This window comes from Camelus ferus, chromosome 32 (genome assembly GCF_009834535.1).
Source record: "Camelus ferus isolate YT-003-E chromosome 32, BCGSAC_Cfer_1.0, whole genome shotgun sequence".
In the NCBI taxonomy this organism is placed as follows: domain Eukaryota; kingdom Metazoa; phylum Chordata; class Mammalia; order Artiodactyla; family Camelidae; genus Camelus; species Camelus ferus.
The window spans coordinates 23518303-23806660 of NC_045727.1; the positions used below are offsets into that span (position 1 = coordinate 23518303).

Sequence of the window (288358 nt, forward strand, 5' to 3'; positions counted from 1 at the left end):
CGGTAGTTTATGTAGCAGATGGCTGTGCCTTGCAGTGACGTTGGACACGCTGGCACGGAGATCGGGGGCTGGGTTCCACAGGCAGCCAGGGAGATGGAGGTAGTCAGACCCGGCCAGCGCTCCTGCAAGTGTAGAGCGGAGGACTGGGTTACAGGGCCTCTGAGTGCCTTGCTCACCCTGACTCCAGCCGTGTGGGGACAGGACCTGTGTGAGCCCAGGGTGGCCAGTGTAAAGGACCTGTCCCCTGTGCTCTGCTGCGTGCGGCCTCCCAGCCTGGGGACCTCTGCTTCTCCCCTTGGGGTACCGGACCCACGGTCTGTTTCAGCGAAGTTCAGGGCAGAGAAATTCACTATCTTCCACGCCAGCTAACGCATCCTTCAGATTTCCATCCTGGCCTACTGACTGCGAGGCCAGTGCACCAGTGGCCAAGCTGGCCTGAGCGCCCCCTGCCCCTCGTCCTCCTCCCCTGACTGTGTTGGCTGTATGTGCAGGGGGAGGGGCCCTGGAAACAGCACCCATGAAACACACAGGGACAATGCGTGGGAACCGGACTGGACCGTTCAGACTTACAACAAATTTTATGTGAACTCAGCTTTGTCATACCAAACTCTCCTATAGTCCCATGAGTGGTTTTCAATATTTGGCTTCTTTTATAGGCTCGGCAGTTGTATACCTGTGCAAATGTGTTTTTCGGTATGTGCAAAAGCCACTCAGTTTGATCACAAAGGCTAATGGTTCCCCAAAGAGGATGATTTGTGGAGATTTGAAAAGAACAGGACGTCTCATGCTCCTTGTGAACATTACACTCAGATACGTGGCTTACTCACTGAGGGACTCCATATTGCTTTGAACTAAAGTATCTTTTATCTTTGGAGTTTAGTTGAAAGGATAAAGGGAACAAAAAGCGTCAAATGCGGAACTGGTGGAGCCCATTAAATAGAAAATTAATGGAGATGCATTCGTGGGATGTTCTTGATGACATCATATAACCTTCCTCGGCAGCAGAGACGAAAAACAGAGATGCCTTTGTGCCATTTCGTACTTGAAATCCATGCTCTGAGTCTTATTTTTCAGATAATTATTCCTATTTATTCGCTTCTCCATTTCTCGTCTCTGAACGACTCCTAACTAGCTCGTATTTCCAGTAAATTGTTCTGGGGTAAGTTGCAGACCCTGATCAGAGGAGGCACAACCACGCAGGTCGTCCGTGCTGGGAGCTCTGGTCCTCCCACCTCATCCCTGAGATGTTCCCTTCCACGCGCGTTGTTTAGATTCCCCAGCAGGGCCGACCCGTGTCGGTGCAGCCCGGGCTGGGTCCGCATGGCGTGCTGAAATGACTGCGTCCCAGAGGCCCGGGGTGCTTCTGCCCAGCAGTCAGGACCACCATCTGCTGCAACAGCAAAGCTCAAAGATGCTTCGGGACACCGCGTCACTCCCTGTTCTGAGGCGAGCGCCTGCTAAGACACTTCAGCGGTGACTTCTCATGTTCCAAAGTGTCTGATGCTAAAACTAGAACAGGGAGGCCACGTTTGGTCGTGAGTGTGGACACACAAGGTTATTTTCATTGGTTAACATGATTTATTTAAGTATAATAAAGAGAGAGAGTATTTGTGAAAAATAAGTGAGTGCAGAATATACAGAATAAATCAGCGCTGTCAGGAGCGTCACCTTTGTAGGAAAAATATGTTTCAAAGGTGTTTACACTGCAGCAATGCCCATAGTCCCAGTCCCCAGCACTGCTGATAAATTCTCATGTTCGCCTCTTATCTTTCAAGGTCCATGGCGCTAACCGTGGGCGAGGGGGGGTTTCCAGGTGGCAATGTGTGACAGGCAGGCAAGCGCTGTTTCCAAAAGCTCGTTCTTTTTTTTTTTCTCTCTTTAGACTAAGCAAGCCCTACAGCTTTGCAAAAGGAAAGTCTAGAAATATATGAAGTAAATGAGACCTTAAAGTGTGTTTTTCACTAGTGTATCTGTCTTCCTGCCCCTCTCGAATCTCACTTTCCGGGTGATTTTCTGAACATTAACCAGAATATTTTCCGTGTTTTTACTAACACATACACGTGCGCGCGCGCGCGCACACACACACACACACACACACACACACACACACAGAGGAAAGGTACAAAGACAGACAGTAGCATTTCTGTTCTTTTGCTACAATTGCAATAAACTATACAGCTTATTTCTCTTTAAATTTTTTTTTCTTTTTAATTTTCTTAGTGGAGGTGCTAAGGATTGAACCCAGGACCCCACGCGTACTAGGCAGGCACTCTGCCACTAGGCTATTACCCCCCCACCCCCCCATATGGCTTATTTCAAAGGAACATGAGACTTCTAGGTTTGTAAGGTGGTCCCTGGGGAATTGGCATAGACTGGGGTCCTGCAGTCCAGCTCAGCCTGGGCACTGGTAGACTAAATGTTGGGTTTTGGGGAGGGCGGGGTGCAGATATCTCTTTATTTTAATTTTTAATTTTTTTTGCAATTTATATATTTTTTTATTGAAGTACAGTCAGTGAGTGTTTTGAATTTACACAGGGAGCAAAGACTGAAAAGCTTTCAGCACTGCCAAACCTCCTGACAGTGTAGATTTTAGAGCCCGAAGGCAGAAGTTCCTAGACCTATAACACTTGAAATAATAATTTAAAAAGTATAGACCCTGGTAATTATTAAAAAGTCATATGAAAAAACGACTGTGTATCATTGACTGCTTGTTACTTAGGACAGAAAACATACATATGGCGAAACTTCTTCCCGTTTCCGAACTCGCTGTCTGATAGGTGAGAGCCGTTCGTGAGAGAGGAGCCGTGAGTTTCGCTGTGCACAGGTGCTGGGCAGGCGGGCCGCGCGGAGGCAGCAGGGCGCGGTGGGGCTTCGGGGTTGAGCGGACTGTGTCCTCCCAGAGCCCATCAAGTATTTAAAGGTGTTCTGGGTGAACGGAAAATAATCTGGGTTGGATTTGGCCAGTGGCTGACAGCTCCCATTTCCACATTTCCTGATGCGGAGCGTCAAATATAAGGTGTGGAAATGCTGGGCACAGAACTAAGAGGAGATGTAATTTTTTCATGTGGACACTAGGGCCTCCCGTGGCCCTCTGTTGGGGGCTGTGGCACCCGCATGTGAGGCCCAATTCCTTTGCTCCAGGTGAGGTGACCGCTAAGGTGTAATGTTTCCCTCAGTCTTCCCCTTGGAGTCACGACGGGGTCCCCCTCGTGAGACTGTTTGAAATCCCACCCTGGTTGGCTTCTTCCTTCCCTGACCTGGTTCCCCGTTCTCTTGACCTGGAGGTTTAATAGGGAAGAACCAATCTGACTCCATACGAGGTCTGCTCCTTTAGCTCTGACCCCGGGCTCTGCCTCCTGGGCTGAGTCAGGCTGGCTCTGCACCTGCTGCCTAGAGCCTGAAATACACAGACCAGCCTGTTCTCAAGGCTCTGACCTTTAAGGGTAGAACATTTTCCCACTCAGATAGAGAGAAAAAGTTGCAGAACAGAGAATAGTGTGTCTTGGAGGTTTACAGCAACACTGACGTGACCTCCCAGGACAGGTGCAAGAACAAAGGGTTCTGACACGAAGCAGTCTGCACCAGCCAACCACACCCCCTCCCTTTTAGCATAAAAGGAGCCTGGGTTCTGGCTCGGGGAAGATGGGTCTCTAGGACATTAGCCCCCCACCTTCCCAGCCTGCTGGCTTTCCGAGTGAAGCCCTCATTCCTTGTCCCGAAACCTCGTCTCCTGATTTATTGGCTCGCCGTGTGCTGAGCAGAGCAAGTCTGGACTCGGTAACGTTCACGTCCTCATTTCATCGCCTGCTCAGGAGCCGTCGCCCCGGGGCCTGCTCCCGGGGCTGTAGCGCTGAGACGGCGGTGTGATGGTTAAAATGCACAGTTCGGAGGTTGCTTGCTTGAGTTCAAATCCTGACTCCAACTGACCACCCCCTTGACCGAGCAAGTCAGTCTGGGAAACGGGGTTGGAGTAGATGCCAAATGAAAGAACCCCTGGGAGGTGATGTGTGCAGGGAGGGCATGGCTGGTCCTCAGCGACCCCGGCTGTCCCATCAGCACCGTGAAGGAGGACGGGTGGGCTGCATCGTCTGCAGCACCTTCTGAGATCCAAAAAAGTGGAAGGTGTCAATAAAAGCCTGGTGAGAAATAAACCCGAGGTGAGGACGGAATGTGTTGGTGTTTATGAATGGCATGCCTGGCTGCGGGAAGAGAGGATGCTGCAGAGAGGGGAGGGAGAGAGGGCGGGTGTCTGGGAGGAGCTGGGGCACAGCGGTGAGCCGCCCCCGTGCTGGCTGTCTTTGCCTGTGTGTCTGTCGTCGCGAGGGGCGTGTGTCTCCTCCCAGGCCAGTGAGGCAGGAGAGAGGAGGGAGCAGTGCTGACGGAATAAGCTCATGTCTTGAGGGGGCTGGCCAATTTCAAATCCTCCTTCAGGTGAAAGTCCTTCTAGTTTTGGAAATGGGTGGAAAATAATTTGTGAGCTTTGTGGCGGGAGGGATGACGTGGAAGAGCAATGTTCACGCAGGAACGGGGCTCTTTCCGCGACTGCGGCTTTAGGAGTGGAGGGTCCGATTTCTCGTAGGCGTGAGACCGAGTTGGTTCAGTGGAAAGGCGGGCATGACTGACTGCAGAAAGATTGGCTTTTATCGGGGAGCCTGTCTGCTGTGTTAAGGAGAAGTTGAGGTGAGGTTAGTGGAGGCAAAGAATAAAAATGAGCCTTTACATTTGATGACATTTTGGCGCTCAGGCTGAAATGGATCAGAAATGACACCTTCTTTTTTGTGACATCGGAGGGTTTGGATCATTTCTTTCTAAGCTGCATCCTCTCTTGGCTCAAGAGTCAGACCTGACCTTCTGCACACAGCCCTGTGGGCTTCGTAAACACCCCGGCTCCTTCCTGCTGATAATTTTTATCTTCAGTCTCATCGCGGAATGACTGTGCATGTGCTAGTGGGCTATGTGTTAACTGCTCTGTATCGTGATCTTTTTTTTTTTTTTGAAATCTGCACAAATACCTTAGAATTGAAGGGTTGAAATATTGTTCCCATTGACCCATGCGTAAACAGGCTCGGAGAGCATAAGAGAGCTGCTTAAGTTCACCCAGCTTGAATGTGACAACGCTGTAATGTAAGCTCAAGTTTTAACCTGTTACCCCTTGGTGATGGATCCAGAACACTGAGGGATGTACTGAAAAAAAATTAACCTTGGGCTGTTTCAGGTAGCCAGTTGGAAACTTTTCAGCTTCCTCGATTCATAATTCTGTGAGATTTTCAGTCTCTTTATCCCTCTTCCCCAGTCTCGTAGTGTGCAGCCCGGACACCGAGGGCATTTAAGCTGGTTAACGGCGTGCTCTGGTTTTGATCGCACCTCTGTGGGCCTTAACCCTGTGAGCCTAAACAAGTGACTTCTCCAAGTTCCAGGTTCGTATCTGTCATAAGAGGATGACAGTCTCTCACACAGGGCTGCTGTTGGATTAAGTAGGGACATAAAGCTGTCAAGCACTTTGCATGACACCTCACACACAGTGAGAGCTTATCAAAAATTAATTATGAAGAGGAGGGAGGGTGGGGCTCAGTGGTAGAGCGTGTGCTTAGCACGCACGAGGTCCTGGGTTCAGTCCCCAAGACCTCCTCTAAAAATGGGATAAACCCAATTACCTCCCCCCGCCAAAAAAAAAAAGTGATTGTGATGGACCTCCTAGGTCTTCCTAGTGCTTTAACGAAGACCATTAGTCACACAGTTTTGTCTCAATATCGTTAACTAGTATGAGCCCCTAGGATGATGCTGGTCCCCTCCCTTTGAAGACTATTAGGGCAAAAAGAACGGGTAGGCAGCTTACAAAAGGAGAAATACAGATGGCCAGTAAACATGCAGATATGACCAGAATCACTAAAATTCAGCAAAAAGCAAATGAAAATCATAGGGATGAAATAATCTAATCATATCAAATATTGGCCAGCTGTGAGGAACTGGGGAGTGTCCTTAAATACTGGTAGAAGAGGGGCTGACACAGTTACAGTGCGGGGCCATCTGGGAGTGTCTCTTAAACCTTAAAATGTCCTAAGGGAAGTAAGTCACAGAGAGAAAGATAAATACCATATAATATCGCTTATATGTGGAATCTTAACAAAAAGGGCACAAATGCATTTATCTACAAAACGGAAACAGAACAAACTTATGGTTACTAGGTGGCAAAGGGGGTGGGAAGGGATAAACTGGGAATTTGAAAATTGCACCTCTTGGGGAGTGATGGAAATGTTCGCTGTCCTGATTTCATGGGTGTGTACATCTAGCAAAATTCATCAAATTGTACATCTGAAATACGTGTAATTTAGTGTACAGAAATCATACCATAGTAAAGGTGTTAAAATAATTAAAATGGGTGAACCCTCTGGCCCTTCAATTAAACATTTTCTAATATCTCAAGATAAAATCTCACATACATTTATGCCCGAGAGTGCCCATTGTGGAGTGTTTTGTTGTAGTGAAAAGTTGGGAAATAAGCCTAAATGTCCATCAAACTCTTATATCTCCACGAACTACTTTGAGGAAATTAAAAAAAAAAAAAAAAAGAGTTACCAATACTGAGGTCAAAAGAACTCCTAAGGCTCATCACTGAATAGCTCGCACAGTAGGACAGGCCACAGACAAAAACACACAGAAGCCCCATATGTTTCAATTCCTACCCTTGTTCAAACATGTTAGTAAAATCAGAAAACGACCTGGAAGCCCCTACATCAAACTGGTCCCCACGGTTACACCTGCGCACAGGGGAGGAGGGAGGCGTGGTAACCCGAGGGAAGTTAGCATTGTCGGCAGGGTTCTGATTTCTTAAAAAGAGTGTATCTTTGTCCGTTCAGAGGACCCCAGACTGAGTGGCTTACACACAATGCTAAATTACTTCCCAGGGCTCTGGAGGCTGCATGCCAGCGGAGTCAGTGTCTGATGAGAGCCCGCTTCCTGGCTCCTAGCCTTGGTCTTCTGGTCGTGTCCCTCACCTGGTGGAAGGGGAGAGGTGCTTACTGAGGTCTCTCTTTAAAAAAAAAATTTTTTTTATCCAACTATTTTCTTTTTGTTTATTTATTTTGGGGGAGAAGTTAATTGTGTTTATTGATTGATTGATTGATTCATTCATTCATTCATTCTTTTAACGGAGGTACTGGGGATGGAACCCAGGACCTCGTGCATGCTAAGCACGTGCTCTACCACTGAGCAGTACCCTGCCCCTTGAAGTCTGTTTTATAAGGATGCCCATGACACTCATGAGGGCTCTGTTCTCATGACCAAATCACCTCCCAAAGGCCCCACTTCCTAGTATCATCACACTGGGGGTTAGGCTCTGACGTACAGATTTCAGGGGGCCACAGATATTCAGTCTATAACAGAATGTTTATCAAGATTTGAATCTGTGATTCAATTGTTTTAAGGATGTTTTAAGGATGTAAGTCAAAATGCTCCACATTTTTTTTCTATACCACTTCAGCAAAATGACTTTCTGCCTGTGCCTTGATCCCTGTGTGACTTACTGCCCTGTGTGTGTCCCAGTCAGTTCTCATCACGCACACCAGACTGCAGCGTTTGTAGGGCTGGGTCGTCTGCAGGTATGTGACATGGGTCCCTTCCTTGCCACCTGGTGGTCTTTCTCGGATGTCACACTCAGGTGTGACAGTCACACCGTGCCCGCAGGTTGCCAGCGCCCCCTCCTGGAATGTTCTCACTCTCCTCCCTGGAATGCACATCTCTGATCTTGGGGCATATTCCAACCCCCACCCATCCTTCAAATGCTGTCAGAAACTCAGTTTCTTCCAAAACAATGTCCCCTCTGCGCTCTAGATTCAAATGAACTTCTCCCACTGAATCCCACTGCAGTTCCTTCCTTCTGCCATGGGTATTGAAGGGAGTTAGAGAATTTAAGGTTGAAAACCCCAGGACAGGAGGGGTCCACGATTGGATTTAGATAGCGTTTCTGTAAATTACTTGTGTGACCTCAGGTGTGCCATTTAGTGTGTCTGGTCCTAGATCTCATGCATCTGTGAAAGGACTGTAGAAGAACTATTTTTCTCAATGCTTAAACATGCTTGCATTAGAAGGGACTGCACTGGTAACCATAAGTTTGTTTTCTACATCTGTGAGTCTCTTTATGTTTTGTAAATAAGTTCATTTGTATCCTTTTTTAGATTCCACATGTAAGTGCTATCATATGGTATTCGTCTTTCTCTGTCTGACTTATTTCACTTAGTATGACAATCTCCAGGTCCATCCATGTTGCTGCAGATGGCATTTTTCATTCTTTTTGATGGCTGAGTAGTATTCCATTGTATAGATATACCACAGCTTCTTTATCCAGTCATCTGTCGGTGGACATTTTTTTCACCGTTGCGCTTTGAACAGCAGCATCTTGTGAAACTTTTGCCGGGGCCTCTGATGAGACCATCACTATTAACTCTATTGTCACTTAACAAGTTTAAACAGCATCTAAAAAAAAAAAATTCAATAGAAGTCTGTCAGTCACTTCAGAAAGGGAGAAAACACAGTGGGACATTGTGGTCCCTATTCAGGAATTCTCCCTGTTTTTCACTCAACTAGAAGAAATCAAGTTTGTAACAGCAAACAGAAAGCTGCAAAATTACCACCTAATACAATTAGTGAGGCTCTCTGTTGTCATAATATTTCACAACTAGAATACCTTTACTCTCTGAAATATTCTCTGTGTCCTTCCCAATAATGATTTCAACTTTGAAGAATGGAGGATTTCACCAAAAATCGAAAAAACAGGATTTTTTTCCCTACACAAAGTATTTCAGAACCATGACTTGCCAGCCAATTTGCAATCTCCTGTCTTATACAGCCGTCCTAAATTCAACACTTGTACGCAAATGACAGTGAATCAACACTCAGTGGAGACAGGAAGGCATAATTATATTCATCTGATTCAAGTAGCATTTCAGTAAAGACATTCTATGGCAGGAATGTTTGTTTACCCAACGGTTACTCTAGAATTCCGCTTTACTTCAGTAGAATTACCTTACAATCATGTCAGTTCTTGTAATAATCAAATGAAATATGCAATCGTAAGTATTTTTATGGACAGCTTTTTAGCTAAGTCCTTTTTAAGTAGGCCTGACCTGCATTTTACAGTTTTGTCTGCCGGGAGAGTGGAACAGGTTTACATGCCCTCGGAACTCCTGCAAAGCGACCTCTTTCAGCTCTGATTTCTCACACTGGAGGCTCTTAATTTTCTCAAGCCAAGTGTGATTTCTAATGCAAAACTGGGTTTCCCCACAACTCTAAATCCAGCTGCGGAGGGCTGGAAACATAATGATTTCAAGGGGAAAAAAAACCCAGTTTTGTTCACTCTAATAACACAATAAGCTCAAAAAGAAACTGCATAGGGTTAGGAATCTTTTCTGTGTGATGCTGTAGTGGTGAGGGGGCACTGGTCAAACCTCACAGAAGGCACAACACCGCGGCGAACCCTGAGGTAAACGTGCACCACGATAATCAGGGCAGATCTACTGATTACAACACATACCCCTCTGGTGTGGGATGTCGACAAGGGAGGAGGCTGTAGGGGCAGGAGGTATATGGGAAATCTCCCTACTTTTTGCTCAATTTTGCTGTGAACCTAAAACCACTCTTAAAAAAAAAATGAAGCCTATCAAAAAAAAATTTAAAAGAAACTAGAAAACTCCAGTAAAATATCAGTGTGTGCTCCACAGTCCGCTGACGGGAAGTGTTCAGGGTTGATCTGTCCCCCAGTGGGGGTTTCTTCTAAGTGCTCAGTTAAAAAAAAATTGTATTTAACCAGTTATCAAAAAGTTTTCAAATAGGGAGATGTCACAGTAACATTTTTGTTTTTCTGTTTTTGTTTGTGGTTTCCTTTGCTGTGCAAAAGCTCCTAAGTTTAATTAGGTCCCATTTGTTTATTTTTGCTTTAAATTCCATTGCCTGTGGGGATCTCGCTACGATTTATGTCAGAGAATGCTTTGCCTGTGTTCTCTCCGAGGAGATTTGTGGTGCCTTGCCTTGTGGTTAAGTCTTTAAGCCGTTCTGGGTTTATTAACAACTCTGTTTAGTCCTCCCTGTCTGTCCCTTGGCCCGCATCCCACGGGCCGGCACTCAGCTGAGTCTCACCTCCTTTCTTTCCAAAATCTAAGTCTCCGTGGTCCCTGAGATTTCCTTACTTTGCATCTCTGTCCCTGCCCTCTGATGGTGGAGTTTGCACCTTAAAGTACTTAAAACGACCCGTGCTAGCCTAGGACGTGCCCGTCCTCAGCCACAGTGGAGGCAGCATTTGCTCGTACGGACGATGAAAGGGAAGTTGGTTTTATAGCACAAACATACCTAAACTGCGTGGCAGTGAATTACTGATGCTTTTAGAAACTGTTAAAATGGAGTCTTCATAAAGCCATGGGATTCTGGAGTAAATCTTATTTCTGATGGCAGAACCCCCTATGGGGGGTCGGTATTTGCACAGAGTGTTATTTTAAAGCATAAACCTAAAATCATCAGACTGATGGGTTCAACTCACAGCCCATCCAGCAGAGTTTACCCTGCAGAGTGGGGACTTGTCAGGCTCCTGTCACCCAATACGTGTGGGTTATTTTTTTTTTTTTGCATTTTTAAGAAATTGAAGTGAAATTCACAAAATATAAAAGGAACTGTTTCAAAGTACACAGTTCAGTGGCATGAAGTGCGTTCACATGTCCTGCCACTGCCATCTGGTTGAGGAGCATTCTACTCCCTCCCAAAGGGAGACCCTGTATCCTTTCAGTAAGGCCCCCTCCTTATTTTTACCTCTGCTCTTTCCCTGAAAATCACTGATTTACATTTGTTTCTGCAGATCTGCTTCCTCCAGACATTTTGTATCAATGGAACCATGCAATATGCAGTTTTTGTGTCTGGCTTCTTTCTTTGGCGTCGTGGCTTTGGGGTTCATTTGTGTTGTAACAGGTGTCACTGTTTCGTTCCTTTTAATGACTGAGTAACATTCTGTTGCATGAACAGACTGTTTATTGTTTACCCCGCTCATCAGTCATGGGCATTGGGGTTGCTTCCGTCTTCTGGCTCTTGTGAATCTTGCTACTGTGAACATCCTGCATTCGTTGGTTCTGGCTGCTAAACCAAACATACCACGTTCTGTGGCTTTTAAACAACAGAAACACGTTCCGCACAGTTCTGGAGGCTGGCAGTCTGAGATCAGGGTGACTGCGTGGCTGGGTTCTTGGTGAGAACCCTCCTCTGGGTTGCAGACGGCCAACATCGCCTTGTAATCTCACAGGGAGGAGAGCGGAGGGAGGAAGCGCTCTCATTGACTCTTAAGGGCACTAACCCCCTTCGTGGGGCTCCATGCCCAAGCGCCATCTATTACCTACCACGTGGGCTGTGGGATGGTTCTAGGCTCTATGTAGAGGAATCATGAAGCAGGGCAGGGCCAGGCTGAGCCTGGATGGGTGAATAGCTTGGCAGGATAGCAGGTGACATGCTCACTGGTAGTGGCACTTGAGTGAGGGCGGGGATGCTGGAGAAGAGGGTTTCAGGCATGGTACCCATTTCGATGTGAACTTCTTCTTTTTAAATGAGCTAAGATCGATGCGTCCATCCCCTTCCCCTCAATTCCTGCCCCAACTAAGAAATTTCACCATCAAATGTCTCACTGAGGAAGGGAGAGAAGGAGGCCACTTGTGGCCTATGAAGGACCAGGTGTGAAAGGGAAAAAAATGCTACTTGGGACTTACACAGTGGGGCTGATTTAATAGGAGCTAGGCACACGGTGGCTGGCACAGACCAAACAGGCTCTTAGTAATTCAACTTACAGTACGTGTTAGTAATGCCTTCAAGACCATTCACATCTGGGTGGGGGGATGTAGCTCGGTGGTAGAGCACATGCTTAGCATGCAGGGGGTCCTGGGTTCAATCCCCAGTGCCTCCATTAAAAATATATATATATATTTACATCTCTTCCCTGAAGTACTTAGTATTCATAGTCCCATTTCTCAGATGAGGACGCGTAGGCACACAGAGTTTAAGTAACTCACGGGAGGACTCACAGCTGACAACAGAGCTGGAATTTAAACAAGAGTCTATGTTCTTAAGACCTAACAGTGGTCCCTTCACGTTAAGCCTGAAATTAACTATCCAAAGAGCCACTGTCTGGTGCAGTCAGATAAAAACTTGTAGCTTTAAAAACATTACTTAGAGCAAAAGGGACAGATGGCAAAGTACACATTTGTGGTTTTTTCCATTTTTGTCAAGTTTGGCCAACATCCAACTGATGGATGTGCGCCGTGAGAGTGGGTGAACCTCAGGTGAAACGTGACAGAGGGTATAGATTCTGTGTTATTGGATGTGACTCAGACATACGGTTCATACACTGACTTTTCTGATACTGTCGAGGGTTAGGAATTTGAAAGATCTGTGAAATTATAAACTTTACATTGACACATTTCACTATATTTTTATTGTATATGGATGTAAACACAAAAAGAGGTGAGAAAAAACTGCCATTCGACCATAATGGAGAGGATGACATTTTAGTTACAGCCCTCTCCTCTGACAGGCCCCCCTCCTCCCCACCGACGCTGACCGGATGACTGACCAATCCAGGATGTCAGTTGCCGATTGGGTTCCAGGCGGAATGTTGGGGTGTCCCCCGGGGCTTGTTGTGGCTGGGGATCCACGGTAACTGTGCAGAGCCCGGGGTGGGTCAGTGCACTGGAGGGGCTGCCGCCCTCTGCGGAGCTTGGCTTCGGGCTGATCCTCAGGAAGCTGGGTGCGGTCCTGGTGCTGCTGCTGCCCAGTGGCCTGTGTTCTCAGCTCATGTTCCAGGGCATCCTCTGGGAGGCAGCAGTGAGTCCGCCTGTCCTAACCTTATTGGTGGGCGTCTTACTTACTTTCAGACTTACTCAGTCTGTTAGAAGTCAGCTTAATGGAAGACCTGAGAAGCAACTGGCAAAAACACTGGCTGCATAGATTGAGGAGAAAGGCCACCTCATCAACAAGCTCCGTGTGGCTAAACAGGAGTGTGCCAGGATGGAGACAACTGTAAAGGACGCCAGGCTAGAGAGGGAGCCGGCAAGTACACCGAGCCTCGCTGACACCTACAGAAAGCTGATGACGGTCAGCCTGAGCTCGAGGAAGGAAATCAGTTTTCTCATCCAAGAGCTGAAGAGAGAGAGAGACCCCTGCAGTCTGTACGAGAAGAGATGGCGGAGATGCTGAACGTGCTCAGGTTCCTGGAGGAGGTCACAAGAACCAGCACATCACAAGGGGCTTTTACACACCAGCCAGGGGACCGAGCACCAAGTCCGGATGGCCCCTTCCCCAGGAGCGGGCCCTCGTGTTAAAGCCAAGCTGTTCCCCCGCCTCCACGCAGGCCTCCCAAGCGGCCAGGCTGCCTTCTCTCACTCAGTCAGATCTCCAACTGAGCTGCACTGAGGCCAGTGGCTGGAGGGCAGTCCCCTCCTCTGGACCAGAGTTCCTCCAGCTTTGCCCGTGAGCACAGCAGTGAGCTCCCTCGGGGTCAGCATCTCTTACCTAAAAATGTACTGGGATTCCCAGAACACACCGCGAAGCATGGGGCTGTTTTTTATATCCAGCAAATGTTTGGATTCTCTCTTATTAGCTGTGAAAGATATGTTGTAAGTGAGACTGATCTGTTTAGTTTGGATCTGTATTAAACCTCATTTCTCAAGACAGTTTGGGTAACTACTATGTATCAGCCACGTAAGTGAGATGTATACATAGTTATTCTGTGTGCAAATATTGCATTATAATTTGAAAATGCATGCAATTTGTCAATATAAACTTTTAGATGGCCATAGCATTTATTTCTAGAGTTTAATTCTGAAGTCATAAATTTAAGTCAAAGAGCCTTTTTTTTTACCTGAGTATGTATAGTCTTCTAAAAAAAGATAAACTTTTTAAAGATGAAGTTAAATTGTACTCTTAGAAGAAACTTTTATCATTTAATTTTTATATTCTGCTGTAACAATATCCATAATAAAAAAGATTTGATAAATTTAAAAACAAAACAAAACAAAGAAGCAAATAGCCATTCTCCCTTGAATCAGAAGGTAACAGAGACGACTAGGATCACGTGACTTACACGTGTGACGATCACGTGACTTAGGCCTGCGACTAGAGTCAGGGTCGGTGTTGGAGAGCTCCTGGCCTCAGCACTATGCATGGTTTTCATGGCAATTTCCATAGTTATCAGTGGACTGGCTACCTCTGCTCCCTTCAGTTTCCACATCCCGAAGAAAGCCCCTCAAAATGCCTCTTTAAGGACTTTCCCACTAAAATTACCCAATGGTGAATTTTCTCACTGATGTAAAATTTCCTCACCCGAGTGGCTGCTTATTGCCATGTTTGATACTAAAACATGGAACAAATTCTCTAAAGAGTGAGACTAAAAATAAAATAAAATAAAAGGCATTTGATCCAAACCGAACCAGTCTCATCCAAGTTATCATTTGAGACAATTTAAGTCCACTCAGCTGCCCGATTGTCTGTGGTGCTTCCCACCGTGTGGGGTAAAGATGGGATATGGTCACATACAGGTCTGTTGAGGTCTTGGATTTGTGAATGTATAGTCTGCATTATGTTTGGACAGTTTATGGGCCATTATTTCTTCAAATGTTTCTTTTCTCATTTTCCCTCTCTGTCTTCACATTAAGCTGCTTGATGTTGTCCCAAAGTTCACGGATGCTCCCTCCGTGTCAGGGGAATCCGTTTTCTCTCTGTGTTCCGTTTCGTAGATGTTCTCTTGTTATGCCTTAGAGTTCAATCGTCTGTTCTCTTGTGACGTTTAATCGCCGTCAATCTCTTCCAGTACAGTTTTCACCTGGAACTGTTACGGAGTTGGTGGCATGGAGCCCTACTTGGGACCGTGACGGGCGAAGCCCCTACCGTGGTGGGGAAGGTTCTCTTCTCGTTTGGATTCACACACCCAGTAACGAAACTGAAACAGCACAAACTGTATTCAACCGTCAGAAAACGCAGGGACTTAGTTTGCAAATCAACCTATCATGGGGTTGGGGGGTGAGCGATCAAGGCCAGAGGTCAGGTTAATGAGGCAGGAGGCACATATATTGATTTTCTGGGAAGAGGTGGGGTCTTCCTGGAATCGGGGGGGCCACCTCTTCTCTGCCCTCGTTTGGTCCTTTGGCATCTGGGTGGGAAGCAGTTCGAACCATCATGGCACCGCTGGGCGGAGAGCTTGCTATTGTAATGAGATGGTGATGCGCTACAGGGCTTTTGGAGCTGAACCAGCTTGCTCTGGTTTCCTTGTGGTTAGCCGCTCCTGTTGCTGTGATGTTTCCGCCATGTGATTCAGCTCAGGAGATACAAGCTTACGGGTGGCGGAGATACAAGCTTATCCCCGGCTAAACTCAGCCTGTTGTCCTGTGCCGCGGTCCTCCGTCCTCCTCACTCTGGGAACAACCTAGTGGAAGTGGGACTCTTAGGTGGGAGGTGGTCACACTCAGCTGCACGGGAACCACTGGTCAGTGCGAACTGGTCTCAGAGAGAGTCTGTCACTGAGAAGTTAGGAAAACAGCTCAGTGAACTTGGCTCATCTGAGCCCCTGCAAAATTACGCTTTTTCAAAACAGCATTAAAGTGTCATAGCCCGATTATTCCCATGATTGTGTGAAATAATGGAGTTATGTTGGCTCAAGCTAGTAAAATAAAACTGCTTATGCAAAACGCATCGATTAATAAAAGATGAGCATTTTAAATTCCGCTGTCCTTGCCCATCTAAATCCTAATAATTTTTATTTGTTTTATTCGCACAAAGCTTTTTTTTTTTTTATTTTAGTCTTCGGAATGTAATTGCGGTTTGGTACCCTCGCGGATGTTTGCTGAACAGCGATGCCAGTCACGTCTTCCCCCGTTATGATTTTCAAAAAGCATTTCATTAAAGTGAGTTTTGCACCAGGGTTCACCCGCTGAATTGAATCTTGGACAGCGGCGGAATGAATGCGCCACCTGCTCCTCACGCAGTTTTACAGAATCTCTTTGCACTTCATCCGTCACTGTCTCTGGAAAACATCACTGACCACGGATGGGGAAATAGGGCCCAGAGTGCTGTGAACATGGAAACAACCTGGGGACAGAAAGTGCGGGCAGTTCTCTGTAAACAGCTCTTTAAACTTTCTGATAAAGAAAAGAAAAGAAAAGAGAAGAGAAGAGAAGAGAAGAGAAGAGAAGAGAAGAGAAGAGAAGAGAGAAGAGAAGAGAAGAAAAAGAAAAACCCTCAGCGTCATAGAAACAGCTTGGGTGAAGAACCGTTTTGTGAGATCTCCTTGGAACACTGCGGTCCCTTGGCCAGAGGCGATGTTCTTAAACACTCACCCGGCCCAGTCCTTCCTGGCGAATCCGAGGGCGGAAGCACCTGGGAAGACCCCTGGGTAGAGGGCAGCGCACGTTATGAAAAGACCGTTTAGGGGACTAGAAGCCCTCGCGGGAGCAACTGGTTCACCTGCGGCATCTCACGGCGCACACTGCGCACGCGGAAACGGAGGCAGGAGATCGTGCCACGCTATTCGGTTTCCCCTAGCTAAAAACTCACTTGCAGATCAGTTGCATCTGTAGACTCTCTCCGACGTTACTGACTCCCAGGACAACGCTTTGTGCGCAGGGCTCACCAAGGTGCTTTCGCTCACGGACCTACTCCCCCGCGGGTTCAAGTTTGCGAGTTTTTGTGTCCCTGCGACTACAAGCCCCTGGTGGGGAGAACAAGCCGCTGATGGGCACATGGAGGTACAAGACTGTGTTTGTGTAGAGAGAACAGGAGGGCGGGGGATGCACACTTGCACTGCGTCTTGGTAATGAGCGTGGTCGGGCTGCCAGGGGTTTATCTGCGGGTTATTGGGGGGGAGTCCAGACAGGGAGTCGTGTTGCTTCACCACCGGCACACGGAGTCAGGTTACTTCGACAGCTTTGAAGTTACAGAATAAACTCGGGCGGATGGGGGGCACAGGCTGTAAGTTAATGATTCCAAAGTGAGAGATTAAATCAGTTCCCTGTGGAGGATATAGTTTGCTACATAAGCGATCAAGCGTGTTTTTCTACCGTAGTCATCTTAACAAACATCACTTCCCAGAGTATGCATTCATCATCTCAGGGTTACGAGTCAGCGGTCCTGCTTCTATTGAAACAAGCCTTTTTAACATCCGGAAAACCTCTTTGCTCTTTTCGATAAATTATTTCGATTAATCTTAATGTTACGGTGCTAACACACCAGGCTAAGTTTCAGCTTCCGTTCCATGGTAACTGGCGTATGAATATTCAGGAACACGTTCCCAATCTCTCCAGCTCTTTGTCAGCTACAGCCCAGGAGTCTGCTCCCGCCAAGCACCTGAGTCCACGAGGTCCCTTAGAAATCTGTTAACTGAGAAGGAGGGCACAGCTCAGCGGTACAGCGCATGCTGAGTGCGCACGAGGTCCTGGGCTCCATCCCCAGTACCTCTGTTTTTAAAAAAATACACACAAAAAATCTTATATTATAATTTCTAACCAACACGGAGCTAAAGGGACTGAAGCAAGCTTCTAATTTTCAGCTTTTCCCAAAAGTCCCTTAAAGTAACTGGACAAAATTTCCAGACTTATTTTTCTGAAAAATGTCACTCACACCCTGGCTTAATGCTGGCATTTGTCTTTCCAATGATCAGATGCCTCTGTCTCCATAATACTGTTAAAAACACAGATTTGAGTGTCCCCAAGGCCCCTCTCCCCACCCAGACCCCGCCATCTACCATGCGGTGAGTCACGAAATGTATTTAATACTCAATTTCCTCATCTGGAGTATAACCAGTAGCATATACATGAATGTATGTACACTGCTATGTAGCACAGTAGTACGCAGTGGTGTAAATGACACTAGCTCCTTGGCAGGGGGGGTGAGAAGATTAAGAAGATGGGTGAGAGTCCTTTACAGAGCCCCTGACATTTGCTGGTGTTTAAAAAGTGTGAGCTGTTTATGGTGAGTTTTATCTTATCCTCATGGCCCGTAGAAGCCTCTGGACCAAGCTCAGCCATCTGGGTGACCTGAAGCACGTGGGCTTCTCAGACACGAGCGATGGCAACACAGAGAGAGAGGCGCTGCTCTCTGACCGAAAAATAGGTCAAATTGGGATATTTTAGATACAGAGCGTGTTAAACAGTGTTTTCTTCTTTTCTTCATATTGTGGTAAGAACGTAAGATCTTCACTCTTCAGAGATTTTTTTCAGTGCACAATACCGTGTCGCTAACCACAGGCACAGTGTTGTGTGGTAGCTCTCAAGAAATCAGTCATCTTGCAAAAGCGAATTAGGATTTCGGAGAAATATTAGCACTCTTGTGTTCAGCATGGCACTGTTTGCAGTTGCCAAGATGTGGAAACCACCTTAATGTCCACTGATGGATGAACGGATAAAGAAAGTGTGATATATGTGTGTGTGTGTGTGTATCTCTTTACACACACACAATGAAATGTTATTCAGCCTTAAAAAAGAAGGGAATTCAGCAATCTGTGGTACGCAGTAGCCATCCACCTGCAGCCATCTTGAAGACAAGGCATCACCAAGAATGGAGACCAGAACAATGCGAAGGACTGGGGTCCTTGAGGACAATGTCGAGCCTCTGAAACAATTAGCCTTGAAGTCATTCTTACTCTGGAGTTCCTGTTAGGTCAGGGGGGTAAAATGTTCTAATGATTAAGCCATTGTGAGTTATAGTTCTGTCATTTACGGTTAGAGTCATCCAAACTTGCAAAGACTGTGACTATATGTATATATATAAAATTTATAGCATAAAACATAATTTAAGAGACTTGTGTACACAACATAGGCTGTGAGAGCCAAGTGGCAGGAACTGGCTTTCATTATTTAGGATTCCTGCCTATTGGTGGGGAGAAGGGAGGAAAATTAGGGGGGTTATTCTTACATAGAAAGATGGGGGATGACTGAGTGCAAATTTCCGTGTGTGCTGATAACAGAACACGGCGCTAACGGTGCCCCATCTTTCATGAGATTCAGCACAATCCTCCTTCCAGCCATTAGACTGACTTCCAGAACGGAGGAATATTGAAGATGGAATGCCATCTCTTTATCTTCTTACCCTTCTGAGACCAGTAGCCCACTCCCACTGGAGCTCCCTCTTTTTTTCTGAATCTCTGATTATTCACTAGTCCTTAAGGGACCGAGCTCACTGAGTCTCATGCAGACACATGGCTGGGATGTGGGCCATAGAAGTGGGGTTTTGTTGATGTTCAGACAGTGTTTAAAATACAAGAGATTTGTCACCTTTCCCCGCACACTGAAGATTTCACACAGAGAGTCTCTGGAGCTTTGTCCCGGCTGCTCCATTTTGGGCAAGGCATGAGCTACCCTGCTGGCCGCAGTCGCCACTATTCCCTATTGCCTTATAATCGCCCACCATCTCACTCATATTGCTTTCCTTGGCAGCTGGTGGCATTTTAGCTTACTACCTGGATAAGTTATTTTAACTTAATCCAGTATCCCATTTGTTCCCTTTTTGGAAGGGTTTTCGCCACCAAATATTCTACATAATAGCATTCTTATTCCAGGCACATAGACGTTTGTACGGGAAGACCAAACACTAATGACTGGCAAATGCAAATTTTGCTGGAGAAATGAGTGAGACCTTTCACTTGATTTTTATCACTCTCATAAAAATGAGAAGGAAGGAATAATTTTATTTTTAGAGGGGGAAAAACTTGACTTCCATTTGTCTATATTATTTTTTTAATTGACATTTACCTCTGAGAATTAGCTCACAGTTGAAGAAATAATATCCAAGCAGGATCAACATGGTGATCTTACCATTTTTAATCATTTTAATATTCTGAAAAGAATTGCTATTCGTGTTGCAAAGGTCTGGTTTTTCAATAGCTCAATTTGATTAAGCTAAAAGCTTTTTAAAGGTTGTTTGTGAAATGTTTTTCTTCTTAATATATTCATGAAAGCAGTAAAAAAAAAAAAATAGAATTGATGTGTCATTTCAAAAGCTGTTAGAGGAGCTGAAACTTACCCAGCTCTGTTTGTAAGCATCCTCAGGCTTTAAAACCACCCCCAGTGCTGTCTCACTGTAACAGGGAGCTTTTGATGGCAAACCATTGAAAATCCCGTCAACCACCGCTACCCTCCACCACTTCAGCAGTGCTGGGAATTTAGCACGTGTTTGGACAGGCGTTATCTTTCAATTTCCGTGATTTCTTGGGCTTTCTCAGGGGCTCGATGGAAACCAGCGTATACTGTTTCCAAAAACACGGCTTTAAAATTGTTTTCATTTCTGTTAAGGATTGGTGTGGCTTCATTTTAATATGGTCACGTTCCTCTTGGGAGAAGATGCTTCACACTGTTATTAGATGCTCAGAAACACATGCTGCTCTGACAGGTAATCCTCACTGATCAGCAGCAAGCGGAGATGTTTCTGTCCGGGGAGGACCTCGTTCGGTTCAGGTGGGGAGGCAGGAGGCAGGGCAGGACTCACAGGGGAGCTGGCCTTTTACAAACCATGAGTCCCCTTGGGTTAGGAATTGGACTCGCCAAAGGGAACTATCAGGGATTTCCTGGTTGTAAAGAGTATTGCCCACTGACATGTGAAACAAAGAGAAATAAACATAACTCTGTTATTCACTAAAGATGACGATTTGGGAGGCTGACTGAGTGAGTGTGAGTAGAATAATGGGGTAAGGATTATGTATGCTTTACATGTAGGAACTAAGGATGTTTTGGGACACTGATGATTTGCCAACTAGGAATTCTGGTCAGTTGCAGATAACATAGATCTCTCCCAAAACGGGGGTTTATTTTTCTGTCACATATTACAGAGTCCAAAGGTAGGCAGTAGGGCTAGTGCAGTGGAGCATTACTGCCACCAACATCCACACACATCCTGTCTTTCTTTGGCTTTTTTTCCCAAGATTATCTCAGTATCACAAGATGGCGTCTGTGCACCAGCCATCACTTCACTATTCCAGACAGGAAAAGGGAGGGGGTGAGAAAAGCAAAAGGACAACTGTGATTTGAGTCAGCTCTTTACCACAGTTTTCTTTGGATGGCTCATCTTACAACTTCACAACCCTCATTTCCATCTTATTGGCCAGGGTGGAATCACGTGGTAATGTCTACCTGCAAGAGAAATCACTACGTGTGGTTTTTGTTTGTAGGTTTGTTTAGATACACTTTTCCTACTCCCCAAAGTTAGGACACTTCTAGTGAGGAAGAGAGGGTGAACAGATATTACACAGAAAGATGTGATTTTAAGACCAGAAGGGTCCTGAGACCAGTCTGCAGTGTTTCATGAGTATCTGTGTTTTATGTACCACCTACAAACATCCCCGCGCCTGAGATCCCCCTGTTCTATTTCTTAGTATTTATAAGTTGACACATTGTTGTACTTAAATCCATTTATTTAAAAAGCGGCATTTTATTGAACTCCAAGTAGAAAAATTGCCGTGTCTTGCCTTAAAAACGAATAAAGATGAACACGTTTATAAAATTCTAGCTCCATAGTCATATTGCCAAAATTCTGAGCCTGGATCAGATCTCCATTTGTTAAACAAGAGATTAGAAAGTGTTAAAAATTGCTGTCACAGAAGAGACTAGTCCTCCGTGTCACAAGAAGGCTCAAGGCGGTTACCAATGGAGAGTAAATCCTCAGAATGCTATTTAATGTCATGACTGGTGCCACCTGAAATCACCTTGCATTGCAGCCAAAGCGCATGCCCTCTGTCTTGGCAGCACTGACTTTGTCCAAGCATGTCATTTCCAGATGAGAAATGCAGCCTATGTGGGGTCTGTAGGTTTGTCTCCGAGGAAGGGCACAGACACACATCACTAGCTGCTAAGTTCACGATCATTCCAGGGCATCCCCTCACCTCTGACCAACACCGGTATATTGAAGAATTCTGAAGTCCTTAAAACACAAATGATGTGGTTTGAGCACCAGCTATGAGCCCAGCACTGTGAAAGGGGACGAGCAAACACTCTTTTGTTTGTTTGTTTGTTTTTACTAGGAGGCACCGGGGATTGAACCCAGGACCTCCTGCGGGCTGAGCATGTGCTCCACCACTGAGCTCTACCCTCCCCCTAAAACATTCATTTTTTTGAACAAGTGTGGTATCTGCCCTTGTGCAGCAGAAAACCTCCAGAAAACCACCTCCTCCTGGCTGATTTGTGCAGAAACAAAACAAACCGATAAATTAAATTCCAATGTAGGAAACTGCCTGTGATTCACTTCAAATGCAATAAAAGCCCACGGATGTCTAAGGACTGGTCTCGTGGCTGTTGATTCACTGTTCTCATCCATTAAAAGGCCCTCCCTGCTCATTTGACTCAGTCCCTCCCGAGGGAAAGCACGTTATTTCTCTTCTCTGCACACGACAGCATTTAATTGAACTGGCAGAGAACAGTAATACAGAGAGTTAGAAGAAATTCTCAGTTGCTTCATTTCTGCCTATAGAAAAAAAATGGATGCCTCTAAGTCAGACTTGATTATCATTTTGTTATATTGCAAAACACATTTCTGAGAGTCTATTTAGGGTTTTGAGATGGTCCATGAAATATTAAAACTCAGCCAGACTGTGAGCACCTAGCATGGATCCACTTGTACTGAAACTCCCACTAAGCTAAGGGGAACCGTGCCCACGCAACAGCGAGGGAGTCTGGCTTCTGGTTAGAATATATTTTTAAATAGTTCCTATTAATATTTTTTCTTCTTGAATTTATGGATCAAAGCTGAGGTTTAAACCCTTGCAAAGCCAAGATGTGAGTGGAGGGTGGAAATAGTTCCATTTCAGAGGCAGATAACGTCTTTACTAGGCGGGGGTCATTTGTGCGCTATAGTCAGCTATCCACGTGCATCCTTACAGTCCTCCAGGCACCGGCATGGGTCCAGGTCTTAAGTAGTGAACGATGGTCTCTCTGGACGTGAGTTAGGAGCATTGTGAAAAATATTCAGAACCAGCAACTGCCGGCCCCATCAGGCGGAACCCAGCAGTGTCAGGACAGCTCATCTGGAACAACTCAATGCAGACCAAATCCAAAACCAGTTCCCAAATCTAGAGATTCGTCAGTTGCTGTCTGGAGGGTGTGTTTGCCCCCTGAGGCTTGTCTGTTATCTACTTGCCTCATGCAGTGTTGACCTGCAACACACTAAGGAAAAGTGACTTGCTTGTCACATTTAAAAAATAAAGCTATTTGGCATCAAATTCCAGATTTCTGATACCCCTTGGGGAAGGCTGGGAAAGCTGGGGCCACGTTTCATCAGAGTAACAACCACAGAGTGTTTTAGAGAGGTGTCTTCATGGCCTGAGGTCTGTGAGCATTTCTCCGCGATATTTATTCAACAACATTTTATTGATTTCTCACTGTGTGCCAACCACTTAGCTTCACTGAAAAATGGAATTGTAAATAGAAAACAAACTTATGGTCACCGAAGGGGACAACGACAGGGGAGAGGGGAGGGATAAGTCAGGAGCTGGGGACTAACATATACACATTACTGTATATAAAATAGATAAACCACAAGGTCCTACTGTACAGCACAGGGAACTACATTCAATACCTTGTAATGGCCTATAATAAGAAAGAGTCTGAAAAAGAACATATATGTGCATATATATAACTGAGTAACACAGACACACAACATTACAAATTAACTATAATTCGATTTTTAAAAAACGGTTAAAAAATAGAAATATAGAATCGCATCGCTGGGGTGGGGGTAGAGCTCAGTGGTAGAGCCCATGAGTGGCACGCCTGAGGTCCTGGGTTCAATCCCCAGTACCTCCATCAGAAAAAAAAAAAAATCACGTTGCTAGCTAGCCATTTTCTCTACAGGGAAAAGCTGAAAAATCCATGCCAGCTGGAAACGCCCCCTCATTAAATCTGCAGCTATTTTGCATAGCCTGCGATTTGCATTTCAGAAGCAGTCCCAGACTTGAGCATCACACCTCACTATGAACAAGTATGAGTGTTCAAAATGCATTTGCTCTGATTGAGGAGTCTTTGTAAGACTGAGTTACTGAAGATCCCGTTTTGGGGGAAAGCTGTGAACACTTAGAATGTATGAAATGGAGAGGAGTTGATTATACAGGACTGGGAGGGAGGTGGAAAGGAGACATTTAGTTCATTCCTGGGCTCCTGGACGGAATCATGAGCCTGTGCAACGTCTGATTTCCAAAGGGGCCTCACCCATGCCCCGCCCATCTCCAGGGGGCTTCCTTTCTGTAGAATTCCCTGAGAATGGACTTCTAGAGACGAGAGGGAGGTTGTTCTGGCCTCTCCTCTGCCATCTGCAGTCACCTGAGGGCCCTACGCTCCATCCCTGAGCCGGTGGCCCAGAAGCTGCACGTGGGTAGATCTGAGGTCTGTTCTAGACGTGCCAGAGGCTGGGCTCTGGGTCCCAGCCCTGCCTGGGGCTCCTTCAGTTGCTGTCTTGTCCCATGTGCTTGACCCAAAATCATTAACGCTGCCCCCCATCACCTGAAGTCCGGCTCTGTGCGCCCCTTCAGGATGCTCGCGGACCTCCCGCAGCAGGGAGCGAGAGCGGCTCAGTGGCAAGCACAGGAGCGGGGAGCAGGCATTCTGCACGTGGCTCTCACTGCCGCTCAGACTGCTGGCTTCTGTCCTGTTCTGCCTCCGCCTCCCTATCGCCTGAATTTAATTAGAACCAGATTTCACTCTGTTCTCACAGAGGGTATGTTTAGACAATTGAGAATTCTAGAAGAACTCTGAGGCCATCTTCAGTAGTGATTTGAGTAAGTGGAATAATGAAAACGTCTTAACTCATTCTGTCCAGGAGTCTGTTTCCAGGGAACGTGCGTTACTCCCGGGGCGGGTCTCCAGGTCCTTCCCTGGGTGCCGGCGTCCAGCTTTCGCAGCTGGAGAGCCCACAGTAACATAACACGGGCCACTTCTATGAACATATGCCCGAGAGGAACAATCCTGGCAAAAACTGTGGTTGGCTCTATTTATTTTTGCTGAAATATTTATGCAAATTTAATTTATATGCAAATGAAGCCCTTTCCTCTTGGTCCCAAGGTGTCTGAAAGCCACCATACTGCCACTGGTGCCTGGAGTTTCTGGTTGGAAAACGAATTATTCCGGAATTAAACACAGTCAGTTCCAAGACTCCTCCTCCCACATGGGTGATGCGTCCTGTCGCTGTCTCAGAATTCTAGAAGATGCTGCCTCTGAGTGAATGGCCCTCCCACCAGTGCTCCGCGTTCTGTGTCAAACCACCCTTCCAAAGCAGTGTCTTATTCATCTAATCCCGTGATCGTATCCTGTGGACTTCACGAGTTAGGCTTCTGAGCACGTCAGGTGAACACCTTCCTTCCACAGCTAACCGTTTCCACTGGGTCCTGGGGTGTCTTTTTATTTGTTTGTGTCTCCTTTCGTTTCTTCCATCAGTGTTTTGTCGTTTTCAGAATGCAAGTCTTTTACCTCCTTAGTTACGTTTACTTATAAGTGTTTTATTCTTTCTGATGCTATTGTAAATGAATTTCTTACTTTCCTTTCAGATGACTTGTTGTTAATGTTTAGAAGTACAGCTGGTTTTGGCATGTTGATTTTTTTTTTTCATCCTGCGACTTTTTTTTTCTGAATTCATTTATTAATTCTAACAGTCTCATGTTCAAGCTTCTGCATGGACATATGTTTTCATTTCTGTTGTGATTGTTGACTCATATGGTAACTCATTTTAACTTTCTGAGGAGCTTCCAGACTTTTTTTTCCAAAGCAACCACAGCTCAGGGAGAGACAGGACTTTGTTTGGGTCCCTGCTGGATCCACCATGTCTGGAACAGGTTTTGATGAACCACAGAATGTCTCAACTTATTATTTGAATAAAACAAACAGATAAGTAAATTGTACATCTTGTTCTTTTAACCTCGGCTCCATATTGTCGACATTTCTCCATGCATTCTCTAAGAAATTTCAACAAGGATGAAGCAGTGAGTTTTGATCCTGGCCGACTGAGTTCCTCATTTTGAATTCCCTTACTTCTGAAATGGGCATCAACATCTTCTTGACAGCAAGGCGATCACAAGGCTGCCGTGCGATCAAACACATGACAGCGTGACTGGTGCTAAGTACTATAGAGATGTGGTTGCTGTCCCTGTCTTTGCTCAGGTTGTTTTTGTGAGGGTTACCCGTCTTCCTGACTCTGGCCCAGAACCGCAATGCAAAAGCACTGAGTAATTCTCACAGACTGGGAACAGGAGAAGCATTTATGTCCCCTCAGCACCTCCTGGCAGTGGAGTACGCGGCTACGTTGCTAACGTCTGCTCGGCTTATTCATGCTGACTGCATAGCCAATTCCAGGGCGCAGGTGGTCTGAGGGCCACTGGCCTTGGGGCTGGGACCCTCCACGTCTGCTCTTTGCCGCAGCGCCCCGGCACGACCCTGAGCCCCTGGAGGCTGAGCTCTTCGTAGCCAGCCCCTACCCGCTGGCTTCTGGTTAGATTTTCCACTGGGAGGCGCTGGGATTTGGGGGTCCAGATGGGCGCTCAGGGGATTTATGGCCTCATTCTCTCCCCACTCTTCCTCGATTTAGCATCATCTGGGTCCCTTACAGAGAGGTCACAGCTCCCTCTGGATGGGAGACCCTCACTGCTCTGGAAACGGCCCTTCCCCTTGGTTGAGGTGGGCGTCGGGGTCGGGGGACTGTCGTGGCTTAGCGTCTGACGCTAGGTCCTGGGTGTGGGGCCGGGCCCTATCTGCTCGTCCTGAACATTCCATTTAAGTTCTCCCTTTCTTAAACCCCGTCCTACTCGATGTGGGCTGTGCATTTCCTATGAGGACTTTAACTAATGCGCTGATGATGGTGGTGGTAACTAACTCTTTCCTCACCTCCCGCTCTGGGAGTGTCCCCGCCTGCTGGACCACTCTGCCCTCAGCGTGGCCTCACTAGATGGGTACTGTTACCATCATTCCTACTTTGCAGATAAAGAGACAGATGCAGAAACAGAGAGGGTGACCCACTTCACTACGGTCACACAGCTCATAAGCAGTGGTGCCAGGACTTAACCCTTGACGGCCTGGTGACAGGACTCAGGCTTCACCCTCCATGTGCCGCCGCCGCTCACGCTGCCTCCTGAAACGAGGACCGCTCCGGCTGGTGACTTCTCTTGACCAAATGCTGGCAGTGAGGTGTGCCACCCCCTCTGGTTTTCATCAGTCACCACTCCTTGTGAGTGTGCATGGCCAGTGTCACCAGCTGAGACCCTCCAGCTCATGGAGAGGCTTCCAGCGAATCCACTAAAACCTCTTCGGGCCGCGAACGTCCGCGTCCTTGTTAGCGAGTGATGCTGCAGCAGCCCCAGCTTCCGCTCTCCCCGACGGCGTGCAAGGCGGCGGCGGAGGGGTGATTTGGGCACCAGCGAGCGCCTCACTGCGAGCACATTTCCACGTTAATAGGAGCGATAAAAGGCTTCACGGCCTTATTTACGCCCAAGCCTTTCCATATTTTAGAATAAAGGCAGGGGATCAGAGAAGCTGGCATACATACCACGTTTATTATCCCCCAGAGCTGCCCGCAGCTGTCCGCAGCGCTGCGGGCTCTGGGGAGAGAAGACACACAGAAAGGAAATAGCTGTTGTCACCCGCTAGGAATCTGGTTTTATAAATGGGAGATTATACATTATGCTGTGCGGCAAATCAGATTGATTAAGTAGCTTTTGGGGGGATTGTATGTGCTCACACTTTCAGAGTTAATAATGGCTCTCATTTTTTTAAGGAACGTGCAGAGAATTGTTCTAATACTGTGTATGTCTTAACTCGCCGCATCCCGTAAAGACCCCAGCAGGCAGGCCCTGTGTCAGTCCCAGCTTGCGGACAAGGAAACGGAAGCACAGAGGGGCTATTTAACTTGAGTACGTTCAGCCGCCAGGAACTGAACACAGGTTTAAGGGACAAGACTCCAAAACTGGGACCCACAGTCACGATGCTGTTCCAACCACAACATCTTCTACTTGGCGTTGCAGCTTTGTGTGTGTGTTTCCACTTGGCATACGTGGAAAGCACTGGACTGCCAGCCCCAGAAGCTACACTATTATCCTGCAGACTTTTATCAAACCCAGTTCAGAGCCTTACGCTGTCATGAGTGACCACCCGCTGGATCTCACCATCAGCAACTGGACCGGGAGCAAAAGGACCAGCAGGTGTCAGGAGAAACTCATGGAAGGTTCGGTCCCAGGCTTTCTAAGAGGGCCTCGAGTCAGCAGTTTGAATTCCCTGTGAGGGCTGTAACACCCGACCTGTCACTGCAGCCGCCTCTCCCCGTGATCTCCCTCCCACGAGTGACCCCAGAGCTCCGGCAGGGACAAAACTGGACCCACCAACATCAAAGACGTAGCCTGCCTGAATAACGGAAATCAACTGAAGGCAATCTGTGATTGCTAACAATAATTCTGTAGGCAGCTTTGCACAGTTGTGAGCGCATAGGGTCTGGAGGCAGACTGACCAAGCTTCACTGTAATTGTGATGGCCTCAGGATTATTACCTGAATGTTACTAAACGCCAGCTCTGCGTAGGACACTCTGCATGCAGTCAATCTCCTTGTAAAACCATCCTTTGAGGCCAGGACCACCTTAGCACTTCTTCCACAGGGGGGACACGGACGCAGCAAGTCGAGGGCAGATGAGTTGGCCCAGCTCGTCCAGGTGGTCGGCGACAGAGCCATGGCTTGAACCCAGCGCAGTCTGAATCGAAAGCCTGGTAACTTCAGGGTCCTGCACCTAGTAGACCATGATCGAATGCTGGTTTGATGGATGAAAGAATGAATGAATGACTGATAAATTACAGCTGCCATTTCCTGGCAGCCGGGAGCAGTACCAGCTTCACTGGTTGTGATGGGCAGATAGAATCATTCGCCCTCAAACAGATGAGGATACAGAGGCCGGGGAGGTGGGGGGACGACCTCGGCCATAGCCAGGTAAGAGCAGAACCAGAACCGAGAGCCCAGATTTTCCTGAAGCCACGCCTGCCACTCAGGGACCCACTGAAGTTTCTCCTGGGTGCCTGTGAAGAACGAGATCCTCAGAAATACAACCCCAAAGCAGCAAGTCTGAAACCGCAGCCGTGAAATGATGGGAGTGACGGACTAAAGGCGACCACACAGGCTTCAGGGGTGTGTGAGAAGGCACGGGACCGCACGGCAGCAAGCGTCAGCGGATGTGCCCGGGACGCCCTAGGCCACAGGCTGCTTCCGCCTCTGCGGGGACCCTGGACGGGGCCCAGCGATTGTCTTCCATGAACAGGAGGAACGTGCACAGTGAGGTCCTACAGAGAGGGAGGGAGAGGGGACGGGGATGGGGAGCAAAGTCCGGGAAGACCTTTCTTCCCTCAGAGCCTCTCTGGGGAAGGAAAGCCGAGGCGTCGGTACTCAACCCCTGGTTTGCGTGCTTCACGTGCGTGCGGTCCTGTGACAGGGAGGAACAACTCTCACGCCACGCTGGGTCTGTTTCTTTTATGTTCACCTCCATATTCCGTTGCTTTTGCTACAGGTGAATCACTAAAGGGATGTTGCCTGTAAGCTTAAACTTTACATGATTGTCCATCTCTGGGAACCCTGCCTCCCAGGTAATGAATGTTAAGCTGAAACACCCTGGTTGAGCTCACAGGGAGCATCCTGACCAGGCCCCCCTGGGAACGACCGCAGGAAGGGAGAAATTAACACACCCCCTCCGGAGGCTGACAGGACCCAGGAAACGTTTGGCTTCACTTCTTCCCGTTTTAGTATAAAAGAAGCCTGAATTTTAACTCAAGGAGGATGATTCGTTGGGACACTAGTCCGCCATCCTCTGGGTCTGCTGGCTTTCTGAACAAAGTCGCTATTCCTTGCCTCAGCAACTCATCTCTCACTGTTCCAGCCTGTCGTGTGGTGAGCCATCCGAGCTTGGACTCGATAACAGTCTTCTCACACCGAATCCATCTCTCTCTCCAAAGGGTGAACGGCTAAAGGGAGGTAACACACCGGCCTCTCCAGTGAGGGGATGATGGCCTTGACGGACCTCCTCTTAGCCGAGCAGTATCTCTGTGCAGATTTCAGCCCATGGGGCACTCACCCCAGGGGCCTGAGCCCAACCAACGGAAAGCTTCAGAGGTAAAGTCTTATCTACAAAAAAATTGAAAATAGGGCAAGGAGCTTTTTTTTTTTTTTTTTCCCTCCAGACCCTTGAAACTGGAAGGACTGACAGTGAGCTCTGAAACACTGCTTTCTCCACTTGTACCATTTCCAAAAGCATCGTTACTTTGGTGGTAATGATACGCCAGCTGCCAACTGTAAGTACGTGTCCCATTTTGCTCCATAATAAGAAATCAAAGATGTGCTTAAAGCAGCTTAGAAGTAAGGATACGTACTTCAGGAGCCCTAAGTGGCCAGAGATAGACACTTTTTTACCCAAGGAGAGTAAAGAATACACGTTACCCCTTGTCTGAGGAGTTTAATGATGTATCGAGTGGTTTTTAATGTGCTAAAAGCATCCACTTAACACACATCTACTGAGCATCTTCTCTGTGCCAGAGATGACACCGGGGTCTGTGATGCAGGAGAGGGTGTAATCTCATTTCCCGTTAGGAGCCGTGCCGTCCAGGGGGGAGACCCCCGAGCAGGCACTGGGCCCCTGCGACGTGGGAGGCCTGGGGATGGACCTGTGTTTGGCTGGCAGAGTGCTTTCCTTCTGGTTGGATTCGTGAGTGTGTGCATTCCCTTTGCTGCTGAAACTAATGACTGCACATTTAATGTTAAAGCAACACAATTTTTTTAAATTTGTTTTTTAAGTTCTGCAACTCAGAAGTCTAAAATGGATTGTACTGGGCTAAAATCAAAGTGTTGCCAAGGCTGTGTTTCTTCTGGAGTCTCAGGGGGAAATTTTGCTCCCCTGCCCTTTTCCAGCTTCTAGAAGCTGCCTGCATCCTTGGCTCAAGGGCTGCATCCCTGACGTCCACTTCTGTTATTGCATTTGCTTCTCTGACTCTGGCCCTCCTGCCTTCCTCTCATGTGGACACTTGTGATTCCTCTGGGCCACCTGCATGACGCAGGACAATCTCTCCGTCTCAAGATCCTTAAGTGAATTACATCTGCAGGGTCCCTTTTTCCATGTAAGGTGACATTCACAGAATCTGGGGCTTGGAATGTACATATCCTTGGTGGGGGGCAAGGACGTCTGTAGTTACCCTGCCGACCACAATGATCAGCATTTAAATCCCAGAACATTTCCCTTGTAAACCATATATCCTTCTGAGTAAAGTCTGGACTTAAAAATATTTGTATCAGTTCACAAAGTGCTACAAATGCACCTGACAGATGTTAACAATGGGGAGGACGTGGGTGTGTGGTGTTTGGGAACGCTCCCTCCCACCTTCGCAGTAATTCTGTAAACCTACAACTGTTTTAAAATAGAAAGTGTATTAAAAGTGACCATTCCTGCTGCCCTTGAAAACACAGAGACTCAGTGAACAGCGGTCTTTCTGACATGGAAGAGGCTGATCAGAGGTGAGTCCAGGCTGGTGCCCTTGCTGGGGCATCGACACCTCCTTGGGTTAATTACAGAGCCCCCAGGTGACCACTTCATCTGTCTCTGTCACTTCTCTGGGGGCTTTGGGATTTGAGACTGTGACTGTTGAAAGAAGCAGTGGTGTTTCCGAGTCCAGACTCATTCTGCTCAGCGCACGACAGGCCAGTAAATAGGGAGACGAGGTGTTGGGGCAAGGAATAACAAACTGTATTCAGAAAGCCAGTGGACTGAGAAGATGGGGGACTCATGTCCTGGAGAGCCATCTTCCCCAAGTCAGAATCCAGGCTCCTTTCATACGAAAAAGGGGGAGAGGGGGTGTGGTTGGTGGTTGCAGACGTCTTGGTGTCGGAATCCTTTGTCCACATAGGTCAGGTCATGGTGTTCCTGTAAACCTCCCACAAGACACATGCTGTTTTCTCTTCTGCAATTTTTTATCCCTATGTGAATGGAAAAGTGTTCTACCCTTGAAGGTCAGAGCCTTGAGAACAGGCTGTCCTGTGTATTTCAGGCTACAGGCAATGTTCTTTCACAGAAGGTGCAGAACCAGCCTGACTCAGCCCGGGAAACAGCGCCCAGGGTCAGAGCCAAAGGAACACATCAAATATAGAGTCAGATGTGTGCCTTCCTATAGCAGTTACGCAGACGGTTGTCTGATTGCCTCTGAGATCTGCACCCGACAGAGGAGGTCAGGGGACTCTGAGAGCCACTCTGAAGGAGGATCTTGCCACATCCCAGGCTCTGGTCCCTCCAGGTCTCTCCAGGTCCCGAGACAGAGCCAACAGCCGATGACAGGGCAGGCAGGTAAGGCTTCTTTTCCTCTCTGTGCTTTACAGATTGTGGCAATTTCAAGCTCTAATGAGTAAGATTTTTTTCTTCGCTGGTTGATGTGCATGTTCTTTAAGGCTAAATGCATTTGTTCCAGGAGCTGACATGCTTCAAGGATTGGTGCTTAAGAGCTGGACCAGACGTGCTAGTTATCACATGGCGGGTGGGACGAGTTGTTAAACTCCGGGGACTTGGTGCCTGTGGCTAAGAATCATGTAAAGCCTGGTATTAATAACCCTGAGCAGGGTGCTGAGCCATTACCGTATTCAATTATTTTGATGCCGCGAGGCAAATGTTTCTGGGTCTGAAATCTTGAAGTCTACTTGACAGTTGGGCAAATGATGCAGCATTTTAATGGAGCGGTGCCCATGTGTGAAGGCGGGAACTCGTGCCTTTCAAGCCTGGCCCTTGCCTGCTCCGAGCGCCCCATTAATACTCTTAGTGCTAATAATAGTGGTCACATTTAATGTTTTATAAAGGGGAAAAGCTTTCTGGAGAGATGGAACAAGGTCAGGGAAGACCACATAAGGAGAGAGACTTCCATTTCTCTGTAACTCTGAATCACAGAATTGGAACAAAGTTACTTTATCAGTCCTTATATTTATTCCAGCCCAAAGATGCTACGTTTTAACCTTCTCTCCGAAACTTCATCATTGAAAATTATGTAACAAGGACAGGGGTCCTAGGATTTGTCTTCACGAAGCCTCACATGATCTTACAGCTTGCATATAAAGGCACCTGCCTTAGCAGACCTATGGAGACATTGCTCCAAAGAAGGCATACAGCTGGCCATGAAGCGGTGCTCAGCACCGCTCATCAGCAGATAAACGCAAATCAAAACCGCAGTGAGGTATCACCTCCCCCCTGTCAGAATGGCCATCATTAAAAAGTCTACAAGTAACAAATGCTGGAGAGGCTGTGGAGAAAAGGGAACCCTCCTGGTGGGTACTGCTGGTGGGAATGCAGTTTGATGCAGCAACTGTGGAAAACAGTATGGTGAGTCCTTGAAAAAACTAAAAATAGACTTAGCACATGATCCAGCAATCCCACTCCTGGGCATGTATCTGGAAAAGATGAAGTCCGTATTTCAGTGCAGGTCTTTTAGAGTATATACGCGGTATTTTCATTTCAAAACTACATTTTTTTTTCAGTTTTCTGGATGGGTGAGGGACCACTGGTTTTCTACCGTCATAAGACGCTTTTTACAATAATTGAAGTATAATTGGCATTTAACACTGTGTTAGTTTCAGGTGTACAACATAATGGTGTTCTATGCGTGTATCTCACGAAGTGATCACCACGAGTCTAGTTAACATCAATTGCCTCACATAGATACCAAAAAAATTTTTTTTGTGGTGAGAAATTGTAAGATCTAGTACTTAGCACCTTCCAAATTTGCAACACGATGTTATGAACTATAATCACCCAGCTGCACATTAACTATATCCCCATGACTTGCTTATCTTATATCTGGAAGCTTGTGCCTTTTGACCCCCTTCACCCATTTCTCCCACCTCCATCCCCCACCTCTGGCAACTGCCAGCCTGTTCTCTATGAGTTTTGTTTTGTTCTGTTTTGTTTTGTCTTGAATGATTCCACATACGAGAGAGATCATATGGTCTCTGTCTTTCTCTTGGACTTATTTCACTTAATATAATGCCATCAGGCTTCATCCATGTTGCTACAAATGGCAAGACTTCCTTCTTTCTTACGGCTGAATAATATTCCCCGGTATACACACACTCCACTTGCTTTCTCCAGGCGTCAGTCAGCAGACACTTGGGGTGTTTCCATAGCTTGGCCATTGTAAACATGCTGCCGTGAGCGTAAAAGTCCATGTGTCTTTGTAAATCCGTGTTTCTGTTTTCTTCAGACACATACCCAGAGGTGGGCTTGCTGGACCGCGCGGCAGCTCCTTTTTAATTTCCTGAGGAGTCTCTGTCCCGGTCTCCACAGTGGTTGCGCCTGTTCACCTTCCCACCGGCGCCGCCCAGGCTCCCCCTTCTCCCACGCCCTTGCCACCACTGTTTATCTCTGGTCTTTCTGATGGTGGCCGTTCTGACAGGTGTGAGGTGACAGCTCACGGTAGTTCTGATTGGCCTTTTCCTGATGATGAGCGATGTCGAACACGTTTTCGTGTGTCTGTGGGCCATCTGTATGTCTTCTTCGGAAAAAAAAAAAATGTCCATTTAGACCCTCTGCCCATTTTTTAAATTGGGCTCCATGTTTTTTGATGTTGAGTTGTCTGAGTTCTTGTAGCTTTTGGATATTAAACCCTTATCAGATATGTGATTTGCAAATATTTCCTCCCAGTGAGTAGATGGCCTTTTGTTGATGGTTTTCTTTGCTGTGCAGAAGGCGTTCGATTTGATGTGGCCCCAGAGCCGAGGGACCACTGACCTCTTACTCTCATCGCAGACGTTTAAGGCCCTCCAAACCCGGGCAGCCAACGCGGAGCGTTAGGAGCTCTGACTCCGAGTCTCCTGGTGGTCATATTCAGACTGTCATCTTCTTCTCTCCCGGTATTTGGCCATAGTGCTGTCCAAGCAAACCCGCGGCTGACAACCCCTATTCCAGCCAGGGAATTTGCGTCGAATTCTTCACGGACCAGCCTATTTCATTTCTGACATCCAGTAATTTAATCTAAGCACCTCACTGTGAGAGCTATCATTGCCAAGTTATAGCAGACGTGGAGACCTAACTAAATTCATTGATTCAGTTTTTAGTGTGACGGAGTTACTGACGTGGCTGTGGAGTAACTTACGTGTCTGCACCCAGAGGCCGGTAACAGAATTTGAAGAGAAATTACGTCTAGATAACAGTCAGCGTGGGTGGGAGTGCGTCTGATGCAGAGCCTTGCTCCCACCAGAAGGGGAGGTCTCCCGGGGCGATGGCAGCCAGTGGGGGTTCTCTGGCAGGTTAACCCGCCTCTGATCAATCTCTTGGCTCTGCTTTCTGTCGAGGTAATAGTTACCTGAGACGTCAGGAAAAAAGAAATTGGGTGAAATCTTTTCATGGACGATACAGTTTGGAATTCTAGGAGAGGACTATATTTTAGGCTGTCGAGTCTAAAACAAGTCCTCTGTCCCAGCCAACAATCTATGTATGAAACATCAATTGAAAAGCAATTTGTTTGGACCGTATCCTAAGTGAGGTGAGCCAGTCATGGAAACCAAATACTGTATGATTCTACTTACATGAAGTGCCTGGAGAGGTCAAACTCATGAAGACAGAAAGTAGAAAAGGGGACGCCAGGGGCTGGGAGAGGGCAGATGGGGGGACATAGTCCCAGTGTTGTGAGACGGAAGCAGCTCTGGACCGCGGATGCACAGCAAAATGAAGTGTCCACTTAAAATGGTCAAGATGATGAATTTTATGTTCTAAGTATTTTACCACAATTAAAAAAAATGTAGTGCTTAAAACAAACCACCAATAAATTTGAAACCACGAGAAGCTGTAAGGAGGACCTGTTTGTACAGGGAATTAAAGGTTTACCCAAAAATGGTAAGAACTGGGCAAGCAAAGCCCTACTGTTGCCAAACCGAACGAGGGTCCGCTCGCCAGAGCACAGTGAGGCCAGGGTGCTGGCACCGGGCTGTGGCGAAGGGAAGTGCGGCGTTCACTGCAGGTGCCCGAAGCGAATGCGCGGTTAGGAATCCAAAGGCCCAAACTCCCTGATGGCTCCCAGGGGAAGGGTTTTAAAGACAGGATGGGGGAGAGGGTCGCGGGTGCATGATCAGCTCGTGGACCTTCTTCTGATTGGCTGGTGGTGATGTCATCGGGAGTCACCGTTTTCACCCTTCGGGTTCCGCCCGCTCTGGGGTGTACGTGCTGGTGGTCGGCGTACAGTGAGCGCCTTGCACCCGGTGGGGGCTTCGTTATCCGCAAAGCAACTTGAGGACAGGGCTCCGAACATCTTCTCTAGCCCCGGAGGAGGAACTAAAGGTCCTTGACTCTGTTCAATGGCTAGGCTATTGTTATTTTGTCTGGCTTAACTGTTTTCCTCTGTTTCTGCATTTTTTCACTTCCGTGATTAAATTTGTTCTTTGGAACTTGGGGAAAGACTAGGAGGCTAAAGGTTCTCTACAAACGAAGGGCAGGAGGAGGCCGTGGAAGGGTCTGTCCCGGGAAGGCCCCGGGAGGTCCTGCTCAGCTACACTATGTCCCTGCCCGCATCGCCCAAGTGTCTGCTCCTCAGGAGGAAACCAGGAGACTGAGGGCGGAACTTCATTCGCATCGTCCCCCACTGCCCACCTGCTTATCTGCACCTCCCGCCAGAGAGTAATGACTTCCTGACTTTCAGATCTCATGCCAGGGGCCCCTGAGAGGGAGCTACTGCCTGAGCCCTTCTACTGGCAGGGAATCTAGGCCCTCCTCCGTAGAATTTCCGAGGCCCAGAGAAAATGCTAAAGGTTACCTGCCAGGTGCAACCTCCTACTGGCGAATTTACAACGGGGAACTTACGACGAAGAGCCACACGTTTTGAAATGACCACCAAATCCGGAGCACACAACAGGTGAGGGGAAAAGGGTGCCTAGTGAGCCGGAGACGGAGAAGGGTCACTAGCCCACAGTGGGCCTCCCCCCCCCTCCCCGGGACGTGGCGCGCCCTCGGGCCATCCTTCTGGAATTCTCGGGGTTGTCGATGGCTGGGCCCAGAGGTGCTCAAAGTCCTGGAGGAGGATGCCCTGAACAGAAAGACGTTTCTGACCAGGTGCCGACAGCACCCGTCAGGGGAGCCCACGGGGAGGGGAGAGGCCTCATTACTAGGACAGTGTATGGAAAATGCCATTTAAAGTAAAAAGATCACTTCACTCTGACATCTTCCATACAAAGTGCATAAAGCTGCTGGCATAAAGCACCGTTTGGGGGGGAACAAAGAGGGCTGTGAACAAACAGGAATGTATTTCAACATGAGTTAGAGAGTTTATAATTTGCACAGAAAACGGTGATTTCAGAGAATCATTACTGGTGACGTGGCTAAATTACCATGGCGCCGTTCCTTCCACAGACGGCACGCATTTTCCCCTATGTTTACTATTTTCTATGGTGAATCCATTCTTAGCTAGAGGTCTCGCCACACCGTGGTGCCTAGATTTCCTGGCCTTGTATCCTTCCAGTAATAACTTTGGTTGAAAGAGAACTTATTTCCTCGGTCCCTTCATGTTCTAGGTCCAGGCTCCCTAGGACTGAACTGGGTCAGGTTCCCAGCTGAACATCATGGTGGCAAAAGAATGAAAAGCGCCAATTTCTTAGACCTGAGTCACGGGCTGCTCTCCCCGAGCTGAGGGGACCTTCAGGTCCCCCTAAACACATGGGTGGACAGTGGGGAAGAGGGGTGCCCCCCAGGGAATTTGGGGGTGACAGTGGCAGAGGGAATGATCATGGTTCTGGGGCAGACAAGAACAAGAGCTGACTACATCGCTGAAATTATGTCCTTAGGGTACACTCTTACAAGTGAAATATGGATTCAGATTTGTAAACACACTTCTAAGGCTTCTGATGCCCTTGCTAATTGCCTTTCAAAACAAAATGTGCCTGTTTATTTAGATAGTCAACCCTGTGTGACTTTTGTGTGTGTGTGTGTGTGTGTGTGTGGTGTAAGATCTTAAAGCAATAAAGCTAGAATTTATAAAATTGCTTGGCGTATACCAAGTTGAGTTTTGACAACTGAACGCTTTCTCTAGGTGTTTGCCTAATGTGGTTCATGAGCTCAAGATTCAATTACAGCTGATATGAGGCCCTGTTATTAGCTTTCAGACAGAGAGAGATGGAAGGAAGGAAGGAAGGAAGAGAGGGAGGGAGGGAGGGAGAGAGAGAGAGAGAGAGAGAGAGAAAGGAAGGAAAGAAAGAAATAAAGAAAGAAAGAAAGAAAGAAAGAAAGAAGAAAGAAAGAAAGAAAGAAAGAAAGAAAGAAAGAAAGAAAAAGAAAGAAAAGGAAGGAAGAAAGAAAGAAAGAAAAGGAAGGAAGAAAGACAAGAGAGACAGAGAATAAACCAAGATGGATCATTTTTGGAGAAGACAGAACTTTCTCCCTGAACAGATAGACCTCAGTTGTCCCCTTCTAGCATAAATAATGGTCCGGGAAGATGGCCACGGTTTTCCATTCTCACTGGTAGGAAAATCAATATCAAGTTTTAAAATATATTTATTTTCTAAAAGGTAGCAATAAAGTCAAATAGAAGAAAATTGAAACCAGAAGGGAACAAAAACATTCAAGATGATTGCTTCAACGTCAGGTTTATCACAAGAAGAAATATCACCGTGGATCTGTTACCAAATGTAGGAAACTCTCTAAATCTTTCTGGATTTCCAAACCTCCCTTCCCCCCAGCCCATGCTTTGAAGTATCTCTGCTTTGAAAGGTCTCTCGAAGGGTTCTTGGAGCCCGCTCTGTCCTTGCAGGGACCTCTCTGAGTGTGGGTGGGAAGGGACAACAAGGTGGTCCTCCTGACCGTAACGCTCAGATGGACGTGGAAGGGGGTTTCTCAGGAGTTCCTCTGCTCCGAAGGGGGCTCTCCGGGTGCACGAAGTGTGAGGGATGAGACTGGTCCGCACCTACAGAATCCTGCTTGTCAGTTTCACTCACTGGCTGTCTTTCCCCCTCATCCTGACCTTGAAACTTCTGCACAGCCACCGCATCTGCACGCCGGCATCACTTGGTCTCCATAGCAACCGCATCAGACCATCAGCACAGCAGAGGGATTCAGTGTCCATTTGCTTACGAGGCTTTTACCTGGATCAGGGTTTCTCAGTCTCGGCTCTGCTGACGTTACGGGCCCACAATTCTTTAATGCGGGGGCCGTCTGGCCCCCTGCAGGATGTTTAGCACCCCTGGCCTGTCCCCACTAGACGCCAGTAGCATCCTTTACTTGTGACAAACTAGAGTATCTCCACACATTGCTGAGCGTCCCCTGAGGGAGAAGTTGCTCCCACTTGAAAAACACTAAACTGGATCATGGAAACACAGGACCACATTGGATCAGGTCTCATATAAGTTCTCATATTTTACCTTCCCGGGCTTAAGTTTCCTCATCTGCAAAATAAGGACAACAGTAGTACCAATTCCATGGGGTTTGGTGATGACTAAATGAGATAATAACTAGTTAGTTAATGATAAAAAGCACTCAGAGCTTGGCCTGGTTATATATATATATATATATATAAAATGTAATATGTAATGTAATATATTTTATGTAATACATCAATATATATTATTAAATATTTTAATATACAATTAATATTAATATATCAATATATTTTAATTATTAAATATTGTAATATAATTATATAATATACTATATATGATATAATATATTGTATATATGATATATAATGTTTTTATACACACACACACACTGGTATATATGTTGCTTTATTATCTTTTTTTTAGTATCTTTTCTTTTCTTTACAATTTTAACGCCAAAAACCAAAGATCAGTGTTTCTTTTCAATCAACATCACCCGTATCACCAAACATGGCTGTTCTCTGCTTTTAAGTATAAATACTATCATTTTCACAGTATAAGCCCTAAGGACATATTTTTCAAATCCTGTTGTTTTTTTTTTAAACCACAACCCAGAGTAAGAAACCCATTTTCTGTCATGATTCTGCACAGAATCACACGCGTGCAAACTGAAGCAGGAGGTCCCCGAATTTGGACAGAGCCTTGCTCCCCGCCGTGCGCTCTGATGGATCTCACTCTTGTGTTCTAAGCCATTCTTTTTTTTTTTTTTTTTTTTTTGAGTTGGCACCAGCCCATGAGACTTCCTTTGTATCCGTGGCACACTTCCCCCACCAGCAGTTTGAAAGACACAGCTCTGGGGACAGACCAGCTCTGGGGCAACAGTGCTTGTTCTCCACATGCCGTTGCTGAAAGCAGACACTCCTGGCTTGGGGGCTGGGGTCTAGCTTTTTAAAGTTGTCCAGGGCTGACCCACGTGTCACGGTCTCCCCAAAGATGACCACGGTGTGATGCTGTCAGAAGCATAGCCAGGCTCTGCCCTGCCCTCCTGGTTGTGAATCCAAACACAGGAGATACTGCAGCTCCGCCTGGCTGTCAACCCCGCCTCTGACGTGCCAGCCACCTGCCCACGGACCTGCTGGTTGTGTTCTTTAAGCTCCTGTGTCCTCGTACATCCATGAAAATGATGGTACAGTCTGCCTTAGCCACTTCTGAGGGGCCCGTGCAATGACGCAGATCAAAACTTAACAGTGCCTGGCACAGGTGAGTGCCCAGTCTTGTTGGTTTTTTCTATTAATTTAATGCATAACAGTGTTACGGAATGCAGGTTTGTGTGCCTGACGCACAGAGTGATCAAACCAACCAAAATGTCAGCGCTTGGAGCAGAGAAAGGTGTATTGTAGGGCCGAGGAAGGAGAATGGCTTGTGCTCAAAAATCCCAAACTCCTGGATGGTTTGAGGGGAGCTTTAACAGGCCAACTTTGGGGTAAGGGCTACAGAGTGTGTGGCCGCCTTCGAGTGGTTGGAGGTGAGGTAACAGGGTGATGTTCTGGGAATCTTGTGCTCGGCCTGAAGGTGCCATTCCTCACCGAGGTGGGGGCCTGAGTTCCTGCAGAAGATCTCAGAGGTACTGTTGATGTATCTCCCTTGGGGAGGACCCAGCCCCTGCCCCATCGCTGCACTGTTGTTCTTGACTGCTCCGCCTCGTCTCTGCATTCCCTCCTTCTCTGATCAGCGACGGTTGGAATCTGCTCTTTGGAACGCAGGGAAGGTCTAGGAGGCTGAATGACGCCTACTTCCTACAAACAAGGAATGGGGGACACGGAAAGGATTTGTTCCCGGGAGGACCCCACAGCATCCTGCCTGGTTTCAACAGCAAATTATCAGAAGCCACCTAAAGGGCGCCAAGTAGGAGCTGCTTAGTCTTCTCAGAACTCTAGATGAAATACTTTTTGACGTTAATAATAGGTTTGTGAAGAACTTGGGAGAACATGGAGAATCTATTTAACATTGAGTGAATGAAGCAGGATTCAGAATACGTGTCGGGATGAACACAATACAGTTAAAATGTGCAGAGGACAATGAAGCAAAGGGACCGATACATTCACAGCCAACACATTTGGTTGAGCCCTTTCTCCTACCTTCTCGTTTTACTGGATCTTTAAATTTTTCTGTGAAAAGCTTTATTTCATAATAATAAAAGGGTTTATTTATTTATTTTTTTTTAAAAAAGGCATACATTCTCTTCAATTTCAATTGCTAATCCAGCATCTATACTGGGAGAAACACAGCCAAGTCTGAGAAGGCGTCCTTCCCCCTCCTGCCCAACAGGAGGAACCCCTTTAAGCCAGCCCCACACAAGCTGGGTGGGCCAGCATTCCAGGCCAAATGCTAATGCAGCCAGTGACAGCTGGGGGGGTAAGAGCATGAGGTCTGTCCCTGGAGAGCCACGACAAAATGTCTACATCGATTTCCTTTCCAGTCATGAAACAAAGGGTCCCATGATTACACCTCTGGAAGGGTTTCACCGTTATCAAAATAACACCCAAAGTAAATATCTGCAACGAAAAGGGGGCCACTGTCCTCAAGAGAAGGGAAAAGCTCGGGGAAGAAAAAAGCCAGCCCTGCTCTGACTCCCACCGGCACAGTTTTCCTCCCGCCGTGGCTGACATCTCTGCTGCCGTGAGCGTAAGAGATGGAAACGAGATCACGCACCCAAGGCTGTCCACACAGGAATGGACAGAAGGCGCCCTCCCTCACCGGGCATCTTCCGAGATGAGTCCGTTACCACCAGTCCTGGAACCGTGAAGGGCTTTGCGGCTGTAACTTGCAAGTCAGTGCGGCTCGAAAACCCACAGGATGTCCCTTCCAGGAAGCCACAGAGCAACGACCATCATGCGTCCATAAAACCCAGGGCCACCTGGACCTGTGTTCCCCCAGGCTCTGCGGCAGCTCACATGACTGAGCAGTAAACACAGCTTGATCTGCTGTTTGCTGTCTCACAATCCAGTTAAACAAACGATATATTGTTGAGCTGAATTAAGGGTTTTGGCTGCCATTCTTTTTTTTTTTCTTCTTTTAATGAGGGGAGGAAGGTGATTAAGGTTTATTATTTATTCATCTATTTAGTTATTTTGGTTTTTAAATGGAGGGACTGGGGATGGCACCCAGGACCTCCTGCATGCTAAGCACATGCTGTACCACTGAGCTGTGCCCTCCCCCACCGGCTGCTTACTCTTGAACCATGGGAACAAATACCATTTATACAGGAGTTCACTGGATTTGGCTCATATGCTAAAGATCTGACCTGCAGCATTGATCAGCTCCGCACAGGGACCTGGTGTTTTATACGTGTGTGTTGCATTTACAGACAGAAAACAGAGGCTTCCAGAGGAGATAAACTCTAATAACTGAACGTAGCCATGGAAGGCAGCCTACAACTGAAGGTTGCCACTCCAAATTCTATGCTCCTAGCCCCTCTGCTGACACTCTTCCTTATTCCAGACACTTCCATTTATGGCACCAGAATTTCATCTTCGTCTTTGATGAGTAGAGAGCAAGCTCCAGCCCTGACCTGCATTTGTTTTTGAACATTCTGGTGGAACTGGGAGCAGACTCCCCGGGGACAAGCCCTCTTCTTTCAGAACAAAGGTTATGAACTGATGGCCGTCCAGCCCAACGCATCCTCCAAACGCACTATGCCTGGCGCCCTGGATCTAGAAAAATGTTTAATTGGTATCCAACATAGGAAAATTTTTTTAAAAATCTTATAGAAAAGTCTCACTTTCTGGCTTTTTATGAAGCATTGGATCATTTGGAAATTCTGGAAGCACATTCTGACTTGACAAAGATAATCTGAGGGTGAGTGACCCATCCACCTGCCCCCGCACCTGTTCCTGGGGTCCCGGGGCTGGTAGCCCCCATTTCAGAAGCTCCGCAGCGTTCTCCACGTAGGCCAGGGGCAGAGGACTGCAGAGGAAATAAAAGCAATTCCGATCGGAGGAACAGATGAGCTCGGCTAATGAAGGGAATGAAATTGGAGCCATGATGAGCCACTGTGTTATAACTGAGCGTAAGTCACATTGTCGGTGCTGTTTACAATTTCACATGGCACAGAACCTTGCTCTAACGTCTATTTAATTATTACATTCAGAGGCTTTTTTTTCCCAACAAAGGCTTCTCACTGTAGCCAAATAGTCCACTTAGAAGCTTCTGTGGTACATGGGATTCCAAACTAGCTATGAAACGTTCATCATCGCAGACTTGGAAGAAAATGGCATGCCAGTCTAAAGACTGGCAAATTCCTGCAGAGATGTTCACATGTTTAGGAATAAAGCCCAATGACTGTGACCTGTCTCTGTGGTTGTAGAAATACTGAGCTGAATTCCAAATATCATGGCAGTCAGGCCAGCATCCTCCTACCAGGAAAAACAAAACAAACAAAACAAAATTTGGAAAGAAAACGCATTCATAAATTTTTGCAAGGGTTGAAAAATCCCTTCTGAGTTGTTTGTTTGTTTGGTTAGTTGCCTTTATTTTTTAACATATCTTTCACAGATATTTCCTTATGTGTGATAAAAACATATGCCTCTTTTTGAAAATGACTGATATGTCATTATCATTCTTAAGTACAATAAAAATAGTGTCTTTAATATCATCAGATAATCTAGTCAGTGTTCAAATTCCCCGCACGTCTGAGCCTAGTTTTAAACCTCTAATACAGGATGAGTAGATGTTACATTTTTTTTTCCGTAGGTGAGCATCCACCTTTGAACTCACTTTCTTTCCACCAAACTTAGCAAATCCCGTAATTGCATTCATCTTTGCTGGACTTGCTGCAGCTGCTCATTCTGTCACGTCGGTGGCGCTTGGTTTCCTGTAGGCGTTAAGCCAAATAACCAAACTGTGGAGACAGAGCCAGGCTTAGCTTGGTTTAAAAAATGAATTGTGGTACCAGCCTAGTGGAAATTTCCAGTATTGGATTGGAAGAAATGAAAGCTGTGTTTTTAAAGAATGAAAATGAACATTAACCTTCTAATTGCAGTAGCAGAGGTGGGAACCGGGGTGAGGAAGTAGACGCAGCGTCTTCTTAACTCTGTAATATTCCCGAAGCATCCTGGGCTTCTTTAAAATGTATCCGCTACCCCAGATGCACACAGAGGAAGCCAATGGTCTGAAACAGAACTGCCGCAGACCAACCTCTGATGGCTTCCGTTGTTTTCAGGAGCAACTGTCTGTCAAGCAGAAGTTGTCCCGGGAGCACGCCCGGCATTGTAACAGACACAGGACCGCCGACACTGCATTGTGATGTGCTGTGGTCCACCTGCGGCCTCAGGAAGCGTTCTTCTTGATCCAAATGGAAGCTGATTAGAAATAGAAATGAACACAAGAACGTCGCTGGAAACTCTCCATATTCGTCGACTGTTTTGGAATTTAAGTGCTTCAGACCTGCTTCCTAAGTGGGCTTGTTGATGCCTTAGGTCAGGTTGTCAACACTCACTCCGTCTGGGCTGTTTCTGTTTCCAGAACAAAGAACGCATTTCTGTTGCCCTCTGCCTGGAGCTCCTGCCTGGGTCTCGCCCCTCTGCGCCCTCCTTCCTTAAGGACATCATCCTTGTGACACCTAAAGGAGCCTTCCCGGCCCTCGCTGCCCACAGCTTCCCTGTGGCCGTGGTCTCCAGCTGGGCAGACCTGAAGCCCCCCTTTACCCACCGTAAACCCTTCCTGCTCATCTGTCTCCCTTTGGGTCTCCGCCAAGTCCAAGTGATGGTGGCTGACTCCCTTCGTACAGGAAGTTTAGAGCAAATTCCTTCTGCTTGTTCTCAGGTGAGTGGTCCCCCTTCATTTGAACAGCTGTGTGCACACGTGGCTCAGGGCGGGGTGGGGGGTACTGGTTCGGGGCCGAGGGTACTGGCTCGGGGCGGGGCCGGGCCGGGGGAGTGGGTGAGGAGGAGAAGGTTAAGTGTTTATATTAGAGGGAGAAAAGCACATTTCTTCAATTTACCCTCATATGCACACTTTATCCACCAGGGTATATGGAGTTCCTTGAAATGGAGACATTAATTAAGTCACTTTGAGTTAATTTCTCTCTCTGCTAAATTATTATATCCATAGTTAATTCACCCTAGGGATTACCACATGCATATTTGGCTTTTTGGAATCTAATATAAATCTGTACACCCACCACTTGTGAACAATGTAAGCACCCTGGAATCTTTTCATTGAATTTTCCATTCTTCAGTGTAATCATGCATTTTAATTAAACCCAGCAAGACACGGTTATTAGTATTGGCTTGTACTGTAAACATTCATTTAGATTTACCTTCATATTTATTCTATTTTATGTTCTTTCTTTCTTTCTTCATTTCTCTTACCGTCGGTAAGCAAATGAAATTTTTCTTTTTTTAGGTTTAGTTTAGTGTGAGTCTGCTAGCAGTGAATTCTATCAGTTTTTGCTTTTTTGTAAGTCAATTTGTCTTGCCTCTTTGTAACCATAGTTTTGTTGAGAAGAGAATTCCAGTTTAACAGTCATGGTCTTTGCAAAGTACAGATTCTATTCCACGGTCTTTTGAGCACTATCAGGCAGTATTGCTCCAAATACTTCTGCTGTTTCATCTTCCTTCTCCTTCCCTTCTGGCCCTTGAAGGCACACCCTTTGGAGATTTTTTCCCCCATATTCTATGTAATTATTCTGCTCCCCCCCCCTTTCTCTTTCTATGCTTCAGTTTGCACATTTACAACTGGCATGTCTTCCAAATCATGAATCTCTTCTTCAGCTGTGTCCAGAAAGCTGTTACATGTATTCAATCTGCTCTCAAGGTTTAGTTCCAGAATTTTCCTTTGATTGTATTTTACAAACCCTTTTGTCTGTGATGAACGTCCAACATTGTATCATCTGTTTTACTGAATGTTCATCATGGTTTAAAAAATGTTCGGTGTATGTAGCGTCTTCACTCTCGGTGCCACCTGGGGCCTGTGCTGGCTGGTTTCTGTTGCTCCTGTGCTTTTGAACGTTTAATGTTTCAGCTCCTGGCAGGGGATTAGGGGAGGGGAACGTGACTTTTTCTTCCTGTTCATGATTGATGGTGTTAGAGGCCGAGATCTTTCTGCTTCGCCTTTATCTCTGGAGCCCTTTACAGGCTCTGACATACGTTTGAGTTACTCCTCCTCACGGAGCCCTGTATCCCGACTTTATGACTCTCCACATTTTGAGACGACCGAAAGCTCTGGCTAGTTCCTGGGTTTCTTCAGTGTTAATTTACGTCTTCTACCTCCTGGCCCCGTCGCTTAAGCTCAGTGCCCGTCTTGAGGGCAGAAGCATGGCTCAGGCTGCTGTCTTCGCTGCTCTGTGCTATTGGCCCCTAGGTCCTAACAGCCCTCGCGGCCCTGCGGTTCTGCCTTCATTCTCCTCGGCTCTGTGGACACCCGAGCTCTCCGCTGCGCTTCCCTGCCTCAGAGCAGCCCCCGCAACCTCGGCCTGCGTCCCTCTCTCCCCGGGACCCCGGCAGCAGGTGGCCACGTCCAAGCGTGGCCACAGCAGGAGCTTCCGCCTCGCATGCCCTTCTCCCAGTGCGACCTGGAAACTCCCTCCTCTGAGTCTGTGTCTCGTTGCTCCAAACTCGGGGAGACTCCGTGATCGCTTCTGCAGACACCGTGCCCCAGAAGTGCGGCCACGTGCTCAGGGAGGCCGTCCCACAAGAACTTCACAGACTCCTGGTTGTTCTGTGTTACACGTACATCTGTGTGGGTACACGCATATGCATCCGTGTATTAAACGCTATACATAGCACAACTGTAATACATGAGCGTATAAACATAACACATGCATTTAAATCAAACCGACCCCGGCACAATCTGCGTACAGCACACTCGTTTCAAGTGTACATTTCAATCGTTTGACCCAGACGGGCCCTGGAACTACCCATGCTCGCGCTTCTTGGGTTTACAGCCCCTCCTCTTCCTCTTCACCCTTCTCTCTCCCACCCTTGAAGCCCCTCCCTCAAGGCCCCCTCCCGGAAGGACAAAGGAAAGAGGACAAAGCCATGTGCGTTGCCACTGGTGGGGGGATCCAGCCCAGAGGTTCCGGTTTTACAGGGCAGATTCTGCCTCTGCTGTTGTTTGGGGCAGAGACTGGACCACTGCGGACTGAGCAGCCTGGCGCCCCCTGCAGACTCAGGAGGAAGAGAGCCCGGGGGGGGGGGGGGGGATGAAACAGGCCCCACGTGGCTCACCACTTGCTCTTGGAAACAGCTGCCACGCTGGGAGGGAGCCGAAGCAGCTCGGCGGTGAGCGCCTCCGGATGGCGACCCCTCCCCCCGACACGCCACAGCCTGGAGCCTGCCGGCCACGCGAGCTGTCCTCCCCCGTCACAGCAGTACAGCTGGCACCTTAGAGCACAGTGACGCTGCATGAGCCAAAAACGGGCTGACGTTATGTTAGGCAGTTACACTAGGGGCGGGGAGGGGACGGTTGCTGAGGGACAGGTGAATGATGGTTTATCAGAAGCCTTGGCATGCAAAGCGGCGTAGAGGGCTGTGCTCCCCTGGTGGGATGGTCTCTTCATGTGCTTGTTTATTCACATTTTCAGTTTGGGGCAGCTCTCTAGTATCTCTAGAGACGCTGCTTCTCATTGTCTATTAGCTAGGAACGTAGCAGTTCTCAGTGGGAGAGCTGGCAGACTGGGGGCTGACTCATCTTGCTTGGAAATGGATGTGCACAGGGCGTTGGCATTTTCTAAAAATCCCCCAAACTCTCACGTACACGTTGGCCTCTTATTTCTCAAAGATAAATGATTGTGATGTCATCTCAGTTTTTTCCCCCTTGTGTCTATTTTTAGCAACACATATCAAATTGATTTCATTAAAATCATTTTTAACAATTTCAGTTTGGGTCACATTAAACAGCGAAAACAAGAAGGGAGGCTATCAGCCATGAGGAAGAGCAGTTCCTTATTCTCAGGGAGTTTTCAGTCTAGCTTGGGAGACAAAGATAACCCACACTAATGCAGCGGAGACTAATCCCCAACAATTATGTGTGATTTAGAACGCGATTCCGCTGAGTGCAGGGACAGACGCCAGAAACAGTAAGTCGTCCGTCTACCACAGCGCTCTGTGGAATTAGCCAAACTGTAACCGACAGCAGCGTTGGCAATTACAGACAAAATTTACTAGGAAAACTGCGGCGAAGATATATTTACAAGCAACTTAATTTCACTTCTGTAACTTTGGTAATAGGGCATATTTGCATATTTTAAACCCCATTATGACTTTCACATAAATATATAAGGGTACGCTTTGGGCTCGTCATTTTGGTGGAAATGAAAGGTTTGGTTTAGAAGTCTCAGTTGCATGCTTCTTTGTCTGACTCTAACACTGGCTCCTGGAAAGGCTTAGAGGAATTAATTTTCTGGTTTTGATGAAACTGTCTTGGCTGTTTTGACCCACCCTTACCCTGGATTTCCATCAGTTGGCGTATGGGAGGGTACCAGCCTCTAAGATGCCCTCAGAGGTGCCCACCCCCTGGCACCCCCACCCGTGTGTGATGAGTCCCTTCCCCTTCAGTGTGTGCTGGACTTGGGTCCACTGAACAGAATGCACCGAAATGACGAGAGAGCGCTGCTGAGATTAGGTTACAAAAAAGACTGCAGCTGTAACGGGAGGTGTGCCCTCTCACCGCCTCTGGAGGAAAGCAGCTGTCATGAGGACCCTGGTGAACGAGCTTTAATGGTAGAGGACTGAGAACTGTCCAGGGCCCAGCGAGTCTGCCTGTAAGTTGAATTTTGGATCACTGTAACCCTGTCCGACACCCTGACCGCAACCTCCTAAGACTCCTTGAGCCAGAACCATCCAAGAAAACACCACTCGCGGACTCCTGACTCACAGAAATTGTGAGATAATGTTTGTTGTTTTCAGCTGCTAAGTTCAGGCATTATTTCTGTTCACACTACAATAAATAATATAGTGAGAGACCTCCTTGGAGCAATTGTTCTAGGCTTTATTTCTGTGATTTATAATTTATATGGGGCAGAAGGTTGACTTTCATATCATCAGGGGAGAAAAAATGCCACCCTCTGTATGGAAGAGACACTCCATCATAACCTTGGTCAGTGGCTCACAGCTCGGGCTGGGCAGCCAGGGTGTCTGAGAAGCTCGTTTAAAGTGTACGTTTGTGTGTGATTCAGATTCATTTCACTGGACTTCAGGTGGGACCCAAGAATGTGCACATTTCTCCAGATGACGGTTTCAGCCAGTTGGCCTGGGAGACTCTTGACTGACAGCGATGCGTTCATTGATCAGGTAAAATTAAACCTTACGATTTTGTCCAAAAGTTTCCTTGGCATGTGATAGCTGTTAATATATCTTCACTTCACAGTCAGAGAGAGACTTACTCCTTTCATATTAGAGGGCACTCTTGTATTGACTTAATTTATAACCATATATATAGATATATGCGCATAGATATATGCTTAGATACTTGAGAGCTCACTTGACATGATTAATTAAAGAAGAAATAAGAGGCTAGAGGAGGGAAAAAGTTAATATTTAAGAAGATGAAAAAAGCCAAGAAGAGGAGGATGATGGAGAGATTCCGCTAGTTCCTGGCATATGACTCTAGAATCATGAGCATTAAATGCTGTTGTAAATACTGCTTAACAAAGTGACCCGGACGTTACTGGGCGGTCATTCTGCACACCCACTGGGCAAGGGAGCAACATAAGCGTCCTGAGGTTAAACACACGGGCGCTGATCACTCGGGATGAAACTTCCAGCCGAAACATCAAATGCACATTCCAGACGTGCTTCATTTCAGGTAACTGAAAAGGTGGGAAGCTGGGTGAGAAAGGAGATTCTAGGCTAACAAAGATGGTGCTGTCACATGTATATATGAAAATTTTGAACACATTGCTTTAGGAAATAAAAGAAGGAAAACAATGTTTCTAACATCCTCTGCAATGCCTGATTTTAATTCGGTTTAAGTAAGTTAGTAAGTATTACAAGTAGGCTATTGAATTTTTCATTCACATGCCTGCAAGTTACTATATGCAGGTTCTCTTTTTTTGCCCCCTTCTCGTTGGGGAAATATCCACACATCTAGCAATATTTCCTGTGAGGCTGTCAGTTAGCGCAGACTTGAGGACTCCATTGCTACAGCCGATTGGAAAATGAGTTGCTCAGTTGACAGAACGTTTGTTGATGCTGAAGATCTCATTGGATGGTTAAGAGGCGATGGCAATGCAGAACATTTCTGCTACTGAGCAAACTGTAACTCTCCCCCAGCAAAGCAGAAGCCATGAAGCAGTCTCAGGAAAAGACCAACATTTAATGGCTTTGCATATTACCATGGTCCGAGTTAACGGTGGACATCTAGCAAGAAAATCGACAGATCAGAGCACTGCCACAGAGGAACAGCAAGTAATTCCACCTGTGTCCAGAGGAACACCAGTGAGCCTTGGAACTCAGAACGAGCAAGGACCAAGATCAACTGTTTAGGTTGCTGAGGATTACGGACACCAAAAATGTAACTCATGTAACAGCAGAGTGAGAGACAGCCTTGCAAGGAATTAAAATTACCACCGTTTCAGATAATCGAAATATTTCAGGGTAAGCTTTTGGCATTTTCTTCTACGTGTTTGAGTCCTTTATCTCTCCCCTCCTAACCTTACTGAGAAATAGAGTGTGCACCACACACAGAAATACTTACCTCAGGGCCACTGGTCTCTGCGAGGGAGGCTTTGAGACTCCGATGCTGCAGCTGATGGGAAAACAAGCTCAGTGACCAGTTCACAGAAAGTGACATGACAGTTGTTAAGAGGACGGGCTTTGGGGTTGATGGGCAACTGGGTTGCAAGAATCAGCTGAGTTTATTAAGCTGAACAAGAAAAAAACTAAGAGTTATGAGAGAGCCTACAAAACTGAAGTAGCATTTTGGACCTTTCTGATGACTCAGAACCGGCACCGTGATGAGCTTCAGTGACCGTGAGCGAGCAGAAGAGCTCCTGGGTGTCTGACCACCTTGCACTAAACACCCACACGGCGACTAGACCTGGCCGGCGGAATCCCCGGCCTGAGTTCCCCAAGCCCCCAAGCCTCTGTCCACCTGAGTTTCATTTGCTGTTCCCTGTATTAAGTGAAACACGCTGGGAAGGGTGCTGTGAAGCGGTGGCATCACTCCCGACAAGTCTTGACAAGGAATGCATTGGTTCTGCTTTCAAGCATGCAGACTGTATCGTGGTTTGGTCAACCTTTGGAAGATTTTTGTTCCAAAATTTTATCCTTCCTAGTCGGACGGAAAGACGGCACTGGCTTCCACAGTATAAAACTTCAGCTGTAGAGATTCGCTTGTCTATGTCCCTGTTGAAGCAGACATTTCTGAACAAAGAAAGTCCGTTCTAAAGAAGGCATTCATATTTTATGTGCACTGTAATCAAAGGCGGTGCATTAACTTTAACTAGTGTGTTTCCATAATGAATGCTGGATGGCAAGCCCCCACAACTTGATTAAAGGGCAAAGTGTGTAAAAGGTCATTTTAGGAATGAAAAAAAGAAGGCAGTCTTGCTTTTGAGAAATACATTATAAGAGACATATTCAGTGGGTTAAACTACCGCAGAAGGAAGATGTGTTGATTCTGAGTTAATAATGACGGTGATTTTTTTTACTTCTCTCTGGTTCGTCTTTAAGGAGATTCTATTACTCATTTAGCTGACAAAGATGAAAAGAATTACGGAGCGAGCTAAGCACAGTCATTTCAGAGTGAATGGAGAATTCCTCCTGCGGATGCGAGTCTTTGCTCTTTTTAAAACAGGCACTTGTAAGAGATGTAAGTGATAAGCTCATTATAATTATGATATTTTTTTCCTGCATCTACTCTTGGGCTCCCTTTGTATTATTATCATTTTTTTTTACAATCTTTCAGTGGAAAGGGAGACAAATCCATAGACTTTGAAGGATTCTATTTTTTTTTCTTTTGCTTATGATAAGAGGAAATTTACACCATTCAGGTTCTGAAACTACTATCAAATACAAGAATACACTGTAACACAATTAAAATTTTTTGGTTTTTTTTGTCCTGATCATAGAATGAAAGGATACATGGATAAACCTGAAAAAGAAAATGATTTTATATATATATGTATATATACACACCTATATATACAGACATATATGTATATATATGAATGTGTGCATACATGTATGCATGCATATATAATTATGCATACATGTATGTATACGTACATTCACATGCATATGCATACATACATATATACACATAGAAATAACAAATAGAAAAGTCTACTCTTTAGTATTTATTTGTTAAAGAAATACCGCTTCCCATGGCAATATGTACTGTGCACAATTTCACATATTGTTGAAAAATCAGGACTACCTCTCTCTTTTGAATTTATCTATCTTATTTCGGGGCGAGGAGGACAGTTGAGGTCAACTGACTAGAAAATATAATTGCCCAGATGTTAATAGGGTTCTTAAATATTACAGACGTTTTATTTGAAAATAATAGAGGCTTAGAACAATGTGCACTTTCCCGGGGCTACTCCCCCTGGTCTGGGTTAGAAGGGACGTGCTGGTCTCTGCTCTGCTTGGCACCAGCCAGGCCATCTGAGACCCGGGATGGAGTCATCTGAAGGCTTAGCCCACGTCACATCCGAGGCTGACGAGGCCACCCCCTCGGACCTCCCTGGGCCTTCCCACGTGGGCTGGGTTCCACGTGTGAGCGTCCCAGGGCGACCAAGCCGAGGCAACACTGCCCTGTCGATGCTTACTCGGAATTCCCGCAGCCCAGCTTCTGGCACATTCTGTGACTGAGACAATCACCAAAGACCACTCCATTCCAAAATCCACATTCTGGGGAGAGCACATCGAGGCCATTTTTGGAAGACTCGTTCCCTCAAGCTAATCATACCCAGATCGTCAGGGCCAACATTATCCCATCAGCACAAACATTGTTTGACCAGCGTCGTGCAACGTGTCCGTCACGGTGGTTGCGAAAGGGAGACCACCTTCCCCGTGTGTCACAGAAGAAGGGCGTGGCATGACTACATCACCCAGAGAGAGCGCTGACATCGGTACCAGAAACGCGCACGAGGTTGTCTTATTCACGTCGGGACTGAAGAGGAGAAATTGCAACCTTTAGGGCAACCTGTATGCAGGTTTAGATTTATTCTATTTTTATTTAAGAGAAGTCCACTGAATTCCCGTCTAGGGACCAGCCTAGGGATTTGTGTCCCTAATTTCCTTGAGGGCTTTCTCTTGACTCAACCAATGAACCTCTGGACAGAGAAAAATAACGCATTTCCTCACACTGTGACCAGGTCGAGACTCAGCATCTAACGTGTGCGAACAACCGTCTTCCCCCCACCCCAGGGTAATGCAGTCGGCCGGTCTAGCAGGTGAAGAAGCTCAGATCCTCTTAGAGGGTCACGTTTCCCCATCCCACGTATCTCTGTGCCCTGAATTTCAAGGATGTGAAATTGTGAGCTTGTCTCGTGCGGTCACAGGATGCACGATCGGGGAGTCCTCACCACCTCTCTCCTGAGGCTGCAGGGCGAGGGGACCGTGTGTATCAGCACGCACTTTTAAAATTTCTGTTTTCCAAACTTACGGTTACGGGGGAGGGGGGGCATGTGTGAAGGGGTGGGGAGGGATAAACTGGGAGTTCAGGATTTGCAGACACACACTACTGTATACAGAATAGATAAACAGCAATGTCCTAATGTACAGCACAGGGAACTCTATTCAATACCTTGTAGTGACCTATAATGAAAAAGAATGTGGAAAAATATATACATATATAATATATATATAATATATATAAATGAACCACTATGCTGTACACCAGAAATTAATGAAACTTGGTGAAAAAAAATTTCTGTTTTCTGTTGAATTGACATCTGGAGTCTTGCTGATTAAGGAGACTCCCCGCTCTCAGGGTTAGCTAATTTCTAGGATGGCAAAGGACTGCCCATCTTTCATTTGTAAACCAGCTAATGCAGAGCCCACCCCCCACCCCCTCCTCCACTGAGCTCTCAGACTCTGAGTCGCCGCCCGCCTGCCTTGATCACCACGGGGCCAGGGACCAGACAACCAGGGGTGGCCCCTATGCCCCGAGCCCACTGACACTGTTCCTACCAGCCAGTCCCAAGCCTGCTGCCCTGTTGTTGCCTGCTCCTGCTCATGGACACGGGAGTGAAGGCTCTTGCCCACATTCACATCTTGCGGGATATTCTTGTGATCGTCTGCTTACTTTATATAAGAGGGAAAAAATAGAGCCACAGAGCTCTGGGCATGTAACTCCGCATCATGCTGACTGGTCCTGAGGTTCGGGGTTTTCCATCCGCCTTTGACTCTGTGGGTCAGAGTTCCGGCTGTGCTGTGTGAATGTGTTTTTCACCAGCCCTGCTGTCAAAACCGCTGTCCAGTTTGCTCTCAGCCTCCATCCAGATTTCAGAAGAGAGGTGACCTTGGAGACAAGGCTCACAGGAAGAAGCTTCAAAAGCAGCAAATGGCCCTTGAGTCTTCCGCTGGCCCGACAGGGAACCCCCGAGTCTTGATTTAATAGCTCCATTTTGCATCGGCTAAAACCTCAGACAGGTACACATGATGTCTAAGGATTTCAAAACAGAGTTGTTGGTTAGTGTAATTTATCCACCCACCTAACTATGTTCATGCTAGCAAAAAAAAAAAAAGTTTCAAAGAATTTCCATTAGGGAGCACGCAACATAATAAACTCACAACTTTATTTTCCATTCGTGGAGAAAATAAATTAAAATACTGAGTGCCAGTTGCACGACCAGGATTAAGACACATTTCTCTGTATGAGCCGCTGGGGGATAAACTGGTTCCTGGAAGATACAATAAATCCGGACTGGTCTCTGAACTCCAGGATGAATATGAATGCATTTCTCTAGAAAACTGGGCTCCGAAATTCCATAAGAAAATGACTTTCGCTTCACCCGCCAGCCAGAAAATTAGAGGTCTCAAAACCGCCTTTATTTCTGCAACGATTTACAATGACCACATTCAGTTACTCTAACCGGTATCCCACTTCATCAAGTGTTGGTTCAGTTCAAACCAGATGCATCCTGAGCACTGATACAACAGGAATATAATTAGTCTGGGGTGCATGCCTGTTGGGTTCTTTTCTAGAAAAGTTTCTTAGGAGTGGAATTTCTTTTTTTTTTCACATTAAAAAAAAAATGAAGTATAGTCAGTTTACAATGTTGGAAATCTCCAGCTTTGTTTAAAAAAAAAATATTTTGGAAGTCTCCTGCACAGAGCGTCCGGAGGTCACATCAGATGAGGGGCGTTCAGATGCAGCTGTGGCAAATCCAGCACAGGGTCACTGCCAGGCCCTGGAGTCTCTGCAGCGTCAAGAAGATAAGGGACTCGTGAGGTATCAGAGTTAAAATACACACACACACACACACACACACACACACACAAAGTGGAGGGGAGCCAGCTGGTAAACCCCGCCCCCTGCAGCCGTCTCTCCAGGGCAGCCTCTGGGCAGGTTGCAAACTGGCTGCCCTGAGGACTTGCCTAGAGCATGTTCTGTTCCATTTCTTGGTCGTTCAAGGGAGCCTTCAGTGCAAGCAAAGAAAGATTGGATCCTGTATTAGCAATTTTACAATCTGACCAAGCATCTCTCCCGGGCAAGCCATCCAAGGGAGATGGAATTGAGCACAGAATTTGGAAGTATCCGGAACTTGGAAGGGAGATTGACTTTTCTCAGCAAAACTCTGTGCGTACTGACGGTGAAAGCTCTCAATTGCTAGCAGCACATTTGGTTTCAGACATCACCATGTGGACTGAAGCCAGAGGGAAGACAAAACAAGCAAACAAAACGAATCGGTCAGCCCTCTCCAGAACCGCCAGCCTCAGAGACCTCTGATTCAAATAATGCTTCACCTGCACTGTCACTTAGTCACTCAACAAACGGACGTGGGTTAAGTGCAGAAGGTGTGGCAGGTGGACGTGGGCCACAGGAGGCGAGAAGGGGAGTTGATCTGTGTTATGTGCATCTGGTGGGGAATGTTCTGGGATGGAGAGGGCAATGCAGGGGGCTGACATCACCAAAAACGGAGACAGGCATGGGAGTGAGGAGGTTGGGGTGCTGACAACCCAATCTCACTTTGCAGGGTCAGGGAGGGTCTCTCAGACAGCGTTTTGCCTTTGTCTTTCAGCGGAGGGTGGGGCGATGCAGAAGGAGGAGACGATTTACACGGAAGCCCCTGAATATGAAGGGGGGGCGTCTCTGTCGCTGGGGAGTCACACACGACACGGTGGGGCGAGGGCAGGAAGATTGGCCTGGAGAGCGGCCCCCGCCCCTTCTCCCTTCACCCCCACGCAGCTCAGACTGGGGGTTCGAACACGCTCTGTTAAGTTCTCTCTCAGTTAAAATCGCCCAGTTACATATGTTACTCATACGACTCTGAGAAAGCCCCCCCCCCCCCCGGCTTGGAAAAGAGTCTAAACAGAATCCCAGAGCGGGTGCCCCCTGCTGGGAGCTGGTGTCTGCAGCCCCCGAGGGGGTGCCGCTGTCCAAGGAACTCCATCCGGCCGAGGCGAGGCCCCCTTGGCCAGCTGGCGTCTGTGAGTGACCTGAGACCCCCAGGCGAAGAGCTAAGGCTCTGGTCTTGCCCTCTTTTATCGTTTGTTCGTTTAATTGAAGTACAGTTCATTTATTGCCTTCTTTTTTTAATTGAAGTCTAGTCAGTTTACAATGTTGCGTCAGTCTCTGGTGCACAGCGTAGCAGTTCAGTCACATGTGCACATGCATATATTTGTCTTCATGTTCTTTTTCATTATAGGTTATTACAAGATATTGAATAGAGTTCCCTGTGCTGCACAGTAGAACCTTGTTTTATACATATTTTATATGTAGCAGTTAGTATCTGCAAATCCTGAACTCCCAATTTATCCCTTCCCACCTCACCCACCATGTAACCATAAGTTTGTTTTTAAGGTCTGTGAGTCTGTCTCTGTTTTGTAAATGAGTTCATTTGTGTCTTTTTTTTTTTTTTTTGATTCCACACATAAGTGATATCATATGGTATTTTTCTTTCTCTTTCTGGCTTGCTTCACTTAGAATGATGATCTCCAGGTCCATCCATGTTGCTACAAATTGTTGCCTTCGTTCTTTTTTGGCGGGGAGGACTTGGCTTTCGTATTTATTAGGTTTCTTTCTTTCTTTTTTTTTAATGGAGGCACTGGGGATTGAACCCAGCTCCTTGTGCATCCCAAGTAGGTGCTTCATCTCTGAGCTACAACCTCCCCCCATTGCCTTCTCTCTAACCCACAGTCATTACATGCATTTCCCCCCCACGCTCATCCTCCCGTACAGATTAGTTGCTCAAGAAGAAAAGTGAGCTCATTTGCCAGAAAAGGAGTCGGGCTGGAAGCTGCCCTCCCCTCCCCTCCCCTCTTGGGCGGCCCCACTGGCCCTGGGTGGGGGCACTGAGCAGGCGGTACCCCGCAGCCCCCGTGACAGTGACCGTCTGGGGGTCTCGGCTGCGGGGGCTTCTGAGAGGCGATTAGGAAACAGTCCCGGTTACTGGCTGCCACATTCAGATGTTTCATCTCAGTTACACGGAGCTCAGGAAAATAAAAGGTCGTTTCCGTCCAGTTCTCTGGTCTCCCCGCGCTTTGGGGAGTTCCCGCCAGGACAGGGTCGTGACCCAGGTCAGTGCACAACGACCAGGGACGCGGAGGTGGCTCAAGTTCTTTCTCTGCAGATCCGGCCCCACCCCCCCTCAACCATGGCTCAGAGGCTCACCTTCCTCAGTAGGATTTTTATATCCAAGCCAAGAAAAGAAATTAAGCTGTTTCGTAGATATTTGATTGTTTTTTTCTCTCTCTACAAACAAGAACCAATGAAGCATTTTGGACGCGCGGGTTCCATTCCCTGCAAGAGCAGCCTCGTCCCGGGACAGCCCTGTCTCTCCATCACCTTCTAGAAACATGCCCGGGGCTTCCCGCCCGTGGCGCCTTCTCTTTCTTCCTGTCTCAGCACGGACGTGATGTCTTTAGGGAGGACCCTTCTCTGCGCCCCCCGCACCACTGTTCCCTAGCACACACTCTGCGTCTGTCCTGCCCAGGGCCCATCCTCGCTGTAAATCTTTGCAACCACCACCTGTTTTATCCACCCTGCTCCTAGGAGACCTGGTTTTCTTTACCTCTGTAGCCCCAAGGTTGATTAAGCGCCAGGCACCAAAGAGCCTTCACAAGTATCAGCTGAACTCGTGAATGAATAAATAAACTGAAAGTTAGATATTAAACATACCTACCAATTTCCACGACCCCTCCCCCCAGAGATGTATCATCGGCCACCATTTCCACCAGCTGCCTCACCCCTCTCTATTTCCCGGTAACTTATTGTTGTACTCTTTCTCACTACTGTTCCCAGTTCCCAAATCCGTAGCTTCTCTGTGTGCAAAACAGTTTATTTTCTTGTTTGCTTATCTCTTTTTACTGTGCACCTTTAGGTCTTCCACCTAAAATGATAAATCAAGAAGTTTCAACAACATTTTTTCCCCTAATAGTTGTTCAGTTAGAAAAAAAATGTTTCACCGTGATCAGAAGAAGGAAAAAAATCCCAGATCAAAAAGAACGATGGGGTGCCTCCACTGTCTTCTGTCTTTCTGGTACACTGACAAAGTCAAGTTTACCTCATGACCCCAAATGGCTGCTAGTGCTCCAGTCATCACATCCACATTCTAGACAGCAAGAAAAGGTGAGAGGCAGGAGAACCAGATGGGTTTCACCTCTCACTTGCATCAGCTCCATTTAGGGAGCATTTTCAGAACCCTCACACGTAACATTTCTACTATTCAGCACTTAAAATTGGGGCACACTTAATTACAAGAGAGGTCGGGCATAGTGTAACCTTGCATATGACTGAGTTTTTGATTCTAAAGGAGAAAGAGAGAATGGATATCTTGTAGGCAGCATTCTCCACCTTCTCCTCTCTATTTCCTGCACATCAAAGAGCTTTCTTGCCCTGGGATCTCGGCTGGTATCTGACAATGACATGCACCGGCAGGGGGTCAGAGGGAGGGAGAAGGGCAAAGGCAAAGTACGAATTTCCCCAGCAAGCCCCCCCCCCCCGCACTACTGCTGAGACGGGCTGCTTCCTTTCCTGGAGTCCCGGGTCCTGCCCCGTGGCCTCTCAGCACAGCCCTGCCCGTCACTCTGCTCCCGTCCCTCCCCTCTGCGTGCCAGAGGTGGCCCTGTCCCACCTGTTACTAATCCCCCGCGTTTCCCCACACGACACTGTTCAAGCGAGTCTATTAAGTTCTCCCGGCTCATCCCACGCTATGCGTGTCACCTACGTCCCCTCGGACCCTGAACCACACAGCAACAGCTTTTCGCCCTGATGTTCTGAGGGGGCTGCCCTGCGCACACAGCCGCGTGTGAGGCACTGCGCCTTCTGCGCAGAAATGAGCCGACGCCAGTGCGCAGAAATCGTAGGTCAGCCGCTGAATGCAGCTGACAAAGCAGGGGCCCCAGTAATGCCACGAACAACGTGCCTGCAGCAGGCAGGAATCTCGGACCACGCAGTCCAGCGCTCAGAACGCATGTTTATATTTTATAGATGACTGTGTGACTGTTTCACGGCCCTGTTGTGCTGAGCGGAGCGTGGGGACCCTGATCTCATCTGATGCAAGGTGGGACGGCTCCGTCCGTTCAGCTCTGCCCCGTCTTCACTACCACACCTTGTCTCTGCAAGGCTGTTGCTGCTTAAGAAGTGGAGACTCCGCCTCCTCGAGGGTGTAGTGTCGGCAAAGATTGCCTGGAATCTTTTGCTCGGGCGATTTGTCTCTTCTTCCATCGATGCACTTAGTTATCATGAATATCTGGAGTTCAGGATGATGGTTTGCCTGGAACCCCAGTGCTCTGCTGGATCTAAGAAAAGTCACCGCCTCCCAGTTTTTCCCAGGCGTGCCTTGTTCTAAGTACAAGACTGACCACCAAGTGCTTGACGTGCTGGAGCTGAAGCTAGAAATCCCCCTCCAGTATTTTTTGAAAGAAGATCTTAAAATCCAAATTTGTTTTAACCTGAGGTTGATTCCAAGGAGCTGCTACCATTCCTGGAAGGAACCCCAGGCCCTTATGCACAGAGCATGGGTCAGAGGCGCCACCTTCAGAAAAGCATCAGGAGTGACTGGTGGTGGCAGGGCGCCCCCTTCCACAGTCACCGGGGAGCTCCGCTCCCGGCCCCGTCGAGTGGGGCCAGATGAAGCCACCAGGATCACACCTTTCCGAGGGTGGCTTCCCCGGCGCTCCTGAGGTTACGGTCAGAACTGTGAAGTAGGTCGGATCTGTTCTGTCACCTAAAAGCTCCTCGCTAGAACGGTTGGCCTGCTCCCAGCCGTAGGCAGTTGGAAACCCTGACTCAGACTCACTTAAACAGGAAGGAAATTGCTTCCTCTCACATGCGAGATCAAGATCTGGGGAAGATTACTGAGAGCTTTGATCCAGCAGCTAAACAAGGTCATGACTGATCAAGGTTCTTCCCGCCCCTCTGCTCTGCTTCTGTAACCACCCTAATTCCTCTGGTCCTTGCAAGAGGGCTTCTAACGGCAGAACCATACGTTTATTTTTTTTCTCTATCACACCTGTGTGTACAGATACATAGATGTGCCCAGAAACTCGCCCAGCCACACTCGGTGAATCTTGGCTGCATTCTGTGTGAGCCAACTTAGGCGATGTCACCTGGCCAATAAGAGTTGCTAAGGGAATGACAAGCCTTAGGCAAGGAGGGAGCTGAGTCTTGAGCAGGGGCTGGAGTCAGCTCGTAAGCTCTGCCGTGTGGGAGAGGGGAAGGCACGTTAATGGCATCAGAGCCGTGTTAAGAGGACCGGGGCTCAGAGCTGGAGGGCAGCGTCCACTCCAGAAGCAGTGCCCTGTCCGCAGAAGGTGCGCAGTGGATGAAGGATGCAGGATTGGCCCGGCCTCTCCTCTCACTCTGCAGCATCCCCTCCCCTTCCACGTGCATCCTCCTGCCCTGGGCTGCCGGCTCGGCCGTCCGTCATTCAGGACCGACAGCCAACTCACATTCCCCCGAGGGTTGACACTGAAGCGATCTCACCACCCCATCAAACTGGAGGAAAGCACATTTCAGTGCAGGAGGGGAGGTGGGACGTGGACGTGCCCCCGGCAGTGCTGCAAACACACCCAGGGCACGACCCTCCGCTCCAATCCCTGTGCCTCGTTGTCTGGGATAAAGGAATTAACGTGTTTCTGGGATGATGATGCTGAGGGTCTGTCCGGACTCTGAGATCCATTCCAGCCGCACATACCGACCTGACTGTATTTTAGAAGCGTCTGAGTTCTGATGATCGCATAAGCACAGCTTTCTGGGACCCGCGGCAGCGGGGACAGCACACAGCCTAGTTCATCAGCCCCCAGGACAAGGACAAACCAGCAACAAGCCAGAAACCGACGAGCGAAACTGACATCCTCTCCCAGTAACGTGCTCTCACGCTGATTGTGCGTATGAGTGTGTGTGCGCGCGTGTGTGTGCACAGAAGACACAGGCTTTGATCGTCTATTGAGAACTGTCACAGTTTACCCCCTTGTACGTGCTTTGGACACAAGTTCAGTCTGTAGCAACCATACCTTTTAAATACCGATGTTCATGCAAGAGCTCACACTCATGGTCCAGTGGCCAACTATTATTAACACGTTACTGAAGCCAGTAGAAAAATCACCTGATGTTATGTGTCTTCGTCATTTGAAAGCAGTATTTCCTCCCACCCCCACCCCTTTTGAAGACAGGGGTAAAAATGGCTCAGAGGTGTTCCTTTTACAATGTATCACTGTTGTGCGCCATTTATTTGAAATATCTCTTCCCATCATTAGAGCTTTCTTGAAGTGCTTCTGCGTCCACCTCAAATATTTGCGGCGTTCGGGCTTGAGATGACTGACGTGTATTTGCTTTTAATTTCCTCGGGTAATGTTTCAGATGGCAAGGTGCATCATTATGAAGGGTTTAGAGTTAAATTACGTAGAGGTACCATGTTGCTTCTGATTGCCTGCATTTGATGAGGTTATGAGAACGGCGGAAATATAAATTACCATAGCAACAAAAGCATGCATTTCACGGCTTGTTTCATAATCTCGTGCCTGAAGAAAAGCGTACAGCTCTTAGCAGCTCAGGCAGGATGCAACGTGACCGCTTAGCTGCTGAGCCGCGCGGGGTCCAGGAATCTGTCAAAGCTGACGGGTGTCGGACCCCTGGAACCATCGGGGCTGACTTGCCTGGCCGTTTCTTTTTAACTTTCCATTCATTGGAACGCCCGAGAGCGTGCACGAGGAAACACGCCTGCCTGCACACCCACGTGCCTCCCCAGAACGGGCGCTTCCTGAGAGCGGATGCTCTGGTCCGGAAAGGCACCACCTTAAAAAAGCATGTCTTGTTCCATTTGTGAATGTCTCCTTCTCTCCCCACGAAGCAACGGCATCTCTGCCTCCAGAGTAACACGCGTGTATCAAGGGGAGGGGGAGGAAAACTTGAGAAAAGAAAAAAAAAAAGTGGATAGAAATATTACAAGCCCCGTAAGTGAAACATATACCTGGATCTAGTCAAGCCACCAGTGCGTCATGGGTCATCTTGCCTTTGATTGTCTGAGCCTGTCACTGGCTTGCTGCTGCCTCTGATGTTACCCCAGAGATAAAAGTTACAGGGAGGCACCGGGGTCCTTATGTGGCATTTCATAAGCCACGTGGCGTGACTGCTGTCAAGAAAGGAAGTGTGTTTTCGGTGTCCTGTGAGGCAGCAGAGAAGCTTGGGGACAGACAGGTTTGATTCTGGTTCTTTTCTTCTGGCTCTGGAGAGCTTTCCTAGAGTCACCTCTGACTTTGTTCTCTCCACTGGTGACCCTGGATGAGAGTCATGTTACAAAATAGTAGGTGAAGAGGGAATACGTCTGCCCCAGAATCTATATTGTATCAGCATTTAAACTAAATGAATCTCATATTCTGGTACCTGAGAACCGGACAGGTGAATACTCACAATGTTAGATGCTCAGGACCCCAAAATAGGTAAGCTGTCTTAAATCTTGGGGGGTAGGGGGTGGGTAATTAGGTTAATTTATTTATTTACTTATTTAATGGAGGTGCTGGGGATGGAACCCAGGACCCCATGCACGCTAAGCAGACACTCTGTCACTGAGCTGTACCCTCCCCTCAAGCTGTCTTCAATCTTAATGGCAGGATTTTTAAAAACTCAAGAAGGATAACCACAGTCTTCATAATCTTTAGAAGAAAAATTATAAAATTACATACTTACACAAAGGTGAGACATAGCCGGAGCCAGGCAAGTGACCCCACGCAGCGACTCTGTACCCCTAACAGGGGAGAGTTGTTTTTTGGGGGTTTTTTTGGCTTTAAAAGATCTTCTGCATTTCTCTCTCTCTCTCTCTTTTTTTTCCCCTTGTGAATCTACCAAGACCCTGCGGCAAGAACTGGGTTGTCTTCTTGGCAGGAAAGGTTTTCACTTGGCCTTCGAAGTTTCACCTCTCAGAGTTATTTTTTTCTCTCCTTTAATATCTACTTGCATGAATTGTGTCACAGTCAAGCAGAGTCAGAAATCAGGATCGACCAGCAACAGGCGCTCACTGTGAGGCTGAGGAAGGGGGGGTAGCGGCTAAGAACACAGACGCCGGCCTGAGACACGGGCTTCATTCCCTCATCGGTAAATTTGGGACGACAGTAATAGCCATGGTCATAGCTAAGCTGAGTGGCCAGTGCAAAGCGGTAGGCGCCGTTCCTGGAATTTAACAAGCACCCCGTAAACGGTAGCAATTTTGTGTTCACCATCCCCATCACCCAGAAAGGACGCTGTTACAGGCAACAGAACCAGCCGCGCTGGCAGTGCCAAGCTTCTAGCTCAGCGGGGCGCTCTCAGGGGCCCAAGTACAACGAGCATCTCAAAGGAGATCCTTATACGTGAACTCGGCTTCCGGAGCCAGTGGCCCTCTGTGCCAGCCTGATGCGTCGTTCTGCCCAGCTACCAGCCCGACGCCAGCCCCTGAGTTCCCTGCGGTCTCTTCAACGCACCTGCTCGTGGTGTGCGGGAGGCTGTCTCAGCGTCAGGCTTTTTCTCCTGTTCACGGCGTGGCTCACGCTCGCCCCTGTGCCATCGGGGCTCCTATTTTATTTGAACTGCGCCCTCGATGCCCTTCTCCCCGTTGTTGCCCTGGGACGCTTGGACAAGGCACTGAGCAGAGTTCCACAAGGAAAAGGAAGGCGCCTGCATCCAGAGGGAACCTGATTTGACAAGCCAAGGGTTAGCCAGGTCCAGAAGGTGGGACAGCGGGTGATGTTTCTGTGAGATCAGCACCCATGCCCCCACCCCACCAGCAAGGGGACACTGACTTCCCAGGAAGCCGCCTCTTCTCTACTTTGAGTCTTTGTTGGGTGTTAGAAAGGGCCCCTGACCTCGTGGCCGTGAGGCCAAAGTTCTGCCAATCAGCGCATCCTCTGGCCCTGCCCAGAACGAGTGGGCCTGGGGTAGTCACGTGACCCAAGGCGGACCAACGAGACTCAACCCTGGGGTTTCACCTGAGTGGCCGTGGGGAGAGGAATCATGGGTACGTCGGATGCCGGCATCGCTCTTAAGTTACGCCCAGCAGTCTCTTTAATGCACCTGCTCCCGGTATATGTGACACTGCCTTAGTTTTAATTGTCTGGGACCAGGGGCACTTCCAGACCCTGCTCCAAATCGCTCAGGTCCCGATCATTTTTATGGGTGCTCGGCATACCATTGCTCCTACTGAGCGATGTTTTCGCCCAACACCTCACATTATTCATCAGAGCCAAAGGAAAAATACCGTTTTCATTAAGTGACTATTTTTCTAGGTGCTGCTTGGCACGCATTAACATACAGGTGGGCTTTAGCTTTGAAACTCGTAAGTGCTAACAAGGGATGACCTAGTTAGGCGAGCCATTTCCCTCCACGGATGGAAAGCTGCTCCGGAACAACACACACAGAGCAGCAGACAAGCTGCCAGAAGTGAGATCATTCTTAAGAGAGATGCTTGGACGTGAAGATGTCCAAACCCTTTGTGGTAAGGAAGAGGGTTTGTTCCAGGGTATTTGAATATTTGCCAGTGAAAGCAGTCAGCTTTCAGATAAAACGCATGGTAGAATGTGTCCTGCTTCCACAATGACCTCCAGAATCAAGCTGTCACGGGGTTGTTCAATGAGGAGGGGCCATTCAGAGCCCCATGTCCACCCTAACGAAAGCGCGAGAGACTGCAGAGCACAGGAGGCTCGGTGCGCTCGGGGTAGATGGCTTAGCGCGTGGAGCCGTCTCTGGTGGGACTGAATCTTGGCTTTCCATCTGTTTTTTTTTTTTTAATGTGACCTTCGGTGAAGCACTTTGCCATTCTGTGCCTTAGTTCCTCATCTGTAAAATGGGGCCATAATGAAACCTACCTCAAGAGGCTCTTGTGAGGATTCAGTGAGCTGCCCCTATGAAGTGCTTGGAACAGTGGGCAGGTACGTAGGTGCTGACTGTCGCCATCCTCGCCCTGCTGAGGATGAGTAGCTGCTGACTTGCCTGTATCCCCTTATCAGAAGCCTCTCAGCTCAGCAGGTGTCTCGGGTTTACAGCTGCGTCCATGGCACCCGGGATGCCGTGGCCCAGAACTGATCCTCAACAAATGTCGGTTAAATTCGTGAATTTTAGCACCTTGAGGAAGATAACCCTTGCAGGTGGATTGGACAGTTTGTCTCAGAAAGATGATGAGATGCACTTAGAAGATTCCTGAACCTCCCACGTGATCTTGGCCAAGTTACGTCCCTCCCAGGACGTATTTTCTCATCTGTATTGGATTCTCTTGAAGATTCTTCCAGATAAATTAGCAGGCAGGTCTCACATGCTATCATCTGGTGGTTCTCAGTGCTGCTGCACAGTAGAATTACCTGGCAACCGTCTGAACCATGCCGATTCCAACCGCAGCTGCCTACTGCGTGGTCCCAGCTGAATAATGTTTAGGAAAAGGCAAAGCCACGGAGATCATAAACAGGCCAGTGGTTTCCAGGGGACTCACGGGAGGGCAGGGGGACCAAGCGATGCTGCAGTGGTAGGCGTGGGATGTGACGTGTGTGCGCAACCCCGCAGAGCTTGACAGCACAAGCAGTGAACTCTGATGGAAGCCGTGGACTTGAGGTAACGGCACTGTCTCAGCGTCAGCTCACCCACTGTAACAGATGCGCCAAGCTCACGCAGGATGTTAGCAGCAGGGGAGCTGTGTAGCGCTGGGGATGCTGTATGAGAACTCTCTGCCTTTTTTGCAGTTCCTCTGGAAGCTCAAAACTGCTCTCAAGTTCTCTTATTAATTAAAAAAAAATACTGATTTCTCTTCTCCACCACCGGAGATGGGTTTGGGGTGGAGCCCGGACGGCTGTGTTTCGAAGATTCTCACCTCATTTTAATGCGCAGTGATTCTGACAACCGCTTATCTGGAATGAAAGGTCTGCGGGGACTGATGGATGTAGCAAGAGGGTATCTGAGTGTAGGGTGAGCGTCCCAGACACTCTAAGTCTGAACTGTGACGTGTGCTTACCTGCCGGTTGCTCTGTCTGGTGGGCGGTGTGTTATTCACGGTTGGAGGCATCCTAACCTCTGACCCATCATTTCCCCAATTAGACTGTGAGTGTCTGGAGGGCAGCGTGCCGCCGCATCTGTTTGTTGTGGTCCCTCAGCGTCCGGCGTGTGATCAGAGGGAACAGGTCCCAGCGCTCACCTGCTGATGGGTTTGGTAGAGTTGGTTGAGGTACCGAAGACTCAAGACTCCCTTCCAGCGCGTCTCCAGAGGGAGTGACCAGTGGCCCCACGGGCAACAGGGTTTCCTCACGAGCTCTCCGCCCTCCTCCCCATCCAAGCTCCAAGACGTGGCTGTAATTCTCTTTACGATTCACAAAGCCCACTGAGTTCTTGTCTTTCAAATACCGTTCCTCTCACATCGGCGCGGCCAAGGGAGGCAACTCGGCCCCAGAGCTGCGCGATCTTCCCTCATCTGGTATTTCCAGAAAAGCAAAGCCCTGTCTCATTTGCAGGAGGAAATTAAAAATGCATCTTCCTCGACTCAAGGGATAATCTTCAGAAGTTTGGGGGAACCTTTAATTAGAGAGGTAGGATCAGATTAAGGGATTCAGAGGACAGAATACCATCCCAACTTGAATGGCCTCTTGCCGTGTGAAGACTGGCCGTCGCCGGGACCCGCTGGGGAAGGAGTTATCTGACCACCCTGAAGTTTCTGTAACTGAACTTGGAGTGAGAGGAAGGTGATGTTCCAGAGGGTTCACCGTGTTTTCTTGCCAACTGAGACAATTCACTATCTCTCCTGGCAAGTGCAGGGTCCGATGTTAATTTACAGACAAGCGAAGAGGCCTGGCCCTCGAGAGACCTGCAGGCATTTGAGAGACTCACATATTCCCCTGGAACCAGGAAGGTGCCCTTGCTCTCAAATGCAAATCTGTTTTCAGTTGGACCCAGACAAATACATGGGGCTCATATTTCAGCTCCAGGAATCAGGCTTGGCTTTCTCTTTGGATGGGATGAGATAGAAACTGCACCCACATGGTTGAGATGTCTTCAGCCCAGACACAGGCAGGGCCTGGAGAGGGTAGAAATCCCCGGATTCCTGGTGAGGGGAGACGTGATCTGTTCAGCGTCAGCCCCACCCCGGCAGGGGGAGCAGAAATATAAAATAAGGCATTTAAGGACACAGAGCTTGGATGTCTGCACCATTTGCAGAAATAAAAATCCAACTGTAGTCTGTGCCGCTGTCTGGCAGAGTGTGCTCTTGGTAAAAAGAGGTTACATAAGTGGATAAATTGAAGCGTACATCATAATTGTGTCAGAAGTGGAATGTTTATTTGTTCCGGGTGAAACATGGTGTTTAACTGCCGGTATATCAACCTGAAATTCAAACAAGGAAATCTGCGTCTAGACTTATCATTGGTTAATAAATGATGACTCTGAATTCATCCTCCTTCTGATCCACATTTGACAGAAAGGCAAGTCTGCATTTACAGACCATGTCACGGGTCATTAAAATGTCTCTCAGATCTAGAGGCAATGGCAGGAGCCGAAAAAGAGGCAAAGAAAAGTCTCAGAAAAATGGAAATTTTTTTTCCCCCAGACTCGCTAGCCTGCACAGTAGGCTGATTAGGGCTTTTCCAAGCACCTGAGAAGGGGTAAAATGATGATAAAGTGTGTGAGCTTTAAGAATTAGGTGACGGACTCCTTGGAGGCACTTCTGTTTTCTGTCCTCTGAACTGGCTTGCACCCAGTCCTTCTAACCACGGTTGATTTAGAGGTTCTTACACACACACACATCACCGTAGATGTGTGTGTTGTTTATAGATGCAAAATCATAGGTGCACGGTATAGAAAATTCGGAAAACTTGAAGATAAAAAGGAAATTGTCATGGGGGAGGGCAGAGCTCAGTGGGAGAGCGTGGTTTAGCACGCACGAGGTCCTGGGTTCCGTCCCCAGTGCCTCCTCCAAGAATAAATAAATAAACATACTTACCCCGACCTCCAAAAAAAAAAAAAAAAACACCTAAAAAAAAAAAAAAAAAAGGAAATTGTGCTGCCCTGTGACCTTCTCAGTCATAAACAGGGACGTCCCGAGGGTAGGGTAGCACCCTTCCTCGGAAACCACGGCCTGGATCTGAATTCCACGTCTCCATGTCCTCATCGGGTGGTTTGAAAATTAAATGACAAATTATATGTAAAAACATAGTTGCCCCTGGCACCTAATAAATGCTCAGTAAGTGGTGTCTAAGGAAACACGCACAAGACACTTTCACAAAAAGATGCTCGTTGGGGATTAGAGAGAAATTTTAGAAACAATCAAATATCCACCAACTAAGTCATTAATCTTAGCGGCTCTGTAGTAATCCTCCCAGAAGTTCCAAACAGCGAAGCTGGTCTCCATACACTCACGCCATCGGTATTAAGTGATGAAGACACGCATTGTCAGTGAACCCACAGACTGGTACCACCTATGATATTAAGAAGCACAGACTCAAACCATATAACTTGGCACAAGTGCTTGTGTCTCATATGGGCACACATGTTCTTATATATGCTTTACACAGGCATTTTCACACGTTCGTAAATTTTGGAAGGTTCCATGCCAGACTGATAACAGATATTCACTAAGGATAATTGTGAAGACAGTGTGAGGCCAAGGAGGGTGTGTGTGTGTGTGTGTGTGTGTGTGTGTGTCGGGGCGGGTAACTCGGATGCGACAACGGTAAGTGCCAAGGAAACGTGCCCCGCAGAGCAGAGGGAGATTACAGGGGTGATGCCGCTGGCTGGATGCTCTGAGACGCTGACTCCTGAAAACGAGATGCAAAGGAAGCCGAGACTCGAGCCTGGGCTTCTGAGGGGGGACGTTCCAGACAGAGACCAGCCGATGCCAAGTCGTCAGTGTGCCTGCACCCGAAGACGCCTTGTGCCGTTGGCCTTGGCAGGGGCACCAGGAGCCAAAAGCCGGGCGGGCGAGGCTGTCCGTGCCCAGGGCCCAGGTCCTCTCCCGCCGGTCAGCCCCGCGCCCTGCGCCCCGGGCCGGACGGCAGGGTGGAGGCTCAGGGGTCCCCCAGGACCCTGCCGAGCCCCTCCCCGCCCCCGGCGCAGCGCTCCCGGGTTACGACCGGGTCCCCTGACAGGTGTCGTCCAAAGGCTTCTTTCCGGCCCCGTGTGACCAGCTTGGCACTTCCTGCTCCTCGCGCTGAACTTCCCATCACGGGGACAGAGGGCGAGGCGGGGAGCGGCCCCACCCGTGCGCTCCTTCCAGCTGTTTCTACTACAGCTCTGGGCCAGGAGCAGCCTCCGTGTCACCTGCGGGGGGGACGTGCCCCTGCCCTGGCGTCCGGAGAGAAGACGGCGCCAAGACGAAGGCCGGGAGCATCTCTCATCCCCCCAGGCTCGCTTCTGAATCAGCATCCAGGCCTCGCCGCCGGGGGTGATGGATTGCTCGCAGTGTCCAGGCTCCTCGGAGCGTGTCCCCGGTGCGCGGTCAGCTGCCACCAGCTCCCTGCCCGTGACCCACATGCGTCTTCCCGAAGCGGCCAGATACAGGCTCTCTCCACAAACCTCACCGTCTTCTCCAAGTCTGTCAGCAGCGCCAGTCAAGTCTGTGTGCTCAGTTAGGAGCTTAAAGGCTTCTGGAAACCAGACCCCTTTCCTGGAAGCCGAGTTGTGCTTTGCATCCGTAGAATAAATTAAGTCCAGTGACTGTGCCCGGGGAGGAAGGGGCTGGGGGCACCCCAGATGAAGGAGGGCAGGTGAGCTGGGGCCGGGTCATGCAGGACCTCACTAACCACTCTTGGGACTCTTTTTCAAGACTTTATTTTTAAGAGAAGCTTTAAGTTCACAGGAAAATTTCAAGGAAAATATGAAGATTTCCCACCCAAGCACAGCCTCCCCGCCTACACCTCCCCCACCAGGCGGTACATTTGTTACAAGTGAGGACCAGCGCTGACACATCAGTACCACCCAGCGTCCCTGGTTCATGTTAGGGTTCGCTTTTTTTTTTTTTTTTATTGACGTCTAGTCCGTCTACAATGTGTCAATTTCTAGTGTGCAGTTTAACAGTTCAGTCATCCGTGTACACACGTATATTCCTTTTCATAGTCTTTTCCATTATAGGTTGCTAGAAGATATTAAACACAGTTCCCTGTGCTCTGCAGCAGAAACTCATTGTTTATCTATTTTATATTTAGTAGTTCAGTATCTGCAAGCCTCGAACACACAGTTTATCCCCAGGGTTCCCTCTTAATGTTGTTCATTCTGTGGGTTTGGACAGAATAAAGCTGCTGTCAACAGCTGTGTGCAGGTTTTTGTGCGGATGTCAAGTTTTCAATCCCTTTGGGTAAGCAGGAAGGAGGACAGGTGCCCGGCTGCACGGTTAGAGGACGTTTAGTTTTGTAGGAAACTGCCACGCAGTCTTGCACGGCGGCTGGACCGTTCTGCCTTCCCACCGTCGGTGACTGAGAGCTCCTGTTGCTCCACAGCCTCACCAGCATCTGGCGTCAGTGCTCCAGATTCTGGCCATTCGAATTCTGTGTAGAAGTATCTCGCTGTTGTTTTAATTTGCATTTCTCTGATGACGTACAACGTGGAGCATCTTTTCATGTGCTTATTTTCCATCTGTGTATTATCTTTGAAAAGATGCCTGTTAATATCCTTGTTCCCCTTTTAAATTGGGTGGTCTGTTTTCTTGCTGTCGAGTTTTAAGTATGTTCTGTGTATTAAAGATAACTGTTCTTCATCAGATGCGTCTTTTGCAAATATTTTCTCCAAGTGTGTGGCTTGTCTTTTCATCCTCTTGAGAGTGTCTTCTGCAGGATGGAAATTTTTAATTTTAATGAAGTGCAGCTTACTAATTCTTTCTTCCAGGGATAGTTCCTTTGGGGTTGTATCTATAAAGTTGTCACAAACTGAGGGTCACCTAGATCTCCTTCTGGAAGTGAATGGCCCTGCGCTTCCATCTCAGTGAATCACAGCTCCCTTCTTCTGTCATCACGTCTACCTTCAAAACATATCCTGACTCTGAAATGGTCTCACCATCTTCACTGCTGCCACCCAGGTACAGGCACCACCTTCTGTCAAGGTCCTTGCCACGATCCCGTCCCGGGACCTCCAGGATTTCATTTTCATCTTCTAGTGCCTCTTCTCAAACAGAAGAGCTCGAGCAATGTTTAAAATCCATTTTATTTTTTTTTCATTGAAGGGACAGTTGATTTACAATATTCCATTAATTGCAGGTGCGCAGCACAGTGATTCAGTATTTTTACAGATTACACTCCATTAAAAGTTATTTCAAGAAAATGGCTGTAATTCCTTGTGCCCCACAGTGTATCCTTGTTGTGTATCTATTTTATACGTAGTAGTTTGTGTCTCTCAATCCCAGACACGAGGGGAGAGGGATGGGGGATGGGGGATGTGGCTAGAGCCATTTTTTAAGATACAAATCAGGTGATGCTGCTTTTCTGTTCAGTAGCTCGCAAATGGCTTCTCATCACCCTGAGCAGCAGATCCAACATCCTTTCGGTAACCTACAGGACCCTAGGTGATGTGGTCCCATCTGCCTCCTTGGACCCATTTCCCATGGCTCGTCCTCCACCCCCTGGACTCCAGCCACACCGGACACCACGCTCCTCCATTACACCTTGTTCCTCCATCCCATCCCATCCCCACCTCCACCTCTGCACCTGCCGGTCTCTCTCCCTGGCACCTTCTTCCCCCGGCCCTCCCCCCATCCCTCCTCTCTCTCTCTTTCTTAGGTCCTCCCTCCCTTCCTCTTCCCTGAGGAGGCACATATTCCTTGAAGAAATGGCCGCATTGTTCTCGCTCAGAAATAAACAAAGAAACAAGAACTGCCAGCCCCCCTTCTTTCTCAGCCCCAAGGACGTTATTTGGCTGAACTCCCAGACGGTAATGAAGACAGGGAGGCGTTTAAGCTTTGTAATCATTTCTCTGAGGCTGAAAGAACTGGAACATAGGACTGGAAGTTGGCTAAATGCTCCACTGTGTTAAATAAAAATTAATAAGGAGTCTTACTGAACCCTTAGGGGGAATATGGCAAGTGGAATATTTCTGATGGTTTTAACTGGGGTTGATACAAGAGACACTAACAAGACAGGCACAGGTCAGGCAGAATATACACGCCCTACTGTCGAGAAGCAGAGAACACACCTGAATTTAAAACCTCTGCTCTATTCCCTTCTCAGTGCATGGCTCTGAGCCCACTGCTTCTTTTGGCTGAGCCTCAGTTTCCTCATCTGCACAATGGGGCGACAATAGCGCACTCCTCGTAAGGTTGTTGCCATGGCTGAATGAGACGATGATTGCAAATGTCTTAGCACCTTGTCTGGTACGTGGTAGACCTTAGGTACATAATAATAATCATTATTAGCAGCAGTAATATTATATCTATTACCACTACAACTATTATTGTTATTGACAAAGATCACATGGTAAGTAGCTACCATTTGATATTTCCTTATTCTCAGCCTATGATTTTTTTCTGCTCTATGGCTAAAACTCAAACAAACAAACAGAAGTCAGCATTCTTTGAGTTTCCAATCACGCATATATAAACCGTCTTGTTTCACTAAGGGCAAGAATCAAGAGATAAATACAGCGAGCAGATAATAAGAAAGCAAAGCCGCTCCCAAGTTCTGCCCTCCGCCTGGCCGCGACCTGGATTCTAACATTCCGGGTGGGGGGTGGGGGCAGCGTCATTTCAGACCTGCCGATGCAGGGTCTCCAGGAAGCCTGACCCCCTCTGGGGTGTGTCCACGCTGCTGTACACAAGTGGGCCAGTCCTCTGGGTTTAGGGGTGCTTCTCCTAGGTGCGTCTCTCCGGGGAGCCCCCAGTAACCGTCTGGACCCGTGCGGACGGGCCCACGGGTGCGGCACTGACAGACTCGTCTGGGGGAAATGGCTCCAGCGGACAAAAGCTACGCTGGGGCAGGTGGAGAACGAACACCGCACCACCGGGCACCCATGCCTGGGAAGTGATGGGTGGAGCATGTATGCCTCGGGGACGACGAGGCGGACGGCTGCGCCCACAGCACGGCGCTTCCAGGAAACGTGCTGCAAAAGGGAAGGCAGCCCTTGTAACAATGTGACAAGGAGGGCGGCGCGCTAAGCCCGCGTGCGACTCACCTGCAGGCTGTTGACCCCGCGCTCGCCTCGCCGCAGCTCGAAACTCGCAGGTGGAAGACGACCCATGAGCCAGGGCCCAGCCCGGCAGAGCTTCTCACGGCCGCCTTCGGAGGTGCACGCTGTCGTCGGCGTGGCTCTTCCCACGGACGTGCGTAAGGGAGCGTGTGCGCCCGTGCGGTGGTGACTTTCCCAAAGAGGTGCGCGTTTGTTCTCAGACCTGAAAACACGCACACCCACCGGGAACGCATTACCTGTGGCTTAGTTCTCCTTCCCTTCTCTCTCTCTCACCAAAATGACACAGCAGAGGAAGCAGCAGAAAACCTCGATCATCCTGTTTAACAGGGTTATACGTGGGGGACGCAGAGGGGCTTCACCCGCCACCGCCCCTCGGTGCCTGGAAAAGATGGGACGTAATGCTTGACAAAGACCCCACCCTGGGGCTGTCAGCAAACTAAATGCCACCCAGACTTCGATTCTGGGCGTCTCCCTGGCTCCTCCAGGAATTCTCCGATCCGACTCCCGCTTCACGTTCCCGGAAGACTCCTCAAGAGGTGAACGCCTGTCTTCTGAACGTAGCCAGCACAGTAGCATTTACGGAACGTCCTTCCCCCAGTTAATGTACCCACTGGCTGGTGGCTCCCGGGGAAGGGAAGACCTTCGGAGAGGAACTGGGACCCTGCACGGGTTGGTCTGGATGCGGAGGGCAACAGAGGGAAAGCTCCGGAGAGCCTCAGCCAAGTTCTTTGGAAGGTGTTGTGATTCTGCCTTGCTGGTGAGCTTTTGTTTTGGTTACAGCAAAAGTGGGTAATGTTTCTAACCAGCACTTTGGAGCGGAAGGGGAGGGGGTGGGTCCTTGAAGGGCGGGACCCTGTAACTTCTAACCCACAGCCAACTCTGAGAACGGCTCCATTTGTGATGAAAGAACGTTCCTCATGTGTGTCTGCGTTTAACCAGGTCCAGCCCCACGGCAGCGAAGGGTCCCCGTCCAGCAGATCCACAGCCTAACATCGCTCAGCGATGACTGACAGTTCAACCTCCCAAGGGTGAGCTGAGGGAGCCTGTGGGTGAGCAGGTCTTGGTACCTGGAAAAGGGAAAGAAAACCCCTTTCATTCTGATGATGGATTTGGTCACTTACCTTCACGCCTGGAGCCACATTTGAAAAGAACAAGACGTCTTCTGTGAAACAGCAGCTGGGAAAGCCTTTGCAGCCCTTTCTAGGATAAATAATTCGCTGTTAACTGATTCCAGGGTCACTCCTGAAACTGGCATGCCCGGTGGCAGGAAGGAACGATGCTCCGCGGGAAAGTGCTAATGGCGTGGACATTCATTCCCCTTCACCCTCGGGCGGGTTACAAGGAAGAGGCGACCCCAGCGCCTTTCAGTTCATCCAGGAATCAATCCTACACGGATATTTAAAGGAGCAACGCCCTCTATTTTCCAGATGAGGCAGACGCCACAGTGTTAGCTTAACAGTGACTTATTTCTTCTATATTCTGCTTTCACTGGAAGCTGACATCTGCTTGCTCAAAACGTCTCACCCTGACAGGTGACACTGCCGCGAGCATGTCCCCGGGGCTCCCTGGGAACCAAGAGTGTGATTAAAGGGGCGCCTGACCCAGGCCTCGTGCCCACACAGGGCTTCCAGTGTGGGCGCTTGTCCTGATCTCAAAGGCAGGCGTCATACCCAAGTGCAGAATCAATGTAACTTGTCAGCCTTAAACCACGACAAAATCTGTCTCTGCTTTCTTCATTTTTCAGTATACAAACAGGAATAAAATACACATGGGCCTAGATTCTTCTCAACCCCTGAGAGATCTGTTCACTTCCTCCACTCCACCCTCTCCCCCCAGACAGACTTGACATCCTTCATATGGACTGCTGTTAAATTATTCTTCACTGGACTTATCACAAGATTAAGGAATCAGTTGGTTATGTGACTAACTGTTTGCCTAATGCCAATCCTTGGTTTCTGATTGTAAAATCAATGAGGGGCTTATTTTAAATTTCATTTAATTATTTTATTTTATTTTACCTTATGTTATCATTTTTTTTAATTTATTTCATTTTATATTGTATTATTTTACTTAATTTTATTTTCTGTAGTAGCCCAGATTTTATTTTCTTTTACTTTACTATTTCATTTCAACCCATTCCATTCCATTCCATCTCATTTCATTTCATTTCGTTTCATTTTTTGTAGTATCCCAGCGAGAAAACAGAAGAGTGGCCCCTGGCACCTCAGCTCGGCGCTGGTGCCCTCCTGTGAAACACAGACGGTCACAGGACATGGACATCAGGGAAGCCCACCCAGCCACCAGGACGGATCCTGCCACGACCACTCCTGTAATCTTGTCCAAACACGGACAAACGCACACCCTCGCCGCGCCACAGGCCGCAGGCATCTCGCTCTGCGGCTGAAACGAGTAACTGCGGCCACTTTACCAACGTCAGGGGTGGCCTGGCTCTGCTCTGCCCTCCTCCCAGAGAAGCCTGAGAAGAATGCCCAGTCATGAATCACCCCCACTTGCTGGCAGCATCCTGTCCGGAGCAAATTCCTGCTTCTTTGAACTCTCCTCAAATCACCCAACACCAACCCAAACCCCACTAACAGGCTTTTTCTGACACCCTCTCACTGAGATGCCCCATGGGTCCCCCACAATGAGCAGCTCATTCAGATGCAGGTGTTTTCTGGGGGCCCTTAGGCTGCTGGGATGCAGCATTGTGTCTGGCACTCGGCAGATATTTGAAAATGGACGCATAAGCTCGAAAAATAACTGTATTGACATTTTTCGGTGTAATCAGTTCTTTGGAATCAGGGAAAAGGGAAAAAGCAAATTGACTTGAAAAGAATCATCATGCATACTACATATAGTTAACTATGAAATGTTTTCCTACGACACGAGCTGCAACGTAAAAATAAGTGAGCAAAATAACTAAACTCTAAACAATAGAAATTTCAGTTCCCAACAAAGTCATCTGAGTTAAAATTCCAGCGTGGTGACTGGTTGGGAGAATAGGACCGCCTGTTGCTAAAGGAGGCTTGTAAGAGATTGTTCCCCTCCCTCCGGGCCCCACTGTGCTCTCTCCATTTTCTCCTCCTCCAGGCAGCCTTCCCTGACCACTGCCGCCCACCCGGCCCCTCTGTTCCCTCACCTCCATGTGCTGGCCCTGCAGATGAGGAGGGCACCAGACTATATCAGAGGAGGCCAGCTCCACAGCCTCCAAGCGCACAAAAGACGGGGGCCTTTCTCCGGCCCTCTTCCCACCTGAAACTCTCAGGGGTGAGGATCACTCACTGTGGCCAGATTGAATCTCTGTCCCGCTGTATTGTTCTCTGTCTGTCCATTACTTTCCTCACCCCTGCAATTGCCCATAGCGACCTCTTGCTTTATGTGGTCCAGTCACCTTGGCTTTCCACTGACCTTCAAACACGCCTGCTCATTCCTGCCGTAAAAAGCCCTTCGATGTGGGATGGCTTTCAAGCAAAAGAGGTGTATAGAAAAGATTAACTTCATAACTGCTGCTTCCTGCCTGCTCACGAGTGCTTGGGGGGAAATGTGCATCGATGCGGTGGCATTAGGTTATTTTATGATCACGCACGAATCCTCGCCTGTTCAGTTTAAGAGATAAAGTCCCAGGTCCCGGCCCCCTGCTCAGTCTGAGTGAATCAGGACCAGTGGCCACCCTACCTTGTAATGCTCACAACAGCCTCGCCGGGTGAGCGCCAGGACTGTCCCGTTGTACAGATGAGGACTACTGAGGCTTACCGAAGTTAACTGATTTCCCTGAGTGCCCGCCCTCACCTCAGTTAGAGTGATAGAGCTTTCTTTGTCTCCATGTCCTTCCACTACAATCTCCCCCAGGCAGGTTTTCTCAACTAGTTCTGAACTGAGCTTGGGCACGGGATGTGTTTAAAGTGCCCCAGGTCATTGCCGCAGAGTTAAAAACACAGCCCCCAGCTGACGTGCTTCAGATGACATCCTGAAGCTGACCCTTACTGACTGTGTAACTGGGCAAGTGGTTTCGCGTCTCTGAGCCTCAGTTTCCTGGTCTGTAAAAAAAAAAAGGGATCACTGCAATATTTATCTCGTAGGGCTGGTCAGAGAATTGAGTAAGTGGGCAGGTGTAAGGCTGTCAGAGCCGTGCCCGGGAAACAGTAAGCGTTATGCAAGGGTTGCTATTACAAGATAATCATCTTTGAAATGAAAGGAAGTAATGAACATGAAGATTCAAATCAGACGGGACCAGCGCTGTTCGTTTCCAAACAAAATGTTATTAAAGCTTAGCACACGGTCGCGGGCTCAAACAGCATCTTCTCCCTTGGCACCTTGGACAGGGCGTTCCCGCTGCCTTGAAGAAATTGAAGCTGGTGGCTGGGGCCGCGGCCCTCATTAATTTTACTACAGACACGACTACCTTCTCCTCCAAAATGCGAAACATAGGTTTTAATTTAGTTTCACGGGTTCCTGCAGGACTGAGGTGACACACTGGAAAATAGATCAATTAGGTTTACTTCCCGGGAAGAAAAATTGCGCTCCTACGAATGGTCCAGGCTGGAAGTCGTCTAGGCTGTAAAGGTGACCCGAGGACGTCCGGTGCTTGACGAGCGATGCTGGGGGGCTGGGGGGGGGGGGCAGGGCATCCTGTCTTTACCGCCACATGTCCTTGCTCAGGGGGGGTGCGCGCCCTCTGGGAAGGCGGGCGTCCTACAAGCTGAGAGAAGATGGTTTGAGGGGAGCCTGGTAGCTCCCCCTCACGTTGTAAGTTGCACCGCTCACCCCAGCTCCTTCAAACGGAAAGTGCGCTCTGCTCCGTGGCGGGGACGATGGGTGCTGGCGTGGCTTTCCCCAGTCCTTCCTCACCCACCGTAAAAACGCTCGCCTTCGCTTCGTGCCTTAGGGCCCTTCTGTTTAATTTCCTCAGCAGTGGGGATTTAGATTTTTATGGTTCACTGAGCTCAGTTCACCTTCAGACCTGTTTTAAAACAGGCAGCAGTGGAGAATGTACTGAATTTGTTCAAATCACGGTGTTTTCAGCGGGACTAGGCTAGTCCAGTTGTGAAGGACTTCGCTTTCTGCTCTTATCAGGTTCGGATTTTTTAAAAAATATACTTTTTTCGGGGGTGGGTAGAGCTCAGTGGTAGAGCACGTGCTTAGCACGCACACGGTCCTGGGTTCAATCCCCAATACCTCTATTAAAAAAATAAAAAGTAAAAAATAAAAATAAAAAGTCTTCAATATTCTAATATACATTATTATATATATGAAGAATATATATTATATATTAGATTATATACAATATTATATATGTTAGATTATATAATGGTATATTATATATATATATATCTAATATATATTAGATTAGATATATATTCTTTATATATGCTTACACACACACACACACACACACTTTTGTTTTTCCTCTTCTGGCTCCCCCCCCCCCCCCCCGCCAGCTGAGTTCTCTACACGCTGAAGGGTAAGTGGCTTCGACACAGTTGGAGGCTGGGGAACAGAAAAAATTCCAAATCAGCCATTTCTGGAAACATTTTTAGGTATTTCTAAGTGAGGCAGAAACGCGAGAGGCTTCTGATCGCACCGTCCTGGGGTGAGCTTCGGAGACACGCTGCCGGCCCGGGTGGCGACCCGAAAGCGTGCCGCGAACCCACGCCCAGGCGGGCGGCTGCGGTGTCAGGGTGCCTCTTTGGCGACGTGGGTTGCCCCCCAGCCTCCCCGCGAAGCGTCAGTGTGGCTTTTCAGGGAGGATTCTCCTTGCCGCCGCTCCGGCCCTGAGCTCCCCTCCGCATCGCTCCTGAAGGCAGGTGGAGGTTGAATCATCTCAAAATGTGCGGGTGGAGAGAAAAGAACGAGGCTCGGGCTCCTGTGGTCCCCCGTCCCTGGCCCCCTCTCCACCTGCGCCTTCCAGACTGAAGTGCATTCCGAGCTTGGTTCTCACTGCGTAACTCCCCACAGTGTCCCTTTCACTCCGGCAGCCAGCGTCCTCGGCAGGGTCGTCTGTGGCGACAAATCCTGGGAGGGGTTCGTGTGATAATGAAATATGGGGATTCTTCAAAAATGAGCAACATTCTTTACGGCGAGCTTTCCAAGCGGCACGGACGTGTTCACGCGCTTTGTGAGTGTCTGCGAGGGAGGCGTGAAGTGTAGCGTTGCTCCCCCCCGGACTCGGACTCGTGTTCCACCGAGCGAGAGCACTCGCTTATTTTTTAACTTTATTTCATTGTTATTATTATGATTTATTTAATTTTGTTTTATTTTATCATCACCTCATTGAACAATCAGGGCGTTCATCAAGCTCCCAGTATGCCCCGGACCCTGTTCTAGGTACCGGAGGTCAACCCACCCACCAACAAATCAGATAAAGACCACCTCCACGAGCTTACGTTCTGGAGGGGGAAAAAATTTACTTTATAGGAGGGAAATAAAGTGATTAGAAGAAAAACAAACCCAGGTAAGGCTAGAGAGCACTAGACGTGGACACAGAATATTTTAAGATTTTCTTTTTATGCATGTTAAGACTTTTTATGGTGGAAATAATAAAAAGTAGAGATGAAAACGGGATGAATGTCTACAGGCTTATTATCGCACCAATTACCCGCTCGTGAGTAATCTCATTTTCTTTTCGGGTGTATTTCAAAACAAATGACAGACACCAATCGTTTTTCAGTAACAAATGCCTTTGCATAAAAAGCTAACAAATAATGACTTTTGGGGGCACAATTACAATGTTATTATGATTCTAACATTAATGAAATTCTTTAATGTTATCTAGTATTCAGGCAGTATTCTGAAATTTACTGATTGTCTCCAAATGTCTTTTATTATAGCTGGTTTGTCTGAATCAGGATGCAAAAAAATAGCAAAAGCAAAAAGAACCACATTGCATTTGCATTTAGTTGGCATGTCTCGGAAGAGTCTTGTAACCTGTAAGTTTCCCCCCTTCCTCCCTGTCATCTATTCGCCGAAGAATTTGGAGGCTTGATCAGTTCAAGTTCATGTCTTTCGGCAACGATGTTTCAGGGGCTGTGTTTGAACTTGCTGCTGCAGTTGCACCTGGAGGGAGGGAGTTAGGTTTTGGCCACTGGGGTCGAATGGTACCAGCGTTAACCGCCTCCCATTGAATGTCCTCAGCCCTGTTGCTCATAGTCTCCATCCACATCTCCATTAAGGCTCCCAGAACGATTGATTTTCTAATTCTAGTGTTTCGTCTGCATACTTAGCTAGAAATGTTTCCATCCGGGGAAAAAAAACTTTTTTTTTTTTGCAATGTAAATGTTGTTAGCGGTCATGATGACACTGTAACCTCTCCTAAAGTTAAAGCAATTTTATTGCTCATGTTTTAAAACCTGTTTGGTCACAGTTTTGCTTACAAATTACAGCGCCTGAGGGGCGGAGTGTTTTCCAAGGCTGAGCTGGGTGCCCGAAGCCTCGTTTGCCGCCCCCCCCCCCGCCACCCCGGATTCTGCCGTATTTCTTTATTTTCTTGGAAACGAGCACTTTGTTGGAACAGTGGTATTACGACCGAGGTCGATCTGGTAAACCGAGGACTGTCAGGAGGAGCCAGAGACTCACACTGACATTTCCTGACGAAGGCTGCCGGTCTTGCCCGGAGGACCTCATAGAGCTTCAAGGCTACGCACAGCTCCGTGTTTTCCTGAACTTGTTTCAGAAGAAAAGCACTGTTTCAGCCAGGCAAAGCCCAGCGCTGATGCCACTGAGGTCCCGGGAGCCGGTTATAAGCACTGCGGCCTGGCTAGTTGTTGGGGAGCCAAGGACGTGCGCCCCCCCCCCCACTGGTTTTCCCACGCGTATCAGACTTTCTCCACACGCTGGTGGCCACGGTGTCTGTTTGGGTGGCCACGTGGCTGAAGAAGCTACTATGGCATTGCCGTGACCTCTGAACAACACTGAACCCAGGCAGTGGCTCCTCCTTCTTGAGAAACCTCCATCGCGTGGTTTCAAGGGCATCAGTCACTTTGATTCTAACTCACTGCCCACTTCTCAGTTTCCTAGTCTTGTTTTCTGCATCTCACGTTCCCTGACATATCGAGATGCCCCAGATCTCCACCCTTGGACCAGGGCTTCAAATCACCTATTTTGGCTGCCAGCGGATTCTTTTATTCCCAGCTAACGTCTCGACCGCGCACTCCATACTCCATACCCAGCTGTTTACTGAACATCTTGGTCTTGGATGCGAGCAGACGTCTCGCACTTCATGTCCAAAGCTGAGTTCTAGCTTTCCCCCCGCACCTGAACCACCCCAACACTGATTCCCCCCATGCCAGCAAATGTCTTCATCTTTCTTGTGACTCAGGGCAGAGACCTCAGGCTCATCCTCGACGTCTCTCTGTTTCTCCCACTTCACATCCAACCCAGGAGCAAATCCTGCTGGGTCTTTCTGCAAAAACATACTCCAAACCTAACAACTTCTGGACACCTCCAGCCGCTTATCGCCTCCTGTCCTCACCACCACGCTCCCTCACCTGGCTTATGATACAGTCTCGTATGCAGTTCCCTTTCTTTAAAAATCCTTGCCCCTGCTTCAGCCTTTTAATAATACAGCAGCCAGATGAATGGGGTTTTTTAAATGGAAATCCACCATGTCATGCAGTGGCTGCATTTTGCTGCAAGTAAAAGACAAAGTCCTTACACAGACAGGCAGGGCTGGAAGACCTGCGTGTCCCCTCTCTGAATTCAGCCCTTACCAGTCACGTTGGCCTTGCTGCCCCTCAAACGTGCCAGTCACGCCCTTGCCCCGGGGCTGTTCGGCACACCAGTCCTCTCTGCCTTGACCCCCGAGGGCCTGGTGGCTCCTTCACAACCTCCAAAGCATTGTTCAGAGTCACCCTTCCACGACTGTCATCCTTGGCCCAAGCTGGGAGCTCAGCGGCCCTCCGCCTCACTGCCCGGCGACCTTTATCCCACTCTCTCTCTCTCTCTTTACCTCCCATTGCTATTTGACATGTCCGATGTCCCCCTGTTCACCGTCTGCAGCCCCTGGACCACTCACTCCATGAAGGCGGCAGGGGTTCTGTTGACTGCATTCCCAGTCCCTAAAGCAGTGCCTGGCACGTGGCAGGCATTCAATCCGGGGGCTGAACAAAGAAAACAAAACAGAAAAGAAAAATATTTCCGAATGAAAAGAAGCTTCTCTCCCGCCTCTGGGAAAGGAAGTTGCTTAGATGGTTTAGGTAAATCATTCTCCAGCTTGGTTTTCTGAGGCATTCACTCACTGGCGTGACGGATTGGGACCAGGTACAGGCTGGGCAGAAAGTAATATTTTTGTAAATAATTGTTAGATGCATCAAATCATCTTTTTTTTTGGGGGGGGGCATTAAATCCAACAGGGATAAATTCTGGCTCCCTGAGACAACTCCAAAAAAAAAAAAAAAAAAAGAACAAATTTGAAATGATAGGAGAGTGTGTGAAGGGAAAGTCTCAAAAATCACCACGCACAAGGTCATTTCAGGGGAGGCAGGTGGCAGGAATGAACGGTTAATCTTCAACAACTGGAAAAATCTCCCACCGCCATTTTTCGTCCTTGGATATTGCTTCCAAATCAAATTCCGGGCCGAGTCTGACTTGCTCAGCCAGATCAGCCTCCCCACCTGCAGGGGCGGGCGTCATTATCTACGTTAATGGTCCCACCAAGATGGGGCTTAATATTTCTCAAGAGAGAGAATCTGCCAGAGGAAAAAAAAAAAACAAAACAAAACAGGAGGTCTATGACAGCCCGCAAAATCAATATTAAAATATCTGAGAACGAAAACCAGGATACCGTCCTGTTTGTGCATTAAACAAGGCTCGGCACATTTTCTACTCGGAGCAAGCAAGCACACACGGTTTGTCTTCTCGCTCCAAGGAATACCTGAGTCGGAATAAAGCTGCAAACAAACCAAAAACAGCCCGCTTTCCGTGATTTACCGTTTTCTCCCGTCAAGGCTCTCTGCAAGACCTGGCCGTTCCTGTGCCCACCCGTCCCAAACTAGCCCTGACCCGTTCCCCGCCTTGTAAGGACTACCTGCAGGTCGCCCAGCCCGGCCACGAGACCCCACCAGAATGGTCCTGGTTGTTCTCCCTCCCTCGCTACTAAGCCGTCAGAATGATAGATCCTTCACTTCAGTGGGTATCATGGATGAATAATGGATGCAGTGTTGATCGACTTAGTCCTAATGGCTTTCTTATGAGGTTTGCTTCATGCACAGATGCTCAGAGGTGCCGGACAAGGAACCAAAGGCTAACACTTCTAGCTAAAGGTGTCTCCTCATCGGTCTTAGCGAAGTTGCAGAGAATATTTCTGCAGGGTGTCCATCCAGACTTTCTGGGGCCAGCCTCTGCACACCATCTATGGACTCCACACCACCCACCTCTTGCCAGTTTTTAAAACACATGGAATAGGTTCTTTGGCTCTGAGTAGGATCTTAAAAGAGTAAATGAAAGGATCCACCATGAAAAAGTGCAGAGCAGAGGGAGCGAGGTGTTTTGGCATCATTTGGACAAATCTAGAATGCTTGGGGGCAAGCTGCCATAGACAACTGTCTTAGAGTTTCAACTCACAGGTTCGGGGGCAGCGAGCACACACTTAGGGTTCACGTGCATTTGCGGGGCTTACCTATTAAAGAAAATGATTTGCAGGGTTAGGGTCACCAACCATCCTGATTTGACTGTAAATGGCATGGTCTTCGCACTGAAAGCCTGCAACCTGGGAAAGCTTTCATTTCCAGGTAAATCTGGATTGTCGGTCACTAACAACTCGGACTCTATAAAGTCACGAGCGACTCTAAGTAGACGCTTAGTGAGCAAGAAGAGTGGACTCTTATTCGCAAATGATGAGGCTGACAAGGGATTAATTTCCAGAATACACACATAACTCATACAGCTTAATATAAAAAAGAAACAAAAACGGGTGGGCAGAAGACCTAAATAGAATCTCTCCAAAGAAGACATCCCGGTGGCCAACAGGCACGTGAAAAGATGCTCAACATCGCTAACCATCAGAGAAATGCAGGTCAAAACCACAGTGAGGTATCACCTCCCCCCTGTCAGAATGGCCGTCATTAAAAAGTCTGCAAATAATAAATGCTGGAGAGGCTGTGGAGAACAGGGAGCCCTCCTGCACTGCTGGTGGGAATGTAAACGGGTGCAGCCACTGTGGAGAACAGTATGGAGGTTCCTTGAAAAACTAAAAATAGAGCTTACCCTATGATCTAGCAACCCCACTCCTGGGCATGTATCCGGAGAAAACTGTAGCTCGAAAGGACTCACGCACCCCAATGTTCACAGCAGCGCTGTTTGCAGGAGCCAAGACAGGGAAGCCGCCTAAACATCCACTGACAGACGACTGGACAAAGCAGATGTGATACATACACACACGATGGAACACTACTCAGTCATTAGACAGAATGAAATCCTGACATTTGCAGCGACATGGATGGACCTAGAGCTGATCATGTGAAGTGAGGTACGTCAGACGGAAAAAAATACCATAGGATACCTCTTATATGTAGAACCTAGAGAAAAAGGACACAAATGAACTTATTTCCAAACCAGAAACACACTGCAGTTCCAAAGGGGAAAGAAGTGGTGGGGAAGGGAAAGCTAGGAGTTTGGGATTAGCAGATACACACTACTGTCTATAAAAATGAATAAACTACAAGGTCCCTCTGTAGAGCAGCAGGGAACTGTGTACAATATAACCCATAATGGAAAAGAATCTGAAAAAGAACATACGCACGCACGCACAGCACAGCACGCGCGCGCGCGCGCGTGTAACTGAATCACTTTGCTGTACACCCTAAAACTAACATCATCTTGTAAACCAACTATCCTTCAATTGAAAAAAAAAGAAAGGGTGAACTCTTGCCTTCAGGCACCCAGCTGCCGTGAAGCCAAATGCATAACTTAGAGGCATTTGCAGACTTGACAAGTCCCCAACGTCACTACGTGGGTATTTAAAAGTCTATGACTCATCATTTTATCTCAAAGACGGTAACACAACCTCCATTTCTGCCCCGCATCCCTGTGCGAGGTCGTCAGACTGAGGCAGCGGCATGTGCACGACGGGGATGGCAGCCCTTCCCACGAAGCATCTTATGTTTCCCCTGGTTAAACTCAGCCCCGCGTCACAGCTCACCCTCCCGGGCCGCGGCCGTGCCTGGAAACCATTCCTTAGCACCGACGGTACACAAGCCCCCAGCTCCCAGGCGTGAAGGACAGGAGAGCACGCACAACTGAGGCCACGCAGCACAGCCCAGGTGGGACGCTGGCTGGTCAGTGACAGACGACACCTGCACCCAGTACCTGGAGGCTTGTTTGTTTCCTTCCTTCCTAAGGATTTCTGCCGTTGTCAGCACACTTTGTCATGGGGGAAATCCTCCGCATCCCGCTGGGACCTGAGACTGCCCTGACATAGACGCTAATCCACGCAAAGACTCTCGCAGGGCAAGCGGCCCCGCAGCCGGCCTGTGGGTCTCACCCCTGCCCGCGCCTTCGGCCCACCCGGGAAGGCTTCTGTGCCTTAGGCGGTGGTGGTTTCACGGTCCGGACGGCTGGGTCTCGTTCGGGAAAACTTGAGTCTGTGCTTCCGGGGGTGGGTCCCAGGCACTGGTATTTCTTCACACCTCTGAGCTGGAACCAGGGATCAGGAAAAACAAAACAGACAAACTCCAGGGGTAGGTGGATTCCGTTTATGGGATGTATGTTTCAGAGTTGTCACTTTTTAATCACATGTCACTGATACAAGCCGACTTTATTACGCCAAACCCCATCATTCTGTAAAACAAGCGGACACCGTCCAAAATTACAGAGAAAGCCAAGCCAAGGGCTGCCCGCCTCAGGGAGGTCCGCGCCACGCCCTTGGCCGGGCGCTCTCCGGGTGCGCTGGCCGGGAGAGGCCGCAGGTGTGCCCGCTCCCCTGCTCCGCGCTGGCGTGCCTCGCGGCCAGGACATCAGCAAAGGCAAGCGCTGAGGCTGATTTCCTAGCTGTGAACGGGAGCAGCCAAGGGTCCTGATTTCTCACAGACAACGCCTCCTCCTCTGGCAGCAGCTGCAATTTCTTTGCTCCTCCCCAGCATGGAAGCCAACTTTGCTTTGTGAATAATCAGCCCCAGTTTGGCCCAATGAAGCCAGGAGGCTTTGAGAGCGCTGTGATGGAGGTGCTGGGGCCATTTCCACGTGTGGATTTCTGTTTGCAGCCAAATGATAAGCAAATCCTAGAGAACCTTTCCTCTTCGCCCCTGGTGGAGCCCACTTCACTTGAATGAACAAATTAGATCTCCCTTGACATTTAAAAAAAAATTACCCATCACCAAGTAGCACACTGTTTTTTTGGAAATAAAGCTCTACCCTACAAATAAAAATGCAGATGGCTTCTGGGAAAAGATCCCTTCTCCAGGAATCTGCAAATAGGAATTGCTAAAGAAAGCAACTTTGGGGCACAATGAAGACCATCGGTTAGAAAGACCACGAGTCTGATTTATACAGCCGTTCAATCTTAGGTGTCCTCCCTTACCCACTGTCTTTCAAATGACTTTCAAAATAAAACTGTATTTTGGCAAAGGCATTTATTTAGAAAAAAATCCCCACAAAGCTTATTTCACATAACATAATGCCTCGCAGGTCCATCCATGTTGTCACAAATGGTGAGATTTCCCTTTTCCAGGCTGAATAATATTCCACTGCATGTGTTTGCCTGTAGCCAAGACATGGAAATAACTCTGAAGTCCGCTGGCAGGTGGATGCATCTTGCGGATTTTACAGCGTCACTGAGACCCACGACTTCTGCAGGAATCAGGTGATGACAGTGATGTGGAGGGAGAGTGAAGACCTCATCATGAGATCGACTTGGGTTCCAATCCCAGCTCTGAGGCTTAACGTGTGACTCTAAAACCAGCCTCGGTGTCCTAAATCATCACACCCTCAACTGTAAACTGGGGAGGAGGGCCGCCTGATTAAGGCTTCCTCCATGATTTAATGAGGTCATTTAAAGTCTCTAATAGCATCTTACACACTGTTGACACTCAGTTCCTGTAAATAGATGTACAGCGGCTTGGAATGATTTACAGCTTCTGGACATCAGGGGAAGCAGGGCTGAAATTACAGCCAGGCAGAAATGCGTCCTCCAAAGAGATTCCATCCCCAGAGAAACACTGATCAAGGGGGTCTCGGGTGCCTCTGCCCCCTGGTTACCGATCGCCTCAACCCAGCGAGAGCCCGTGAACTATGTACCCAGCTGCCCCTACTCGTTACGCTGAGATGGTACCACTCACGACAAGACACCAACAAGGGGACACTGGCTTTTATTAAATATCACATGCAAATTGCCCATTTATTCCAGACAAGAGCAGGTAGAAAATATAGAGTTAAATGAGCTCATTAATTTAGCTTTTATTCAAGAACACTCTGACAACGTTTGACACCCAGACATGCTCATCGCATTCGAGATCTTGGGATCAGAAACAGTATTTTGTCAGCAGGAAATAATTATTGTTTTTTTTTTTTAGCAGGAAGCAAAAAGAATACCTCTGGGTAATGAATCACCGTCCGATCTGCTTCTGGATTAGCATTACTTAATATTTAAAATTGTCTGGAGGAGAGAGATCTTTTTTTTTTTTAATGAAACGTTTAAGTCTGCAGACGATGCTTAAATCTTCCGAGTTGCAAATGTCAAGGGGGAGCGCTGAGCTGAGGAGCGTTCACAGTCTGAATGGGAGGAACAGAAGCGGAATCTTACGATTCATACGTGCATTGTTTCCACTTAAATCAGGAAATGATTTGGGGAGTCTCAGAAAAATATCTAAGGACCATTTAGGGGCATCGTGGGAAATGCCAAGAAAATTTAGGTCATGATCAGGAAAATATAAATGGAAAACACATTTCTAGAGGAGTGTGTGTGTGTGTCGGTGTGTGTCCTGGAAAACAACATGATGATTTGCTGCAGACACTTCAGCAGGACCTCCTCTGTGCAGCCCTGCTCTAAAGCCCTCCGCCCTCCATCGCCTCCTGTCACCCTCGCCACAGTCCTGTGCAGTTGGCACGAGGGTTCTGCCAGTTTACAGACCAGGAAGCTGAGGTGCAGACACGCTGAATGGCTGGCCCGGGGTCTCGCAGCCGCGAAGTGCAGATTCAAGTCCAGGCCCTCCGCTGGCAGCTCGTCTCCAAGTCCAGCTGCCTCTCAACACAGCTGCGCTCGTGGGCGAAGGAGGGACATCCCGCCCCATCTGCCAGTCTTGAGCAGAGAGGCCCTCTCACCCTCCCAGTCCATCTGCGGGAGGCTTGCTCATGTCTTGTTTCATCCAAGCCCCTCCAGCCCGTGCGGCAGGGACCAGCTCACCCGAGCCAGGCTCCCCTGTCCGTCTCCCATCACCTCCCCCGGGGCAGAGGGCAGGCTCCCAGGTAACGAGGACAGCAGAAGGGATGCGGGTCCTCACCGTCCAACCCACTTCCTCATTAGCTCCACGCTTCCTCTCAAGGGGCCGGCACCTCTCCTTCCAGACCTTTCCTGAGAGTCTAGAGCAGACGAGCTCTAGCTGGCTGCCCTCTGCACGCACCGATTTCCTCCCTGCGCCCACACCCCAGGCATCCCTCTGCCTTCCTTCCTCTGATAGAACCGTGTTGATACGTCCACTCTCTGTCCATGCCTCCCTTCCTCCAGCGGAATAAATGTGTGTGTCTTCCACGTACAACTGGAATTTGTTTTAACTGATCTTCACAACAGCCCTACCAATGAGTCACCACGCCCCATTTTATACATGCGGACACCAAGCCCCACAGCAGCGGGACCATCGGCACCGGGTCGCACCGCCTGTGCGTGGCGGGGAAGGGATGGGGGCCCGTGACCTTTTTCGTGGTACCACTCATCCAGCTCCACCCAAAGTGAGAGCTCCCCCTAAACCGCAAGAAGGTAAGACCAACGCGTTTAAGGGCTAACGCAAAGGACAAAAGGTGTGATTCCACAGACTTGGAGAAGAAGAGGGGGGGAGAGAGGGGCGGCCACTCCAAAGGGGTAAGAACCCAGTTTGGGAGCAGATGGAGGAAGAAATGTGCAGAAAGTGTTAGCGATCATTTACATAATTAAAAATCAATGATTTGTCTGCAGATCACATAATATTTAGGGCGAGGATTCATATAGGAAACATGGCCGAATTCAGCAACCGGAAAAAAAGACTGAGCACGCGAGGAGACGAAATCGTGCTTTCAGTCAAACAAGGTTTTCGGTGCAGACTTGCGAGAGGAGATATTTGACGCTGTTCCCTGCATCTTGCCACAGAAATGGCCTCAAACGCCCCGGATTATGTGCACTTTGATTTTATTCTGTGGTACGACTATGTTTTGTTCCAACCATTTACAGAGAAGCCGTTTAGAGCTGGAACAATCATGATTTTTGCCAACGTCCAGGGTGATTTAAAAGATTGTAAAATGCACATTGCTTTGATTCAGAGCTCTGAAAGGATTCAGATGCAAATCTCACACCTTTATAGAGCTGACTGATACGTAACAAAGGCTTTAGAGCACTTAGCACAGGGTGGAAAGAACTTGCACTTGACTTTCACAGGAGTGTTGCTGTGGTTTGCAGTTGAACATCTATGTCCCTGTTGTGGTCAAAGAGAGGTGAGCAGAAAACTGACACCCCAAGCAAGAAATCTCTGGTACAAATTTTGAAAATTTGAAGATGGGTTGATAAAAACATGATACGGTGCTCACAGGGCGTAGAGGGACCGTCAGGGTTAGGACTAGACCCCTGGACTGTTAAGCGTGAGGGGCTTCAGGACTGGACAGAGGAGAGGACAGGAGGATTATGCAGAGAGCATCACTGACGACCAGCTCCAGTGCGTGGAGGCCTTCCCCACACACCCAACCCAATGCTTACGCGCCAGCTGGGTGTCTCACAGTTCAGCTCAGTTCTGACGCTGTTGACCCGGAGATGGCGCCACAGGAAGGGCTCAGTCCTACAAGACACCCCCAGCGCACCTCAGGCACCATTGCAAGTCCAGGTCACCTGTCTATAAGGCAGGGGATCCTACCCCTACCCCTTGGGTGCAACTCATCTGCCAGGACGGCTCACAGAACTCAGTCTGCTCACTGGATTCCTGGTTTATTACAAAGGATATTAAAGGCTAGGAGTCAACAGCCAGAGACAGAGATACGCAGGGCGAGGTCCAAAACAAAGGAGCTTCTGTCCTTGTGGAGTTTTGGGACCCGGCATGGTGGTATGCGGACAAATTCTGGTTCCCCAACCTGGAAGCTCTTCAAACCCTATGCCTTTGGGTTCTTACAGAGGGTTCATTACGCAGGTATGAGTGAATAAATCATTGGGCATTGGTGATTGAGTCAACCTCCAGCCCCGCCCCCTTCCCAGGACGTCAGGGGGTGGGACTGAAAGTGCCAACCCTCTCTTCGTGTTTGGTTTCCTTGGCAACCAGCCCCCATCTTCAAGGGATTTCGAAAGTCACCTCAGTGACATAAACCCTGTAGATACTGGAAGGGGCTTATTATGAATAATAAGAGCCAGTTCACATTTACGGCACGGAAGGGATTTCAGGAACCGAGGAGAAAAACCAAATATTATAACAAGAGATGCTCCCATTGCTCTTACTACTCAGGAAATTCCAAGGGGCTGAGGGGCTGACAGCCAGGAACCATGTTGGGTTATATGCCGACGCCAACCCCGAGGGAAGCTGGGAAATCGCACACTCACTAATGTTTCCCATCTCTGCAGCGCGAGAAGTGCTCTTCCAGGAAGGTCGAAGGGAACTTGCAGCCGAGAAGCTCAGCCACAGCATCACTCGTGTGAGTTACAGGGAAGGAAAAAAACTTAGTGGTTAAAAGCTTGGGCTTTGGAGACAGTCCCTGCCAGTTTTAAATTCTGATTTCTCAATCCAGTATCCTTATGACCTTGGGAAAATTACCCTGTGCCTCAGTGTCTACACCTGTGAAATAGGGTAAGATTAGAAGTTAGCTCATAGGGTTGTCGTGAGAGTTTAAGTTGACCTAAAATTGCACAGTCATCGTCCTGGTGCCCAGCAATAGATGTTATAGGCAAAAACAGAGTGAGGAGAGAAACTGAGCATTTGTGAGCACTTGTGTCATGCATGGAGTGCAAGGATGTCACTATAATCACCATCATCACCATCACCACCAACATCACCACCACCATCACCACTATCATCATCACCACCATCACCACCACCACCATCACCACCATCATCACCACCACCATCACCACCATCATCATCACCTCCATCATCATCACCATCATCACCACCATCATCATCACCATCACACCATCATCATCACCATCATCACCACCATCATCATCTCAATAATCCTTTGAGAAGTAATGTGACCCTCCAGTGTCATGTACCTGGGACATCAGGCTCAGAGTGCACACAGAATGAATACTGATGGAGGAAAGGGCAGCTAAGATCAGTAGAGAGAAAAAGAATTAAAGGTTTTTATTAGTCTGTTTACTAGACACAGTAGATAAATGATCTTAAGAGCAAAGAGTAGGCGATGGAAAATTCCAACTGGAGATGCAAACACACATTCTGATTAGACTGAATGAGCAGATAAGCCGTTGGTTTTAAATGATTTTAAAAAAACCAACATCTGTGTGCTCAAGCCTGTATTTATCAGATGTGCCCTAAAAGAAAATGTGATGGAAAAAACCCCAACTGATATAATCCCAAATTAACTGAGTTAAAAGAAACAATGGATTATATTTTTACATCTTTCTGTTAAGCTAATAGGGCAATTACATTTAATACTTCTAATTTTCAAAAATTAATTTAAAGCAAATTATCTCCACTTAAGTAGACATAATAATAGAATCAAGCTAATAGAGTTTATTTTGAGAATGCAATAGGTATTTATACCACTGCTTATGGTTTATGTTAAGTGCTGTGTAAGTACGCTGTTATCACTATTATTAATAAATTATTTTAATTTGGTTGTAAGTTCAGAATCCATTTGCTCTTAACCCTTGAAGGGCTTTTAAATGGTCGGGTTATTTTCAGGAGCTCCGAGAAACAGATCGTTTAGAGACGCGGTGGCATTCATATCTGTAGACATCTGTATTTCCAATCCCTGAATAAGGTGTCCATTGCAATGCTGACAACAAAAGGCAAGACATAGCACCCTCTAGTCTGTTGGTCCAGAAGGACCCCACTGACATCTATTTCCTGATAGTTTTTCATTAAGGGCATCCTTGCCAAGAGGAAAAAAAACCCATACAATTTACATATACTATATATGTATATATATAATATATGTTTTTAAACTTAAAAAATTAAATATATAAAATATTTCCACATATATATACAGAGAGGGAGAAACTTAAATACACATAGAACCAAATACACTAGCAAGCAAGGCTTTACTTTTGGAAGATGAATAGAGAGATATAATTGATTTGTTTTTTACTAAAAAAAAATAGGGTAAATGAGTTTTTCTAAATTTACATGTGGTGTTTTGGGGGGTGGTGATTCCATGACCTTCCATTTCATTTTTAAGTAAACGGATTTATTGAGACGGACTGCATACACCATGCAACTCACCCAATTAAAGGACACAATTCAGTGTTTCTTAGTATATTTTTGAAGTTGTGCAACCAAGACCACAATCTACTTTTAGAATATATTCAGCCCCCCAATGAAAATCTCATACCCATTGTCAGTCCCTCCTGAGTCCCCCCTGAGTCCCTCCTGAGTCCCCCCTGAGTCCCTCTGGTTCCCTGCAAACATAAATCGACTTTCTACCGCTAGCGATCTGCCTAACCTCGACATTTTGTGTAAACAGGATAATACAGGCTGCGGTCTTTCGTGACTGGCTTCTTTCACGTCCCGGGATGTTGTAAGGTCCTTCTATGCTGTTGCAGGGGTCAGTACCACACTTCTTTTTAGCACCAGATAACATTCCCCTGGAGGGACATCTGACATTTTGCTTATCCATTCATCGCTTGATGGACATTGGGGCTGTTTCCACTTTTTGGCGAGTCTGAATAGGGCGTGGTGTGGGTGTGGTTGTCCCTTCTCATCTGTCTTGTTGTCTTTTTTTTTTTTTTTAACATTTTTTATTGATTTATAATCATTTTACAATGTTGTGTCAAATTCCAGTGTTCAGCACAATTTTTCAGTTATTCATGGACATATACACACTCATTGTCACATTTTTTTCTCTGTGAGTTATCATAACATTTTGTGTATATTTCCCTGTGCTATACAGTGTAGTCTATTCTACAATTTTGAAATCCCAGTCTATCCCTTCCCACCCTCCACCCCCCTGGTAACCACAAGTCTGTATTCTCTGTCTGTGAGTCTATTTCTGTCCTTTATTTACGCTTTGTTTTGTTTGTTTGTTTGTTTTGTTTTTGTTTTTTAGATTCCACATATGAGCGATCTCATATGGTATTTTTCTTTCTCTTTCTGGCTTCCTTCACTTAGAATGACATTCTCCAGGAGCATCCATGTTGCTGCAAATGGCATTATGTTGTTGGTTTTTATGGCTGAGTACTATTCCATTGTATAAATATACCACTTCTTCTTTATCCAGTCACCTGTTGATGGACATTTAGGCTGTTTCCATGTTTTGGCTATTGTAAATAGTGCTGCTATGAACATTGGGGTGCAGGTGTCATCCTGAAGTAGATTTCCTTCTGGATACAAGCCCAGGAGTGGGATTCCTGGGTCATATGGTAAGTCTATTCCTAGTCTTTTGAGGAATCTCCACACTGTTTTCCATAGTGGCTGCACCAAACTGCATTCCCACCAGCAGTGTAGGAGGGTTCCCCTTTCTCCACAGCCTCTCCAGCATTTGTCATTTGTGGATTTTTGAATGACAGCCATTCTGACTGGTGTGAGGTGATACCTCATTGTAGTTTTGATTTGCATTTCTCTGATAATTAGTGATATTGAGCATTTTTTCATGTGCTTTTTGATCATTTGTATGTCTTCCTTGGAGAATTGCTTGTTTAGGTCTTCTGCCCATTTTTGGATTGGGTTGTTTATTTTTTCTTATTGAGTCGTATGAGCTGCTTATATATTCTGGAGATCAAGCCTTTGTCGGTTTCACTTGCAAAAATTTTCTCCCATTCCGTAGGTTGTCTTCTTGTTTTATTTCTGGTTTCCTTTGCTGTGCAGAAGCTTGTAAGTTTCCTTAGGTCCCATTTGTTTATTCTTGCTTTTATTTCTTCTAGGAGAAAATTTTTGAGATGTATGTCAGATAATGTTTTGCCTATGTTTTCCTCTAGGAGGTTTATTGTATCTTGTCTCATGTTTAAGTCTTTAATCCATTTTGAGTTGATTTTTGTATATGGTGTAAGGGAGTGTTCTAGCTTCATTGTTTTACATGCTGCTGTCCAGTTTTCCCAACACCATTTGCTGAAGAGACTGTCTTTATTCCAATGTATATTCTTGCCTCCTTTGTCAAAGATGAGTTGACCAAAAGTTTGTGGGTTCATTTCTGGGCTCTCTATTCTGTTCCATTGGTCTGTATGTCTGTTTTGGTACCAATACCATGCTGTCTTGATGACTGTAGCTCTACAGTATTGCCTGAAGTCTGGGAGAGTTATTCCTCCAGCCTCTTTCTTTCTCTTCAGTAATGCTTTGGCAATTCTAGGTCTTTGATGGTTCCATATGAATTTTATTATGATTTGTTCTAGTTCTGTGAAATATGTCCTGGGTAATTGGATAGGGATTGCATTAAATCTGTAGATTGCCTTGGGCAGTGTGACCATTTTAACAATATTGATTCTTCCAATCCAAGAGCATGGGATATCTTTCCATTTTTTAAAGTCTTCTTTAATTTCCTTCATCAATGGTTTATAGTTTTCTGTGTATAATTCTTTCACCTCCTTGGTTAGGTTTATTCCCAGATATTTTATTACTTTGGGTGCTATTTTAAAGGGGATTGTTTCTTTACTTTCTTCTTCTGTTGATTTATCGTTAGTGTAAAGAAATGCAACTGATTTTTGAACGTTAATTTTCTTTAGACTACTTTTCTCCTCTGATGACTGAAATAACTACACTTACCCACCACGGGTAGGATTTCTTACCCGTAAGTTTTAGTCTTTAAAAGCTTCTAATTGACTGCCCACATTAAATTTCTACCAATTACAGTCAAGTGAATGAAAAGCGAATGAATTATTCTCAAAATCGCATCAGTAGGGTGCATTCCATTTTTTATTCCGTGGCACTTTTTCAATGTTGAAAGTAGTAGATACGGTCAGACATAATTGAAATCTTTGCCTGTCTGTGTCTCTAAATAATGAAAATCTTCTCAAGTGTCTTCACCTGGTAATATTTAATTAAAAATATTGTGATGATTCACTCGTTTGGTTTCGTGCCTTCTAATTCTCCTCAGAGACTACAACAAAAGGATGAATTTTCTATGAACACGCAGCCTCAAACTCAATAAAGTAGAACTGAGCCACATTACAAAAGGCTCTTCTTCACTGAAATGAGAGACGAGACCTTTCCAATGGTGCTGCCCCCGCGAGCAAACCCAGGGTGTCCTTGACACAGGTCTCAGTGCCCCATCCCCGCCCAGCGCCCCCACCTGCTGAAATGCCGCAGGAAGGGGGGCCCGGAGGGGTGGCTGGAATGAGGATGGATTTGCTTTCTCCCGGGTCAGCAGGGTGCGGACTGACCCAACGCGCCATCTTGAGATGCAAATGTGGACAGAAAATCAGGTGGACCCCGAAGTCACTTTACCTTCTCAGTGCTGTGATCCAGGAGGGAAAATCCAGGACACTCTGTGCGACAGGTGTCCTCTCCTAAGCACCCAGGACCAAGGGGCTTCGTGCAACTTTATGGAAGGAGATCTGGCCAAGCAACCTGGTGAGAAAATACAGTTTAAGAAAATCAACATAGCGACCATAAGGGGTTGGAGAAAAACAGTGCCTCGCCCCTCACATCGCCTTCTCATCAGTCCTTAATGAATACTTGCTCCTGTTCCCCGTCAGCAGCAGGTGTTTGGAGAGGTCAGTTGGTGGTAAATGTGGTCTGTGCTGAGATCACAATGACTGAATACTGTGGGGTCTGGTCATGTGTCCTGCAGGTTTGTGGGGAATCGAGTGAAAACAGAGGAGGTGCTCTGTGTGCCCTCAGGATGTGGCCGCTGGCCTTTGGGCGACATAGTGGCCTACTTAGAGGGGACCTGTCAGGATGTCTGCTTGAACCCAGCCCTATTCCCTGGAGACTCAGGCCAGCGAGTCCCTGTGCAGACTTTCCAAGTCTGCTGCTTCAGAGATGCTTCTGCGCTGTGTCCCTTCCCCAGCTCTTAACTCCTGAATTCTTTTCCGTGGCTCTGAGCAAAGTCAACCGCTGCCCCTCACTTGTTATCTTCTAGAGTGCAAGTGGGTTTTTTTTTGCTTCAGCCCAATTAATTTAGCTGGCGGCTTTTATATTTTAATTAAAGTGGCAGTTTTCATAAATATTCGTCAAACACAAATAAGTTTCCAGGGTCAGCAGGCCATGTGCCAGGAAAGAAAGACAGAGATATTTTCCCTTCCCTGGAGTGGGCTCACACTCATGAATACATAAGCAGCTCTCCAAACTTAGAAGTCTAGCGCTCGTGCGTTTGTTTTATAAGAACTTGTTGAGGGCCAGTAGGTGTGAGGTGTGTGGATGGACCTGGATTGAACAAGACATCTACGTCTGCCTACATAACTGTCTGCACATCTGCCCTCCTACCTGTGGTCCAGCTGCGCCTACAGTTACATCCATAACTCCCTCTCAGCATGTGTGTATCCGAGACACGTAAATACACAAATACACACGTATACACATTCATGGACATACGTGTATATGCATAGATGTGGAACATGTACGTGTGTATATAAAGTCGTGGACTGAAAAAAAATGCACAACCTAAAGGCTGAGAATTACGTTTTATTCAGTGGCCTTGCAGAGAACTTGAGCTTGAGAGGCAGCCTCTCAGATGGCTCTGAAGAGGTAAGGGAGGAGCCAGGAGATGTAGGACATTTTGAAAAACATAAACAAAAACAAAACAAAACCCCCAAGTAGTCAGATTATCTAAAGATTACTGTTTATTAAAGAAGAAAGACATCTCAAGTTAATGTCAATGAATTTAGGGCTTCCTATGTATGGGAAGATGCAAGACTCTGGACTTGTTCAAATCATTCCTTTGATCTGCACCTTAACTATCTACGGCCAGTATTCTGTTTCCTCCATCATGAATCCCCTCGGGGTGCTTAGTCGGAGAAGGGGGAGAGGGCTGCAGTGGCCACAGCATCCTTTGTTTCCTGATACAGCTGAGACGTTCTTCATCCACGGAATGCACAGTTAGAGGAGAGGAAACAGCTCTATAAACACACAGGACGAAGTGTTAGCCGTGGCAGAATGACAGCCATTCTTCTGCATGTTCATCCATTCTGTTAGTCAGGACAAGCGAGGTTTTGCTGTACAACAAATTGCCCCGCACCCACATTTTAATGACTTACAGCAAGCGCAGCATTATAACTCACATGGGACACAGAGAGGAACTTTCATAAACAGGTTTTGCAGGTTCCCTCCCATCTACACACTGAGTTCATACTGTAATTATCTATTAAGATATCTCCCTGTTTAGAGTAGGTCCCTGTCTGCACTCTTTTAGGCAGCTAGGGGGAAGGTCAAAGGTCTTCCTGAGTCTTTTGGGTTTTGATAGTTTTCAGCTCAAAATAATCCACAAGCCAAAGAGACATTTTGGGGGTGGTAAATTTTGCTCCCCTGCAGAAAGAAAGAAGGAGAGAGAGACATTGGGAGAACCTCCTCTCCAGTCCCCTCCCCACCGGCCCTGCCCCAGAATCTCTGAAGCATCAGAGAGAAGAGAAGTGTTAGTAAAATCGGACAGTCTCCACGAACCGACCATTCCCACCTCCAGCACGGAACAAAGGAGGGTATCAAGGCGTCACTTTGTTTAAGTCCTGGCCTTTCTAAAGTGGCTGCTTGAAAGCAATTCTATCTTCCTTCCTGTGACCGGGTTGAAAAACCCAAGCAGAATACGTTTGGAGCAGCTCATTAGAAGGGACCGTGAGTTTTGTGCAAGTCAGCTGACCCACTGCCACTAATCAAGGGAGGCTGAGACTTTCGATCTGGATGGAAACCGAAAGGATGAAGACACCCCAGCATTAGTTCAGAGAGAACCCTGGGTTTAATTGATGTCACCAGTTTGAAACATGCAGCGATGTGTATTAAGGAAAGAGGAGTTTTGCTCAGCGTGGGTAAGATTTTTTTCTCCCAATGGATACTAACAACATTGCTCACTGATGAATTCCAGCCATTTAATTTGTTCCTTTAAGTAACACGCACACACATACTGTTGGCTTCCCTATTCCGAAGCACTGTGTGATCCCTTTAGACATGCCGGGAAGGAAAGGGCCTTAGTCTGTCGAAGTTAGTGAAGCTTAGTGACTAAGCGACTGATTGAGGGCAACGGAGCAAAGGACTCCGCGTGACTGAACCATTCTGCAACCGAGCAGGACCTTCTGGGGCCTTCCGGGGACCTGGGGTGGGGTCTGTTCCTCGGAAAGGCCCCGCAGGGTCCTGCTCAGTGTCAACATTTGGTGATCAGAAGTCTTAGAAACAGAACAGAGGATTCTGTGAGTAGACAGAACACAGGAAGAGCATTTTCCTTAAAACACTGATCCGTATATACATTCCTTTTCGTATTCTTTTCCATTATAGGATACTCCGAGGTATTGAATCTAGCTCCCTGTGCTGTAGAGTAGGGCTTGCTGTTTATCTGTTTTACATACAGCAGTGTATTATCTGCTAACCCCAATATGTATTTATGTATAACTGAACCGCTATGTGTGCACCACAAATGAGCACAACATCGTGAACCGACTCTACTTCAATCAATCAATCACGCAACCAATATATATCAATCTCCCTCTCTCTCTACATATATATATATATATACACACACATACACACATATAAAATGCTAAAAAAAACACCCACAGCAGCTCCCTGGTGCCAGGCTGCGAAGGAGGCTGAGCCTCCCACCTGTTCCCTCCTCCTCCGAGATGAAGGAAACCCCCAGTTGCTCGTCCTCGGGGCCTTTTAATTAATTGACCATCTTGACTTTTTATTTGTCAACCCCACATAATTAGCTTCATTTGGCTTCCTAGCTGCCCGATGGAACGTGCGAGAGAATTAACTCATTAAACTAATAAATCCATTATTACGGTTTGTTTACTTCCCTCGAGGCTTTGAGGAGCACTTGCTGGTTTTCAAATAATTAGTTACATGGCGAATTATAGAAAAGACCCTGGTTGGGGGGGTGGGGAACGTAGACTGTGCATCACACCGGGGTCACTTCCGCAGAGTCCCAGACTTCGGGGGCTTGCTGGTTCTGCACCTGTAAGAGTTTTCTCAGGACACGAGGGCCAGGGACAAAGGTCGCACGTGGATCTCAGGTGTAAAATGACGAGTCACAGAAATTAGACCAGGTGTCGTTCTCCAAGCTCCTCGATGCCTTTGTCTCCACGGTCCACCAGATGTTTGATTTTGAAAAAGTTAATTAATGTGTCCCGGCCTCTGAATCGTCCTCTTTGAAATGCAGACGAAATGGAGCATCCAGGGGTGGGCGGATGGTTGAGTCCAATCACCGGTGTCTGGTCCATCTTTGAAACTCAATCTGGGGTCACCTGCAGGATTCTCAGGTGCAGAAAAGGTGTCAGAAAATTAACACATCACTGAAGCAGCAGCAGCTTTTCAGGGATGGAGAGATGCTACTGGATAGAAGGTTAATACTGTTTTCATTACAGGAGGGTATGTATCTATTCCTGAAAAGGTGTCACTAAATTACTATGAAAACAGGGGGCAGTTTAGAGTCAAAGGAATATATTCTATTCTTGGTTCTCTCCGTTCACAGCCACAGGCTTGCACACTCGAATCCCCGTCATGCTGGCGTGCGAAGACGCGAGTAATCGTGTCTAGAAAACTTTGATTATTGTAGAGACACTGAACCACTGATTTGGCTGGTAAGTTCTCACCTGCAATAACTTTTGAGAGGACCATTTGTATAAAACTGGGAATTTGGAGCCTTATTACAGGCGTTAGAAACATTTGTTTGTTTGTTTTTTCAGAAAAAAGAACAAAGTAGTGTGCAGTGATAAATGCCGGGATTTGGTCCTTGAATGTCTGGCTCTTTTACAGCTCAATTCGGGATAAAGGCTGGTGATGCTAATTTCTAACATAAAATTCCATCTGAGCTTAGACAGGCGATAGTGTTTGCTTCACTTAGGATGCTCCTTTATTACTAGACTATAATTGTAACAAACGGGGTACTTAGGCTGCCTTTATGGAAGCAACAATCATAGCAATAATAAAAAAAACGCAGTCATACCGCCTTCACTTAACCCCTGCCTTGGAGTATGTTTTACAGGAAGGTGTTGGGAGCCTTGGGGCTGAAGGCAATCAACGAGGTTCCTACGAAATGACCCAGGAGACATAAAGAAAGGCGGCCATGAAAGGAAGGATTTGGTTCCACGTGGAGGTTCTTTTTTATTTTGTTGACAGTCACATTTTACCTCCTGCTAACAAATAATCAGCTCTCCCATTTCTCCCAGAGCTCGAGGTGCCAGTAACCCAGCAGTGGGTGGGTGGGGCTTATTTCAGATACTCAAGAAAAGAAGGACCATAAAAGCACATCAGTAAAATTAAAAAGAATAAAAGCATAAAAATTAATTTAAAAACAAAAAATCAAGAAATAAACCACATTAAGTCAATGATACTTCAGTTTTATTTTTGTTGGTTTTATGGGTTTTTTTGTTTGTTTCTTTTCAAGGTCATGGATGCTATTTCAGGATCCCACTTGGATGGTGGGTTTGGATCTTAGTTTACAAATTCAGGTTTGGGAGAATTTCCCCCCAAATCATCATTTTTGTTCTACGTTTCACCTTCATTCCTCTCCTGAGCCCCGAGTCATCCAGGACGGCAGGAAATCCACCCCAGCCCGCCCAGGGTCGCCTTCATTCCTTCTCTGAGTCTGTGTCTAAGGATCGGAGAGCTGGCTGAGACACCTGGCCCTCGAGTCGTCTGAGACAGCAGACGCTCTTTCTGCCAGAGCTAGGATGTAAGTCCTGCCCTGACTCCAAAACTCACGCCACTGTCTGTCCCCCATCTCTGCACACACGGGGAGTCTGATTTGATCCAAGCAGAAGCAGCAGCCAGTGCAAACTGGTTCTGTTGCCTTTCCCCAACATCCACGCACTGAAAGTCTCCTGTCCTCCTGAGCTTCTGTGTGGAAAGTGTGAGTTTCAGTAGAGATATGGAGAGAAAAACCCAAAGGAGATCTCCAGAAATTATATATATATGATATAAATACATGATATATATGATATAATATATGATATAATATATGATATAATATATATTATATTATATTATATATGATATATGATATCTGATATAATATATATGATATATGCCATGATATATGATATAATATATGATATTATATAATATATGATATTACATCATATATACAATCTCAAAAAGATCACTTAAAGATAACACTGATGTTTTTATCTTGGTGGAGGGATTCTGTACAATAATGACTTTACTCTGTAATTGTGGGCTGTCTTCCCAATTTTCTCTAATGAACGTTTGTATGAAAATAGGCATTTACGTAATGGGAAATGCATCGCCATTGTCACACTTAACAAGTGTCCTAATATTTGGCAGCTGTTACACATCTTACCCCAGGCTGCACAAGAGCAGAGCAGTTGACGCCTGCAGAATTCTCTAGAGGTGAAATAGCAAACTGGTGTCGGCTGCCACGCACACTCCCCTGTAGGTGGTGTTTGTTTTCACGTGATGAGAGGGATTCAGAGAGCAGAGCCGGGTCAGAGAGTCATGATCGACTAGTGATGTCTGCTATGAATATAAGTCGGGTAAACGTGGTTTGCCTCTATGTATGTACTGCCCCCAATTTACAACATCGTGGTAAGATAATAGTGATTAAACGTCTGTACTGATGTTGTCAAAGTAAACCTAAATCATTTTTGTTTCACAGAAAAACTCCAGATTAACAGAATCCACGCAAAGCCAGTAATGAGACTTTCCTACCATAAATCCTCCCCACCCCGAGTCTAACACGGGTACCACCAGACACCAGAGCTGGTGCCACCCAGGGACTGCCGGGTGCGTTAGAAGTGAATAACGCATCTCTTGTTATCTCTGTATAAATAACACTAAAGGCAATATTAAAAATACAACCGCATATGTATTTATATATGCAAATCATGTTTCCCAAAAAAATAAATTGGGAAATTAAACTCATCGGCTCAACCTTAAGCTAAAAATTGCATGATTAATCCTTATTTTGTTTTCCTTTAAGCAAAGTGCAGACTCAAAAATTTGACTCTGGTAGGGTTCTAAGTGAATTGCTTAAGGAAAGCAATACTTTTAATTTTGTCACTTTCGCATGGCAGAGAAGCAATTTGGTTACCTAATTACATGTGATTTCACATAGACTAATTTATTTCCTCCTATTTAAATGATGCTATATTATCCTTCGAAATTGCCTTTTTTACAGCATTATTGATTTGTAATTCACATATAATAAACTCTATATATCGACAGCATGCAGTTTGAAAAACTTTGACATGTTTGTATCCATTAAACACTACCACAGGGGCTTCCGGGAGAAGATGGCGGAGTAGAAGGACGCTCGCAGGTCACCCTCTCCCACAAATACACCAAGACCCACATCTACAGACCCACTCAGCCAACCAGAGCACCTGTGGAACTCCGACAGAACATCGCCCTCTTCAAAAGATAAAGACGCCAAAAATCTGGTAGGAGAAAAAGAAAAAAGAAAGCACAAAAGGCAAAGCAGCGCGGGACGGGTCCCGCGGGGAGGGAGCGGCAAAGGAGGACTGGCGCTTGCTCGCTGGGTCTCCCCTCTCCAACTGAGAGGCCAGCGGGACGGAGGGGGAGCCTCCGAGGCTCGGATCTGTACAGAGCAGCCCTTGACTGACAGAACTAAGTTAAACGGGCACAGAGGGTCCCCCCAACACCCAGCCTGAGACGCGGGCTGGCAGCGGCGGGCAGGGCCAGGCTGCCCAAGCCGGGCGGAGGACGGGGGCGGCTGCACGGAGGCAACCCTGGGGGACTACAAGGGGCTGCGCGCCGTGGCTGTGGGTGCACAGGGCAGAACAACCTGGGCCCTCCATAAAACAGCAAGGTTGATGTGCTCTCGGGGGAAGGGTGCGCACCCCCATCTCTGAAAACCCGCGGAAAGTTTTCGGGGGAAGAGAGGCGGGGCTCAGGCACAGCCGCCATATCCTCCGCGCTGAGCACTCAGGCGGGGGGGGGGGGGGGGTAACGAAACCTGCATCCGCACCGAAGGGCTCAGCAGCCTCGAAGGGCTCAGCAGCCTCAAAGGCCAGACTGAGACTGGCCTGCAGCCCGGGGCAGACAGGATCCTTCCATCCTGGTCCCTCAGAGAACTTGCTCCACAAAGACAAACAAGGAGCTGGGTTCTGGCTCGGAGCAGGGACAGGGCTGTCCCTCCGTCTTCCCCGAGCCCACCTGCAGAGCGCCGACCAGGGCGGAGCACGCAGCCGCACAGAGCAGCGGAGCTACCGGCGGGGCAGGTAGAGCGAGAGCGGCCCCCCCGCCTTTCGGGCAGGAACACAGCCCCTGACCGAGGTGCTGGGAGGGGGCACGACCCGCCCTCCTACCCGGCCAGTCTGCAATATCTGACTGCGGCATCCGGAGGGGCAGCGACCCGCCCGCCCACAGCAGAGAGCTGCACCTGACCCAGTGTTAGGAGGAGGCGCGCTCTGCTTGCCGACAGGTGCTGGGAGCAGCACAGAAGAGGGCGCCAACGGAGGGCCTCTGAAAACAGCAAGCTGAGCTTCCAAAACAGGACGAAGACAGAAAGACTTCACATTAAAAGCACACAGGCTCCAGGAGAACACCGACAACCCCCCCCCCCTTTTTTTTTAAATCTGTTTTTACCTGTTCTATTTTCTATTACTCTCTTAATCTTTACTTCTTAATTCATTTCTATTTCTCTTGGGTTTTGATGTCCTTCTATTGATTAGACACAGGTTTCAAATACATCTATTCATCTCCCCCCCCCCTTTTTTTGTAAAGGTTTTAAAAGGACGTCTCAACCTGATTAATACTCTGCTTCAACTCACTCTTCTATTATTCATTATACACTGTTTTCAAACCCTCTTTCTCCCTTCTTTTAAAATTCTTTCTCTCTCATTTTTTTTTCTTTTTTTCCTAAGTTCTATTCCTAAATAGGCATTAGATAGATAAACTCCTTAAGGACCAAAATAAACAACTGACACTCCATAAACCACAGTGCCAGAGAGGTATGAGCAAGATGAAGAAGCAGAAAAACCTTTCCCAATTAAAAGAACAAGAGAAATCCCCTGAAAGAAAGATCAACGAAATAGACATCGATAGCCTACTAGATCAAGATTTCAAAAAAGGAGTGATCGAATTGCTGAAGGAATTAAAAGAGATAGTGTTTACAGATATAAAATATGTCAAAAGTGAAATTGAAGCTATAAAGAAGAGCCAAGTAGAATGGGTAAACTCATTGACAGAGATGAGGAATGATCTAATAGCTGTGCAAAGCCGACTAGATAATGCAGAGGAACGAATTAGTGATCTAGAAGACAGGGCAATAGAAAGCACCCATTCAGAAGAACTACAAGAGAAGCAAATAAAAAATAATGAAAATAGCATAAGGGACCTATGGGATAATATAAAGCGTCCCAATCTTCGCATAATAGGGGTCCCAGAAGGAGAAGAAAGATCAAAGGGGATTGAAAAGGTTTTTGAAGAAATCATGACTGAAAACTTCCCAAACTTAAAGAAGGAATCAGATATCCAAGTACAGGAAGCTCAGAGGGTCCCAAACAGGAAGAACCCAAATAGACCCACACCAAGACATATCATAATCAAGATGGCCAGAGTCAAGGATAAAGAAATGATTCTAAAGGCAGCAAGAGAAAAGCAAAGAGTAAGTTACAAGGGAACCCCCATAAGGCTCTCAGCTGATTTCTCTACACAAACACTACAGGCCAGAAGGGAGTGGCAAGATATATTCAAAGCCCTGAATGAAAAAAGATGCAGCCTAGGATCCTTTATCCAGCAAGGCTATCCTTGAGGATAGAAGGAGAAATAAAGAGTTTCACAGACAAAAAAAAGCTGCAGGAGTTTAGCAACACTAAACCCATGCTAAAAGAAATATTGAAAGGGCTATTCTAAATAGAAAAGCAGCAGGATGCTATAGAAATGAGAAACACACAACTGGAAAGGTGATAACTCATGAATTACAAATAAAGTAAACATGAAATTATAAAAGAAGACATACAAATCACTGAGAGTGGGAGAGGGAGGCAGGGAAATATAGAATATTTTTTTCTTTCATTTTTAAATTTTTTTAACAGTAGGATGGGTTTGAGATCATGTTACTATCAGTTTAATAAAAACAGTTATAGTAATGGGTTGATAGATTTACAAAAAAGGGTAACCACAAGCCAAAAATTTACAAAGGAGTCACAAAAATTAAATAAAGTCCATGATAATACAAAGGAAAATTACCAAACCACAAAAGGAAGAAGAAAGGAACAAAGAGGATATACCAATTCAACTGCAAAGATAAGTTCAAAATGGCAATAAACACACATCTATCATTAATTACTGTAAATGTTAATGGACTAAATGCTCCAGTCAAAAGACACAGAGTGGCAGACTGGATAATAAAGCAAGAACCTTCAATATGCTGCATACAAGAGACCCACTTTAGGGACAAGGACACATATAGATAGAGAGTGAAAGGATGGAAAAGGATATTCCATGCAAATGGAAAAGCCAAAAAAGCAGGTGTTGCAGTACTGATTTCAGACAAAATAGACTTTAAAACAAAGGCCATAAAGAAAAATAAAGAAGGACATTTTATAATGATTAAAGGAGTGATACATGATGAGGATATTACACTCGTTAATATATATGCACCCAATATAGGAGCACCTAAGTACATACAAGAATTACTAACAAAGATAAAGGGGGATATTGATGGGAATACAATCATAGTTGGAGATTTTAACACTGCATTAACGTCACTAGACAGATCTTCCAGACAGAAAATAAACAAGGCAACAGAGAAATTAAATACTACAATAGAAAAACTAGATTTGGTGGATATTTTCAGAGCATTACACCCCCCCAAAATAGGATATACATTCTTTTCAAGTGCACATGGAACATTTTCCAGGATCGATCATGTACTTGGGCACAAAAGAAACCTCAACAATTTTAAGAAGATAGAAATTATCTCAAGCATCTTTACTGACCACAATGCCATGAAACTGGGAATCAACAACAGAGAAACAAAGGAGAAAAAAAGGAAAGCATGGAGATTAAACAATATGTTATTGAAAAAACAATGGATCAATGAGGAAATCAAAGCTGAAATTAAAAAATACCTTGAGACAAATGATAATGAAAGCACAACCACTCAAAACCTATGGGACACAGCAAAGGCAGTGCTAAGAGGGAAGTTTATAGCGATACAGGCCTTCCTCAAAAAAGAAGAACAATCTCAAATAAACAATTTAACCTGAATGAATTAGAAAAAGAAGAACAAAAAGCCCCAAAAAGCAGCAGAAGGAAGGAAATAATAAAGATCAGAGAGGAATTAAATACAATAGAGATTAACAAGACCATAGAAAAAATCAACCAAACCAAAAGCTGGTTTTTTGAAAAAGTAAATAAAATCGACAAACCTCTGGCCAAACTCACAAAGAAGAAAAAAGAGAGAGCACAAATTAGCAAAATAACAAAGGAAAATGGAGAAATTACAACAAACAAAATAGAAATACAGAATATCATACGAGAATATTATGAAAAACTATATGGAACCAAACTGGATAACCTAGAGGAGATGGACAAGTTTCTGGAAACATACTGTCCACCAAAACTGAATCAAGAAGAATCTGAACACTTGAACAATCCGATCACTAGAAAGGAAATAGAAATAGCAATTAAAAACCTCCCTACAAATAAATGTCCAGGACCAGACGGCTTCACTGGGGAATTCTACCAAACATACAAAGAAGAACTCATACCAGTCCTTCTCAAACTCTTCCAGATGATTGAAAAGGGGGGAATACTCCCAAACTCATTCTATGAAGCCACCATCACCCTGATACCAAAACCAGGCAAAGACACTACAAAAAAAGAGAATTATAGGCCAATATCACTGATGAACATAGATGCCAAAATCCTCACCAACATTTTAGCAAATAGAATCCAACAACACATAAAAAAGATTATACATCATGACCAAGTGGGGTTCATCCCAGGGACACAAGGCTGGTTCAACATACGCAAATCAATCAGTGTAATACATCACATCAACAAGAGAAAGGACAAAAACCACATGATCATCTCAATCGATGCAGAAAAAGCATTTGATAAAATTCAACACCCATTTATGATAAAAACTCTCGCCAAAGTGAGTATAGAGGGAACATATCTCAACATCATAAAAGCTATATATGACAAACCTACAGCCAGCATAGTACTCAACGGTGAAAAACTCAAAAGCTTCCCACTAAAATCTGGGACAAGACAAGGATGCCTACTATCACCACTCCTATTCAACATAGTCCTGGAAGTCCTAGCCACAGCAGTCAGGCAAGAGAAAGAAATAAAAGGGATCCAAATTGGAAAAGAAGAGGTAAAAGTGTCATTATATGCTGATGACATGTTACTATATATAGAAAACCCTAAAAGGTCCACACAAAAGCTACTAGAGCTGATTGAAGAATTCAGCAAGATAGCAGGTTACAAAATTAACGTTCAAAAATCAGTTGCATTTCTTTACACTAACGATAAATCAACAGAAGAAGAAAGTAAAGAAACAATCCCCTTTAAAATAGCACCCAAAGTAATAAAATATCTGGGAATAAATCTAACCAAGGAGGTGAAAGAATTATACACAGAAAACTATAAACCATTGATGAAGGAAATTAAAGAAGACTTTAAAAAATGGAAAGATATCCCATGCTCTTGGATTGGAAGAATCAATATTGTTAAAATGGTCACACTGCCCAAGGCAATCTACAGATTTAATGCAATCCCTATCCAATTACCCAGGACATATTTCACAGAACTAGAACAAATCATAATAAAATTCATATGGAACCATCAAAGACCTAGAATTGCCAAAGCATTACTGAAGAGAAAGAAAGAGGCTGGAGGAATAACTCTCCCAGACTTCAGGCAATACTGTAGAGCTACAGTCATCAAGACAGCATGGTATTGGTACCAAAACAGACATACAGACCAATGGAACAGAATAGAGAGCCCAGAAATGAACCCACAAACTTTTGGTCAACTCATCTTTGACAAAGGAGGCAAGAATATACATTGGAATAAAGACAGTCTCTTCAGCAAATGGTGTTGGGAAAACTGGACAGCAGCATGTAAAACAATGAAGCTAGAACACTCCCTTACACCATATACAAAAATCAACTCAAAATGGATTAAAGACTTAAACATGAGACAAGATACAATAAACCTCCTAGAGGAAAACATAGGCAAAACATTATCTGACATACATCTCAAAAATTTTCTCCTAGAAGAAATAAAAGCAAGAATAAACAAATGGGACCTAATGAAACTTACAAGCTTCTGCACAGCAAAGGAAACCAGAAGTAAAACAAGAAGAAAACCTACGGAATGGGAGAAAATTTTTGCAAGTGAAACCGACAAAGGCTTGATCTCCAGAATATATAAGCAGCTCATACGACTCAATAAGAAAAAAAATAAACAACCCAATCCAAAAATGGGCAGAAGACCTAAACAAGCAATTCTCCAAGGAAGACATACAAATGATCAAAAAGCACATGAAAAAATGCTCAATATCACTAATTATCAGAGAAATGCAAATCAAAACTACAATGAGGTATCACCTCACACCAGTCAGAATGGCCGTCATTCAAAAATCCACAAATGACAAACGCTGGAGAGGCTGTGGAGAAAGGGGAACCCTCCTACACTGCTGGTGGGAATGCAGTTTGGTGCAGCCACTATGGAAAACAGTGTGGAGATTCCTCAAAAGACTAGGAATAGACTTACCATATGACCCAGGAATCCCACTCCTGGGCTTGTATCCAGAAGGAAATCTACTTCAGGATGACACCTGCACTGCAATGTTCATAGCAGCACTATTTACAATAGCCAAAACATGGAAACAGCCTAAATGTCCATCAACAGGTGACTGGATAAAGAAGAGGTGGTATATTTATACAATGGAATACTACTCAGCCATAAAAACCTGACAACATAATGCCATTTGCAGCAACATGGATGCTCCTGGAGAATGTCATTCTAAGTGAAGGAAGCCAGAAAGAGAAAGAAAAATACCATATGAGATCGCTCATATGTGGAATCTAAAAAACAAAAACAAAAACAAACAAACAAACAAAAACAAAGCGTAAATAAAGGACAGAAATAGACTCACAGACAGAGAATACAGACTTGTGGTTACCAGGGTGGTGGAGGGTGGGAAGGGATAGACTGGGATTTCAAAATTGTAGAATAGACTACACTGTATAGCACAGGGAAATATACACAAAATGTTATGATAACTCACAGAGAAAAAAATGTGACAATGAGTGTGTATATGTCCATGAATAACTGAAAAATTGTGCTGAACACTGGAATTTGACACAACATTGTAAAATGATTATAAATCAATAAAAAATGTTTAAAAAAAAAAAACACTACCACAGTCAAGATATTGAGCATCCCCCTTAGTTCCAAAAGTTACTTTATGTCCCTTTGTAATTCTTCCCTCCTACTCCAGGCAACCACTGATTGGCTGTCTGTCACTATAGATTAGTTTATATTTGCATAATTTTACATAACTGGAATCCCACTATGTAGTCATTTCAAAAAAACGCTTTCTTTCATTCAGAGTATTTGGTTATCCATTTATGCTACTGGATGTGGCAACTGCTCATTCCTTTTTTACTGCTGAGTAGTACTCCATCGTATGGATATACTACAGTGTATCTGTTTGTTGATGGACATTTAAGATGGCTCAAGTTTTCGGCTGTTGCAAGTAAATTTATGCTGTAATCATCCACATAAAATGAAAGCAGAATGTATGGACATGTGCTTTAATTTCTCTTGGGTAAATACTTTGGGGCAAGGAGAGCTAAGTCATAGGGAGGTGTTTATTTAACTTTTTAAAGAAACTGCCAAACTGTTTCCAAAGTATTCCAAAGAAATCACATTTTTATATCCCCACTAGGAGTGTTTCAGTTGCTCTGTAGCCTCTCCAATATTTTGTCCAGTCAACCTTTTTAACTTCAGCTATTCTAACAGGAGCGTAGTGTATCTCATCGCGGTGTTAATTTGCATTTCCCTTGTGGGTAATAATGTTTAGTGTCTTTACAGCTTTATTTCGCATCCTTTTCATTTTTTATTAGCCTATGTGACTTTATATTACTGAGGGGGGTAGTTTTTATATATTCTGGATCCAAGTCCTTCATCAGAGACGTACAATTCACAGACATTTACCCCAGCTGAACTCTTCTCTGTTCCTTCTCTCTCTCTCTCTCTTTTGAAGGTACTGGGGATTGAACCCAGGACCTCGTGCTCGCTAAGCACACACTCTACCATGGAGCTACCTTGTCCCCTGCTTCATTCTCCTAACAGTGTTTTTTGAATAGCAGACCTTAATTTTTATTAAGTCAAGTGCAGTATCCTTTTTTTAATCTACAGTGAATCATTCTTTCAATAGTGTAGTAAAGAAAACTATGCTTTCCTTCAGGTCACAAAGTTTTCTCCTGAATTCTCCTCTAGGAGCGATACAGGTCTGTGATGGAGGCTGTGTTCACGCCTGCGTGTGCTGCACAGTGCAGACGCGGTCGGTGTGTCTGGCAGATGGATGCTGAATTCCTGTCGCTCTCTCTTGTCTCGGGGATTTTGTCTCTCTGGGCTCCTAACTCTGGCTCCTCAACTGGGAGCTACCTGGGTTCTGCCTGAGTTTCCTTTTCCACCTTCCAGCCCGGAAAGCCTCTCCACGCAGCAAGTTAAAACAGTTACTCACTCCAGGGCTCTCCTCACTTATTCCTCATCTCTCAGTGGTCACTGCCCTGATATCTGATGCCCAATGTCTAAAATTCTCATTTCAGACTCGCAGACATAGAGAGTAAACTTATGGTTACCAGGATGCGTAGGGTTTGGGAAGGGATAAATGGGGAATTCAAAATTTGGACCTCTTGGGGAGTGATGGAGCTGTTCGCTGTCCTGATTGTGGTGGTGGGTTCATGGCTGTGTACCTCTATCAAAATTCATCAAATCGTACATCTGACACATGTGTAGTTTACTGTACAGGAATCATAACGTAATAACAGTGTTAAAAAATAACAGTCTTGTTTCATATATATACTTTTCCCATTTATTTAAGTTCTCTAAACCAGGAAGGTTTTGGTCCTATTATTTCATTATGGCCAGGAGTAGGAGTTCTTTTTACTCTATTAATAAAAATAAAATCAAAATGAATCTCAATAAAAAAAATTAAATCTATTTTTTTGCCATTGCTTTTAAACATTGTTTTATTTTATTTATTTATTTATTATTTGCTTACTTGTCTCTTCCTTTTTTTGAGGGGGAGGTAATTAGGTTTTATTTCTTTAAGTGGAGGTACTGGGGACTGAACCCAGGACCTTGTGCATGGTAGGCATGCATTCTACCACTGAGCTGTACCCTCCCCCTTTAAATCTTTTTTAAAAAATACATTTCCGGGGATGAAGGACACAAAGTCAAAGCAGGTTCTAGAAATCACCGGGGCACGTGCCGAGGACCCCACATTCATGACTCACAGTACATGCCCATCAAACGTAGCCGTGGTTAACTTTCCGGGCAACCGATCCAACCCCGAATATCATCGGTACATGAAAGCAACCTCACAGATATTAGGGAAGGCTCCTGGGGCTCAGCCGGAGACTGAGCTTTCCCCAGACTGGTTTCACACCCGCTGCATTCGTTCTTTTGGTAAAGCGATCCTCTGGGTGCGGGAGTATAACCGTGCACAGTCTCCGTAGCATGTGCACGTGCACGTGCTGTATGCAACACAGGTGATCCTGTGTGCATCGATGTGAAACATTTGCATAGCCCTGTGGCAACACTGATGTTTCCCAAGCACTCCCCATCCTGTTCTATGATTTTATAGAGACAGCGATATTGACAAGGATTTTACAACATGTGGGGCACTGCGGGGAGCCACCTCATAACCTGAGGGCTGAAAGCAAAGACAAAAGGCCTAAAAACCTTAAAGTGCTGGAAGCAGGGCTCTGGGAATGATCAAAGAGACATTCCCTGTCCCGCCACCCCGAGAGTTAATAAAGATATATAGCCACCAAATGTTTTTCTTTAAGATGCTCTGCTTCAGAGAGGTTAAGGAATTTAGGTAAGTAGGATCTAGTTTATGGCCGGAGTGATAAGGATCTTAAAAGCTATAGTTAAAATGTTTTGCTAGAAAATGTAAACCTTAAAGATTGAGACATTTGTCTTTTACAACTGGACATGTAGTAAATCAATAAAAGTAGAAATAGTATATAAGTAACTTGAAAAATAAAGCGGGCGGCGACTTTTAGCCTAGCGTCTTGCAGGCTTGAAGTGCGTCCCTCTCGACCCCACTCTTTGTCTTGTCTCTTTCTTTCTCAGTCTCTCAGCCGCGCCATCAGGACCTGCTGATTTGCCTGCTGGCTCCGGCAGGGCACCACGCAACCAATTTGTAGCGCCTCTAGCTTCCTTATAAAATAAGCCAGGCGTGTTGTTCCCATTGATCCATTTTTTCCCTCTCAAAGCTTTATTCAATGCTTGTGATATTTTTGAAATTCTAAAATGGGTGTATCAATTACAGAGAGAAACGAGGACATTTTACAGTATTGATCTGTTCCTATTTGTGGCATTTTAACTTAAAAAAATTTTTTTTTAGTAATGTTGATTTGAACTGGTTGTCATATTACCTGGTAGATGCTAATTCAAGGAGAGGTGTCCTTTTTTTCTTTTTTTTTTTCTTGCTTTCTTTCAAGGTTTACTAGAAAGAAAGACCAGGAAACATTACCGGAGAGAAGTCACAAAGTCATTTATTGGTTTTTTTTTTCTCTGAAGAGTAGTTCGGGGTTTTGTGTGTGTCTGTCTTCTCTATCAGAATAATGTCACACGCTGACTTTTTAAAACTTCCACAGAAATCAGCTGGGCATTGCTAACTGCCAACACTATTTGCAATAGCTTTACTCCCAAGAATTTGACCAATTAAAGGTTGGGGACAATCACTGCCACCCCCCCAATTTTTTTTTTGCTCAAAGAGCAGCATATATTCCTTTTTAAAATATTTTTGTTCCCCAAATCCCACCTGAGGTATATGACATGGATTTGCAAAGAGAAAGGAAGCATCAGAAAGGCAGAGAACCAGCGGAGAGTAACCTGAGTTACCTAAAGGTGGTGTGGGACAGCCATTGCTTTATACTGAGTCTTCCTCTCTTTCTCTATATTAGGTGCTTTAATCTTAATTAACATCCCTGGGTGATACCACTCAGATTGCCAGAATTTCATAAATCATCATAAAGTCCGCCATCACTTAGTAAATGTCTCCCGTGTTCCGTGGAGCGGGCTGCACACTTCAACAGATCCTACGTTATGCTTGACAGCAACAGATGGGGTAGGTCCTAGGATCACCGCCACTTCCACAGCATCAGCACTCTCCTCCGGACCCTGCAGCCCTGGCTTGTGCCCAAGCACACGGCGTGCCTCTGCCGGAGAGGCGGTCACGCTTTTCATACATTCCAGCACTCGTGCAAATTCGCTTAAATAATGTTCTCTTGCAATGAAGATGGATCCCCAGGATCAACTCTGCCAAGCCCAGAATAACTGAAATGATTATTACAATGAAAACAAAAAAAATGGGGGGGGGGGATTTCTTGCATTCTTTCTTTGTAGTAATTAGGAGTGGGGGATGGGGACAAGGGTGGTCACAATGACCAATGGGTATTTTTTTCTTTTTTTTTTAATTGAAGTAGAGTGGATTTACAATGTTGTGTTAGTTTCAGGTGTACAGCACAGTGACTCAGTTATACACACACATACACATTCTTTTTCATATTCTTTTTCTCTGTAGGTTAGTACAAGCTATTGAACATAGTTCCCTGTGCTCTACAGTAGGACCTCGTTTATCTCTTTCATACATAGTACTTTGTATTTGCTTATCCCAAACTCCCAACTTATCCCTCCCCTTCTTCCCCCTTTGGTAGTTTGCTTTCTATGTCTGTGAGTCTCTGTTTTGTAAATAAGTTCATTTGTACTTTTTCTAGATTCCACATATAAAATGATATCATATATTTGTCTTTCTCTGTCTGACTTACTTCACTTAGCATGATCATCTCTAGGTCCATCCATGTTGCTGCAAATGACATTATTTCATTTTTTTTTTTTTAATGGCTGAGTGACCAACAGAAATTTAACTTCCCAGACATGTATGAAAATTTGATATTCGATAGCATGGAGAATAGCAGCAATGTAAGAAACTTCCAGAACCGGGGAGGGATGAACCAGGTGCCTGCAGCAAAGAACGGGAGGGGTGACATACAAGCAGTTTCAAAGCTGGAGCATATTAGGGGAGATGGACGCCTCGTTCTGGAAAAAGTGCTGAGGAGAAGCAGAATGCCACCTCGCTTGTCACCGGCAAACTGATGAGCGGACAGATGTAGGACACAAGCCAGCCATGACCTAAAGGCTTCAGAGAAACCTGTGTCCTCGGGGGGGGGGGGGAAGGAGCCCCCCGAGGAACGTCAGTGTCAACAGGAGAAGGGATTATCTCAGACAGGAAAGCAGCGAGGGGTCTCCTGGGTCAGCACAGACCACAAAGCACGCTCAACAAAGTGAGGAAAATCAATGGTTTAGAAGAATCTGAGGGAGTAATCCTTTTTATCTATAAAACAGGTAACCAGGGTTAAATCCTATCAGAAGATCAGATCCTTTTAGTGTATTACAAGTTATTCCCTGTGACCGAAGGTGACTTCTCTCAGGGATGTAAAACCCCAGTAAAATCTACTGATGTAAAATTGATGAAAAGCAGACAGAGCTTACAATCACGTCAGTAGACTGCTAAAATGCGTTGGTTTAAATTCCCCCAAAACAAAGGAAACTGAAAATAAAACATTAAAAAGTCCCATACCCTCAATGGTCTAGAAATAATGCCAATTTCTTCACTCCACGCCAGTATCCCGCTCGAAGCTTAGAAAGAAGCGTCAGGCAACTTCTCCGTCACTAATAACATTCCACGTTTTGCAAGCGTTCCTAACCAACGCGACAAGTAAACAAAGCGAAAACAAGGAACGACAGGGTGCAGAAGGATAAATATTGGGAAACACAAGAAAAACTGCCACGATCAGCTGATGTGAAATTAATTACATGGAACATCTGGTAAAAGCCACTGAACACCACGCAGCCCTCTCCCTGCCTCCCTCCCGGCCCCGGAGAGTCCCACGGGGACCGGGTGGGAGACTCGCCCCACACGTGCACAGAGCAGGAGGTCTGTGGGCTGCAAAGGGCCGACAGTGGTGGCCCCGAAAAGCGTGTGACAGACCAAGGCCCTGCTGCTGCCCCCTGGAGGCCCCACCAGGTCTGCGCTGAGACCACGCCTCCCGGGACCGCCCCGCCCCCCAGGGGCCGCCCCGCCTCCCGGGGCCGCCCCTCCTCCCAAGGGCCGCCCCGCCCCCCGAGGACCGCCCCGCCCCCCAGGGGCCACCCGGCCAGACACGAAGACAGGCTGCCCTGAAGACCCGGGCTTCTTTGATGGTGACTTTGGCTTGAGGGTTCCCAGTGGACATTTACAAATGTTCCAGACTTCCTGGAGTTCTAGATGCCTCCACTCACCCGTCCTTCCCTCTTTTGTTCACAGTTGGACTTGCTGATTTGAAGACTTTTCCCACCTTCCCCAGCTTCCTGCCAACTTTCCCAAAAAGTATTTCCCCTAATCAATCTCTTATCACATTCCATCTTGGTCTTTGCTCTCTGAAGACCCAGGCTAACACACCAACGCTGGATCTTACAATACAGCTGCAGACATCTAAGGACCCTTGATAACCACTTCTCTAAATCTTTATCATTCTTGGTGGCTGTTTTAATTTGAGCCACAGGCTTGTCTGCAGCATGAGAGCTTAAAGACCCCAATGACAACTCAGAGTGGGAGGATCTATAAAGAGGGTAACTCCAACCTTGACTTGGGAGCTCCCAGTCTAATGGGTACCATTAATTTCATAAAAAGGACTTAATCTATTTCATTCTACTTTACATGACTTACTCTAATAAATCCCATGCCACCAGCAGTCCTGACACATTGAAGAGATTTCACAGATAACTGGTCACTATTAAATTGTTCACGCATTTATTCTAAATTTGGAAGCAGGCCTAGTGGCTGCCTTTGCTGTGCTTTCTTGCAAATAATCCATCATTTCTAATTATCATTGATTTCAGATGTGACAAGATGTCTAATTCTATCAAAAGGCAAGGTTTGCCAAACACATAAAAATGAATCTGCTTCTAATTACTGGTTTTGATCATCTTAACCCCATTTACTGTTCCCCAGAGACAGACCATTGCCAGAAACACTTTTACTATGATAGACGAAGTAAAGATATTACAGAGAAATGAGCAGAGTTCAGAGGAATCGATAAATGCCTATCTGAGTCACAGAAAGCTGCAAGCGGAATTCACATTTCTTAATTCGGCAGAAAATACATGAGTCTGATTTCGGGTGGCATGAGTCTTACGTGGTAACAACGTTTTGGCAAACATTTTAACTTTATTGCCTATCCGGGAAAGTGATTTGGAAACTCTGGCTATTTGGTTATTATTGTCGAAGTTTGTTGGTGCATCTTTGGGGTTAATGGGCGGTGAGAGCTTTCTCGAGCCATCTGCAAAAGGGAGGTGCTCACATCACGGGTGGACTTGGTACTAGTTACCCCACCAGGGGGCACTGCACTGCTTTGAAGTTTCATATAACTATCTTTAAAACATTTGGCCGTCATAGCTCAGAGAAAAACACTCAATTCTCAGAGAACGTTCGCAGCATCTCCTTTGGAAAACACTTGAGGCGAAAGCCAATATTCTTCTTTAGAAAACAAAATGTGGACTGCTTGGATATTTCCTTGGAAGAAATACCATCTCTTGGTGATCAAGAGACAGAAAATGTTTTCTCTCGGCCACACTTGAATCAAACGACGTCCAACTTTTTAAAATGCTCTTTTATATTCGGAAACAATTGGCTACTCTACCATAATAATGCAGACCTAGGAAATAACGTCCCTTTTGAAAAACATAAAAGCCACACCAGCGCTTCATAGCTATTTTTTCGAGCATCTCTCCTTGACCCATGCCAAGTGCTGACTCAGATTTGCAGACGGCTGTGCTCAGTCATTGATTTTGAAATGACTATTGTCACCATGACAGAGACAGGCCTTGTAAAGATGGAGACAAAAGATAACAAAGAGGAAGAAACACAGCAAAGCAGAGATGTTCTCAGGAAACTGACAACCTCCCTCTCCCGAACCAGACTTCCACGAAGGACCACCTGCACCCAAGTCCTTCCTCCGACCTGCCTTCCAGGGAACTTCGGCCCTGCAGGAGGGAAGGCCTTGTCTCTTCACATCAGCACATGTGCCGACTGGAAGTCCTGTGCCATATTCAACGTAAACCACCCATAATTCCCAGCTTCTATTTCTTTTTTCTTTTTTTCAATTGAAGTGTAGTTGATTTACAATGTTGTGTGTTTTAGGTGTACAGCAGAGGGATTCAATCATACATATATATAAGTATTCTTTTCCATTATAGGTTATTACAAGGTATTGAATGTAGTTCCCTGCTATATGCCAGGTCTTCGTTGTTTATCTCTTTTATGTATAGTAGTGTGTATCTGTTAATCCCAAACTCCTAACTTAGCCCTTCCCTCCTCTATTTCTTTAAAGTGGCAAGAAATAAGAGAATGTTGTGAAGCAATCTGAGTCGAGAATCTCTGCATTTTTACGACTTAAAAAATATATCAAGTTCATCTCTGTATACTTAATTTGGTAAAATGATTTTTTAGTAGTTTATCTTTATATAGTTTTTCCAATACTTTCAACTTGGTTTTCAAAGAAATGACCTCTCTGGTTCTTTTGACACTTCTTCTCCATATTTGCACACTAGCTAATGATTTTATGCAATTAAATGGCAAGGAGGCATCCCCAAAAGTGTCTACAATATGAAGGGGGGGTTACTTTGGGGTTAAGGTTGGGGCTGACTTAGGGCAGAGGGATAGTAAGGGTTGGGAGAGCAGTGAGGAGACGTCATAACTCCCCAAGTTCCAGGAAGAGGTCACGCATCACAGAAGGAAGGGCGGGACAGGCCATGTTAGATTCTGGAGCTAGATCAATGAAGGAGAAATATTATACCCCTCGGGGGCAGGTGAAGGGAGAGGAGACCCCTGGGGAATGATGATGAGCTCAAAACAAACTGGTGGCTAAGCCTGCAATAAAAACGAACGTGTGCACACGTATTTTTTAAGTGAGCAGTTGGGAATTTTCTTTCATATCTGTGTAGGAAAACGGAGGCAGGCAGAGTTAAAGTGATTCCAACACGGAGAAGCAGAGTGTGAACATTTCCCAGGCCTTTGCCCTTTATTACATAATCAAAGCCCACGGAATAAAATCACATGCATTTCCCCGGCTCACATTCTCAGCTAAATGTGCCAAAGAAACACGGGTAGATTTAAGCCTGGAAAACTCCCCCTGTGTCTCAAGGGTCTTGTTTGTAGTGAATATTTATGCTGATACTGTAATTTCTAAAAAGAGTGAAAAGCAGAGTCTTAACTCCAGTATTGGGCGTTTTTTTATTAGGTTAAATTTTATTTTTCATAATTGAAACCAATGCCTTTCATTCTTACTAGTAATTGCTGTAATCTGATGGACTTCTGCTTGAATTTATGAAACATAATGACAAATTGCAAATCCATACTATTGGCAAATTAGCGGTTTGCCTCCTTTGAACCAACTTTGCCAGGTTGGAATTTGTTTACATAATGATGGGTGAGGCAGATGTTAAATGGCAAATGAGCCAAGAGAGGCCGGACTCCTTTAAAGGCGCTTCATACACTGATGGATGCTAAGAGTCTTGTTATGCAAATGGTGCTGATCCCCAAAGGGGACGCTGTGCTTTGAGTTGAGGGTAGAAAAAGGTCACGCCCTGCGTCATCTCCGGCTTTGTTTCCCTTGTGGCTTCCTGGTGCGTGGTCTCTTTTCTGACGGCCCCTCAATTTCTCACATTCGAATGAATGAACTATGGGTACAATGGGTGCCGTGAAACTCTCATGATGCCAACATTCATCTATGCCGATGTCCCTTTAGGACAGGATGCTCCTTTAGGGCAGGAACCAAGCAGCTGAACACCCTTCCGGTCCATTCCATGGACAAGATCTTTCCTTTTCTAGCTAATTCCTGGAATGGGATTTCTGCCAAGGTTTCAGTTTCTGGGGCGGCTATGCACCTGCCTCGCCCAGCAGTACCCTCTTTATTCCAGTTCTGCGAATCCCTTGTGTCCATCCCGCATAACTAATCCCACCCAATGCATTTAAATTTTAAAACCTTAATGGAATAAATGTAACAACTACTGAATGTGAACGTTCTGTCTGTCGGAGACCAGACACGGATGGTGAACGTTTTAGTGAAGAAGAGAAAGAGGGAGTAATTATACAAACTAGAAAGGAAATTACTGGGGTGACTATGTATTTTCAAGCTTTGTGAAAACAGGGATCCGATTTCATTACACACACACACACACACACACACAGATTAACACAGACAGCACAGTACGGAAGCAGAGTACTGGACCTGACTCAGGGTTCAACAAACACACCACATGGTGGCCAAGATGGCGGGCTGTCGCCCAGATACCACTGCTGGTCCGTTTATAGAATGACATCACTGGAAGCAGCCACCAGGGAGGGACTAAACTGCCATGTGTCTTGCTCTCGGCCATGTAGTGTGACCATGAGGGAGGTGTGTCGAGGGCCTTAAATATGGGTGTGCCGGCTCTGATGATGGATCCGTCCATCTGTCCACACACATGCAAATAAATACGTATTTATATTTATTTACACAGCAAATACGTACTGCATACCTACTGGGGGCACTGGAGAAGACAGATGAGCTTTGGGGAAAGTCAGATCTGACCTTCCATGGATACAACGCTTTAATATTTTAAGTCACTTTTACAGTGAACTTTTCCTAGTCACTATTTGTACCTGTACGTCTTCCCTCGCCGTGTCCCTGCCCTCCCGCAAGGCTCTCGAGGCTGGGATCGCTAATCCCACTTGGGAAGTCGCAGCCCCCGCTACTTGCCCGCGGTCACATAGCCAGCAGTGGCCGGGGCTGGACCACCTGCAGGGATCCTGGTCCTCCCTCCCTCTCCTGCTGCATCTCGGAACTGGTTCAGCCCGGCCAGACATCATACACTCAGACAGGACGGCGTGAGCCGAAAGCCACGCTGAAAATGTGCAACCAGAGCAACTCACTAATAAAATAGAAGCATTAAATATTAATTTTATTTATCTTCTTTGTCCCCTACCTTAAACAAAAATCATTATTTTCCTTTCTCATACAGTCCTGGCAGACCTGAAATTCCCTGTATTTGCCCAGTATTTCATCTCGTTTCTTCCTTTGCCAGCATCCTCTTCCCAAACACCTTCCCCCGTAACCGTGAGCCTTCACCTGCCTGATATTCCGGGAAGTGTGTTTACAACATCTGCATAATCAGTCCCTTTTTACTGTATATTTTTCTTAGTTCTTTGGGCTGTCAATCTACTGTGAGCGAGCTGCGAAGAGAAGATATTTTAACAACACCCTCTCCTAACTGTCATCTGTCACCTTTAATCTCAAAGAAAAAGAAATCAAACATGAAGCTTATGCATAATCCGAGCTGCAGCATAAAATCATGTTTGAGGCATCTAATAAATGCCAGACTTTGGAAACTAGAATTTATAAGGAGGTCCTATTAAAAGCCTGGTATTCCTATGAAGGATTTTATGTTTTCAAAAGTCTCCAGTGAATATCTTCTAGGATGTAAATAAAGTCGCATACTTTGGGGGAACGAAGTCATCAGACACATTTATTACCAGAACTCTCGAATAAAAGCTATGAAAATGTTTCTTATTTTCAAAGGCAACGACTTCTGGGTGGGCAGGGGTCATTTGGTAACTTTGAGATTTCTGAAGGTTGCACAATTAAATTGAGGAAAATAAATCATTAGAATTTCATTGGGCAAAAATATCTGAAGGAAAGCCCTCCGTTTAGCAATGCGAGTTGCTGCCCTCTGGGGTTTTATCGCTGCAGTCTACCTGCGGATTCCCTGGGTCTATTACACAACACATCAGAAGAGGGAGCCAAGCTTTGTCCTCAGGACCCCGAGTCCTTTATTTGTGAGAGAAATGAGGGAACAGAGAAAAGCTCCCCAGTGCCTGACACTGAAACACATCGCAGCCCTCACACCCGCGTCAGTCCCTGACCAGTGAGAGGACCTGCTCACCTGGAGAGGTGAGTGCGCGCAAACGGCTGCAGGCAAGGCTGAGCACACTCAAGAGCGTTTCTGGAAAAGACAGACGGCCAAGAACGCGCTGCAGACCCAAGTATGTGAGAAGCCACCGTGGTCAGAATGCCCCTGCAGCGTTTCTCAGCATCGTGGCCGCCTGGCCACGCCCAAGTGGCCCGCGTGATGGAGACTTCCCAAAGGTTAATCAGCAAGGACCCGTCTAGAAGAGACGGCTGGAGAAGTTCCCCAAATGAATGGACATGAATTCCTGGGCACCCAGAATGGATGTCTCTGCCTGTGCAGCGGTGCATCCACAAATGACACTGCCAACTGATGGGGAGGGTCTTTTTAAAGCTTCTTCGAAGGTGGAATAGACCCGAGTCTATGCCCTCATGCCCGTGTGCTTTAGGAAAACGGAGGCCCTTTGGGTTTTACGAGCGGTTCCTTCCTACTGTACCCTGATGGCAGGGACTTCTTCAGTGACTCCTGACACAAACAGTGGATGAGCCTTGGCTACGATGCAGCCGTGTGCTCGGCATAAGGTGACCAGGACAACAAGCCCCCTTCCCTCTTAAAATAAGAGGTCATCTGTTTTCCCAGGGAAGCGCTGCACAGGAGCAAATTCAATGGTGCGGGGCCCGCCCCAGGAGCGCACCGAGCCGAGAACGTTGCTGGTGCGTGGTAGAAAGCGTGCACTGGAAAAAGATTAAAATAAAAAGAAAAAGATTTTTTAAAAAGCTTGTCGTATAAAAAAGGAAGTCATATAAAAAGAGAACCAGTAGGTTTAAAAGTATTTCCCTAGGAGAGGGAGGGTGTAGCTCAGTGGCAGAGCATGTGTTTAGCACGCACGAGGTCCTGGGTTCCAGCCCCAGTCCCTCCATTAATATAAACAAACAAACCTAATTACCTCCCGCCTCAAAAAAAGTGGCTTCCTAGACCAATACTTGTGCATGCAAAAAATAAAATAAAAATTTAAAAAAATATATAAAATAATCAATGCTTCCCGTGACACTTTGCGCGTGCGTCGCGCACACACACACACACACACACACACACACACGGCATTTCTCCACTGAGTTCTGTTTCAGATACCAAGAATGCTCCTTTGGGGAGAACAGTATACAAAACAGCTGAAATCAAGTTGTGATTCAGGTTAGATACCTGACTGGATTACCCACCTCAGCAATTACAAAGTCCCCAACTCTTCCGGTGTCACAGACAATCATTTTTGCTTGTTCAGCTGCCACAGCATTCTACAGATGGCTGTTGTCTGCTGTTATGATGGTTTTGTTATGTGGTTATGCTGTGTTTTTGTTTTGTTTTGTTTTGTTTTTCTGCTCTGTTTTTAACCCAGAAGTGACTTTCTTCCCCATCCAACCTGGCCCATGGCTGTGGTCTGCAAAGATATCCAGCTGGACTCACAGTTGGGAGCCAGGCTGGAAAGTCAGAAACCAGGTGCAGCCTGGGAGCTAATGGAGTCACTAAAAAGGAAAGGGTGTTGAGTTTCTGCAAGTTGGGTTGAGGAGATAAAGCTCTGATCTCAGCCCAGCCACAAACCAGAGTTTCGGAGAGGCTAAAACCAGCATTTCTGGTTGTGGAATCATTGGACCCTTTCTATCTCAGAGCCCGTCAGCCATTGCTCCCCACCTCCCTTTCTTGGCTCTAAAGGAAGAGGCGTTTGGGAGGGTCCTGAAGGCTGAACATCCGACGGCATTTCGGAGCACACTTACACACAGAAAACACGGTCCAGAAGCTGCAGGGGTTATTTCTAGGAACAGATTCCCAGTGGAGGAGAAGGTGGGGCTTTATGAAAAATTCCAGAACAGAGAGACCCAGGCAGAACGTGAAGTCACCAGGTGTGATCGTAAAAATGGAGCTATTCGTTTACTGCATGAGAACTTTAGAAAAAAAATGGCAGCCAGCCTAGGGCGGCTTAAATACCCAAACTGAGATTCAGACAAGAATCGTGGAATTACAAGGGCTCAGCTACCACGGTGCAAAGAAAGACCCAGCACGGCAATTTAAAAACTACCATTGAATTTTCTCGGTCATTTCTTACTGAGCCCTGACATCCAATAAAGCGCGTGGGGCTGGAGTTGGTCTCTCTGACACCCTTAAAATATGCACCATTTGAATAGAGCACATTTCATCCAAAGGACCAGATGGCTGGTCTCACTTCCCAGTCCCAGCGTGGGGGGGGACGCCTGACATCACATCACCGCCACGGGGGACGCCGATGGGCGGGGCATTCTGAGGACTGCTCATCTCAGACCTGGTGCGTGCAGTCCTGATGTGTGGCAACCTGCCTTCTTTCTGTGCCATTTCATCAGCTCCTCTTGGTCATCTGACAGTTCTTTTAACTCTAAACGCACCATCGCTGTAAAACTAAGATAGCGCTTTGACTCTCCAGCAAGTACAAAAAAGTAATTCTTAGAAAAAAAAAAAAAAAAAAAACGTTAAGGTCATGCCATGAGAGAAAGGGTAAAGTTGATGGAGTGAACCCATGTGTGACTTTTGGAAAATCAAATACTGAATATAAAATTAAAGAGGTCGAGTCTGTCATCACCAAGGTGAATTATCTAATCAAAAAGTAAAATTTCCCTCCGGTGGTTCATCGTCTTCGTTTCTCACGCCTGCTCTCTTTGTAAAAGACGTCAACGACTGAAGTGTGTATTTTGAAAATGCAACAAATATTTTCCCAATGTTCTCGATATTGTGTCTGCAGAAATAAAACGATCTCTCAGGAGCAATTCATTTAGCCTGCAGCTTTCAAATTATACCAGAAATCTACCGTCTTGCAGGGAATGTATCATTTTACGTGAACTGAGCGACAGCTAATAGGAATATAGTCGTAACTGGTAATAGAAATGGTGAGACATAGAAAGGAAGCCAAGGAAATGGCAGTTTACGGTCATCATTTGAAATGTCAAGATAGAAAGATAAGTTTTTTGTTTGCCAAACCACGTAGCCAAAGATCCCTTTTACTTTCCTGTCACGTTGATTCTGTGTAAGAAATGCAGATTTTCCCCGTTTTCCCTGCATGGTTCGTCAATCATCACAGGATGCTAGCAGGCTGAGATCCAGTAATTAATTATCATTAGATCGGCCCCGAATCCCAGTCAATCAATGCAGATTCAGAAAGGGACATATGACGGGGTCTGATCTTTGCTGCTGTCCCAGGGCACCACGGGAAGCAGTTACCAAGCTGCAGGCGTTTATTTGCAGATTGAAGGGTTGGGCAACCATTTCTGCAGCAAGTCGAAGCGGACAGAAGACGTAAGAGGTCCCTCTTGGCTTGCTTGGTCTTTTTAAAATATGTTTTCATCATTTTTTCACAAAAATCAAACTGTGTGCAACTTTGGGGGGAAAAAAGGTGACTTTGTCATCATAAACAGACGCAGTTGACTTTGTATGTCTTTGTGTTCCTGAGTAGAAGGGACTGGAACGCGGGTTCTGGGTGTTACCTGAGGTCAAAAATCTCTGCTGTACGCATCCTTCAGCTGCATGACTTGCAGGTTTGCTCTGTTGTCTTTGAAAGACAACCCGGCCTCTTGTTAGGAGCAGGGCAGGGCCACTTTGGGTGATTCTGCAGTTACAGTGCGGTCGTGAAATGGAGGGAGCCTGGGGCTCCGGGTGCCTGTCAAGCCATCCATGTAGACAATCAGACCGCCTTGGCTGAAATGTACCTGTTTTAACAGCTAATGTTAGGAGTTGGAAGGCAGCTAAGAAGAAGAGATGGGTGGTCCTGATGTGAGAAACATGCTTTCAAGTGTGAATTAAAGCTCTTACCTAGGAAGAAAGAAAAAGGAAGGAAGGGAGGGAGGGAAGAAGGAGGGAAAGAAGGAAGGGAGAGAAAAAAAAAAACTCTAGACAAATTTAAAAAGATGACTCTACCAACCCCCCAAGTTCTGACCATCAAAGTTTGTCTCAACCATGACATCCATTTACGAAGATGTCAACGGTGTGTCATACGAACCGGTAAAGACAGAGGTGACAGAATTGTAAGATAAAGCCTGCAGAGCCGCCCACCTGCCGGAATTCCTATAGAAGCCTTGTACTCCCTCCGTCAAGGGGACGTACCAAGCTCATTTGATCATCGGCCCTATTGCATAGTCCAATGTTTGCACATTTGATACACTCCTTATCAGAGAAAACGTTTTCTTTGCTTTCATGGGTAATTTATTTTACTCTCTGCTAAGCCGTGAAGAGCGAAGCGCAGAACGTGTCAACGCCAGAACGGGTCCCCCTGCGGCCTGCGGTTCTTTATAACCGACCTTCCCTCCTAATTGAAAGTGTCATTTCTGTGGTTCTCCCAATACTGATCGCTTACTGCCTCTCATGCTCTGGGAATTATCACCCGGAGTTGGGAGAACTATATACACATTGCCCATCCAGTTGGTAGTAACATTTTCTAAAATGTGATCAAATCCAGTCTAGGAAACCACTAGACATGACTGGCTTTAACCTTCCTCAGCCTGTGTGTCCGGTGGTGGGAGGAGAAAAGGGGTGTTTGGGGCTCACGGTCACTAATATCCAGGTTTAACAAGTTCTGGGTGTTGACGGGGTGGGTATGCATCCTGACTTCACCACTTGGGTGCTCTGAGACCTCGGGGAACTCACCTCCTCTCGCCAAGCCTGAATCTTCTCATCTACAAAGTGCTAACAATGCTACCTTCCTCCACGGGGCTGCCGGTGGTCTCAGGGAGATGAAACACACAAAGCACGAGGGACAGTCATTGTGTCATAACGTCCCACGTGGTTAATGGTGGAAGTTTTGTCATTCTTCTGGCAATGAATGGCTTTCAGAGATCTCTGTGCATTGAAACAGCTCCATTTTTGTGACTCTGCGTGGGCAGAACATTCTTTCGAGCACGTTCACTTTCCTGTCGTAGACTTCCCTTCTTTATCCCTTTTTCTACAAATGTTATTTTGAATGTATGCTGCGTACCAAGAACCGGGAGTAAAACAATTGTGTCGAAGTGTCAACCTTGTCCGCCCGGGGGAATTTCCTTTTCCATATGAAGACTGGTGTGGTGCCCAAAAGGGCATGAACCAACCCAAGCACTGAGGGGTTTATGGAAGAAACTCTCGCATCCTACTTGAACAGTCGCCCTTTGCAAGTGAGGTACCGAGGCTGGAAGAGGAAAAACAGATGCTTCACTGCAAACCCCATTTTACTGATTTCTCAACTGACAAGACCTGGAGACGTTTAGAGTTGTTTAAATCATTTCCCGCATGCACGACAGTAGGGTCCGCTCTGGATGCACGCCTTGGGTGGATCCAGGAAATCATTTCAGATAATGCCATCTAATGGAGCAGATGACACGATTACATTCCAGTTACTGAGTGCCCCGTCCCACTTACGCCATGAATTGATGCCAATTTGAAGTCGAAATCACTCATAAGAGGCCAATAAAGAAACACCTCTTGGATAAAACAGTGCGACTAGGCTGGTTTTTTTTTTATGACTTTATGTTCAGCAACATAAATTCGGCGTCAACAGCCAAGCACAGAAAGGACCTACGCGCTTCTGGGGAAGTGACAGCGAGGCGGGATCTCTGCTCATTCCATCAAGAGTCTCTGTGTGCTCCTCTAGAACATGGTCTTCCAAGGACAGTTTTGGTATTTTTTTTTTTCCTAGACATTATGACACATGGAAAAGAAATAGTACAAAGCCCAGAGCCCAAGTATTTCGTATTCTACAAACCCCTAAACCATTGCTGGGCGATTAACACAGACCTGCTCCCAAGAGATGAACGACAGAGAAGAGTCATGAAGACAGAAGAGAGAATTCAACTCCAAGTGCAATTTTGGAGTTAACAGAATGCCCCCATTATTTCGGAGGCATCTAAGGCCAGAATTTCGTCACAGCTGGGCAGTACATATCGCCAGCTTAGTGGCTGAGCACATGCTTAGCATGTACAAGGCCCCGGGTTCAATCTGCTGTTCAAAGCCCAGAATGGGATAAAGACATTTTTTTGGTTTGTTTCAGATCCCAAAGACGGACAAAATGATTGAAAGGCAATTACCAGAGAAAGAAACTGTTTCAAGAGTTTTAATTTATCAGTTTGGGCTCCAAGTTTTTGTGGCCATAATTTTTTCCCTCAAATTTTATCCACCTACGTGAACGGTAATTACTAGAATAAACTGCCTTATGATTTCTTCTACAGACAAGAGTGACTCTTCCAGCCTGTTTCAGGTGGTTGAGTTATTCAGGGATTAAGCGCCTTCTGATTGTTTCTGCAGAAAGCTGTGTTATGTCCGTGTTCAGCCCCGGCCACTCGGCAACACGAAACCGCCATCTGCCGACAAGACCAGGTGTTGGCGTTGGCCCGGGTGACGGCGGCTGCTCAAAGCTGTGACACTTCCGCTCGGCTAAAGGTGAGAAACTCATGTGTCTGACTTATTTGAATAAGTGTATTTTAGGCATGCGTTCCACTCATCTCCCTCCTTTTTCATATGAGACATCCTGGCAAACAGTTGAGAAGGAAGCGGATGAATGGATGGAAGATGCCAGCACATTTAAACAGGCTTCTTTACTGCAGGACTTTTCACAATCATTGCTATGTCGTTGCCCCTCCTGACACTCCGAGGCAGGGATACGGTTTGCGTGGCCTCCCAGCATTCACTGTGGAAGGGCTTTGATGTGACCAGCACACGTGTCACATGGATTTCCCACTATACTCCTGGGAGACCTGCCTGGGCCTTACTCAGAGCCCTCATTTTACAGATGAGGGGAAATGAGTTTGAGAGAAGAAAAGCAACATGCTTAGATTTTCATCTTTTTTTAAGCTTTTTTTTTTTTTTTTTTTCCTGGGGAGAGGGGAGGTAATTAGATTTATTTAATTTTTTTAAGGCTGCACTGAGGATCGAACCCAGGACCTCGCGCATGCTAAGCACACGCTCTACCACTGAGCTACCCCCTCCCCACAGAGTTTCATGTCTGTGGCAGTGAGAACTACATTTACTCAAGTCAATTCTTGTTTTTTTGTTAGTTTGCTTGCTTTTCAATTTAGTAGTCTTGGTGATTCCCTTTGAGGATCAAAAACTGACTTTTCCAGAGCAAACACCTTCATGAAAGTTTGCCAGCGCTTCAGAACTACAGTTCAGCTCCCTTTCAATCTAGAAGAGGGCTGAATTCCAACTCAGGGAAGATGGATCTTTGGGACACTGGTCCACCCTCTTCTCGGTCTATTGGCTTTCCGACTAAAGTCACTATTCCTTGCCCCAACAACAACAAAAGCAAAACACAAACAAATAAAACAGAAACTACAATTCATAACAAAGGAGCACCAGGCTCTTACTCTGTCCTTAGCAGAACACCCGAAGGAAGACATCGCCCAGAACTGGCCCTACTCCAGCTCCACGACTGAGCGGTGGGGACCTTCTTCCTTCCCCTCACTTTTCACGCCTAACTTCGCACTTGCAAATCAAACATTTGTTTCTTTGATGGTACCTGAAGGCACTGTGGCCTTTATCCCAATAATAATTAATGTTCTGCCCAAGCCAAGGTTAATGTTCACTTGATTGTCTCCTTTTGTGTTGAAACAATAGACAATCATCAAGAAATAAAATCCCTCCCCCCCCCAATGCTGGAGGAAAAGGTGGCTTGCAAGCCCTAAGAAGGATAAATAGGATTTGCACACAAAGACCCACTGCAGGAGCTTTCTGGTGGAAGGGAAGGGAAGTCACAAAAAGACAGAGAATCCAATACAAAAGGCTCTGTTCTGTGTTATCTCTATAATGGATGCCTGGGTTTTAAGAGCTGTAATTAATTATAAACCATCACAAACGGTCAAGAAAAGCCAGTGGCAACAGTCCTAGTGGTTGACAGTCGGCCGTGATTTTAGGACACCTTGTCTCATTAAGGCTGGATAATTTATTAGACATTCAGTCTTCCTCGAGGAGCCTCCAAAGAGAAATTACTAGAAATGCAGAACAGCTTTGGGGAAATCCATGCCAGTGAAGTGGGAAGCCAGCGACAACCCCACTGCAGGGTGGTTTCCGCAAGTCTGAGGGACTTCCCTCTCCACCTGGCCGTCTCTTCGCCTGGATGGTGGGGCCGGGGTCTCCTCCCTGCGTCCCTGACACCAGACGCACAGCCAGGCATGGGGCCGGTGCGAATGAGTCATTTTTAAGTAATGATTCGAATTCAGCTGAGAAAACCAGAATATAGTCAAAGTGCAGGAAAAATAAAAGAGGCTAATATCCCTAAATCCTGAGAGGAAAGAAACCGTCCCAAATTCCCAGCTGGTTGGCGCACACTTATCTGGACCAAATGCTTTGATGAGAAGGAGGGATGAGAGGGTGAGTGGTACCCAGCGCACAGACGGCCTGAAAAATCGAACTTCCCAGACTTCACACTTGCCCAGAATGCGGGGAGCACGAATGGGAAAGGATTGTTCTTCGTTGGTTTTTGAAGCACAGAACGAAGATCTGTCAGATAGGATGTTACCTTCCTTGTAAAACTCAAAGAAGGGCTTCCAGCAAATCTGCTTAGTGATTTGTTAGATACACGGAGAGGTGACCAGGGAAGGTGGCGTTTACCCTCCCTCTTCAGGCCACCCCAGAGCCCGGGAAGTTCCCTCTATTCCTTGAACCCAGACAAGCTTTTACTGAAGATAAATTCAGAGGTGACACTCGGCACCACGTGAGTTATTGGGTGAAATTCCCTGAAAGGCCCATTTCAACCGTTTGAGCCAAACGGCAGCCTTCTGAGCAATGGGAGGGGATTGCATTTAGACTCTGGAAATTTAATCCAGGGCGTCGCTCAGACTTGGGGGGGGGTCGCAGCCCCGTCAGAAGAGGAGGCAGATGAGTAAGTGATTAAGGAGACGGGGGTGGGGGGGCCTCCAGGCAGAAGCTGAGTGGCTGGAAGGAGCTTTGCAGAAGCTATGTCCTCCCTTACCTTCCAGAGACCCCCTTCTCCCCATCCTGGGATAAAGAAGGGGGGTGTGTAAGGTAGTCACAACCTGACACCAGGTTCCCAAAAAAAAGGGCAGAGCTGGGAGAGGTAACTGATGATGGAGGATAATAAGCCTTTGATGAGGATGTTGATTCCGTCCTTGACTGAATGTCTGAGTCGGGCAGAAGGCAACACACAAAAGGCATTCTGATGTATTATGGAGACCAGCCAGACAGCACACCCAGTTACGTCTGTTATGGAGAAAAATGCCCAGTGAAGGTAAGGGATGAGCACCCCCCGGACCAGCCTCCGCCTCCCTCTGAATTAGGTGCTGAAATTGTTAGCGGAGAGGAGGTAAGATGAAGGCTAGGATCTTAAAGAGATTTACTCACATATTAAAAGTTTAATTTTACGTTAAATCGTGCAGGCAGTTCCAGTGTAATTAAACATTAATTTAAATAGATTTTAACATAATAGCAAAAGGGCTATTTATAGCCCAGAGCAGCCAAATGTTTGAAAACTATTTACAAAGTCCCTCACAGGCGGTGCAAACCGTCCATGGGTCTACCCGCCAAACGGCAAGCCCACCATCATCAGTAACTCGTCTTCAACGTCAATGAAGCCCCATTAATCTGGATTCCATTATTTAAGGCAGAGTCTGGGAAGCAATTAATTGAATTTGGGATCAGCATAACCTTTCGAAGAAGATGAAAGGGTTTGGTGAGCCGGGAAGTGAAGAGGAATGTGGCTACTTAAATTAAGATGGAAGTGCTTTTTAAAATGGCATAATATTTGCATATAAGAGACAGTAACAGTAATAATAGTGACTACAAAAGCCAGCTGATCTTTCTCCCAAAAAGGCATCGGCAAGTCCCCCCCTTGGATATCACTGTTAAATCTTCACGCAAGTTCAGAACAGACATCTAACATGCACAGATTCCTACCATTCAGATTTTTGATTCATTCGAATGGGCTTTTTGATTCTCTTACTCTAAGTTTTCTATTCCAAACCCAGCCTCCTAGAAGAGGCAATTCAGAGCAGTGGTTAAGACCATGGGGTCTGGAGCCTCACAGCCCGAGTCAGCTTGGCCTCTCTGCCCTGCCGGCTGTGTGACTCTGAGTCACGTACTTGGCGTCTCTGGGCCTCCGTTTGTCCATCTGTGAAGTGGGGATGATGAGAATGCCTGTGTCACATCTGCTGTTGGGACTCAATGAGCCGCAAAAGCAAAAGCACTCTGGCTGTGCCTCCCTTCACCGGCTGAAGACCAGCTTTATTGTTGTCATCATCTTGTGACACAAATGTGCCGTTCCTGGTTTCACTTCTGGTCCTTCTGCCAGTGAGCTCTGTTAATGCTGAGTTCCGCTCTCTAGCATCAGGGAGCGAGCGACTTGGGCACTGTGTTTGTTTCCTCTTGCTGCTGTAAGGACCCACCATACACTCAGCAGCTTAAAAACAAAAACCCACACATCTATTATCTCGTATTCCTGGAGATTCCAAGTCCTAAAGCCACAGCACCGGCAGGGGCAGGTTCCTAGTGCAGGCTCTGCTGGGGACCCCCTTTCCGTGCCTTTTCCAGCTGCGAGGGCCCAGCATCCCCTGGTCCTCATCCTGTCAGGTCTTGGGACCTCTGCTTCCCTCAACACGTCTTCTCTGATTCCCACCTCCCTCCTCCCTCTCTTTTCAAATTTCTTTTTCATCATCATGAAATTCCCCGACAGGGAACTCGCTTCCTCTGGCTCTGGTTTTGAAATCATCAATCCCTTTTCCCGACAGGAGTCACCGTGGAGAGGCCGCCCTCACCCGGACGAGCGACGTGGTCGATGGAGGAGCCACCATGTGCAAGAGGAGCGCGTAGACTTTTTGCCATTTTGTGCCGCCTGGTTTGGGAACAGTGTTCAGAAGTGGGATGGGATATTTGGAATCTAACTGCCAGCCTTCTTCGCTCACGATACAGATCGGTGTCCAAAGCGAAGAGGTTTCTGCTGGGTGTCTTAACCGGGTTCTCCAGGAGCGCCCCGGGGGTGCTCCGACCACACTCTGGGCCGCTCTCTGGATGAGGTCTTCAGCAAAGGTATCGGGTTCCCCAGCCCAGGGAGGCCCCCATCTTGAAGTCAAGAATCGTGAAGCTCGTCTTAGAAGCCAGGCTGCACCCAGCGCTCGCTGTGGGCGTCTTCTCCAGACCCTGTGCATCTCCTCGTCACCGAAGGCACAAATTAAGCAAAACTCCGACCTGTTCCCAGCTTTATTTCATGCATCACCAGGGCCAGCAGGGCATGGGGGCTGCACTCTGGGGGCCGCAGGCAGCGGTGGGCATGTGGCCAGAGCGCATGGCCGAGCACACTGCTGGCTCCCAGGAAGCCGCAGTTTTTTTAGTTTCCAATTTTTATCTGTGGTCATATGTTTCAATTTTTCGAAACTTCTTGAATAGTCTGGAGTCCCTGACGTATCAATGGGCAAGACCATGCTGTTCGTTTGAATCTCTGGAATACAGGTGTTGAGACAGAGTTGGGAGCACATGCAGTTTGCGGGGTGATGCTTGTGGAAGACGAAAGAGAAGAAAGCATGATTGTGCACAGAGGATTCGAGAAACGGATCTGCTCAAGTTGCAGCCAACACAGTGGGGAGGCCCGGAGCAGAGGCTGCCCCCTAGACGAGTCCCACCCTGGACAGAATTAGCCTTGTCAGCGCAGGCAGGCAGCTAGACATGAGCAGAGAAAGGGGGGCACCAGCCAAGTGGCAGGAAACACACATCTTGTGAACAACAGGGGTCCTTGGGCAGAAAAAGAAAAGCAGGAACCTCTGGATTGGTAAGAAATCACACATTTTGGGGTGACAAGTGTCCTGGGGGCCGACAAAGAAAGACGGGGAGAGGCAGGCATCTCCAGCATCTGAATGTAACCTTTTGCTCATTGTGCCCTCATTTCAATAAAATTAGCCTTGCAGATTAGAAGCGCCCATCGTGCACCGACGCCAGGACACTTCTGATCCAGACTAAACAAGGACAAAAACCCTCCTCCCCTCAGGAAGGTGGAGCCGGGTGGAAATCAGGGAATGCGACCCCGCACTCCTTCCTCCCCATTGAATATTCCACCCATTCATTTTCACACCCTATGTAACCAACTTGTCAAAGAAACTCAGGGCAGCTGCGCGCCTGAGTCTGCCCGCTCTCCCCTTGAAGGCGTCCCATCTATTACTAAACCCGCACTCTGCTTTCTTGATCATTCCCGGATCCCTTCATTCGTTGGACAGATATTCGCAGGGCTGCGATCTTCACCAGCCCTGTGCCAGGGAGAGCGCGCACTCTGGTGGGCAGTCAGGCCGCTAGCCGGGGCTCCACGGCGAAGCACGGGGCTGCGAATTCAGTCACCACAGGGCGCTACGGGTGTGCCAAGGCCAGCTCCACACCCGGTCTCTCGAGCCACTAGTGACCTTGCATTCGACACGCACAACCAGCCTGTCTTCCTGGTGCTGAGGAGGCTGCGTTACTGCAGATGGGCGGTGTTGCAGCTGCCGGGCCGGCTTTTTATCCAAAACAAACACAGCTGACTACTCGGATAAATCTCATTTCTGTCTCAAGAGGGACCTCAGGCTGGACATGCACATTTCTTCCCCTTTGGAATCCCCAGGTGGGCCCGCTGTAGGGAGCTGAGGTCCAAAATCAGGTGGACAGGGGGTCTGAGATCCTGCGTGAGACCTCAAAGCCATGGCAAGGAGAGAAACCAGAGCAGGTGGAGGAAAAAGGCCCACAGAGGGGGAGGCTAGAAGAAAATCACAGCCTAGATTTAAGACACTTAGCCGTGAGCCAAGCCCTGATCTAAGCACGAGGGATCGGGACATTTAACAGTGATGCTGATAATAACAGAAGCTCTCATTACCCCTACTTTACAAGTGAGGAAACTGAGACTCTCTGAAAATGGAGCAGAAAGGTTGCATTCAGCTCCAGGGACAGGGTTTGAGAGCCGATCTGCAGGAGGATAAAGTCTGGAGTAGGAGCAGGTACACCTGGACACCCACAGGTGGTCCCGGTGGGATGATGGGTTCCCACCCTGTTAGGAAGAGGAGTCCCACGCCTTCCCTGACCCCGTCACCATCAGGTGACTCCCAGGCAGACGTCCCCACTCCGCAGCTGACCGTCAGGCACGTGTGACAGTCACGCTCGCCACGTCTGGGGAGCCTCCGCCCTCGAGTCTTCAGCGGACACACAGGTTCTCCCCCCAGGATACTCGGGTCACCAAGCGGCCGTCCAGAAACTGGAGGAACGTCACCCCAGGCACGCATTTCACAGCTGCCGGTTGCACTGGCCCTCCCCCTGGAGTTACCGGACGCAGACAGACCCTGCAGTGGGTGAGCACGTGGGTGAAACTTAGGACCAGCTGCCTCAAAATGCAGACAACACGATGAATCGGGGTAATAAAGTGGTCATTGTGCAGGTGGCTGGATGTAACAAAGGACGTGCAACGGCTGACCAGGGGCTTTGTCTAGGAGGGAGGATGGGCTTCTCAGGAGGAGCGAGGCTCCGTCAAAACCCACCTCCCCTCTTAGCGCTGCAGGACTGTTTGGCTTGAACTTGACAATGATCTTAATTAAGAAGACGACAGTGCTTCACGGAGCAGCTGCTGTGTGTCCAGTACTGCCTGGGGTCTGGGTGTAAAACATGGGAAAAAGGCAGATGAAAAGCCCCTCTCTGAGGGGACTTAGGTTCCAGTGGGGAAGGCAGACACTAAGCAGGTGTCTTAGTGAAAGGTTCAGTGCCTCGGAGGCCACTAGGAGTGCGGCTGGGAGGAGGTGGAGAGAGTGGGATTGGTGGGCGGGGTACCATTTTAGGAAATGGTTGGGAATTCCTCACTGAGAAGGTGATCCCATTGGAACAACTCGGCGTAGCGACGCAACGGCAGAGTAACAGAGTGACAGTGAGGATGAACGACAGTTATAAAGCCCTCACTGGGCGCCAGTACTGTCCGCCCAGATGACCTCACTTGGTTCCTCATTTTACAGGTAAGGTAACTGAGGAATAAGAGTTAAAACGCTTGCCCGCACTGTTTATAGCATCTGGGACATGGAAGCAGTCTAAACATCCATCAACAGATGAATGGATAAAGATACGAGATAATATACACACACACACATACACACAATGGAATACTACTTGGCCATCAAAAAGAACGAAGTAATACCATTTACAGCAATGTGGATGGACCTAGAGATGATCATATTAACCGAAGTAAGTCACTTACATGTGGAAGCTAAAAAATGATACAAATGAGCTTATTTACAAAACAGAAGTATCATTATACTGTGCACCAGAAATTGACAACACTGTAAACTGACTATACTTCAATAAAAATGTATATCTACAAAAAAAAACAAACAAACCACAAACAGAAACAGATGCACAGACATAGAAAACAAGCTTATGGTTACCAAAGGGGAAAGGAGTGGGGAGGCATAAATTAGGAGTTTGAGATTAACAGATACACACTATTGTATATAAAACAGATAAACAACAAGGTCCTACTATAGAGCACAGGGAACTATATTCAGTATCTTGTAGTGACCTATAATGGAAAAGAATCTGGAAAAGAGACTAGATCACTTTGCTGTTCACAAGAAACTAACACAAAATTGTAAATCAACTATTAAAAATTAGTTTAAAAAAAAACTTACCTGGGTCACACGGGGCAAGAAGCTAAAAGTCAGGCACTGACCCAGCCAGTCTGACCCCAGCGTCCAAGCTCCGATGCAGTGTCCCTCCGTCTTCCCTGTAATACAGAGGAGAGTGGGTAAGGCTGTGTCTGCAGCCCCATAAACAGGACCCGAGAGGCCGCCTCTGCTGCCTGCTGGCCCGGTGATGTGGGAATTCCCTTCCTTCCTCTTCTTCCTCATCAGCATACAGGTGATAATGACAGGACCCGCTTCCAGGGGTGTGAAGTTTCAATGAGTTAATAAATGCAAAGCCCGGAGCAGAGTTCCGGGCACAGGGTAGGTGCTGCTCACGAAAGAGTGCTACTCCTCTTGAGAGCACCGTTATCATCAGGACCTCCTAAGTCCCGCGTAAGATGGAGGGAAAGTACCAAAGCCATCCTTGGTGGAGAGAAAGTCAGGAGCCACTCGGCTGTCATGCCCGTACGGCCTTGATGGGTGTTTCCAAAGAATCTGTCAAAGGACTGGTACCAACGGACTCTCCTTCAGCAGAACATCAGAGATCTGGCCACCCCACATTCTTGCCCACACTTCGCAAACTGCGCCTTCACTTGAGCCATGCTGGTGGGTACGCAGCGGGACGGCGCCGTGTTTCCCCGGGGAAGGCTGAGGCCCCTTCCGGAGCCTCTTGGCCCCTTGGCCTCTCTGGGGAGGTGCCTGTCCAAGCCAGAGGCTCATTTTGCTCTACTGAGTTTAGAGTGTCAGAAGGGTGGGTCGTTGTTACTCTCGGGGGAAAGTGGGGGCTGGGAGGGGACAGGAGACGGTTTTCTGGAGCCCTGGTAGTGTTTTGAATTTTTATTTGTGAATGTTGGCTCACACTATAGCAACGCCAAACATCAGAAGAGAAAAAAATGTAAGCAGCGTCTCAGGTGTACACAGGTCATCGGCAGTGGATCCAAAACTAAAGCTCAGTCTCCTGGAGCCAAGAAGCCTTCACCTCTTGCTCCTGGAAGCAGATTTATGACCATGGGCTCAAGGCTCACATATCACCTCCCCAGTTAAGCTTTTTTTTTTTTTTTAATTTTTGTTCAAGTGTAGTCTGTTCACAATGTTGCACCAGTTTCCGGTGCACAGCACAATGCTTCAGTCACAGAGGAACATACGGATATGCATTTTCATATTCTTTTCACCATAAGTTACTATAAGATATTGAATATAGTTCCCTGTGCTGCACAGTGCGAACTTGTTGTTTATCTATTTTATTTACTAGTATCTGCAAATCTCGAACTCCAAAGCTTTCTTTTTAACTTTCTCCTCTCACCCTCCCCCTTGCAGATGAATGGTCATTCCCTCTGTCCCCTCTTATCCTTTGCTCGTATCATTGACTGTTAGACATCGATGCACTTTATTCATTTATCACATCCACGGTGGCATCTGCCATCTGGCTGCAAGCGTCTGCAGGCCTGGGACAGAGTCTTACCCATCTCTGTCCCCCTGGGCTGACATAAAGTGAAAGATCAAAAAGTGTGCGCTGGGTGGGAAGTGGAATGAGCCATTCAGCGTTTGTTTTCATAGCAGCTGCTCCTGTTCAGAGCGAACTTCGCATCCCCGTCCGTGGAAACGTTGAGTGGGGTCCCCTCAGTCGAGCAGAATCTGTGCTCCATGGGTCAAAGGAGGTAACATTATATGAGAACTAGGTACAGAGGCGTCCTAAGAGCTCAGGTCACAGGAAACTAGAGATCGAGGACTGTGGCAAATGGCTGGTCCCCTCAGGGCTGGAGGAGTCAAGCCCAGAATCCAGGAACGCAGAGGACGGGTCTACAGCCTGCAGGGTGAGAGGCAACCCAGAGCCAGAGTCATACAACCCGGAGTTATAGGACCATGTCTGAAGGCCGGGGGCCCATCGGACTTGTGCGAGTGTTGTGCGACAGGTGTGAGATGGTTCGATTCCCAGATGCCTCCTCTTAGCACTGTTCTAGATGCCGAGAGAAACATTACTGGACGCATTTATAGTTCTCAGCAAACGTCCTCAAAATGCACCCCCAGGAGCACATATGGACCCACTAAGCTGGCTTTCCAACCATACAGAGGAAGCGACTGAAATCCTACATTCAGTTATAAATGAACGTGGGGAATTTGGAAATCTCCCACGACAGCTCTGCGCTCGAGACATCTATGAATCTCAATCTGTCAGTCCCCACGGATAATTCCAGGACATTCGAAACACACAGACGCGGGAGCTCGGGACAGCTGGGCTACCAGCCTCCTCCCCTCCAGCTGAGCTGCTCCACAGGCTCCGCGCGGCTGCCGGGAGCCAGGACGACTTCACACAGGCGGGTGTCCCTCTGCCCGAGTCGAACACATTTAACTCAGTCGACAGAGTTATTGTTCTGAGGCCAAAACGTCTCCACCCCATATCTTCCTTCCGTTCGCCCTGCTGTGTGAGGGTGATATTAATTTCTGACTCTGGGGGGCAGGGTGCCCCCAGCCTCATAAAACGGTGGGAGGGGTCTCTGCTGAGCACTCCCACGACGTAGCTCTTCATCTCACCAGCGGCACCGCAGTGGCAAAACAAATAGTACAGGCTTGTGTCAAGTTTTATAACCAGTCCAATAAAGGACAGGAGCCTCCTATCCTCAGCAACTCTCATGGGATGTGTTTCTCCTCTAATATGCTTCTTCCCCAATTGTTGGTGTCATGGATCCACTAAGGTTAAAAAAAACCTTCAAGAGCCTGAAATTCATGAGACCACGTCCTTCGTTCCAGCGCAGGAACGGCGAGCTGTCCTCCTTTCTCCTCCGTGGACGTCTCTGAACCCAAACAGTGGTAGTTGCTGCTGGACTCACTCATGGGAACATGGAAACTTGTCAGAGCAAACTCGGGAACCTGCCTGGGAGCTGTGTTTGGTTCCCCTCTCCTGCAGGGCTGGAAGGAACGCCTGAGTCTGGTGATGGCCTTTCTTCCTGAAAGGACTACGCATTTCCTCTCGTCTCATAATCATCCAAGCCTGCATCCTGGGTTATCTCAACAGGAATGGAAAATCATCCGTCAAGGAGAAAAATTCAAATTACGTGGTATCTCCAAAGTCCATCCCTTTAATCAGAAAAGATTAAAGTGTGCCTCTTACCGTCTGGACGAGGCTTCCCAGAATTTAGGGAGAAGCAGATGCCACAAAAATCTAATTTCTAGAGGAAAAAAATAAGAAGGGAAAAATAAAAAGGGATATAAGTTGTTTTGTTTCTTTTATTTTAGTTAGTTTTTTTTTTTTAACCATCTCAACTATTCCAAACCCCCACCTAGTTTGGGGTCAGACAGAGTTTTGCATTTAAATGGTCCAAAATGGGCTTTCTGAACAGCGGGCCCCTATAAAAGGGTCATATCATTTATTCCCCAGGGAAATAAAAGGAGCCTGTAAGCCTCTACCAGGTGCAAGGACTGTAATGGGACATAGTCATCATCTAGTTGCAGGAAAAATCATGGACAAGGATTACATCTCCTTTATTCACTGTCACCTTCCTCAGCTCAGGCTGCCGTTAAAGAAAAAATGCCGTAGGCTGGGTGGCATAAGCAGCAGAAATATACTTCTCACAGCTCTGGAGGTGAGTGGTCCAAGCTCAAGGCTGCAGCCAGCTCGGGTCTAGGGGAGCGTTCTCCTGCTGCCTGGTGACTGCTTGCTGAGTCCTCACACAGCAGGGGGAGGGAGAGGGCGCCAGCTCCCGGGAACCTGCTCTTGTAAGGGCACTAGCCTCATGAGCTCATCTGAACCCAGCTACTTTCCAAAGGTACCATCTCTCAATACCATCAAATCTGGGGACATGAACTTCAGCATCTGAATTCTGAGGGGATAAGACATTCACTCCCCAGCAACGGTCGCCCCCCAGGATAGGCCAGGACCAGTGTCTAGTCGACGATTATCCAATATTTTGTGAAAGAAGGAAGTTTCCAAATTTGTCTTTCATCTTCCTTTGGTACATACAGATCTGTATTTTTTTTTTTTTTTTGCCAGTTTAACCCCATCACTACTCCCTTCCGAGCCTGGGGACTACTTCCCAGAAATCTCTTCTAATGAGAGGAAATCAAATGAGATCTGGAAGGCAAAAAGGAAGCAAAAGCCGTTATCACCGTGAGGCCATGGCAGATGGATGTGGCGGCTTCTGTACAAGCTCAGAGCAGCTTATCAGACTGAGCGCCGTTGCTTCGGGCTGAAGTCGCCAGTGACTTTTCCTCTGGCTGTCCAGCTGCAGCCTCCAGACCTTCCCTCCCCAGGTCCAGCCATACTCTAACTCCAACATTAAACCTATTAAACCTATTAAACCTCCAATACTTGATACAGATACACTCCCCAGACTTTTTGCTTTTTTTGCAGAAGAATTTTTTTGTATTTTAATTTTTGCATTTGCTGTGTAATATTTTTGTCTCGTTAGCATCTCCTCCCCAAATATATTAACTCATAGAAGTCTTCCTTGCACCTGCTTTTTGAAGGTAAAAAGATGCTTGGGATCTGTGTAGGTTAATGAGAGGAGGATTATGCTGGTGCAGAGCACAGGACACACAAGGTCAGACACTGTAAATAACCGAGGCATAAGCCATACCCAAGAGACACATGCATACACCCTAAATGTGAGCAGGTACAGGGCACAGAGGACTCGGCCAGTAAGAACAGGGGCTCACAGGAGCGTTCTTGGACTATAATTATTATCAAAGAGGAAGATATTTTCCAGAAGGTCCTAGAAGACATCTCCTAATGTCTGATTGGCCGTAACAGGGTCACATGCCCCATGTCTGGCCCAATCACGGCCAGGGCAGTGGGATTATCTGGATTGGATTAGACCAACCATGGTTCATCCCCGGGATGGGGGAGGGGCTAATGTTGCCGGCTACTGTGGGTTCCCAACCTGGTCAGCCACAAGGTGGGATCTCTTCTCCAGGGGGTCAGGCATGATTCTGCAGTATAGACAGGTAGAGCTGAACTGCATTTCATCTCACTGTGACTAACTGATAGTCACAACTGTCCAAAAGTCTTCAGGCTCTTCTGGTTGCACTAAGGTTGCTGTCCATTTGATGCATTTATATCCCCTTTCTGATGCTCTGGAAGCTTCCTTTCTGACATAAAGGGTGCAGAACTCAGGCTCAAAGCCTAAGGCAAGTAGCAGCATCAAGGTCATGATGCCCCGTATTTATTTTATTTATTTCCATAATTACCTATTTTTGACACAGAATAATGGTTTTTTCCATTCATAGTATGTAGACAGTTTCCTGTTTTAAAAGTTTTCTTCTCAAATATATTTCTTTAAGTAAAATAAGACTTTTAAAGTAAATATCACAGAAATAATAGTACAAATATTGTAATTATGGGAAAAATTGTGAGCATGTTTGGCAAAAATCTGAAATTGGAAAATGCTGTTTAGAGAGCAGGAGAAGAGGTTTGGGAGAAAGATAGGCATTTTTCATTAAAGAGACACCTGACTTTGTCCTGCTTTTAACTGTGATTGGATGAGGATGTGATGCTGGGAGCACTGGCAGCTATTTTGGGGCAAGAAGCAAGAAACATAAGGACCAAGCTAACACACTGAAGAAACTGGAGCAGAAAGATGGAAAAATTCTGGGCATTTGAAGGTATCTGTAAGTTTTTGAACCAACCATGTGGTCATTCAGCTTTAGACCTGTATTGTATGAAATAATGAATCCCTATTTTATAAATCCATCTACCTGAGTATTTGCTAGTGGGCATGGAGACAAGTTGGTTGGAGGCTTCCCAAAGAAACTGAGTTTCTAATGGTGAAATTCTGAAAACTGTAATACATAGTTTAGGAATGTATTCTGGGCTCCCATGCAGTTTTCCCAGAGGTTCTAAAAAAATGCAAAACATTTCTTATTGTTTCAGCATGAAATTGACCTTAACACAACTGCCCTCTCTTTGCCAGTGCAAATTTCAAACACTTTTTCATGCATATGTTCGTGTTGACTTATTTCATGACACACATTCAGCCAAGTACACAGACCCACCCCATCGCTCTGTTCCACATTTCAGAGCTCTGACCTGGATGTGTGAGTTTCAATAAAGAAAGATTGCTAAATGCAGTCAAAGCCATAGGGATGTGGAATTGACTTATGGGGGTCAGGGAGTCTGGCTTATTTCTTTTTATTTCAGCAAAAAAAGCACAACTTTCCGATGCTACAGTCTTTGGGAATATCACATAAGAAAAATAAGAAAGTACATTGCTTTTTGTCAGCTTGAATAAGTGACCCAGTAAAAATCCCCAAACTCTCTTAGCAGACTGAAAATATGAAATTTATTTTCCAGTTCAGATATATTTATTCTTCCTAAAAAAAAAAAAAAAAAAAGAAAGAAAGTTGAGCTGAAGCTGTGCTAACTCCAATAGTTTCCATGATTTTACTGGGTTTATAAAAAGTAATGATTTTATTAAACTGTAAAACCATGACAGATGGAGAAACTGTAATTTAGAGGGATTAAATGAGCTGAATTTTATATGCCTCTAGCATTTAAGGCATTGAAAAATATCAAAATAATTGGAAAACGATGCATTGTAGACACCCGGCTTTTTCTCAGCTGAACAGCTGATAATCCCTCCTTGCAAGGCTCCAGATGTGTGCTTCCTCTCATAATGGGGAGTTAAAAATAATTCTTTTTCCACGTGATGATCAGCCGTCCCGCGGCTGCCAGGCATCCGCCGGTGGGATGTAGCTGGGCATCTCGGAGCCGCCCAACAATAAATAAATGAGCATGTTCATCACATTATTCCAATGCAACCTTAATTGCTTCAGAACTTGCTCCAAACTTTTCCAAGTCGGCTCATGATAACGAGCTCTCGGGCTTTTGTCTTCCAGCTCACCACTTCATGCTAAATGGACTGCAACTGGACGTGCCGCTGGATGAATATTTATCAGTGCCGCACGGTGCTTTGATTCCGAGTCTCGGGATCCGCTAGCATCACGCAATTCCTGACCCACCTTCATCCGTCTTTGTGGGGGTAAAAAGCATGGTGCTGGCATAAGCTTCTGGTGCTGCATTGATAGTTTCTTATGTCAATCGAAAGCTAAATGCACAACCTAAAAGTTAAGAGTTGTAGTTTACTCAATGAACTTGCTGAGGACTCCGAGCCCCAAAGGCAGCCTCTCCAGGAGCTCTGAGGGACTGCTCGGAAGACGTAAGGGAGGAGCCAGGATATACAGGAGCTTTTGCAACAAACAGCAGGTAGTCGGAACATCAAGCGATCACTGTTAATTAGAGAAAGCCGGGTATCTCAAGTTAAGGAACTGAGCGCTTTCCTGTGAATGGGAAGATGCAGGAGTCTGGGCTCATTGAAATCACTCCTGTGATCTGCACCTTGGCGCTCCAGGGCCAGTGTCCTGTGCTTTCGCATCCTGACTCCTCAGGGGCACCGCTGGTGGCCGGCCGCAATGGCTGATGGCCTGATGGTCACAGCACCCTTTGTTTACTGATACAGCGCATGGCATTCTTCGTCCACGTACCTTAAGAGATCGTGCAATTTTCTTTTCTCAACACCTTGGGGAAGTGAGCCCAGCTCTTACTTCAGCCAGAGCGCTGGATGGACGGTGCACAGAAAGATGCTGAATGGCCTCCTGTGCCACATGTTAGAGTGGGAGCAGCCTCATGCTCCACGTCCCAGGGCCCGCAGTGGACTTTCAGCTTGGGGTTGTCGGAATGAGCCATGGCTTGGGAGGAAGGCTTGGACCTTAGTCCCAGTTTGTGCACCAATTCAGCGGGCTGGTGGGCAAGCTCATCCGAAGCATGAAATACCAATGTCCTGACCTGCCTGCCTCCAAGGCTTTTGAACAGATAAAGTAAGGAGACTGTGGGAAGGCTTTTCTCAGGATACGAAGTACCTGTAAGTTTAAGTCAAACTCTGCCTCCAACCAGGCTCTCTTCCTTGTGACTGCCGCCCCCGGGGGACTGGGATGTCGCGCCGGGAAGACAGATGCCAGACCCTGCATCGTGCTTTGACCTCCCTGGGGTCGCAAGGGATGGGAGTAGAAAACCCAGATCACGCTGTCAGGACTGTGACACAGTCCACAGCACAGTGTCGACTCCAATCTCCCCCACGTCCGTGCGTGGCTGAAAAGAATGCCTTGCCTGTGACTCGGGACCATAACACAAAATTTTATTTCATCTCCCACTGCCCCTTTCAGATTTATTCAGGGGAGACCTGTGTTTCTGCTCATGCTTAAACAGCAAACCATTGGCTAGGAGCGACTTCACTGTATTCAAAGTAAGATTTGCAACCCCCCGAGTGATGACTACATCTTTGCTGTAGCCGCTCAGACCACCCCGGATGGTTTATGCTAATGGGGTGAATCCGTGGGGGGGGGGGGTGTCGACCAGACTGGAATGACCAACCAGCTGCTTGGAGGTTTGGGGCTTTGAGTCAGGTGATGCCAACGCAACCTCCAGGGAGGGGAGGGGGCTGGAAATTGAGTGCAACCACGTGGGCACGGTTCAGTCACTCATACCTCCGCCATGAGGCTCCAATAAAGCAGCCCCGGTGAGCTGCCTTTGTGCACACTGTCACACGTCATCACTGGGAGGAAGCGGTGTTGCCCAGTGCTCCACAGGGAGAGGTCAGTTGGACCCCTCCCCAAGCATCCCTTCCTTTGACTGGTTCTAACTGGACCCTTTTAGGCAGCAGGTTACGTCCATACCCTGTACATACATACGAAAAGGCTGTGGATTTGAGAGAAACCAGTACTGCCACACTGAGCCCGTGTCCCGTGGTGAGGAGGAGCACCCCCGTGCTGCCCTGTGTAAATCCTGGGACCTCCCTGCACATCATGTGGCTGTTGAGATCTTGCACAATCTAGTGCCTGAGGGCGACTGTGAAGTGGTGGGTCCTCCACGACGGGACAAATGCACAAGTGGACTCCTCGGACCAGAAGATGGAAACGAAAGGGCTGAGTGATGGCAGGTGTGAGTCACCGATGCCAGCTGTGTTTGACCCAGTCCAACGAAATGGCTTATACTTTTGGGAAATGCCTGCATTCTGCAGGAGCATCCAGGGAACCTGGATATTCTAAATGGATGTTAGACATCCCTGGATAGTTCAGATATCCTAAAATGGGACTGCAAAGGGAATGACAGCCTCATCAGGAAGGAAGCAAGAAGGATGTGAATTAAGTACATTTTACGGGTGGTGTCTACACACCTGTCATTTTCTGGTCTTTCCATTCATTGGGTCAGATTTCATCATCAACTTAATGGAATAATTCTAAACTTGCAATAAAACATCAAAGTTGTGAACGACTCTAATTTTTTTCTTTTTTACATAATTTCAGGCCAAAGAAATAAAGGGAACAGTGACAGGTCAATCACGACCTCAGCCATTTAACCACATAAAATAGTTTCGAATGGGTAGAAAAGTCGGCCCCACACAGACCCCAGATTTCAGAACAACAGCCATCTCACTCTAATGTGCTTTATCCCAGCGAATAAAAAGGTGGCCTCTGCCCACAGCCTCTGCAGTATCTTAAGAGACCATCCTGAACGTAAAATAAAATAAAAAATTCCATCTAAGCCATAGACCCAGACCAACAATTAAAGCCAGGCTCATTTTCACGATTCTCCTAAAACACAAAGATTAGTTGGTTTTATCTACTGATAACGTTTCAGGCTTCCTCTCGGAGTAAGAGGAAATTTTCCCTGGTCGATTTTAATGCCCTTGAATGTTATTTTTCCATCTACAAAGTAATTGTGCTGCACCGATCTCCAGCTAGGGAAGAATTTATATTAAACTCTTCTCTGTACTTTCCTATATATTTTAAGTCTTCTAAAAATAAGCAACACCCCGCACCGTAGTGCATATAAACTGTATACATTCAAGAAGACGTCTTCAGAAGGTACTAAAGAATGTCAAGACAAAAAAGAAATCTTGAGTGCAGTCTCTGCACTTTGCACAGAAACTTCTAAATAAAAAGTGTTTGTTCTTTTATGAACCTCATTTCAAACTTTCTCTGTTCCTTCTATTTTTGAATCCAATTATACTGAAAGTTTATACATACACGCTGAGCTCCGGGAGGAATGCTCAGTGTCTGGGGGCTCAGTCCTTCCGTCTTCCATTCGAAAAACAATGAGGCGAAGCTATTAGTGAAAAAAATATATATTTTTTTTTAATATTTCTGAAATAATGCTGATGGGGAAAAATGGACTTGGAAATACGGGTGAGCATTTCAATTCATATTCTGCCAACTCTTTTGAAGCAGGAAATCACACTGCTGTTTCCCACATTCAGCTTCACAAAGACCCCCTCCACCTAAGCCCGTTTACTCACAGGCTCCTGTGGGGCTAGAACAAAGAGAAGGCTTGGCGTAGAGGGGATTATTAAGACGTATCAAGCTATTCAAACCCTGGAGTCCCAGGGAGATTTTGCGTTCCATCCTGAAAGCAAAATGTGGCATTTGCCAAAATGGCCACAGTCACGCTGTTAGTTTCAAAAGTGCACACACATCTAACAGAGAATCCGTAGGGCACTTGGCAGATACACCCACCTGTTTTGCAGCTGAAACATCTGCAGAAATCTTCAGAGATCCAACTAGAATTCCCAGTGGTTTTGGATTTTTCTTTTGTCTCTAAAGCTTTACCTGGTCCACAGCATCAAGACCCTGGTGATCTTGGACTTATGTAAGCTTCTGCCCCCAACACAAATGCACATACATAGGAACACACACAGATGCGTACATGCACGTAGACACATACAAACACATGCATGTGTACACACGCAGACACAGATACACAGAGGTGTGTACATGCACACACACAGACATTCCACCCCAATCAATAGCATACACATTATTTTCAAATGCACATGGAGCGTTCTCCAGGATAGATCACATGCTAGGTCACAAAGCAAGTCTCAGAAAATGTTCTTACTGACTGAAATGGCTCCGTCCTTCTGTCTTCCATTCAAAAAACACCTAGGTGATGCTATTAGTGGAAAATATATATATTTATAATATTTATGAGATAATGCTGATGGGGAAGAATGAACTTGGAAACACAGACTTTGGAAATACGGATGCTTGGACGGAGCTCAAGCATCTTTTCCAGCCACAATCCTCTGAGACTGGAAATCAACTGCAAGAAAAAAAAAAAACTATCAAAAACCCCCACAAACACGTGAAGGCAAAACAAATACACTACTAAACAACAATGGATTACCATAGAAATCAAAGGAGAAATCCAAAAACATACTTGGAGACAAATGAAAATGAAAACATAATGATCCAAAACCTATACGATGCAGATAAAACAGTTCTAAGAGGGAAGTTTATAGTGATACAAGCTCACCTCAGGAAATAAGAAAAATCTCAAATAAACAACCTGACTTTACACTTAAAGGAACTAGAAAGAACAAACAAAACCCAAAGTTAGTAGAAGAAAGGAAATAAGAAAGATCAGAGAAGAAATAAATGAAATAGAATCTTGATTTCAAACTATACTACAAAGCTATGGTATTCAAAACAGTATGGTTCTGGCACAAAAACAGACACATAGATCAATGGAACAAAATAGGGCTCCCTGAAATAAACCCACACTCAAACGGTCAATTAACCAATGACAAAAGAGGCAAGTGTATACAACGGGGAAGAAACAGTCTCTTTGATAAATGTCTTTGGGGACACTGGACAGCTACATGCAAAAGAATGAATCTGGACTATTTTCTCACATCATACACAAAAATCAGCTCAAAATGAATTAAAGAGTTTAAACTCCTAGAAGAGAACACGGGCAGTATGCTCTTTGATATTGGTCTTAGCAATGTTGTCTTTGTGTGTATCGCCTCAGGCCAGGGAAACAAAAACACAAAACAAGCAAATGGGACGACGACATTAAACTAAAAAGCTTCTGCACAGCGAAGGAAACCATCGACAAAACACAAAGGGAATGGGAGAACGTATTTGCAAATAATGTATCTGATAAAGGGTTAATGTCCAAATCGTCAGAAGAATAATCCAAATGATTAACAAAATCATACAACTCAATATCAAGAAAACAAACAATTCAATGGGCAAAAATGGGCAGAAGACCTAAATAGACATTTCTCCAAAGAAGGCATACAGATGGCCAGTAAACACACAGCCAGGTGCTCAACACATCACACGTCATCAGGGAAATGCAAATCAAAACCACGATGTGCCTGCACAGGGCTGTCTGCATCTTGCTGAGCAACTCTGTCCTCCCTCCTTGCAAAGCCCTCTGGAGGGAGGTGGTGCATTTTCAGCTCTGATGGGAGCCTCTGTCATGTTTTTATTCCCTGAGTTTGCCTCGTGCAGGAAGCCAAGCTCTCTTGCCATAAGGATATCTGTAGTTTGCTGCTTTCAGTAGGCTCCGGGCTCATCCCTAAGGGGACAGTCCTTGCTTCCCCATTCCCCATGCACGCCCCCCTTCCCCATCCCCTAAACTCTACAGAGTCTCCCTTTCCAGAGGGAGATGGCTGGCTGACTGTGATGACTTTTCCTGCAATTGAATTTAGATGCTTCTATTTCAGAAACGAATTCCCATGACGCCTGGGACAAATGTCAAGTATCCAAACGGAGGTAACGCTGAACGTAACTCCGAGGAGGGGCGGGCTTCATTTGAATAATTACATTGAATTAGCATGTGTTTCTCTCTCTGCAACGAGGGACCTCCTCTCCACTGGTCACTGTGGAGACCCAAGGAATTACCCCACACCGGCTAACACAAGAGCTCCTCCCACAAGCACTGGCCATCTTTTAAAATCATCTTTGCTGTTGTTAGTGGTCATTGCTGGCCATCTTCATTTGTTTCATACATGTGCCTGCATTTTCTAGATACTTTATGATAAATGCTTATTCCCTTTATTATCGCGAAAGTAATCAGCTAAGACAGATGGAGACTGCACAGAATCCAGGACTTCGGAACGAACCGTAATCTGGGTCCAGGTCTGGATGGCTGAGCGTCCTGAAAGCACCCACACGTGGACCTGCTCACAACACACACGTATTAGAGCTGCTGTTTCCAGAGGGGCTTTGCACCACGACTGGTGACGCCTCCAGTAAAGTAAGATGCTCCCTCCTTTCTCACGGGGAACCACTGGGCCAAGTGCAGCAGGGACGAGAGGCAGGGGTTTTACAAAGATAATGTAAATTTCCTTCTCTTTTCTAGCAGAGAAAATTCAGGGATAAGTGAGTCTGGTTTTTTCCCCTAGGTCACTGTGCTCACACATTCAGGGCAATGTCTCAGAGGCTCTTACAGGACACCATGATTCTCTGCCTCCACTACACTGGCTTTCATTTTTTTGCGTCAATGACTTGGGTCTTGTGGTTTCATTTTCCAGTTAAATTCTTCTTTAAAAAAACAGTCTTTACCAGTTGCACTTTTCAACCCCAGGTGTGACACCTACAGGACTCGGAACACCAGCTCCTGGGGATAGGCCCTCATCACCCGTGATTTATGACTTGCACCCTGTTCCCACACACACATACAACTGAGCAGGACCCTCGGGGCCTTCCAGGGTCAGACCCCTCCCCGGTGTCCTCTGCTGTAGCTCCTCGCTGAAGTACCCAGGTCACAGTGACCAAAACATGGCTTCCCTCATGCTAAAGCACATTCTAGCCTGACTCTAAATTGCACACATTTCTCTCCTCTTTAGAGGACCCACTGTCCCCCTTCAGCACCCTCTGTTCCAGGCACAGAAACGTCCAGAGTCATGACACGTTAACTCCTGGCAAAGAAGACAAACACCAGCACAGGGACCACTGGAGGAAGAGGACACGGTCTGACAACCACAGAAACAGGAGGCCCGTCACCAGGTTTTCCTGACATCACTGCCTCCATGTCACGGAGGGAAAAATGCACCCTCTGCACGTGCAGAGGTGTTGCTCAGAAGCTCTGTTCCTTGGACGATCGCTATAAAGCTCCCTGCTACCCCTCCCCGAATGGGGCTCACAGTCTCTAAGGTGTAAGTCGCCCTTTTACCTGGCAAAGAAATAAAGCTATTCTTCCCCACTTCGCCCAAAACTCTGTCTCCAGATTGCAATTCGGTGTCAAGGCACAGAGGCCAGGATTTGGCAACACGCTCACACACACACACACGTGGATGAGATTCAGGAAGAACGTAGTGGAAGCGGGCTTGGAAGTTCCCACCCATGGACAATGATGCAAAGAGGATGGCTGTGCCCTGGTGTGGGTACCTGGGTCCTCCATCACCCATCTGGAGACCTGGAGCCACCTCTGATGACTACTGTAGGACCTTCCTTCCTTCCAACTCCTGCTCCTTAAAATTCCACTTCCTAGCCTTGGTCATCAGATGTGCAAGCTCTACCCAGGCTGTTACGCCCGTGAGCGGTGAGCACAGCTGGGACAGAAGGTTCCATAAACTGAGTCACAGAGAGTAAGACATCCCCGCCCCGCCCCCACACAAACCTGGCTTGGAAGTGGACAAAGTCAGGAGGGAGAATCATTGTTCAGATGAGACGGCTGCGTGCAAAAGGCAGGGTCGGAGCAGCAGCAGTCAGCGTTTCTTGAGCAGTCACGGCATCCTGGGTGCCGCCCTAAGCTCGACCGTTCACATTCAAATCTGTAACCATAACCATAACTTTGTTTTCTATGTCTGTGAGCCTCTTTCTGTTTTGGAAATAAGTTCGCGTCTGATTTTAGAGTCCACGTATAAGTGATACCACATGGCATTTGCCTTTCTCTGACTTACTTCACTTAGTGTGATCATTTCTACGGAAAAGGGGGGAGGGCTAAATTGGGAATTTGGGATCAGCAGACACAGACTCCTGTATACACTACAGATAAACAACAAGGTCCTACTATAGAGCACCAGGAACTAGATTCAATAACTTCTAATAACCGATAATGAAAAAGAATCTGAAAAAGAATATATATGTATATATTTCCATGTATAACTGAACCACTCTGCTGTACACCAGGAACTAACACGACGCTGTAAATCAACTCTACTTTAATAAAAAAAATTTGTAATATAAAATAATTTGAAATTATAGAATAATGAGAGGCCAAGGTACAGACCACAGAAATTTAAGGGGCGAGCTTTGTCGTCTTTGCTTAAGGTCTCCTTTAAATAAAGAAAACGTTACAGATTCAGCTTAAAAATTAAACAATAAAAATCTTGCTTCCCCTCTCCTGTCCCTTATATCGTTGCTGTCATTCATTCAACTGATGCGGAAGCACACATAATTGAATACGTTGCTGCAACTGCTGTTTTGAGCAGATTGTTATCTGTTAGACCAACTAAGAATAAGAAGGCTAAAATTTTTTATTATACTCTCATAACATTTTATTTCTTAGAGATGAAATGGCTCATCAGAGACCGTCATGGGCCGCTCTAACCCAATGTCCGTCTCAGCAGCTGTGCCATCTTTAATAAATTAAAATTGTATTAAATCTTCCGACTCTTGAATTCTTGCTTTGCTTCACACTGTCCCCAGAGTTCACCAGGTAGCACTTTATTTTTTCTAAGTTATGCAAGCATCATGCAGAATGCAATTTCTTCTTTGCCACCGATTTACAGTCCCTGTGTTTTTCCTGATAACGGTTTCCTGATCTTAGAGTAGCCGCTTCCTTCTCTGGTGCATGTGTGCGTGTGTGCGTGTGTGCGTGATGCGCACACCTGTCATTTTTCTCTCTCCGTGTGCATCCTGTCACTGCTTTGTCCCCGCCAGAGAAGCAATTGTGAATATTTCACTGGCCATCATATAGATGGGTGTCTAAGTACTGTTAGATTGCAATATCATTCTATTCCTTTTTACTTTAAAATTTTTGTATTTATTTATTTTTTCAATGGAGGTACTGGGGATTGAGCCCAGGACCTCGTGCATGCTAAGCACGCGCTCAGCCACGGAGCTATACCCTGCCCCTTCTTCTTACTTTTATCCAGGCAAACGGCAAGCCTCATCTGAGATGGTTTCTTAGGCAATCTCCTTTCTGTGCACAGCAATACCATTTTTAGATGTCAGAGTGGAGGTAAAAAATGAGGCTCACACAATGCTCGCATAAATAGATCTAAAAGTCGTCTAACAGAGCGACTGTGCCCACAGACACGAACCCCATCTCTTTCCCATGAAGTTGGAGGTACCAGAGGGGAAAAAATAAACATGTTTATGGTTCTCAGCATTTCCCCAAAATTCATGTTAAAAAAAAGGCTGCATGTAAAGCTTATTGGCCAGACAGCACTCTTTCACGGATACTCATTTACTAAATAAAATCTCTTGTCCAATTCAGATACAAGATATTTCAATAAGGAAAACGAGGCGAGAGAAAGCAGAGAGGAGAACTTGGGTGCTGCCCCTGAACCCTGAAGGGAGGGAAGCAGAGAGAACCAACATCCAGCCTGGGTACCCAGTAAAGGACATGAGTGACAAGTCCCAGAGAATAAAACTTCGATACCAATCAAACAGACCTTGAAGAAAAGACTGATCCCCCCGCCGCCGTGCCCAATTCCTGTTTCTAGAAGCCAAAGAAAACTAGTTTTTGATGGTCAGGCAGGGCAGAGGCTGGTGGTGCAGAAAGACGAGCAGGGGGACAAAATTGAACAAGGCCCAAATCTCAAGTGTTGTGCAGTGCACGTCCTGGTTACCCAGCCACACCTCCATCCCTGCCCTGTACATAGGTGCATCAAAGTGTGAGCACAGTTCACTGTTAACAAGGGTGCTACTTTCAATTATCTTCCCAGTATGGCTACTCTCAGGCCACACACAAGTAATGACCACTGTGCTTTTTACAAAGGGCGAAGAATAGAAAATCAGCTCCCCAGTCCTTTCTAATTCCAACTGACTGTTCACCCCGAGATAATGAGTAACATCCATGAGTTAGTTCCACGTTCACTGGATCGGCACTGAGCTGATCCTGGGAAGTGTATTAAATGTCCTGTTGAGGCGGGAAGCCCCATAAAAAGACTGGCAAGACCCCAGACAAGGCCACTACTCTCCTGCCAGCACCATCCGGTTCCCTGGTCCAGAGGCTCTATCTCGCTTTTTGCCTCTGAAAAGGCTTACTTACCCCTAAAATTCTATTGGTTCCCTGAGCTCACTCCTGATTGGTTATTTCCTTCACTCCTGATTGGTTCATTTCTCTAACTTCTGATTGGACCATTTGTAGTACTTCATTTGCATGGAGCTCACTCCTGATTGGTTATTTCTCTCACTCCTGATTGGTCCATTTCCCTCACTCTGATTGGTTATTTCTCTCCCTCCTGATTGGTCCATTTCTACAAAGCTTGTTCCTGATTAGTTAATTTTGGTTATACCTCACTTGCCTATGATGCTGCAAAGTGTAAACTAGCAGCCAATAAAAGCCTGTGTAAACCTACAGACAGGGTCCAGAATTTGGAGTGTTAACTCCTCTGGGCTTGCTGGTGTAATTAACCTGAGTTGTCCAACTCTCCGAGTGCTGCTTGGTCTCTCGCCCGGATCCAGGTTGCTGCAACTGAGCTGTAGCACTGAGCTGTCACACATTTTTTCTGCGGCACTGTGAGGTTCCTGGTATCTCCTTGTGGCTCATCTCAGGGCACATCCTGGCTTGACACCCAGCTGCCACTGCTCTCTCTAATCTCCCCAGACCTCCACAAATGAAGCTCTGTTAGATCATCCTCTGTTGCTGATCAAAGTCATGGCTCCCCTGTTCAAAAAGCAGAGGGCGTAAAGGTGAATACAAGGATGCCTACAAGATAAGTGGAGCTTTACAGTCAGGTGGCTGTTTTCTTTTCAAACATAACGTTGGCACAATCATTTTAAACTCTCAACTGGGCTCTCAGGTTTCTGCTCATGGGATATCTTGGAAAAGCAAACATAAGCTCAGATCAAGAAAGCAAATACCTGCCCTTCCCTTCCTCCGGCTTCCCTGGATCATTAGGTCCAGAAGTCACCTGCCAAGTTCGCTGCAAACAACAGTCCTCCCCAGGACGCGCCACAGCTTCGGCTCACAGCAAAGCCTGCAGCGGGTGGCTGCTGCCTTTCAGCTCACTGAGCAACACCGTTCTCTAAACTCAAAGGCTGTGGAAATCCCGGCTCTTTGAAACCCTATCAGGAGGCAGGAACCACCTTCTCTTGCCTGGAGGGTCTAGGTCACTTTGACACAGAAAAGCAAGTCTGATTTCCAACTCCAGGGCAGGATTTCAGAAAGGAGCTTTCTGAATGAATACGACTTTGCCATCCATGTGAACTCTGTGTTTCTCAAGCAAGCGGGACCCTGGTTCCAGGGCCAAGGCCAGAGTGATGCTGGCTGTCCCGCATTGCCCTGGGCGACTCACCTCTCTGCATGATTAAAATCACACCTGCCCCGCCCACCTTTCATGTGACTTTTGAAGCACTGGGGGAAATGACACATGCAATGCATTTGGCTGGAGGCTGGCACAATGTGCTCAATATAATGTAAGAGTGATGGCTGTTAATGATGCAAAGAGATGTTTCACGGGGTTTAGCACAGGCTTTGCAAGACACAGAGGAAGCATGACTCCCTGGACCTTAGGGAAGCAGTTGTGGGAAAAAGGGGCTTGTTAGGAATAACAAAACACTCATGCCACCTTCATGGTTCTGAACAGAAGATAAAAGACCAAAGATTATAACAAAAGATGCTCTGTGGTTCCTACCACTTAAATTCTAAACTGGGGAGACTTTAGCCAGAACAACGGATGATGTCTTAAATATAGACTTCTTGCGATGCCCCAAGCAGTCCGTAACGTGACATCAGCTCTCGGGGGAACATTCACTGCCATCATCATTGTGAGTATTTCCTGCGTAGACCCGATTTCTAACCATGGGGCTCGTTCCAGTTGCCCTCTGTCTCCCGGAGAAGGGCATCGGGACCCCCACTGGCACCCACAGCCTTAACAACCCTCTGCCACTGAGCAGAACTCAGTTCTCATCTCTCTTTTTCAATCTGTGCAGCTGCCAGACAAGGAGATGAGCAGAGGGGCCGTTAGCAGGAAGCCCTTCTTCTCCAACAACAGCGTCCCGTGAAGAGGCTGTTACACTCCACGGACATAACTGCTTTCCTCTCTAGTTCGTTTTCTGTTTACACGGCAGGATGGGCACTGTATCTTCTCCTTTCAGCCCTACTTCTGCCCTGGAAAAATCTGATCTCCAGCCCCAGGCAGTGATCCGTTCTCTCATTACACCCCAATGCTGGGGGGTTCACTCAGTCCAAAATGCTTGACTCTCGGGGCTGGTAACTATTCGGCAAGTCAGTGCAGAACAGTCACAACAGAAGTCACTTACTTAGGATGGTATTTGGGAGTTTGCGTTTCTTCTTCTCCCCTGCCCCACAGCCAGGGTGTTTATCCCCCACGTCTCTTTAGAGACTGCAACACCCCTTATGCAAGAGATATTATAAAAGCAAATCGATGGAGCTGGAATTCGTTTTGTGATGATGTGAAAGGGACTTGGGGCAGGCAAAAATCTACAGCAGTGAAGGTTCATGAAACTACAACAGCTCTGATTTACTGGGCATCGAAAGAACCAGAAGAAGAGGACTTGTATCAAACGTGGTTTTATGCACTAGTTAGTGACAAATGATGACCAGTCAGTCCCAGAAAAAGCATTTTGTCCTCATCAATCACGATTAGCAAAATTGTAAGCCTTGCTCAACAGAAGTGCATAATCTCTTTAGCCTCTGTGTGTGCGCATATGTGCGTGTGCACATGTGTGCTTGTGCACATGTGGGCATGCACGTGTGTGCAATGTGTGCATGTGCGCACACACGTGTGTGTGCATGCATGTGTGTGCACATGTGTGCATGCTGTGTGTGTGCGTGTGTGTATTCCTTACCAGATGCACTCAGTTCTCCATAAATCAAGCCTCGGGGGCATCAAATTTTATGCTTGGGCCATTTTTGACAACTCATAAGTCTTGGCCATATGGAACTAAGAAATAGTTTCATGCCAACCATAAACAGGATCCTTTAAAAAATTTAAACAGGAGAGTTTTGTGACAGATTGAAACTCTACTGGGCAAAGCGCTCAACAGAGGCTTTGAAAAAAAAGAGTGTATTTTTAACTCCTTTAGACTGTAATTTTGCAGAATGAAAGTGATGGATAACATTTGCATTCTGACCTTTGTCTTCAACCTTCTGGGAGAGCCGTCGCATTAGCAGGTTAAGAACGAGGTAAGTCGGCCCCGTTTTACCTCACGCCTCCCTGCTGAACAAATACCGCACTTTGTGACGTTCTTTCTTGGGTGCTCAGGAAGCAGCATATGCGTCCACGGATGGAGAAGAGGCACGGGTAATTATAACTTCTTATGAGAAAGATGTGAGATCCAAGAAAGGTTCTCCCCAGAATCACAAGTACCCCCACCTCATTTTTCAGAGGCTGACACTGAGGCCCAGCAAAGGGACTAGACTGGACCAAGACACCGACCACCTTTGGAGATGACATTAGTTCTGGCTGTTCATCCGGGTCCCCGATGCCACTAACCTAGAGCTGTCTCGCATCTCTCTAGAAATCTCTCAAAACCTTGAGCAAAAAAATAAGGTCTGCTGCTGCAACACTGGCCTCTGCACCCCGACAGCCAGGTTGAGACTCGGAGGCAGTTTTGGGAGAATCAGAAAAGAACAGCATTATTGCTTTGCCAAACAAAGGGGAGACACCATGGGCTCATGCCTTAGGGACTGTGAATTCACCTTGGGGTTGGGTCTTGAGGTTTTACAGAGACGCTGGATGGAACAGAAAAGGTGGTGACCATCAGGGTGTTGCACAGGGCGCTACATTCCTCTCAACCTCCGTGAATCCTCCTGGTGTCACGGAGGAACCCCGGAGGGTCTGCCCATTCTTCTGAGATGATCAGCCTGTTACCTCCTTCCTGGAGCATAGCCTCCAGGTTAAAGCTATTCTTGGTAAAGAATATATAGGGAGGGGAGAGCATGATGGAAAAGTCTGGGGGTTATTCAACATTATTCAACACAAAGGCAGTAAGGGGGAAAAAGCAACCTGCAGTATTTCTCAGAATGAATCTGCAAAGTTTTAGCATCAGGGAAGCCAGCTGGTTAGTTTTGTTTCTTACTCTGTCAGGTCCGGTATAGTCAATAGACTAGGGGTTTTCTCTGCCTGGGTCACTGGTGTAGCCCACGGATGCAAACGCATCACCTGACACATAGTAGGCGCTTCACAAATGTCTACTGAATAATAAGTTTTAAGGATAGTAAGATAAGAAAATGACTGCTGGAGGATGGACCAGAAGAACACCGGTGAGAAAACAGAAATAGTCGGTCGTCCATTCAAATGCTCCCTTTGTGTTTCCCTCTGTTTGCATATTTCAGCACCAACCCCAGGTGTTCGAATGTTACTATGGAACCAAGACCTCGCGATGGTGCATGAAGGCATCTAACCACCACAGCACCTGTCTGTGAGCCCTACACCATTGTTCGCTCCGCCAAGATCAGAGACTAGGACGCTCCCATCCCTCACTTTCTCCTTATTTACTCAGCATCTCCTTTATCTCCTTTGAGACGCAGATCTACTCAGATAATATGAGGATAGACAAAAAACAGTACAGGAACATTTAGTAAAGAGAAACATACCAAATACTTTCAATCACACTGAAAGATACCTAATCTCATTCCTCTTTGAAAACATGCCAGTCAAACATGATGGAAATACCACTTCCCAGATTTACAAAACGTACATGTTAATAATCCAGGTTAGTGCATGCAGCAGTAATGCTAATCCTGGCTCATTCTGGTTCCTGAGAGGCAACAGTTAAATTGTTGGAAATAATATAATTTGCAGGATTCCCCCATAGCAAAGTAACTCATATCGGCTTCTAAAGTGTTGACTTGTTTATTTTCCTATTGAATATTCCACAAGCCATAATCACATCCTTTAAAAAGGACTTGGTATTTAAATAGTAATCTCCAGACATTTAAAATTTTAAAAATACACGTATTTGGAATAAAGCCAACTACAAAATAAGAATGGTTTTATTCCTTTGATAACTATGTAAGTTTAAAAAGCTAGGGGTCTAATCTGTTCTTAGAAATAATAATTAGTACATATACGAAAACTAAAAAAAGTGCAGTATTCTGTATATACGTATTTACATGCAATATAATGTGTATATGCAGTCGAACTGTAATAATTCTTCATAATAAAACTGAAAAAGGGAAGAAAACATGTATTTGTTGTTTGTTTGAATTTTATAGCTATGTAATTGTAGATCCTTAAGAACATTAGCAGAGGCTACTGAAAAGACAGTTTAGTCTCCCTCTCAGTTAAAAACACATTAATAAGGACAAAATGTCTGGGGGAGCCAAGGAACTATATTCAATAGCTTGTAATGGCCTCTCATGAAAGATAATATGAAAAGGAACATATATATATATATGCATATGTGTATATGTATATCTACATACATATATCAGTATGCTGTGCACCAGAAATTAACACAACATTACAAATCAACTTCTCTACCCATCCAGCAGCAAACATTTTGGGAAGACCTTCTTTCCTTGGGTTGCCTGTCAAAAGGAAAAATTCTCCATTGAGAAGGATGCCCTGTACATAAGGTACCACTTGCCGAATCTACACTGAGACATGGACGCACCAGTGGAAACATCTGTCAGCTTCTGTTTATCAATCTGGACTTGACTTCCTTTCAAATACCCACATATCAACCAAGAATGCGCTTTTTAACGAACCAGATCTTCATTAAATGCTGCGCTGAGCACATGACTAGGTATATGCAAGACTGAATGATGACTGAATAAATGAATACTACATGGATGAACGAACAAGCTCAGTGAATATTTACGGAACACCCTGGAGATACCAGATGCTGTGTTGGACGTGGAGCCAGGAGTCAACCCCCCGAGACTCGTGAGAACTTACAGAGATCACTGTCTAGTGTGGGTAAAAGGTAGAACCAAGCAAATAAACACACTAAAGGAAAATTCCAGCTCGTGGTAAAAGCTATAAAGGAAACAAGGATTCCAGAGCATTGTTCTGATCTTTGGAAGAGAACTTTAGAAATAATCTTCCTCCATTGTTGCCTCAATTTCATTATTTTCACAGCTAATTTTCAAAAATTCTCACCCAACGGCTACTGTCCAATGACCCTTCTCTCATCATGTTTTCCACACTCCTTAGCTCAGCTCACACACCCTTCATGCTTGTCCTCCAGTATCTTCTCCAGCACGTCCCCTACAAGTGGGGACAACTGACATCGCCTCTATTTTTCAAGCACATTGGGAATTTATTTTTTAAAAAAATAGCCGAAGCCTTTTCTATTATGAGAATGCCTTGTTTCTCACTGTCTTCTTCATCAGATTCTCTCTACTCCCTCCTAACTCCCATATCTCCTTCTAGACCCTTTTCAATCACTGCCCGAGTCGCTAAAATAGAGTGTTTATCACCAGCTGCTGAGATGACGTGGCACTGGGTCCCAGCTGAGCTGCACATCCAATAAAACGCACTGAAGACTTTCCAGAGGCAAGACACCAGTGAGTTTTTCATCTTTCTATTCTCAACACTCAAGATAGTGAATGACATAAAGTATCTGACTGATGGATGGGTGGATGGATGGATGGATGGATGGATGGATGGATGGATGAGCAAAGCTTCTTCCTTTCTCCTTAGCACGAAACCCCTACCCAGTGGGAGAGTATGTGAGCCAACCGGAGTCCGTCAGCACCCCCAAACGCAGACAGCTCCAGAAGTGACTTGCCATAAACCTTTTACCTAAGCTGGACTAGAGCTTTTCTTAGGAGCTTTTGGACTGAACCTGGTTGGAAACGATTCTTTTCCTTCCTCATTACAGAGTTGTTGCACAGATAATGAGCTTTGAGCTGCTTTTGGCCATGGTCCCTATTTTCCCAAGACGCTTGTCTGGAGAAATAAAACTAATGCACAGAAATGAGAAACAAGAAGAAAGGGTCCAGTTATAGCTTCATCTCTGGTTCCAACCATCCCCAAGTCCCCAGCCTTCTAAAGATGAGTTTATGAGGCCCAACCTTCCTTTCCACCTTTTCTTTCTGGAAGCAGAATTCCATTCTCAGATTCTCACCCAGCAAGTTTCACCCTGGAGGTAAAGACTTTCCAGGGGACATTTACCGAGTTTGGGAGACATTTTTGGTAGTTTCAAGCACGTGGTTGCCACTGGCATCTGGCAGATGGTGGCGAGGGATGCTGATAAACGCCCTAGAATGCGCAGAACAGACCCTCCCAACGAAGGATGATCAGACCTCAAATGTCAGGCTTGAGAAACCGAATCAGTTCAGACTCATCACTTACGACAAGGAGTCTAGCTAGTACATGCATGCCTGGGACTTGTAAAAGCCATGCCCTGAGGCTAAAGGCTACCCTCCACCCCGGGAGGCTAACTGGCAGGTTGCATCTGCAAGTCAATCCCCCAAACATTCATCCCCCAGCGGAGGGAGTCTCCCTGCTAAAAGAATGGATTTCTATTTACAGCGTCTTCCCTGCGATGCATGTGAAAAGCACTTTTCCTCCTTCCTTAATTTTGCTCTCTTCTGGCGAGGTTACACCACCAGCTTTGAAGTTAAATCAAGTAACAACAGAGCTTATTAGCCTTGCTTTTTTTTTTTTTTGAAACATCTCCATCCACCTTCCATGGTTTATGCAGGCTGGCGATGTGGGCCGATTGATTTGACTTAAAGAGCTCCTTCCTGGAGAGCAGACGTCAACTTTTCTGCAATTTGCAGCCTCCGTGCTGTCAGACAGAGCCCGGTCCCTGAGGCTCTATCGATCAGTGAGGGCACTGACTTTTTAATGAACCCACGTGCAATGCAGAATCTGAGTGGCCTTGCATCGATCCGACCTCAGGGGGTGCCTTCTTTGCACAGGAAGCTCCCTCTAAGCGTTTCCCATCTCGTTTTGTCTTTGCAATTTTCGCTCCGCTGTTCACCTCCTCCTCAGCCCACACCGGCACGAGATGCTTCACACCCACCTGGCTCCGCACGGACTTGTTTGCTCCCACGTGCGTCCCCAGAGGGTCAAAGACTCTGACTGACCTTAGGATGCTCACCTGAACCCTTCAGCATTCATCAGGAAACTGGTGTTCGGTCATGATGCGTGGGGCCCTGCCACTAACACACCCCCAAGTTACAACAGCCGGCAGGTTCCTTCAGTGCTCCTATCATTTGCATCATCTTGGGTGGTAGCGCACGGCTGACACAGCACAGACTCTGGGGTGGGGTGAATGGGGCTCAAAGCTCGTTTTACTGGTTGAATATGTGAGTGATCTTGGCACGTGAACTTCCAGAGCCTCAGTCTCTTCCTGCGAAACGGACATGACATCACTTATATCCTAAAGGACTGCTGTATCCAGCACTTTAAATAACCAATGAAAAGGGCCCAAGGAGAGGGGCAAGCGCCTGAGAATCATTCAGCAAACTCGGTTCTCCACTCTCTGCCTTCCGGGCTGCTGTACAGAAAGGACGATCTGAAAAACTTGGGGACGTGGGAAAATCTCTTATTGAGACAGGAAGGGAAAGGGGGCAGGGCATTAAAACCATGACACAGCCACGGAGGACAGGGTCCCCGGATAAAACCGAGATGGCGGAAGAGTCAGCGTCCAGTAGTAGACCCTGCCCTCGTGGCACACCCAGAGGCGCCGTGCCAGTTCCCAGGCTGACCAAAAGTGGCCAAAAAGTGGGCCAAATCCTGGGAACCCTCAGCCCTTACCCAACATAGTGGGAATAGTCCTTCCACTAATTAGCATATGAAATCTCCTGCCCATAAAAACTAACAGCCCCGCCCTCGGGGCCGCGCCCCCTCCTGGGTGAGACGGCCCACACCCTGCCCAGGTGTGCATCTACTTTTACTTTAAGCTAAACACCCCCACACCTTGAGGCCCCGCTCTCTTGCCTTCCGAGGCAGCCCCCACTCCGCCTCTGGAATGTGTGTCTCACTAAATAAATTAGCTTTCACTCTGCGATGGCTCGCTCTTGAATTCTTTCCTGCACTGAAGCCGAGGACCCTCACTTGGCAGGGCGTGTCCCAGGGACTCGCCTGGGACCTGGGACGTGACCCTCTTCTCCCGCCCAATTTTTCTTGCGACAATATTGGTCCTAAAGGACCCTTCAGTTGCACAGAGTAAGTATTTTGGAAAGATTAAGAAACCAAGCCTTGGACAGAGGAAACGACCAGCCCGAGGTAACGGGCAGTGTAGTAGAACCAGGATCTGAATCCACGCCATGTGACTCCAGACTCTGCTGTAGGGACGTCTATGCAGCTATCTACCCACATACAACCACAGCGCTGAAGACTGAAATGCGTCGTCACCAATATGGAAGAGAAGGGAACAGAGTACCTCAGGCTGATGGAGAGATTGAAATGTGGGCACAGAAGTAAAGGAACAGAGAACCCGGGAGAGCAGCAGTGAACAGACTGGTGGGGGGAAGACGACGACTGTTTACAGAACCTGATTTAATCATGAGGACGTTCAGGGCAGGAGGGAGTAAATATAAAAGGCTCCTGGACTCCGGGTGGCACTCAGAGGGAGGGAGGGAACCGGGCCCTCCTGGAACTGGGAGAGAGCGCAGATACGCCCCGTGGTGCTCGGGCCACCTGCCCGGAGCTGCCCCCTCGTCTCTGCCACACTCGGCAAAAAGGCCAGGCCACTATCTTGTTCCATGTCAACTGGTGGGGAAACTTCAGTTTCCGACACACATCTTTAGAAGCACCTGGGTCTCTCCTTCGTAAGGGGAAGCAGCTTCACCAGGGGAGTTTTTTACAGAAAGATCAGCTTTCGGAGATGGAGGCAAGTGGTAAAAACCAAGCTCCATGAAGAAGGTGCCCTCCGGGGCTGGCCGGCTTCCTCTGCCAGGGCTGAGGCGAGGCTGTGAGGTGAAGGCGACGGGAGGACAGTCTTGCCCCAGAGCTTCTAAGTGTCACTTTGTGTTAGAACAATGGTTACAAAGGGAGAATCTGACAGCTTTCGTGCTGTGGCTGTTAGCACCTTATAAAGTTTGGTAAAAGGAGCCCAATAAGGGCTGAAATAGGTAAGCTATGCCCCGCACTGTCCTCAACACACCTGGACAATTCTCTCCTGTTTAGGTTTTTAACCTTCCAGAGACATAGCCAGAAGCCCCCTGAATTAGTCTCAGAAGCAGCAATGCAGCTTCTAGGAAAGAGTTCCCTCTCTCATAAAGCAGAGAGTCACATAGCTAGAAAGTCCCTTTTTTTTTTTTTTTTCCATGACTCCTTTCCTGTTTGGGAAAGGGGTTTGTGTGAAGGGATGTGATGCCTGGAACTGTGGCAGCCACTTTGTGCCCATGAGGAAAGGCTTCTCCTTAATATGTGTAAGGATAGAGGGAAGAAACACAGAAGGCATCTGAGACCTCAATGAGAAGGCTGAATCTTGTTACGTAAGACATTAAATGCATTTATTGTTTAAGCCTCTGTTACCTGTGGCTCAAAGCATCCTTAAGAAAAGCAGCAACAGCAATAGTAATCATCGACCATAATCATGATCGTAATAAACCTTAAATTTGCTACATGATTTGCCTTTTACAAATTGCCGGTTACGTAACGAAATGCCTTACTCGCTGATGTCGCCCATTTTGCCTCAAGAGGCACCTGGAAACATGGACGCTGGTTGACTGATTGATCAATAATGATACTGTGTTATTTTCATAGACTGACAGGGCTTGGGAAGTGGCCCCGGCTTACCTTTTCTGTGAAGAGGAAAAAGCTGAGATTCTTAGCATTGAATTGACTTGCTGAAGGTCATGGAGGCAGTGATCCAGAGAGGAACCTCACTTTTCTGTATCTGAGGCAAAACAGGGTGTGGTTATGAGCACAAAGGGCAGGACACCAAGTGCCTGGGTTCAAATTCCAGCCTGGCCACTTACCGTGTGTGACATTTTGCCCCAGTTACTTGGCTCCTCTGTCCCTCAGTTTCCTCATCTGTAAAATGGAGAGAGTAGCATTACCTCCTTCAGAACTATCAGGCCCTGAATTCACTAAGATCCATGAATTCCTTAGCAGGGTAACTAGTCTGTAATGACCGTTCCAGAAATATTACCTGTTGTCTAATTCTAATGCTATTTCTCCTATCCTGGGAGGCATTTTTGAAAGAGAGCAGGTACGTTGAGTTGGGAATTTATTACTATTTTTGACTGCCCAATAATCACTCTTGCTTCTTTTAGGACAATACTCTGATTTTCCTTTGAGGAACCCCCACTCCTCACTTCTCAGTCCAGGCCGACTGGGCAAGGCTGGACCCAGGAGCGGACAGGTGACCCAGACCTGGACAGACACGGTCATGCCCTTGACCAAAGCCATCATGTTGGACGTGGGATGTGGCCTGAAATGCTTCAGTCAGAGCCAGTTCCAGGGCGTTTGCCAAAATTCTTAGGAAAGAGAACTTCCCTTAATGCTGGGCTTGCCGGGTGGAGAAGCTGTAAGCGCAGGATTGTCGGGGACCCATCGGGGTGACCTTTCCCGCAGGTGATTGTAACTGAGAGGAGAAGAGAGTGGAACATCGGGGAACACGCCTGGCTGGTGAGCCAAGGTCCCTCGGTCTGGACCATTTAGGGACATGAGCCAACACCCCGCCACTTCTCTTCATCCCACTGGAGTGGAATTTCTGTCCCATGAGACAGGAAGGAATCCCGGTTAATACCCCTGGTAGCTTCTGCAGGAACCCAGCAGAAGGAACAGGAAGCTGACTGACTGCACGTGGCAGGAATTTATACTCTGAGTACAGCACCGAAACAGAAGCGAAGGTCTTTTCCCTGCGTGAGCACAAAATTAACACATCTCCAAAAGAACGAAGACCCTAAGAGCAAGGGTTAGACCACGTGTGTGATCTGAGGCAGCTGCCCAGACCCCACGCTCCGGGAGCTTCGCCGTCCTGAGAAAGGAGCTTCGGCTGGCGGAGATGAGGAGGAGGAGGAAGTCCTCGGTGACGTTTCTGGCTGAGGAGGGAAGGTGGGAAGCTTGCGGCTTTAAGAGCCACTTTAAAGGATTTCAATTAAGAACGTTAGTTCATGGGAGGAAGGTAGAGCTCAGGGACAGAGTGTGTGCTTGGCATGCACGAGGTCCTGGGTTTCGATCCCCTGTGCCTCCGTTAAAAATAACTAAATAAACCTAATCACCACCCCCCGCCAAAAAAAAAAAAAAAATTAAAAAAAAAAAAGAATTAAAGAAAAAAAGAATGTTATTTCTTAACTGAGGTAGCCAAAACAGCAGTGAAAAAAACTGTCTAATTAATACTGAAATCACACTCCACACAGCAGGAACAGCAGGTTAAGAACGAAACACCTACAGTCCAGCCAACAGGAAATATATCGTGTATCTCCAATTAGGAAGGAATAATAAATGTCTAAATTACTGATATAAAGAAAGACAGAATTAGGCCATAACATCCAAATGGCCTGACATTTTATACTTAAATTCCTGGCTCCTGGTGACAAAGGAAAAGAAATCCATGCAAGTAATTTGTACGCAATGTTATTTAGCATTGATGGACGAGGAGGAGACACAGCCTGGAGCATCACTGAATATTCTGTGTGTCTCCTTCTAAATCAAGTTAGCATCATTCTTTTTTTTTTTTTTTGCCATTATGTTGTTTATTGTGTTTACTCTACACTCAGGTATTAAATGCTGGAGGAGCGTTGATTTTACGAAGGGGAGGGAGAAATGGGGAAATCTCAAGCTTGTATTATGTTTTTAATTGATTTACTTTTAAGATAGATACGTAATTATTTGCATACTGGGCTGTGAGAGTCCAGGTTAGCAGCATTCTGCCTTTCTCTTCAGAACACCCCTCTTAACCACAGCAGACAGGGCACCTTCCAGAAAGAGCAATGTACAAAAGGTGTCGCGGACTTACTTTCAATTTCACATACTTTTCACGAGTCACCAGGAGAATCCAGGGCTCTCAGAAATATTTTTCATCCTTACCCACTTCTGTGGATCCATCTTCTACTTTACAAAAAAAAAAAAAAAAATTGTCCCCAAAGAGTAAAATAAACTTATCAGTCACCAAGCAAAATTTGCTTGTAGCCCTCTTTAAGGAGGTGGGTGCACTGCTTTATTATTGTAATTGTTAAATCAGCAACATTTGAAAATCAAGATGTTGGAGAACCACTTCTAAAACGGCGGCCTCCCAACATCTGCTCCTCTCGTAAAGAAACGAGAACCCTGGCGAAATGGCCAAAACCAACTTTTTCAACAACAAAACACCCAGGGAGTGAAGAGGGTCAATTTTTCTAGAATTTCCCCATGACAGTATTTAAGATATCAATTTTCAACAAAACTGTAGGCGACATGAAAAGAAAGAAGAAAGTATGGCCCATTTGCCAAGCAACTAGATCTAAATCCAGCAAGACTGTGTTTCAGAAATAAAGGAGAAATTAAGAGATCTCCAGGTCAACAAACACAGAGAATTCATTGTCAGTAGACGCATCCCATATTATTAGTAAAGGAAATCCCTGACAACGAAAAGGTAGACTTTTGCAAAATGGATTTAAAAACATTATCCAATTGCATGCTGTCAATAGGAGCTACACTTGAGATTCCGAGAGGTAAGTAAGTTGACAGTTGAAGGATGGGGTGGGAGGGTGTAGCTCAGTGGTAGAGCGTGTGCTTAGCATGCACGAGGTCCTGGGTTCGATGCCCAGTCCCTCCTTTTAAAAAATAACTAAGTAAACCTATTACCCTCCCCCCGCAAAAGAAAACAAAAAAGGACAGGGAAAATATCACACAAACAGGATCCCAGAGAGAACAGGAGTGACCATACTAACATCAAACAAGACGGAAACTTAGCAACGACAAAGGAAGATATGTGACAATGGTAAAGCGTTCAATACATTAGGAAGAAAAAAGTGATGGAGACACATGTGGCTCAATCTAGAGGCATAAATAAATAAGCAGGAAATTCAAAAATAATCTTTGAAGACTCCAATATTCCACTTTTAATATTTTCAAAATAGCTAGACAGATTATCAGCTAGGAAACGGAAGATCTATGCGTGACTATTAAAAAAACTACACCTAACATATAAATACAGAATACTCCACTCAACAACAGAATGTGCATTTTGTTCCAGCGCACATAGAACATTCTCCAGGATAAACTGTATATTAGCCATCAAACAAGCCCCAATAAGTTTAAAAGGATTGAAACTAGGCAAATTATTTCTTCAGATCACAATAGATGAATTTTGAAGTCAAGTAGTAAAACATAATTTAGGAAATTCATGTGTGTGGATCTTAAACCACACACTCTCACTTTCTTAAACATAACACCGAAGCACATGTCACAAAAGAAAATAAATGGATAAAGCGGACTTCATCAAGAATTACAATTTTTTTGCTTCCAGAAACTCCATCAAGAAAATGAAAGGACTGTCCACAGAACCGTAGAAAATATTTGCAAATCACATAACCGATAAGAAACTTGAATCTAGAAGAATTTGTACAAGTCACAATTAGAAGAAGAACAACCAAATATAAAAATGGGCAAATTACTTCCATTGACATTTCTCTAAATATGTTATACAAATAGCCAATAAGCACATAAAAAGATGTTCCTCGTTGTCACTGGGGAAGCATGAATCAAATCAACAGTGAGATACCACTTCACACGTATTTTGATGGTTAGAAACGAAAAAAAAAAAAAAAAAAACCAGACAGTAACAAGCGTTGACAAGGGTGTGGAGACACTAGAAACTTTATACGTTGCTGGTGGGACTTTAAAAGGTCTCACCTTTGGAAAACAGTTTGGGAGTTCCTCAAGACGTTAAACACGGAGTTACTAATGGCCCAACCACTCTGCTCCTAGCCGTCTACCCAAGAGAATTGAAAATATATGTCTACATTAAAGCTTGTACAGATATTTTTCATCATAGCCAACAATGGAAACAAACTAAGTGTCCACCAGCTTATGGGTAGATAAACAAAATGTGGTCTGTCCATATAATGAATATTATTTAGCTCTAAAAAGAAAGATGTATTGGTAAATGCCACAATAGGATGAACTTTTAAGACACTGTGCTAAGCTAGCCTACGCGATGCTATGTTACGTTATGTTACCCGAAAGAAGCCAGTCACGTTGCATGATTCCAATTCCATGACACAGCCAGGATTTAGCAAATTCATAGGGACGGAAGGTAGGTTGGTACTTACAGAGGATGTGGGTGTGGGAGGTGATAAGGAGTGACTGTTGAGTGAGTCTGGTGCTGCTTTTGGGCGTGATGAACATATTCTAAAATCTGATGGTGGTGATGGTTCCACCACTCTGCGAATGTACCAAAATCCAGCCAACTCTACACATGAGAAGCACAAATTTTATGATACATGAAGTATATCTCAATAAAGCTGTTTTAACAAATCCAGAGGTTTTCTTTTAAAACTGGACTTCAACTTTCCTTAAGGAGAAGGAGTTCTGCCAACACTGGGCTTGCATTCCTGTTTGGAAGAGACTGAATTAGCTGAGATGGGGCTATGGATTTTAGCTGGAGCACAGGCAGTGAAAAAAATATTCCTATGGTTTCCCATATTCTCCACCTGGCCCCCTACACCCAATTATATGACCAGACGAATCTCCATTGGCCATGAATATGGCCAGCCCTGCAGGAGAATGCTTAATTCCTCCTTACACTTTAGAAATACTGTATTTAATTGGACTTGAAGAGGGACTGGAAGGAGGAAGGACTGCATTCATTACTTGTTCTATCAATTTTATATAAACTCACACTTAGTCAAAACCCTAAAAATCACGTATTTAAAATTTCTGTGCCTCTGTTCCCATAGCTAAAACAAAGCTAAAAATAGTACCGAGCTCCCGTGGTTGCTGTAATATCAAATGAATTTATATGCGCATTACGTATGTGTGAATGAGAATGTCAGCGTGCATATCAAAGTGCCCTCTGTATAGTACTAACGTCTAGTAATAACAATAATGTTATTATAATTATTTTTGTCGATAGTAGTCTTCAGAGCAAGACAGTCCTGGATAATACAGAGATAAATAAGACATGGTCTCTGCTTTCAAGAAGGTGAAATTTTGGAAGTATATACAAGACCTTGTGGTAGCTCACAGCGAAAAAAATGTGACAATGAATATAAGTATGTTCATGTATAAATGAAAGACTGTGCTCTACACTGGAATTTGACACAACATTGTAAAATGACTATAACTCAATTAAAAAATGTTTAAAAAGTCAAAGAATGAGATAAAAATAAATGCAATATAAATACAAAAAAGAAAGTGAAATCCCAGGGAAGAGGCAAACCCCTTCCGTGAACATGTTCGTACCAGGCTGCTAAGAGAGGTGTTTGCACGGGGCGGTCTCAGCACAGCACAGAGAACCCTTGGGGTGGGAGAGGCGAGGAGGAGGAGGCTTTGCAGAGAAGACAGACCTGAGCTGGCCCTGGGGCACGACTTGCAGTTTTTCAGGCGCAGGGAGTGGAAGAAAAGAGGACGCCCCAGAGAGATGTGTATTCAGGAGAAAGGCACGTGACGGCAGGTGTGGGGACCTAATGTGGTCCAGGATATCAGAGTCCGGAGGGCCTCTATAGGGAATGGAAAATCTGAGGGAAAAAGTCTGACTGTGTGCTTTTAACCAGAGAAGACCCTCAGGATCCAACTTGTCATAAAACCATCATGGCACCTTTAGTTCCACGAGTCAAGGCGTTGTCTTTGTGCGGAGAGAGCGCTTAAGCCAGTTTGATGTGGGTTTCTACTACATGCCACCAAAACATCACAATTATTTTAAAAATTGACGGTGGACTTGTCAGTCGCCACTGCCCACCAGCCTGGTGCCGGTTCCTCCAGCCAGAACCTTCTGTGAGGTGCTGACCTCAGTTACTGAGACTCAAGCATGCCCCTCTATAGGACTCTGTTCAAGGCGCACGTCACCGGCCATTCTCCCTGCCTGCAGAGTCAGCCTGTTAAGGAAACCTCGGTGGGAGAGCTTCTTTGCAGTCACTGCGCAGTTAACCCAGGAACTGCAGCTGCCGTATTGAAGCGGCTGACGCTCCCCAGAGGTGACACTGGGTTCTATTTAGTGACCAACGTCCTTGACGTTTCTGAGCCAGCAGCAAGTCACAGGAGACTTCCTCTGCCTTACCTCACCCATCACAGACCGCGGTGGAAAACAAGATGCTTTCCTGGGGCAGGGGAGGCTTTAAACATGTTAATGCAACTCCTTTGAGCACTTTAGCATCTCATTAGTGTCTTGTCCAGCTGACACCGAAGCCTGAAGACTTAATTATTGCTCAGTAAGTTGGCAGGCGCTACCTTCCAGAGCAGCAATCATGTTTTATTTATTTCTCGCCAAGAGTGAAAAAAAAAAAAAAATCCGGTCCCAGGCTGCTGACTCCTGACTGGTTCCTGGCGTTCTGGAAGCCAAGGTTCACTGGCAAACAATTCAGTTCCAAATAACACGAAAACATGAGCCCAACTTTCAGCCTGAAAGGTAGACTCTCAAAGGTTACGACACAATCACACCCTGAAAAATCACATTTCTCTTCCGTCCCCAGAAGACCTTCAAAGAAACTTAGTGAAATGAAGAAAACAGGCTTTATAGATGTGGATGGAAACACACGTGTTCTGAAAATAAAAAAAAAATAAATGAAGCTTATCGTAACTAACGGAACCCTTCGTGGAAAAGCAGTATCCGGGGTACTTTTCCTAATAGTTTTAAGAATGTCCTGTATCTGCACAACACACTGAGAATTCCAGAGCTGATGCGCACAGCTCTGACCCCAGCAAGCACCTGCGGGTCCACCACCAAGCAGCTGGGTGATTTCAGGCGAGTTACTTAAGGTCTCCATGCCTCTGTCTCCACATGATAAAGTCACAAGGTAAATAGTAATTTGTGTGTGTGTGTATAATAGCTACCTCAAAACCTTACGCGGCTTCAATGAGTCCGTCCATCAAACGTGCTCAGGACAGTGCCCAGCGCACAGTGACAGCTCCCGAAATAGTAACCATTTCTTTTCATCAGCCGGATTCTACGCCTCTAAGGGCAGGAGGCACCTGCAGCCCAACTTGGTGGCTCACGAAGCTCCTTGTACGTAGCTCTGCTCAGAGAAGGTCATCTTTATCCGTATCGGAACAAAAGCATTTTATTAAACCTAAGAATACTTGGATCATAATCCCTCAGGTCTCAAGCCCAAGTCAAATCGTGAATGAAGATGTTCTGAATACCAAGCCACGCCTCCTATGAAGATTTCCAACATCGGGACGTTCACTGGGGATGTTGCAGCAAAGACTATGGACCACTCCTACAGGCGCTCACTGCATCTCTTGACAGCCTCGTGGGCTGACCTGTCTCCCTGAAATTCAGTCAGTAAGAAAGCATTGTGCAATGTCTTCTTTTATAAAGTTCATTTTATTTTATCCTTCCCAAACCTCACAGTAGAAATAACACTGTCCACATGTTTCACAAATGAGTACTTTCATTACTGGGGCTAAGGAGGAAAACAAAGAAAGAAAAGAGGAATGAGAAAAATCTAATTGACTCTCTGACTCCCCAGCACCCTCTTTAAAATGAGATTTTGGTCTCTGTTGTGCCAGGAAATTTGGCCACCGTGCAAGTTCAGAGAGAAATCGGAAAAAGGTAAAATTTGACATTTGCGCTTCTAAGAATTCAGGTCCTGGAGATCTAAGAGAAATATACTAAGGACTTCCCAAAGGTCACCTGGACTGTTGACAGTTTTCCCCTACACAGTCACCTTGGAACTAATATTCTGTATCAGGATTAATGCCATCCTTCTACAGACAAAGGAAGTTCAAGTTCAAGTTTTAAGTTCAAGGAGTTAGCAAGTGGGGAGGCCAGGGCTGGATCAAGCTGCTGGCACTTGCAAGTTTAATCCCCAGACTATGTGATTTTTTTGTTGTGATGGTGGTTCTTTATCTTGAGCCAAAATTGGTTGCCTTTAAAGTTCCACTTTGGAATCCACTTAAAACAAACAAACAAAAAAAACTCCACTGACATGATGAGTCTTCCCAACCCTTAAGAAGAGTTCTCAGCCCTTCCCCTTCCTCACAGCCACGAGCCTTCTTCCCGCCGCACCAGGTAAACACCGACACTTTCTCTGATTTATTCTCCTGTGGTTCCGTCTCTGGGGCCCTAGGCACCACCGTGAACACCACTGAGAGAACACATTCCTGTGAGGCACAAGACTTCACCACACGACCTGGAATGACAGAGCGTGTACAAAGGGGCAAGGGACATGAAGTTGGACTCCCAGATTGCCCAAAGCAAGGGTAGAGCATTCAGGGTTCAACATTCTGCTCCAGGGAGTCTCAGCATGGGTCTTTTGGATAGGGCGAATGTTAATTTTGAAGATGAGTTACTGAGGGACACTCTTGATTTCCCCCCCACGACTCAGATCTTTCTGGAAATTCTGGCCCTGACCATTCTATCCTTTCATGGCTCACTTCTGACAGAGACCAGGGTGCAAAGGTCACATTCTTCTGAGCTACGGTTTTAGGAAACGAGGCGAGCAAATCTGAGGAATGGTGCACGTAAGTACAGTGCAAACTTGACCTTCTCAACGATCGATGTGATAAATACGCTTTTTCTTCTCTTTTCTATAGAAATGTTTTGCTTTACATGGACATTAAATTTGGAACTAATAGCTACTTGTCAACGGGTCAGAAAATGTGGAGCAAAAATTTGAAAACATGATCATGGAGCTAGGGAAGGTGAAATATTGGCATGTTTTATGTGTGTTTTTTTGTTTTTTTGTTTTTCCCCCATAGATAAAATTGCAGTCATTCATTTGTAACCACATGTTACCTGAACATATACTCTTGTCAAATTTCTATTCTGGGCTTGAAGATGATAAAGCAGCAAACGATCAAATGGTACAGGGATGAATTTGGAAGAATCCATTCTCACCAGGGAGATTCAACACCCATAAATAAATATTTAAGGCATCCATTAAGGAAGGGAAGATCTGAGGAACTGGGGATAAAATGAATTCATTCAAGTTTGGACAAAAATATAGATGCGAAGATAAGTCCTTAGGAGCAGAGCGGAGGTTTCCCTGAAAAAAAAAGACCTTCAGCCTGTGTTTTTGCAAGGTCAGCTCCCATCTGAGTTTCCAGCTCCGCTTCCTGACAGCCTTACCCTGTGGGTTTCCAGCTTGTCTCGCCAGCCCCTACCAGTGCCCAGGGGGATCTCCTATAACAACTCACTTAACATATGCATGCACTCCTGGTTCTGTTTCTTCCCACCTGGCTGGAAAGGTGGAAGCCACGGCTGGCCCAGTGGCACAGCCAACATCACAACAGAGACACTTCGAAGTCAGCATCCACTGTTGGCGCCACCACGGTATCGTTGCAGCCAGCGACCTGCCCCAATGAATGAAGTTAAAATGTTCTCTTAACTAACCCAGAAGGAACATCTGAGTGTAAAAATCAAATTCCGAAAACCTTGATTCAAACAAACAAACCGGCAAGAATGACCAACAGAAGCTGCTTAACTGTGCTTTGCACGATGTGAAGTTGTCTTGGTAGCAGAAATGACCAAGGAGTCCCAGAGCTCATGGATACTGAGCACAAGGCTTGTGGTGTTTCCTACACTGGGTCGCCCTGTGGCCAGAAGGCCCCAGGAGAAATAACCAGCTTCGTTCACCTTCTCTCCACCGGCCTCCCCAGGCCAGCCTCCGAAGGGAATTCTCCCAATAACTTTATTTCATTTTTCTCCCTTTGCCTCAGATGTTATGATTGACTTATGATTTATAAAACTTCAAGGCAGCTGTAAACTTCAACTGGAGAAAACCTAGGGGTTTTGTTACAACTTCAATATAGATTTTTAATTTTAGTGCCAAGCCTCCGCTACCTCTGAAGCTTGCCTAGCCCACCATTTAAACTCCGTCTTCAGAGTCTTTGATCACAGGCTCGCCCGCTAGCATATGTTTTTAAAATCCAGCTAGCTACCGGTCCCGAAGAAAATGAAGAGAGATATTTCTAATAAGACAGTACTTAGAGGAAATGCCATAAAAATTCAGGCAGGCTCAGAGCACAGCTCTTGGGTCAAAGAGGGAAAAACAGGAGGAAGCTTCCATGGTCACTCTGCCCGTGGACAGAGAACGTCCATCAGTGGTCAAGATGACCTAGACGGTAACGTCCACCCATCCAACCCCCTCGGGGGGTCCCTGCAAGGAAGATGGTGGGCTGGCGGGCTTCACGTATGGTTCAGCAAGTTTTCTTAGTTGAGTAAATACTTCTTCACGACTTGCACGGCAGAATATAAAACAGATGAGCTGAAACCCCTCCATGGAAAGCCCGAAGCTGGGGAAGCAGTAACAAATATAAATGTTCCTCCTGTAGAAAACGGTGGGGCGGGGGGGACTGGAAAGTCCAACGTTCACGTCCGGCATATGGCGAGTGGCCATCTCAGGAGTGCTGAATGGATGTGAAGCCAGGCACCGGTGCTCTGCTTGACACTCATTTGGAATTTCTCTTTTCTGATGTCCATCCCCCTGGTAACGGCAAGAGGGACCTTGGCGGCCACGCTGGGTCGCCAGAAACAAAGACAGACTCGCCGACATAGAAGACAAACTTATGGTTAATGGGGTTGGGGGGGGAGTGGGAAGGGATAAATTAGGAGTCTGGGATTTGCAGACACAAACTACTGTATATAAAATAGGTAAACAACAGGGACCTACTGTACAGCCCAGAGAACTATATTCAGCATCTTGTAATAGGCTATAATGAAAAAGAATATATATACACACATATATGTAAAACTGAATCACTATGCTGTACACCAGAAACTAACACAACACTGGAAATCAACCATACTTTGCAATTTTTTAAAAATTTAAACGAAACCTTTGCACTTTTTGCTCCCTGTGCCCTGTGCTTCTGCCAGTCCAGGTGGACCTGCCTGTGCACAGACCACCACGCTCAGTGCACAGTAACCCCCACAGGAGGTGCCGTGATCAAGCCCATTTTATCGGAGGGAAAACCGAGGCTCAGACGTGATCACTGATGTGCCCAAGGGCAACATGGAATAAGCAGCAGGGTGGGGGGCAAGCAGCAGGCGCCCAGCTCCAAAGACCCAGCTCTCAGCGAATGCCCCAGACCGCTTGATGGAGATGGCTTTTGTGAGAGGGAGGGACTTCTACTGTCCCAGAGGCCGCAGGACAGATGTGGTGGCTTTGTCTGTGTGGGTAAAAGGCGAACAGGACGCCCCGCGCAGCCCTGCCCACTCCCCGTCCTACTGCATGAAGGGTCAGAGGGAGTCAGGAGTCTCCGGCTCTGCAGCCCTGGCCTCCCCCGGCAGGGCTCTGAGGAGGGGATACAGCTCAAGACAGATGTTCCTGCCTGTCTCACCGGTTAAAAAAAAATCACTTCATTTGTGGCCCCGGGCCAAAAGGGAGCAGCTGAGGGTTCCTTAGGGGGGCCCTGCTCTGCGTGGTGAGGGGGAGAAGAAACAGGAGAGACACGAGCGGGACTGAGCACCGGCACCTCCCTCCTAAACCCTGGCATCTCCCACGTCACCTTAATGGCAGAAAAGGGACGTACGGACACGACTCAGCCCAGGAGCCTGAGATGGGGAGACCGTCCCGGAATACCCAGGTGCACCCTGAACACAGCTGCGTGTCCTCACAGGAGGGGGCGCAGAGGACAATGTGACACAGAGGAGAGGCGAGGCAAGGTGGCCTGGGGAGTGGAGACGGCGGTGATGCGGCCACAAGCCAAGGAGCCGGAGGGGCCAGGACCAGGGTCTCCCCTGCAGCCTCTGGGGTGGGGGGAGCCTGGCCCTGCTCACCTTGTGATTGTGAGAGGACACCTTTCCGCTGCTTTTGAGTCACCCTCTTTGGGGTGATTTGTCACAGCAACCCCAGGAAAAAAATGGCCCATCAAGAAAGAGAGAGGAGACTGTAAACACACAAGCGAAGCGCACGAGACGGCTGAGAGGTGGGGAGAGACAGTTAGAGAGACCCAGGAATAAAAGAGAGGCTGGGGGAAGACGTCGAGAACGCCTGAGTTTGAACAGGGATGGATTCTGCATATATACGCCCCGCTCCTCCATCATTCACACACCCCCAGCGCCAACACCGAATAATGAGTGTCTCAGTGTTTCTCTCTTAATTCCTTCCCGGCACCTGAATCTATTAGCAGCTCGGCCGAGCCCTATCTAATTACATCTGTAACCTGCTAATGCAGCCGTCTTTGTTGACCGAGGGAATCTGCTTATGCAGCTTAGGCCAAATTAAAACTTCAATGTGACGCCAAGTTGCCCCCGAACGAGCGTGCAAACATCAGTCATTTAATCAACACCTAAACCTGGTGAGACGGCGCGGCTGCGGGCAGCACAGACCTCACTGAGGGCCCGCGCGCACCTGCTCACGGGTCCCTGGTAGGTCCGCTCACAGGGGAGACGTGCTGGGTCTCGGCTGCTTCCCAACCCTCGGGGACGCCGTGGACACACCCCGTTTCTGGCTCTCTGGACGGGGATGGGCCGGGGGGGGGGAAGCCAGCGCGGGAGACAGTGATAAACAGATACAGACCGAGGAGCGAGTGCCTGAGGGAGTCAAAGACGGAGAAGCAGGAAGGCAGACGAGAAGACACCGGGGAGGAAGACAGCAGAGAGACAGAGAATGAGGACGACAGACTGGCTTAAAAGAGAGATGCCCCAGGAGAGACGGCGAGAGAAACGAAGGCCCGCAGAGCAGCGAGATGGCGAGACAGATCAAGAGTCACAGAGAGTCAGAGAGAGGTGCGGACCGAGAGGCAAAGGGGCCTCTGGCGCGGGACGCCTGCAGTCACGTCCGCAAGGCTAGCTTTTGGTTCCTAGTTACAGCAGAGCCAGCTCCATCGTGTCCTTGCCCGTCTCGGAGCGTGCACGTGGGCCCGTTTCTCACGGCTTCATGCAGCGAGACACGATCTCCTCAGTCCCTGGCATGCACCCGGCTAGAAAAACACAAAGTCTGATGGCCCTCGTCTTCACGGACAGAAAATCTCTCTCATCCTCCGACAAACACCTCAGTGGTTTGGGGAAATGATTTGGCGTCCCATTTTTTAAAAATCGCCAACTTCTCTTCAATGGAAAAACAACGGGGGAGATTTGCAAATGTTAGCCACTATATATAAAAATAGACTTTAAAATAAAGTTCCTTTTGTACAGCACAGGGGACTATGTTCAATATCTTGTAATAACCTTTAGTGGAAAAAATATGAAAACGAATATATGTATGTATATGCCTGACTGGGACATTGTGCTGTGCACCAGAGATGGACACATTGTAATTGACTGTACTCCAAGAAAAAAAGAAAGAAAGAAAAAAAAAAAAAGAAAGAAAAAAAAAAGAAAAAGAAAGAAAACAAGAGAAAAATAATGGGGGAGGCGGGTGGGTATCGCTCAGTGGTCTAGCGCATGCTTAGCATGCACTGGGTTCAATCCCCAGTACCTCCATTTAAAAAAAAAAAAGGAAAGAAAAAAAGAAAGAAAACAGAAAAAACAACCATCTTCTTGGCTCCCCGATTAACAGAAAAAACTCACATCGGCTTATTATTATCAAGATCATCAGAAAGGTCTCATTTTTGCCTCCAAAGGTTCTACGCCAGAAAATGACCCTTATTTATGTTCCCGAGGGAAAAAGAAACGCAGTTAACGCTCTCCTCTCCGATGCTCTCCACGACACCCTCTTCTCTAAAATGTGTCCTGGTCTAAAGGGATCGCAGGTCCGAGGAGAGGCTTTTATAACACCCTGCCTAGCCCTGCATGGGTCGGCGGTGACCAAACAGGGTCAATGGGGTGGGGGGGGACAGTCCCACTGCCCACCTCTTCCAGGGAAGGAAAATGAGAATGTTTACGGTTGCACGGTGGTGGGGGGCAGGAAACCGAAGGCAGCTCAGTGATTTCCTTTGGTTTGCTGATCCCGAAAATAAACTTCTCTAAATCCAATTTGGAAGAGGGGCGCTGGGGTAGTGGTTTTGGGTATTTGATTTGCGCTGATCCTGTTATGAGACAGGGAAGAAATAACCCTGAATTTAATAGATCAATTTGAGGAGCAGTTCTTTTTATCAGGAAAGCAGGTGGAGGGTGGCAGGGGGTTAGAGACAGCGACTGAACCCAGGAATTTACAGATTTACATGGGGTGACGGCCAAGGGGCTCGCCGACACCCAGAGGTCACCTAATTTCCACTGCTGACGTGTCATGATGGAATTTCTAAATGGCTCTCAATGGTGACGCTGTAAATGCTGAAACTCTCCTGTAAACCCCAGAGGGCAGGAGAAGCTTGTGATCTCGGGACGGACGCTGGCTCCACCTAGAAACCATCAGACTGGCTGATGGTCATCACGTGAAGTCCTGCTCAGTTGCTGCTTCCTTTTAAACGGAATCTTCACTTCGAGAAATAACCCGGTATCGTGTGCAGTGGGGTGGACCCACGCCACACGCGCAGCAGCTATGATTAATGACTTGACCTAAGGAAGTCTGGCATGGGTCTGTGATGGTCATCGCGCCTTCTTTCCACGGCTTGTCCTGCCTCTGAGATCACCTTTGCTCCTGTGAGTCTCACAACCACCACGGGAGGAGAGCAGGCAGAGATGATGATTCCACGGAAATAGACAGGGAAACTGAGGCCTGAAGGTCAACTGGCTCGGCCAAGGTTATGCATGAAGTTTAACCTAGCACTAAATGATTTTCCTAAAGTTCTTTTTACTTTTTTTTTTTTTTTTTACCAGGGGGACTAATTCTGGTTCCTTCATTCTGCTACCGTGACTACTGAATGTAAAACTATCGAAATCATCTAAACACACAAAACACGGTCCTCCTCTGAGCTGTCGTGTTTGCTGTTCCCCTGCCTGGAACCATCCCTCCTTGGGGGGATCTCCCTGAGCAGCTGTCCTCTCCTCCAGCCTCCCTGATCCCCTTCCCTGTGTTGTACTGGGTTCTTTATGACTTGTGTCACCATCTGTGGGTTTGAAGCCTCAGGAGCTACCCAGGTGGTATCAGAAAGCAGTTCCATTCCTGGAGGATAGGGACAGACAAAAAGAGGAGGCAACCACTCCAGACGGGTAAGTGGTGGTTTAACAGGCAGGGAACTTTCCTCGGGGGCTTGTCTTGGTTTCCAAAGGACCAGGAGATCTCAGCCCACCCACCCATTGCATCTCAGAGTTTATAGAACCCCTTCCTGGGGTTCAGACACCCACATAGTCCCAAGGTCTCCACCACACCTGCTCTGTAGAGGTGGGTCCTTGAAACAGCTCCCAGGGTGGGCACAGTGGGCGGAGCAGACATCCCAAGGACAGAGCAGGTAAGGGACCAGCTCGTGGGTCAACCAACAGTGGTCACATCCTCTCCCGGACCTCCTCCAGCACCATCTCAGCTCCTCATGTATGTGTCTGTATCTGGACATACGCACGTGATGGCAGGTGGATTAGCAGTTCTTTTGGCACCATGAGGCGACAAGTATGCAGACCAAAAGAATCTCAGAGATTCCAGTCCTGACAGCATAGAACCACAGAGCCAAAGCAAAGACTGCCTGCCTCCAGACCTCCTGCCCCGAAGACAAATACAGAGCTGTGTGTTTTAGCTCCTGTGGTTTAGCTGTTGTGTTACTCACAGACAAAAGCATTTCTAATTGGCACAGGCTGGCCACAGACAAGAATAAAAAGTAACATGAGCCATTCCTCCCAGTGACTTAGTAAAGCCCAGGACAGGAGAAAGAAACAAAAAAAAAAGACAGATGGGACACTAGCATCCTGTGGAAAGGGGCAGAGGAGAGAGAGAGGGAAGAGGGAAGGTGGGAAAAAAATTAGTTGACCAGTTGATCACCTTGTGATCCTATCTGTTGGGAACATGGGATCGGAAAACATTTCTTGTGAGACACAGAGAATCTCTAAGGTAATACAACACTGGAGGGGACAGCCTCTTCGCTGGGAGGTGAAATGGACTTTCATGTATTTAAGTTAAGTTTTTACACCTTCCTCCGCCAAATCCACGTGCCCTTTTGAGAGCCGAAAATCACAGCCGCACGGGGCCGTTGTTTGATGGATTGCCCTAAGTCTTCCCAACCTTCCGAATTGTGTGGCGCCTTATCTCACGTCTGAGTCCTCCTCTCTTTTATCTGAATTGGTCCAGGCAGTCCCAAGTTAAAAGACAGAGGCTCGGAAGAGAATAGCCTTTCTGCTTGAAAAGTTATCACGTTATGCAACCTTGATAGATTTCTCAGCTTGAATTCATCAAACCGTTCTTGGCTCTCTATCTCAGCCACCATCACCCCCGCTGCTTAATTCTTCAAAGGGCTGTGCTAATTGCTTTTCTGCCTCCTTTTTGCTAACACTGAAACAGTCTCCACGACACAGGTGCACTTTCCTTCTGCTGTTAACTCTGCGAGTCCCAAGAACCTGCAGGGAGGGGGGACGCAGGTCCTTCTGCAATGGTCTTCTCACCTTCAACCGAGGTGCCGCTGCACCTGCTCTCTCAAGTCACCAGCGGGGATGTCCCGGGGGAGTTGAAGGGCACTTAATGTTGATGACAAAGAAAGGATGTGTGCCTCGAGGGGTGACCCAAGAGGAGTCCGGCTCCCTGGTCGGAACTGGAATTGCCTGGGGGACAGAGGAACAGCAGCCTTAACGCACCCTGCCCCCCACTCCTTAAGACAGGCGTGCACTTCTCAGGGGCTGTGGGTGTGACTGTGCAGTGTCGCCCGTGGATGGGCCTCCGGGACTCTGTGGGCGGCTGACACACGTTCGCGCAGGTGTGGGATGTGGCGGGACCTTGGGTCTGAAGGCGGCACGGAGGACCCACGGCCACCGTTGCCCAGATGCCCTCATCCGTGGGCACACATTTTACTACACCCATGTGGTCTTCCAAACGTGATTTGCTTCTGCTTTGCAATAAAAGAAGAAGAGGGGGGGGAGACTTCCTTGATACTTTAAGCCAGTTCAGGCCTGATTTCCCAAACTAACTGAACACCGAGGAACCCTAAATCGATGTGTCCGTTTCACTTTCTTTCCCCTCCCCGCCCTTCCCCAGCCCCGGCTCCCATCAGTGTTTCCGGTTCCTCACTGTTTCTCTGTTTACCTTTAGGTAAAGATTACAGAAGGACCCAGTGTGTCTGGACAATCTAGAGGGCTGCATGCCATGTCCCACGGTGCAGGGAGAGCTGAGAGCCAGCTCCCAGGAGAGGATGGCTGGCATGTTTTTTCCATCTTCTTGCCACAATAGAAAAGGAATAAACCCGTATTCCTCCTGCGGGTGATGCAGTGAATAACAAGTCACAATGTGACCCGTGCCTCGCACCGCAGGACGTGAGCGGGCAGAGGATGGGTGGGTGCAAGCCTCTGCAGCCCCTCAACCAGAGAGGCACCGAGCTACTCAGATGGATGCCCCCCAAAATAAAGGAGGTCAACCTTGAAACCACCTGGCAGCTGAGTCAACCCGCAGCTTCTGGTCACCGCTTTGATAGCCTCGTGTCACAACAGGCTGCCAGGTCTGTCTTCCGCAGTGGTGCTTCCATTTATAGTTTCTAGAAGATGATTTATTCCTGGAAACTGTCTAAGGGCTGAGTTTCCTGCTAGCCAAAAGCAACTTTAAAAGGGGTCACGGGGCAGGGGGTGAGAAATAGCTCGGTGGTAAAGCACGTGCTTAGCATGCATGAGGTCCCCGATCCCCAGAACTTCCATTAAAAAAAGCAAAATGAGTAAATAAAAGAGATCATTAGTCATAATAAATGTCCCTGACCAAGGAGCCTTCGGTCCAGTCCAGAATCCCCCCATTCAACTCCACTCAGGGGGAGGAATGATCTCAGGGCTGCCCTTCAAGATGGGTCCGAGCCATTTCCCTGCCACCGGCGCCCCCGACCTCGACGAGGACAGCAGCCTGCACAGCAGAATCCTCCCTCCCAGCCTCACCGTCCTCCAATCGCCTCCCCACGCAGAGCCAGACTTGTTGCAGATCCAACTGTTGCAAGCATCCAGAAGTAAGACACTGCTTAAAACCCTCAGTGACTTCCCAGTGTTCTCAGGGGAAAAGAGAAAAAAGAAAAAAACCACCACCCTCGTTCCATGATCCTGGGAGTCTGTGCACGACTGGGCATCTGAGTGCATCCCTCATCTCGCTCTGCCCGCCCCCCAGCGCTCACTGCGCGCCCGCCCTGCTGCCTTGTCCCCGTTCCCGAAATAACAGGCTCCCTCCTGCCTCCAGCCTCCGCCCACAGGCTCCCCACAGCAGTGAGCTTTTCCCCCACCACCGCTCAGCTTTGCAGGCTGTAGCTTAAAACCGTGTGCACACAGAGTAAGTAGATTGTTTCAAACTGTCGACTGCAGTCCACGAATACAGGTATTTCCTCTTTGTCCACGCGGTGGGTCTCGAGGAGGAAGAGGTCTGCAGAGACGCAGCACCAGAACCTCCCTCCCTTCCCGGGAGAAGGACACCCAGAGCCCACGCCACCCCGACCCGCGTCCCGGCGGGCTATGGCACCCCCAAGTACTCAGATCTTTGAGAGCAGAAGGTAGAAAAAGAGGGACACACAGAGAAAGACTGTTCTCTGTGCCACAATTTAGTGTGATGACCTCACCAAATGTACTTTTCAAATATCTACCGTGTGTCAAACACCATCTTAAAGAACTGTGTTGAGGTGTACAGGATCTAAGATGGAATGCATGTATCTTACTTATTTTTAAAAATATTTCATGTATTTATTATTTTTTTATTTTGGCAGGGGGGAGGTAATTAGGTTTATTTTTTTTTTAGAGGAGGCACTGGGGATTGAACCCAGGACCTTGTGCATGCTAAGCATGTGCTCTACCACTGAGCTAGACCCTCCCCACAGAAGGCATGTGCTTTAAATACCTAATATTTTGTAAGTTTCAACCTCTGTATATACCTGGGAAATCAGGACTAAAATCAAGACAAGGTTGAAAACAATTTACCTCTCCCGCTTTCATCCCTCCACGCCACCACTCCCTGGGACTCAGCCAGCTCGGCACACAACCTCTGCTCTGATTTCTGAAGCTGTCGACTTGGGTCACAGTCTGTACTTCCAGAAAGACGGACTCACACGTCTCCTGCAGGACCCCTTTCAATCTGCATCGCTCTCGTCAGATCCGTCCACGTTGTCGCGTGTATCAGGAGTAAATTCCTTTTTCGTTGTTTAGATGCATTTCTCTGTAGGAACGCACCGCTGGTTGCCCAGTCCCCTGTTGATGTGTGTTATTCCCGGGTTTTGGCAAGTGCAAACAAGACTGCTATCAAGACGCATGAGCCAGTCTTTGTGCGGACATACATCATTTCTCTTAGATAAATATCTAAATATCTTAGAGAAATTGTATGCCATTCTTAGGTATCTATACATACCTGATAAATTTCAGTAGAATGGCTGAATCCCAGGGAAGGTATATATTTAACTTTCAAAAAACACTGCCGGGCTGTTTTCCAAAGCAGTGGTACCATTTTACTCCCCCCGCCCCCGGCAGAAAGTTCCAGCACCCCCAACACACACCCTCACCAACACTTGAAATGGTCAGTCTTTTCTTAAATTGGAGCCACGCTGACAGCTGTGTGGCGATACCTCACTGTCGTCTCAATTTACCTTTTCCTAATGACTAATGGCGTCCAGCGTCTTTCTATGTTCGCCCATTCACTTGCCATCCACCCATTTCGTGACATCAGGTGTTCCACTGTTGTCAGCATCACAAACGTTGCCTTTTGAACCGAAACTCACAGGGAAAAGACTGAGCGGTCGGCCCCCGCCTGGGAGGAGAAAGCGGAGTGGAAGGGCAGTGAAATGAGGGTGAGCCTTCCGGTGAGAAATGCAAGTGGCCTCCGTCCAAGTGACGCCTACCGGCAAGGCAGGCGAGAGGAAGGGTCTGCCCAGAAGACAGGGCGCACGTCCTGGGAGGAGCAGGATGACGACCTGGAACTTGGAGGTAATCTGCAAGGTCTCTGCCCAAATCAGATACAGCCTGTGAACGCGCCGCCTCTGGACCGGAACTGAGGGAGGCAGGGCAAACATTCTGCCGTGTGGGAGAGGCAGGTGGACAAGCGGATGAAGCAGGTCTGGAGAGGCACGGCGCTGTTTGTCCGGTGGTGTGCTGATGGACACATGGACGCTAGGGCAGACTTCTGCATACTTGGCCACCTGGCCAGTTCTTTCAACTCTATGCCTCAATGGCCACATCTGTAAAATGGGCAACCAAAGCACCTGCTCATGAAGTGTGATTATCATTATGACCACTGGAGGGCACTGTCCTGTCCGCATGGGGCTGCAACTCCCAGCTTTCAGTTCCTTGTTTCCAGAGTGGGGAGGTGAATTCATTTTTGCCATATCTTCATTTTTTTTTTCCACGATAAGCCAGAAATCTTGACTTCAAGTAACATTCCTAAATTCAAATCTTTTTTTTAAAGTGGGATTGCCCTTTTTAAAACAATTTTTTTTAATTTCTTTTTTTAGGGAGAAGTTAATTAGGTTTGTTTATTTATTTACTTACTTATATACGCATTTATTTATTTATTATTATTTTTAATGGAGGTACTGGTGATTGAACCCAGGACCTCATGCATGCAAAGCACATGCTCTCCCACTGAGCTATACCCTCCCCCTGCTAAATTCAAGTCTTTTAATGTCCAAAAATGGAAGAAAATATATTCTGTGGGCCAAAATATTTTATCTGTCCAGCCTACAGTAAACTACAGTTATGCACGTTCTGTGAAATGAGGCAAGCGTGCAATTTTAATACTCTTTTGGTCACCACAATTCCGGCCCCTTCTGCGCTATGATTTATTTCTCATGCATTTGCTAAAATGCAGGGCGCTCTGCTCACCACACCCTCTGTATTCTCTCAGCTGTATCACCTCCCCTTGGCAGATGGGGAAAAAGATGCTCGGAGAGGGTGGGAGGATTTGCCTGAGGTCACACAGCCCGGAAGTGGACAGCGAGCGGGGAGCCGAATCTGCCCATCGCAGGAGCGGGGCGGTATGCACTCTGCCCCAGCACCCCTCCCCCCAGTCTTATTCTGGAAAACCTACCTCTTCAGCCCACCTCTGCCTGGGGACAGATGATGGCTAAACTAACTTAACACTGGAGCCGAGATCTCCACTGAGGACTGAACAGCCTGGCGTGGGCTCTACAGACGTCACCCCGGGGAATAAGGGTCTGCTTCACACCTGGGCCCCTCGAGTGTATGGACACGGCCCGAGATGATGCGGGTCTGTGTCTGGGGCAGCTCGTTCCGGCCGTGATCTTGCTTAAACGTCACCAAGCAGAGGCTGCTGTTTCTCCTACAGACGCGGGCAGCTTTGGTTTGTGTACACCCACGTGCTATGTGTAGAAATGCCGTTCAGTTTCAGTGTTGCAGCCTGGCTGAAGATATTTCCAAGGGCCGTAAGGATACAATTTTCCATCTTTGTCAGCATTCTTGCTGCAAACTCCCAAGTAGGCACTGACCACATCAGAGTCTGCTCATCCTGTCCGGGGATGCATGGCGTTCTGAGAGATGACTTTGTGCAATCTCTCTCTCTCTCCCTCTCTCTCTCGTCACTGGACTCGGGGCCAAGGACTGGACCAGATGGGATGGAAACAGTGGTTGGTCGACAAATGTCTTGGATGGCCACAGAGATGAGCATCTTGGTCTACGATGATGTCCAGTCCCGGGGCGGGGGCGGGGGGCATTTCAGTGGCAGGATGCCCGCCCTAGGATGTTTGGGATTTCACTGCCCAACAAGAAAGCATTTGGTTTCAACGCAGATGCAGTTGGGGGGCTGTGGAGGCCAAGCTGGCCTCGGTTCTGGAATTCAAATCACGTTTCAGTCATGGCATCCTCTTGGAAAAACTTCCGTATTGTTGTTGGGTTTGTTGATTTATTTTGGCTTGGAAGGATTTATTCTATTATAATGTTGTCCCTTCTTGGGCATTTTTTTTTCCCATCTTCGAACCATGTACTAATAATAGAGGCAGATGATACAATAAACAAGCAAAGAGCACTCACAAGGCAGAGTGTCTGGAAAGAAATCCTTCTCCCCCTGGTAACACTTCATTTCTTGAGCTGTGATTTCCACGTGGGCTTGTTAGTGAGTGTGCATGTATTTAAGGTGGACACCCCACTCCTCTCCGGAGCCGTGGGCCTGACCTTGTTTAGCAGAGATGTGCACAGACTGGTGCGACTCTGCTCTGGGCCCCCGGTGCCTTGGCAGGTCAGAGGGGTGCAGAGGCAGGCAAACCGGGTATCTAACAGGTGGATCGTGAGGGCAGCCTTACAAACCCAGGGTTAGGTGCAGCCCTCGCCCCCTGCCCCAGGTCTACAAAGCTGCCTCTTAAATGGGAACTTCGAACAGCCCACAGGGACTCCGACTGGATGTAAAATCACAGGGCGGCGGCCTGGCTCTCCCAGAAAACTCGACCTTGTTTTTGTCCCATTAGGTTTCCGACGGCCTGGCCAGCTCGCTGTGCTGAGTAACTGTTCCCGTCCGCAAACTGTGCTCCCCTGGACAGAGATCGGGGCTTCGTAATCAGATCCTCCATGAATGAGCCGCCTCGTCAGCCAATGGTAAATATTTTCTAGAAGCAAGATGATTCTAGGGAGATGAGAAAAGGTGGCCAAGTCTGCCCTGCGAATCTCTGCCGCCCCTTTCTGGATCTTTCCCAAAGTCTCCTGCTCCCTTTCTGTTCCCAATTAAAAACCTATAGCATCTTTTACCTCATCTTGAATAGGGCACTTCCCTCAAGGCCACTGGAGTTTTACACCTGCTGCGGGGTAAAACCTATGGCAGATTGCATTGACCAAAGATGTCTGCAAGCAGACATTCACGTCATCTTCACTTGACACTGACACTCCTACTATCCCATCAGGGGAGGGAGGTCCACGAACCTATGAGGAAGAACTACCCCGCTGACTTGGGAGTTATCCACGGCTTGCTGAAGCACGCAGACCAGCAGCCAGTCCACACAACACACACACGGAGCCTCACCCAAGTCTGCAGACAAGCCCTGGCCTGTGTCACAGGCAGTCGGCAGGTCTGGGTAGAGGGACTCGCGCACACGCTGCCAGACACCAGACGTGTGTAATGAGCCGCCTCCGAGCCGGGAGGCGCTGTTTGGGGGGATGCTGCGGGGGGCTCGCTGATGCACATTGAAACAGACGCCTTTGGAGGCGGTGTCGGGGAACAGATAAAAGACGGAGCTGTCATCACCAGTCGTAACTGGCAGATCACAATTCTGACAAATGTGCTGGGAAAAAAAAAAACAACCCACCACTATTCAGGGCTCTGGTCTTGTGTGGGGGGTGAGGAGGATGACCTCCTAAACCACGGATGCGCGATCCCGGCCACGACGGGCCACTTTCCATCGGCAGGATGACTGCTGCTCCCTGATTACCCGCTGCCCTTCCTTGTCACTTTCTGCCGCTCCGTTTTTCCTTTTTTCTTTTTTTTTTTTTAACTTGGATCGATTTCCACTCTGACAGCTGTCTGTAGAGTCCTTTTTCGAGTCTGACCCTGTTCTGCAGAAAAAGATCCTTCTCTTTTCATTTCTGCTCCTTTCATGGGCTCAGTTTGAGCTGTTGTGCTGTTACATCCAAGGTGGGCTCAGGAAAAACCCATTCCTCCACTTTTGCGCAATCATGAAGCATTTTCAGTTCTTCAAGGATTCAGCCCCGGTCTACACCCAGACTTTCCAGTCCACAGAAATCCATGAGACCAAAGTCTGTTAGATTCACTTGAAACGGAGACAAATTCCAAATCCAGAATGCCCAGATGATTAGGTTTGAATTTTCACATGATGCTCAGTAGCTGGTCAAGAGTATCTCAAGTTGAGGAAATTTAAGACCTTCCCCTCCTGCCCCAACAATGAATTTTGCCTCAAAAAGTGAACAATAAATTCAGTTTCTAGTAGAAAAAAAAATTAATGGATTTTACTGAGAAAGATAAATCAGGCAAAGGACAGAGTTCCCCATTTTAGCTAAATACTTTTCCAGAATTCTCTCCTGGAAGGCACAGGGGTGGATTAAGTGAGAAAGACAGATTATGTACCGCACATCAGAATGATTGAGTTATTTCACTATCTGGTTGGCTCAATTTTCTCCTGTCAAAATTTTTAAACTCAGAGGAGATCCTTCTTTGCATTTGAAATCTTTTATAACACACTCAACCTCTTCTAAAGGATAGTAAAATATATATCATTCTACAGAGAAGGCTGGGCATTCAGGCTTGATTCAAATCTCCGTGGGCTGTCAGCAGTTCAGATCATCCAGACATAAATTCTTATCTGCCTGGGGTTGAAGAGGGACTGGTCCTGGCAGAGCTGGTGGTACATCTGAATTAGACTGGTGGCTTCTTGAGTCTGACCGGAAGCAGGCATTTCCTTCTGAAATAGACCCAGTCCCTCCACATCCGCTAAGTTCCCATCCACCAGCAAGCATAAATTTGGGTGAAGAGGGAGATTAAATTGTATTATGTTTCAGACAAATCATTTCCAAGTCCTCCACTGTGTAGAGCACAGGGAACTGTATTCAATTTCTTGTGCTAACCTATAATGGAAAAGAATCTGAAAAAAAAATATGTATGTACGTGCATATGTATGTATACGTTTAACAATCACTTTGCTGTACACCTGGAACTAACATTGCAAACCAACTACACTTCGATAAAAAATAGAATTTGAAAAATAAAATAAAAAATTGAAAAAAGAATCACTTCCAAGTCCTAAAATGGTGCATGTAATTAGATTGAATTCTCAGATACTTTCTAATCAGCAGGGGCTGTGTTTGTGAGAAAAATCAAGCTTCAAACAGCAGGGGGTCCTAAAAAGTAAGTGTTTCCGCTGGCATCCAGGCCTGCACATTAAGCTTTCCATTTTTATAACTGTTTTCAAACATTATTCCTTTATTTTCTTTCATTTAAAAAAAAACCCGAAATTGGCTCATACTATCAAATGTTTAACTCCATTTTTATTACCACGCTCTCCAAATCTTAACACGAACACACTGTGGTTGAAATACAAGATCGGCAGGTAGATGGCATTTTTACATCACCAGTCTAGAAACCAGAGCCACGTCCATTTGCAGCTACCTTTTTTTCAGCTATTTTTATACTCGAGATTTATGAAGGCAATATTGTATAAAGTTTAATTAATGATGCAAATGATACCCTAATGCTCTGGAGACATTTAACTCCAACCATCTGCTTGGAACCAGAAAAAAAAAATTAATTTCTTTTCATCCTCATAAAGGCAGGTACAGGGAGGATTAAGATGTTTCTTCAGTCTTTCTTCTTGGTCCAACACCTGTTTTAAAAATAGGCACTTTTGGCGATTGGACCTAATTAAAATAAAAAGAACTAACATTTAACAGACATGGAAAACAAACATATGCTACCAAAAGGGGGAGGGGGAGGGACACATTAGGAGTTTGGGTTAGCAGACACACTACTGCCTATAAAACAGATAAACAGCAAGGCCCTACTGTACAGCACAGGGAACTATATTCAATATCCTGTAATCACCTATGATGAAAAAGAATATGAAAAAGAATACATATGTATATATGTGGAACAGAATCACTACACTGCACACTAGAAACAAACACAGTGTTATAAGTCAACCATTCTTCAATTTAAAAAAAAGAACTAACTTTTATTAATTGCTAGTTATGGATCAAACATGGTGCTGGGTGTTCTCTATTCTTGTTCCATGAGCTTTTCACCCTGGCATACTGGACAGGTGGGGAAGACACCCCTGCAGCACCCCCACACCCACCCCCCCCCAGCCTTTCACCTACAATACGGCGGCAGGGCTGTGTCCTTGGCCTCAGTGCTCAGCCCTGTTGCCACAGGACGATGCCAATCCACCCCACCACAAGGCCCTTTGGACTGGGAGTTCAACCAAAGCTCTGATCCGGCCAACAGAAAGAGGTTCCATGTCTGAGCCTCGGATTTCAAAGGTCGTGGGTGTTCTAACCGCTCCCCAAGCCTCTGCGGTCTTCTTGAAAAGAGCACGGCGGGGCTGGTCTGCTGGCGCCGGTGGGACACACATGGGACACACCCGGAGGAGAGCCACCTCTAGCAAGAGCGCAGCCACACCCCTGGGGCCCAAACAGAGCACAGCTGTTTGAGAGATAATAAGTTAACAACTTTAATATTTCTTCAGTTTGAAATATTCAAAGTTTATAACAGTTGTAAGTACAGTAGAAGGAACTAAATATTTTCCCCCCTGAGAGCAAACTGCCCGTCTCCTGCCTGAGCACTCTGAAGTGACCGGAGTGTGTATGTCACACCACACGACCGAAACCGACAAACCTTCAGCACAGCCACAGAAATCGAGACTTTCACCTCGGTACATGACTCACACTTTAGTAATCAAATCTCATGCGACTTCCACCAAATGTCCCACGTCTGCCCTTCACAGCAAAGGACCCAAGTCTGCATGATGCGCTGCTGACAGGGACCTTCTAAATGTCCTTCCTCCCAGAGTCGTTAAGCCGGAAGGGAAAGGCATGGACGCTGGTGGTCCTGCCCGTCAACACGCGGGGGAAACCCGGTGGGGAAGAATCGCACAGGCGGCAGCAGAGCTCAGATGTGGAAAAAAGGGAAGTAGGGTCCTGACGACATTCCCTGAGCATCCGGACCCAAAGACACCCGGAGGAGCTGGAGCCAGCGGCCACCGGGCACCCGACGAGAGAGCAGTTCCTCCCGTGAATCCCAGGCCGGCTCCCTGCGGGACGCACCTGGGAAGACAGATGTTTCTCCCACTCCATTCAGGGAGCCGGACGTTTACCGCCTGGGGTTCTATGACACGGTCATTCTCTCACTGCCCTTACCTAATCTATCTGACTTATTTATTTACCAGTGTTTGCCGTAACTTGACATTATGGATTCAAACCCCAGTCAGCCTACGAGGTAGCAATGAACCTTTCAGTGCCTCGGTTTACTCATCCATAAGAATGGGTGCAGGAAGAACTGAATGGCCACATGAAGCCCTTAGTGAGGTCCCCAACCCACCACAGACATCCCGTGACGGTGCATGTTACGTGGAACACGTCTGTGTCCTGTATAATTGCCAGCATCATTGTCCCTAACGTTCCTCCGGCCATCCAGGAAAACCACAGGCTCATGGAGCCCCGTGCCGACAGGCTAGGAAAAAAGAGGGAAATTCGGCTTCCAGATAGTCTGTATTTACTGTCAATTACAAATGATCAAGTCAGACATTTCTGAAAGAAGACGCTAAATCTGAACTTTAATTATCTAGAAGGACCGTCTCCGGTGACTTACTCATTCTGTGCTGCTAGAGGAAGCTGTTGTAAGATGAACTCTGTTTTCCATTAAAACAAAAGTATTAGTCTGCAGAGGGACCGTTAAACTAGTCTCTTCATACTTCCGACGCACGTAACAGAAATAAGTAAGTGTGGATATGCGAGGTCATATTCAGGGACTCCATAAAAAAAATTACATTTGCTTAAGTTAATTAAGCTGATTTAATTTTTGTGGCATTTTAATAAGTGCATTTTGTAAGAAAATTAACTTAAGAGGACAGTATATTTCATGGATTGCAATGAGGAAAACAAAAGGCTTCCAAATTAGAATCCACAGCCAGGCAAGAAATTCAGTGAATTGTTATGAGGTCCAGCATTTTATTATTTTTTTAATTGCATGGGATTTCAACTCATCCCATGGATTTAGGATCCAGATTAGCGATTCACATGCCATGTCTTCCAAAGCCATTCAATGATGCTTCCATCCACCACTGCCTCTTCCTCCCCCATCAGCCCTTGAGTGGGACAGAACATTCGAGGTGCTTCCTAACATCCTCCTTCTTATGGAAGAGGGGAGGTTCATAATCCCGTAGACCCCAGATCTCTCCTGCAGGGATCTGAGCTCAGCGGAGTGCAGGGAGATGGGAGAACTCCCTGACGGTCACCATGTGATACGGTCGATCTGTGATGCTTGGCGTATCAGAAGGACGTTCCCCGCCCCCCCCCCCCCCAAAGTTAAAGTCCTTGAGTTGGCAGCCTGAACTAGTGATCCAAATTCTTTTCCAGCTCATTCTCCGACTGCGAATGTGCTGAGAGGAGACAAACATCGTCTCTAACTCAGCCATTGACCAGTCCACAGAGCTCACCTCAGTAACACCCCAGCAGGGCACAACAGACTGGGATCACATTGGCTGGTTTAATCCACAAGCATTTACGGAGCACCGACTACATGCCAAGCTCTTCTCTAGACACTGATAATCCTGCCAGGAGGAGAACTAAGCTTCGATGATCATGAAGTTGTTGTTTTTTAAGAGTGTAACAGACCCCGATCAAAGACACATACAACATGTCAGATGCTAATAAATGCAAAGACGCCAAATAAAGCAGGATAAAGGAAGAGACTGAAGACAAACGTGGTTATTTTAAATAGGGCATTCGAGGAGAGCTTTACTGAGAAGCTACCGCTGAAGCTGACAACCGAGGACGAGGACGAGGGAGAGAACTGGTGACAACCATCGGTCCCCTTGGCCGGTATCCTGTTCACCACTTGGCATGCGTCAGCTACCTCATGCAATCCTGCAAAGGAGATTCTGTTCCTACCTCTGATTTTAAGGGGAATGCAAAAGTTGAATTACCTTTTTCATAAGGTCACCCCACTAGTAGCTGGCTGTCGTACTGCTGAAGCATTTTCTTTTTTATTGACATACAGTTGATGTACAATGCTGTGTTAGTTTCTGGTGCACAGCACAGTGATTCAGTTATACACATGTATATATATCCCTCTTCACATTCTTTTCCATTATAGGTTATTACATAGTATTGAATAGAGTTCCCTGAGCTCTACAGTAGGTCCTTGTTGTTTATCTATTTTATATATAGTAGTTAGTATCTGCAAATCCCAAACTCCTAATCATTTCTCTCTTCCCTCCCCGAGAAGGTTTTTTTTTGAATCACGGATTAAAAAGAGCAGCACATTACTGCGTCAGGGCACGGAGTGATGGCAACAGAACTTTTGACTCTTGGCTGTTGACTGTTCTGGCAGTGGGCTGAGTTGAACTGGGCATCGACCGTTGCTGACTGGTATATTTCTAGGCAGCAGGTGGACCCATCAGAGCATCACGCATTCCCTCGCAGAGTCAACGCCTTACCTCATCAACGTGTCAGACACATACCAGCTGCCTGATTTTAACCACCTCTATCAATGTTGGTTTTGCCGCTCCTACCTAGAGGTGCTGGGGCGTTTCATCATCATACCCTGCTGTAAATGAGCAACTTAAACTGGATACACCTTCTTGGGCAGTTGCTGGGGAACGGGAAGGAACTGGGATACAGCGCTCTGTAAGGTCTGAGCAGCCAAGTCTGTCTTGTCCCTCTCTGCCTTTGTACTGGCTGGCTAATGACCCTGGAAAACTGGCAGGAAAGGGGGCTCGTGCTAGGCTGGGAGGGGTGGACACACATTCCAGGGATCACGCACATTTCATTCACTAGACGCCTCCAACTCATGGTGAGACCATCTGAATGAAAGCTCAGTCGGTTCAATCCCAGCCCGTGACAACGGGGGACCCCAGGATGCGGCGTGTGGGACACTGCTTGGCAACTTCTGCAGAGCAGAAACCACTGAAATGTGCAACTGAAGGCATCTTAAGAAATCAGTAAGTTCCCACCTCAAGGGTCTCTGTGCCATTGTCTGCCTGGATTGTTCTTGCTCGGAGTTTTCTACAGCTGATTCCCTATTAATCACACAGCCTCTCGAATGTTACCATGCTCAGAGCAGCTTTCCTGGTCCTCCTGCCAAAGCCGCAGCTCCCACCTCAATTATATTACCTGGTTGTATTTGCATCCTCGCATTAGCCTTTGCTTAATGATGCTTTATTTATTCATCTCTGTGTTTATTTATTTATTTATTTTTCTGTCTAGGCTGCTAGACTAGAATGTAAACTCTGAGAAATTAAGAATCTAGTCTCACCCCCTGTGCTGTTCCTTCCTTGAATGCCTAGAAAAGTGCTTACACACAGGAGCTACTTAGGAATGAGTGGCTCACTTATAAAATAAGCCTGTTGGAGAAAAAAAAAAATGTTACCTAATCTGTCTAAGGTCATGGGGACACCCCACAGGCAGAGATAGGTCTCAAATATAAGACCCTTGACTCTTGGTGGATTCAGCTTTCCAGACTCCTAGTGAAAAAAAAAATTTTCTCATACTTGGGTGTTCAGCGGTGGATATTAAAGCAAACACTGGTGTGTTGGAGATACACAAAGACTGGAAAGACTATAGCTGTCTTTTGTTTTCCTTTGTTTGCAGTCAAGCCTTATCACCCAGGAAAGTTTAGCACAGAGACTTTTCCTGAAGCACCCCCATTTCACCTCCAGAAAGAGATCTGGAAATGTTTTTCTTCTACAGACGACATTAGCAATTTACAAAATAATTTCAAATGTAGAGGCATGTCACAGTATGGCCAATAAGACTGAGCAAATCTCATTAATGTTAAGCTACACTAATTTGGAAATCACCACAATTCTATTTCACGGTGAAACAATCGTAATTAAGTCGCAGTGTGTCTGTGTTATTTAGGAAAATAAGCAATTACACGACGCCCTTGAGACACACTGCTAATTGGGCGCCTTGAGGGCACTCTTGTCTGAAACGGAATCGGATGATCCGATGTGCAGGACGCTGCTCGGGGCAGGGGACTGCCTCACACAGAAGATTCATTAGTGCCTGAGCAACACCGCCCGGCGAGGGGCAGGTCACACAGCAAACTGACAGACGCTCACACTGTCTTTTTGATAATGAAAGACACAAGGGTGTTAACTTAACTTCCGTGTTCCAGGCCCGGGAGGAGACTCCAGCCACACTGCGGAGCGGCTACATGAGGGGATTATCAAGAATTCCCCAGATCAGCTCAAAGATGGAGCAGCGTCACAAAATATGGCATCGGAGGGCCTAGAAAAAGACTTGCGCTCCAGTATTCAAGGCAGATATGTTTGCACAAGGCCAGCAGGTTAACCGTCTTGAGATCCAGTACACAGCACGCTGACCATGGTTACTAATCCCGCGTTTAGCCCTGGAAACTTGCTCCCAGTAGACTCCAGACGCTCTCATCACACAGACACACAAAAAGGTAACTACACGAACAGATGGCATGTGACTGGGCTTGACTATAATCATTTTATGATACACCTGTGTCTGTCAATAGGTAGACAGACAGTCATCACACTGCACACCTTGAATAGATACAATTTTTATTAAAATTCTGATCATAGTTGTAACTCATTATTTATGTCTTTAAGAATTACTTCTACGGCTAGAATTGTAACATCCTGAATACAGAAACCGTGCCCGGGTGGTTCAGCACCACACATGATAACAGTGGAGGGCCTGGCACACCGAAGGTACTCAGTTTTCTTAAAAGTGAATAAATAATGGAGGTGGAGGGTTTAGCACAGCGGTGGAATGGGTGCTTAGCACACACGAGGTCCTGGGTTCAATCCCCAGTACTGCCGTTAAAAAAATCTAATTAACTCCCCACTCTGAGAAAAAACAAATAGACAGATTGAATAAATAATGAAAAAGAGAATAAATGATTGCATATCTGTTAGGGAATTTTAAATGAGTGATTACATATACCAGTTTATAGACTCCAACTGAGCATTACTAATTCAGGTGACAACTCCAGGGGACAGACGTCTATGGCTTCAGCCCACCCACCATCCCCTTTACTTTCTTCTGACGTCAGCACGCTAACATTCCCACGCAAACCGCCTCTTCCCCGTTCTCAGCCCAGGAAATGAAAACGGGGCAAGGCCACCGCCAGCTTCAGGGGGAGGCTTAACATACTGCTAATTGGATGCCAGCCACTGATAAGCCAATCAGGGCATCCCACCCCATCAGCACAGTTTAGAGAGAGACATGGGGCTCCCCTAGATCTGTAAATTTGAACCTGATCCTTTAAGTAATTATTGGAAAAGAAAAGCCCCCCTTTTTTTTTTTCCTTTCTGTTTCTGAGTCTCCTAAACTGATTGAACGAAAGCTTGGAGCCTCTGGGGGCTCAACTTCCTACCACAAGGGAAAGTGATAAAGCCGCACTGAGCTGAGCAAAAGGAGATCCTAATAATATGATTTCACCACCTTGATCCATGTGGATTTCTCACCATGTGAGTGAACGAACTGCCCCCGTGCATGAAGCTAGTTTTCATTAAGTCTCTATCAGTTTCAGTCTAAAATAATATGTTAATGGAGCTAGAGACTATTAGGGGGAAATAGATAAACTGTTTCTAAAACATGCTGTATACATAGTAAAGGGTCAAAGGATTGAAGAGAAAAAAGAAATCAATGTGGGTGTATCAGTTAGCTGCTGCTGCATAACAAATCAGCCCCCAACAGGTTAGCATAAATAATAAGCATCAGTTATCACGTTAGCTGGGGCAGCTCTTCAGACTGCAAGTCTGTGCCTCTGTGGGTCAGCTGTACATATACTTTGACCCAGTACTTTCATTGCTAGGAATCCACAGGTGTACACAAGGAAACAGGGACAGCAATGTTTATTGAAGGAACAACCCCATTGCCAAGCCATCTGGATGTATTTAGTCTCCATGCAAGGAGTCTGTTAGCTGTCTCCCACTTCCTCTGGTTTGGCCTGAGCTGTAAGAACACTTTCACATTTACTTGTCTTTCTGTTCTCTTCTGTCCTCCTTTATAATCATGTGGTTTTCAAATTCATTTACTCACATCGCCTCACCGTGAGTGTTCATTACAATACAATTTTAAATCAGGACCTTAGCTGCCTTTCTCACCCAAAGCGTTGGGACTTCACATTTAACAGCTTTTGAACTGCTTATCACAGTATTTCAGGCAGTTTTATGTTATATTCTATTAAAAAACGATTCCACCCCAGGTTGTCACAATTCGGAAGATTACAGCTTCTGCAGGCTGTTTTGCTAGGAATATATTCATATACTGACTCTGCCAGACACATGCCATGAGCCTGCATTTAACATCTCATCTGATAGCATAATTCAACAAAAAGGCTAAAATAAGCAGTATTTATTAATATCATGGGATGGGCTTTTCAGGTCTGCTAGACAGGCACACCCTGTCTTCCCAAAGCAGACAGTCCTGCGCGTCTCACAAGGGCAAAGAGGAAAAGGGGAAGAAGCTGGAAATGGGAGGATGCCTCCCAGTGATGCAACTCCGGTTATGTATTTACTTCTTCTCAGGCAATCTTTCCCCTCTCTTCGGAAAGGAATGCAAAATTCATTCTCACAGAAGTCATAAACACCATCTGTGTTGTTCTCTGAGTTTGAAAACATCACTACTTGATCAAATAGTTTAAGAAAATATATGCCCTACGAGACAAAATCCATAGATAGCACTAGTTTCCAGACAGACAGTGTTTTCAGAGGGCAGAAAGTTGGAGTATCACATTTGGACTTCTCAGGCCCAGTACCTGGATCAGTATGACTACAGTGATGGCCTGGCCACCTCCGGTTTCTCCGCCCCCAGCATCTTCCCAACTAGAACCCGTCTGCTGCTTTCAAAGCCCAGGTGGGGTCCATCTATTCACCACTCCCGCAACCCTGCTCCTGGGGCTGGCTACAGAGACTGGTTCTGGGTGTGTCCATAATCCAAGTTACTCCCAACAGAGCCGGGAACCTGCAGCCCCAGGACTTGTGCTGGACCCGATGGGGAAGAGCAGTGATCTCCCTGAAGCGACCAAGCCAGCAGGGGGGACACTCGGAGCTGCTGGAGGTCAACTTGCTGAAGATGATGCCAACCCAGACGAAGAAAAGGAGACGGGCTGCTAAGGATACAGCACCCAGACAGCCCTGGTACTGCCCCTTCCTCCCCAAAGTCTCCATATGCACCAGGAGCCTAGGAGCCCTTTCTGCTGGGGCTTCATTCATGCAGTAGCTAAGGGCATTAATCAGACAAAGCCCACTGGATAAACACCCTCAGCAATCAAAGGAAGCAGGGACACATACACCCAGGGCCTTTGTGAAAAACAGAGAATCAAACAGATATGGCCTTTGGAGAGTGAGGACGATTACTGGCTACCTATCTAGCAGTCCCTCCTCTCATCTTTGACCACAGGGCCTGCTCCCAACTACAGATCCTAAAAATGTCCAGTCTTCACCTTACTAAACTCCTTTGAATCCAAGACCCACTGTGGACCAGTGGGATCGGAAGACTAGTGGCAGGGTTTGTGGAAGGGTTTTCTTTCCTGGTAAAGAGATATACTGGAAGAGAAACATCCCTCTCACTGCCTTTGGATACAGCTGGGTGAGGGTGTGATGTCCGGAAGAGCTGCAGCTATTTTGCGATCATGAGGAAAAAAGCTGGAGAATGACAGCTAGGGCACTGGATCTTGGAGTGGAAAAACAAAACATCTGGATGACACTGGTGTGCTGCTGGATTAATAAACCATAGAATCAACCACTTCCATGCTTCTTATTATGAAATATCATAAACTCCTATCATTTCAGCCACTTTGGGGTGGTATTATACTAACTGCAGCTGACCTCATCCTAAGGAACACACAGATCTCATGCCCTCTCCATGAATTTGCAACTGAGACTTGGGGAATGTTCATCAGATGTGTGTAGGTTTCCAAAAGCCCCGTGGCATCACAAAGTTGCACCATGAAATGCTTTCTCAGTGGATAGCACGGAGTATTGAGTATGAGAATGAGAGTGTTGAGTTTGGAATCACCTGGGTTCCTAAGAATCTTGAACAACTGCTACCTACTTAGAAGGTTTTGACTTACTCAGCCTCAGTCACTTCTTAGTCTTTGAAAGAGATCCTCTAAAACAGAGGGAAAAACTGTCCCAGACAAGGTTTGTTGGGGTCCCCAAGGACAGAGCCCTCACTGTATAATTCCACCAGAAAAAGAAGTTCCAGCCAATCCTGCACACCCTCGTTCACTCAGCACTCACAAATTCTTTCATTAGACAAGTACTCGCCAGGTCTTCTTTGTGCTTTACGCTGTACAACTCAAGTAGTTTAAGGACTGAAGAAGAAAAAGAGAACTTCAAGGCTCTGTCAGACCCACACAGCTCTGAAAGCAGCCAGAGAAGATAAATAAACGAAAATGTGTGGCTGAGCTCTAAAACTGTTATTTACAAAACAGATGATGGGCTGGACCTCTTGGCCCCGCCCTGTAGCTTTCTGACCTCTGACCTAAGAAAAAGGAAGTTTCTGCACTTCTTACAGGAAGGCTGCCAGACAGACAAGGCTGTGATGAGAAAAGTCTGTATATGGATGGACTCTTGGACCTTCTGTCACTACAGTGGAAAGGAGGAAAAAAACCCACAGAGTTATGAATGGGATTCTTGGAAGCTGAGTTAGGTCAACGAGTAGTTTACAAATGGGCACTAGAAATCCTGAATTCCATTTGGTTGGAAATGCCATACTCCTTGTGGGAACTGCCCCACAAAGGATTCTACAAGATCCAGAAATATTATCACCGTGGAAAGTTGGCAAGTGACGAATGAGTTTAAGGTGTTACTTGCTTGCCTGATTACGTGTGGTGGACAGGCAGACCTCGCTTTACTGCGCTTTGCAGATACCGTGTTGTTTACAAACGGAAGGTCTGCGGCCGCCCCGAGTTGTCAAGACGATGGTTAGCATTTTAAGCAATGAAGCATTTTTTAATTAAGGTATGTACTGTTTTCTTTAGACACAGTGAATTTGACAGATGGCAGTATAGTGTAAACATAACTTTTACAGGCAAGGGAAAAAACCAAAAATACGTGTGGGGGTCCCATTACCGTGATGCTTGCTTTACTGCCGGGGTCTGGAACGGAACCTGCGGTACCTGCGAGGTCTGCCTGGATTTAAATGAGCTTCCATTTCCTCCTCTCTCACTCAGAGTCTATTTTCTTTGAGCAGCTAAGACTGGAGGCTCCTATGTCTCTTTTTAAAATTCACAAGTCGTCTTTTCACCAAGGTTGGATAAATCACCCAAGAAATTGGAATCTCTGCCCAACTCAGGGCCTCTCAGTCCTTGGGCTGTAGACACAGGAACCACCAACACCCAAGTAGAGGAAGGTGTAGCCAGACTGGCTACCTCTCCCAAAGGGATTAATCCCAGACCCCAACAGGGAGCTTCAAGGAATGAAAACTTGCTCTGAGAATTATTCATTCGGCTGCGGAGAATAAGGACCCAGGCAGGAGCCCCCCAAGCTGTCCTACACAGGACCAGAAACCACCAGGATGGTAAGAAGAGCATCTCAGAGCCTGAGCCCTGATCACACGCCGCGTAGCTGGGGGGAGGCCTCTCCCAGTGCCACCACCTAGGACAGAGGGGATTGTGTCCAGCTTAGAGACCCCCCCACTCCGTAGCCCAACCCAGGAACCCCTGCTTGCAACTTAGTCTTTGTCGTGTGGCCGCGCTGTCTGCTGGGAAATGATTTTTTTTTCTTTTTGCCTAGGCACATCAGCAGTGGGAACAAGACCAGGATTCTGTAAGCAAAGGATAGAGTTTTTAACACTGACAATACAAAGCGTTGGTGAGAATGAAGAGCAACCTGAACTCCCACAGATCATTAGTGGGAACGCACAACAGTACCACCACTTGCAAAAAAAAAAAGGCGGGGCAGTCCCTTAAAAGCTTAAACCTAGAATCGTACGGGCCAACAATTCCACTCGTAGCAAATGAAGGCTTGCCTGTGAATGTCTGTAGCAGCTTTGCTCAGAAGAGTAGGAACCTGTAAATTATCTGAACGATCCAAACGTCAGTCAACAAACGAAGAGAAGATAAACAAATGGTGGTGTATCTACTTCTCAGCACTAAAAATGAGTAAACCACACACTTGTAAAACAGGATGCGTGAATCTTGTAAGCATTCGCTGACTGAAAGGAGCTAGATACAACACGCTTCACAATTGTACTTATATGATTTATAGTGACCGAAAGAACAACTTCTGGTTCTAGAGTTCATGGGTGCATTGATCAAGAAGGAAAACCAAGAAAGTTGTGGGGGGTGATGAAAATGTTCTAGACCTTGACTGTGATGGTAGTTGTGTGTATATATATATATATATACACACATATACACACACACACACACACAGATATGCATATTTATATGTAAATATATATTTTATTATCAAATATAAACATGTTTATCAAAACGCATCAGTCTTTACGTTGAAAATAATTAAATTATAAATTAAATCTCCATAAAGCTAATTTTTTAAAAAAGCCACACATTTGATAACCAAAACATACACAGCACACAAATGCATTTCCAGAACTTCCACCATCATCTAATCCAACTAGTACCTTCTACCAGTAACTATAAGGGCCCTCAACCGACTGCCCTCCTTCTAATCTTGGAGCCTCACTGCTTGATCTTAACAGGCAGAGTGAGCGTTTAAAAACCTGACACAAGTCATGTCACTCCTTGGCTTAAAAGCCTCCGAACACTTCCTCTAGGCTGAAATAAAATTTGAACTTTTTTGCTTGGTTTACCAAACAGGATTAGGTTCAGCTGTGGGTCCCAGAAGGGCCCCCAAAATGCAGCGACCAGCCGTCTGGCCAGGTGCGCCGCGCAACTCCTGGTTCAGGCTCCCTCCGCCTGGGAGCCCCCGGGGATTCCCGAGCCCCGAGCGCCCCCGCGACAGCGCCCGCCCCCGCCTTACCTCGGCCCGGGGCGCCCGCCCAGCCTGGGACCGCGCCCTCGGAGCGCGTCCTGCGTCCGCCGCCGCCTCCTCGGGCTCCGGGGCGCCACCCGCAGCGCAGTCACCCGCCCGGCTGCGCCTCGGCGGCCCGCGCCCACCCCGCGCCGTCCCTCCCCTCGGAAGACGCCGCGGCGCCGCCGGTCGCGCAGCTACAGGGCCACCGCTTCCCCGGGGCTGGGGTTCGCGCGCTCCAGGCAGGACCGCCCCGGCCACGCCCACCAGCCGCCTAGGCTCCGCCCCCGCCTCCAGGTCGGTCCTGCCTTCAGTTCCGCCCCAGCTTGGACTCCCCCTCCTCACCGCCCCGGACCGCACCCCGCACCCCACACCCCACTCCCCACCTCTCGGAACCGCCCCTTCCCCGCTCCCCCAGCCCCGGTCCTCGACCTCCCGCCCGGCCCCGCCGCCCCGCCAGCCGCGCTCACCCGGTCGGGGGGTGAGGCCAGAGCTCCGGGGGGTCCGCGCGCGGGCAGGAGCACCCTTCCAGAATCCCAGGTACAGGTGCTGAGAAGGGAGACGCGGAGGGGAGGACGCGGCGCCGGGAGAAGGCGCTCCTCCGACGGAAGCGCTCCGCTGTGGCCGCCCGCTGCCTTCGCGCTCTGGGTCGCAGCCCTGCAGAGTTCGGCCCGGGTCCCCGGGACTCTGACCTGGAGATGGCCCTTCACCCTCCCGAGACCCTGCGGGGCGGGGCACTCAGCACGCCGGCCGCAGCTCGCGACTTTCGGGTCACGCCCTGGCGCGGGGAAGCTGTGGGGTTAAAAACGCCCCCTGCGGTTTAACATGGACAGGTTCATAGTCGCATTTTTTTCCTGTTGACACCTGTCACCATACCTAGTTATAATTGTGTGTGTGTGATGAGAACTTTTAAGATTTACTCTCTTATAGTTGCCGTTTTTTTTAACTTTATTTTTTTTTATTGTAGTTGATTTACAATGTTAGTTTCAGGTTGTATTTGTAAACAGGAAAAAACAAGGTGGAAAATTCGGGACTATATACGTCCATATTTTCACACCGGAAACCGTGGTACCCTGCAGAAGGGGACAGGGGAAAAACTAGCTGATTAATTCGTGCTCTTTCTGTACTGTTTGGTTTATTTTCTTAATATGCTTGTATTGTCTGTTCAAGAAAATAAGCAAACAAATTTAAAAAACAAAAAAACAGATGAAACAACTAGGAGCCCGGGCTGCCCAGTAGCGGCTTCTGCGTAGTGAGGCTGGGAGATCCACGCTCCACCCTCAGCACGTTTTCCCTCTGTTTCCACCCGCCCGCACCCCCCGTGCTGCGCCCTCTGAGGACCTAGTCCCTGCTGCCCCCCACGAGGAGTGCCACTCACGCCTTATGGGCCCTGGAAGACGCCGAGCCTCAGTAGGGCAGGATTGTGACACTTCTCTGGATGTCACAGGTAGAGGAACAAATGAGAAGTCAGAAACCTGCAGGGAGAGGCCTGGACTCCCGGCAGGCTGCACCTCCCCAAGCCGCAACACCTGGCCCTCGCCTGGGGGTCCGAGCTTCCCACCCACGGGGCTAGGAGGGGCCCTGCTCCCCCTAACTTGGCTCAGGGAGAGCATCAGAAAGGCGGTAAGGAAGCCTGTCTTTTTCACGTGCCACCCTCTTCCCTGGTTATGAGAGACCAGTCTAGCATCCTGATAACAAATATTTTCAAAAACCAAACAAGAAAAGAAACACAAATCCATCTCTTTCCCCCAATACTAGTCCTCCTAGAGAAACAGGAGCCAAGCCTGGGGGGAGGGGTGGATTTAAAGCCCTCAACCCTGGCACCTATGGCCTCTGCCAGCTCCCTGGGGCTGGGATCCTGGACCCAGACTGGGTAAGGAAGACTCTTCTTAAAAAGGGCTGCATCTCTGCGCTCATCACTTTAAAACTTGGACAGAATCCCGCCTTTGGGAATTTCCAGACACAGGGCTCCTGTTCCCCTGTGATCCAATGTCCTGTCTCTAGGAGGGCCCAGTGAGAGCTGTTTCTTAAAAAGTATACAGCATGCTGCTTTGGGTGGCCTGGTCTTGGGTGGCCTGGCCTTGGGTGGCCTGGTCTTGGGTGGCCTGGCCTTGGGTGGCCTGGTCTTGGGTGACATGGCCTTGTGTGGCCTGGTCTTGAGTGGCCTGGCCTTGGGTGGCCTGGCCTTGGGTGGCCTGGTCTTGCTTTAGAATACCAAGAGCCTGTGTTGTGATTCTCCTACTGGGGCTTCTGTAAGCTTCATGCTGCACCTTCCTCCCCATGGGTGCCTCCAGCATCATGGACCTGAGGGTTTGCCCCAAACATTAGAACTGATTGCACCAAACCCTGCTCTGAATAGAGTCCCCTTTCCTATTGTTGGCTCCATGTGTGTCATCACTTGGTTGATGGTCTGGAGGAGCACTTCTAAGTGGTTAGTTTTCTGTCTTTTTTGGGGTGAGGGGGAAGGTAATTCAGTTTATTCATTCATATTTCATGGAGGTTCTGGGGATTGAACCCAGGACCTCGTGCATGCTAGGCACGTGCTCTACCACTGAGCTATAGCCATCCCCCGGGAGCAGTGCCCCTCCTAAGTGTAAAACGTGTTTCCTCTGGAATCCAAAGAGACCCGCCAGACACCGGGCCTTCCTCACTGTGGTATCAGATGCAGCGATTTGCCTCTCACTTTGGAGCACAGGTGTCTTTCCAAGGCCTCCAGTCAAAGTCACTAGCCACCTCTTCCTCATTCTGTCCAATCAGCACGATGTCACTGATGCAGTGGACCAACACGATCTTCAGTGGGATGTCCAGGGAGTCCAGAGCTCTGTAGAGTATATTTTGTTTGGTTTTTTTTTCTTCCTTTTTTTTTTTTTTTAACCGAAGTAGGGTTGGTTTATGATGTTGTGTTAGTTTCTGGTGTACAGCATAGTGGTTCAGTTATATATATATATTCCTTTTCATATTCTTTTTCATTATCAGCTATTGGAAGATACTGAATGTAGTTCCCTGCACTCTACAGTAGGACCTTGCTGATTATGTAGATTCTATTGTGAAAGTAGGGAGTGTTAATCTAGTCCTGAGCAGCACTGTCAACTAATATTTTGGTCCAACCACGTGCCCATAAAGATTTGTGTGTGTGTGTGTGTGTGTGTGTGTGTGTGCACGTCTGTGTGTTCTGAGTTGTACGCAACAGCTCTTTAATAATGGGCGTTACAGTAAGAAATGGGATGCCACGCTTTTAGAGTCTGCACACGGCCGTAGCATCTTTGCATCCTTGGGTAAACTTATCTGTAACTTTCTACGTTGCCATGTTGCTCCCCGAAATGGTGGTGCCAATTGGCAGGTGGCCTTTGCGGTTAGAAGGTCACCTCAGTCCCTGAAAGGGGAGGATTTCTCCAGAAACGAGGGCTTGGGTATCTCATTTCGGGGCGCTGCACATGTGGCTTGGTTTTATAGTTCTGCAGTTGGTGTTTTATTTTCCAGGGTAATGTTCATCTTTATGGCTCACCGTTTAATTTCCCTGCTGTCAAGAGGCAGAATTAAGTTATTCCTCTTTTTTAAAGAATGATAAGTAGGGAATAATGAATGCAAAATGCTGTCGTTAAACAACAGCAGACACGCTGACGGATCGGCTGTCACTCCGATTACGCGACGAACGGAACGAAAGTAATATTTCATCGTTTGCAAAAAAAACAGGAACAGGAGTGATGGATTTGGTGTACTTGGCCTCTGAGTGAGTAATTACAGCCAATTGTCAGTTTCCAGTTAATAGAGGGAATAAAAAGTTACGGCTGAGGAAAGGCACTGCTTTCAATAGCAAGCCGGGCCTCCTGAACTGTTGTGGGTGGACCTGTGTTCTGTCCAGATTCACATGGTGACATCCTGATTCCCAGGACCTCAGAATGTGTCTGTATTTGGAGATAGGGGCTTTACAGAGATGATTCAGGTAAAATGAGACCATATGAATGGGCCCTGATTCCATCTGATTGACGTCTCTAAAGGAGGAGCAGTTTAGGACCCAGGTACACACCGAGGGGAGACCATGTGAAGGCACGGGGAGAAGCCAAGAAGCAAAAGCAGTGCCGAAAGGAATCTTTCTTGTCTTTTCCAGTTTCTGCTGGCTCCTGGCTGTCCGTGAATGTGGAAGCATTGCTCCAATCTCTGCCTTCATCTCTACGTGGTCCTACCCTCTTCTCTGTGTTTTCTCTTCTTCTTACGAGGACACGAGTTACTGGATTTAGCGCCCACCTGGCTAATCCATGAGTGTGTGGCAAACTCGGTCACTTAGCCAAAAATCTACAAAGACTCTTTTCCCAAATCTGGTCACATGTATATAAGTGGACATATCTCTTAAAAGAACCCTCCAAGCCGCTACAGGACCCATCTGGATAATCCAGGGTTATCGCTGCATCTCAAGATCCTGAATTGGACTGCATCTGCAAAGACCCTGTTTCCAAGGAAGGTCCCATTCACAGGTTCTTGGGATTAGGGAATGGACATGACTCTTGGGAGACATTACCAGCCCGTCCCACCACCCCACGGGGGCGCTGTGGGGTTAAACTATTTATGTATATTATCTATGTAAAGTGCTTGCTGCAGTGTCTGGCACTAAGTATTGATTAAATTAATATTTTTGTTATTCACGCTGTATCAGAAGTGGGGGGAGGACAGACAGGAGGAGAGCAACGGATTTCAAGATAAATGAGAAAGCACCCTTTTTGTACCAAAGAAAATATTCTTTTATGATTACCCTGCAAATGTCAGAAAAACACATTCAAAGGATTCATTTACAACATCCATTAGATATAAACCTTTGGACCACTGTGATAAATTCACAGAAAAGACAGATGATGAAAAATATAATGAACTTATAAAAAGGCTGAGATTTCAGCAGGGCTCCTTTCTACATGCAAATAAGCTGAGTGTTGCTTTCCAGGTGTTGTGTGTTGCACCTGCAGTGGTCTCGCCCACTGAGCATGTCTACCAGCCCCTCAGGCATCGAGACCCCTGCCCACCGCCTACCCTCGAGCTGTGACAGAAACAGCCCCCGCTGTCACCTGGAAAGAGTCACTCAGATCCAGGGAAAAGGGGACTTTTTAGAACAGGGGTAGCCTGGGGTTTGGAGGCAGAGAGCTGGGTTCCATGGTGGCATTTCCATCTGTGATCCGCCGTGTGAATTTCATCAGATGACATGCTCTCTCTGAACCTCTTCTGTAAAGTGGGAATTTCCTTTGCAGTCTCACCGTGGGATTAAATGAATTAAAACAGGAAGAACAGCCCAGGCTTCAAAACATTAAAGATTTTTTTCTCTCAGTAAAAATCTACCCTAAAGAATTTAATCCAAATGCAGTTTGTTTTTTTTTTTAAATTCTTCCTCAACCGTGAAGACAAAACTGATTTATTTTTTAAATGGCAACACACAGTTAGGTAAATGAAAGCAGATCCTCAAAGATAATTTCATGCTGTATTTTGTGTTTTTTCCCAGAAACCCCTTTGGGTTCTCATTTTATGTGCTTCAAGGGCAACAACAAATAAAATAACTGCTTTGTCGGAGCCCAGACCACAGTGGAATCAGCCCTTGGTAAAAACGGTGTTGAAAAGGTAAAAACAGTTCTAACCAGAAATTCAGGATGCAGAAAAGCAGGAAGCGTTCTGTGCTTTGGATACTGGTCCCAGATAGTTGGTGCATATCTAAGGGATCATTTCAATCAACCCAGATCCTTGCATCTCCCCATATATAGAAAAGTGCTTAATTCATTAACTTGCTATGTCTGTTCTCTGTGATTAGTGGTAATTTTTTGATGTCTGACTATGTGTTGTTTTTTTATCCCCCCAATCAAAAACCTCCCATACGTCCTGGCTCCTTCCTCATCTGTCCGGAGCCGTTCCTCAGAGCTATCCGAGAAGCTGTCTCCTGGGCTCTAGTCCTCAGTAAGGTTCCCCCAACAAAACTTAACCTGCGACTTTTGGGTTGTGTGTTTTCCTTCAGTTGACAGATACATTCAGGTTTTCACTTATGATTACGATTCCCTTACATGCTGCTCAGCACCTCAGGTTGCTGTGGCCCTTTCTTGCTGAGAGATCGTGTTGAGACCGGGGAGTCTCTGAGCGGCATTTCTGGGTGATGCTGCTTGAGGCGCTTCTGTTGTTTTTCTTCTCCAAGGAAGACAGTGGGTTTCCGTTGGTTTTCCTTTCCCCGATCCATAGCAGGGGACCAGGTGTGCAGTGGAAATTGCCTCTTGGGGTTCTAGAGGAATCTGCCATGTCCAGCTGCACTGGGGAGGAGGGGCTGCTGGTAATGCTCACGCCTGCGGGAGAAGCGTTCATGAGGTGTCCGCTGTTGCAAACTTGCTTTATTTGGTGCAGGGAGGGCATTAGGACCACCTCTTTCTCTGTGAACTCCGGCAGAGCCGGAGAACTTCCTGAGAACTGGGCAGGGGGCGCTGATGGCTTCTCCTCTGCGATTACCTGTCAGTCCGTGAAAGACCAAAACTGCCTGGAAGTGGCACTTCTGGGGTCCCTGCTGGGAAGTTCCAGGGACCTGGGGGACAACCACTGAGCTACATATTTTTTTCCAGTCTGTTTTTCTGGGAACATGTTTTTCTGAAGATGGAAAGTGAAGTTATTTAAAATTGAAACAGAAATAGGTTATAATTAAACATTTGCAGTTTGGGCGTATTTGTCACTAAGATAGTCACATTTTTCATTTTGAACAGGTGCCACTGAAGTTAAATATACCGGCGAAACTGCAAGAAACATACCTATTACCTGTTAATAATGGTTGTCTTTATTCCATTTGTTTTCTCTGGAGCCTCAGTGACAATAAAAAAGAAGACAGTTGTGCACTGTGAGATTGAGCTGGATAGTGGAAAAGTGGGATTCATGAAAAGCGTTCTTCTTTCTGTGGAAATTTATTGACCTGTCTTTCTATGAGTTGAGAAAAGTTTCCTCTATTTATGGAGTTTGTTGGTTTGGAGAAATATCTTTCCTTCGCTATAAATCCTCTCAACCCTTTCCTTTAAAGATGAAGTTAAGTAATTACCCTCATCTGCCTGTAAAATTGGGGGGCCTGTAAGTAGATCAAGGAATCCCAAGTATTGGAATATCTCACTTTTATACATGCTTTGTATTTGGATTCCCCCCCTTTATTTTACTTTTAAAAGTAATACAAGGCACAATGTGACCCAATGTGGCATTCTGGGTCATTTATTCCAGGGAGATGAAGGCTTAGGAGCACACAAAACCTTGTATCTGAATACTCATAGCAGCTGTCTTTGTAATAGCCAACAACTGGAAACAACTATTGTCCTTCGGTGAGGCAATGGTTAAATAAGCAGGGTAACAGCCAGGTCACGGAATACTACTTAGCGATGAAAAAGGAGCAAGCTATTGATATACTCTACAATTTAGATGAATCTCCATGGAATTATGCTGGGTGAAAAAAACCAATCCCAAATTGTTCCATACTGAATGACTCCATTTATAGACCATCCTTGCATGGACAGAAGTTTAGGGGAGGAGAACAGATTCATGGTAGCCAGGATTAGGGACCACTGAGGGCGGAAGTTGGGAAGAAGGTGGGCATTTCTATAAAAGGAATACGTCCCTGGTAGTGATGACACTGTTCTTGGCTGTGGTGGTGATTACACAAATTGCACAGAACTAAATACGGGAGACACAATTGGGTGTGTGCAGAACTAGCCAAGTTTGAACAATGTCAGTGGATTGTATCAGTGTCCACGTCCCAGTTGTGATACTGTGCTCTATTTACGCAAGAGGCTACCACAGGAGAGAAGTTAATGGGCAGGACATGGACTCTCTCTGCTTCATCTCTTACAACTGTGTAAGAATCCATAATAGTCTCAGAAATTTTAAATAACGGTTAAAAAGAAAACCCGATATAGGTCACAGTTAAAAAAATTGGAAAGTACGAAGTATAAAGAACCACTACGAATATTTTTCTCTTCTCCCATTTAAGGTCTTCCCTCCGTGCATTTATGACACACTTCAGTCCCCAGAACGCTATCTCTAGACTTCTTGTTATGAATAACAATACCTTTCTTCATTATTTAGAATACTATGCTTGTATTATCTTACCTGAAAAGCAAAGCATCCTAATGAATGCCCCTGCCTGAGTTGTCAATCTTTATATGGTTTTAGTCTTCCTGGTCTGTATTGCAATGAAAGGCTTCTCTCCATTAGGAAGCAAATGTTGAATCAATTTCCAGACCAGAGGCGGGAGTAGCAGCCAAGACTGAGATTAGCAATCAGCCTTAGGGGCACAGGTAATCATTTCTTTTGCTAAAGAACGCAGACCTGCTGTGGCTTAATTACAGTAGTTTTGCTGGGAAGAGCGATGGGTGTATCTCTTGAACGAGATTTGATAAATTTTACTGACAAAAGTAGGTAATGCCCTTTGGGTTGAAAGCTTTTTTTTTTTAATGTTCGAGGGTGTATATTTTTTAAATCTTTTTTTTAATTTGAAGTGTAGTTGATTTGCAATATTGTGTTACTTTCAAGTATACAGCAAAGTGATTCAATTATATGTATTTTTTTTTCCAATGCTTTTTCATTGCGGGGTTTTACAAAATATTGAACATAGTTGCCCGTGCTGTACAGTAAATCCTTGTTGTCTCTGTGTTATATACAGTAGTTTCTATCTGTTAGTCCCATGCTCCTAATTTATCCCTCCCCACCTCTTTCTGCTTTGGTGACCATACGTTTGTTTTCTTTGTCTGTGAGTCTGTTTCTGTTTTGTAAATAAGTTCATTTGTATTATTATTATTTTTAGATTCCATATATAAGTGATATCATATTGTATTTGTCTTTGTCTGGCTCACTTCCTCAGTCTTATCACCTCTAGGTCCATCCGTGCTGGATGACAATATTGAAATCCTTTTTGGATTTACTAATGTAACCGGCAAAAAAGGAATATTTTCAAACAGCCTCCTGGAGGTCTCATATCTGTGCTTCTGAAAGTCTCCGTGTTGATCTCTCCCTGGGTTTCAATATTTGCTTATATCAAATAGATTATCTTTGCCATCTTTCTGCGTCTCCAAATCCTCAGCATCTGGGTTATCCCCAGAATCAAGAATCCCAAATGTCAGGACCCCAGATGTTTGAAAGGATGAATTTGGGAATCATCCTGTCCTGGTCCTACCAGGCTCTTGCTGTTACTGGTCAGGTGGAATGAACACAGGAGAGGAACAAGAAAATCCTTCTGCTGGAACCCTCTTGTGGAGTTCCGTTTCTTACCTTCCAGTGATCAGAAGTTGCCGAGCACATACGTGCAAACTGGGGTGGTCATCCAACCAGGGGAAATGGTGATGGTTTCGTCGACTTTATGAAACGTAAACCTCTGCTTCGGTTGACCTTGGAGACTTTTGTGGAAGGTGAGGCTGGACTGTGTAGAGAAAGAAGGGAAGCTGGAGAGATATGACATAGAAACAGTGGTTTGGGGTGGGTAGGGGGGGTCCCAGGGCAAATTCATGCATCCCCCCCACCCTCCACTGGAGCATCCATGCCATTCTTGGACACCGGCCCTGGGAACAGAGGTCCCCTCTCTCTTCCCCCCTTTTGTTAAACTCTGGCTTGAAATCCACAGTCAGAACAGGAATGCAGGTACCTCACTGGACAGTTGCAAGTGGATATGCATCCAAGGACAGAGTAGCGGTGCCAGACAGCCACGCAGTAGGGTCTCAGGGTCCATCCACTGAGTGTAAATGCATCTGACTCTGGGGGGTCCCGCGGGACCGTCACGCAGCTCACTGAAGTGAGGATTTCTGGGAAAGACTTCCCAGTGGATCCGTCAGAACGCCTTGGCAAGAGAAATTGTTGTCAGTTATGCTGGCCATTTAGAGCACAATTGTCTATTATTATTATTATTATTATTATTATTATTATTATTATTATTATTATTATTATTATTATTATTATTTTAAATATGACCTAAAAGGCCTTTGGGCAGCCCCTCAACTATTTTTTCATGATGTTATTTTTTTGAGGAAAAAATAATTGCAGTGCTTTATCAGGAAGTCCATTGTCTGCTTCTGTTACTCGTGATTTTAACATCTTAAAAGTGCGTTCATTTTAAACTCAGGGCTTACCGGCAAGATGAAGGTTCAACCAGCAGGTCGGAAAAGTGTCTTTGTCACAAGGCTGGAGAATAATCAGAAAAACAATTAGTATCGTTAGAATAACAGTAACAATTAGAATAATAGGAAGAACAGTAAAGGATGATCCAATCTGCATGGGGATATTAAGAGTTGAAAGCTTGGCATTTCTCTGTAAGAATTATTGCTTGGAAGTTGCCCTGCTTGTGTGCAGTAAACCATTTACACTGGGAAAATAAAGCAATAAACCAGCCAATGTCGTTGAAAGGCATCCAATTAACCCAGAGTGTGGTAAGCAACGTCCTTCATGTGCTCAGGAGTCTGTTCAGCATAAGGCTCATTTTTGGCTGGAAACAGTTCATCTTGCTGCGAATGGGCTTATCAGCATGCATTAGAAGTGCAATCTATGACATTCTGGAAGAGATGGTTGCTATTGTAGAAAAAGACGTGATTGATAGGCCACGTCTTGTCTGTGTTTTCAAACCCACCCGTCTGATCCTGTGTGGAGAGACTCAGACGGCGTGATTCAGGCGGATCCTGAAACTCTTCAGAATCAGTGGCTCAAAAAGCCTGCTCTTCCTTGGCACCCTGTAATAAACGCTGCACTTTCCATCCTCACAACCCCGGTGTTGGTAGATCGGCTTTAACTGCAGGCTGGCGAGCAGACCCAAGTTTTGATTTGGAAATAAGCATTAATAAATCTGTTTCCCCAGATGAGGTTTCCCAGTTCTGCTGATGTGAGCTGAGCATCGGGGGCGGTGCACCAGCAGGGGCATCTGAACCCTCCATGAACTCAGCTTCCCTTCCCTAGAGTCTAGAGAAACAACCGCTCCAGTGAGAAACATAGTAGCCATTTCTCTATCTTGGGCCATCTTTTCTTTTGCTTTCTCTCCCTGGATCTGAGCAGCTTTTGCAAGGCAAAAGAGAAACACTTTTTTTTTTTTAATGGAGTTACTGGGGATTGAAGCCCAGGACCTCATGCGTGCTAAGCATGCACTCTACCTCTGATCTGTTTCCCTCCCCTCAAGAAACACTTCTCTTTAATAGAGTTTACCATATCCTCCTTCCTGATTCTAGCTGATACTTGATTTGCCAGACAAAATGATATCATAATCAGTGCATTACAGATAAGAGCACATTTCCATCAAAAGAAGTTCAGGAGTACTTGCATAGGTGTAATTAGTGAAGAAGTCGGAGAAATCACATGCACACAATCCTTATAAGGATGGTGGACTTAAGACCTAAATACTTTGGAGTGATTGGCCTATAAGAGAGATTTTGATGTCTTCGCAATGAATACAGTGGGGACAGGTAGTGGCTGTGATGGAATCATTGGGTTTTAATGAATTAGATTCTGGGGAAATGTACGTTTCCCAAAGGAGAGCTCTTCACTCAGGCAGATTTATACCCTTTGGGATTTCAGGAGCCTATAAAAATTTCTTCCATTGAATTTCTGCCCTACTGAGAAGTATTGAAAACCAGATAAATTGAAAGTCACAAGGATAACTTCTGATTTCTTACTGATGACATTCAGCCCATAAACGTGCCTGCCTCTGGCTTTTTCTCTCTGTTTTTAAAATTTATATTTATTGGATCAAATAAAAATATAATAAATGTATCATCTTAACCATTTTAAGTGAACCCTTCGGTGGTATTAAATATATTTATAATGTGCAACCGTTATCACCATCCATCTTCCTAATTCTTTTCATTTTGTGAGACTAAAACTCTGAATCCATGTCTCCATCCCCACCCCTTCCCTCCAGCCTCTGGCAGCCACCACTCTCAGTATCTCCTGTAAATGGAATCATACAGTTTCTATCTTTTTGTGACTGGCTTATTTCATTCCGCATTATGGCCTCAAGTTTCATACATGGTGTAGCATATGCCACGATTCCCTTCCTTTTTAAGGCTGACAGTATTCCATTGTAGGTAGACATCACATTTTGCTGATCTATTCATCCGTCTCAGAGGACCCTTGGGTTTTGTCTACCTTTTAACTGTTGTGAATAATGCAGCCATGAATACGAGGACATGTGTATCTCTTTGAGACCTTGTTTCAGTTCTTTGGGGCATGTAACCAGAAGTGGACTGCCGGGTCAGATGCTAATTCTTTTTGTAATTTTTTGAGGAATGACTATAATGTTTTCCACAAAGGCTGTACCATTTTACATTCCCACCCAGACTGCACACTAGTTCTGCAGGGGAGCAAAATTTGCCACCCGAACATGTCTCTTTGGCCTGCTAATTATTTCAAGCTGAAAACAATCAATGCCCCAAAACCCTTCCACTGAGCATGTCACCAGCTTAGATCACATCATTTCTTTCTTTTTAAAAAATTTTTATTGAAGTGTAGTTGATTTACAATGTTAGTTTCATGCCCCAATGTTCATAGCAGCACGATTTACAACAGCTAAGACATGGGAACAACCTAAATGTCCATCGACAGAAGACTGGATAAAGAAGTTGTGGAATATATATACAATGGAATACTACTCAGCCATAAAAATGACAACATAATGCCATTTGCAGCAACATGGATGTCCCTGGAGAATGTCATTCTAAGTGAAGTAAGCCAGAAAAAGAAAAATACCATATGATATCACTCATATGTGGAATCTAAAAAAAAATGAAGACAAATAAACTTAAATATAAAACAGAAACAGACTCACAGACATAGAATACAAACTTGTGATTGCCAGGGGGAAGGGGGGGGTGGGAAGGGACAGACTGGGAGTTCAAGATTTGTAGATACTGACAGGTATATATAGAATAGATAAACAAGATTATACTGTAGAGCACAGGGAAATATGTACAAGATCTTATAGTAGCTCACGGTGAAAAAGAATATGAAAACAAATATGTGTATGTTCATGTATGACTGAAGCACTGTGCTGTACACCAGAAATTGACACAACATTGTAAACTGACTAGTAACTCAATTTGAAAAACAGAAAAAAATTCTCATCAAAAAACAGAAACAAAAACAAAAACCAATGTTAGTTTCGAGTGTACAGCCAAGTGGTTCAGTTATACATATACATACACACAAACATCTATTTTCTTTTCAGATTCTTTTAACATTATATGTTCTTCCAAGAAAGTGAGCGTAGCTCCCTGTGCTGTACCATTGCATCACTTCTTAAATCACCCAGATTAAGATGTCTTTCTACCTCAGGAGGGAGAGCTACACAGAGCTGTACAGAAATGGATTCCATAAGTCCTTCTGCAAAGTAAGTGTTTTTATCAAGATCAAATAACAAGAGGAAACTAAAAAGACAACTTCTAAAAATTGTATTTAGGGAGTTAGTTTTAAATGAGTCTGAGCCATTGTTTTCTGGGACGGTCTGGGATTTGTCAGGAAAAATAGAGGCAAAGAAAAAAAAAATACAGCCATTTCCTTAGCTATGTTTGGAGTTGGTCTCGATGATGCTGATAAAATCAGCTAAGCTGGAAGAGAGTGGGAGTTGTTAACCTGAGAAATGGTTGCAGGTTTGGCAGCTGAGAAAGCAGAAGAAAGCTAAGTGTTTGTTCATTATCAAGATGTATTGTTTTCCTTCAGCTCTGGGAAGTTGTTGGTAAAGCAAAAACAAGTTCACTCAAACTCGTCTGCAGGGTAAATTTTACTTTCCAAAAAAAGAGAGAGAGAGGAAAAAGGTTATTCTCTTGGGATTAGAAAGTGGGGCAAGGGGCTGGATGACTTGTTCAGGGAAAATGGAAGAGTCAGGTGGGATGCTGCTCAGGACACGCTGGCTGGGAAAACGTGTTCGAGATGAAACTGACAACAGCAGGGTCCACCAAACCAGAGACCTGGGGATGCGCGCTGTCAATTAAAAGAACATGCCAGATTTCAGAAAGGTCTAGAAAATAATCTATGTACCCAATACCTGAAATTGCTCTCATCTGTGGGCATGTGTCCTCCAATATTTTAAAGGAAAATTTTGCACATAGAGATGTCATTGGAAGCTGATGAAATAAAGAATCCACTACAGCGCCTTATTATGTGGCTCATGGTTTATGCCATGAACCACGCACTTGATGGGGCCCTTTCCCGTTCTTGATCTCACGACGCCCCCACAAGCCTGTGGGATCACCCATATTCTCCCCAAACCCTGAAGCTCAGAGTCTGAACCACGGGCCGTAGACACAGGGGTCGAAGTAGAAGGCAGAGTTAGAAACAGCCAGAATCCACGCGCCTCGTGCCAGGAGTACTGGTGACACCAGATGCAGGTCCGGGGCCAGGTCCCGTGTGTGGCCCTGGGTCGTGGCGTTCGCGCGCGTGGGCTTGGGGAGGACAGAGCTGTGGCGGTGCTCAGAGATGAGGTGCTGTCCGAGCTGCTCACTCAGGGAAGGACAGCCTGCTTCCACAGAGCCCTGGAGACGGATGGTCCGTCCACGCTGGGGAGTGGGTCACCGACGGGCAGCCTGTGAATTAGGCCCTCCCAGTGCCGCCGTACGACTTGCTGAACTTGGCCATCACTCTTGGGTTGACAGAGAGGAATACGGCACATTGACCGCGTTCTTGACATTCTGCTGAGTCTCCCGTTTTAAACTGCACTTTACCGTGTGTTTGTTTTCCAGAGCAAACGGCTCCTTCTACGAGATCTTGCAAGTGGACTTCGGAGTTGACAACAGCAGTGGCCTGGCCGGGGCCCAGCAGATCACCTGGCAGGTGGAGTACCCGGTGGAGGACTCCGTGAGCGAGCTGGTCGTCTCCGAGATCTTCGTCAGCCAGACCTCCTTCGTGGGCATCGTGCCTCTCGCCATGGTGAGAAGTCCAGGTTCAGAAATCAGAGTCGCGAAGACTTTTTTTTTAGAGTACTTTAATATCCAGAGACAAACGAGCACTTTATAATCTGCTGTTTTCTGTGCACCTGATGAAGGTGTTTGAACAAGGGAAATGCACTTTGATTACATCTTGTTTACCTGCTTTCCACACCGCCTCCTTGGAAACTATTCAGGGTCTGCTGTGTAAATCCTCTTTTCCTTTGTGGATGTGGCTGAACTGGTTCCCGGGGAGCCTGTGTGTGTGTGTTTTCATTTTTGTTTTAAAATTGTATCAGCCTGTGTCCATCTCAGGACCAAGTGCTGGGCTGGGTGAAGACGGACGCGTTGAAATGCATCCGGGGTGGGTGGTGGGGACAGCCGCTCTGTGTGCTGAGTGACCGGCCCCTGGCCAAGCAGCTTTGCCCTGACAGTTTGCAGGTAGCTTGGGGACTGGCCGACTTTAAAATGCAGATGGACCAAAAGAGCCTTGTTGGGAAATGACCAGCTGAACCTGGATAGGATCCCAGAGTCCGTCAAACCACTTATGTTTCTGTTTCTGGCCTGGAGGTGACCACGTCTCTGCTGGGAACTTGGGTGAAGCTCCGCTTATGACCGGGCTCGGGGGCCATGTCTCAGAACACCGTCCTTTTCATTAGTCCTCCCCTCCCTTTCCAGCCGTCATTCCTCTTTTTTTGACCGTGACATGAACGTGAGTCGGGTGTGCAATTTCAAGGACCTTCCTTGTGAAGTTTGCTCGTGGTTTAGAGCCTCTTTTAAAATACACGATGGCATGTTGGCGTCTGGCCAGGACCTCGAGGTCGGCATCTGGTGTGCATGTGGAGCCCCAGGGACAGCAGTGCTGGTGCGTGGGAGCCAGACTTTGGTGGTTGTTCCCAGAATCGGAGATTTCGGTCTTCTTGTCTGGGGAAGTCTCTCCTGCAGAAAAGTCTGCCACCAATAGTCAGTTTCTCTCTGTGGTGAGAAGTCTTACCTCGTGATGCTGCCTCAAGGCCCAGCATGGCGCCCTGGGGGGAGCCCCCAGGAACCAGGGTGCTGACTGAGGTGCGGGCCATGGCAGGACACGGCACGGAGGAGAGAGAACAGACCTGGAGAGGGAGGTGTCTGGGGAGGGATTGGAAGAGCAAAGAGCCCACAGATTGGATCCCAGCTGAACGGAGGGCAGTACAAAGTCAAGATGCTGGTTGTCTCTGCCTGTCTCCCTGCTGTGACCAGTGTTCCCCAGTCAGTGGTGTCCGGGGTTCCTGTCCTATTTCTTTATGGGACAGCTCCTTGAGCCCAGCAGCTCTGCTGTGGGACCTTCTGGAAGAACAGAGTGCAGACAAGGTGCTTCCTGAGGACGGGAGGATGATGTCCCCAGAGGCCTGGCGCTGTCAGAGGTGGTGGGTGACTGGGGATGACAGCAAGGTCCAAAGGGCATCTCCAGCCACAGGAGGAGGATGCAGAAAGCTGTGAGCTGGTTCAGGCCAGCGCCTGGGGAGGCCCCGGCAGGTCACGAGGGGAAGGGGAAGCAGAGTACCACTGTGTAGCCTGAAGAAGGTCAAATGGGACGGTTGGGACCCTGCCCCAGGCAAGCAAGCACCATCCAGCCAGTGAGTGAGGGCTCTGATTGTAGACACGTCGTTCACTGAGCACCGACTGGATACTTGGCACCATGCGAGGTGCCGGGGAGACACCTGGTAACGAAACAAAGTGTTGGGATCCAGTTGGGAAATTCGAGATTAGCTCGAATTACAGACAGCCGTGTGACCTACGAGCGGTGATCACAAGTGAGCGAGAAAGGGAGGACCTGATTAAGGCAAAAAGAGATATACACACACACACAAAATCAGTCAAGCAGAGCATTCTGGGCCAAGGGGACCTGATATGGAATGAACTCACAAAACTCAGCGGAAAGACAACCAAGACCATCAATCCTATTAGAAAATGGGTGAAAAATAGAGCTGTTTCGCTGTGGAGGCACTAAGGAGGGGAGATGCGTTCAGGAAGAGGTGTTTGCCATCATTAGCCCTGAGGGAAATGCAAATGAAGACCACAGTGAAGCAGCCTTCACACCTACCGGAAGATAAAATGTGAGGATGCGGAGAAACGGGTCTCCCTTGCTGGAGGGGATGTAGAATGGTGTGGCTGCTCTGGAAAAGAGTTTTTCCAGAGTTATAGTTAACCATATAGAACCCAATAATGATCACCCTCTTTGGCGTTTATGCCATAGAAATGAAAACCCAGCTTTACGCAAAAACCTGAGTATAAATGTTTACACGTAGCTTTTATCTGTAGGGAGAAAAATACAGGGAAATAACCCAAGTGCCCTTCAGGGGGTGAACGGTTCAACACTGGCTGCTGTGCCCATACAACAGAATCGCGATTTGCAAGGCAAAGGAATGACCGGAGACACAGGAATGTCCGGGTGGCATGCAAAGGACGTCCTGCTTAGTGAAGAACAAATGCCAGTCTAAAAAGGTCACATACATATGTTCCTTTTCATTTTCTTTTTCATTACGGGTTACTGCGAGATACTAAGTAGAGTTCCTTGTGCTGCACAGCGGAATTTTTTTTTTTTTTTTTTATCTCTGCAACATTCGCTTAATGGGAGGGTGGGGGTGATGTTATGCCATCTTTTAGTTCGCAATCGAAAATATAAGGATGCAGGAGTGAGGAGGGATGGATCGGGAGTTTGGGATTAGCAGATACACACTACTGTATATAAAACATGTAAGTAACAAGGTCCTGCTGTAGAGCACAGGGAACTCTATTCAGTAGCTTGTAATAACCTATAATGAAAAAGAATATATATGTGTGACCGCATCACTATGCTGTACACCAGAAACTAACACAACATTGTAAATCAACTCTACTTCAATAAAGGGTTTAAAAATAATTTTAAAAAATAGGAAAACAAAGGGCTTGAGGGCTGAATGCAGGCGAACGTCAGCTAAGTAGGAAAGAAAAAGGGAAAGCCTACGGAGACGCTGAATGGAGCCGACCTGTGCCTGCTCGGGGAAACCTTTGCTGGCGGAGAGCTTCTGAGGGTGCTCGGGAAGAAAGGGACCAGGGAGCGAGTTCGTGAAAGAAACTGGGGGCGTCAGTCCGAGGAACAAAGTGGTGGAATTCTGAGTGCTTCTGTTGCAGGCATGTGACATGACAAATTTCTAAGACTCTGTCAATACCATTAATATTTATGACCCGTCTCACAAAAAAAGGTCCGTCAGCAACACATCCATCAAAGACTCCTGCCCAGGAATTGTTCTGTTTGTTGGGTGCTGAGCCCCGAATGACAACATTGAGAGTGATTATGTGACGGGTTTTATGCGTCTGTTTGACTCACCCTTAAAGGTGGTAAAATCATCAAGAAGCTGTATTCAGAGAAAATCATTTTCTTCTTGGAAAAAAAAGAATCACCTTTCCTGTTGAGGGGGGAACTGAATTATTTATCACAAGGCAGAATCATAAATATGCAAACATTTATGAGCACCGAGAGGCATCTGGTCGCTGTCGAATCCACCTCCATCTCCTCTGATTTCGAGATTCTGCTTAGAAATGCTAAACCTGGGCCCTGCCTACCAAGTGTTTCTCTGCCTCTGCGCTGATCAGTAGAGGAAGGATTCCTCATCTTCTGCAAGGAGGGAAGCAAGCCCGTGTGATTAAGTGCGGACATTAACTTGAGCCACGTGGTCTCAGACACACTCCTGAGCCTTCTGGAGCCCTGGCGTCCTCCTCTGTAAAGGGGACAGTGTAATTCCTCCCAGGACAACCTCATCTGGTTACTTCCAGGATGAAATCAGGCAACGTTATGTGCACAGTTCTTGTTACCAGGTAAGAACATAATGGATGCCAGCAACTTCTTTTGATTATTATGCCAGCGTGATCAAACGGGGGCCACCTAAGAATAGCAGTGAAATTAAAGATATTTCCTAGCAGGGCGGCATGGTCACTGACACAGCGGAATAGTTGCAGCTTGTAACTGTTGCAACGCCGTCCCCCCAGTGCAATCAGCTGTACATCAGCCCCGCCTGAAACGGCAAGAAAATGTTCAAAGCGCTCTTTTTTTTCCCGCATTGCTCATTGCAAAGCCCAGCACACTTTTTTCCAAGTAGCTTTATTTTTGCAAATTGCCAAGATGGCGTTTTTGATTGGCTCCAACTATTTCCCCGAGGAGAGGGAATCACGGGCGACAGTCCCCGAGGTGCCCACTAGATGGCGCTCACAGACCGACCAGCTGGTTCCACGCTAGCTCCCGAACGCACCTGCCCTCCGGGGCCCAGTCTTCTCCCCAGTCAACTGCTTCATCAAGCCCTTTGCTCACTTGGGACTCCAGATGTCCTCAAGTGTGAGACGTGACGGTCCCTCCTGCAGCCCCACCCGGCGCTCGGCACAGCACCTGCCGCGCACCTGACCGCACCTGGCGCGCGCATCTGGCAGCTGGGAAAGGGGTTGCCTCTCAGCCAGCACCCCTGCCCGCCCTGCGGCTGGATGGACGCCTGCGTGTGGCTTCTCTTCTCGAAAGACTTTATCATTTTAATTTTTAAAAATACATAGTCATTATAAAAATGTTAAACATAAGGAAAAAAAAAACCAAATCCCAGCACCCCCCCCCCCCATATGACATGGTTTATGTTAGAGAACCATCATTCCAAATACACAGCGAGAGGAATGGCTGGATGGCTGCTTGGATAGTGGTTTGACATCATATTTTATAGCGAGGAAATCCTACTCTATCTTAGAAGCTGACATTATTGTGAACGTGTTAAATTCATTTTTTATTTATAGATAAAAGAAGACAGAGAATCCAAAGCAGAGTTGTCGTATTTCATAAAACAAACACATGCAAAATCGGCTGGCAAGAAGAGATTTTGATTTTTAAAATATCCTAGTAAGGTTGTGAAAGAAAAGTCTGTATATAAAACCCACCAAGGTTTGGAACAATTTATGGTTGTTGTTGTTGTTGTTGTTGTTGTTGTTGTTGTTGTTGTTGTTGTCACACCATCTCTTATTTCTTTCCTGAGGCAATTTTAGCCAGCCAGATCGACTCCCTGCCTTGAAAGTACAGGAAACGGCACTCTGAGGTTTCCTGCCACTTCCCCCACCTGGGTGTTTATTGGTTTTGTAGTTTTTACACCGTGAGCGTCTGTAATGATCACCCGTCGCGGAGCCCCGTTCCCGCGTCCCTTCATTGTTAATTCGCTGACTATTCAGGTCTTGCTTCGCCAGTTACCCTCAGCCATCTGCTTCTCTCCGTCCTCAGAGATGATGCGCGTCTTTTATCTGCCGATGGCCCTTTTTTTCCCCTTGTTGTTGTGCCATCACGATGTTTTTACTCCTTTGCTCTCATTTTGATGTGATTTAGAGGATGAATGAGATTAGCCCGATAGTTCGTCCACCAGGATCCCAACGTTCTTTTGAGGCTGTAGAGCGCTGTTCGGATTTAGGGGGTAGGCTGTCAATCACTTCTTGACACACTTGCTGGTGGCCTGTGCGTCAGGCCCCGGGGCGGGAGCCGGGACGGGTGAGGGACAGTCCTTGGCATCAGTGACGTCAGCGAGGGCTTTCTGCTCAGGAAGAGAATTCTTTTTTTTTTTTTTTTTCATTTCTTTATCAAAGGATGAAACGTTCCACCCCACGATGAAAGACCGCACTAGAAACCCTGACGTCCTCGCCTGGAGTAACTGTCCCTTTACTGCTCTGGGCCCGGCGGGAGGGGCTGCCGGTTCCTCCCTGAGAAGAGGGCCGGGCGCTGAGAAGAGACCAGGGAGGGGCTCCGGGCCTCGGGCCCACCTGCCACCTCTCCCACGTCCCCAGAGCCGCCTGGGAGACGTCCAGCCTTGGCTGGGGATGGCTCTCAGGGCCCGCCCCCTCTGCGGGAGGGGAGCTCGCGATGGAGGGATAAATTAGCAGGAGGGGCTGTCGGGCCCCTAGACATCGGACTGGAGGGAGCGCGGTCCAGGTTGGGGAGGGACGCGCGCCCACCTCCGAGCTCCCTAAGGCTCCCCCAGGGCCGCCCGGGGCTCCCACCGGAGAGGCCGCGCACGGAGCCCGGCTCCCGCTGCAGCCGAGCGGTGCCCGGGCGGGACGAGCTGCCCCGCTCCGGTCTCCGCGTGGCGGGCTGGCCCTGACCTTCTCTTCCTCTGACCCCCGAGGAGGGAGGACGCGGGTCCTGAGAGGTGGGGCCGACCCCGCCCGCGTGCTCCTCTGGGTGGTGACGCTTCTCAGGCGGTTAGAGGTCAGAGCCAAAGCGAAGTCTGCAGGGAGGCGGCCACCGGTCTGCCTCTCCCAGGGGCAAAGGGACAGGGAGACAACAGGAGGCGCGGCTGGGCCCCCCTCCCCCCGCCACCCGCTCCACCGGGTTCCTGTCTTTCGGGTCACAAGCCTCCGAGGACAGGCTTGTAAAACGCCGCTCTGCCTGCAGGGCACGGGGCTTAACGTCGGCTTGCCAGGACCAGGTTCGCAGGCGGAGCGTGAAGGCGGTGGGGTGAGCGCCGGGCGGGGGAAGGAGACGGGAGAGCGGGCTCGCTCCCGCCGAAGGGGCGTCACCGCGCAGCTCCGCGCAGCTTCCACGGGAGAGGCGGAGCCCAGGACGGCTGATAAAAAGAACAAAAAGATTTTTTTTAAGATAAAAAAAGATTTTTAAAAAGTGGGTTTTCCCCCCCAATATACAATTGCTATCTCAAATTTGTAAAAAGAAGTAACGCGCAGGGTGGCCGACTGGCAACATTTTCAGGAAGGTGGCTGACAGTGGACGGTGCCCTCAGTGAGGGGGTCCGCGTTTTCATTCTGTGTCCCCACCCCCGGAGCCCAGCGTGACGGACCAGCTGGGACCGCGTGTCGCTGTCCCGCGGGGGTGGCTGGCAGTGCTTTCCCAGCCTTCGTCAATGGGCTGCCTGGCCCTGCGGGTGAAAACTGACTTGTAAAGTTCTTTGAGCAGCGGAGGAGAGAGAGGTGGTGGATCAGAGAGACGGCAGACGGCAAAGCACCGAATTACAGACACGGGGGGCATTTGGAGTCAGGCCAGCTTGGGTTGAGATCTTGCCTTGCCGCTTTCCCCGGCTGTGTGAGCTGGGGCGAGACCCGGCACACCGCTGAGCCCTGATGTGCCCACCTGCCGAATAATGCGGGTCAGAGGCCGCTGGGAGGGCCGGAGGCAGTTGGGCTCCAGAATCCACCTTCAACCACTACCCCAGTTCACTGCCACCTGCCACCCCTCCCCCGCCACGCCCCAGTCCACCCCCACCCAGGTCTGCTTCCCTCATTTCCACACTCAGCTCTTGTTTTTGTTTTTTTTTTTTTTTAGAAACATAATCTTTTTTTTTTTTTAATGGAGGCACTGGGGATCCCCAGGACCTCCTGCATGCTAAGCATGTGCTCTACCACTGAGCTCTACCATCCCCCCAGCTCAGCTCCTGTTGACATTGGAATCTGAATCCCTGTCTCAATCAGATGTATTTCAACAGCTGAGGGGTGACAGATGGTATCTGATTTGGATGGTGACATGAGACAGCATCAGATCAGGCTCAACCTCCGAGGGAAACCGAGGCATGGGGGTGACTTTGCCAGGTCATGTGTTTGCTCTTCTCCAGACTCAGAAATTTATGATACCCGGCCAGGCAGAAGCTGCACTGACCCCCAAACTGTCCCCCCAGCCCCAGCCCTCTTTCCTGGGATGAGGAATAACGGTGTGAAAAGTCATCTGTGAAGATAACCGTGGCTGGGTTGGGCGGTCTCACTCATTTCCGCGATGCGGCTGTCGGATGCCAGGGTCCCAGGCAGGACACACAGGCCTCCATCAGCACCCGACCAGCACGTGCATCCCAAGTAATTAGCCGTTGGGCAGCCATTTAGACAGAGGCCACTGCTGTTTCACCAAAAGCTCATTCTCTTTCCACTGCCAATCGGTTGTGTGTTTTATTCCCGGTCCGTGAGTGATTACGCGGTGATTCTGATGTGAGTTCCAGTTCAAAGGGCTTCATTTGTAAGTCTGAGAACAAGCCTCTAATAGAGCGAAATTCCTGTTCACCAGCCCTTTCAGCAGCATTTGGATTTGGAAATCTAATTTGTGAAGGGTTTTCTGAGCTCTTGGTAATGCCAGGGCTCAGGAGGTCCTTCCAGTCCCATTCTTCGTGTTGACAGGCAGAACTGTCCCCCATCCTGCCCAGGTGCTCAGAAGAAAAATCTAGGGGACATCCATGATGATTCTCCACATTTAACCATCCTATGGGACCTCAGAGATCTACCCAGAATCCAACCACTGCATCCCATCTCGCCTGACAACACCTGAGCCCAACCACATCCTCTCTTGACAGGGTGGCTGTAAGGACCCCCTGACCAGTCCCTCGTCTGCCCCAGTACACCTGCCTTTTCTGTTTCCTTCCTAGCACCCAAATCATCTTGTTCCATTGTTTGTTCTTGTATCTCTCTCCTGCCCAGCATGTTAAGTCCCTAAGGGAAGGTCAAGTTTGTCTGTCTGTTTCTGTACCCACACTGCGTGGCAGACAACTTGATGTCTGGTGGGCATTCAATAAATATTTGTTGAAAGAAGTAGGCTGAGAAAGGACAGAAATAACAACTTCAGCCATGTTGGCTTTCTAAATGGATACCGTCTTCTGACGAGTGTCCCCTCTGCCTGTCCCCTTTGCTCTGTCATCCCACTCTTTTCCTTCCCTTCTTTCTTTTACTTTCCCCTCCTATGTCTTCTTCTTTATTTTCACTGCTCTCCCATCTTTTTTATAACAGTGCATTTTGGGTCAAGCCGTGGGTGGTAGAGGGGCAAGATGAACCCGCCCCTGCCAAGACATGAGGGACGTGGACGCAGACAGTGTGTGTGAAGGGGCCTTCATTACATCATCATCTAAGCAAGCATACAATCGTAAACGAGAGTTGATGGCTGTTGAATGAGTAAACGAAAACTGGACAGCTAGACAAAGGGGGTGCGGGGCAAGCATTCAGGCCAGTGAGGATGAGGGAAACCTAGGGCGGTAAGTTAGTGAGGAAGGGAGAGGGGGAAAGATTATGTCCGACCTGGTAGGTCCCGTGGTGGGCTTTTGACTTTGTATAAAGCTTTCCTCTTTGTGTGAGACAGGGTTTGGGAAGAGCAAGATCAGATTGATATGTTAATGGAATTGCTCTGTCCGCCATATCGAACCGAGACCCACCAGGAGTTAAGGACAAAAGCCAAGACGGTGGCACTTACTGTGTGGCAGTAAATGGTAGCTCAAGTCAGGGATGTCGTTCCGGAGGTGGAGCTGGTCAGGAGGGGCCGCTGTCTGGATATTCGAAGGGGGATCTGAGACAATTCCTTGATGAATTTCTTGTGGGATGTGAAAGTGATGTCACCAAGATTTATGTCTCAAAAAACAGGAGAGAGTCACAGCTAACTGGGACCCTAAAGCTTTAAGGAGAAGTGGTTTTGGTGCATCTAGAAAGACCATCATTGACAGCAGAGGTCGGCAAATTATAACATCAGGCCAAGTCTGGCCTGCTGCTTGGTTTTGTAAATAAAGTTTTATTGGAACACATCCATGCCTGTTTGTGTATTACCTGTCACTGCTGAACTGCAACAGCAGAATGGAGTAGTTGCAACAGTCACGTGGCCTGCAAGCCTTAAATATTCACTATGCATCCCGCAAGACCCCCAGTCTGTAACACTGAATGCAGTTCTATATGAACTGTTTAAAATAAAAATTAATGTTTTTTATAAAATTCAAAATGTACTCTATGTGCAAAAACTTAAAGTCAGGTGTGGACTTTTGAGAGCATAATACATTTTGTAGACAGAATTCACATTCAAATCGTACATGTCTATGTGTGACTTTTTTTTTATTTCTACTTTTGTTTATTGGAGAAGAGTCAGTTTACAAGGTTGTGTCAGTCTCTGGTGCACAGCACAGTGCTTCACACACATGAACATACGTATATTCATTTTCATATTCTTTTTCACTGTGAGCTGCTATATTGAATATTATTCCCTGTGCTGTATGGTATAAACTTGCTTATCTATTTTATATATATATATGTATGACTTTTTAAATAGGTGACTGGAGTCCGATTTTACCTGTCAGATCGACATCTTGAACTAAGAGAATGATTTCAACCAAAGGCTAAACGGGTCCTTTTTTGTCTGATCAGTCTCTGTGAGAAAAAGAAGGAAACTCTCCATCTTCCCTTCCTTTCCTTGGAGAAACATTTCCTGTCACTTTGTGTTCTACATCAGTACTCAAGCTCATTTAAAACTGTCCAGGACAGGGAGGGTGTAGGTCAGTGGTAGAGCGCGTGCTTAGCGTGCACGAGGTCCTGGGTTCCATCCCCAGCACCTCCACCAAAAATAAATTAAGTAAATAAATAAGCCCAACCCCAAATAAAAAGAAGAAATGACCCAAACGTGAAACGATGCACCACCTTTGAGCAAGAGAAATACTAATGAAAAAAAAAATGACCCTCCAAAACCCCCAACTCTGTCTAACAAAATAACCTGTACACTTTGCTTCTCAAGTGATGCCAGAGTATTAGATAATGTCCTGACCATATCTGTAGTGGCTCTGACCTCCTGGTGAAAACGCAGATTGAAATAATAGCCCCACTTGTGCTAACGCAGTTTTACTGGATGCCTGGGGGGGTCACTGGACTTTTTTTTCTCAGCAGAGATGGCAGTGGGGACCTCTGTGCGGAGGTTTCGGACAGGGGCTGTCCGCCTGGCTCCACATTTTAGCCAGTTCACGGTGGCAGCCTGATTAGGAGCTATTGTCTTGACAAACCAGAGTTCTCGTGTGATGAGCTCTTATTAGACGTTAATGGATATTATGATTCAGTAAGGAATTAAGAGAGCAGGTGATCTATTATTTTGCAATTTGAGTTTGTTCTGCAAATGGCAAAGAATGTTGATTTATCTGACACAGAGAACTGATAGTCCGTGAGAAAGACTGAATTTTTCTTTTCTTAATTTAAGAGAGGTTCAAAGAGTTTGCACACGCGTGCGCGCGAGTGTGTGTGTGTGTGTGTTTCTTTAGAAAAATATAGGTCATTCCTGAGAAATCAGCCCACTTAGATGCTTGAAGATTCAGGCAAAAGAAACGAAGTTGGCTTTAACAGCAGACAGCTGTGAAGACAAAAATAGATCTATAGCTAACAGTTATTTGATTCTTCAAATGCACTTCGTAAGTGCTGGGGCAGCACATTAGAATTAATTAGAATTAGAATTTAGATAATAATAAATACGCAAAGCAGTCACTTTCATAGACTTCTGTCTTTTAAGAAAAAGATAGTGAATAATTTATGATGTAGAAAAAGAGTACACGTTCTAATAGGTCCTATAACTTGTATTTTTTAATAACAGTAGCTTGGATTTGATCCGAACATCACAGTGCTCCACTTGACAAGTGAACATAGGAGACATGGAGGCTGGGGTTCATTTTTGCTGAGTTCTGCTTTTTGCTGTTTTCTTTCAGACTTTTTTTTGTTTTCCAGTGATAGAAATTTCAGACACTTTGAAAAAAATGTTGCAGTTCTGTCAGATTTGCCCGAAATGACATCTTCCCTTGGTACATTTTTCATTAAAAAAGTCTGAACCGGATAAGTCGTCGTACGAAGAGTTCCAGTTTTGGGGGGCGGGGAGCGGGTGTGTGGCGGGTCTGGCCTCACATTCAGACTCGTCTCCGTAATGAAGTGACGCCACGACTGAACTCACCTGCGTTTAGTAGAACCCAGTTTGGTCAAGGGGACTCCTCTCGTAGGTTTGTGTTTACTGTTTCTAGAGTGGGATACGAAGGCTCCTGCACACGCAGACAGTATAACCCAGCACTCCGCGGAGAAGAACGGGCCGTCTCTGAAGATGTTAGGTGCTTCGCTGCGGGCACCCCCCTTGCGGCCCGCATCCCTCAGCCACCTTGAGCCTCACTCTCCGCGTCCTGCGCTGAGCCTGACCCCCGACTGCTGTGCGCTTACCTCCTCCGCGCGCTGCTGCCTGGGAACGGCCACCAGGCGCCCGGCTGTGACAGCTGGAGGGCTCCCCTGGTGCTGGTCCATCTCTCAGCCAGCACAGGCTTGAGTTACCCACCGTGCTGGGTCCTAATACAGGTATTTTGTATAAGTTTTGTCTGTTTCCCTATGGATGGCATACAGGGAAATTCTGGTAGCACACACTTCTTCTAGAAGGCTGGAATTAATCTAATGGACAAGACAGATCATATGCAAATTGAATAAAGAGAGTTGTTATCGCTATAAAAATTAGTGTGGATGATGCGTAAATAATGCAGGGGATCTAGTGCTCAAGAAAGGCTCTCTCTCGGGGGATTAATGGCATATTTTGTGCAAAGTGCGTTACGCCATGATGCACAGTTGGAAGTGGTGAATGGGTTTTAGGCATTAGTGTCCTATCATTATGGTTTTTATTTACTTTTTTAAACTTTATTTTTGAGGGGGTTACGTAATTAGGTTTTTACTTATTTATTATTATTATTTTATTTAACAGAGGTACTGGGGATTGAACCCATGACCTCATGCATGCTAAGCATGCGCTCTACCACTGAGCTGTACCTTCCCCCGTCTATTTTGATGTTGATAAGCCAACTAGCAGAGTGTTTAAGAGCATGACCACCTGGGTTCGAGAACCAGGCCCAGCATCTCATAGTTGGATGTGGTGCAAACTGTCTCGGCCTTCATGGCTTCATTCGTGCAGGGGGGCCACGCAGAGGTTGTCCTCGGTGTGAGAATTACATACGTAGGGCCCGCCAAGTGCAAACAGTTCTTGCACATCCTAAGTACTTGGGGACACTTTTGTATTCCCTGGTGTCCCTTGTCCACAGGCCTCAGCGCCGGCTGCACAAATCTTGTGTTGTCTGTGGCCACCGGGAGGCCTCAGGAGATGTTACGGGTGGAGAATCCCTGACCCGTGCTCCCCATTTTGAAGGGTGCTCTCCCCAGGGTCCTGGCACCGTGGACGTGCGTCTCAGAGGTGGGGCGGGGCTAGTCCAGCCTGAGCTGGACGGTCACACAGCACAGTGGTCAGTAGACCTTGACTGCACCACACGCCCACCAGGAAGCCACCACGCCGGCTCTTCTCTTGGTTGGGAACCAAGAGCCCCTGCCTGGTGAGGTGGAAAGACCTGTCTGTTTTTTTCCGTGTGCTGTCTTTTTGGTACCTCTGTCTGTCTGTCCATCTGCCCTTCCCGGCCTCGCGGACTTCCTGCCTCTGCCCCGTCAGCTCCAGGACTTTCCATGTGGGTCTCACCACCTTGTTTCTGATGTCGGTTCTCAGTTTGTCACACATTTGTTCCCTCTGCCTGTCTCTGAGTCTTTCTGATTTCATTTAAACTTACGTGTTCTCTTGCTCTTTTAATATTTAAAAGATTTTTGAAACTTTTTTTTAATTTAAAAAAAATTAAACAAAAATTTTGGCGGGGTAGGTCATGAGGCTTATTTATTTCTGTTTTAAGTGGAGGTACTGGGGATCAAACCCAGGACCTTGCACATGCTAGGCATGCACTCTGCCACTGAGCTATGCCCTCCCTCCATGCTCTCTTTTTCTTCACATTATCTCCCTCTCTCTCTCCATCTCTTTCCCTCCCCCTGTACTTTTCTGTCTTCATCTTCCTCTCACCCCTGCTCTGCCCTCCCTCCTCTTTCCATCCCCCCAAGGTTAAGGACTGACCATAAGGTTGGGAATGAGCCCTGAGCCTCCAGCCAAGGTCCTCGCCGCTCAGTGAAGTCACCACGGCACCAGCCAGCTCACAGTCAAACATGCACAGAAGGGCTTATTCATATTCAAATGCAATCATGACCGCGGACTTGAGTTTCCATAGTTCTCTGCTTCTCCTTTGGGGCATGTCTCTCGGCGACGCCAGCTAATCAGGTCCGGGTTCTCATTGAGCAGCTGTGCTCTGTTTGCTGGTTCTGTGGCAACCGGAAGCTTGATTCAGTTTTCATTTGGCCCAAGATGTGTAAGGAGGTGTATTTCAGACAACAGAGGAACCACTGCAGTGAAGCAGAGCTTTGGAGAAGTGATAATAGTACGTACAGTACAGGAGAGGGTTAGACAAAATACTTCTCTACTTGTCATCTGCTGTCAGAGCTGAGACGCATGAAGGAACAGCGCGCATGGGGTCAGCAGAAGCGGGGGCACGCGGGATGCCCAGAGCAGGGGCCGGGGTTTCAGCTCATGTATACCCTCCCCGCCCCCGACCGTCCTTCTGTCTCTCTTCCTGTGTCTCTTTATTTAGCCGTCTAACTGGTTTAAAAACATGTCTAGCAGTTACATCTCCATAAAGCTGTTAAAAAATAGAATGTAAACAAAGGCAAAAAAGTGTGTTTTCTTTACCATCTCCCGGGCCCCCTCTCCCTGTCTGGCCTCTCCTGCCCTGAAGAAGCGAGTGTGTTCGGTCTTTCTCCGTCCAGTTCCAATACAGCCACAGCGTCAGGTGCTTTGTAACTCGTTCTCCGTCAGCGAGAGACGGCGCTCTTACGAGTCACGATAGATGGGTTTCCCAATCCTGCAATGCGCGAAATGATTTTGGAATAGCCAACCCCTATCTCTGGGGAAAAGTTTTTTTTTAAAAGCCTAACTAAATATGTGTAGTATTTGTTGCAAGGTTTTGTTTTGTTTTGTTTTTTCCTGTCTTTAAACTGAGATGACCAAGTCCAAGTGCAAATGTTACCCGTGATCCCTGAGTTTTCATCGTTAAAACAGCAGAGGTAGGTAGCCGGGTTCTCAGTCCCCACGCCCCTGCCAGCTGGGCCCTCACTCTGTGTTGTCCTCACGCCGGGACCCGGGCTGGTACAGCGTCACTGTCCCTGTGGCAGAGAAAGGCAGAGCATGACATGCATTTTCAATTTGATGGTATTTTCAACTTAGGATGGGTTTATTGGTTTGGGACCCCCTCGCACCCCCCTCCCCGTCCCCCATCAAAAGCGCAGGAAGATCTGGACATACGTGGGACGAACGAACAATGGAAGGTTGTTATTCAAAGAAGGAGGATGGATACCGAGTTGGCTTAACATAGCTGGGAGGAAAACTGGGCGGGAAACGCAGGGCGGGGAAAAGGAGTAACTTCCTGACATGCCCAGAAACAGACATGCAATTGAACGGGTTGTGCGGGAAGAGGTCACAGGGTCACGAGGAGGACGACCTCCGCGGGCCAGCACGTGGGAGGCGCCCGATGGCGAGGCCCCCGGGGCTCCGGCCGGCCCGGGGCTCACGCGCGCCCCCTTCTCCCCCGCGCAGGACGCGGAGCTGCTGAACACGGCCATCCTCACCGGAAAAGCGGTCTCGGTGCCCGTGAAGGTGGTGGCGGTGCAGGAGGACGGCGCCGTGGTGGACGTGTCGGAGGCTGTGGAGTGCAGGTCCGCGGACGAAGACGTCGTCAAGGTACCGCGGGCTGGACGCCCAGACCCCCGCGCCCGGGCCGCTCCTGCCCCTTCCTCCGCCGTCCCGGGCGTGTTCCGGGCGTCCCGGGGCCCGAGGGGCGGAGGCGGGAGGACCCCGGGGAGTGAGTGCGCGGTGGTGGTGGTGGTGGGGGGGGCCTCTCCGGGGATCAGAGGAGGCTGCTCGCCGCTGCTTCCCTCCCCGGGATGGGGACCCCGCCTCAGTCTCGAGCAGAAGTCATCCCCCCACCCCCCACCTCCGCATACGCCCTTCATAATTTTTGCCAACGCCTCATGTCACATGTTATTTCTCAGCATAGTTTTTCTTTACATGATTCACTTTTTTCAACTTACAAATCAACTTTATGTGGTGTGTGTTACAAAACTGATGCCAAATAACTTAGAAGGTTTCACATGTTCTGAATGACAAGGTATTGACCGTGGTTTCTGCAAAACAGGCTGAGCGAAATAAAAACACACTTTAAACACAGGAAAGAGAGAAAGAAAGAGAGAAAGGAAGGAAGAAAAGGAAGGAAGGGAAAGAGGAAGGAAGGAAAGGAAGGAAGGGAGGGAAGGAAGGAAAGGAAGGAAGGAAGGAAGGAAGATCAACTTCAACCTCACTACATGACAGAAAAATCATGCGTTTGATCGACTTTTTCTTTTCTTCGTATACATTAAATTCAAAGACTATTTGGAAGACATACATCCATGTGCCCCTGACTTCACATGGGTACCAGTGGGACACAGCTCACAGCTTGGGGCATCTGGTCAGGGGACATTTCTGCTGGTTCTCCGTTCTGATTAGCTGGATTTATGATTCCAAATTCAGCCAGGAATCAGCCCATGAATTTTTTTTTTTCATATCTTTGTGGGAATCTGTTTGAATCACCAAATTTAGACTTTCTGCCTGTGTTCTCCTGGCACCCTGGTTGGCAGTTTCCTTCTGCAGCAGAGAACTCAGGGAGGAAGGACAGAAATCTTCAGAACTAGCCTTTCTCCTTTACGTTGCTAGGAGAGCCCCCAGGTCCTCTTCATTCATTAGACGACACAACACGGTAACCCAACACAGCACAAAACCACAACAACGCTGAGGTCCGGCCGGCCGTCCTTACAATCGGCCGGCTCCTGTTCAGAGGTTAAGTGAAACGTGGGCCCCAGCTGAAGGACTCTGTGGTGGACAGAAGAGGCCGCTGTGTCTCCCCCGGGGTGGAGAAGATCTGGGAGGGGCTGCCTCCTTCTTGCTGTGGCCTGCAGGGGGCTGTGCCTGCAGGGGGCTGTGCCTGCAGCCAGAGGTGGTTTTGTTAGGGAAGAGGTGATGTGTCTGTGAGGCCTCATTAAAGAAAGAAATGAGTCCTCAGGAACCCAGATTCGGCGCAGCCTGCCTCCTGGGCTGGGGGTGCCCGTTCTCCCCCTGGAGACAGCAGGTGGACAAGCTTCAGATACACATGGCCTTGCCCTGGGGCTCTGGGCAGGCCTTGTGCTCGGTGGGCAGGTTTGATGAAAAAAGTCCAACACCTTCTGCGTTCTGAGCCTGGAAAGATCAGAGCCAAGTCATCCAAACTCATCTGCACAGAATGAAAAATATTGATCCATTGCCCTTGGTTGCCTTTGACAATGCACGTTCCGCATCACCCCCGTGCAGGCGGCATCCGTGCGCTGATGCTGTCATGGGCTCACACAGGTGGCCCCCCTCCGCAGTTCCCTCAGCCTGTTCCTCCTGGGAGCCTGGTGTGGAGCTCCCCTCAGGGTGGGGTCCCCACTCCCCTGCCCTGGAGGGCTCTGCCCTGCAGAGGAGAGTCCAAATTCGTGGAGGGCTGAGATGCTGTGACCACGTTACTTGACTGTCTCTCCTCTACAGAAACATACTCAAAATCCCCTCTGCCCAACTTGAGCGATCACATCATTTTGGAAAACAGTCGTTAGGTGCTCCTTGGTCACTCTTATAGCTGCAGAAAGATGGGACTTTCCTGCCAGAAAAGACAGCCCGATCTTCAGAGGAAAATACTGGGCTACGATGGTCCGGAGATGATGGGTCAGTACCTTGTGCAGAGGGCGGGTCTGCACGCTCCACCACTCCCTCTCGTCCCCGCACAAAGGCTGAGGGACACTTGAGATCTCTCCTCTCACCTGCGCTGCTCCTTTCCCAATAGTAGGTTTCAGAGGAAAGAGACATTTCTTGCCCCCTGGCCTCTAGAAGAGCAAAAGCGACAGAGGATAGAGCTCACTCTGTGAGTAGAATTCTGTAACTTTCTGGGCATAAGAGGGATGCTGGAAATTGGGTTGTGTTCTGTCAGAGAGCGTCTTGGGGGCTGCAGGCCCTTGAAGTCAAAGCACAGGATCAGTGATGGAAGCAAGTGTGAGTGCTTAGCCTGCGGATGAGAAGAAAGGACCCAGGGAGAGGTGACGAGGGAGGGAGACGTGACAGCTCCTTTCAGGTCTTTCAAGAGCCATCCTCTGGAACACGGAGCAGACTGGTGCCTTTTAGAGTCCAACAGTGAATGTTATAAAGGAACCATTTTTAGCTCCCAAGAAAGAAAAAGAATGCAGAGGGGAGTGACTTCCTTGGTTAAGCTTTCAGGCAAATGTCGTTGTTTCAAATCCTCTCACTTGCTTGAGGCAGGGAAGAAAAAGTCCACTGGCTCAAGTGACTAAAAGGGGCCGTGATGGCTTCAGGCAAAATTAGGTCAGAAGCTCAGGAGGAATCGGTTCCTCTCCAGCCCTTCGTTCCGATAGCCTCTGTCTTTTTTTTTTTTTTTTTTTTTTTTTTGACAGAGGTGCCAGGGCTGGAACCCAGGACCTCGTGCATGCTAGGCATGCGCTCTACCCAAGCTACACCCTCCCCCCACAGCCTCTATCTTCTATTTATACTCACCTGGACTTTCTATATATTGGTCTCCAACACCCAGAGGTTTATGTCATTTCTTATTCAAGTTTAAAAAAAAAAATAAAGCTTCTCTTCTCTTACGCCTCCAATAGGAGTCCCAGGTTTGATCAGAATTGGGTCCAGTGTCCACTCTTGGTCTTGTAGCCTTGTGGTCACAGAACAGAATATGTGCATTGGCCTTGCCTGGGTCACACGTCCACCTGTGGGGCTGGATGTGGGATCAGCTTAGCCTGAAGCTCGTGGACCCGGCACGAGACAGTGGGGGGGTCATTCCTCAGGGGAGGTTTCATCCCGCTGTGTCCCAGGAGCACGGGACCCACCTGGGTCCCTGACAGGCGGAGGCTTTGCGCATATTTCCCCTGTGCTCGTGCTGTTTCCTGTCCTCCCTCCCTCCCTGGCTCTCTGCACCCGGAGGAACCCCATTTGTCCTCTGGACTCAGCTCAGGGGCCCCTGCTCTGTGCAGACACCTCCTTCCTGCCGCTCTGCACCCCCTCAGGGGTCCGGGGCTCAGCGCGTTGTGTGTCCCCACGCTGGCGGCAGGTTTGCCCCTTTTAGGACAGGTCCCGGCCTCCCTTCTCCTCCTGTCCGCAGTGTCTGTTGGAAGGAGCAGTAAGAACAGCCGCACACACGGCGACACCAGGCCAGGCTCTGCTCCACTTGCTTTAAACACCGCAGCACCCAGCCCGCCCAGCGCCCCTGCACAGCGGGCACCAGCATTATCCCCATTTTACAGCCCGGGAAGCTGAGGCCCCGAGGGGTTTAAGTGTCTGGACTTGGTGAGTTTTGAATTAACATTAGTCCACTGTGTATCCGAATTCATAGGACAAACAGCCCCTTCCTGTTTCATCTCTCAGTTAAGGACAGATGTTTCCAAAAATCCAGATTTTTGTGTCAGATTTTTGACTTTGCAATATTGGCAAGCCATCCGGTTGACAGAGATGTGGAGATGCGTTTCGCCCAGGGCTGTTAGTCTGACCTTCTCCGTCTGTCGTGCTCCGTAGGAGCAGGTAAACCTGACGTGAGGTGACCCAGTCACAGGCGAGGTGGCGTGAGGACCTGGGAGGCCCCACCGAGTTGATGAAGTCGGTTCAGAGCAGTCCGTCGGCACTGATGTGTCTCAGGAGGGCCCTGGTCGGCCGTGGGCCCCGCGGGCCCCCAGGGGACCGCTCACACGGGCCCTGATTTTACTGGAAGGAGACGGAGAGGAGTCCTGAGGAGGCTTACGCCCGTTTCCCTCTGTCTCGGCGACGCTTGGCAAACATTCCTGCAGAAAACAGTGACCTTCTGTTTCTGGGCGTGACCCTCTTCCCCTCGCCCCTCCCCGGGGGCCGGGCAGCTGAGGACACGCCGTCAGGCCGCGGGGACGTGGCTGCCCGGTCCGCCCTTCTCTCTGCAGGTGACGGGGCTTCCACTGTCCCGCCCTCAGTGGAGACGTGTCGCGTGTTTCCTGTTGGCCGGAGGGCGGGCACTGCCGCTTCCCCGTCCCCCAGCTCCCCTCAGCATCACTGCGGTGCCAGTGTTAACGCCATCCTTTGTCCCCCACCTTTAGCATCGCTAATTAAGAACGAACACAGTGGAGTTGTTTTTGCCTAAAGCGGGGAAGTCTTGGAACGAGCCGGGTGTAGCCCTGCAACCCCCACCCCCGCCCCACCGGCCTCGGTCCCTCGGGAGGCAGAGCCCCGGGCTCCCTCCTGCCCGTCTCCGGCCGCCTCCCACCTGCTCCCCTCCGTCCGGCCCTGCTCAGGCCTCGGTCGGGGGTGTCCTGGAGACTCGGGTCTGTGACTGCGTGTCGGGCATCAGGCAGGGTCCGCTGCGGCCCCTGTGCCGGCGTCTCCTGGAGGCTTTTTATCGTTGGTGTTTGGAACCTGGTTCACAATTTACACTCTTGCCATGAGCTTTGAGGGTGAGCACGGTGGGTGGGGCGGGGTGGAGAGGAGGGAGGGGGCACTCGGAGGTGAGGCCCCTGGGTCAGCATCACACAGCTACACACGGAGCCAGGACATGGTCCAGTCTTCCGTTATCCAGAGCCCTTGCAGGGGACATGTGACCTTGCTCAGCTGGAGGAGGGCTCCGTGAGGGAGAGAGAGACCTGCCTGCCGACCGGACCCTGAGATCAATCAGTTCTGGGCACTTTTCCCTTCATAACATGGCCCTGGTGGCCTTGAGCTCCAGGTGACAGACGCCTCTGGCCATGTCTCTCTCTGCAGTGCTCTGGGCTGGGGTTCTGGCTGCAGGTCATGTGTCCTGCCCTTAATGTCACCACACGCTGACCCCTGGGAGAAGAGTCAGGAATGACCTGCGAAGTTCGTGCAGTGAATGGCTGAACCAAGGGTCCAGCAGAGGCCTTTGAGAATCCGTGTCCTCTCTCTGAGGGGCCTTCGGTTGGTAACTGCTGGGTTCTACTTCCTCAGACCCCATCCAGCAGTGTAAATACCATACTCTTCTAACAGATGGGAAGAACCAGGAGCCACAGAGATGCTACTGCACTGATCTGTGTGCAGCCGAGCACACATTCAGAGGCGGGGCACCCCACTGAGGTCACACGGGAGTTCGGGGCAGCGCCGGAATCTGAAGCCCCTGCCTCCCAGCCCGGGGCCCTGGGGCTGAACGGCCTTCCTTCTAGAGTACCTTTAAGGAGGCTGTCTTTTGTCTTTTGTCTTTTGTCTTTTGTCTTTTTTTGCTCTTTCCTACAAGGAGTCAACAGGAATCTTTCAAGCCAGCAATTGCGTGTCCTTATCTCAATGCTCTGCCCACAGAGGTATTTTAGCCAAATCAACTTAAGTGGGTCTAAATTCAATTGCCTGGGAGTAACGTAAACAGAAACACGTTAGGCCCTTGGATAACTTTTAAGAATGTAAAATTACACCTTCTCCCCGCCTTTTCCTCTTGGAGTTTGGGGTTTGCAGATACAAACTACTACGTATAAAATAGATAAACAACGTTGTAAGTCAACTATACCACAATACAGAAAAAGAATGTGAAAAATCAAAACATTTTAGAACCACTTGTTCTAACCAAAGAAACATTTCTTTTGAGGCAAGAGTCTAGAATGGCCAGACTGCAGCCCAATGTATAAAAACAATAATACAGTAACAGTAATCATATAGTAATAATACTATTGTAGCAATGATAGGTAATAAGAGTAACATTAATAATGATAAGATAATAGTTGAGGATTTACCATGTACCAGGTGCGCTGCTACGTGGGTGCCCTGCAGGTGCAGGGGCCCGTTAACTCTCGCCCCAACTCTGTGACCCAGGCATAGTATTATCCCCATTTTAGGGGTGGAGGGAACCAAGGTTCAGAGAGGTGGATTCCTTGTCCAAGGTCGCACAGCGAAGGAAAGAGCTGAGATTCTATTTCAGGGACACCTGCCTCGGAAACATCCTGGGAGAGGATTTTGCAAAGATCACTGGACTCTTTGCAACACTCTCTCCAGCCTCCTCAAAGCAAAAGGCGCCCTTAGAATTTGGAAGAGGTGGGGTCTCTTCCTCTGGGAAGAGGGAAAACCTCCCTCCCGCCCTGCCCACGTCCCGGGGCTGCGGAGCCTCCTGCATCGGGACAGGTGGCGGAGAGCTCTGCATCTCCGGGCTGGGCTCCGGCCGTCCCTGTTACAGCGCCCCCTGTCGGCCCCTTGGAGCGTCTCTGGAGACGGTGCCGGGCGGGCTGTGCGCGGGCGCGCCCTCTAGCGCCGAAGGGCGGGAATGCACCGCGCGGCGCCTGGTCCTGCAGGTGGACGCGCAGCTGGGGCCACGCGTTACGGTTTTAAGTGTCACGATGAAAGGGTCTTGGAGCAATCCACCCTGTGTGATTCCATCAGTGGGCTCGCGCCTTCCTTTGGAGACGGCTTCAAAAGTGTAATGATTCTGAGAGGCCTTTCACGAGTGTGAGGACCGAACCCAAACTCTTCTTTGTTTCTCTAGCTGATTCCATCACGAGGTGAAGGAGTCTCGTGTTGTTACAGGGCACGCAGCTGGGCGTGTTGGAAGCTCCCTAGAAAATGTAAGAGTGACCTCAGCTGACCTTGGGGCCTTGGCTGTGGGCCACGTGCTCTCCTGAGTGCCTCACCTGTGTGACACCCTGTAACCCGTCGTGGATGACGAAACCCAGGGGCTGAGAGGTGCAGAAAAGTCCGTAACATCCCATCGCAGGGGCCGTGGTGGGATGAGGCCTCGGACCCGCCTCTCTCTTACGCAAGGGTGACCTTCTGGCTCTGCAGGAGGAGCGCAGACCTGCAGTCGGGGCCACTGGAGCGGGCAGGGGGCAGCTCCCCATCCTCCGGCCCAGAGGCGGACAGGTAACTGGCTGAAGTCTGTTTCAACGGCCCGAGAAGCACGCGCCTCCCCACTTTCTCCCAGAACAACTCCCCCAGGATGGGCACAAACTGAAGCGGAGGCTCAGGGAGTGGGGCTGGCGGCTCCCACGGCAGCAGGCCCGCCTGCAGCAGCCTCCGAGCTCCCTCGCTGGCGGGGTTACCGGCGCGCCCATCAGTCTTGCTAGCGCTCCGCATCCAATACTGGTGACCAGGCGTTTTTCTCCGTGTTGTGATTACTCTAACATGATCGTTATCAGGAACATCTGTCGCCGAACACGGCACTGTGTGCACAGCCTTGCTTGATTGGTTTCTATTAATTTCACCCATAAATTATGCATGAAGGTAGATGCAAAGGCGGAGAGGAGCGTGGCTGGAGTTGGGGGGACAGTGAGCCAGCTGTGATCCTAGTAAGATGTTGGAGTCTGGGCCAGGCTCCTGTTGGCTGATTGCTTTCCCTTTATGTGCATTTTTCTCTCAGCTCTGAGACTGATAAAACCCACAGAGAGCTAATGATCCATTATCCATACTATATATAGGAATGGATAGATATAGTATACAGGCATGTATATGTATGTGTGTGTGTGTGTATAGGAGTATATATATATTTAGGTGATAGGAACATGTATGTGCACACATACCCACATACACCATATGTACACATATGTAGGTATGATTTATATACCCCAGATGTTGGAGACACCACATTGTCCTGGAGAGGTGATGACACTGCAGATGGACACTCTCGGGGATGGGGGATGGGTGGAGGGAGGGGTTAGAGGCACCTTGACCAGGGACCCGTCTGAGGTTCCCAGGGGAGCACGGGCCCCTGGAATCCGTGGTGGCGAGCATGGATCCCTCTCTGCTAAAGAGTAGGGGAGTTTATTGCCACCTGTCGGTAGACAAGTTGCATTTAGCTGATGCGTGATCAGCATTTCCAGAGGAGGAGATGTGCCCCTCTGAGGTCTGCACCATCCCCGCCCCCGCTGCTCTTCTGCACGACAGCTGATCGGTGCTCTGAGGTTGGCCATTTGACGTGAGCACCCGTGGGTGAGTTGCGTGACCTGCAGTCGTTCTGGCAAACAGTGTGAGAGCCTTTCACTGTTCCTGTGTAGAAAACAGCATTGTTTTCATTTTAAAGAAAGTCGGTTTAAATGGATTTTTACTTATTACAAGGAATGCCCCCACACAAACGTATACAAACACTAGAATTAGACATTTTAATTGAAAAAGGACTACAGGGCAAAAGGTCTAAAAATAAATATAAAATATGCTAAATTAAAATTAAACTGCCATCTAATAGAAATAATTCAACTTGGTATGTTTCTACCTCATGGTGTGTCCAACTCAGAGATGACCAGTCTTAATATTTTAGTGTGGATGATTCTAAGTCTTTATCCGGGCATTTCTGCATGTAGGAAAATCACAGATGATGCGGATAATCACTGTGCCCAGAGGTTTGCTTGTTCCTATTTATTTATTTTTAATTTTTTTTAAATTGAAGTAGAGTTGATTTACTATGTTGTGTCAATTTCTGGTGTACAGTATAGTGATTGAGTTTATATATATATTCTTTTTCCTATTTTTTCATTATAGTTTGCCTTGTGTTTCCCTCACACACACACACTGCATCAGCCTGCATTCCTCCTTCTCTTCCAGGCTCTTCCCGGGTGTGTTAGAGACAGAGCTGGCATCCTCACAAGTCAAGAGCTGATCGTTGCTCCTGGTTCGTGGCCTTGCCCAGCTCTGCCGTTTCTCTGAGAGGCTGTCATCAGGAGGGTATCTTCCCTCCCTGAGTCTTGTCCCAGGACAATGAACGGAGGAGGGGTCTCTCTCTCTCTCTCTCTGGATCGGGATGGTGGAATCTCAGGCGAAGGATGAAACACATGCTTTCCTCCTCCTCTGCAGAAAGTCCCCTCCAGACCTGGAGCTGGTCCAGCCAATCAGCTTCCTCCTCACTCAGCCATCCACCTCCTGCCTTCCAGGGCAGGAGTCTGCAGCAGGTCGCTAAGGAGGGTTTGGCTTAAACATCCAACAGCAAACAGCCCTCCTCCAGTCACCAAGCAGGTTTTGGAGAAAAAAAAAAAAAAAAAAAAAAAGCCAGACAAATGAATCTCCATAACTTTAAGCTCTGGCCATTCATCACATTAGGTAAAGTCCGTGCAGTTAAAAGTGCTCACAGCCAGGATCCCCATCAAATACTGAAAAGATCTGAGAACATTCTTACTCACCTCTTGGTTTTTGGCTGTGTTTCTTGGTGTCCCCTCTTTTTTCTTTTTTTCTTGAGATAGTTTAAAATCACATGGCTGGAGGAATTTTTAAAACAAAAAACATTCGTCTGACTGATTCATTTTCAACATTTAAGCTAGAAAGATGGAAAGACACAATATTAATATTCAGTCTGAGCTTTTAAATTTAGAGAAAACATGGAAGTAAAAAAATAAAGGAAAGATGGCAGTTATTCTGGTCGCTGTTTCTCAGCAATCAGTCTGCTTGCTGGTAGGTGAGAGCGAAACCTTCTCAAATGCTCGGTTGATTTAGTTAGAACTGTTTTCTTAAATTGTTCTGAGTCTAAATTGAATTCATGGTTTTCTGTATTTCTGGTCTTCATTTTATCGGTACTTCTGTCAGTCTGGTGATTTCAGCAGAGGGGTTTTGTATCATTCATTACTGCTGGGAAAAGCTGGTCTGGGCAAAGTGCAAATCCTGGTGCTTACATGGTGGTATAGATGTATATTGTGTGAGTGCATTTCTTTCCAAAAATGATGCGAACAATATACATATTCACAATTTAAGAAACACACACACGCACACACACACACATTATAGTTATATTCCGTCTAGGGAGGGTAGGGGCGTCCTGGTTCGAAAAGTTCTGGTAAGGAGGACGTAGGGACCATCTGTGATGTTTCTCCTTTTCTGTTGTTCGCTTGTATAAATTGCCCTTGTGACTTCACAGATCACATTGTCATTAGAAATGAACACGCACTTCCACCCCTGAAGCCTGCCCGCGCCTCACAGCACGGCCCCGGGAGGCTGCCCGCCTGCAGCCATCTCACCATTAGCGCCAGAGTGGTTTTGCTGCAGGCTCTTGCCGGTCAGTTTTGAACCTTTTAAAGTGAAAGGCAAGCTTTTTGAGGTATTGAGTGAATCAAAGAGCCGTGAGAAATGTCTTTTTTTAAGCCCTCATCTTCTCTCCTGCCTGGGGAAGGAATGCCTGATGTCCCCTGAGAGCCACTTGGGTCCCTGGCCGGGCCCTAGACTCGAGGTCGGGTTGGGTAGCTCCCCTCAAAGTGAGGGGTTAAAAGCAGCAAGGCCTGTCAAGGGCATTGGGGCCGCAGCCTCAGACCCTGGACAGCTCCCATTTCACAGCCTGAGCCTGGAGTTCTTCCCAACTGAATGTCATTAATTTCTATATGAATCCATTCAATTAAGTGCCATTTATAATTGAGATGAACTTTTAACGAGTGTTGGCCCCGTACCAGGCCCCCTGTATCCCCAGCACAGAGATGCGTATGTCCCTATCTCTGCCCCCAGATGCTCCCAGCCCAGGGAAAGCAACGGCCACACGCACAGATGGACGGAGAAACTCTGAATGCGCAAATGCCACAGTTTGCAAGTCACCACTGGCGTTCCTGCTCTCTGGGTAAACACATCACCTCTTCCTGAGTAAGGGTGACTCACTGGCCCGGCTTTCCCATGCCTGTAGGGTTTCCCAGGCCACGGGAATTTCAGCCCAAAAATGGGGACACAGGAATACATTGCTTAGTCTATTCCTGGGAGGCTGTGTTATATTTCTAGCAGTTTTCAATCGGGGGTGATTTGTAAGACTTAAGACCTGGTAAACTGGCATCACTAAATCATCTTTGCTATGAAACATTTCCCTTGGTCACAGCCGACTTTCAGCCACGGGGCCAATTAGACATTTGTCCTTTTTCGTAATTAACTTGTCTTTCAACCAAGGAATTTATTATAACAAATGTATTATATATATAAGGTATAAGATATGACATATGATACATAGTACATATTATATAATGTATCTCTATTATATGCATGTAGCAAATAATAATGCTTACGATGTTGCTCTCTTTGTCCATTTTATTGTGAACTTTCTTCCCCTCTGTTTCCCCAGTTCGCATCCTCAGAGAGCCCACATGGTGGGTGCTTTGGAGCAAAATCCTGATCATTGTTCCCAGGGCTTGCAAGCCTCCTTCCCCTTCTCCGTTGTGCTGTGAGGCTCATTTTCTGATTGTTATGTATTATCCCAGCACAAAAAAAGCAGACAATTGGGTGACCCCTGGGCATGGCACAGACCACATTTCATTATTGCTGGGATAAATGCCAGGGCCACTTTGGAAGCCATCACAGAAATGGTACAGAAGTGGCTACATCATTGCAGAGAAGAAAGAGAATGTCCCCCTTCTCAAATCTGAGCTCAGGAACACGGCTTTCTTACCCACAATGTTCTATTACCTTGGGGTGGAAAAAAAAAAACCAAAAACGGTGGGCGTAATCTTTCTAGCAACACAACGATATGGTATAATAACAATTTAAATAATTACCGTAACAGGCGAGGTCTAGGATGCATCTTCCTTTGTGCCAGGAAGTTTTAAAACATATTTTAAGGTGTGATACACACGCCTAATAAAAGTCATGGCTTAGGCGCGCCACGTGTTGGCCAGCTGATGAGGACCCACGCGAGAACTGACAGTGGGAGAAGCATCCTGGGCCCCTGTGCCACCCCGGGGGGCAGTCACTGACCACTTAGACCCTGATGTGCATGAGAAATAAGCCTTCCTGGTGTTAAGCCATTAGCTGGAGGGACTGTTTGTTGTAGCAACGCATCTTGGTTGATTGAGAGTGTCATGAAAGCCAATTTCCAGATGGGGCTGTTGAAATTTGAATGGGGTGAAATTCACTGAGCCAAAGAAATTGATATCGCCAGTGGAAATGTTAGAATCCAAATGGGGGCACACTTCAATCCAGAGTCCACACTACTGAAATTTGAATCTGGCTGAAATGCCAACGAGTGGCCTTTTTCATCTTCCACCTAGGTCTGCAGCTTTGGCCAGTAAAGCGACTGGTCGCCGAAGTAAATTTAAATTTCGGATAAACAGTGCCGCTTTGTTTTATTTTTAGTGTAAATGTGTCCCACACAATGTTCGGGACGTACTTATACTGAAAATGCATTTGCCGTTTCTCTGAAATTGAAATTGTGCTGTTTCATCCTGTGTTGTATCTGACCGTCCTTGGTGACGTGTCCCCTGGGTTCCGGCTTCTGTCTCCCTGGAACTTGCTGAATCCAGAATCTGCCGACATTCCTCTGGGAAGCCGTGGAAGGGAGCACGGGGCCCCGGCAAGCGTGTGCTCCTGTTTCTCCCCCTAAGTCCTGCCGCTAAGACCTCACCTCTCTGTGGCCAGTTTGGCTTTGTTTTTCCCCGTTGCAAAGCACCACTGTCCGCCTGGGACAGTCATATCCTAATGACTTCCAAAGAATTCTGTTTTGAAAAGGATGCCTGCTATAAACACTTGATTTGATTTTTATTCTTTTAATTAATTAATTAATTATTTTGGTGGGATTTTTTTTTGCGGGGGAGGAGAGGAGGTAATTAGGTTTATTTACTTATTTTTCGAGGAGGTACTGGGGATTGAACCCAGGACCTCGTGTATGCTAAGCACGCGCTCTACCACCGGGCTGCACCCTCTCCCAGATACTTACTCCTGATGCTCCTGACCGTGGCCAGGACTTGTAGGGGACACTGTGGAACTTTCCTGCAGTGTGGTCCAGTCTGGGACTGTGGCTGCTCTGGATATTAACAGAGAACGCCCCCCAGGATGGAGCCAGCGCACCTATTTGACCATGGAGAGGGCATGAGCACCAACTTGTCGTTGCTCTTGTCCGTGTGACACCTTCACAAAACCCACTAGTGACAAGCATTTGGACTGGGATTTCAAGAAGTGAAAGATGAGGGTAGGTGGTGTTTAGCAGAGCCCCGGTGGGAGTCGGAGAGGCTGTTTCCTGCCTGCCTTCTGCCTTCTCCCCCAGCCTCAGCACATGCCCCCACCGAGTGGGTTTCCCATCCAAAGACAGCTTCGCCAGGTTTGAGAATGGGGAGGGGCGTCTGTGGGCAGAGATGCCGCGGGAGGCTGGGGAAGACGCTCAGGGATGCTGCCTGCAAGGGAAGCAGCATTTCCCTGCGGTTAGCAGCTGTTGTGATGCGCCACGCGGACCCTCCTTTAAAGACGGAAGGCGTTATTCCCCAGATGCTGGCTGTGCATCCTGGTGACACCCCACAGCGGCCTGCCCTCTCCAGGAGTTGTGGCCACATTACCTCTCTTCGCGGGGAGGCTGCTTCCACGCTCCCCCGGGATTCGCTGAGGCCGGGTGCTGATGCTACAACACAGACCCCTTCCGCCTCTTCCAACGACCACCACCGACCTCTGCAGGTGTCCATCCTGGGGGCCCCGGCAGGTGAACCTCCTGCGTGCTAATGTCTTCCCATGAGAGTCAACTTCGCATGACACTGACCTTAACAGCTCACACGACGATTCTCTTCAAGCAAAGCTCTTGCCCTGTCCTTATTTCTTCACTTCTGTTTCTCTGCTACTTGAGACAAGACCTGCCCGAAGGCCAGCACACAGCGCTCTGTGTGGGCAGAATCTTCATTGTCACTTAATGAGGGAGGCTGGTGACCGTTCATGGAGAGGACCGTTCTCGGAGGCAGCTCTGACTCCATCAGGACGTTTGGGGTGCTGAGCAGAGAAAACCGCCTTCGAAGTCTTCCCCAAAGAAGCGATTTGAGGAGCGGACCCCGGCTCACGATGCTGGCTCCGTTCCTGCTGCCCTCCTCGGCGCCGTCCTGCTCTGTGGTCCCCGTCCTTGCGGGTGGGGTCCAGCCGACATCCCGGGTCTCCCGGCTCCACCCTGTCCAGAATGAAAACTCTCCTTTCCCACATCGCAGGAGGCGTCCGGGGCGGGGGGGGAGCTTCAGGCTCCCATCCGGCTTCGACCGCTCGTGTGCCCCGAACGCCTCCTGGCTGATCACAGGGGCAGTGTTTCCTCCACTACAGAGGCCACCCCCCCTTTTTTTGGTGATGCTTCCAGGTTTCTGAGGAGTTGTGTTTCGATCCATCATTCTGTGAGTCAAACTAACTTTTACAGCGACCCCCAGCACTTGCACTTTTATGAGGAAGGGTATTTGGCCAAATAGCTTTTAATTCAAAGTTTCTCAAATTGAAATCCACAGATGCATTTCCCATTGTCCATTGTTTCTACGATGATTTTTTTTTTAATTGAAGTCTAGTTGATTTACAGTGTTGTATTGGTTTCTGGTGTACAACACAGTGACTCATTGATCCATATGTGTATTCCTTTTCAATATAGGCTGTTACAAGGTGTTGAATACAGTTCCCTGTGCTGCACAGTAGGACCCTGTTGTTTATCTATTTTATATGTAGTAGTTAGTATCTGCGAATCCGGAATTCCCGATTTATTCCTTCCCACCCCGTTCCCCACAATAACATGAATTTGTTTTCTACGTCTGTGAGTCTGTCTCTGTTTTGTAGAAAAGTTCATTTGTGTCTTCTTTTAAGATTCCCATATATAAGTAATATCATATGGCATTTGTCTTTTTCTTTTTTTATTTAATTTATTTTTACTTTATTCTAGTTTTGGGGGAAGGTGATTAGGTGTATTTATTTATTTCAGCGGAGGCACTGGGGATTGAACCCAGGACCTCATGCCTGCTAAGCACACACTCTACCCCTGAGCTAGACCCTCCCCCGTCTTTCTCTTTCTGGCTGACTTCACTTAGTATGATCATCTCCAGGCGCATCCATGATCCTGCAAATGGCGTGATTTCATTCTTTTCTGTGGCTGAGTCTGACGATTTTTAAATCGTGCTGACATTATAATTCTTTTTCCAGTAATAAAGCACGTTTTGGATTGCCTCGTTTGTCTTTGTAGCAGATTCTTCTGGTGCCCAGGAATACCTACATCTTCTTCTTCCTGAGTACCCCCCAGAGCCGTCTCTCCACCCCACACCTTACTCCCACGGGAGCCCCATCACTAGTTCTCACCCTTGGGATGTGAGCAGCAATGATGTGTGACATTAGGCTCAAGCAATTAAGAGCAGGTGTGACTTCGCCAGCCCCCACCTCTGCCCCATCCATGGCTGATTGTAAAAGAGAGTGAGTCCTGACAACACAGCCGATGCACAAGATTAAAAAAAAAAAACGTACCTGGGACCCTGAATGACACGATGGAGCAGGAAGCCCCACGGCCCTGCCCCGGCCAGCGATGCGCTGAGAAGCAGGGCTGCACCGTGCTGTGCCCCTGAGGCAAGTGCAACCCCATAAAACCGAGTGTGATTTCAGCACCCAAATTGGTGTTTTGAGGATGCACTTGAAAAGCCTGTGGCCGGGCCCAAGCAGTGGACTCCTGGGCTCACAAAATGTTCAAACAAATTTCGAAGAGCTGTCGATAGATAATTGAACATTCAGAATTTCACGTGAAATGTAGATGTCGCGATGACCTTTGCCCCTGAGGTCTCACCTGGGGATCCGTGAGTTACACTCCGAGAAAGACCTTGCAGCTCTCTGGCTACTCAGTTGCTCTTTAAATTGCGCCAGCCTCCCGGATGCTCCAGGGGGGCCCAGTGTAATCCCTGAGCCCTCAAAAAGCAGAGTTTTCTCTAGCCTGAGAGAGGAAGATGGATTGCAGGCACAGCTGTATCCAGGGGAGAGAGGAAGAACTCAGATTGGAAACACGAGAAGGGTTTGGTGTGTGGCTTGGAGACTTGGAAGGTGTAAGAAGGAAATTAATTCTGCCAACATTCTGAGTGGGCAGGGGAGCGGATTCCCCGGGAAGGGAAGCTGCTTTCCGGATCCCTGGGCTTTTGCCTCGGGAGACTCACAGCAGGGAACCCAGCTGCCCTGCCAAGCTTCTGACCCAGGGAAGCCAGGAGATAACACGGGCATTTAAACCCTCCCAGTTTGCCGCAGAGAAGGGACAGACTCATGAAAACGCCTGGCACATCTGGAAAACACTCACAGGTGCTGACCTAGGGTGAGTCATGGGGTCTCCAGGCCATCGCTTCCCCGGCCGTCACTCACGCTGCCTGACGGCCCTTCTGGCTTGTGGTACCCACCCTAAAACAGCGTGGAGCGCCGACTCGTTTGGTGTTTCCAAAATGTGCATCTGAAAAGTGATCTTGGCTGTCAGTTTTTTTTTTTTTTTCCCCTCAGCTCCCTTTTAGAGAGTTAAAAAAAAAAAAAAGCAAGGGGTGGAGGAGGGTACAGCTCAGTGGTAGAGTGCATGCTTAGCATGCACAAGGTCCGGGGTTCAATCCCCAGGACCTCCATGGAAAAAAAAAAAAAAAAGGATGCCCAAACGCTTCAAATATTCTAAAAGAAGTTTTGCTTTAATATCGACCCAGAATCCTTCATTTCATTTTGCTCTCTGTGGTCATTACAGAAATTTCGGGATCAGTGAGTTGGCCGTGGGTCTTCTGTGCTGTGGTTATGAATATTTCCCACCTGGGTCCCCTAGGAGGCCTGCACCGAGGGTTCTCTTGATGCTTGAAAAGCAATTCATTTTTAATTGTCTTTAGAAATGGTTTTTCTGGTGTATCAGTTTAGAACAAGCTTGTTTATCAAAACCCACTGATCCAAATAATTCACAATCCAACTAAAATTACTTTTTTGAAATAATAATGAGATTTTAAAAGAGGAGGTTTAGTGGCAAAGCACCCATGGGACTGTGATATCAAGCTTGTAGACAGTGTATGTTCTTTCATGGGCAGCCGCCCCAAGGGAAGTACAAGGGTTTTTGGTGATTCTCAGGCTGCCAGCTTACATCCTTTCTATTTCTTACTTTTCCTGTTGATTAAAATCCAGATATCACTCCTGCTACCCCTTCCTTCCTTTCTGTCTTTTCCTTCCACCCTTCCTTTCTTTCTTCCGACATTTTGTGTTAATATCATCTCATGTTTGACATGACCAAGATAAATATGAGGTCCTGACTTCGTGGAATCAGGTTGCTCTGTTTCTTTGGCAAGTGATGCACAAAAAATGGATCTGACTTAAAAAAGGAATATATTTAGCTTGGGAATTGGAACATCTAATGGAAATTTGGATTGCAGGCACAGCTGTATCCAGGCGCTAATGCGACGGGGTTTCTCTTTCCACCTCCCAGCTCTTCCTTCTGTCGTGTGGACTCTGTTGTCAGACAGGCTCCTCCAGTATGTGACACATCTCCAGATCCAGAGTGCCCTACCCTCTCCAGGCTCATATCCAGTGGGAAAGACGCTGGTCTTCCTCCTTTCCAGTAGCACCCACCCAGTTCTGGGTTTCAGTCTGACTGCAGCATGGGTGAGGCCTTCCCAGGCTCAGCCCTTCTTAGGTCTTGAGGTGGTGGGGTCTGTCCTTAGACTGGGTATTCGAATTTGTTGCAAATCATTTGCGAAGATGTGGTATCAATGAATCAACGTTGATAACACGTGGACCATTCAGAAGGATGGTACAGGACGGGTAGCAAGAAAGTGGAACCGAACTTGAGTGTTGGATTCTGATGAGGTGGGTAGCCAAGGCAGCGTCTGTACATCCACAGCTAATCAGGCGAGGGTTTTAGCGGGAGGTGGTTGGGGGGACGAGAAGCTTGGTGAGCCTCCCTCGGGACTTCCTAAATGCTAACAGGACTTCCGCTTGAAGAGTCCAAGTGTCACCACTTCCAACTCTAAATGAAACGGAAGAATCAAGATGCCGCTCGTCACATAAGTCCCCGTCTGCTGTCTCCTGAGATACGTACACTTGTAAATGTGGTAAATGGTAAATGCTCTCAGATTTATGCACCAGAGGGCTCATTACCGCCCCCCATCCCAAGTCACCACCGCTGTTTCTCTGGGGTTTCTATGCCATGTGTTTATCTCTGAACCAAGAATGGTGGCCACTGGGAACCTTCAAGGAGGTTCTGGGCTCACTGGCTGCCTTGACTCGCTCACCCAACAGCCTGAGTGGTGCCATATTGAAGCCTGAATGGGGAGGGGGGCTGTTGTCCCTACACCTGTTCACAGCCATGGTTTGAAGGAGAGGCGATGGATGCTGGGTGTCCAAAACAATAAGATATCAAATAGTCGCAATCATGTGACGGATGCTATGAGGCAGGCGTGCGCATTCTTTGGGATTGGGGTAGCGGGAACGAGACCGTTCGTCCATAAAGTGTCAGAGTTTCCTCCAGATGGGGTGGGCTGAGATGGACCCGGTTGGAGGACTCAGAATGACCGAGGAGAACGCGTATTCCCTCTGCATTCCTGCCGCCTTTAGAGTTATGTATTAATTGTGTTTTTTTTTCTTTTTCCCTCATTGTCTCTCCCATTCCCTGGTGGGGAGTGCAACATTCTGTTTTCACTCTTCCAGTGGCAGTGATTTCACTGTGTTAGGTCTCGTTGGTGAGATAGCTCATGAGCATTCTTTACGAATTAGCAGCCTTCTGGCGAGTCATTTCCTTCTCAAGGAGAATCTTTCGTTGTGGTTGCCTTCTGTTAGGTTCAAGGCTTGAGCCTTGTGGTTCCGAGAAGTCTCCTCAGTTAGTAAATTCATCCCTGGCCATTCTGCCCCTTGGTTCGCACCAGCCTTGCCTGGCCCAGGGCTGCCCTGCCTGGCAGCGCCGGCGTCCAAGCCAGGCTTCAGGGACGCCGCCACGAACTACGGGCTTCACAGAACCTTTTGAAAAATCCTCTGTGTAGAAACCTTTTTGAAACAAACAAACAGTTTATGACTTTTTAAATCGGCTGTGGAAAAACATCAAAACAAACTGTAGAAAGATTCCTTTTCAGGGCTTCCCTACTCTGTCTGGCAGTTTGGCCGAGAATAATTTCACCACTTTCCCAATGTTTACCCCTCATAACGGCTAGTAAAGAGATTCCTTTTAAGATTTTGCTGCATTAGATGCTGAATCAAGAACAATTTTCTCCTTCCTCATAGGAGATGATTCTTCGTGTCTGTATCGTCAACTCCTGAGATCCAGCATGAATATTCATTTTTGTGCAATTGTCTTTACACTGTGATATGAAACGGTTTTTTTTCCTTTTTCAGTTGCATTAGGTAGAATTAGTTACACTGTGACCGCACAGATACATTTATATTGCATGTAAATACATATATACAATATACTGGCACACTTTTTTTTAGTTTACATAGTACGTGCTGGTCATTGTAAAACAGTTTTTTTTTACCTTAAGATAGTTTTTAAAATTTATTTATTGATTTATGTGTCTTTATTGAAGTGCAGTCAGTTGACAATGTCTCAGTCATGCATATACACACGTATATTCCTTTTCACATTCTTTTTCAGTACAGGTCCCTATGAGATATCGAACGTAGTCGCCTGTGCTCTACAGCAGCAGCTTGTTGTTTGATGTAAGATGGTTTCGATGTTGATTTTGTTGAATAGAGTCCCGGCTATGAGCTCACACCCGTGGGATTTATGATTCAGTTCTATGATTCACTTGCTCATCTTCGAGCCAACTGTGTTCTGATAGACTTTCAGTTACATCAGCCGAGATTCTGCCCGAGATGGGAAAGAGATTAAGAGAGACAGATGATCGTGTATGTGAATAGAGCCGTCTTAGTTGAGCAGTGCACAACCTGAACAACAGGTATGTGGTAGCCTTTCTAACACCTCAACATCAGGCCCCTCCTCATCCTGGTTTTATTATTTCCTCAGTTATAAGGCCCTCTGGCATCAAGTTCACAAGCAGTTACTGCCTTGTGGTCATCTCTGTGTTGGGACCTAGTGACACAGCCATGAGGATATTACCCCTGACTTCAAAGATTCCCAGTCTGTTGGGAGAGGTGGACTGTAAACAGAAGTTTTCTGTTAATTATGGTAACAGAATGGTTTCTAAGGAGTTTAGACTAAGGCACCAAGAGGGGGTAGGATAACAGATTTCTCAGTGAGCTTTGAGACCGGCTGCCCTGTGGTCATTCCACAGTCATGTACTGATGACCAATGAGCTGACTCTCCCTTGTTGGAAGCTGGTCGTGGACCAAAGTGAGGTGATGGGGGGGAGGTGAGGAGGGTTCATTTGCACAAAGCCGGACTGTAAGTGCCATCTCATCTGGAGCAGGGGGTGTGGGGTGCTTGTCCCCACACCTGGTCTGGTGAGAGCGTCTCGACCAGGACCCTGGCAGAGCTGGATGTGTGTCCCATTCAGGGAGGTGGGCACCGTGGACAGGTGTCCTACACACTGAGAAAGAGAGAGCAGCCACGGTGGCAGCACAGAGAGCCATCCCTGGGGGAGCCGGGGAGAGAGTGCGTCTCTCCCATGGGGGCTGACGTTGTGCGAGTCCTGGAACCTAGAATAGACCCCACACAGGGGTAGGGATGCTGGCCTGATATTTCAAACAAGATCTTGCCCAAGAGGACAGCATGCCCTGGAGAGAGGAGTCCACTGTGCTTCTGGGGTCAGAGCTGAGGGATGTCCAGTTAGAAGCTGTCAGCAGAGCCGAGGGGGGACACAACCATCTCCCAGGGTGTGGATCGAGCAAGGGCTTCCTCCCCTCTTCCGAGTCAGATGCTCTGGTTAGCAAGCTGGTCCAGGAGGGATGTGCTTAGTGGGGCCGAGCTTAGTAGAGCATCGGTGGTACCTGGTTTATTCCTGAGCCTGTAGGATCTTTGTAGAATAAACTGGATTTCTTCTTGGATCGCCTGACACTTGGCATTTGATTTAACTTTCCAAATTGTGTCTTTCTTGTATCCCCTTCCAGCCCCTCTGTCCTTACATATTTGGCTTTAAACGAAAAATAAAATTAATGCATTTTCCCCTTAATTTTTTTTTTAACTTTTGGGAGAAAGTGAAAATTCTGATTTCTTAAATTCACACTTTTGTTTGACTGATTTCAATGACGTAGGGGATACTAAAACGGCCCCCCAAAGTCAATGTCTAAATGACAGTGCAATTCGCAGGTAGTTTCAAGCCTTTCCTTTCATCAGGCCAGATTCTCCAGATGTAAGTACCTATTAATAAGTGAAAAGGAAAGAAAAAAAAAAAAAAGAAAAATTCAAGCCATGGCTAAGATTGGAAAAAAGCAACAGAACCTGGGGAGGGGGGGGGAGTGGCGGGAATCAGAGCAACAAGGAAATAAACTCAGATGTGCTTATCAGTTTTCTGCCAAGGCTTGGCTACAGTGTGTTCCCTGGAGATTCCCATCTGTCAAATGGGCGAACAGACCCATGGCCAGCCAGCTAGTCGTGGGACTCTGCCCCCTGGAGGCCGGGGGGTCAGTGCGCACACAGACTGCCTTTTCCACCTAGCGCTCGGTCGGCTGGATGCATGTCTGTGGCAAAGAACAAGTAATCCCAAGGTCTTACCCTGCTAACGCTGCACGCGGATGAAGGACCCGGGTTAGACGGCAAATATTTGCACTGTCTGCAGAGATTCATCTTAACGGGGAAGTAAGATCACATTTGAATACGGAACCTGTCCAGGGAGTAAACTGCTCATTTCACTTGGACAATTCCAATGACGAATTCCCTTGGCATCTTATAAACATTTGTCATTTCAGTGTACTCAATCCATAAAAAATTTTACGTTCTGTGTAAGTGGTGCATTTTGGTATGTTTTACAAGTTTAATACCAAACTGTTTCACTGTAAAGGGTTAGTGGCTCTTGGTCGGCAAGATTAAAAGCAAAACGTTAGAGGGGACGCATGTATTTCTCCCTTCTTTCCTTCCCCCGTCTCCCCCACCCCTTCTTGTCGAACATGTAGGTATCCGGCCCCTTTCCATGGACAAGTAGAATTCGATGAAGAACGTGGTTACTGTGTCAGATGGCCGATTGCCCCTTGTGCATTATAAACCAGCCACCACCTTTAATTTCTGTTTCAGTACTTGAGCTTCGAAAAGTCGCATCTTTCCTCACTCCATCTACATTACCCGTTGAAGGCAGCCATGATCTGAAAATTATTTTCCTGAGAGTCACCTTTTTTTTTTTTTCTTTACTGGAAAATCAGAACTTCTCCTAATTTTTTTTTTTTTTTGCAGTGATTGCTTTCTGCTTCCCTAAAGAAAATTACTTAAGGGAAATGCTGGCGAGCAGAGGCGCTAATGCAATCTCACACAAAGATGACTAATTGGCACCAATCTGGAGGATGTGGGTAGACGTAAGTGCGCCCAGATGAGCCGTCCCTCGGGATGCAGTTAGCAGCGTGTCTGTGATGTCAAACATCTGGGGTTTTAAACATCCTCATCCCAGGACTGGTGACAGGCAGACCGATCATCTAAATATTGGGCTGGAATCTGTGCGTTTCATGTGGATGTCTGGCGTATTACAGAGACGGGCTTTAGTCCTGCTCACATGTTTGGTTTAGGGTGGTTGCAATCAGTGTTTCAGAAAATTCAGCGATGTTTTGCATTTTATAGCGGTGAGCTTCTGCTCGTCCTGTAGTGACTGGTGGTTTATCATTTCAGAACTCTTTTCTGGATAGCAGTGTTGGCGGTTAGCTTACCCTAGGCTGAAGGTCTGGCTGCAAGTTGTAGCTCAAGAATGGCTCTGCTCTGGAAATAAGTTTGGTGATTTTTAACGCCTCTGTGGAATATGCCCGCCACCACGTGTTTAATTAAATAAGTTCCCAACGCCTCTTAAGTTATAAGCCCATTCCCGGAAACAGGTCCTCTGTTCCTAGGGTTTGTCTTCCATTTACCCCCTTGCTCTGAAATGCTGTTATATCGTTACGTCATGTGCAACACTGGGGGCGGGGCCATCTCCATCTGCGTGTTTCCCTGGCCTCAGCCTGGATGGTCCTGAGTCTGCCTCCCCGACCCAGGTGGGCCTGCAGGTTTGTGCCACTCAGAACATGGGGCCATTGGAAGGGTCTTCCAACCTTCATCTCCTCAACCTTCTCCTCCTCCATGTGATGAGGCAGTTGGATATGACGGAATAGCAGCACCACTGGCCATGTGGGATGGGGAATAAAAAAGTGTTCAAGGGAAAATAGCCATCGACCTGGCATGTGGGGACGACAAAAAGAACCAGACCCCTGTCAGGTGACGATGAGAAATCTCGTGTTTCCAGCAGTGTTAAAGCTGAGTGATTCTATATGTATCATTGCAAAAGCGAATGTCTTTAAATATTAATCATGTTTCGTGGGGAGTCAACTGACTTAAAAGCATGCCACTTTCTTGCAATCTTAATGAGGGGCAGGATTTAGGCTAAAGTGGGTGCAGGACTGAGAATCACCCCAGGTTCACTGGTTGTTGCTGTAACCAGTGCAAAATGTATTGACTGTCACTGAGGCCATGGGTCTAAGCCAGCTTGTTCCCTTATAAGTGGCCCAAAGGACGAGCTCTTTGAAATTCCACCTTTAGTTTTGATGGTGTTGCTGCCACCCCCTGTCTGCTGGCACTTGTCCCTGCTCGTTCATTCGTTTTCTTTCTTTCTTTCTTTCTTTTTTTCCCCTTGTATCAGGTCCTACACTGTCTAGTTTGTTTCTTGTAAATTACATTTGCCCAGGAGATCACGTGACTTCTAGACTGTAAGCTCCTGAAGGAAGAGATCTTGTCACCTTGTTCATCTAGCACCTAGGTGGTACAGAACCAGGGTGTTTTAAATTAATCAAGAAATGTTTGTTGAATGAATAGTTGAGTGTATTGACATTGCGTGTAATGTAAGAGTACATGGGTGCCAAGGATTCAAAGGAATGCCCTATGTTCAAAGCCTGTAGGGTCACCAGTCTAAAATAAACAGACATAGTCATGTGTCAACACGCTTGAAAACCAGGGCAACCAGGTATCAAAAGCATCCAATAAGAGTCATAAAAAACAAAAGGGAATCAAGCTAATACCAAAGAAAATGATCAAGCCACAAAAAAAGAAAAATGAAAAGAAAAAGAAACGAACAAAGAAGAAATACAAAATCAACTGGACAACAAATTTTAAAATGGCAGTAAACTCATGTCTGTCAATAATCACCGTAAATGGCAATGGACCAAATGCCCCAGTCAAAGCTCAGCTGTCGAAGACACAAACTTCTTTTAAGAAGATTTAAAATTGCCTCTTAACTTTGGGCTCTTTCCCGGGGGATGCAACACTGCATGTCACGGGTACCACAGCCTTGCTGCACGGTTCGTCTTTCCCACGTCTCTCGGGAAAATTATTTTTCCCTCTCTGTCTGTATAACTCTGTACAGGTCTTCAGTGTCAACATTCAGGCGATCCCCAGACAACGATTACACTTTCTTATGTGTGCTGTTTTGCGCTCAGACTAGGGAGAACCCTTCCAGGTATGTAATTGCCAGAGCTTCATGCTTTTCGTTTTTCACAAAACACGACCTTAGGAACCATTCTCCTATTTTAAATCTTAACGTGTTTTAGTGTCTTATTTGCCCCTAGTTACATCAATTCAAATTTCTTGAGTAAACGGAGCCCCCTTGCTTTCTGGCTGGTCATTGCCTGAAAAGTTGAAACTGATAAATACAGGAGAACCTAACGTTAAGAGTTTCTTGTGTTTTCAGAATGTCCATTTTTAGCACAAATATTTTCTGCTAAAAATAAGGCTCTAGAGACAACAGGAAAGCTGCAGGCTTGAAAATTGGCATGAAGTCCAGCCAGCGTTGCTTTGACGCATTGCGCTGAGAGTCTGAGCTGGGGGATAAAAGGATATTATTTTGCTTAATGAGTTCCAATTTTGTAATAAAGGATATAGACCTGGGATTTTTAAAATATTTTTTCCACAGCTGTTTTTGTAACCATCAGTGGAGACACTTTTCAGCAAGTCCCTTCTCGGAGTAGGGCGGGGTAGCTCATACTGGAAGGGATGATTTTGGGGAGGACACAAAATTCAAGAATGCTATAAATTCAGCTACTTAACGACATCACACTAAAGGGTGAAGAAAAATGACCATTGATGATATTAAACGATCTTAAAACCATGTGCTGGCATCAAACTAAAATCTCTACCATGTGTTCCTCCGTCACGTTGTCAGACGTTGGCGTTATCTCAGGGAGCAGCATATTTATAATAAAAATATCTCCATGTGTTGAGGGAATTAAATTTGGGAAACCTATATATCTAAAATGAATCATAATTTCTTAAACCCTCGATTGCCATTTCTTCACTGAATCGTTTAACATAGTTCATATCTTTATTGAAATGGAAAATATTGAGAATATTACCGCCTGTGTTCGCACCTTCCAAATGGGATTGTCCTGGACTTCTCTGGACCCTGATCTATGAAACAGCTTCTGATTTTGCTGACTTTTGTCTGAAAAACTTGAAACAGGCAACAACAGAAGAACGTAACCTTAAGACTTCATTGTGTTCTCAGAGTGTCTCAGAAAAAAAAATTTTTTTCTTAAAGAGCCTTTCCTTTCACTATCCTTATACCCTTGTGAGAGCTAATGGACATCTGAACATAAAGTGGGTACACGACTTGTGCAGAATTTACCAGAAAGAAGAGAGTGGGGGCCAGTGCTAAATTCCATGTTTTGACTCAGAAGCTCACATGTGATGGTCCGGTCTTCAGGAATGAGATGCCTTAGGTGATTCGGATGTCACGCTAGAGCAGGGTCGCCGTGAGGATGGAGGAATCCAGTTGCCAAAAAAAGCAACTGGGTGAATCGACAAGGAGGGTGGGCGGGTTACCGCTCTGCCATGCTCAGCAGTGAACTCGGGACACCGCCCCCCTCTCCAAGGGCGCCACGAAGCTGCGCGGCCCCTGTGTCCACGAGGAATGCGGATGGACCGCGGTCCATAGCCACAGGCAACCTGGTCAGGGTCCACTGGTCCCTGTACCGTATTCACTCATTGATGCCTGAACTGTCTCTCACGCAGAATATGTTGTGAGCTTCATTTTCATCCGAAAGAAGCCTGTGCCTGTCTAGGGAATGGCCACCACTTCTAACGGGCAGAATGTTGACCACAGAAGATCTGAGAGCCGACTCTGAGTCTCGTCGAGGATGAGCAGGTTGGAAATTGACTACTCAGTACGGGTACCACTCATTTCATTTTTCTTAAAGAACATGATCGCCAAGATCTGAAGAGTGAATTGGGAGTTTGTCCAACAGCTTCTGAACGTGAGAAGTGTAAAAGGGTAGTGTCGTTTGATCCAGCCAGCCCCACTTGAAACCGCTTTCAGTCTGTTTTTATGTAGCCATCAAGTACTGAATAACAATGTATCTGGAGAGAAAAATACTGTGGCCGTCACACCCCTCCCTGCCTCTGAAGGGACTCTTGGTTTTATGATCACATTTTTAACAAGGAAGGATTTACTATGGTCTCTGAGGCTCACACGGATTGCTTCCTTTGCATTCACAAGATAGTCAAATATTTTTTTAAGGTATTCTTCACATATTTTCAAGGAGGGTAAGTGCTCCAAGTTGGGTAACGCTGAACGCGTCCCAGGATTGCTACTTTACCCGCGCCTGCGCTCAGTAAATAACTTCTTGTTTTAGAAAAAAAGGATGAAGTCCATATGCCCCACTTATTCCAAAGCCACGGCGGAAATTGACGGTGCTAAAAATTCCCAGGGCTTTCAATTTACCTCTCCGAACACCCGAAATAAATTTCAATCTCTGACAAAGTTATTCTAGGTCACATACCACCAACAATCATAAAGCTTAAACTAACATCTTTTTGCTGAAATAAGCAACAGGAATTCTCCTTGTAGCTTCCTGTTCCTCTGACATGTTTTTTTTTCCCCTCTAAAAGCTGTTTTTATTTCCCCTAGAGTATTTTTAAAAGAGTGGCTGGCAATTGCTACACCCTTTTTATTTTTGAGGGAAGAGAGAGTGTGTGTGTGTGTGTGTGTGTGTGTGTGTTGTGAACGGTCAGCAAACTTTGCCATTTTACAGCATGAAATACCTGTCAGACTTGAAGGAAACAGTAATTATGAATTATGGATCATTTGCAAGAAGCGGTACAAAATTAGCTTCTGGGCCTGTTTCCAAAGTTGGAGTGAATTTATGACAAACTGGATATTGATGAATGATTTATAAAGCCTGTTGAATTTGTCAGCATTGCCTGCGAATGTGGATTGGTCGGGTCAAACAAATTAAATTGTAATGAAATAGATTGTTTCTTTATGAAAAATTAAAATGCATGAGATCTGGTCATTGTAAGTCTAGATTTGAAATCTCTACTTTATGGGTACTTTTTTTTTCAAGTTCTGAGTGATGTGTTTAAGTTCTTGTGCCAAGAAGCACACCAAACCCTAAAAATGACCAGCAGCAAATTCAGGATGGTGGTGGAGAGACAGAGCCCATCCAAGTGGCTTTATTTATATCATTTTATTCCTGAGTCACTATGGAATGCTGCGACATTATTCTCACAGTTTTAATAGAATATTATAAAAGGGACACTTAAAGGTTCAGCAAAGCAATGGGGAGGTAAGAACCCCCACTTTCCAAAGTGGGGTCCTGGACCATCTTTGTAAAGACGGCGCCTGTAGGTCTTCACCGTTCCTAGAGGGCGACAGTCCAGGAAGCTGAATACTAGAGAGGGGATGTCTTTGCAGAGCATCGCCTGTGTGGTAACCCTGCTCCTCCCTGAGCGACCAGCAGGGGGCACTTGCCTTTCACTTTAAACTGGGAACGAGAGGGATTTTGCCTTAATTTGCCTTCCTTCACGATCAAACCTGGGAACCAGTATTCCAATCAAGTCATTCAGGTGAGAGGTGTTCCCGGGAAACGCTGGTGGAGAGCAGAGTGAGGCAGGGAGGGAAAGACGCCAAAAGGGATGCTTGGATCAGTTCTTCTTTAAAAACTGAGATTAAAATCATTTGATAAGCTTCACCTTTTAAAGTGTACAGTGTGCTTAATACATACATAAGGGTGCAGCATCACCGCTATCCAATTCCAGAACGCTTTCATCACCCCAAAAAGAAACTCCACACCCATGAGCAGTCACTTGCCCTCCCCCCCCCACACCCCTGGAAACCACTGGTTGGTTTTCTGTCTCTGTGGGTTTTCTGATTGTGGTTATTTCGTATGTGTGGAATCATACAACATGTGGCCTTCTGTGACTGGCATCTTTCACTTAGCATTGTGTCTCCAAGGTCCATTCATGTCGTAACACGTATGACTAATTCATTCCTCTTTATGACTGTATATGTTTCCACTGCAGGGATATACAAACTTTTGTTTATTTATCAGTTAATGGACATTTGGGCTGTTTCCTCATTTTGGCAATTAGGAATCATTCTTCCATGAACAATTATGTCAAAAATTTATACATATATATAAATATAAATACATATATATTTGTTAGTTGAGAAAATATTTTTCTTTTTTTTTACTCTAGGGTCAAGTATTAAGGGTCAAATGTCAAGATCAGACCTCTTTTTGGGAAAATTAGTGGTTTTCTGAGCGTTCCCTCTTGGTATTTAATTCAGCTGTTTACTTAGTCCTGTACCAGACATTCATTACCGGGTTAGAAATGTTCACTGATTTCATTTTATAAAGGACCAGCAGAAGCATCTTCTTAAATAAGAAGTACCAGGAGACAGAACTCTCAATGTGAATAATCAAAACCTATCAGAAATCTCCGTAGCGCTGTCTCACCCACCTCCCAGAATACCCAGTTCAACATTCATGAACAGCTGTCCAGAAAGCTTTAGAGATTTGCTTTCAGGCAACCTGAGGGATCTTCTCCCACTAGGCTCCGTGTGTGCGTACAAGACCAACCACCCGGGTAACGGCTGGTCTCAGCCGTTCTAGAAAGCTTCCTCTTGCTCCCTGAAAAAAAAAAAAAGTAATAATTCACCCACAGCAGACGATCTAAAGAGCCTCTGTTGCCCAGATGAGGCAGGATGTGTATTCGTCCAAAGTGGCAGTGTTTTTCTCAGCTTCATGCCTGCAGAAGGGAAACTCATTTTTTAAAATTCTCATTCATCAGAGTAAAGAAAGGGAGAGCTGTACCCTAAGTTGATTGGAACCAAATGTGTGTGGAAAATCCCTGAGCCAAGCAAGTCCATCATTGTTGGTAGGGAAAGCTGTCCTTGAACAAGGCAAAAAAAAAAAAAAAAAAAAAATGGTAACTTCGGTCCTCTCTCCCTTTCTTTGATTACATGTGGTCCTTGGCCAATGCTTCTGACATCCAGGTATCAATTCTCTAATAATCTCACCACCTCCTCCATTAAATCCTCTGCCCGTTAGAGTGGCATGCTGGCTCTCACGGGGAAATGGCCTTCGTTAGCTTTTAAAATTCTTATCTCTCCCTGTCAGCACCTTATCAGGAGCCCCAGCTGGAAAATCTGATGTCCAGGTCTGGTGTCGCCACTAACTCAAAGGGGCATCTCTCCGATTGCCAGGCTGTGCAGCTTGCAGACAGTGATGGTGGCAATTCATCTCGTGTGTAGACTGGTGGTCATTTCATACCGATGTGAGTCTCCGGAAACACTAGGCGTCCTTTAAGAAACGTTTGTGTGAGAGCACTTTCTCTTTTGTAGCTTCTCTGTCCCTTAAGGACTGTCATTACCTACACGGTTGCGTAAGAGGCACCTTCACATCCTGTTGCAGCTGGTGGAGAGAGGGGAGATGAAGGGAGAGGGGGGTATGTCCCCTCCCTTTACAGCTCTGACCCAGAAGATGTGTGCACGGTTCTCCATGTGCTGTGGGACAGAATTCAATCATGTGACCACAGATAGCTGCAAGGGAGGCGGGAGGATGCGGTGTTTATCCTGCACAACCGGCTAAAATTGGGGATTTTGTTAGTGAAAAAAAGAAGACTGAGGACGTGGGTATGAGGGGGTAGCAACTGGCAGCCTACTGCAATGACACATTAGTGCCGACAGTGTGGGTGATTGTTGGGTAAATAGATGTGTGTGAGATAAGTTATTATTATTATTTATTATTATTATTATTATTATTATTATTATTATTATTATTATTATTATTATTATTATTATTATTATTATTGTTACCTGATACTGGCAGACAGTCTCTGCTCTTAGACAAATGGGGTAACATTTTTCAAGCCACCCGTTAGGACTGCTGACATTTGCTGTAAACCTACAAAAATGAATTTCATTGCACAGGAAGTTATTTCCTGCGTGCTGAGGAAAGCCATGATTTTCTAGAGCGTTTCTTTCAGACACTCTAGAAATTGCTGGCCAGGGGTTGGCAGAAATTAAAGTTAGTTTTCCAGCTGCTGGTTAACAGAACTCAAGAGAATGTACTGTGCGTTGATGTGAGAACAGCATTCGAGAAAAAGCCATTGTTTCATTGTATCCATACACTGGCCCACACCACCGCACCGCCGCTGATGAAATGGCACAATGTAGGGGGTGAGCCCACATCCACGGAACCTCATGATTAGAAATGCTTTTCTCAAACTGCAAAATTGCAAGAATGCACTAAGCTAAATATGGGAGTTGATGCAAAATAGGGCAAAGAGACCAGATGTGTGCTTCCTGGACTTAGATAGATGTAAGACTTTTCCATCAATTCTCCCACCTTAAAAAGAGACCCCTGCCCCACCTCAAAAAAACATGTTTCATCAGTGTCTGTATGCTTGTACACAATATAGTCCTTTTCTCCTTTGAGTATAAATGCAAAATTTAATTTGTGCGCCAAATTTAAATCTATTTCTGTAAGTGTGAGTAATCTCATTGGAATAAAAAATATGTTTAAAGATGATTTAACATCATTTAAATGCAGAAACACATTCTTATAGAGGAGTTTTATGACACACACTTGACCATATTTCAAAAGAGAAAACAAAGTAATTTGCTTAATCTAACTCACTTTGAAGTTTGTCATATTAACATTTTCCATAGGCTACTTGCTTCTTAAAAGACAAACCATCACATAATTTTCAGCATTTTTCTCTTTCTTTCTGGCTGACTTCACTTAGTATGATGACCTCCAGGTCCATCCATGTTGCTGCAAATGGCGTTATTTTAATGCTTTTTATGGCTGAGTGGCACTTGTTCAATCATCTGTTGATGATCAGTATCGCTAATCATCAGAGAAAAATGCAAGTCAAAACTACAGTGAGGTGTCACCTCACACCTGTCAGAATGGGCGTCACTCAAAAGTCCACGCACGATAAATGCTGGAGAGGCTGTGGAGAACAGGGAGCCCTCCTACACTGCTGGTGGGAATGTACTTTGGTTTAGCCAAATAGTATGGAGATTCCTTAAAAAACTAAAAATACTTACCCTATGATCCTGCAGTCCCACTCCCGGGCATCTATCCAGAGGAAACTCTAATTCAAAAAGACACACGCACCCCAGTGTTCACAGCAGCACTGTTTACAACAGCCAAGACATGGAAGCCACCTGAATGTCCATGAAATGCTATTTGTAGGCAATCTCACCCCAGTCACTGGGGGCACCGTATGGTGAAAACACACCCTTTGTGTGTTTTCTGTCTGTCCCTGTACCAGTGAAAAGATTACTTCTTTTCCCTGGATGGTCGGAATTGAAGGATTTTTTTCATTTTCTTTTTGAATCTATGTTTAAATTCATTTTTAAAATAAATGTGCATTTCTGTATTAAATCTTTCTTTAAGTAAAATTAAAATGTCATCTAAAGAAAGGATAGAGGTCAGTAGTTTGCAGAAGGGAGGTCAGAGGCCTGTCTCCACATACTGAAGTGTTCACATCTCATGTCAGTCTTGTGGGAACAGAAGCTGGTGGGAGAACGATGCTCTTTGCCGCTGTGAGTCAATCAGGTCAAGTTCTACCACCCTCGCTTGGGCTCATACTTCCCCTGACCTCATTTTTTTTTTTTTTATTCCCTTTAAAGTTGCAGATACATGAATCACTGACTTTGCAACTGTAGCGGAGAGCTCTGAATGAGTGTGATGATTATTTCCTGATGCCTCTCATCAGAGGCTTAGCTATCACCATGACCACAATACGCTCATCGAGGCTTGATTCCACATGGATGGATTCCACATCTGAGTCATCTGTGAAAAATGGATGCAATTTTGCAAAATTGGTGCCACCACAGCGCATGAATTTTGCATATTATTTGTAAGGATATTTTTGACTTAATTGCCAAGTTTATCATTGTGGTTGTGTTTACATTTCACCAAGGATCATCTCAACTTCCTTTAATGACTGTAGACTATGATTTGTCACGAAATGATCAGATTTAACCTGGAAAACTCAACCGATAAGGTAGTCACAAATCATATCTGTTTTTTGTTTGAATATAAAATAAAACTTCCCTCTCTGCCTAAAAGTACTTTATAGTTTCTTGATTTGCTCAGGGAATCATGAAAGAATTCTATTTGTCCACAATTCAAAATCAAACATTATTTAAAAATTTTTTTTAATCATTTCAAGCCCCCACATCTCTCTTTGGCTGCTGCCATAAACTGAATGTTTGCATTCCCTGCTCCCCCCGCCTCCAGATTCATAAGTTGAAGCCCTGTTCCCCAAGACGGTGGTATTGGGAGGTGGAGCCTTTGGGAGGTGATGAGGTCATACGGATGGAGCTCTTGTGAGTGGGAGTTGTGCCCTTTTAAAAGAGATCCCAGAGAGTCTGAACCGATGAGTTCTGGGCAAAAATTCTTCCTGATTAAAAAAAGATACACAAAAAGATGTTCTTTTCACCGATCTCACGTTCTATACTGCTTTGTATGAGGTCTATGAGAATGTGATGCCTGGCTCTCGGGCAATCATTTTGTGACCATGAGGCACCAGGAATTAGGAGGAAAAATCACAGGTTGGATATACTAGCGTGAAAGAGTGGAAGGAGCCTGTGTTCCTGATAATATCATCTAGCCACTATGAAAGAATCCTAAGATAGCCTCTAAGGGACATTTCACTAAATCAATGACAAATGCTTTTATATTTTAAGCCAGTCTAAGTTAGATTTTCTGTCCCTTACAGCCAAACCCAACAAGAAAGACATACCCCCTCAGGTTTATTTTTATTTTTTATTCTGATAATACATTGGTTACATTGATTTTTGAAAGCTATGACAACCTTGCATTCCTGGAATAAACCTCAGTGGGTGATGATGAATGATCAGTCATACATGTTAAATTGGATTCAACAGTCTAAATTTATTTATAATTTTTGCATCCATTTTCATGAAAGTTATCAGTCTATAGTTTTCGTTGTTATAATGTTTGTGACAGCTTTTGGCATGAAGACAAGGCTGCCCTCATAAGTTGGAAAGCAAGTATTCATTCCCTCTTCAATCTTCTGGAAGAAATGGACAGGAATGAGTTACTTAATTTTAAAATATTTGGCGGAGTTCTTCCATAAAGCACTCTGGCCTGGAATTCGCTTGGTGGGAGGGTTTTAAGTACAAATATGATTTCTTTAATAACCATAGGAGTATCTAGTTCATGTATTTCTTTTCGTGTGTGCTTTGATACTGTGTCTTTCAAGGAATGTATCTGTTCCAACGAAATTGTTGGATTTATAGCCTTCTTCGTGATGTTTCCTTGCGGTTCCTTTGCTGCCTGTGGTCTGCAGCAGGACGTGCTCTCTGATCCCTCACGCTGACGATCGTGCCTTCTCTCGTCTTCTCCCCGATGCGTCTGGCTAAGGATTCTCAACTTATCTTCTCAAAGAACTGGCTTCTGTTTCATGGATTTTTCTCTCCATTACTCTTCTTTTCAGTTCAGTTGGCTCCCATTCTGATCTTTATCATTTGTCGTCTTCTGCTGACTTTGGGTTTCATTTGCTCTTCTTCCTCATTTTTTCCCCTTTGTTTCTTAAGGCGAAAGTTGAAGTCATTCACTTAAGGCCTTTCTTCTTTTCGAATAAAGGCATTTATCGCAACAAACTTTCCCCTAATACACGGTTTCAGCGTTGTCCAATAACCTTGGTATATTGTGTTTCATTGTCGTTTGGTTCAAAGCACTTTCTCATATCTGGCTTGAGTTCTTCTTTAAAATCGTGTTATTTCATCCCCAAATACCTGGGGATTTTTAAAATAGGTTATTGCTGTCTAATTTAGTTCCATTTTGGTTAGAGGCTATGAATCATATAACTTTAATCCTTTAAAATTACTTGAATTTTTATGATGGCCCAGAATATGGTCTATCTTGACATGTGCTCCATGAATATTTGAGACAATTTTAAGTTTTCTGTTTGTATCAACAATCAGAAGCACCTCTCCCTGTCTCTCTCTGTCCTTCTCCCTCCTTTTGGACCCCAGTTCACAGATAGATCCAGATGAGACCAAAGAGACGACTGAGTCTAATATTCTCGTTTTACAACAGGAGTGACTCGTGTGAGAGAGTGCAGCTCCTCGGTAAACCCAGCCTGATTTTCTCAGTCTCTGTCCCTCTTTTAATCCCATTTTCTTCCTAAGTCGCCATAATGTGGACTCCAAATAAAAGATTAAATTATTTATCATCATATCATTGAGCAGTTTTATGTTTCTTGTTCTTAATTATGAAAGTGAACGAGTAGGACATTTTATACCTCCCTAAGCACAGAAAATCACTTAATTGGATTTTTACTTTTATGAGGTCTACAATTATTCTCTTCATGGTTAATTGTCCACGGTAGGGGGAAAAACGGTTTCCCATACCATTACTGAGTTGCAAAAATCTCATTTATTAATAATCGTTCATATTAATTACGGGGTTAAATATGCCAGCTCTTACCAGCTTCCTGCTGGGGCTTCAGGAAGTCCATTGCTTCCCAGAACCAGCAACCAGGTAAGGAGTCATCAAATGAACTAAATCTAATCTAATTTCCCCCATTGATTCTGGTTCTTAGGAAACTTCTATACTCTGAGGGGCACTGAAGCACATTTACGAATATTAAGGGAGGGTGAGAAGTTGGCTATTAATGTGTGTCCCTGCCTCGCTGCTAGTCCTTACTTAGAAATCGATTGTCTCGGGGGCACAGCTGAAACTTCCATTTTGGGGATCCTGTATCATGTACGCCCTTATTTAGGAGGGGGGTTACCTTCCTGCTGCTTCAAAGTCCTGTAAATGTAGGCTCCTTAACTTCCTGTGGCCACTGCTGCCCCCGCAGGAAGGTGGGCTTGAGTTGCGTGTATGCCAGTGCGTCAGTTTCAAGGGTGTGCCGCCTCCCGCCAGACGGAGTCCCCGAGTCGGGACTGACGGGGCAGCCAGTCTGACACCAGGCGTAGTGTCCTCTCTGAGCTCTCGAGGACCGAGCCTTCTGTCAGCGCTACCCGCAGGACAGCGACTGATTGATGCCTTTGCTTCTATCTGTCTGGTCTTTCTCAAAGAATTTTCACACACATCCCTCCGATTGGGGAGAAAAAAAACCATTTGCACAATCAGTTATCAGCATGCATGAACACAAAAACAGAGACAGAAAAAAAAGAACAGTTTCCACAAAAGTTCCAGGTATCCAGAATTCAAGTACGTCCTGGTGCCCAGTGGGTAGCAGAGGTGATCGCAGGTGTGCACGAGGAGGGGTGTGAGGACTGTGGAAACTGGAGAGTAGGGCTCTTGATAAAATCTGGATCGAGACTTGCAGCATAATCCCAAGCCCCTATTTCTTTAGGGGACACTCAGCCTTGAGGAGTTACAAGAAATAAGTACACTGTTTGCCCAATAGAAGCCAGACTTGCAGCACTGAGCTTTTTCAGTAAAATGGATAAAGGAAGGTACTTAATGGACATGTGACAAGAGCCAAGGCAGCAGAGAAACGTCAGCGTCAAGTCGCCCAGTAGGCAGCCCACGCACCCCTGACGGAGACTCGCTGCAAACAGTCGGTGTTTCCCGTTTGTAAGTTCAGGGACTGGTCGAAGGTTTTGATTCTATAGACCAGGAGCCTCTCAGCCCTCCCAGGTTCGCCTCCTTCACCCAACTTACTCCCTGGGAAGTTTACTAGAAGGCCTGACGTGGTGCTTAACACCGCCGACTTTTTAAAAAAAAATCTAGTTTTATTGAAGTGTAGTCAGTTTACAACGTTGTGTCAATTTCTGGGCCGCAGCACAGTGCTTCAGTCACATAGGAACATGCACACATTCGCTCTCACGTTCTTCTTTGCCATGGGTTACTGCAAGGTGCTGAATATGGTTCCCTGTGCTCTACAGTATAAACTTGTTTCAGCGTAGATGTTTAATTCACTTTATTTATTTATTGTTTGGTTGGGGGGAAGGTAATTAGGTTTGCTTATTTTTTGCAGGAGGTGCTGGGGATGGAACCCAGGACCTCGGCATGTTAAGCATGTGCTCTGCCACTTGAGCTGTACCCTCCCCTTTCAGCATAGATTTTTTAATTCAGATAAAATTGAGTTTCAGTCCCAGCTCGGACCCTCTCTCCCTCTATGACCCCATGAGACTTAATCTCCCAGGGACTCAGATTCCACATAAAATGAGGTTAATAGCTATGATGAGGGTGGATTAAATGGAAAAAAAATAATGGAAACTTACCGGCGTCATCAGTTTTGTGTGGTCGGTGCCTGTTGGCGGGTGCCCTGGGACAGCGTGTCCTCTGTGACCTCCTCCCCAGAAGCAGGAGACCTTCACCTCGTAAAAGGCACCTCACCTTTGACAGGACCTCAGGGCGAATGTCTTAACTGATGGAGTGAAGAGGAAAGTAACCCTCATGAGCCTCGTGACTGCGGTTACATTCGATCGAATTTAATCACGCAGTCGCTTCCCTGAATGATTTAACACAAGAGACACGAAAACTGCGGCTGTTTAGCGATGAGATTGTTCACCCGCCTGCCGATGGACCACGGCCTCCCTGTCTTGGCTGCGCTGCGGTTTCCACGTTACTGCCCTGAACGGGTGATGATTGCACCTGACAGACAGTCAGGGCTTTTCCTGAAGACAGTGCACGCTGAACATCGTGTTGCTGAGAAAAAGTGACTGGTGTGCTGGCTTCGCCATGGCAAGGTGACCACAGGCTCACTGTGAAATCAGAGGCGTGTCCACCTTTTAGACAATTAGCTAAACACTGCTTCGAATGCCTTGTGCCTCCATTCATCAGAATTAGCGCCTGTCCAGTGCCACAGACCACGAGATTCCCAATTGACACAATGTTCTGTAACATGCACGGTGCGTGCTTAGACTCAAAATATATTCCTGCATCTCTGAGATTCAAACTGAAGTGGATGTGCTGCAACTTTATGCGCTAAATCCGGCGACCCCAGCCTGCGGTCAGGGTGGAGTCTAGTGCAAATGGGCAGATACCCAGACAATGGCAGCGCAGGGCAGTCACCGCCGTGATGACATGTGCACAAGTGGTCCAGGCGGAGGAAGTGAAGGTGGGTCTTTAGGCAGAGGTCCTCCAGCCAGTGTCTGCCCTCCCCATCGCTCCTGGGTGTTTCAGCCTGAACCGTCCATTCTGCCCTCCACTTGCAACCTCCCAGAAGAGCCTCTCCGGGCCCCAGGGCTCCGCCTGCCCCCACCGCCGTGAGAAAGTTTACTCTGTGACTGTGGGCTGCGCTGGGAGTCCTACGGTGTAACTGCATCCCGGCCTCGAGCACCGCTCCACCAGTGACTCGGGGGGGGGGGGAGCAGAAGTCCCCCAGCCCCGCACCCCGCAGAGGGCGTGCTTCGGAGGGGTGTGTGTGTGTGTGTTGTGGTTTTTCCTAAAACGTCACCACCCCATTTCGATCCAGTTACACCCCCGTGACAGCTGGCTTGCCTGCTTCCCCCGAACGTCCCTCTTGGCTAGAATCCGTGGTACCCGATTTGACAGCGCGGGCGGAGAGGGCGAGGCGGGGAGCGGCCCCACCCGTGCGCTCCTTCCAGCTGTTTCTACTCCAGCTCTGGGCCACGGAGCAGCCTCCGTGTCACCTGCGGGGGGACGCGCCCCAGCCCGGGCGTCTGGAGAGAAGAGAAGACGGCGCCGAGACGAAGGCCGGGAGCGTCTCTCACCCCCGCGCGCTCGCTTCCAGATCAGCATCCGGCCTCGCCACCGGGAGTGATGAACTGTCCCGCGCGTCCCGGAGCGCGTCCCCGGTGCGCCGGCAGCTGCCGCCCGCTCCCCGCCCGCGACCCACGTGCGTCTTTCCCGAAGCGGCCCAGGTGCAGACTCGCGCCACAAATTCTGATTTTTACACAAAGTTGCTCAACACAGCCTCTGATTGTAGCTCTCTGGATGCCTAGTCAGGATTTTAGGCTTTATCACACAAAAGCAGCCAAAACCAAGATTCTCTTTTTTAGATGTTTTTAAAAATTTTTAATTGAAGTGCGTTTGATTTACAATGTTAGTTTCAAGTGCACAGCAAAGCGATTCAGTCACACATATACGTACCTATATATATTTTTTCCAGATTATTTTCCATTATGTTATTACAAGAGATTGAATTTGGTTCCCTGTGCTCTACAGTAGGTCCTTGTTGCTTATTTATTTTATATATAGTAATATGTCTTAATTTTTAAAAAATTCAATTGAAGTAGAGTTGATTTACAATGTCATGTTAGTTTCAGGTGTACAGCAAAGTGATTCAGATATACATACACATATATATTCCTTTTCATCTTCTTTTTCATTATAGGTTATTAAAAGATACTGAATATAGTCTCCTGTGCTGTACAGTAGGACCTTGCTGTTTATCTATTTTATATATAGTAGCATGTATCTGCTAATCCTAAACTCCTAATTTATCCCTCCACCCACCTCTTCCCACTTTGGTAACCATAGTTTAATTTCTATGTCTATGACTCTCTTTCTGGTTTGTAAAAAGTTTGTTTGTATCATTTTTTAAAGATTCTATGTATAAGTGATATCATATGGTATTTGTCTTTCTCTGTCTGACTCACTTCGCTTAGTATGATCATCTCCAGGTCCATCTATGTAGCTGAAAATGGCATTATGTCATTCCTTTTTATGGCTGAGTAGTATTCCATTGTGTATATATGTATCACATCTTCTTTATCCACTCATCTGTTGATGGACACTTAGGTTGCTTCCATGTCTTGGCTGTTGTAAATAGTGCTGCTATGAACATTGGGGTGCGTGTATCTTTTTCAGTTATAGTTTTATCTGGATATATGCCCAGGGGTGGGATTACTGAATCATAGGGTAACTCTATTTTTGCTTTTTCATAGAGCCTCCATACTGTTCTCCACAGTGGCTGCACCAAACTGCATTCCCACCAGCAGTGTAGGAGGGCTCCTTTTTCTCCACACCCTCTCCTGCATTTACTATCTATAGACTTTTTAACGATGGCCATTCTGACTGATTCCCTTTATTAAAGGTGAAGGTTGCTTTGCATCCAGGAATTAACACCAGGTAGCTGTGCTCAGTGGGGAAGAGGGAGGCGACAAGAGATGGAATGAGTGGAGTTGGGTCATTCAGAGCCTCAGTGACCACTTGGGATTTTTAAAAATTCTAAGTGTGATAAAATGTCCTTGAAGGCTGGGAGGAGATGGAGTGACATCCTGCAACTTCAGATCTAAAGTGGCATCTCTGGCCCTGGGCAAAAAAAGGAATCATGGGAACAGACTCAGGGTTCTTACGAATGTCCCAGAAAGGGTCATGGCGGTGTGGGTCAGGCTGGCGACAGAGGGTCTGATTTGCCAACTGGTTTTGAGATGGAACTAATAGGATTTGATATTTTATTATGTGGAGGAAAATATTTAAAGCCAATTTAAAATGTATGCATTTAGGTAAAGTGGACATCTCATTACTGTCATAGCACATGAGATTATCAGGATTCAGCGGATGCTGACCGGTGACCTGGTCAACCAGTGACATCTGCACACTGTTGCTTCTTAACAGCCACCATTTACGATTCTAGGTCCCATTAAGTCTGCTCCTCACGGGTCACCTAGCTCTGTCCCTCCTGGTGGCTCCCATGCATCCAGGGTCCATCCCCAGAGTGCTGGTTGCTGGGGTTGCCATGATAGGGGTCCCCAGGTCACCTTGGGGAGGCAGAGTCGTAAGCCCTCGCTTTTCTGAGCTTCCCCTGCCATTGGCACCTGGGTCCTGGGCAGCCAATCCCATGTCACCCAATGCCATTCTCTGTCCTTAAAGTGTTTCAGTGAAAAACCTCAGACTCACCTTTGCTTGTTTATATGGTGCAGTCTAAAATATATTATTTTATATGTTATTTTTGATATAAAAGTATATGAAAATGAACAGTTTAAATATTTTTTCAGTACTAACAAACAACCCGGGAGATTTAGGAACCATAACTCATTTTTTTGCGGGGAGGGGATGGTCCCATCCTTCCTGCACCGGGTTAAGCACACCCACAGGCTTACTTCTTTTCAGAATTCCCTTAAGGAATATTATTTATCTTTATTAGCTTTGTTTCTCCATTTTTTTTATTGTGGTAAATACACACAACATAAAATTGACCATCTTAACAATTTAAAATAGACCATTCAGTGGTATTAAATACATTTATAATGTGTCTAGAATGCTTTTTATCTTGTAAAACTGAAACTCTGTCCCATTTAAACACTAACTCCTCCCCACCCCAGTTCTTGGCAACCACCATTCTCCACCCTGTCTCGACGATTTTCACGACTGTAGGGACCTCATGTAACTACAGTCATGCAGTATTTGTCTCTCTGTGACTGGCTTATTTCACATAATATCCTCGGGTTTCCTCTCTGTTGTAGCACGTGTTGAAATTTCCCCCCAATTTAGGGTTAAATAGTATTAACCCCACACTGATGGATGCACTGATGGATAGACCACATTTTGTTTATCCACACGTCCATAGATGGACACTTGGGGCCTCTCAAACGCCACCTAGACGATCATATTTCTCATCACCATTTTTGTGACTGTTGCTAAAATTCCCACCAGCAGAGTCCACCTTCCATTCCCAAAAAGTTCCCAGTAAAATGGAAATCTGCCTTCTGAGCTCAGTCAATCTGTTAACAATTTACTGAATAGACGAGTCCAAGTAAGTTGCCCTGTTACCGCCCTGCCGCCCTGGGAATGGGAGAGGCGTATCGAGGGAACGATCCTATGCACGGACCAGTATTCATGTGGGAAAGTCATCGAAAGAAATATTGCATCTCATTTCTTTTGCAGATGTTAATAATTTGACTTTCTAGTAAGGTTTTCCTCTGGTGTACGTGTTCATAAGTGGGACTTTATTTTGCAATTAAAAGGAATGTCAGAGTACTCGGGGGACATCCCGTGAGTTCTACAATATAAACTGGTGAGTTCTAACCTAAGGCTGACTCTCAAAGCATCTGCATTTGGCGGTGGGAGAATCTGTACTTGTGTTTCCTCTTAAGACCGGATCTTGCACAGAACACAATGACCAAGAAGAGCCCTAGCCTGTGATCTTAAAGCTAAAACTGAGCAGGAAGGATGGCTGTTTTAGCTTTGCATGTAGAGGGTCTCTGTGTGTGACTGTCTTTGACTTTGAAAATGAGATAAGCAATCTCTTCCCTTTGACGTTGACTTTGGTTTCTCGCATGGGCCTTGGGCCATATTTGAAATGCACATAGTGTTCTGCATGAGGCAACAGCTGGAATGTACTTTCCAACAGCTGCTAATATAAATAATTCACCACTAATTGGTTCGAGGGGCACTCCTGAAATGGGGTGCCACGTTGGATTATAGTTTGATGGTACAATGGAAAGTGATAATATTACGATTATTTATTCCCGTCTGCTCTCGTTGGTTACGACAGAAAGGAGCCTCAGACTTTACTTCAGGGGTTGGTGAACTTTGCATGTTCATCACGGTGGTACCCTGACCTCTGACTTCCAGGCTCCAGAATCGGGAAGTAAATGTCTGGCATCTCTCCCGATGGAAAGGGTACAGTAGGCTGTGCTCATGAAGAGCCAGGCACTCAGAAATCCCCAAAGATGGAGGGGACGTTTTTTCAGACAGCCAGACACCTGGCAGAGATCAAAATCCACAAAGAACCGTATGTGGCGGCCCCTCCATCCTCTCAGCACGTCACTGAGTTTCTTCCTGGCCTGCGCTGTGCGGGAGGCTGTAGAAACGATGGGGGCGCAGACTCATTCCCCACACCCTCCACCACAGTCCAGTGGGATCGGTCAAAGGCAATTGCTGGAGTCACCGCTGCTACGTTTCCAGACTGACAAGAAGCACAAGCATCTCAAGGACAAGAAGCAGCACCTTCAAGGTGAAGAAGCAAGAGACGGCTGACTTGAGGGTAATTAAGGCTCAAGGTCCATCAAGAGTGGATTTGTGAAGCCTCTTCTGTGCAAGTGACCGAGACCCGACTTGACTGTGCTTGAGCAAAAATGAAAGTTAAATGAACAAAAACGATAATGCATCACCTGCTGTTGCTGAAAAGCACAGGAGAGAACTTAAGTTCTCAAAACTGGTTTTCAGGTCACGGGGCTTTCATCTTTTGGGCTCTGTTTTATTCTGTAATTCTCAGGTAGACCCTTCCCGAGTGAAAACGAGAGAGATCCATGCAATTCCAAACTGTCCACCTACTGGATGAGAAACCTGAGTGAATTAAGAACAACTTCCTCTCAACAGACCCAGCCAAGTCCCAGGGCAGATGTCACTGGCCTTCGTGCCTGTCATTTATGTGTACTCCCTAGGGGATGTGACACACTGATTGGCCAGGCTTGTGTCAGGTGACTTCCTGCATCCTGGGGCTGAGGTCAGGCTCCCCTCTGGACCAGGTCCTAGGAGATGCAGGGGATGAAGGCAGGACCAGAGAGGGTGCACCTCCAAAGGAAATCAGGCACAAATACCAGAAGGGGGCTGCCTATGTGAAGAGAGGAAAACTAGCAACACAAAAGCCAAACGAAATAAACATAACGCAGATGTCTTCAACGAGCAGGGAGACATTAAGTAATACGATGCTATCTTGTGTTTATGTGCGATGGAGGTTTTCCAAGTGTAAGACACTGAGCCAGACTGAAATCTGAAGACATGAAAGTCCCACAGGGAGGAACTAGGAGAAGCAAGGAGCAGGTAGACGGCTCTGCACTTGGTGCGTGTGTCTGCATTTGTCTTTATTCTGGTTTTGTTTTGGGGGGGAGGTTGTTTTGTTTTGCTTTTTTTCCTCTATAATTAATGTAAAAATAAAATGTTGATGCATTTACAAAAGCAGCTATGCCTCCTTGGAGCTTGGCTCAGAATACTTTCTGTTACTGTCTATTTATTGTTTACAACACTGCAAGTATAGGAAAGGTACAGAGAAATGTAAGGGTGCTATTGAAATAGCATTTGGAAGATTTTTTTTTAATCTATAAATTGGATGTAAGTTTTTAAGGGCCAAGGACTCAAACTCACAGTTTTAAAACAAAGAGAAAGAAATCATGGTAAGTGGTGTATGTTTGTGCCTGATTTTCTTTACTTTTTTTTTTTTTAAAGGCTGGTCTTTAGCACGTTAATGATTAAAAACTGTCCCCAGTCAGGGACTTGATCCGAGAGCAGTCAGCCCTGAACATAGTGATTTTGTCTAACTCTGGGAGCTGAGTTTCAGGTGTGTTTAAGAGCAGACCAGAAACTAAAGCTGATGTTAAAATAAACGAGCAGGTCCTTTGGACCCATCTCCTCCGTCCCGCTCTGTACGGGAGGGGATGGGGATCGTGAAGCTGTATCTTTCACGAGAGGAATCTCAAAAGAAACCGACTGCCCCTTAACGTGTGCTGTGTGACGCTGCATTTCACTCAAGGCTGGCTGCTCCGTTTTAGGGGATGCTTTGGGGAAAATTGGGAGAAAGTGTCCACAGTGTCTGTGTGTGCTATTTCTGACAGCTCAGTGTGAATCTACAATTATCTTTACAGGGTTTTTTAAAACCTGGAGTACAGTTGATTTATAAAGTTGTGTCCGTTTCTGGTGTGCAGCACAGTGATTCAGTTATATACGTATTCTTTTCATTATAGGTTATTATGAGATATTGAATACAGTCCCCTGTGCTCTACAGGAGGACCTTGTTGTTTATCTGTTTTATATAGAGTAGTGTGTGTCTGCTAATCCCAAACTCCTCATTTATCCCTCCCTGCCTTTTCCCCTTTAGTAACCGTCAGTTTGTTTTCTATGTCTGTAAGTCTCTGTTTTGTAAATAAGTTCATTTGTATCATTTTTTGATTTCCCGTGTAAATGATATCAAATGGTGTTTGTCTTTCTCTGTCTGACTTCCTTCACTTCGTGTGATCACCTCCAGGTCCATCCATGTTGCTTCAAATGGCATTATTTCATTCATTTTGATGGCTGAGTAGTATTCCATTGTGTATATATACCACATCTTCTTTATCCACTCATCTACGGATGGGCATTTAGGTTGCTTCCAAGTCTTGGTTACTGGAAATAGTGCTGCTATGAACATTGGGGTGCATGTCCAGTTCCCATCACCGTTTTCAGAAACTCTGCCTCATTTTCATTTTCTGAGAAGCACCATGAACCTGTGTCTGTAATTCCACTCCTGCCCGCCTGGGGCTGGTGATGACACGTGCAGCCTCTTAGCCTAGGACTGAGATCCAGTGTCCTATGGACCACGTGGTGGCAGCCACATAGGAAAAACAACAACAGGTGTCCCACCCTCCAACATCCAGCCCCACACTCAAGTTCAGAGCTTCTTGCTGGGAAACACACACTCACACCAACACTCTTTTAAGTTCCAGCCCGGGACGTGCGTTAGCCTCTTTCGCACCTTGTAAAACCAGAGTACTGTTTCTCCCGTTTGGAACCTTAGAAATACAGGCAGTTGGAACTGCTAGAGGATGAGGCCATGCCTCCTGATTAAAATGTACCCATTCCGAGGTCCGTTTTCACACTTCCGCGGAAGTGTTCCACTGAGGATTGCTCTCCAGAAGCCAAGACACAGCAGGTCCTTAATTTGAATGTTTTGGACCAATGGGTCTGGCTCAGCCACTGGCACAAATCGGAGCTGCAGAAGCTTGCGTTGCCCAGACACAGAAGGCGGGCTCATGGTGCAGGTGGGCGTGGAGCCTACAACGTACGTGTTTACGCTTTCTGGAACCATGACCCTCCCAGGGGGTTTCAAGAGCAATAAAAACAGTGGCCCTGGCGAGGTGTCTTGATGTTGTTTGATTGAGATTTCCCGAGGGAGCACTGAGGTCACAGGTTTCTACTTTTCCTTTCTTATCTTTCTTCCCCTTCAAGGGGTTTCCTTCCCTGTAACAAGGACTTGAAGTACCGTGAATGTTTAGGGATGTCAAAGTACGAGACGATTTCCAAGTACAGTGATGGAGAAAGCTTCAGTCAATCAAAAAAGAGCAGAATTTCTTTTTTAAAAAAAGGTAACGATGGGGGATGGCTGTGCTGGTTTTTCTTTCTCCTGCCCTTCATGGGACAGGCAGTACCCAAGGGAGTTTCTGAAGCTGGTGAGTAAAGAATAAAAGACAAGAATAAGGGTCATGTAGTATAATGGTGTCTTCAGTTTGATGTCAGGAAAACGCTTTTGGTGAGGACGCACTTAGGGGAAGGTTAGTAAATGTTGAATTGAAAAAAAAAAATGACGTTGAGTGTCTTAACAATGTGGAGCCACGTCATCTACTAAATCTAAACCAACACGTATCTGATGACCCAGAGGGCCCCTGCTGGGTGTGTCCCCAAGAGGAACGAGACCCTCAGGCTTTCTTCATAAGAGCCGTATCTGGAAACAACACAAATGCCCACCAATCGGACCATCCGTAAGAGAGCTGGCGGTTCTGTTTACACAGTGCAAATATTGTGATATAGCAATGGGCGAATAGAGCAGTAGACGTGGACTGTTGCTTCACACAGCAACACGCAGAAACCTCACACAGAAAAGCACAGGAGAAGCCAAGCACGATGTAGTTCATATGCATGATTTCCTTTGAGTCCCTGCGCGTGAATCTCAGGAATACACACAACGGTGGGAATAGATTTCTCCTCCTCCCCACGTCCCCCCGGGGAGAGATGAGGACTGAGGTGTTAACTGGAGAAGACGTGAGGACGTTTCGATGTGTTACAGATCTGGTCTGGAAGTGGCTGTAGAGATGTGGGTACCACTATGTTTAAGTTCATCGAGGTCGGTTTTCCAGATTTGGACATGAGACCATGTATGTAGATTGTACTTTGATTTTAAAAAATTATGAATTGCCCAAGAAATTACAACAATATTAATAACAAACAATCGTTTAAGCATTACTGAGTCTTTAGTGTGACCAGCGTTCTGTGTTAATTTGGTAATTTTCTCCTTAGAATAAAGTCAATTGCTTAGGAGGATTTAATTCCTAATTTATAAATAGGGACAGCACAGTTTAGGGAGGTTGACCCCTTACCCAAGGCTCCATGGCTATTTAAGTAGCAAAGCTAGGACTTGAACCTAGATGTTTGCAGGGAAGGGAGCTTGTCTGTGAAGGCAGCAGGAAGCAGAGAGATGGACAGAGAAGAAATTTATCTTGAAGGGAAAATGCAACTAGTTGGTGTTACTCTACTCATCTCTGCAAATTCTGCAAGTGTACTTTTGGAGCGTTTGAGTTTTTAAAGTCTTCTTGTTTTCTGCCTTGACTCTGGTCATTAAAGAGGAAATTACATTTTCAGTTCTACAAAGTCTACCTTGAGGTGTGTCATTTTTAGAGCTGGGGACATAGGGAGACAATGTGATGGGAATTTTTCCAGCAGAATACAGAGATGAGCAGACACATTCTTTGACTGTGACATTGACCCACTACTCGCATCTCAATCTAATCAAGATTAGACTCTTTGATTCTAGTCTCTATCGTCCAAGAGTTTTGACACATGTATCTCTTAAAGCTCATCTGTTCCAAGACTTACGATAAAGAAGGACGAGGAGGAGACGTCATAGTGATGGAACCAAGCAGGACCCTATGGCCCTTCCGGGGAGAGACCCCACCCCCACATCCTCTGCTGTGGCTCCTCTCTGAAGTACCCAGACAGTAGCCTCTGATGCACACTTCCCGAGTTGTTTTACAGATGCTAAAACCATCACCAAGTGGAGGAAATTAACTACTTGATGATCAGGAAGCCCCCAGACCTTCTGGCACCTAAGGACCTGCTGTTACCTCACCATCAACCAACCAGAGGCTGTTACCTCACTATCAACCAATCAGAGGCTGTTACCTCACCAGTCAACCAACCAGAGGCTGTTACCTCACTATCAACCAATCAGAGGCTGTTACCTCACCATCAACCAACCAGAGGCTGTTACCTTCACTGTCAACCAATCAGAGGCTGTTACTTCACCATCAACCAGAGAGTTGTGCACAAACTGATCACATCCCCTACAACCCCCCCCACCACCCCACCTGGCCTTTAAAAATGCTCTGCTGAAAACCCTTTAGGAAGGTTGGGGTTTTTATTTTTGGCACAAGCCACTGGCGCACCTTGCTGCACTCTGCAATAAATCTTTCTCTGCTCCAAACTCTAACCTTTCAGTCTGGCCTCACTGTGCGTGGAGCACATAAACTTGCCTTCAGTAACAGCAAGATTATTTTCAAATACTCAGAGGAGTAATTTAAAGGTTTTTTTTTTTAACCTTCTTGAAATGAATTTTTCTCATTTCCCACATGGATGTGCTGCAACCAGACACCAAGTAGTGCTTTAGATACATAGTACTTTGCCCTCCAAAGTCATTACTGAGTTATTATGACATTTTTGAAAGTTCAGTATTAAATGGTCCTCATTGGTTCTCAACCCAGAGGTGGGATTGTAACCCCTAGGGAGATTTGGAACTCGATGGGGAAACTTAAGATTTTCTCATTAAGTGAAGGGCACTCACAGCATTTAGTGAGTGTGGGCCAGGGGTTCTGAACATCCTGAAATGCATGAACAGTCCCAGGCAGTGAAGAATTGTGTTGCTTTAAATGCCTGTAATACCCCTTTCAGGAATGCTGGAGCAGAAGTGGTGAAGTGCTCTGGTTTGATTGGGAGTCCTTTATTCCTACAGGTGAGCCCACTTAACCATGGTCCTAAAAGGGCCCAATTCCATCCATCCATTCACCCGTCCATCCACCCATCCATCCATCCATCTACCCACCCATCCATCCATCCATCCATCTACCCACCCATCCATCCATCCATCCATCTACCCATCCATCCATCCATCCATCCATCAATCTGTAACCACCCAAAATTGTTCACCATATAAATGTTCCCTCCTACCCTCAACTAAAGCTTCCAGCATGCCTTGCCAAGTTTCCAACACTCTCTTATATCCCATAGAGCTTCCGCATCATAGAAATCTTCTTTGGACTTTCGCAGTAGAGAATTGGGAGGAAAAAGGCTAATAATAGGGAAGGGCAAGAAAGATACAGCCTGAGGCAGAAGATAATTTTTCAAAAAGTTGGACATGAATATAGCAATGGAGCAGCTCTGTAAGACGGTATGGATGAAAGGTCAAGGCTGTTCCCCTCTTCAAAAGAGCAAGTAGATCAAAGGCTCTGTCAGTAGCCATGAATATTTACCATGTGCAGGAAGAAAACGAATTCTGATCCAGAGATGACATCAGTGGTCTCATGTCCACCTCATCTGTCACAGCAGATCCACTGATGAATTGATGAAAGGAAGACACATCTCACCCAGTAAGACACGGGGCACAGAAGCTTCTTGAATCACATAGTCCTAGTCAGTTTTAATAAAAAGTCTCTGTAAGAACACTGGTGCTATCTTACGTTTTTAGCTCTAAGATATAGGTGTGCAATTCAACAGTCATTTTATGTGCCCTGTCAAAGAAAGGCAAGAAAACATCATCTCCTGGTGTCTCATCTATTTCTAGGCACATCACCATATGGCATTGGTGATATTCTCTTTTTGATGCTTTCCCCTTTTGATAGCACTGGTTACCATGGAGACAAAGATGCCTCTGTTCTGGGCAACACTCAAGGAAATTTACAAGCGAAGGAGAGCGTCCTTTATAAGGTGATGACTTTTCCTGCCCACACGATGAACTCTCAGAAGGCAGCCTGTTTTTGAAAGACACACAAACATACCCTGCAGGTGAAATTATTGAACACATACTCGGGCTCAAAGCATTCCGATGGCTGGACAATTAGACATAAATAACCTCCTCTACCCAATATTGACGCCTCAGAGGGTTTGGTATCTAAGTTGATGTATTGCTGGACCCTGGTTTCTCAGAACCTAAATGTATGAATTTCTTTGTGCCCGAGCTTTCCATGGACATAAATGTTTGTAGCCTCCAGAGTTTGGAAGGGGCTACAAATTCTTTGTGTTGCTATGGTAATTCGTATTGTCACCGTTTTAATAACCACATCAATGCAGGCATGCAGGAGCAACATAACACCTCTGGATAACTTAACAGCAACCATTCCTAACAGGTTGTGGCAAAATTTGAAATATTACATGAGGAAATTAAACACAAATAGAAACGAATTATGCCAAGCCTGAAACATGTAAATATCAGCGCTGGGCTGTGTGTGTGAACACCACGGGAGAGAAACCTGACGGTAGGAAAAGCTGGTGCTCAAAAAATCATGGAAAATCTCAATAGTTGTAAGGAATGACACTTGACTCCAGACGATTTTTTTTCTCTCTCTCTCGATAGATAGATAGACATCCAGTCATCTGCTTCAAAGAAAAAAAGGATAATGGATGTTTGTGTAGGGGAGCAAAATCTGTCACTCCTGAATGTCTCTTCGGCATGCCAGTGATTTCAAGCTGAAAATAATCAATCCCCAAAAGACTCAGGAAGAACCTTTGACCTTCCCCTTAACTGACTAAAAGAAAGTGGACGGAGGACCTGTTCCAGGAAGGGAGCATCACCATAGATCACTGCGGTGTGAGCTCGGTGTGTAGACGGCGGGGGTGGGGAGCCTAGCACAGCCTGTTTTATTTTAAATTGAAGTACAACTGATTTACAATGTTGTGTTAATTTCTGGTGTACAGCACAGTAATTCAGTTATACATTTTTCATTATAGGTTATTACAAGATACTGAATGTAGTTCCCTGTGCTCTACAGTAGGACCTTGTCATTTATCTATTTTGTATATAGTAGTTTGTATCTGCTGATCCCAAACTCCTAATTTATCCCTGCCCCTTCTTTCCCCTTTGGTAACCTTAAGTTTGTCTTCTATGTCTGTGAGTTTGTTTTGTAAATACGTTCATTTGTATCCTATTTTAGATTCCTCATATAAGTGATATCATATATTTGTCTTTCTCTGTCTGACTTACTCCACTTAGTATGATGATCTCTAGGTCCATCGATGTTGCTGCAATTTCTTCTGCCTACTTTTTGATTGGGCTATTTGCTTTTGTTGTTGATTCGTATGAGTGGTCTGTATATTTTGGACATTAAGCCCTTGTCCATCACATCATTTGCAAATATTTTTTCTCCCAGTCTGTAGGTTGTCTTTTCATTTTGTTTATGGTTTCCTTAGATGTGCAAAAGCTTGTAAGTTCAATGAGGTCCCATTTGTTTATTTTCTCTTTTATTTCTACTGCCTTGGGAGACTGACCTCAGAAAGCATTGCTACGATTCATGTCAGAGAATGTTCTGCCTGTGTTCTCTTCTAAGAGGTTTATGGTGACCTGTCTTATATTTAAGTCTTTAAGCCATCTTGAATTTATTTGCTCATTTGGTCCTTCGGCGTTTGTCCTTCCTTCTCCTATTGGCCTGGCTCATACCTGGGGCGGGAGCAGCCCTAGTGACTGTGCTGAACCTTGACCAGGAGAGGTGGCTCAGGAACCGTGCGGTGGTAGGCCCTCAGTCGCCTAAGTGCCTAAACCCCAGGGCTGCTCTCCCCTGGACTCTTATGTGTGAGAGATACTAACATCAGTCTTCATAAGATTATTTAATGAAGCCAATCATAATCAATGTTTCAGTTCATGCTCTCCTTTGATAAATCACTGTACTTGTATTATTTACTTAGAGCTAGGAATAAATTACCTTCTACACACACTGTGATCTCAAGATGACACACCTGCTCATTGCCCACTGTTCTCCATTCAGATGCTCTGGTGGACAACTGGGGGGTCTTGGTCACCAAGCATCCATCCCCCACAACCTCGCTTTTTTTCTGGTACAAGCACCCAATTCCATTTGGAGAACACTTTTTTCCTATTCTAAATCCATGTACTTCAGAAGGTCTCCATACCCAGATTCGGGGACTGGATCATGAAACGCAGATAGAGTTAAACAGATAGAGGTCCTACGCATGGAAATTCTTCCTAAACGAACGCAGATTGGTCAAACTCTGAGCAGAGTGAATCCAGCTATTTGTTCTGGAGCCTTAGAGAGAGATGATTTATTTTCTGCTTAAAATCCTAAAATGATTGGTGTCGCCTAAAACAATGAGGCTACATCACATGGCCCCATAGATGAAGCCAGCCCAGCAAAAGACAGGATGAAGAGAGGGAGGAAACTCAAGACTGATGCCCTCATGTCAGGGCCAGGTTCGAGGCTAGCCTGGAGCCAGTCAGCTCCATCCCTATTATTTCAGCCATGAGTCAACAAAAATCCCTCTACCAGCTGAACTGGGTTGACTCGGGGTTTATGTTGCTTGTAGCTGTAGGAAATTGACACTGATGGAAAATAGGCCACCGGCTAATAAAACACTCTGGCCCTTCTCACCCCATCACTTCCTCACATCCTGGGCCACATCTGGTTCCGCTGATTAAATCCAGTGCTTGCTGGCGATTGGTGCCATTGCCTACTTTTTTGGGTGTCTTCTTAAATCGACTCTCTCCTTACTTGACATCACTAAGATGCAAGAGACTCTGCGGGCAAGTTATTGCTGTAGCATTGCAGGAAAAAAGAGGAGCAGCATCTGGAATTGCTGAACCTCCAGAGACCGTGACTCCAGCAGCCCGGAAAGATTTGTGAGATGCCCTGATGCACGAGGCAGCCACTGTGGCCTGTGAAAGGCGGCCAGGGGTTTCAGCAGGAAATGAGTTGCAAGAAAGAGAGACTCGAGGACCATTTCTTTATTTTAACGGGAGAGTGATCTATTAATACTGTCTTCAAAGACAGTATTAACATTTTGGGAAAAGAGAGTGTGCATGCAGTGCAACTTTAGTAGCTCACAGAATACAGGGAACTGGAGACAAAACAATTCCTTAGAGGGGACTTTCTCCTCCATTCAACAGAGACAATCAAGTAAAACAGGTTCTTATTGAGGGAAAAAATCTGCTTTTTATTGATCATCAAATTTGGAACAAATCTGGTCTGATCGAAAGAAAATAATCATAATTTTTAAAAGTTACATATAGATAAAAAACCAGATTTCTTCTGTACAGCACAGGGAACTGTATTCAACAACTTGTAATAAACTTTAATGAAAAAGAATATGAAAAGGAATATATGTATGTCTATGCACGGCTGGGACATCGTGCTGCACACCAGAAATGGACACATTGTAACTGACTGTACATCAATTAAAAAAAGAAGTTCAGTGATTGAAGTTCAAGGACTTTTCTTGATCCCAGCGAAGAGGAGAGCACGTGCTTGTTAACCTACCCGTCACTCCATCCTCAGACTCCCTCGCCTCTGACTCAGCAGGGCTGAGCTCTGCACTGGTTTGATGCACCAGCCTAGTTTCGGGGCTGAGACAAGTGAGGCTGCTTTTAATCATCTCTATTCTTTAAAAAAAAAAAATTTTTTTTTTTATTGAAGTGTAGTTGATTTACATCAGTTTCAGGTGTACAGCAGAGTGATTCAGTTATACATAGACATGCATCCATATTTTTTCTTTCCAGATTCTTTTCCATTGTATGTTATTATAAGAAATTGAATCTGGTTCCCTGTGCTGTCCAGTAGGTCGCTGTTGTTTATCTACTTTATATAATGTTGATGACCTCTGTTCTTAAATGAGTAAGATCATCCCATTACACTCTAGACTGAAAAAAAAAAGCAGTTAAAATGAATAATAAATTCACTTATTTTAGAAGAAATATTCCTTCAGTCCTATTACTCTATTGCTTTTTTTAAAAAATCATAAATATAGATTTAATTTTCATTAGAAAAATGAATCCAGAAAAATGTCTAGGGCAGCAGAAAATAGCTCTTTTGTGCTCTGGTTGTCTGGGTTAGCACTTGGTAATGAATTCACCATTCCAGGCAGATTCTTTCAGGAGCAGAAATGGTCTTTATTCGTCCGTTACCAGGGGGGCTTTTGCAACTGCTGTTTATGCTAATTCTTGCTTACCTGCAGATACGCCTGTGGGTGCTTTGTGCCCATCCTTGAAAGAGAGCTTTTGTTTCAGCTCTATCGTGACCTTCCAGGGTCTTGGGAGCACAGCGGGTGTATCTGGGCAGCCGTGAGGGGGGAGCTGGGTCTCGGACCTGAGGGATGTCTTCTGTGCAGCTTCTCCCATCAGCTGCAGTCATTTTTTGGAAAGATTTTCCCTCGTCTCAGATTGTATAGCAGTCCGATGATAATTACATTTTCTTTTCATTTTTGTGGGGCGCCATTCCTACAGAGAGCAATGTTACACACACAACAAAACATGCGTACTGCCTGCTTTAGGGGCATTTTAAGAGATTTTCAGGGGCCCATTTCTATGCAACGTTTCCACTTGGGTTCTGAATTTACAAACCATGCATCAGTTATGACCTGTTGTGCAAGTGTAGGAAACATCATAGAAGAAATAGGAAATCTGTAAAGAGCTGTTTCTAACCCCCGATGAGTTTTTATGGTAACAAGTGAGCTGAGTTGTCATCTTAGAGAGTTTTACTCTGATAACTTGTCTGAAATGACTCAGTGTGGAGAAGGCCGGGTGGCTGGAGGTGGTCAGCGGAGGGTTAAGGGGAAGGATGGAGGTGCAGGACGGGGGGCAAGACTGAGGGGCCCCCAGACAGCCTGGTGGCTTGTGGCCAGGTGCTTGCATCTTACTGTAAGTGAACCTGAGAAATCCGTGGAGGGTTTTAAGCATGGAAGACAAAACCTGACTTAAACGTTTTAAACCCATCAGCCTGGATGCTCCATGGAAAATGGACTGTGGGATAAATATTAGTGAGCAGGTTGGTACATTGAAAGCCTTGGAAGACAGGTCAGAGGTGCGGCCTGAATTCAAGTCAAACGTGTGCCTGTTTTCAATCTCTGCCCTCCACTCCCTCTCTTGGGCTGTTGACGGTGGGAAACAGCTGCGAAGACCATGACTTTCCATCCCTTTAGTCCCAATAAGACAGACACTCTTATCAGCCCTGTAGGAGTGAAGACCAGGTCTCCAGACTAAATGAGCCACAGGACGTATTTCAGCCTCCCAGCCGTCAACCTGCCTGCCAGGCAAACTGCTCTCTCAGATGTGGACAAATTATTCAAAAGCTAATTTTTGGATTCGGGGATCTGTACTGTGTTATTTGACTCACACACACACGCGTAAAACCTCAGGAGAAAAGATATGCTAAGGTGGCTTGGGAAAAAAAAAATCCTTGGTTTCTGTCTGCCTTTCACTGACCAAGTAAGGGACTCTCCGAAGTGGACAGTCAGACAAACTTCAGTAAGTGGATTGGTGTAGCCTTGTGGGTTGTAAGTCCATTGCATTATCCATCACACTCAAAGCAAGACTGAGCCAAAAAAAAAAAAAAAAAAAAAAAAAAAGGATTCTGGAAATTGCAGAGACTAGCTTAGCAGCCCTAAGTCCAGTAACTAACTGTAATCTCCAGCGATATCCTGGCATGGAAACCAGGCTCAGGCAAGAAAGCTGTGTCCGTTGTTAGCGGGCCATACAAATGAGTCCCCGAAACCCAAACATCTCTCCCAACTTCCTGGAAATCCTGCAGCACCCATGGCTTGTAGGACTAGCTGGCCCCAAGCCAGCCACCTGGGTCAACTTCCTCCGATCAGAACCTGCGCTTATAGGATGTTCCTGTTTTAGTAATAAACACAGCAGCTTATGGTGAATTATTTCCCTTTGAACACGAGCCCCTCGGACCGTGTCTTTCAGAGAGTGAAGGATACATATTATATTCGTAACACGTGGCTCCAGCGTTCTTGGCATCTCACATGAAGGTCTCCTATTAACACCTTCCTGCGTGCCTCCTTCTAGGTGTGGCTGCCACCACTGAAAGACTTTGAAAGTTCCTGGCAGAAGGACGTGTAATTCTAACAGGTGCACAAATGGTCAGCTTGGGACTGAATGTACTGGAGCTACAGAATCTTGCGTCGTTCTTGAAGTAGGTTTATTACACTTACTTATGCCATGTGCACCTGCGGATTGCTGGCAAATGTGCAAATGGATATTTAGAACAAAGTACCCAGAAGCCCGGCAGTCTTCTAAATTCATCCTTTGGCAAATACCCACTGGGGACCATGAGAATCTCTTCACTGAGAAAATGTGTAACCTAATTGCATGGGAGCCTTGAGTTAGCAGGAACGTTGAGGAGATTCCAAAGGCAAAGGAAGTGTTGCCACAGTGATGAGCAGGAGGCTAAAACGAGTGTTTTTTTTCCCTGAGCAAAAATCAAGTTATTGGTGGCCTGGGGGCATATCTGAAAATAAA

General features: G+C 46.7%; 1 protein-coding gene and 1 long non-coding RNA gene across 2 annotated transcripts; one reads left to right on the forward strand and one right to left on the reverse strand.

Moving 5' to 3' along the window:
* Window positions 1–74794: 74794 nt before the first annotated feature.
* On the reverse strand, window positions 74795–202910 carry LOC116660874. Its single transcript, XR_004316515.1, has 8 exons — window positions 202711–202910; window positions 165036–165090; window positions 164854–164953; window positions 140337–140394; window positions 137234–137328; window positions 114071–114141; window positions 96750–96872; window positions 74795–75110 (listed from the first exon to the last, which is right to left on the reverse strand). It is a non-coding gene; the product is annotated as an uncharacterized LOC116660874 (long non-coding RNA).
* Window positions 202911–217105: 14195 nt separating this feature from the next.
* On the forward strand, window positions 217106–243804 carry LOC116660864 (transmembrane protein 132B-like). Its single transcript, XM_032471212.1, has 3 exons — window positions 217106–217578; window positions 232798–232941; window positions 243673–243804. Exons 1-3 carry the CDS (start codon window positions 217576–217578, stop codon window positions 243802–243804), a joined length of 279 nt encoding a protein of 92 aa, XP_032327103.1. The 5' UTR covers window positions 217106–217575.
* Window positions 243805–288358: the final 44554 nt, after the last annotated feature.

What these genes read in the sequence shown, in the direction of transcription:
- LOC116660864 (XM_032471212.1), top strand. An exon ending in CGGACGAAGACGTCGTCAAG is followed by an intron (nt 232,942 to 243,672) that starts GTACCGCGGGCT and finishes CTCTGCCCCCAG; the next exon opens with ATGCTCCCAGCCCAGGGAAA.